Raw genomic sequence first — 288,358 nt, forward strand, 5'->3', positions numbered from 1 at the left:
TGAAAGCCACTGGGTTTGAAGCTACCAAGTATCCAACCCTGCCTCCTTACCCTCCCTTTGCCATGCCTCTGGGAAAGGACCTAAAAAAGATGGGAAAGAGACCCCCAAGGCCAGGCTCCCACTGAGCTCACTGGTCCTTCTGGCTCCAGTAGTGCCAGCAGCCACCAAGAGCAGCTGCTGCCACTGCCCATCAGCCCCAGAGCTCATATGTGTGACACTAAAGGAAAATTACAAGAGTCTCCCCAAATGTTTTTTGTGGGGGTTCAACATGCAGCTCTCAAGGGGAGATTGGTGTTGTTGCTGTTTTTAACTGCGACATACAGAGTCTGTTGAGTTTTTATTTTGCCCGTGCCAGCATAGCCATCCCTGGCTAAAGCCCAGCCTGGGGTGCTGCTGTGCTCTTCTTCTGTGCTTGTGGTGTATCCACTGTGTGCTTTTTATCCACTTCCTTCTCCAGCTGACTGCAGGGAAGGGGTGTGGGGTAGGACTGGCTTGCCATGAGGGAACTGTATGGGGCCCCTGGTGCCCTCCATGCAGAAGGGTGATCTGCACCAGGCTGACATCTGTGGCATGTTCCTTTTATTTTATTTTTTTTTACTCCATTAAAAAATATGCAAGCTAAAAAAACACAACAGGTTTGGTGCCTTTGGGGATTTTTTTTCTGAAGCTGTTGTTTCATTTCAGGTCTTGCTCTCTGCTCGCTTCTCTTTTCCTTGAGGCAGCTGCCTGGACTTGGTTAAAATGGCTCTGTCTGGTTGTCCCCCCACCCCACCACCCCAGCCCTCTGGTTTGGTGCTGCTGGGAGGACCCTGCAGCCCTTGGCCCTGTCTAGCTGGCAGAGAGGTTTTGCTGCTGTTTTTGTTGCTGATGATCTTTCCCTTTTGTTTCTCCCATCAGCTTCCCATGGCAGCCTGCAATAACAGCTGCTGGCCCCTCCCAGGAGCCCTTGTGCTTTGGGCTGCACATCTTCCCTTTCTGCCTCCTCCCCTGCATCACTGCTGTGGTTGAGAGTAAATAACACATCCTGACATCAGGAAAGAAAAGCCAAGGGGATCAAAGGAGCTGCTTTGTCCCTGGGGCCTACTATGCTATGGGGACGTAGTCCAAGGGCCATGGATGGTGTGGGGCCAGTGGTACCTCTGGCTGCTTCCCATCACTGTTGCCACAAAGGGCACCCACAGCACCCCAAAGGTTTTGCTGTCCTGCATGGGTGCTGGTCAAAAATCAGCCTTTGGGTAAAGAAGAGTTTGGCAAAGAGATATCCACACCTGTCCCCCAAAAACTCTCCAGGAACTATGTCCCTGTTTTGGCCAGTACCATGCTGCCTCCTCACCCAGTGTCATCACTGACTGACTTTTTCCACTTGCATTTGGACACCTGACCCTCAAATGCCCTTTACATTGGCCCTTGAGCTAGAACTGTTCCTGCCTGCCCTCTGAAGCATAGGGGCAGCTGCTGCAGCCCATAACCCCAATCCTCTATCTTTGCCTGACAGTATGAGTGTTATGTTAACTCCAGTTCTGGGGTTCCAGGTGAGACTGGGGCTTGGGCACCTCACAGTGCAATGCAAAATGACCAAGTGGGGTGGAAGAATTCCCAGTTGGGCACTCATAGGAAAGGCAGCCCTGGATGTCACTTTCTTGGGCAACCAGAGCTTGGCAAAGCAGAAGAGACCACTGCCCTAGTGGGTCCTGCACACTCCCACCCCCTTCCATGGGCCTCTGGGGTCACTTCCCACCTCTTGCCCTGCTGGACAGCTCCTGCCCAAAGAGAGCACACCTGCTCCTGACCTAAGGGCAAACACACAAGTTCCAGCTCTGTCTCTGGCTCATCTTTGACTCCAGTGATGGGACCAAGAGGATTTTTTGGGGGTGTTGGGGCTCATTGGGGCTGGTTTTCTGCCACTGCTGCACAGAAGTATCCTGGTTCCCACAGCTTTGGAGGCTTAGATCCAGGACCAAGGGGGGCCAAGCCAGAGAAAGCTGGAATTAGTAAGAGGAGTGTGTGCAAGCATCAGGAATCTGTTATTGTACAGTACAATGAGAAATGGAAGTGTTTGTTAGAGACACTGACCAAAGGTTTTAAGTTAGGAAGGAGGCATTTGCAGCATGTGGATTGGACCTTGTTACCTTTCTGGCAATTACTGTGGTGTTGGTGTGATCAGGACTCTTCTGGACAAGCTCAGACAAAACATGATTCATATATCTTCTGATTCCATGTCTGGGGCTGCTGGACTGGTTTGTAGGTCACTTGTGGTCCCTGGCATGGAAGGACCCCTCCACTTCTCTCCATCCCTAAGTACCAACAGGATGCCTCTCCACAGCCCCATCTGCCAGGAGAAGTCCCCATCAGCTGCATGTGCCTCCTCAGGCTTCAGCTGCTGGTGTGGGATGGTGCCTACCTGCCTGTCTCCACCAGCATAGCCCTTTGCCTTGGGAAAGCATTTTGGAGGACACCCAGTTCTGTTGTACCTGGACACTGGTCAGATAAATAGAGTCAGCAAGACCTCAGTTCATCTCATCCACCTGACAGCACCATAGGACATAGGTGTAGATGTAGATGAGATAACAGAAAGGCATCCAAGAGACCTGGTCATGCTTGAATATGGATTCAGTGCAGGAGCCGGTCTGCACAAATGGAAGCAGCAGTTGCTCAGCCCTGGCCACAAGCTGGAAAGCACTTGTCACCAAGAATAACCTTTGGAGTATTAGATGGAAAAAATGTTTTTAATGACATTGTCATCCGTGTGTATGTGCCAGCAGCAGCCAGCTTGCTAATGACAGAGCTGTGTGTGCCAGTGCCCAGCAGAACACACTGTGCTCCCAACCTGCCTCTGTCACAGGAGGGGATTAAGCACCTCCTGGTATTTAAATGAGTCATTTAAAATACATAGATAATTAACACCATGAGTGAATTTATCCCTCCTCCCTGCCTTCCCTTCACCCAGGAGGTCTGGACTTTGGCCAAAAGTAGGTGGCAGGGGCAGAGCAGACCCAAGGGCCTCAGGGCATCCCTGCAGGTGGCTGGTGGGGTTTGCTCATATTTTTGCCCCACTGCCAACAGCAGATACCCTTGGTGCCTTTTCCACACTGCACTTACCTACACGTGCCCTGGGGAGTCTGTTTGAGCTCAGATATGGAGTCTAAAGGCATGATGTGAGGTGGATGAGCTCAGCAGATGCTCCCACTGCACTTAGATGTAAGCACTCACCCATGCCCCAGGTTGCACCATTGCTGTTGCCATGTACATGGCGAGCTCAGTGGCAGCTGTGGCTAAAAGAATAATCATGACCTACCTAGTACTTGTTGCTGGGCATGCACTCAGAAATGGGCCCAGTTTCAAGAACACAACAAAAAACTTCACAGGCCTAAGAAGTACTTTGAAACACATGTGAAATTTGGGTGAATTAAAGAAATAAACCCTTCAAACAGATTTTTTTTTTTAGGGTATAAGTTGTGAAGTTACAAATACCTTCCCAGGAAGATGCCTCTGATATTGAAGAAAATAAGCTTCCATTACAAAAACACTGATTCCATCCTGTGGGAATTATGAGTACAACCTGTATGCATGAAAAAGCTGTAGGGGGAATAAAATCTCAACACAAAAGCTTCAAAAGTATTCTCAGAAAGTCCCCATGGCACAGCCTTGGCACTAAGGATGTTCATATTGTAGAGAGCACCTTTGTGTCTCTATTAACACAAGGGGTGTCCAAATAAGCTCTTCAAGCTACCAGAGATTTGATTGCCTCCTCTTCTTATGGAACATCTTGGGCAGAAACTAAAAGCAAAGCCAAATGCAGGGTTTCTGTTGGCATTGCTAATTTTTTTTCTTCTTGTTTCATTAACAAGGGCATAGAAAACAGCTCACTATTATCCTTATGGTAAGAGGATTTTGTATGTACCACAGTCCTTCAGGTTCTCCACTTTTTCTTTTCCCAGCCTCTGAGAAGTCACTTCTACAGGATTGCTGCCCAGTGGGTCTCGCTTTGTTTGCACATTCTCACAGCTGCTTCATGGCAGGGTTATCCCATGCATCTGCTGAAACTCATCCTGTTGACTGGGATTGTTTCTTCAAATTATCAACCACTCATGTACTACCCTCCATAGGTGGTGACAGACACCTCCCCCAGGACCCCACCCCACACTGGGTATCACCAGGAAAATTTATAGCAAAGCAATTTCTAAAAGCTACTGCTGAAAATACTGAATAGATCTGGACTCTGGACCACAACTGGGAAGATCTCCCCAGAAAGCTCTCTGACTTTGACACTGAATTCAACGTGTTGTGAATCTAAATAGGCTGCAGTTCCTCGGTTCGCTTATGAGAATGTCTTCTGGGACAGTGCCAGAAGCCTCTCCAAAGTCAAGACATATCACATCCAGTGCTGTTCCCCCCAGCCACAAGGCGAGTTATCCTGTCAAAGAATGGAATCAAATTAGTTTGAAATTATTTGTCCTTAGTGAAACCTCAACAAACCCATTCCTGCCATCTATTTACAAATTTATTAATCTTTAGAGGATTAGAGAATAAGTGGTCAGTAACTTGCTCCTTGAGGTTTTCACAGAGAGGTATCAGGTCTGTAATTCTCTAGGATTTCCTTTGTCACCAGTTAGGTGATGTTGCCATGCTCTCTCTAAGTCTCCTGGCAGCTCACGTGTAGTCTGCAATGCTCCAGCACCCATCCCACATTTCATATTTTTTCTTCTTATGCTTCAGGATGTTGAAGAGCTCTTGATCCACTTTATTGATCTCTACTTACACTTCATTTCTCTTGCAGCAAGATAGTTTCTTATTTGGACTATGACTCCTTTTATCAGTCCCCAGATCTCTTTTATCATTTAGGACATCTCTTCACAGATCCTGCCTATGAGTTTTCTGAATTAATTTGTATTTGATGTTTCGGTTTTTTGGAGTCTAAGTACTTGATATTACCAAGGTCTGGTATCCAAGTGCATTTTGAGGAGAAAAAGCTTGCAGCAGACATCTCAACACTTGTGTTAGAACCCACTGCAGAAGGCAAGGGTAGCCCAGGTTCTTGCTAATAGGTCTCTTGGGACTGAGTGGAGTGAAATGACACTGAATGAGTGGTCTTTGTTAATACACACATGTAGAGTTTATTGTAGAACCATTTGGTTGCATTGTAAAACAGCCATTTTTGTCATTGTTATGTATGTATGTATATGGCAATACTAAAGCATAAAAATACTGCTTAAGAAAATGGGTAAGAAAGAGAAGGGAAGGATAAGAGTTGAAATGTCACCTGTAGACCTCACAATGAGACTTGGTTGTTGCAATTTTCATGTTTCTTGGTCAAAGTGGTAGTTGCAGACTGACTCCATCATGTGGTGGGGGAACTCCCGAACAAGTGGTGGCGTGAAATCCCCAAAACACAACATCTGCTGGATTTATATTCACTCCCGTTCAGGTAGGAACACCCTGGTACCTCCCCTGGGGCAGGGAGTTTTAACTGGATGAGGTAATGTTGTGGATCAGTTCAGGAGTCTTTGACACCTTCTAAGACAATACACCCACCCATAACATCAGGAAGTTGATTCCATTATGGCCCATTAGGGGCTATGTATGGCCCAAAACCTTCAGGCTATGTATGAATGTCCTGGTGCTTCCCCAGCTGGGGAGTTAGCTGAGTTCACTTGAGTAAGGACAAAGAGACAGTACCCTCCTCACAGGGTTTGCCTCTTTCCTTATCAGAAAAGAGCTGGCACAGCATCTGGCTGAGGAGAGAGCTATTTCTGAAGTGACTTGGATGTTCCCACTCTGAGCTGGCAGGTTGTCTCAGAGAAAGCTGCATGAAGGTGGCTGAGGCTGGATTGTTCACCTGCAGCTTGCCCCATGATTGTTGAGCCATCAGCATTCCAGTCTCTCTTCCAGTGTCACTAGTGAATGCATTTTTCTCCCCAGACGTGGGATGACTGGACAACAGTATCCCCTTTATCCTAAATTCCTGTCATTGTCCAAATTCCAGTTAGCAGGCATATTTGGGGAGGGGTGGACTTCTGTGATTGCAGATGGACAAGGTTTCTTTGCAGTCTCCTAGAGCGGGCAAAAGTCCTCTCATAATTTTTGCAGTTTAAACCATTAACTTGAAACAATTTTAATAGCTCCAGAGATGCAAAAATTCACTTTCATGTTGGGCTGCAGGTGAACAATCCAGCCTCAACCACCTTCATGCAGCTTTCTCTGAGACAACCTGCCAGCTCAGAGTGGGAACATCCAAGTCACTTCAGAAATAGCTCTCTCCTCAGCCAGATGCTGTGTCAGCCCTCTTCTGACAGGGTGAAGCCAGCAGGAATCCCTTCAATGGTCCCAGCCAAAATCATGACTGAGGGAGATAGCAGTGGCATTTAGTGCTATGCAAGGCCAGGGCTGTGCTGTGCAATGGGACACTGGACACTCAAACTGCAGTTTTAAAGTGCTTGAAGCACAGCAGAGAGATGCTACAAACAGAATTTGTTTCACCAGAGTCCTTTGTTCACACACCATAAGGCAATGAGTTAAGGATCTGTTTTATACTGGGATTGAATTTCTTTATTTTAATAAGGTGAGCTGTATTCATCTGTACTTCAGACTTCCGGATCTTGCACCAAGAAACTTCTCTGAGGTCCAAACTAGGGCCACCTAGTTGTGAATTGGATGCAGGAGACCTGAGTTATTCCTGCTGGCACCAGAGAGGAGGCAAGGTGTGGAAACCTCAGTCTCCACTGGAACCACAAGCAGCTGCCTCCCTCATTGCCCAGTGTGCACCCCATGCCTGCAGCACAGCACAGGTCTAGCTCAGCTGGGGCAGAGAGCCACCCACCGCCACTGCCTGGGCTCTGGGTGTGGGCTGAATGAGCACACGGTGGGGCCATGGCCCCTCTCCTTGGCCCAGTGCCAATGTGCTGAAAGAAAATATAATGTGGAATAAATGTTCATTTATACTTTTGCAGGAGATGGGGAGGGATATAGGTTTGTGCTACAACACACAGCATAGAATTTGTGGTGTTTCTGAACCAAAGCTAGACAACTCCTGGAGTGCACAGGGAAGGTCCCTTTGAAAAACAAAACCTACCATTAACATCAGTAAAAAAAGCCCTCAGCAGAATTACAAAAAGCACAATTGCTTCCCAAAGCCAGTCTTGGGTGTTCTGGCAAACACTCCATACAAAACACTCAGCTGTTAAGACTCCTGGTTCCTAAGCTGGCATTTTTTTAACCCATTTCCTATTCAAGGTGTTTTCCAAACTAAGGAGCATAATTTTGCAGATGTTCTGTCCAATTTAATATCAGCTTTTGAACAGTTTCCAAGGTATTTTGCCTGAAATGGCTTGTAAGGGGTGGCTGCTGAGAATTTAGAAGGTCAACATTCTGCAGGTCAATTATGTTACTTATGCTGTTACAGATAAGAGAATAAAAGGCTGGAGGAGAAGGAAGAGAATGGCAGTATCACTGCTGGAAGCAGAGGCAGAAGCAAGCGATTTTCAGTCCTTTTGACTTGCCCACAGAATGGCAGCACTGCCAGGGAAAGGGTGAAGGCCTCTTGAGGTACCTTACATTAACTCCAGAAGCAGGAAGCATGGCCAAGGAATTGGTCTTTTCTTTTTCAAAATATCCTTTTCCTGGTTTTAGTTAAGTCCTGCAGGACCCCAGATATAACAACTACTGCTCTTCCCTTAGCCCCAGAACTTGTTACCCTTGGTAATACAAGGAAATTAAGTGGGCTGGCCAGTCCATTCTTGACAGAGGCACAGTGGCTGTCACACCTCTGCATTTACTTCTTTTATTGTTGAATTTGCACTGAAAGACTTAGCAGAGCTCTCTCTGACAACCTACAAGCAATCCAGCCTGTGACTACCATACAAGCAGAAATCCTCCCCTGGGACTGCAACTGCCTTGCCTTCCAAGTGCAATAAATGAGTTGGCTTCTTATTCATTGCAAAGATTTACATGTGATCAAGTGAAATGACAGTGATGACAAAGCTGGTCAAATGCACTTGAAAGGATCAGTGTGTGGCCTCCTCTGCCATGGACCTGGTGCTGCAGCCTCTGATGAATTGCACTCCCTTGTAGCCTAGAAAAACCTATCTTTTAAACAGCAGCAGCTTTCCAGCATGGCATGTTACTCACCATCTTTGAGGATTAAAAGGTTTTGGACAACAGCTAGAAGATACTATTTCAGACTCCCATGTAGCAAGACATGACTTGCAAAGTAAAGTATGGGGCTCCCATGTGAAAGGGAGCTGTGAGGACGTGCAAGGTCCAGAGCCTGTCTCCCACCTGTGGTGTGGGGAGACTGTGCTACAAGATCCCACATCCCACCTTCTACAATCATCTCTATGCTCCTGCTGAAGCTTCACAGCCTTTCTAAGCAGGCTGGGCAGATTCAGACAGCTGTCATCAAACCACAGAGATGCACTCTGGAGCTTCTTCTCAGCCTGGAGGTTTACACACAGGGGAGAAACATCACAGACCTCCAAACCCAACCACCGACTGACACTTGACTCTGCAAGGAGCAAAGTCCCCTTCCCTCTCCTACAGCACTGTAGGAATAACTGGAAATCAAGATTCAACAAGTAACCACCACAAGACACTGGAGCAAAAGTTATCTATTTTATTACAAAACCAAAACCAAAACCAGATGCCTTTCAGTTTAACAAATTTACCATAGGCAGAAATGCGCTGGGGCAGGTAAGTTCAATATAAACTCAGGCCATGGAAAGCAGTGCCTTCCCACAAATGAATCCCACTGTAATGCAATTTCCTACAACACACTATGCCCTTGGAAGATCAGCAAGAAAGAAAGATTTTTTACTTCTGGCAGGACAAACAGATGACTTGCACTGTCGAGTCCTGGTTCTCTTCTCTGTCCCAGCCGTTTACAGCCGTCATTCAAAGCAGAGCTGGAGAGGCCCAGCAGGACTTGAAGAACGAGGAGACACATGCCCAGGTCTGCTTTCAGACACAACACTGACACTCCCTGTGTCCCAGCTTCAGGAAGATGCTACTGATGCAAGGCAGAGCAAAAGACTGCTTACAAGCACCGGATAAGGATGATCTGGCCCAGCAGCCAGGTGGACTGGCAATAAAACCAAGAGGGAAAACGGGCAGCTGAGGCACTGCTCTCATCCATGAGTACAGGTTCTTGGACAGCTCATAGCATGGCCTATGTCAATCAGGACCAGAATGGTCTGCACAATCCTCCAACACAAACTCAGAACAAGTAACCTGATCTCTCCCTGGACATTACACAATCATGCTGGTTGGGCCTTCCATGGCAGTGTACAAGTGTTGCCAGAAGCTGCTCAGAGACCCATGCAATTTCAGCAAGTCAAGATGCAGGGACTTGGAATTGTCTTGTGACAAAGGAAAGTAATGTTATGCCTGGTCCCCAATCCATCCATAAAGTCAGCCCTGGCCTAGCAAAAGGAATATCCACAAATACCAAAGTTAACCAACAGCCACCCCTTGTTTGCCTTCCTTGAAGAACTGACCCAATTTCAGTTGCAAATGACATGTGAGTGCAGGCCTCTTGGAGGGGAAGGGCACAAGGATGAGAAAAAGGAGGTCAGCAGAAGGAGTTATATAACAACCACAGGAGTGGTGGCTGGCTGGTTTATTTCCAGAAGATGCAGGGAGTTTTAGCAGCTCTGCAGTCCCTCCACAATCTTGTGGGGCATTTCCCAGCCCCAGTGTTTGGCTGATAGAATTCCTAGAGACATCCAATTGTCTGTTTCTGCTGGATAGAACTATACATTAAAAAAAAACCCTGACCAAACAAAGAAAAACCCTACCCACAAAAAAACCCAAAAACTCCATACCACCAAACACCATCCAACACAGCTGTCAGAACTTTTAATTCCTAAAACTAGAATATTAAAATGGAGAGGAGTTTTTTTATAGTTGGTTTCATTCTTTACTCCCTACAATAGGACTAGTGAGTGTGGCATGGACATTTCTAACTATACACTAAACCAAATTATTTCAACACACAAAAGATGTGCCCAGGGCATTAAAAAAAAAAACAAACCAAAAAAACAACCAAAACAAAAAACACAACCCCAAAAAAACCAACCAAGCAAACAAAAAAAAAAAAAAAAAACAACCCCAAAGAACAACAAGAGAAGAAGCAATCAAGAAGGTGGGAGCTTGCAGGCCAAAAAAGCACATACATTGTATGTGAGAAACCATGAAGATCCAGCAGCAGGATCTGCTCTTGCATAAGAGATGACTTCTTTGTACTATGATGGTATGATGTACATTTCAGATATTACCAGAAGTGTTTTTAACCATGCCATACGTTTTAATTAGCTCCAATATACTTCCCAGAGGAAGACTTATTACTACTCTTAATCAGGTGTTTATAGAAAAGCTTGTTAGTTTTTATTTTATTTAACTTTCCATTTTGTCAACAAGCACTAACTTACTGCATCAGGACACTTTATTTTGGTGATGTATTTCTCTCATGCTATTGTCACAATGACATGACAGAGTGAAGATGTTGCATTGTATTATCTTTTACCAAAGCAACGTAGCCTTGAAGGATGAGTCCAATCTCTACTGTTACCTATTGCTGTTACAAGTTATTGTTGGTGTGATCTCATATTAGCATGTCATTTCATCATCTTCACTACAGTTTCTTCTAACAGGTTCTTGGTCCAGAGATAAGTGGCAGAAGGATCACCAGGTCAGAAGTGGAAGGCTGCTCAGAACAGGCGAGTGCTGCCAGTGGTTTCAAATACACAAAGCAAAACTCTGCGTGTCCCATCACACTCTGCCCAAATCTAGGATTGTTGATATGGGCACTCCTGCCAAAGAAACAACTCTACCAAAACTGCTAGTGGTTGACACAGCCCCTGTGGCCTCCAAGAACACCAGACTCCTCTCTCCAAGCCTTCACTGTTACTGCTGATCACACCCCCATGTCACAGTACCCAGGAGGTACTGGCAACAGCAAATCAGGCAAAGTGGGCAGGCACACCAGTGTGCAGGAGCAGAGCTTGGATTCACAACCACCAAGGACAAGAAAGTCACTGCTGACAGACCTTCACCAGTGAGCATGGCCCAAGCTGTACTGCTGCAACATAAGGAAAGCAGACTCTTGGGGACAGCAGCAATTGTGTCTGTCTGCACTGACAAGTATGTCCTTTGCTCTTCAGCAAAGCACAAGGCAGGCTAATGCTGCTTTTAGCAGGCTTCTCAAAATGTTTATTGCTGTACAACATACAGATGAACACTTTGTCAGAGCAGAAGATGCAAGACTTCACTCCACTGACTCTACTAGGCCTACGGCTCCCACATCCTTCTTACAGCTTTAGATTCCAGAGGCACGGAGCAGCTTTGCTAAGCATGTTATCTGAGCATGAATAGCAATGTATTTGTATTTAATTTCTGCCCAACTTGCAACAGGTGCACACACTACTGTTGTACATCCCTAATAGAACCCTTTCCTATCCCTACTTTAAGCAGCTTTGCAGTGCACCAATACTTACATGAAATCTGTGCCCTCAAAAGCCCAATTGCCTAAGTTGCAGAGAGCTTTATGGTAAAAAAAGGGGTTCAGCTGCCCTCAAGAAGCATTTGGTATCTGGGGCACTATGTGCACATCTGCAAGAACAATTCATGCTGATACACTGGCTCCTTTCTGCATGGAGGTGCTGTTCAGGCTCACCACTGACTGATGGCTTGGTGGCAGAAATGAATGCATTACTATAATCCATTATATGCAAAGTGTCCCTCTAACCCTAACAGCCTTCAAAAGCAAAGGGAGGAACAGAACAGTGACTCCAACCCCTGTACAAGACAACTGTACAATTTACATATATATTTATATACAGTATATAAAATTCTTTGAGTCCCAGTGAACTCAATTTTACATCATCAGTAGCTGTTCTAATTTTAAAAAGTCATGATCCTGCTTCCCTCCACTTTCCAAAGTATTAGATAATGGCATTGAAAAGCAATTTTAAAAAAATCCAAACCAATTTTTTAAAAGTGCAAATGTTCTGGGTGCCACTTTTGCTGCACTGGATGTTGCTGATGCTGCGTGCTTGCTCACAAGCAGCAAGGTGTCTGTCCGTCTGTCACTGGATGTTTTCTTCCTTTGGGTCAGCTCCTGTCTGTCTTTCCTTCTTGTCTTCTACTGCTACACCAGGCGACCTACTGAAAGAGTGGGGTGGGGTGAGCAAGGAGGGAAAAACAGAACAGAAGCAGAACAAGTAAGAGAAAAAGGCAAATCAAAACAAAAAGAAACCTGACCAATAAAGATCCAGTACAGCCTCTGCTGAAGCCATGGCCTCAGAAAGCTGAGATCCCAGAATAAGCTGTGAGGCTGAAAACAACCAGGGGCTAATGAGACAGCCTTGCTGGAAAAAGCACTGAATGAGTCACATGAAGCCTTAGGGACTGGCATATTTTTAAACACAAAACACCACTTTCCTCCCCCTCCTTGGAAATGGGCATGCAGTCCAGGGAAACAACTGGTCCAACATCCCTTGCTTTACTCTTCTGCCTGGCACAGCTGATGCAGAAACCCACTGCTGCCAGGCTGCCCTGCCACCATCTCCCCATCAGCCTCCTTCTCTAGCAGACAAACAGGTCTTGGAGGCCTTTCTTCAGAAGAAAGCTTCTGTTAAGCCCTTCACCAAAGGTTCTTAAAGAACCAAAGCTCTTATAGGATCAGAGCTAAAGCTCTGTGGATTAATTACAGATGAAAACATGCTAAAGAGACAGCAAAAGTAGGGATTTGAGGGAAAAAGGAAGGAAAGGCCTCAGTGAGATCAGTGCTGATTAACATGCCCTGTCACAGGAGGGCAAATATTGTCAAATGCAAAATTATTTCAGGTAGCCATATTTGCAATCAATTGCACAGCTCTGCAAAAGGTGCCTGCAGTGCTCAATGACCAGCTCATAAAAACAACAGATTGTTTTCCATATCTCTAAGTGCAGTGTAGCATGGGAGTGCAGATGACCTGTCCTACACTTTGAGTGACAAGGAGGGGGCTGAAGCTACAGCAATTGTTCAAATGCCTCTGCTCATCTTTTAGCAGCAGGCAAAAACCAAGTACACACTCAGAATGGAGGACACACCAAGAAACATCACATCATCAATGCACAAGGTGTAGTTCATCTTTATCTTCAGCTCTCTGTTCAGTCCATCTCACCAGGACCTGATACATTCCCTAGGAAGACAAGGAGGACAGCAAGAGGTATAGGAAGACTTCTGGCACTAAACAAATACACTGCCTAGGTCTCCTCAACACAAAAAGGAGTCTAGCCAGACATATGTAGGACAGCTATAGAACAAGTAGCAGAAGATACAGGCAGGGGAGAACTTCTCACTGCTTCTTACAATCCAAAATGAGAAGTACCCAACAAAACCACGAGGCTGCAAGTCTAAAAGCAAAGCAAATGATGTTATTGTTCATGCCTGATGAAAGGGTCGGTCTATGTGATTCAATGCCCAAAATACTGGGAGAGCAGACCTTTACCACGATAGAGAACAATCTTCATGGGAACTGGTCCATGATGGAGTGATGGAATGTAAACACAACAAATCACCTAAATTACTGCTCAACAGAAGAAGGAAGAGTAGGATAGGAGTCATCCCATAGCTGCTTCATCCTATTCTAATTCCTTAGCAACATATAGTCTGTTTCAGCAAAAGACATAGAGCTGGACTTTGAAATGATGCAATGGAGCTGCACATTGGTGTATTTATACCTCTTAAGAACAACTTTGGTTTCCAGCTGTTTCTATATTGCTCTTCATGAACATAGGAGAACAGGGGAGAATGAATTCTGCAATACATGCTTATCACAGGAAAAAAGAAACATTTTGACAAGATACTCACTGAAAGGGTTAAGGCCTTGTCTTTTTCCATTGGGCAAACTGCTCAGGCTACCTGTAAAATCCAAGAACCACATTAAAGGAAGTAAATGCCATGGCATGACAAAGGAGCCTTCCCTTGTCTGTTGCCAGAGAGCAGGTTCAAAGCACCTACTCGGAGCATGCTCACAGCAAGTCCTGCCAACAGGAGTCATGTGCAAGAGTCTAACCAGTGTGCCTGAGATGAGAGATTTTAAATACCTGGTGTTGTAGTAGCTGAGTATAATGAAATCCAGAGGTTTTGCGTGGGCAAGAAACAACAATTACAAGGTTAAACTGAGCAGTAGATGGAGAAAGAAGAAAGGAAGGATGCAAGTAGTATCCTGAAGTTTCCCCAAGCAAGCAAAATAATGCCATGTAGAAAGGAGGAAGACAGAAGAGAGTGAAGGTACAGGCAATACAGACAGCCCAGGTTTATTAAATCTTTCACTTGAATCAAACAAACAAGTGCCTAAAGTCAAAGACCTGAACTTATACCTGGCAGAAGGGCAGAACTGTGACTGTGTTATAACAGGTACACGTACCCTACACCAGATGGAGCTCACGGCAAGGGCCTCTGCACTGGGTACAGACAGCTCAGGGATTACAGGAGCTGTTGAAATTATGCCACACTTCCTGTGAACTGCTTCCTCTGATGTCAGAGGAGGGGCGAGCTGAAAATGGGAGCTCCTGCTCCCAGCCAGCAGCAGTAAGCCTGTTGCCACCCTCCACTCCATAACTTTGATTTGTGCATGCACATGACCTGACTGCACAGCTTGCTCTGCTCATCAAGTACTCTACTGCACATGCTTCTTCTGTGCAGAAGCAAGATGGGCAGAAGCTCAGAGGGCAGGGGTGAGGTGCAGGAAGCCCCAAGGGCCAGGAGGCTGGGCTGTAAGATAGGAATGGAGCTGCTGAGAAGAAAAAGCCAGAGGGAGAAAAGGTGTCAGTGGCCAAGGCTGAAATAGGTCACAAAGCACAGCCTGTTTGCTTTAGAGGACATTAATAAGAAACTGTGTAAGCACAGAAAGTTATTCCAAGACCCTGAACACCGGCCCGGTACATCCACCCATCCTGCCCGGATCAGCAGAACCGCGGCTCGCTGATGTCCGGTGTCAAACGGGGCTCTGCTGCCGTGGGCAGAGGCTCCACTGCCAGGGCCAGAGCATCTGCCTGGGCTGACTGGCACTCACAGCCTGGGCCCTTCATGGGTGGCTGCCAGGGCCCCGGAGGGCACTGCCAGGCTGTGCATCACTGCCCTGGCTGGCAGCCTGGGGAAGCCAGAGGGCATCCAAGAGAACCCTCTCACCTTTACTGCACAGTGCAGGTAAGCCTGCAGCATAGCGCTATGCATGAGCACAACCGATCTTTGGAAAGAGCTGAGGGAGCACTGCCTGTCTTTGGAAAGAGGTGGGGATCCCCAGGCCGGGGCATCCTTCCCTGCCATGGCTGGTATGAACTGAACCACTGCTGCACATGGCCCCGTGCAGCCGTGTGGGAAACCGTGCTGGGGCTCATCCCCTGCTGCGCTGGGGGCAGAGAGCACTGCCCTGCCTGCCTGCCATACCAACCAGGCCAGCCATGTGCACCTGTCGAAGGCAAAACCCTGCCACAGTAACTCTGCACTGCTGACACACAGGAGAGGAAGGAATATGGCAGGTGGTGACCGTGGGTTACTAACATATACCTGGGAAGCCCTTGGGCATTATGGGGTAACATCCCATCATGTGGCAAGTTTCATAAAGCTGAGTATTTGCTCATCCTCACAAGTACACTCTCTTGGATAACAGTTCTAGTCACACTGGATTAGGCTAGGTGTCTTTCAAAGAAAAAGCCCCAAGGAAACCCCAGCAGCTTTTCATAGGAAATTATTATTCTTCAGACATACTGAGCAAACCTTTCACCTTCTGGGGAGAGAAACAGCCTTATCTCATGTTCTCAACACAATACTGTTGTCCTGATTCATACCATCACTTACTTTTGTCAAGATTAAAGGCAAATTATAGCACCTCTACAAAGCTCCAGAGGGGAGGATCTTAACAAGACAAACAAAACCAAGCACTGAATGAGTACAGCTCCTTTGATTCTAATCTAATAGCACATAAATGTACTTTGAAATTCCTTTTTAATTCAGTCATTACCTGGTTACAGTTTTCTCATGGCCACTCACAATTGTTATTCTCTATCACTGGTCCAGAGGCCTTTCCCAGATGATTGCTCTTTGCTACCTTCTCTCACACAACGACTTGTACAGTAGTGATATAGAGCAACTCATTCCCAGCCTCCCAGGCATGCAGTTACTTCTGAAGATAGCAATAAGAAAGGTCCAAAACATCACTGAATGAAACCTGCTGTTCAGATTGTCTGTCTACTTTTCCTTCTTTCTGTAACATTTCCTCAGATTCAGTAGAAAGTGACATTCTGTTTAATTAAACACATATACACTTTTTAATTAAGACATTTCAATCCTGTTTCTGGACTGGCTTTTGGTGGCTGGGTTCCACCTCAGACGTCCTCATGTCCTGTGAAGCATGCCCAACACCTACCATCTGACAAGCTCTTGGACCAGCAAAGCAATCACAGGATCTGAGCTGGCAGAAGGGAACTTCCCGTCAGCTGGCAGAGGGACATTTCTTTGCTGCTTATTCCCTTAGCTCCTCTTTGGGCAGGCACAAAATGCTGACTTTGTCTCCTGAACTTGGAAGAATATAGAGGTAAAACTCAACTCCAACATTTTGCAGCCAGCACAACTAGCATAAGCCTCACTCAGATCTACAGCCCTGATTAATTGAACTCCAATTAATCTTGGGTCCAGTAACATTCCAGCAAAGCTTTACAATATGTGTCAATCTCCTCTCAAGGATCCTGCCTTTTGACTAATGCAGAGAGATACATTTGTTTTTTGATCACAGATGGTTCCCCCCTTAACTCAGGCTGTGCAGACTGTGCTGAGGAATGCTAACTTTTAACAGGCTGTAAATCAGTCTGCTTTCCTTCCACAATTCCTCAAACAGACAATCTTAGATCAAGCGATGGCAAAGACTGTTTCTGGCATACTCCAAGCTAAAAGCCCTGCCTGCTTGTTCTGCCCCAGTTGAAGAAGCCATTTGCAGGCTTCCGCAAACACTCAAAGGCTGACTCTTTCATATGGCCACACCATTCTGAGATCCAAGAATGGCATTTTTCCATGTACATAGCCCCTGATAAAAACAAGTCTGGTTTAAAGAGAGGGAAAAGAGCTGTGCAAAGCAGCCACCAGACCTAGCAGATTTGCCAGCAGCTTTTTTGGTCACCATAAGGATGGAAAAGGAAAGGGTTTCTGATAGACTGGGCAGCTCACTTCCTCACTGGAGAACCATGGGTTGGCAATGCTCACATATTAAGTAGCCGCAGGCATGAAGAGATTGCTGAGGAAGGGAAGACAGACACAACTATGCATCTCGAACAGATTTAATTCTAAGCTGGAAGGAGCTCAGATTCAGGTTTGTCCTTACAAATATCCTAGCTGAATCCCCACATATAAATCTTATTTGGACTCTCAAGGTCCTGAGAAGCACATAACAGTAATGTGTTATCTATGCTCTATGCTTCCTTTAAGCAGCTCTATTTCCAAGTTTGGATGGAACTGGCCACCAAAAAAAAAGCAAAACACTGACAAAAATGCAGAATGCTTAATATCTGTTTTCTTCAGAATCCCAAGAACTATAAATTTGTATTATGTTTTATTTTCAAAACTATTATAAATGTTCAATTTGCCTAGCAAGAGGCATACTCACCTTGAATGATGACCCACTTCAGTTTAGTCCTTGTGCTACTGGACCCCCAAACGGGATTTGGAACATCTGAGCTAAGTTCAGTTGTAATGAAGTGCGATGTTGCGGTGTGATGTAATAGCCTGTCTCAGGATCCCGGTTCTTTCCCCAGGTGTGCCAATAACTTCTCCCTTCCCCTCCCTTGCTCCCTGCTGACTGCTGTCCATCAATCTTGGCATTCCAGCAAGGGTGTTGTGTGATTGGCGAAGTTCAAAAGATGCCTCTCAGTCCTGGGGACATTGGGCCATCCAGGTGTCATTTGTCCCCTGAGACTTCCCCTCCCTTTACCTGGTTGGTGGGATCCCTACCCCTTCCCTCCCCCTGGGGTTAAAAGACATGGCAACCACACGGTTCCGTAATTCTGTTGGAGCTGTTGCTGCATTCAGAGGCCTGTGTGCCAGGAATAAAGCTCTGGATCGAAACCCTCCAGCAGAGCCCGATTCCTTTTCCTTCACCTCGCCTTAAAGCTTCTCCGCCAGAGGTAAACCTGAGCTCCTGCATGCCTGGACCTGTCCCAAGTGCCCGCTGCAGCATCCAGCCAGGCAAAGGTGTCTCTGAGGTGAAACCACCACAGCTGCTGCCTCTGGTCAAGCAGCAAGGCCGGACGAGCCCAGGCACGTTCCATCCAGCTATAGTGGTATTTAATTCCAATAGTATATCAAGGGGAAATTATAACCTTCCTTGCCTCCCTCCAACCCCTCCTCATCCAAGCTAGACCAGAAGAACCTTTCCAACAAAGCTTTTGTTGAAACAGAAACATTTCCATGAAAAGTCCTGTCTTCCTCTGACTAGCAGTTTACAACTGAAAGTACATAATGAAAAAGGTTTTCAATCTAGCTCTTGGCTTGAATCCACAGTGTCCTCAGCCCCAGCAGATCTTTGGAGGCCACAGTACAGAGAAAGAAACAAACAGCAAAATACAGGGACTGACTACATGCACCTATGGTCCAGAAAAGGAAAGTTAGAGAAAGGGTAAGATGGCAGAATCACAGAATGGTTTGGGTTGGAAGGCATCTTAAAGTTAATCTTGTTCCAACCCCCCTGACATGGGCAAGGACACTTTTCACTAAACCAGGCTACTCAGAGTTCCATCCAACCTGGCCTTGAATACTTCCAGTAATGAGGCATCCACAGCTTCTCTGGGCAATCTGTTCCAGCTCTCACCACCCTCACAGTAAAGAATTTTTTTCTCACACCTAATTAAACTTACCCTGTTTCAGTTTGAGGTTATTTTCCCTTGTCCTGTCACTTTGTGCTCTTGTAAAAAGTCCCTCTCCCTCTTTCTTACAGGCTCCCTTCAGGTACTGGAAGGCCACACAGTTGGGTCACCCCAAGCCTTCTCTTACAGGGTGAACAATCCCAGTGCTCTCGGCCTTTCCTCACAGTAGAGATGCTCTGTCCCTCTAATCATCTTGCTGGCCTCCTCTGGACTCATTCCAACAGGTCCTTGTCCTTCCTGTGCTGGCACCCAGAGCTGATGCAGCCCTGCAGGTGGGGTTTCAGCAGAGCAGAGGGGCAGAATCCCCTCCCTGGCCCTGCTGCCCACACTGCTCTGGACGCAGCCCAGGACACGTTTGGCTCTCTGGGCTGGGAGTGCCCATGGCTGGGTCATGTCCAGCCTCTCACCCACCAGCACCCCCAAGTCCCTCTGGGCAGGGCTGCTTGGATCTGTTCATCCATAGCCTGTGTTGATATTGGGGATTGCCCTTAACCATGTGCAGGACCTTGCCCTTGGTTGTCTTAAACCTTATGAGATTCCCATGGGGCCACTTCTTGAGCTTGTCCATGTCCCTCTGGATGGCATCCCATTATTCAGACATGGCAACTGCACCACTCAGCTTGGTCATCTGCTAATTTGCTGAGAGTGCACTCAATCCCACTATGTCATTAATGAAGATATTAAATAACACTGGTCCTGTATGAATCCCAAGGGACACCACTTGTCCCTGATTCCCATCAGGACTCCGAGCTGTTGACCTCCACCCTCTGGATGTGACCATTCAACCAATTCCTTATCCACCTAATAAACCAACCATCTCTCTACAGTTTAGAGAGGATTTGTGGAGGACCATGTCAAAGGCAAAGATACTGACTGTTTCTAAATTTAGCAGTTCTTATGAATAGGAAGCATAGAAAATATGTCATCTACCACCTCACAACTTCACAACTTCTTAAAAAAGATGCATTACAAACTTGTTTACTGCACCTCTGGAGCACTCTCACTCACTTCTTTCTTCCATGTTAGTACCTGCTGTCTGCACTGCCCCCTGCCCTGCTTTTTAGTCCTCACCGTCCTTTAACTTATCCCTTTATCTTTGATCCTCAAGGCTTATCAGGTTTGTAGTAGGTATGTGGAGCTGTACGACAGAGTAAGATCAGAGCCCCTTTTTGACCACAGTCCTGTCCTCATACAACAGAGGAAACCATGAAAGGTCAAGGATGTGTTCTCAGTAAACAGCTGGACAATCAGGCACTCACAACAATGTCACACTGCCTTCTCTCCCCTTCACATGGGCTCAAAGTTTCACATTCTCTTTCTTCTCTCCCTTTGATTTTTTTCCCCTTCCATAAACTAAATTTTGAACATCCAGTTGGCCAGGGCAGCAGATTCCAGAGAGTCTTATTGCAGGCCAAATAGCAATAAAACTCATTTGGCGTATTCGTCTTATTGGGAAGGTAATAAAATTAAGGATTGCTATTTTGGTATGTCATTCCTCAGTAAGGTACTGATGACTAAAAAAACACCTCCACAGGGCTAGGGAAGCTGAATGCTTCTCACAGCCGACAAGTAATGCTATATGCTTATTATGGTAACAAAGATGCTTGCAAAGCACCTAGAAAATGCAACTTCCCAACACCCAAATGTACTGACTCCCTTCCCACTTGTGCAAAATCTGAGAAAAGGACTAAGGAAAGATTAAGATGGCAGAAAAAAAAGCTATCCACCCTTCCCAACTACTGTGACACATATAACAACAGCTGCAAAGCCAAAACACCTGCACAGGAAATTAGTCCCCTGGAATCTCCCTGTTTGCCTTCTCCTGCCAAGCAAGTCTGCCCACAGTCAAGAATGACTGATAATTATTGAATTTGGGTTGAACTGTTTCAATTCCTAAAATTTCCAAAAATATCAGTTTGGTTTAGGTCCCAACAGATGATGAGGTGAAGATGAAAAAAGGAAGAAAAGGCAGGAGGGGGGGTTGATTGCTCAGACACTAACCAGAAAGGAAAAATAGGTTATTCACATGCCTTATTTCTCTACCAATCTCAAAGTACAATTTAAGTTTGAAAAAGGGCAACAGTACAGCCCTGTGCTTGTTTTCTGAGTTGTTCTCTTTGCATCATCTACTCTCCTGCATGCTGAATTTAGCAATGAAAATAAATATTATTTTCTGTTAGTAAACAGGGTCTCCAGAGAAGGCCTGGGTCTGTGCTGGCTCATACATCATCCAACCTGCATGGCTGAGACAACAGAATCTTGTTAGCATGGTATTACTCAGAAGGGACCTGATCTTAACTACAGTTTCCAAGGACATCAACAATACAAACAGAATAAATTAGGAAGAAGTCTGGCCAAGAACTCCTATCTATTATCTTGTTTCTGTATAGTGCTTAGCACAGAGGTCTGTGATAGGGCATAGAAGATGGAGCCATAACACAAGTAACAAACTACATTTGCATGGCAGTATTTTAATCCCACTCATTTGCTCACACAAACTGTGGCACTTCTGAAATAGCTGGGAGAAAATGTAGTTCTGAATTTGCTGCAACTCAGTTTTTATTTGTCAAGTTTGTTTGTCAGTTTTTACTGTCATGCAATGAAGAAGAAAAGGCACTCACCTCCTTCCTTGCTGACTCCCAAACACCCTTTCAGCTCCTGAAGCGAGATGGACTTGTCCTTGTTGAGGTCACAGTAGTCAGTGAAACGCCGGGCACATTTCTTGGGCTTGGCTTTCTTCTTCACATAACGTTTGAAGGGCTTTAGCTCCCGCTTGTTGATGTCATTGCTGCTGTTGTTGTCCAGCTGGCTGAAATACCAGTGCACCACTCGCTCCTCTAGCGTGTGGCTGGGGTCTGGCTCAGAGAACCTGGAACAGAGGAAGCACAGGCCCCCAACAAGGGGTGCTCACACCAACACTGTCAAGCACATGCTGAGCAGCAAGAGCTGCTCCGTGAATCAGGCAAGTGCTATGCTGTGTTCAAAGTAAGCAAAAAACACAGGTCTTCCAATCTCCTCCTTTTAGCTGGGCTCTTTTGAGATAGATGAACTTTTTCTAAAAATGTCCTTTAGCATTTACAAGTGAATTGCCAAGAGAATCTTGGAGTCTGATACCATCAGTAGCTGTGGTTCTCCTCACACCAGTTGCTGAAACTCTGCCTAATCCCAGAATGATCCTCATTAGAGGGCAAGAGACAATCTCCTTGGTCCTTTTGGCCCTTGGGCTCCCATTCAAATTACCAGCAAGAGATCCATGAGTGTCAGCTGTTGTGGTAGTTTCTGTGACAGTAACATCTAGCTTCAGAAAGGGAACAAATTAATTTAATGCAAGACACATTCATTATTTGAAAATGTCCTTGGCAAGATACAATATTATTCTCCCTGTATCTGTTTACATAATCTGAACTCCTCTGCTGTATTTTCTGCATTTTTCATGCTTTTCACATACCTGATTTACACATAAGAGTTCCACAGAAGATAAAAACCACAAATCCATTAAAAGCAGTATTACAGAGCTGGCAACTTCAGTTTGTTTCATTTCTTAATCATTGTGGTGTTACAAGTTTGATGCTATTTGACTCATATTTTCCTTCTGTAGACAACAATAATATCAGAGAAGAAAAGGAGAAAAAAACAAGGAAGAGCAACAGCTATAGACACACAAATACAGAATGCTGCCTGTCAACCTCATGCCATCACTGAACAGGTACTGTTATGTCATACAATTTAAGCAGTGTCTGGTGCTCTGCATCAGCAGTGGGAAAGGGGGTTATTCCTCAGGGATACTGAGAACCTGGGAAGAAACTCTTTCCAAGCTAGTCTGTCTTTTCTCCATATGATGAGCATGCCAACAGAGAAAGCTGAAAAGATGCTGAAATGAGGCTGAGGCCTGAACCTTTTTTTCCTCCAAGAATAAAGCATTTTAGTGCATGGAAATTAGTGGATAGGTAGTCAGACATGCTACACTGGCACTGATTGCTCTGACTTACTCCAGTAAACATATCCAGCTGCTGCATAAATTCCTTCCCCAGGAAGGAGAGAGGAACAGTTGCCTACTGCAGGCAGCCAGATTCGGGTGTGAGTTTGGAGCATTCTAGCTGATGGAGAAACATGAACCCAAGTACCCCTATAAAATGTTCTCCAAGACTGCTGTTGACCTTGTTTCAGAAACTAGTAGAATCTATACTTATATAGTCCCTGAAGTTTGGAGGTTTTTTTGTTGGGAACTAGGAGAGAGAAAATTCTTTTGACTTGCTGGTGTGACGAGTTTTGCCTTTAAAATGCAGCTACACAGCCTGAAAAATACCCCCTCACACATGGTACCCCTATGGTAAATTAAATAATTTGTGAGGAGGACTCTGCAGCATGCAGAAAGCAAGAACTGGAGTTTAAGTGAAGAACTGAGATCCTCATTAACCTTTTCTGATGGCTTTTACAAATAAGGATAGAAATTAGAAAGGTAGCCCCTATCCAGAGATACATGAATCCTTGTAACAAGTAAACACACAGTACAGAGAGGCAGATAAACTGTATAACGCTTTTTCCCAGGGTTTTACTTGAAACTGTTTTCTTCATTTAATTCTTAACTGAGAGGCAGGCTGGCATTCAGTCACAACATCTGGTGAATGTACAATGGGATAAACACTGTGCAGGAGGAAGAAGGGGTTAGGAATAAGTCTGCCTTAGTTGGGGAACCAAAATACCAGGCAAGGACCAGGAATCACCTATAGACAAGCAAAAATTGCAAAATTCCCCTCCTCCCCCCAAAGTTAAGGAATTGTCCTGATTTTCTAAACTGCATGCATTGACCAGAATGACAGGAGAGAACAGAAACACATCCTGTGTCTTGTCTTTATGACATTTATTACCATAGCTATTGGTCTCTCTCCCTTTTGGAAAGAAGCTGGCTATCGTTTGAAGACGAGCATGTTTCCAACAGGCTCAGAGGAGTTCTGTATTGCCAGGGGCAATACTCTGCCTTTGCTGAAACAGAAGGATAAAACCGAGCTTTTGCATGTGAGACTGCCCTTGTTCACACCTTGGCTTGCCCTCATTTACTGAAGGTCCACAACTGGAGAGGCAGAAATGGAGAAAATAGCAGAGCATCTTAGAACCAACAGCAGAAAGACAACAGACAAGAGCTTTTCACTACTGAAGAGGCACTCAGAAGCAGGATTTTAAAGTGCCTCTTTTCCAGGGGCACACCAAGGAGGAGCTTTTATGAGTTAACAAGAAAAGCAACATGGCTCTCTTCAGCACTTCCACAAAGAAAATGAGGGACATTCACAGGCTAATACAAATACATTGACTCATGAGGTGACACTAAATCAATCTTTGCCATTACAAACATGCTGATAGCTCATGCTGAAAACTGCAGCATGCTAATAAAGCTAAAAGGAATTAGTTTAATGGCTATGACTTTAGGAAAAAGGAAGATACAGCCATTTCTGTGTTTTTACCACTTTCTGTTGGCTGGCTAACAGAACTGCAGTTCCTGAGATGGTTGGTTGCCTGCCATCTCTGGTTATCATCCAGAATGCCAGCACAGGAAGCATCCCCATCATCTCAGGGTGGCCGTATATCCCTGGCTCATGAAATTCCATGATACACTACAGAAGGATGAAGTTGCAGTACTGTATTTAACTACCTTGACTTAGAGCACTGCCCGTGAAAGGGACTTAGGCACCACCCATGAAACATGAATTAATGCAACTACACAGCACTGCTAGGCCACCTAGCTTTGCTGATGTGCCATGACACCAACCATGCCTGCCGGGTCAGCTCAGACAAGTCAGGGCTCTAATTGCCCTGTGAGCACACACTTGGCAGTATTCCAGGGGATTGTCCCTCCACTTTCTCCCCATACTATTTCAAGGGAAGTAAATCAGCCCTCAGATATAAACTTCATTTATTGGGCCACCTCTCATTCAGACCATAAAGGAATCAGAAAAATCAGGACAGAACAAAGCTGTCCTGTACCTTTTCAATTTCCAACATCTCTTGCTCTAACTCCAGTCACGCTAAAAGTCACTGAATTCCAGCACCTTGCTTCAGTGCTGTAGCAGCTTTGTAAAACACAGTAAGAACTACCAAAATGAAGACAGCCTTCTCATGTTGACTGCATTACAGCTGTATTACTTTTCTGCCTAATTGTTCCTCTTTAGCACTCTGTGGCAAAACAGTCAGTCCTAAAGAATGAGCACTAGTGAAGAAAGGTGGTCTGTGTAAACTGATTTTCCAAATGTAACCTGCTGTTGCTGGACTGCCTTTGTACAAAAGCCAGGAAGTTTAGCTCAATTATGCAGCATAAGCCCACCAATATTCCAACACTGAAGAAAAGCACGGTCTGTCATTAACAGACTAAGACAGCAAACCAGCTTTCTAAAAAGTTTGTTGGCATCAAGTATAAAGTCTTCTCCAAGTAGGCTCTTGCTCCTCCTTCAGTATAATGTTCTAAGAGCTCCCTTATAGCAGAACATTTATTTCTTAGGTCACTTATGCTTGGAGATATGTGTGTTAAGGTACAGCAACTTCTAACAATGCTATCTTCCAGGTGAGGCACACCTCCACAGAATGCCTTCACATCATCTGGTGTCACTGAAGAACACAAAAAGGCTGTGCAAAACCATGGACATACACTTTTTAAACGGCACTGAATGCTGGAGAATGACTGCCAAAATATCAAACAGGCAGCTTGAATGTGCACTGTGCATGCAATCTGTAATGCTTTTCAGCCCTCAAGGCCCCTTGTGAAAGGAGCAGTTAGCTTAGTGTGAAGGAGCAGGGAAATAGGGGAGAAATAGAGGCTGAAGTATACAAGAGCAGCAAATGTGAGACATGATTCCCCTAAAGAGCCATGTACAGTGTGCCATCACATTATGCTCCATAGAACTGTGCAAAGTGTAGTATGTGCCACTACATTTTACTAAATAAATTGAAATCCATTCCTACCAAAGCTGTCCTTTGCTCCCTGAACATTTTTAGCCCCACTGCACAGGCTGCAATCTCTGAAGTACCCATCAGGTACCTGTTTTGAAGACTTAGAAAATCTATTCTTTTGTACTTCCAAAACTTGATGTAGCAACATTAGCAGCTGAGGCAGAAGGACGTAAGAGCAGTAAGATCAGCCCATCATCTAGCTGGGATGCAGAGCCTATAAACCAGAGGGACCTATTCCAGGATGAAAGAACACTGATGGACAAGAAGCTGGTATCAAATGCTACAGAGCAAAAAAAAATTAATTAGTCCAGCTTTCATTCCCAACACACACACAAGGTATGTTTGTGGTCAGGATGTCTAAAGGAGTTAGAGCTGTAAGTTTGTATGACTCGTAAGTATTTTGCAAGGATATATATATATATATATATATATATATCCTGCTTGGTGCTGTCGCTGAATGAAGAATGGATGGAGTGTGACTGACCCCTCCAGTCAAAGCTCACGACAGCATTGATGATGACGACCAAAGTTCCAGCACTAAGCATGGAAAGCAATGAGTTTAATAAACTGAGGTAAAATTCAAAATTTTTCTTGCTCTGCTTCCGTTTCTTACTCCCATTTTGTTGTTCTTTGCAGTTGCCTAAAGTCAGTCTGTAACAGTGGAACATGGTTTGAATCAGAGAGGATTACTACAACAGAATTGCAAAAGGATCCTGTATTTGTTTTATTATTCCTCCTTTCCTGTAGCCAAGGAATCAAGAAGCCAACAAAAAACTAAGCTGTGTTCAGACTAAACAAAAGGGTACTACCCAGTCCAAATTAATTATGGGAAATGCATAATTCCTTTACAGTTAAAAGTTATCTCCCTATTACAGGCCAGTTTCTTTCTCTCTTCGGGCAGAAGTTGTATATAAGTTGTATAAGTTATATATATAAGTTATATATATAAGTTGTATATGAAACATTATTCTGAACACAATTTTTCTGAAGATTGTAGGATAAATAATTTAGAAGGTTAAAAATCGCATCCTTTCATTCCTCACTGACTGTTCAAAGACCCTCCTCTTATATGAACTCTCCTGTATCTTTAATTAGGCTAGAATTTCCATAAGAAGACAAAGGGAAGTTGGTATCCAACTTCAATTGAAATGCAATAGGAGTTGAGCATCAACTTCCCTGCACTGTTTAAAAGTGTCAATCTTTATTAAAACATGGATTGGCTTCAGAACACCCTGGAGATGTGCTGAGCTGTGCTTGCCTGCTTCAAACTGCTCAACTAGAGCATGAAATGGAACCTCAGGGCCATTTTCTGGAGTACTTTTGGGGGCTATTACATGGGAATAAGTGGCAACTGTAAATTAAGGGACTGATAGCTGCTGTGTTACATGATAAGGGTGGCTGTTGTAAGCTGTCCATTTACCTCAAATTCCACAGGGCAATAATATGTTTGCTGATAATGTAGCAAGCCATAATGCACACATTTTGGCAACTAAAACTCATTTCTGAATTGGCAGGGACCAAAGAGAATTTCTCAGATAACAGAAAGCCAGGCTGGGATTCCCTATGATCTAGTTTAATTTAGGTCCTCTGTAATATGACTATATTAGAATTAGAAAAGAGACTAAAATGTACTAAAGCTAAGTCTAAATTTTTAAGTGCTGTTCTTATTATATAGTACTCACTTGTGAACAATTTCAACAATGATTTTTTTTTTTCAGTAAGGATACAATGTACTGGCTAATAAACCAATTCTCTACAATTGCTCCCTTAATTACTTTGAAAACATACAGTAACAAGATGTGTCTTGGAATTATAACATAAACTTAAAATTAAGAATGAATTTTACCAGAGATTTTCTGTTTCAAAACTATAAATGAAGTCTATTTGGCTATTATGCTGTAATATAAACCAGGGCCATGAGGAAGGGAAGTTCTCATCTCATTTACATTATTTACATTATTGTAAAGCAAGAGTAACTCAATTAAAGTCAATAGCTTTGAACTTCCTTAAACAAGACAAGACCTATAAGGGAATACAAGGTTGTTTTAAGCATGCCCAGTTTAAAAAAAAGAGTCTTATCAGGTTTTGTTTACATGGCCTGAAAGAATCCAAGCTACTGCCTCACTTTCATGCTACTACATTGTTTTTGGGGGCAATTTAGCACAGCTCTATGTAGTATTTCAAATGCCAATCTCTAATTTCTTCCCATGCTTCTCCCTCATCATCCCACTCTCTCCTCCTCCCCCCACCCCCTCACAAAAAAAAAAGCTAATATGGATATTAATTGCAAAAACACTCAGCAAACACAGAAGTTTTCACTCACATATCTGGATTCAGACTGAAGGTAGCAGGGTAATCTAATCTGATTTCCTTTGTATCATAGTCACAGAATGTGAGTCGAATTATTCTTGGGACCATAACTCAGGTTTGACTAAAGCAAGTCCTTCTGAAACGTATCAGGCCTAAGATGAAAGCTTTAGAGAGACGGAATCAGTCCCGCCCCTCATAGCTTCACTCTGGCTCAGAATTGCCCTCGCTTTAAAGAAATTTTGATCACAAGTTTGTTTATATTCAGTTAATCACGTTCTTCCCTGCTAGACTTAGGAGCCTGCAGAGTCTTTGTCCCTATAGAGATACTCAGATTTTACAAAATTAACTTCCAACCATTTTTTTTTTCTTTCAATACCCTAAGGAAGTCTGAGCTCCTTAAGACTCTCACTGTTAAGCTTTTTTAGTCCTGGGCACTTTGGAAAGGCTCTTCTCTTCCTTTGGTCCTTAATTTTAATATTGATGCTAATGATGCATTCTGTATGTCTGGATGTACTGGCTGCCTGGGCACACTCTGGCTCATGTTCAGCTGCTGCAGACCAGCTCTTTTCTGGTCCTTTCTGCTGGGCAGCTTTGCAGTCACTCATCCTCCAGCCTGTAGCACTGCCTGGGGCTGTTGTGAGCCAAGTGCAGGATCTGGCACTTCCCTTTGCTGAACCTCACACAATGACCTTGCCCCTTTGATCCAACCTGTCTAGATCCCTCTCACCCTTCCACAGGTCAACACTCCCACACAACATGGGGCACTCAATCCCCTTGTCCAGGTTGTTGAAGGTGATATTAAACAGGGCCGGCTCCAATACTGAGCCCTGGGGAACACCACTTGTGACTGGCCACCAGCCACTCTCTGTGTCCAGCCATTTTTTACCCAGCAAAGAATACACCTGTTCCCTCCATCAGAAGCCAATTCCTGAAGAGAGAACTCAGGATATTCCTCACCTTGGGACTCTTGGAAAGCCGGACTCACTGCACAGAGACAGCTTCCCAACTCCACAAACACACATGAAATATGTACTGATAAAATTTTTATATAAATATCAAAAATTCCCTGAAATTACTTTTTTAAAAAAATAAAAAAGGTCTCATCATGGCCTGTTGGGTTGGAAAAGTTTGACACATGTTATTTGGGGTACATGCTTAGTCTAGCTGAGGCACATGGAAAATTAAACCAGAGCAGTTATCTGAATTTAATCACGGCTGTGGGCCGGCAGAGTATTTGGGTGGTAGCAGTCTTTTGCCTTACCAAGGACAGCCTGCTAAAAGATTTAATTTTCCCCCCTTACAACTGGGCTGCTGACATTGGAGTGGAAAATAAATCAATGTGATGACTGTGTGAAGAGCTGGGCAGTGAAAAATTCCACCAGAAAGGCCTCTATTGAAAGCTGAGAAATACACAAAGCTTGGGGAACATTAGGAAGCAAGCCTGTTGGTTTATAGAAGCGCAGTGGGGGCATACATCCCTGGTCTCTGCAACATCGGTTTATATTAAGCTTTATTTTAAGAGTGATGATTACATTGGCTGTGTTTCAGTCCCAGTGCCAAAGATGCCAAATAAATATCAAATACTCTCCAGGGCTTCCCACCACCCCTACCCGCTGCATTTGAACCATGCAAATTAGACAGAATTGACATTGGAATGCCTAAGTCTGGGAGAGAAGGATGTATTTCCCATCCTTGGGGCATTTTTCATCCTGTTTATATGGATACAGACATGTTAGGCATACAGCACTAATTCAACAGGTTACAGAATATTCAGCATGCAAGCACACATACAAGTCACTGGCCTGATTTGTGAGGTCTAAACGTGAAGTTAAAACCATATGAGCTCACTAGTAGTCCATACTGAAGCCAAGGGACACAGCCATGCCACCCAGGACCTTGAATAGTCTTGAGCTGTTAAAAGATGGCACTGATTCCTTCTCCATTATGAAAGAGGAAAGCAGGGGATCAACATTACTGTCAACACATTGGAGGAATACCCATACAAGTACCATTTGTGCAAAGGCACTTCCATCTCCAGACCCAGGCACATCAGTCATTGTGCCATCCCTGCAAGCTGCCCCAGCACTGACTCCTTTTATAGCCAGGCAAATCCAAACCCAGGGAAGCCTTGCCTAGCTGAGGCAGTGTAGCACTTTTTAAATCCTTCCCGGTTCATTTGCAATGGCCTGGCCCGAGGCAGCGCTGCAGGGATCTGCTGTTACCAAGCAGGAGGGGGAGACATAGCCTCAACTCTCCTCCAGTTCCCCAGGAACACAGACTGCTGCCCACCTCTTGCAACAGGCTTGACCTGTTGCTCCTTCCAAAAGGGGTGGACACGCAGCTGGTCAGAGGGGAGGGCCATGAAAAACAGCTCCTCTCCTCATGGGCAGGCTGGCTGCAGCCTCACAGCAAAGCCACAGCGCTGGTGCTGCCAAGAATTTGGTTCACATTCTTCACTCCCTGTGGTAGCCACTAGGCCACACGGCCTCCTTCAATCCATTTGCATTTTATTAGGTCTTTTCATGCACCAAGGGACAAAAGAACAAGCCATTTCCTCCCACTGTGCTCTCATTTCACACTTCAAATGGGCTATACTAACCTTTATGGTGGAGCAACTGCCAGGGAGGAGGGGCAGGAGGAGGCAAGCGGAGCTAGGATGACAGGACAAAGCAGCCTCAGATCCTCTCTCAGCAACCCAGAGGAACCCAAATCAGTCAGAGCAACACCTTTCTCACCTGTCCCCACCTCGGGGGCACCCAGAGCTCCGCAGTCACCTTGGTGGCATTCAGCCGTGCTTTCTGGACTCACCTCCCACCCCCAGTAGGTGCTGCTGAGTTAATAGCCTGTACCATGTCCGTAGTCAGAGCATCAAGTAAGCTGGTAATAAATTCAACTTTCTTCCCTTCTGGGCAGCCTGCAGAAAGAAAAGAGGAGGTTTAATGCAAGAACACACAGGCTAGTCCCCTACCCAAATCACCAAGGATCAGTCAGAACCTCTTTTGTTTTTAAGACAGCAACAACCATCAACACAGTCCCTAAGGAAAGGCAGAAGAATCCCTCAGTGGGTTTCTCTGCGTGGCAATTTGTCCTGCAGCTTTTGTCCAGGCACATGCAGGGTAATCAACAATATCTGGCAGGAAGACTGTGTGGTTAGCTTTATGGTCTCACCCAGCTCTCTACCAGCAAAACCGCAGGGATGTGCTGGAAGTGCCTGGCAGATGGGAGTTCCCATGGTGACACTTGCAGAGTAGTTTACAAAACAATTCATTACCTCCTGGATCATCTTCTGAGGCAAATGTGGCTGTTCTGAGGCCCTAATTGACAGATTAAAGAATCCCAGAGCACAAGGCAAGGTCTGCTGCTTGCACTCTCCTCTTCAGGCACAAAAAGCATTGCCTGCCAGCACCTACCACAATAACTCATTCTTCACATGATCACTCTACATAGGAAATATGTCAAACTGAGTTGGTATGTGGTAGTCACCTCCAGTCACTGCTGGCTTAAGCAGGACAAAGTGGGTTGAAGATGAGCTTTGTAACCATTTCCATTACTTAGTGCTGAGGCTGTCTAGTTCCCCACCATCATAACCATGGACTGACAGAACCTTCTATCCTCAACAGTGCCAGCCTGTTACAATGAAACTTTCCATCTCCTCACCTTTAAAAGGCAATCTATGCTGTTTCCTTGCTACTTAAAGTAAGCTTCATTTACTACCCCATGAACACTGTGACAACTGTTCCAGCCTGGAACAAGTTAAGGAACAAGGAACCAAGAACAGGCATGCTTAACTTCAACATACCATTGTCAAAACTGTTGTCCAAAACCCATCACCTGCCATCCAATTGTCTCCTCTTGATATGACAGAGAAGCCATCACCACATCCCTCACCTCTTTCCCCAAACCACCATGCACTACCAATTATTCAGTTGATTAGGGCAGTAGATGTCAGCACACAGCCTCCCACAGCAACACGGAGCAACGTCAACACTTTGTGCTTTTCTTGAACAAGCAAATAAGAACATGTACCACAAACAGAGCACAGGAAACTTACTGTAATCCCTTGACAGCTGAAAGCAGCTTGCAGACTGATCTGACAAAAGTCCCTCCTTTGCAGTAGTACAGGCTCTGTCCACTGCAATAGCTAACCAACAGTCCCTAGCCTGTCTCCATATTCTGTACACTGCACACATGCACACCCCTCAGCAGTCACTTGGCATATGGTCCAGAAAATGTCAGCATTGTAATGGGTAAGCTGCTATTGCAGCCAGAGTAGACCACTCACTTAAAGGAGCTTTTTGTTGAGGTAATGAAAAGGCTGAAGAACTATTTGGTACAAGTCATGTCCCTGGGCTCCCAGTATCTCACCATCTGCAGGAATTAGCAGTTTGCCATTTGCTATGTATAAGCAACATTTTTCTTCTTTCTTTTTTACTTTTGGCCACAGTCATGACAGGTTGTGAAGAGAGTATGTGTAGGTGTGCAAGGATCTGAACTTATGTCTTTCCCACCTGGGCCTCTGCAGGGTCTCTTCACACAGGCCAAGAAGTGCACTGCCTGCAGCACTGGGAGTCTAAAGAATGGGCAAACCTCTACAAGAGGAACAAAGTAAGGGGTCCCCCTGACAGAACCGAGTGCAAATGATGCAATCAGTCTCAAATTAAAGCAAGAATTTTTCTTTACATTCAGTTCTGCTAAGAAATGAGAGCAGGAAAAAAAATTAAAAGAAACATTCTCTCTCACCCCCTGCAGTTCTGGCTCATCAGTAAATTTTTGCATACAAGAGCAGCTAATCAAACAAACCTCAAGATTGCGTAAGAAGTTCACGCAGCACAGCATTTCTCAGGCAGACAAACCAGGATCAGATCCTCTGTCTCCTCATCTCTCCATAGACAGGGGTATTTTCAGTAATAGGAATCACAGAATATGGCTAGGGTTAAAAGGGACCTTAAAGATCATCTAGTTTCAACCTTCCTGCTAGGGGCAGGGTTGCCATTCACTAGATCAGGTTGCTCAGGATTCCATCCAACCTGCCCTTGAGCACTTCCAGGGATGGGACATTCAAAACTTCTCTGGGCAACAATCATACCAACCAGTGCAGCCAAACAGAGCTTGAAGTTTACACAGGCACAGAAAACTGGCTTGAGCTGAGAGGGCAGCTCTCCTGGAGTTTGATATTGGGACCAGACTGCTAAGCTACAGAGCATCCCGTGTCCTCTTCTGCATCAAGCAGTTCCTGTCCCCTTCTCTGGCTTCAGTGGAGAAGGAAAAGGAGAAGGGAAACAAAACCAGTCTGTCTTCTTGAGATCAGAAACAGAGTCTCAAAGAAAAAGCCAAAGTGCAAAGGATTTTTGCAGAGGATTTCTGAAGGGCGGGAAGAAGTGCAAGGATAGGTGGTAAAGCAATGGGAGTGGGGGATGGGGAATCAAGGATGTAAGGTTATTCCATTTTACTGTGATTTCCTAGGGAAATGAGCCTTAATGTAATCCATTTAGCTGGCTTCCCTCGCCCCACCCCACAACATAATATTTGAACCAATTGGTTGATTTCCTTTGAATGTGAAAGGGGGGCAATAGGAAATTTTTACATGACTCGTGAAAATGAGGAGCTGCATAGAAGAGAGCCCTGCTGAGGGCAGAGTTTCTAAGCAGAAAGGTCTGGGGTCTGAAGTCAGGAGCCAGCAGGACAACAATTAGGAGACACACAAGGCAGATCTGGAACAAATCTCATTTCCTTTGCTAACCTGCTCAGGAACAACTCACTTTATGGTACCCTTAGAACGTTAAGCTGATCCAGAGTCACCATCTACTTCTGCAGAATTAGTGGTGTCCACCATCCCCTCATGGTGCAGAGGGATCCACTGTAGCTTGTGTTTTCAAGCAGTCCTCACCCAAGAGAGGGGTGAGGGTTGACCTGTCAGTGAAGGCCCCTCACTCTGCTCCTTAGAAGGGAGCCAGAAGGAAAAAACAGCACAGGCAGGTGGGATAGCATTTTTAAGAGCTGCACTGACACCAATGCCCAGCACGTGTTCCTAGCAGAAAAAAGGTAGGCAAACAGCAAATTATGCTTGCCACTCTGTTAAGAGGGAAAAACAGAATATAAAACAAGGAGCAGTGGAAAATAAAACATATTCCAGGCAGAAAAGGAGAAATAAAGTCCAGCTAAGTGAGAAGCCACCATTAGAAAGGAACCTCAGTACACTGTGAGGGTTGTCCTGCCTGGTCCATGCAGTCAGTGAAAGGGAGCAAATCAGAGCACTAATTGGCAGTTTCGTCCTCTTCTGTGACTAAGGGAGCATCAAGCTGCTGAAAAGCCCTGCTAAACAGAAAGGATCTTGTCCTGGTCAGGCTTTAAGGAACATTCAATGTTGAGCCCATTCTTCCCCCAGGGTATCTCCAGGCATCCTGGTTTCTCTCCAGGAAAACTCTAATCCCAGAAATGTTTTCAAAGGGCAGACAGGTAATAAACACACCCAGGACAGACCCAGCCTTTTCTAGTTCACTGCTGAAACTGAAGGTGATCTTAAAAAACTCCAACAGAATAAACCCCATGGTAAAGCATGCACTGTGAGGAAAATCCCCTATCTCCTCAACAATATTCTTGGCCTCTTAAGAGTCCCAAGGTGAGACAAGGTAAGAAGGCAGAGACAGGATCTTGTTCCTCTAACCTGGAAGTTCTCTGTCCTTGAAGGGATCATCAATCTCTGTGCTCTTCGATCTGGCATCGCTTTCACACACTGGGGTCTCATACCTGAAAAAGGAGAACAGCAGAAGCTAAGCTATGTAACATAGCTTTAGTGTCATCACATAGTCACTAATCACAGACTATTCTGAGCTGGAAGGGACCAGCAAGGATCATCGAGTCCAACTCTTAAGTGAGTGGCCCATACAGGGATCAAGTCCACAACCAAGCCATTATTAGCACTATGCTTTGACCAGCTGAACTAATCTCAGGATCAATGGCTTTTTGCTTTGTCTGCTCACTGCAGGGGAAACCAATAAACCTCCAGAAGATATACCACTCTCAAGCATCTGACTGTTTATGGACAGTCAGCAACAGCAGCAGAAGTGGAAAGAGAAAGAAGAACATACTTTGAAGTCCAGTACCAGCTGCCAACTGAAACCCACAAACAGCACAGGGTCCTCTTCCAATTCTTGTGGGCATAGGCTGAAATTTTTTTTCAAAGCCATCCATGCTTTGCAGAATCACTACATCTAGCCAAGTTTAAGTCCCAGCTCTTACTGGTTTGTTTTTGCAACTTGCCACCCCTGCAATTTGTTTCCAAACTCCAAGTGAGAAAATGTAGTTTCAGGTAGTTTCAAGATAGAGAGTAACTGAAAAAAAAATCTCTCTCTCTGTTTTAAAATCTACGCATGCACAACAAGCAGTCTTCTAATTCCCTACTGATCAGGATTCAAGTGGCTGCAACATAGAAGTATAAAGCAGATGATAATGCCACAAAGACACTTGTCTTTTCATTTGTCATGCCCATAATCTATACTCTTAAGCAAAGCCCCCATTCCTTCTACCTCAAAAAGCAAGCCAGAAGAAAAAAAAGGCTGCTTTGTATGAATACTTTAACACAGAGAAAAGTAAGGACAGTAGTTAACGTTCACCAACTCCTATAGAGAGGATAGAGAGGGAGCTGCACAGTAACACTCAACAGGGAACACCACATACAGCATTGCTTGCTCTAGGGAAAGCAGTGTAGAGCTGACTGCTCTAGGGTGAGGAACTGGTTTCATATTGCAGCAGTATTTTTTATACCTCATCTTCTTCAGCCAGGCACCTTCCCAGGCCTGCCTATAGCTCTCACCGTGTGGAAGTACCAGGCAGGGGACGTCCCGTGTCCACCAGGACACACCAGCAGTACCCAGTGGACTGGTGGCACTGCACCGGCTTGTAAAGTCCTCCAGGGGCGCACTCGGGGATGACGATGCCCTCCCGGGGGTTCTGCCTGGCCTCCTCCAAGGCGCTCTGCCTCTCCTGGTCACAGGAGTGAACTTTTTCTGGAAGACAGAAGGGAGGTTGGAAGGGGTAGAAAAAGGAAGCAAATCAAGATCACTTTGCTCAGGTCAGTGGGATATGGGTATCCTTCACATCAGGAGCGTTTTGTGTCTGTTTCCTTCTCATCAAACATCAGTATGTCAACATCCTCAGGGACTGAGGGACTTCTGGGTTGAGAACTTTCTCCTACATTTAGCTGTGACACAACAAGATTATGGACTGAAGACGTTGATGGCTGGCTGCTCAGGATGCCAGAAACAGCAGAAAAAACTCTTCTTGATCACTTGGGTTTTGGAAATGAACTGTCAGGTAAAAATAATTCACTATTATTGCAGCCATGAGGTAAACATTTCCCAGATCGTTTTTGCAAGCTGAGAGATCTTAAATTGTGACTTGTATTTTCCAGTTAAACAAAGGATGCAAACACCCTGCCCTGCCCCTTTGTCTCTTTCTCCAGACTGCAAAACACTCCTCCCTCTTAATACCACCTCTCCAACATGATACCAAGAGAAGCAGGTTATGTTTTAACACAGATTTACCCAGTGCAGACAGCATCTGCACACACCTCAGCATGGAACAGAACGGGATATCTCACTCAACCCCCATTGCCATCACCTCTCCAACACTCTCCACTGCTGTCCTCACCTGGAAAACAAAGGGCACCCAACACTGCTTTCTACTGAGTGGCAGGGAAGGCCCTGTGCCTTAAGAACACAGGAAAGGCTGTTTCCAAAGGTATTGTCAAAGTGAACAGTAGTGGCATGCACCAAAGAACAGGAAGAAGCCCAGAAGTGGCTTCTGCAGCCAGCCTGGCACACAGAGCCCAAGCACTGCCCACAAAGGAGTGTAGGGTGCATGGACACTGCCAGGCTGCTGCCTCTCACATGGACCAGCCATCTAAGGGGCAAAAGAAGCACAGAGTACCTGCACGATGATAAGACTTATTTGGCTCAACAGCCAGAAATTCGCAATTATAACTCTTCAGGTATTCTGGCCTTTTGACAAGCAGAAAAATTATTTCAACTTTGTAAACTACTGAAAGTATGACAGTGAAGAAAAGAAAGCAGTCAAGACAGCTGAAAACACATCTAAGTCTAGGGTAACAAAAGACAACAATCTAACTCCTAACTTTTATCCTTAGGAGAGTGATGAAAAACAGAAGCAAGAAAAACAGCTGTCCTCTTCTTCCCTAGCCTTCCTCTCTCCTGCAGTTTACTGTGGTTTTAATTTTATTTTTATAAATAGGCCACAAGACCTGTAATTCCTTGCCACGGCCAAGACCTACCTCAAGACTTCAATACATAAAATTCTTCCACTGACGAGCAAACCACCCTAGGTTCACCCCAAATATGAAGATGTTTGCATCATCAGCCAGTGGACACTGCATAACCTCAGCATCCTGCTCCCATGACTGGACTGCACACAACTCAGCACACACAAGGCTCAGGCTCCCTCTATTTTGCCTGCCTGTTGGTACACCTTGTATTTTGGTGATAAATTATGCTGTAGAGAGAGTAAGTTTTGTTCCATATTTGGGGAACAGAAGGGTTGCCAATTTACAGCTTGGTAGCAGCAGATACAACAAGAAACTCCAGCAGCTCTGCGCATCATCACCTGAGTACAGCATGCCTGGGTACCAGAAGCATTTTTCCTGGTTTCTAATTGAACTGTAGCAGCTGAAAGAGTCTCAGAGACCCCCAAAAGGTCTCACTCTCCTCAGCATTTCAGATCACTGTCAAGGCTGGGCACCTGAACTTTGCCACATACAACCCATATAACAGAAACACAGAATTAAGTGTCAGTAAGTCTGACTCAAGCAGAGAGAAACTTTACCGGGAAGGAGCAGGAGGGGATAAAGTCAAGAAAAACTGAAAGGGAACTCAAGCCACAGCTGATATTTAAGCTGACTTCACTTTGCTGACAGATTTCACATCTGAGAAGACAAAGAAGAGGAAGAAGAAGAGGAAGAAGAAGGGCAAAAAGGAAGAAGAAAAAAGGAAAAAAGAAAAAAAGAAAAAAAAGAAAGAAAAAAGAAAAAAAGAAAAAGAAGACTGTTCCCAAGATGTACATGGACAGAGAAGTCACTGAGCCAGAGGCCTGCTGGTTCACTAACAAACCACTGACATCAAAGGGCCTCACTTACCCACAGTCTGCTGACAGCAATTCACCTCTTGGCCATCAGGTGAGGCAAATCACTCAGGCAGCTTGGGGGAAGCAAAAAAGCAGGGGCAAAATTTTCTGTCATCATTATATTGCAAGCAAAAGGAAGGAAAACTTCTGCTAAAGAGAACTACATTCCAGGAATTTTTCTATCTAAATCCCAAAAGCTTCCTGAGTGCACAATGTCAAACCAAGATTTCTCAAGTCCTTTGAGTCTTGCAAAACTCTCAGTAAAATTACTCTGAAAAAAATAAAGTATGTGCTAGAACAAAGAAATAAGCCACTGTTGTTGAAATCAAGAGAAAAAAATAATAAATTCCTTTAATGAATTAGTATGTTATTTTACATACATTCGCAGTTAGGTATGCAAATTACACAGAATAAATCTACATATTTACACATTTGTGCTATGGCATAAAAAACCAGAAAAATTCTCTGCGCATATTAACAGAAATTTGTGGGAATTGAACAGTCACATTTACTACCAGAATACATAACTAACTGGGAGTTGTTTCTGTTTGCAGGCTGTTTAAAGACTGAGTGAAACAAATCTTAGAGGCTTTGCTCAGTTGATATCAGACAGATGTAATAATGCAGACTCTGTCACCAGCATTCAGTAACCCCTCATTAACAATGACAGTGGCTCAGCTGAAGTGTCAAGGAGATCATACTTTACTCAGTTCTAATGTACATCTAGAAGTAGCTGCTATGGAAGTTCCTCCCTGCTTTACAGATTTCTACTTCATCTCATTTGCATGATGGAGAGTCCCACATGGCACAATTCTTCTCTGAACCCCTTCCAGATCCACCAAGCCTTCCCCGAGCTGGAGGAGATCAGAATAGCAAACACACTGACTCTGACAACAGCCTTGTGGAAATTTCCTTCAGTGACATCTGTCTGCTAAGCAGAATGTACTAATTAGCACTAGTTCCTGAAGAGACTCCTCCAGGCTACTACTCTAACAGCACTTAATTCCCTTAAAAAATAAACATTCATATTAACATTTGGGTATTCAAAAGCCAGCAAAATCAGCTGGGAAATCCACACCATCAGCTCCCCTAGTCTGGGACTTGGCATGAACTGCATGCAGTGTCACCCTGAAAGATTGTCTCATGGGTAACAAAGGGATCATCAAATGCTATCCCAGCTCCAGGACACTGAAGTCCTCCTATTCCAGTCAAACTGCTTACTGGAAACTTTGCTGTTGTTGCCAAGGCCAGGTTACTGGAGAATAGAGAAAGCCTATGGCAAAGCTAGAAAGTTTAATGCCAGTTATGAAATTAAGCTGTCATCTTAGAAACCAGAAATATATTTATTATACATGCAGGGTACTTAAAAGCCTATTCCTGGTTAATGGGAGTTGCAGGCAGAGAAAGAAAGGTTTTCCTTCCTTGCCTAAACTAAACTTTTCTTAGAGAAAGAACATTTAAGAGAGCAAGTCAGTGGAACACAGTCTTCCTAGAACAAATAATAATATTATACCCATTTATTTATTTATTTTAAAGGTGCTGTCACATTCCACTGCCATTTTCTGCCATCCTTGCTTTGACTTGACCATCAGCAAAGAAACTAAGTAACACTTGCCAACGTGCTGCTGCTGGGGAGTGAAACCTTTGTGAGACAGCAAATCTAGGTTACAAAACCCAAATTACAGAAAAAAACCCAACAGGGAGCATATTCATACACAAAGAGAAGAGTCATTGGCAGAAATATCCATTTTACCTCAACTGTTCAGCTCTAAAATGCTAACTGTTCCTTCTTATTCTTGACTGCTTCTACCACTAATTAAAACATATTTTTGAAGTAGTGTCTCTGAAGCCATGAGCTATGGCAGGAAAACAGGGCTTGGACATCTGCAGTTGCACATTATTTATGCAACTAGATTTTGCCCTAGTAATGGCCTTCTGAGGAATATCTGGTCAGATTCATTAAAAGGTCTCTCATTCCTGGTCCCTTAAGTACACACATTCAAACATGCATTTAATGTCCACACAATAAAAATAAAAATTATGGACAAAGTAAGGAACTTATCTGACTGTGTAATAAACTGTATGGTTATTAAAGAGATGGGGTGCTTGTTTACCTCACAAAGCTGAGAAGAGAGGGTGTCTGGTAGCACCTAGCTGAAGGCTTGTGCTTCATAGTTCTCATGCTCACCCTGCAGGGCTGTGTGCAGCCACTGGGGATGGGGCAGCCTCCCCCAGCTGCTCTCCTGACATGGAACAACTCTCACTGCCACCAAAGCCAAGGCACCAAGCATCATTCACCATGGCTGTGAAGATGCTGTGGATAACTATGGTGGAACATAGGGAACTCTGCCATCCAACCACAGCAGATTATGTTTTGAACTTTGGTCTTCTGCACCTAAATCTTTTCTCATTAAAAGAAGAGGGAGACTGCGGCACCAAAACCAACCACCTTGGAGAGATTCCTACACCCTTCAGAGACAGGATTCTTTCTTCCAAATCAGGCAAAAGAGAGGGTCTAACTTCCCTCTATGCTTCTGCCTGGCCCCAGTGAAGCCATGTGAACAGCCCAACCCCAGAGCTACAGGCTTTACCAGGCAGGGCAGATTTCCTTCTCTTTCTCACTCTCTCCCTCATTTCTTTTGACCAGAAATTCTGTCTGGACCAGCAAAACTTTTCCCATGGAATTCCCACAAAAAGCTTTAGTTTTAATGAACAAGCATTCATCACAAGGAGAGGAAAAGGTCTTTTAGAAGAAGAATTCTTGACCAATCCCCATTGTTAGTGCTGCAACAGGGACTTCATTTCAAAAAACTATTAAAAAAGAACCCTCGAACACATCTCTCCCAAATTTTTTTTTGTTCAACTCCCAACTTTCCTCTCAGTGAGACATTAGTGCAGCATAGAACAAAGGGGAGCAGCATGGATATCTAGTGCCAAGTTTCTATTGACCTCCTGTGCCAACCCAAACATGAGGACTAAGTGTCTTTGTGCCTCCGTTTTCTTTTCAGTGAGGAAAAGTGTTTGCCTGTCTCCCAGAAGAGCTTAATTCGGACAGGGTCAATTTCTTATGTGTCTTTACACTGCTGGGGCAGAGAGCAAGAGCTTTGAACTGGTTATTTTACCATAGCATGTACATCAGCTTAAAGCTGCTTTTACATTGTTTAAGGAAGCTCTAATGTGAACAGGACCCAGGTCCACTCCAGGAGAACAGGTACCTCATGCCAGCAGGGAGCTTACAAAAGCTGTGGGCAGAAAGCAAGTTCAGCACAGGTTACCTCAGCAGCCCAAACCTGCATCCTTCCCTCCTCGGAGGGGAAAGAGCAATTGAAAAGCCTTAAGTACAGACATGCACAAGTGCTGGCAGGAGTAGCAAAGCAATGCAGTAAATAGGCCCTTATTGCCTGTCCCCTGAGCAGGGCTGTGGGTGGAGGGAGAGAAACAACCCCTTCTGTGTTTACTGGGAGCACAATAACAGCTGAGCAAATACGGCTCATGGGGATAGCATAAATCTCTCCACACCTCTGTTAGTCATCAGTACTGATAGCCACTCCACCCTGTTCTGTCTGGGATCATGGTCCCTCCAGAGTTTTCTGGCTAACATGAAGGTAAAAAGAAAACAAACCTTGCAGGTGTTCCCATACTGTACCAGTTGAGCAGCCTTTGCTTTACCTTGGTACTCACTCCATTTCATTTCTCAAGGCACAGGCTACAGAGGAAGCAGATGGTTCATGTTCCAGTGCTGAACAATGCAAAGGTTTAACAGGTGGGTTATAATTTTCAAAAATGCATTATTCCAAGTGGCTCATTAAACTTCAGCTATCCAGGAACACATGCTTCCCCTGCCATTTTCCTTCTGCTCTAGGAGATAAGGCTGCACTGCATTCCTACCAGTGTTATATGAGAAGTCTATTCAATATCTACCCTCTAGCTTGCAAAAAGGAGGACTGGCTGAAGGAAGCACCATCTCACAGATTAGAGCAAACTTAGTGAGGGACTTTCTGATGCACAATTTATGCTCCTTTTGCAGAACCTGTGGGCATTGTGCCCTGCCCAGCAAAGAAAAGAGTGTGCTCCACAGGGTTCCCAACTCACACAGGAATAAAGATACACACTTGCACATCTTGAAACCTGTCAGTTGAAAGCTACCTGTCCTTGCAATTCTAACTGAACTGCTTTTCAAGCAGGCCTTATACTCTTTATACCATCCCATCTCACAAGCAGTCAGTCACACAGTCCTAGCCCTCCCAGAGTTATAGCCAGACTGGCTGAAGGATGGCAGAAAAAGAACAATACATCCTGGAAAAAAACCTGAGAATTATTTCATGTTCATAAACAATGCATTAGAGCTCTGACAAAATTCTGGTTCATTAGAGCATATTTTAAGTTGTGTCATTCTCATAACCAAATGAGGAAAATGCAAGCTACATACAATTACTATGAGATAGCCACCTAACACAGCAGGTTAAGAAAAAGATGCTCTCCAAGACAAGAGGTCTCAGAAGTTCTCTATTCTGAAAGCTATCATGAGACTTGTATCAAATTAAATGACCACTCCAATGGAACAGATTGAACTTCAGGAAGGAATTCAAAGTCATATTGATAAATGGTTTTAAATCAGTGTAATCACAACTTACAAGTACAAACCATAACAACCAGCAAGAAGAAATCCAGCGCATGGGGAGGAGATTACTGGCGAGACAGTGAGACTTGGAAAAAATGGTCAGCAGCTTAGGTAGACCACAAAAAAAGTCATGACATTGCAAACAACAACAAAAAGAATCAAAACAGGTAAGTCCAGCCATGGAGTGTAATGATGGGGGCTTCATATAAGGAATGGGCTTTAAGTACTGGTGATCCTTATATCAGCCCTGTGTACAAGCACTGGGCACTGAGGGACAGGAGGACTGTTTGGCAAGAGGGCATGGGAGAGCAAGGGGAACAGGCAAAGGTCTATGAAACTTGATCTATGAGAGAAGGCTAAAAGAATTCAATTTGTTTAGTCTAAGGATGACATTCAGTCTTCTGAGACATAAAAGCTGTTTTATAAGGAAAAAAAAAGATACTATAGATATTTTTTTTCCTTCCCCATGGGTAGTTCAAGTAGCAGACGGCTTACTTGGAGAAAGACTATTTAGGTCTGATGTAAAAAAGCCCTGATGATTAACTGTTCATTCATTGGAAGAGGCAGTGGGATCTCTGTTGCCAGATTAGGAAAAGGTTACACATGTCAGAGCTGCTATTATTTGGATATGACCCTGGCTTAAAACAGGGAGAGAAAAGCACATAAATGTCTTCAGGTCTTTTTTTCTCTCCTCTTACAGGCTGAGAAGCTCCAGCAGATCCTCAATGGTTGAGGCAACCTTTTTGCTAACACAGACTAAAATCTTGAAAATATTTGATCTGGTTTAAATTTCCAGATTTTGGGGTCTGATCCCCTCTAATGCACCTGGCCTCCATAACCTTTATGACAGCTGTATCTGTGCAGTACCTTCACAATGACAGCAGCTTCCATAGTCCGAGCAGAGAGAGTTTGGCATCAAAACACAGCCTCTTCACTTCTTGACGTCAGAATGGCTCCTCAGCAGTAGAAAAAACTTTCAACCTTAGACACTGCCCTTGTCATTTTGAGACAAAGCTACACAGTCTGTGTTTTTTCTTCCCTAATGCCTCTTTTCCATTTCATGTAGTTTCTAAGCACTGTGAGCTTGTGGAGTACCTAGCTTTGACACAAGCCACCTGTCTCTGAACACATTCATTTTCCCTATACTCCTTTTTCACTGCACTCTTTCCACACTGAGGAATTCTGTTCAATAAAACAAAAAAAGTAGATGTTTCCACTGGAGCTTTAGCATTACTGGGAAACTTTTTTCACTTCCACACCTGTTTTTAATAGTCCTTGGAACAACTAGTACAGCAATTATTGAAAAACTTGCCTAACTCTTCTAGCTAGAGTATACAAGCACACTATTTTTACAGTATTGTTACTCTGCAATTATAGGACACCAAACAGAAAGTCTTTGAAAACTGTCACAGGCAGGTAAAAAGTGGTTCAGACTGGTCTTCCTACCTACAGCAACATTATATTTAATGCTACTATTGGTGAGGAACAAAAGGCAAGAAAGACAGGTTTACAGAGTGATGAGCCTTTTCATGCAGTGACAGAGCAGCTTTTTCCTGTAGTATTTTACACTTTACAAGGAGGCAGAGGGAATTGCCTCTGACAGGAAGCTAGCAGTCACTTTTGGATATTTACCTAGAGTCAGCTGTAGAATTCTCTGCACAGAGTATGCAGGCTTTGGAAGTTCAGTGATGTAACACAGGATTCAGACATCAGCCATGGCACAGAGAAACTGCTCCCACTTCATCAGTGTCATGAGATGGATGTCCAACAGACATCCCCATAGAGGGGTAGGGTTTTCCAAAGTTTTGGAATGCAGCTCTTCTCCTTCACAGCCTTATGCTGTACTAGGCAATATTCATGGCCTTCTTGGACAACTCTGTGGGCAGCAGATGCTCATAGGGATACAATGACCTGTGCTTTGAACCCTTTTTTTTCTTCACTTGCCTCTTTTTCTTCACTTGTCACTTGCAAACCCCACCAGGGCTTTTGGTTTCAGGAGAAGCCTACCTAGGTCTAAACATTTTCCAGAGGTTATCTAGGAGCTAGCAATGACAGTTACCTTGAAACAGCTCCTCCTTAATTGTGGTACCTCAGAAATGTGGTGAATTTGACAGGAACATTTCAAGAGAGGTGGGAAGGTGAGTCAATATGTGCAGCCTTTCTGCAGGCATCAGCATACATTGAAATGGCTGTCTGAAGTGCAGATGCACAAAGGAGCCTGTGCTGAATGCTGCTATTACAAACAGCAAGGAGACTGTGCTGCTAAGGAATTACTTCAGCAAATCAGTGCAGCCCCTTCAATCTGAACCGGCTTCTGCTAAAAAGCAAAACAAACTCCACAAAAGTTGACCACTCTCAGTTTGTGTCTGTATGTTCAGGTAATGCCTGCTGTTGGAGTTGATTTCCTTTCCCTTCCCCACCAAATCCCCAGTGGTTTAAAAAGCAGTGCTGTTTTCTATTTCCCTTTTTACCCCAGCTTCTTATATCTTTGCCCCTTCTCCTACTGCTCCTTGTCCACTTGCCTTAACTGGCAGCTGCAGAGTAGTAGTTATGACTCCACATCTAAAGTAATTCATTTTCTTTCTTTGGGGGATAAGGAGGGGGGAGTGACTGAATTCTTTAGGAATGATTTATCGCACAGCTCTCAGGGGGAGCTTCATTTATTTGCCTAGCTGCATATGGTTTAACACCTATGGTTGCATGCTGATTATTATACAATGTTATTTTTCCCACTTGTATACTTTGCACCTTTTCATAGAGCAGATTAACTGGTCCCCAATGGCATGTTATTTATGACTTTGTCTGCTGGCTGTCTGGGAAGGGTCCTGGTCCTAGATTCTTCCATTCCCCCTGCTCCTGCTCTCTCCTACATACTCCCTTCTTCACCACACGCACCTGTCACACTGAGACTGCGGGAGAATCACCCTTGGGCATCACACATATCATCCTTCTCAGAACTTCCAGAAGGAATAAGAGACAGAGGCCTCCCAAGCAGCAGCCAAGACAGGAAAGGATGCCTGCACCACAGATGGAGTCAGAGGGAAGGGAGGGATAATAAGTAAGGAAGAAACATCACATTTTGGTTTGCAAGGAAACAGGAACTCAGCAAATAAAAGCATATATATTTGTTGTGAAAATGTAATTGAATTAGTAAGTTTTCATTTCATACTCAAGAGGAGCTTCTCTTGAAATTACTTTATTTGGTATCAAGCCAGAATCTAAACTAAAATTAATTCAAAACAAAACCAAAACAAATCCTCACCAAAAGAAGGGCTGGGAGGACTAATGCAAAAGTCTGAAGATAAATAGTTGTGGCAGATGGGATAACAGTCACAGACTTTTAGCCCAATAGCTTTGACAGGTTAGAGGAGCACTGTGTTGGGAGGTACTGGCTCAAGATGCAGGAAAAGAACCAAGAAGGATACATTAAAAGAGGACAGTAGAAAAGACAAAAGCTTTCTGACACACTGGTTCCCTCCTATGAACTCTTGTTCCTAACACCATCAATGACACTTTTTTCCTTTTCAGCTGGGGAGAAATTAAAAAGTCTTTAACTAATCCCAGGTGTTATAGCCCAGAGGAGACAGAAGCACAAAAACACTTACCAAGGAGGACTGCAGACAGCATTAGAATGTCATCCATAGGCAACAAAATTCTCCAATTCAAATGCCACCAAAACATCTTATTCAGACGTCCCTAGAGCACAATTATTCCTGACTATAGCCCCTTTAAAACCAACCTACTCTCCTGACAAAGTAATAGCTATCTCCTTTCCTCAGTATCCTGAGTAACACTAACCAGCCACAGATTTTGGGGAAGAGCCTACAATCCTGTATTAGACATTTGGACAGTAACATTAACAGAACTGGCATTAAGAGAGAGACAGCCAGTTTCAAACTAACACAACTAGTTTAGTAATAATGGAAAATAGGAAAAAAGCAGCAGCAGCAGAAGTCCGTGGTCTCATGTCTTTAAATAACGAGGTGGAAAGTGCTGTGCACCAAGAGTAGGACAAGACACCTAAGGAATAAGGCTGAGAAGCCAGGATAAAGACAAGTGTGGAATTACCCCCATTAATAAGATTGATTTGTTTTTTAAGAACCTCATGTGAATCTACCTGTGGCTCTCTGTTCTCTGCAGTATTCCACATCTCCAAGGCATGAAGAAATTTGCTCCAACTCCAGATAACTGTACATTCAAGTTAGATGCAAGGTCTCCCCACTCTAGAAAATAATATAGGCATTCAAGCTCTTTCTGTTTATCCTCACTTCTGAAAAGGAAAGTTCTAATAACGAATTAAACTCTTGTCTAACCTTGGCTATTTTTGGGGTATCCCACTAAAACTTGAAAAGAGATTCCTTCTCAAGCTCTGTCTCATTACATGTTCATCTCACCTGATCAAGAGGAACTACACAGATTTGCAATATGGTTTCAAGCAGACTCCTTTTTCATGTATGTGATTGCAGAAAGCCTCCATATGGATAAGGGAACTGCCCCATGAGTACATTAGCCCCTGGGGCAGTTACTACCCCTGGTCAATAAGAAAGGCATGCAGGAAAATGGTGTAACTTCCAAACTGAGCACTAGAGAGAATGTTTTTGGGGGTGCCATGGATGTTTTCTTATGTTTTTTTTTTCCTGCAAGTGGGAAAAAAGACACCTTAAGGAACACAGACAAACCAAAGAACTCAGGTCCTGGTAATAACACTTGATATAATCACATCCCACTTCACTGTGCAAATCTCTGGAGACAAACTGCACCCAAGAATTAAGAGACTCCCTTTCAGGTGGAGGGGGGAATACATACAGATGTGAAGTTTTCAAGTTGTTTCCCCCTTTGAAAAGCCCTAAAGTTTGGGCTTCAAGTTGACTCAATTAAGAGAAAGAAATGTGAATGCCACCATTATTGTTCTCAAAGCTCATTCAGTTATACTCTGTCCACTAAGAGCTCCTGACAGGAGGAAGATCTATCACTGGAAGGCTATCAGGATATGCCAGCACAATGCCTGGGTGCCAGAGCTGAACAGAACAGGCCACATGGAATTGGTCCCCCTTCACCAAGCAAGATTTTGAAACAAACAGCTATGGGCTTTTTTGGGGTTTTTTTCTTTTTTTTTTGAACTAGGCACAGCACAGAGAAACCTGTTTTCAGCTGCTAACCTTAATATATTACTCATTCTTCCTTTCAAATAACGTCATTTTCAAAACCCCAGTGACTGAAGAATATTTACTTGAGGCTGCTACTGCTGGTTTCTCCAGAGCTGTTTATTTTTCCATGCAGGGGCTCATTACATCATTCTGTGGTTTTCTTAAAGGTTGTCACGGTAAGCTGGATACAGGCTGGAAACTCTTGCTAACTAAAACCAAATCACTAAGTAGCACAAATGAATTTGGAGATAACCCAACTCTTGAAGTGAGGAAAATCCCTGGATTCCTCAGTGGAGATGGGGTGCTCCTAACCAAGCAGCCATTAGATTTCTTGGAAGTGGAAAACATTATCAAATGCTTCCCTAGATTAAGAACTTAAGAAAAAATAATCACTTTAATTGTTTCAGGGTGAAATAGGCTGGGGGTGAGGGAAAGAGGCCATAACAGTAAAAGTAGAATGAAAAAGTTGCTAGCCATGCTGATTAGAGAACAGCCATTGCAAGAACCCCACCTGAATCACCTCCTGCCCTGGCAGTATTAAAACAACACATTACAGAGAGCAGTAACCAGGTAACTGTCTTGGTTAGCTTAAGGTGTCCATGTACATGCACATGTGGATGTGCGTGTTTGGGAAAGGGGAGAAGCAGCAAAAAATATTTTTGTCATCTTGCCACAACAATATTGTGTTGATCTAGACCTTTCACTTGCCCCAGAAAGAAAAATTTGGTACTTGCAGGATTCATACAGATAGAAAATGTAGTTTTTAAGTGCAGAAAAACCAACTTTTCTGCTGTGCAACAGTCCAGATGTTCATATTTTGGTTCCTGCCTCTGGCTGAGAAGGTTTGAACCTGCATCTCACACTCCTGAGAAAAGGGTGCCATTTAATTCTTTAAGGTGGGCTGGGGTAACAGCACTAGCAATCCCTCCTAGCAATGCTCTTTTACTGAGCACAGAAAAACTCATTGGCAAAATGCCTGGAGACATATAGATTCTCAGTCAAGTGCTCTAATCACCAGGCTGGAGTCATTCTGCTTTTCCTGATTCCTAGCTTAATTAGGATTTACACATGCCAAACAAAATGTAAGTGCTCCAAAAAAAGAGATCAGTTTCAGAAGAACCTCTTCTGTTTGTCAACACTAAACAGAAGATGGAATACTCAGATTTCAAATGCAGCACTCACAGGATACAGGCAGCATGTATTACATGGGGTGCCACCAGCTCTGCAATGCTCAGCTGCCTAGTGGGTGGCTCACCTAACACCGACCAGAGACAATGACAGCAAGCTAAAGAGTCTATTTGACTCCATATAGCAATTCTGAAATTCTCCTCATGGTTGACATAGCAATGGTGCTTGCTTTCCAAGATGTCCAGTGACAGTGCTGATTAGAGAACAGCACACATCCTTTGACAGCAGTATCGGAAAAGGACAGGGCCAGATAATCACCACAGGGAGAAGAGAGATCAGAGCTAAGTGTTTCACTATACAAACTCCAAGGAATAGGAAGTAAAAGAAGAGTTATGCTGGATATTACAAAAAGAAAAAAAAATCTGAGATTGAATTCAGAGAGCAGAGCAATTTCCGTTGGGGAGAAATAAAATCTTTATTATCTAAGGCATTTATGGTACAGTAGAAAATGCTGCTCTCGTTACAGTATAAACATTCACTAGCCCTAAGGCAGTAGATTAGATAACCTACCAGGTCTTTACTCTTTTTTCTCACTTCCAATTTCAATGATTCCAATTAAACTGCTGCAAAAGCATACAAGGGTATATCTGCTCCAAGACTGTAAGTGTAAGCTTGGATAGACAATACAGCTGAGGCAACAACAAACTGAAGAATCTAAATCTTGTGCTAGCAAAATTTATCCTAACCCTCTAAAAATAAATTTTAAAAATGGAAATGTGCTAAGCATTAGCATTTCAAGTTGGGCCAAAGGCAATTAAAAACATCCCCCAGTTTTGCATGCCCATTTCATGACAGCTGTTTCATCATCTACAGCCAAGATAGACTCGAAGACACTTGAAGAAACATGATTCTAAATGATAATTATCCCCCCCAGTTCTCTGCAGTTTGATCTACCTACTGTACATTGCCTTTAACATATATTACAAGGGATGAAAAGAATGAAAGATACCAAACAGGGTGACTAGGCTTCACTTTTTGAAAGAAAAAGGCTGAAGTAGCCCACACTTTATAACACCTAAACCATAGCTCTAGGCAGCATTTCTTAATAATTTGTAAGAAACTGAAATGGATGTGTATCTGTATGGCCCAGTGGGGAAATTTGGGGATAAAAGTTGGCAACTCAGTCTTTTAATGAGACCCTACAGTAAGTGAGCATCAGAGCAATCAGTAAGGCTGAGTCAGATGAACCACATGTCTCCTTTTAGCTTGCTGTATAAACCACCTTTTACACAGCTCTTGAATTTTCCACATGATCATTTCTCATTTGTAGCATGCAGTCACAATAATTTTGTTTAAGTAACAGAACTGACATCAGAAACAATTGAAAAAAGTGAGCAAAAGCAAAGTCACACAAGGAACCCTTCTGTGGACAAAATTCCAGTTCACATCAGGCAGCTTCTTGACTAAACAATCAAAGTGATTGCCTTTACAACATGAAAGCCAGCCTACTTCGGCTCTGTCAGACCAAGAAAGGGTGGAAGACAGACCCTCCTACTCCCAAGTCCCTTTGCAACCCCTTAGCATTCACTCTTCTTTCCATTACAGCTATGAGGTTTTCTGTATTAGAAGGAAAGTTGGTTTCCAAGATAGGTAGGACCCATTATAAAGGATTTTAATATTACACTGTCACCTTCAATTATACTGCCAGTTGCTGGTTGTCCCAGCAGCTGACAAAAACCAGAAGCTGTGTTTGCTCTCCCCTGAAAGACACCCTTAAAGAAGGATGCTGATATTCACATATTAATTTCCAATCTCAAATTTTACACTCTGACTTCATGTCTTCCTTCTTCCCCTTTTCCCGCTCATGTTCATGATCGCTTCTTTGATGTTTTTTAGGCTTTGGTCTTCCCCCATCCACTCCACTACCCACAAAACAATCTCAACATTTTTGTAGGCTCACACACAATTAAACCACCTTCAGTTGTGAAATAATCTGCTCATTTCTCTATCAAAAAATATCCCCTGCAGAGAAGAACCTTGAATTCACTAGCAAAAAAGCCCCTTTTTGTATTTTTTGCAACTGCTTAGACCAAAACAACAGCCCAGATTTTTTAGCCAAATGCCTCAGTTCATATATCCATGCTGAACAGCAAACAGAATAAAGATGACAGATGACTAAAATGAATTAACAGATTAAGAAATTAAGAGATTCCCCAGTTACGGTTTGTGGAAACAAACATGCTTCATCACACATTGATTATGGCCCCTTGGCCACAATAAAGGACCTTATCTGAAATTACTTTGTAGCCTGGGCTGCAAGTAACCCTAGGAGCTTGATAGCTACAATGAAGAAAGAATGAAACAAAACAGATGTGAGGAGCGGCAGACTAGTTAAAACAATAATTTTTTTAGATGGAACCTTACCTGAATTCCTTATATTAGAGCTGTTCATTTTGGAATCTTTGATGACCAAGTGTTTAATCCAAAGGGTGGGTGCTGTGATTTCTGAAAGAATAAAAATAACAGCCTTAAAGAAACTGCAGCAACTAGTAAAATTACACATGCTAGTTACTCAGAATCACTGAATGGTTTGGGCTGGAAGGGACCTTAAAGAACATCTTATTCTAACCCCCCTGCCACGGGTAGGGACAGCTTCCACTAGACCAGGTTGCTCCAAGCCCCATCCAACCGGGTCTTGAATACTTCCAATGATGGGGCAGCCACAGCTTCTCAGGGCAACCTGTTCCAGTGCCTGACCACCCCACAGTAAAGAGGTTTTTCCCTCATACCTAATCCAAACCAACTCTCTTTCAGTTCAAAGCTGTTCCCCCTTATCCTGTCACTACATGCTCTTGTAAAAAGCCCCTCTCCAGCTCTCTTGTAGGCTGGCTTCAGGGACTGGAAGGTGCTAGAAGGTGTCTTCTGAACAACCTCAACTCTCTCAGTCTCTCTTCATAGAAAACAAGATGTTAGCCACAATCATGCCATAGCAAATCTATCATCTTTGTACCGACAGGTTCATCCCCTGGTGAGGTCTTCCAACTCTTATGAACCACCATTTGTAAATCTTCCACAAGGTATCTCTCATTATCTTCCTGTTTCAGAAAGTATATCTCTGCTGGCAAAACTCTTTCTTTCCTCCCTCTAATCCCCACTTCCTAAATTCTCAAAAAGCCTTTTTCCTCAAGACTCAGAGATCACAAACACTGCATTGGGTGCCATAGTATATGCTATTTCCCCCAGAAATCCAGATTTTAAACAGTCAATTCAGACCTTAAATATTGTTTTAACAGCCCAAGAAGGTCTGGCCCCAGTCAGTTCCCTAAAACAAGCAACAACAAAATCTGAAATAAATAGGCAGAGACATGAAGATATTTCTGGAAAGACTTGAAAGGAAGTCTGTTAAAGAAATAGGTTTTGGTTAGAAAAGCATGTCTGATGCACTAACCAAGACATTCAAACATAAATTTTGGAAAAAAAGTGCTTAGAGCACCTCCTCTGAGGTGTTATAATCAACTTCAAAACATATCTGAACCTGCCTTAAGCCACAGAAATTACATAACCTCAGCATTTGATTAGAACTGAGCAAAGCAGTACTTGCTATCATGGGCTAGAGCACCTCATGTGACATTTTCAGGACTGATACTTTCTGAAAAAAAATTCAGTTTCCACTTCCTCTAAGAACTTTTCACAGGAGTTTTCTTGCTTCCTTTTTGACATTTACATGGATCTGCTCAGCAAAGGGAGAAGCTGGCTGAGTAAAGAGAAACTGATTATAAATTAAAAGAACATGGGGAAAAAAAAGAAAATTAATTTCTCCTTCCTAAATATTTTCAGCCACATTGATTGAAGGCATCATAGTAATTGTGTTTAGGGCATTTTTTTCACAAGGAAGTATCGATTGAACACTGTTAAACAAACTTTTACTGCTGCTGGAATACAAAAAACTGTCTTATCTGCTAGTTTCACTACACTATTTTATCAACATTCAGCCATCATATGCTTCTATAAATACATACACCTGCATGCTTTGGTTTAATGACTATTTCTACTTGTGTGCTTCTCCCCTTCCTAGTTCTTACCCAAAGTTTAATTTGAGGTAGTTCTCCCCAAAAGGGGCTTAAACTCCTAAATCTGGGATGAAATTTAGCTCTGACTCTGCACCATATGGACCAGGTATGTTTACAGCTGAAAAATGAGGGACAATCAAAGTCAATAGATGCTGAAGAATGATGAAGGCCTTTAGAAATACAATGGTGTACATCTTTCAGTGAGGCTGAAAGGTCTACAAAAAGCAATTCTGTGAAAAAGAGAAATATAAAGAAAAGGAAATTAATTCCTTGGAATCTACCATAAAAATGTATTTTCAATCCAAGTAACCTGGCTATCTTTTTGGATTACAGGCACCTCTGAACAACAGATCTGTGGAAAGAGTGGATTCCCACTTTGAATTAAGAGGCAAAGTTTACCAAAAAGAAGAGATGTGTAAAAAATATATCTTTAGGAAATTATTACTCCTTGCACATGGAAACTAAAGAGATGGTGAAAACAAAATAAGAGAGCCTAGAAGTTCAGGAGAGAGTATAACATTTTAAAACTATACCAAGGACATTAATAAAACACTCTTCAGCAGAGGAGAATCTTGTCCTAAAAAAAGATTCACTAGAAACATCTCTAAGATCTGCATTATAATAATATGAAATAATTTTTAGAGAGATGGCTGTGTTATGATTCAAACCTTGGATGGGAGAATTTAAGTTATCTGATTGACATTATCTCTGGCACTGCTCTGTTATGCCCTCAGGGCAGATGGTAGGGAGTGGGAGGGGAACTTATGCATGAAATGCGAATTTTCATTATCCTCTAATGTAGATGAAAACATGGGAAAGGTGAATCTTCATCTTAGAGTTGCTGAAGTCCAAGAGTTATCACACATTTCAGGGACAGCTGAGTGTATGTAATGCCCTTTGAAAAAATTCAGCCTCTTGTGTATGGAAGGTACCAAAGGCAAAACATGAAAAAAACCCTACATGGTTATTGTTCATTCATGTTGGTACCAGCTCCACCCTGGCTGCCTGGCCTCGAATATATAGGTTTACAGGAACCCATCAGTTCTCAAATTCACTGAAGTGGAATGGGATCTGAAATTTAATGCCTTTGAACATCTATGAAGATTTCAGACCTGACAGGTGAATGGATAACTGTTTTGCTCTTTTCTGTCATTTGTGTCAGATATCGAGTACAAGCCATTCCTCAGGAAGACCTACCCAAGCCACTGCGAGAGTCTTCTAGTGAAGTATCACAACATGTTTGCTCAGATAGGATCAAGGGATTGTTCAGGATGACATCCTGAGGTGTCTGGTCCAACCTTCTGCTCCAGACAGGGTCAGCTCCAAGAACAGAGCAGGTTGCTCAGGACTTTAAAATCTTTAAAATATCCTGAGCTGGAAGGGACCCACAAGAACCATTAGAGTCCAACTCCTGGTGCTGCACAAGACACCCCAAGAATCACACCATTAATTGTTTATTCTTACAGCCACCACCGAAATCTACTCAGTCCTATTTTACTAATAGAGATGACAAAATACAGAGTCACAAATTTAGAAGAGATTATTCATCATTATCCTCTGATTACCTGCCTGTCCGTCTGTTCTCCAGAGTCATAAGGGACACTGCTAATACAATAGGAGGCCATGGCACTAGTCATGCTCTCTCAAAGTCTAGGAAATAAGGTCTTGAATAATATATTGCAATGTTTTTGAGAGCCAATCTTTCATCATTCAGTCTAAGCCCATTTATTAGACTGGAGTTCACCTATAAATCAATGTGAAGAGTTTTGATTGAAAATGTTTTTCATGGAAGGTAGGATAACACTTTTTTCAGATTCTGCCATCACCAGAAGAACCAGAAAAGGTGTGTTCACTACACCACTTCAAGAACTTTGTCCACTTCTATTTGAATGACCAAAATGTTTAAACTCTCCTAGAAGGAGCTTCTGACCAGGCTGTACTAACCACATCACCTCACTGCTGCATTCTACTAGCACATTCTTTCCTTTAAATATCTGTGGGTACCCTCTCAGGGGAAAACTTCTAAGGTCAGAAGTTTGTGATTGCCAACAGTAATTTAATACAATATCAGCTTACTGCCAGAAGGAACCCTCTTTTGATATAAACAAGAGAAAGCCAGCATGGCTTCAGTCTCCTTTGTTTATTTGAGAGTGTTTTTTCTCTGAGAGCTTTACTGTTTCTTAAAGCTCACAAGAAGATTGTTACAAATCTATGATCACTAAATGCAAAGTGATAGGACTACAGCATCTTGCCATTAAATATGTTTATTTTAGCAACAATAAAACCCACCACAGCACCCGTTTCTACAAGAAAGCAGGAAATATCAATAGAAAAGTAGCTCCTGCTCTTGCTCAGTAGTCTCCATTTCTGCCTTTGATCCAGCTTAAAAAAGGCATGAAGTACAGCAGTGCCCTATGAAAACGTATAGGCTTTCCCTCACTGCCTTATGGTCTACAGTTTCAGATGGGTCACGGAGTGCTTCATACTTCAGCCCATAGCTTCACTATAATGGTTGTGGATTTAAACCTGTAGAAAACAGGCACTGCTTCCAAGCAATATTCAAGATAAAAGCAGCTTCTGTAAGGCCTATTCACTACCAAAGGAGCACTATTCCCACTGGTATTTATGTTTGTATGTGTAAAAGGCTTGAACCCTCTGTGATGTCAGCCATTTTATCCTTGTTTAAAGGCTTCCAATAGACTAAGGTCTGATATTCCCTCTCCAAAATAATACAATTGCAAGATTGCCTATTTGAGAAGGAAACTGCCTGGGTGGGCCATGAATTAAAGTGGGCCCAGGACAATGACTTCATTTGCTTAAATAGTATGTGCGTCAATGAAAGCATTTGCTAAATAAAGAAACCTCCCAGCAATTTTCTTCCAAGTCAACATTCACATGCTGTGGTTTAGCATTACCCTTCCTTTTGTGAAGCTCTAACACACTGCAGAGGTTATGAAACTCCCAGTATTAGAATCATCTGAGTGGAGATAGCAAGGGGGTAAGGACAGTCTAAAGGAAGCGGCCTCTTCTGATTGGATGCACCTTTTTTTTACTTGCAGGGACACACTTTTTCCTCCAAGATTACACCCAGAGTCTGATCAACTGGTGTTATTGCTAGATTCCAGAAAAGTGGGGAGGATGTAAAAGGATTAGAGAAAATGCCTGAGGTCCCAAGGGCACTCTAAAATTTTGATAATTTATGAGATTCACTGGCTTGTCTGCTTTGCAGGATATAGAAAGCATTTGAACCATAAATCCTAGAGAAAAGGGAGAGAGAAGTAGCTTTTTTTGTTGTTATTTTAAGGGATGTTCTTACCTTCTCCATCGAAAATAGGCTGGGTTTCCATCGTAGGCGTTGGCTTCGAACCATCATCTGAATTGAGGGTTAGAAAGAATCGAAAAGAAACTACCATTATTGAGGTAAATACTATCTACTCTCCAGTACTGTTGAATGATTGGGATTTGTACATGGCCCGGCCAAGTCCAGGAAAGAGAGAAGACAGACAGAACAAAATCATATTGCTAAAAGCAGTAACATTTTACATTAAATATGCATCAAGCCCTTTTGGTACACTTAAAAAGCCTCCCCCCTCCCTCCTCAAACCACTGGTGTTTATCACCTGATAGTCTCCCCAGAAGGCAATTAATTGCCTTTTTAGTTTCAGGTCAGTTTAGTTTTACACTAAGTTTTACGCTACTCAGGCCATTTCCTGAGACAGCAAAGGTTCTGGAGATTTCTGTCCTATTGTGTCTTTTTTTTTTTTTTTCCTCACTCCTTTTACTCAAAAGAAAAATTCTTCTGAAACTTACCTGTGTAGAACTGGCACCAGTATTTACTGCAGAGGTGTTAGAATGGGATGGTCAATAGCAAATCTTTTTTATTCACAATCTCTGCATCAAGGTGTTCTCTAATTGCAATGTGGTGGCAATGTCTTCCAATGGAAAATTGTGGAACAATAATTTCTCTTACATTAGGTTTAGGTTTAGTTGAGTCTGTGTTGCCCATGACAGTATTTGGTGAGTGATCTCTCCTGGACCTTATCTCACAAACTTTTGATACATTTTCTCCCCTATCCAGTTGCAGAGCAGAGTGACAGAGCAGCTTTGGTGGGTGCCTAGCTTCTAGCCAGGGTCAGCCTACTACACCTAGAATTGTGCTTTTTTCCTGTTGGAAATACAGTGACTTAAAACCTTCAATTTCTAGTAACTATTCTTTGCATATGTTATTGGCAAGAAAGACACTAAGCAGCAAAGTGGGCAGCACCCTCAAATGCAAAGTAGCACAGTGAACATCTGTTGGAGAGAGGAGTCCATGCCAGAAAAGCCAGGCTTGCCTCTATCTCCATGACCATCAGATGCACAGGGCAAACACTCTTTGGAGGAAACATATATGGGACAGTCCTTCCTAGAGGAAGCAATAACTGCCCTTAGCCTTCTCTTATATCCGCTCCATTTACAAAAGTAATAGACCATTGGAAGAGGAAGGGAAGGGCAGAGATGGAAAACAGAAGCTTGTAGACTTTTTCCACCCATACCTGTATTTGCAGTTTTTTTAGGAGAAGCTTGAATACCTCTTCCACAGTTAATTTATTTTATGCATTTCCACACAAAGTAGTCTAGTTCACAGAAAACAAAAACATGCTGATAATTCCATTTCAACCTCAGAGATCCACTTAAGTAAAGGACATTGACAGAAATGAGAGAGACACCCTGTTGTCATGTTCCTCTTCATCACTGCATTTGGTTTTATGCTAAACTACAAGTGTAACAAAAAATACTTGGAAGAAAAAATACTTACCATTCCTCAGTCAGCTCTTGTTCTGAGCTTTTCTGTTATTGGGCATTACCAGTAACCTGGATAAGCAGTATTTATTTTTTTTAAAGTTTGAGCAATGGATTTTTAAAAAATCCTGAATACTTCTTAAATTACAAGGAGGAAGGTTTTGCCCTTTAAAGGCTCTTTGGATAGAAGTAAATAACTGATCTTCCCTTTTTATGTTAGAATAGGTTGCTCTGCTTTTGCAAGACTACAGGAGCCACAGCTATGGCTTGTTATTTATTTAGGATGGCACTTTACAATGAAATGAAGCAGTGAACAGAATGTAATTAGCATGACTGGCTTTAAAGATTGAGAAACCAACCCCAAACTGCTGAAGACACTCATAGAACAACTAGAAAGGTGAATAATTCTCAAGTTATACAAAATAGGAAGAGACCTGGTGTTTAAAAAAGACCAGTGCAATAATAAGTTTCTTATTGCTCTCATGAATGCTTCTGCACCAAGTAATCACAGAATTGCTTTTCAGATTTAAAGCAGCAACCTGGAAGCCAACAATGGGGGAAAATTAGAAGTGGATCTGAGCCACAGCACTTGATCCAAATCATTACCTGAAATTTGGCAGAACACAGGATGTTTCAGGTTCAGGGGGATTCTTTCACATTCATGTATGTGCAAGGAACACAGCAGCAACTACAATTTGTCAAATACATTCTTCTTAAAGAGAGTTCTGCAGCAGCTTTTGTATGAAGTTAGCCATTAAGCTACTGGAGAGTATTAAACAAACCCTTCAGTTAAAAGCTATTGTTTAGGATAATCTCAGTAAAATGGCTCAATGGATTACACAATCATTTCCTTACTGGATTACTAAGGCCAAATTGTCACTAAGTCCACATTGTAGCAGCACCCAGCACAGTATTAAGGGCTTTGCAAATAGAGAGAAGTATAATTACTCCCCTGTTGTTCAAGGGAGTACAGTTCTTTCATCAGACATACAAGAAAAAAATGCAATAGACAAGAGCTCTGTAATTACATTCACCATATTTCAAAAATCAAAAGCCAGAGATATTTCTGATTGTTTTTTAAAGGTCATGAAATAGTCACATAAAAGACAAAAATTGCACTTCATTAAAAACACCATGCTCACTTCCCAGCTGCCAGCTTCTTACTCTGAAACTACCAATTTTTTTTTCTTAAACTGGAGAATTCTCAGCAAGTCTCAGTGTTCCAAATTAGCTTACATCAAGTTTCACTGCTGTTCCCTCTCGGCAGAAAAGCCACCCTAATACTTGCCTGCTCTTATTTGATTTTTCCTCTCGCTCAATACTCCATTTGTCACACTGAGCATTTGTTCCACTGGCCTGTTTGCTCCTCACAAACAAGGCATAAGTTCTATTTTACATACCTGAAAGTTTCGAAAAAACATTTCGTATTCCTGAAATAAAAATTTCAACATATAACAAAACCCCTCACTATTCCAGAGGCATAAGGTCTCCTGTGATACTATATGAGAAGTACATAATACTGTTACTTTGGGTACAAAGGCAATGAAGTATGTTCACTGGGTACAGTCTCTTCCTTTCTTCAAAGAGCTGTTAAATTCCACACTTTCAAAAGAGGCATGCCACTGCAATAGTTCCTTATACACAGCATGTCACAGAGATTAAAGAGATCAAGTGTTACTTCTTAATCCCTCTAGATAGCAATGCTCCAGATCAGAAATCATATCATTCAGAACCACATCCCTTGGTTGCAGAATATTTTCCGAGCCTTGAGGAGGAGTTCACTGCATACTTCTCTTCCAAGTTTTACAACCCCGCATGAATACCCACTTTCTTTTTCCAAGACCACTGTCTACAGACAGTATCACTCACCAGAATACCTCCTCATGGGATATTTTAAAGCTATAAAACTCCTCCAGTAAGTGTCCTTTTCCTAGGGTACACTAGCAAAAGTTAAGCAGATTTTTCTGGCTCAATTGCTGTCAATTTTAAAATGGTATTTTTATCTTTCCACAGGACAAGAGTGAAACGGGCAGGTCTAAATAAGATTCCCTAAGGCATTTTCACATTAAGGTATCTTGGATATAAATCAGAATTCCACTTCCTCTACTACTGTCAGAAGCTCATAAGCAAGAACAGTTTTTATTGCACTTGACTGACATTGACTTGAAACAGGGACAATTACTTGCACATCCTGATCTACTACTAGTGCTGGGCAAGAAGTCTTTATGCTCTCACTAAAATACCCTTCCCCATGTCTTATCCTTGCAAAACATCCAGCAAGAATCCACATCTGCAATGACTGTAGTGTACACTGGGGTTGAGGGAGAAGGACGACACCTGTTAAAGTGACCATTTTACTCTGAGTGACAAGCACTAAGGCCATGAGCAACTTAGATTTATGTCATGAGAAAAGTAAACTCCTTGACATAAAAAGCATTATTACTATGGAAAAATGTGAAGTAACTGCCTGCTGCTGTGAATCACCATTCTCAACTTAAGCTACCTAATGGAAGCTGTAGAAAGGAGAAAAGTTAGGAGATAAAAGTGATGTACTGAAGGTTGATGTTGCTGGGGAAGCACATAGGTCTTGGACTGCTAATGTGATGATGCAGGTACTCAGATTACGTGCCCAGTGAGTATATTTTTCCTGGGTAGGAGATGTGATGTGGGAGGCTAATGCTGTGTCCTGACTGGAATCCATGAGGCAATGTGTAAACATTACTTCCATTTTGAAGAGCACAGATGTTTATGGAGTCAATCATCTAAGCTGTATACAAAATCTAATCTTTTTTTAAAGTCTATAGCTTGAACATCAATGGTTCCCAGACTTGAGTCAGACAGACAGAATAAGCAGATGACAATTTTAAGTGCATAGCTCTGCTCTGGGAAGAGGTAGCTTTCTTCCAGTGTCAAGTGGCTCCTTCACTAACCATCATCTGGTTTTGGCTGAGTCATTAGAGAGCACAGCTGGAGCTAAATAGGCAACTTAGAGCACAGGGAGCCAGGACAATGAGTGAACTCTTAGCAGGTCCTGTTTGATGCAGCAAAGTCCACCTTCAGCAAACACGTCAAGTCTACAGCAAGAGAGAAGAGCTTTCCTAGGCTCCAGTACTCCTGAGGGACTCAAGTCATACATACTCATTCCTGCAGCTTTAGTAATTCTGGTCAGACAAACAAAGAGCTGCCAGGTCAATTAGGTTCCATGTATCCATGCAGTTCCTGAATCTTGAAGATGCAGTTTTGACTTTGACATTTTTATGTATTACCCCCAGATCCAGAGTATTTTAAAGTATTAAAAAAAAAAAAAAAGAAAAAGAAAAAAGACAACAAAACTTGTGTGCTGTGTTTGCACTACATAGGGTCTTAGACAAAAATACATGTCCCTTCTAGTATTGCAGGGGAGGTGCAAATTGTTGCCTTAACCACAATCCTTCCCTACATTAAATGAAACAATTTCAGCAAGTCACAATTAATTTAATAGTCTATGCAACTTCTGTGTACAGACATATATTGCCAACATAAGTGCAGAAAGTTAGCATTCATGCAAAGAAAATTCTTTCAATCTGGCCAATCGAGGTAAGTTTTTGCAAGCAGCTGAAATAGAAACACACCAGTGCAGATAGACCTCCCTGCCAAGTTTTCATACTCCTGTCCATCGAATTATTTAAGTTGAAAAGGACCTCCAAGATCATCAAGTCCAACCACTTCTATGCATGGAGATCCCACAGCTGTTACAAAAAAAACCAAACAGCTTTTTAAATCAAATAAGCAAAAGCCACATTCTCACTTTTTATTGCTTTAATTTTAAGAAACAGCAGCAATGTGCTGCCTTTGGATATAACAACCCCCAAACACTTGAACATGGAAAAGTGAAGTAAAATTTTGCTTAGAAAGGGGAAAATATGCCTAACTGCCAAACATTCAAGGGCTCTGTGGGGCTTAATGGGCTCCTGAGTGCAAAGGTTGACTTGCACTGTCACTGCAGTAATTTTTCTGTTCCTATGTCAACTATTCTGTATGCCATATGGATGTGGGCAGCCTTTACTTCAGCACTGCATTCCAGATATCAACCAGATAGGATAAGGAGCCTTTCCCTGTGCCTTCTGGAAGGCATTAGTTCCCCCCACTTCCTTCTCACATCTCTCTCGCAGGTGCATCAACATGAAAAAAGCCACTGAAGCCCCAAGGACTTTGTGTCCAATGTACTCAGTGTTTGTTTGGCAGCATAATTCTTTGCCCTGCAAGAAAGCCTATCCCATGCACAGACAGCTGGAAGTAACTCTGACCCCTGTGACACAATTCAAAGCCTCCTCTGTTTGGCTTTTTGATTCCTGATTGACACACTCACTGCCAAGCGGAGATAAATGCTGCTGGGAGGACAATGTTGATCTGCTCGACTATTCTTGTGAAGGACTTTTTCAGAATAATAAACAAAAAACACTGGTGTGCTTAAGTGTCTGAATAGAACTGGAGGTAGACAGAGAGGGGAGCGGAGTGCTTTACAGAGGCTGGCAAGTTGACTGAAGAGTTAATTGTCTGGGTGTACAATGAGTTTATTCTGACCACAAACAAAGAGCTCCCTCTTCCTGGGTCTGGTCCTTCAAAAGCAAACGTGTCAAAAGCAGTCTGGAGCAGCACTCATTAATAGCAATGCTCTAGTCTCTGGGGTTCAGTGGCTTTAAAACTATTGAATCTTGAGTTTCAGACAGAATCTCTCTAAAATCCAAAGTCCTTATTTACAGTCTAAGTTCTAAAGGCATTCTACAGTAATTAGCCAAAAGAAACCTCCCCTCTAACCTCTCATTCTTTACAGCCTTTAAACAGCTTCTTTTGAAAAATTAAGATATAGCAAGGTATTACCCTTCAAACATAATGCTGTAGACACCCTCCCCAACACGAGATCCAGTTTTATCTTATTTCAATTATGTGTCATGTAAAAGTGACTCTTAATGTCTCATACTTGGAAAGACACAAAATCCCAGCCCACATCTGGACCTTCATTTCAGAGCTTGCACTATAATAGGTCACACCAATACAATGTCCAAAACCACCCCCTGCCTCTGGGAAAGTTCAGATCCAGATTCAGATTTGAACTTTGCAGGTTGAACCAAGCCCTTAAGGTAATTACCGCTTATAATACCTGACTCCCTTCTGTAAGTTGTGCAAACCTTTCTGGGGAGAAAAAACATCTTCCTAGTACTGCTGCACGGAAGACAAGGCAGTTGAAAATGGAGCCATTACACTTTACCATTTTGATGGCAAAACTCCTAGGGATTTTGGTGTCAATGCAGAGATACTACATGTTATTTGAACCAGCAAATAAAGATATAACGATCAGAGAATTAAGCTGAGCCGTTAGTGAACTTTCTTGTCATGTAAATTTGCTTCACTACTTGTGAAAAGTTGTTGTTTTAACACAGTTACAGAAATGTAGCATTCCAAAGAACATTTTTCTCAAGTGTATGGGCATGCTTCCAAGCAGAAGACAAACTACCTAAAGATTATTAAAGCTATTATTTAAGAGCATTCACCTAATTCAAACTTGAGACTCACCCTCTGCTCTCCCCTTTCTCAAGCTAAAATCCCCAATATAGCGCAATCAACTAATTTAGGAGGACAGGAGGGAGCCAAAAGTTTGTGTGATCTCTCTTTTGTTCTACTGAGTAATAAGTGAGGGATTCAAAACCTCAAAACCTGTGAAATAAGATTTCTTGGCTTGCCACCAATTTCTCTCCAAATTGTAAACAGTAAACTGCAGTCTTAACCAATTTTTCAGGCTTGGACTTTTGGACAAGAAGCAGCAGTACCCCACAGGTAGCCTGAGTACAGATGTAACTCAGAATAAGGAATCTGCACATAGTCCTGTTATTTAGAGCCAGAATTCTCAGTTCATTTCTGGGCCAAACTCCAACACAGAGATGATCTTCTCTATAAAAGCAATTTGCACATAAGATATGGGATAAAGAAGCATATGATCAGATTTTAGTTTGGTTATCAGAGCATTTTTGAGGTCAAATGCAAGGAAGCTTAAATGGAGAAGACCTGTTACTGTGCATAGATTTACCTTACTGCAGTTTTCAGACTTCACAGCCAAACTCCTTCCCAAAAGGCAAAATAGGTCTCTTCAAAAATTTGGAAGTAATAGGAAAAATAAATGCCCAAGGCCAGATTTGAACCTTATCTGTTAAAAAGGTGAAGTAGGTAATAAAGGTCAGGTTCCTTTTGAGACCATCTTCAGTTTAGATTTGCACAAAAAGCGTTCTTTTTGACCAATGTGGAATCAGTGTCAAGCTGTGAAGACATTGTCCCCACTTGCCCTCCCCCACTTTCAGAGGCTTATTATTCTCACTCTTCTGTAACAATCCCAGCAGCAGTTTTATTCCTTAAGCAAACAGAAATCATCCTGTGACTTAGAAATACATGCTCTTGTCATCAGCTCTGACCTATAGAACCAAGCCTCCAGTTATGTCACTGTCTCAAAGAGTGACAGCTAGGCTTCCAGTGATTTTAGTTGTCTTGATTTAAGTAAAAAACTTTAAGTTCACTTCCAGAGTGGCTCAAATTGCTAGGAAAAGCAGAAAAAAAAAGAAAAAAAAAAAGAACCTGCATATCCATTCAAAGGCTCTTGAGGGAGCTGCTAAGATACAAGTAATTTTCTTAATCTACCATTTCCACTCTATTAGATTCAAGCCCTTCTTCCTTTGAGCTTAGTCCCTTCCCTTCCATCATAGTTAAAGTACTGCAATTTTTTGGAAGAAGGGACTATTTCCCTGGTATTGCTGCATTTTTCTACCCAACTGTCATTCTGGCTACTTTACTGAGTTAAAAACCAAAATGTTCTCTTTTTTTCTTTTTTCAATTACTGTATAACCTATACAACACTTTTACCTTGAAAGATAACCATATTCCTAATGCCATGGTTTCAAAATTCATTCTTTTACTTTGTTCATATATCTTCTGAAATAAGCTATGTAGCAGCAGGGACAACACTAAAATCCCTCCTTGGACTAGAGTCCATTAGCCCTACTGAACAGCTTACCTAGAAATGCTACATGTAAGTGCCACATATTGACTTGTATGTTTATTTCACAATAATAACGAAAAATGAATAATTAAGAAGATTTCAGGACATAGTATGTAGCAGCAGACAAGCTATGAGCCCATCCTCACCAGCAACGTAAAAATGCTTAAACACTCTAGTTCAACTGCTTGTTGAGAAAGGAGAAGGGGAACAAAGCTCAGAGTCCCAGCTCAGCTTCCAGGCTCTGCTTCCGTCCTCTGGTAAGTTTTCAGACAGGATCTCAGCCTGCCTGTCATTGCAGACTGATGTTTCACAGCTGCTAGCAATGTTCTGCACTGCTAAAGAAAAGAATCTCGGCCACCATGGAAAGCGGCTCTTCTCCTTATGAACCAGCAGCAATTTCAGTACGTAAAAAATCAGCTAGGACAACACCTGGGAAGGCTATTGGAATGCCTTCAAAACTAGAAACCACATACAGCCTGCAGAAAGAGGCTCCCAATGGGAGCAAAGAATATTTTTCATTCAGCTGTGTACTTAAGCTGTCCTTCAAGAGTCTAATGCCATCCCCTACTGAGACACATACCTGAGGGGAAATGGAGACACAGCTGAAAGAATCAGGGGGAATAAATGGTTTCTTGGTATGGTCATAACACATAGCACCAAAAACTACCTATTACCAAAAAGCATGACTACTTAATACATTTGCTGAGGAATGATGACATATTTACCAAGTACCAATGGCAGCTGGCTGTAGGGATGGCAGGCAGTTTCAAAGCAGAGTCTCCAAGGCTCATTTTGACCAGCAGACACCTTCACAAGTCAAATGGCATAGAAAAGCTTTGTGTGGTAAATACAACTCAGCAATTATACAGCTGTAAATCCAGCACTTCCTTTTTTTTTCTACAGAAAAGGATCAAGGTAATGAAGATGAGGGGAAGAATTGAAATAACCTTATTCTTCAGGGAGATTAACAATTGAAAGGAAATAAGCTGTAATAAACACTGAATAAAGAAGAATTAGGCTCTATTTCTGTGCAATAAAAACTGCATCCAAATGCATATCAATATAGGCTACAACAAAATTACTTGGAAAAGCTATTGCCAACCCATAGAAGGGATGCAAGGCCGTCTTGTTCCAAGAAGGAGTACTGTCTGTATTAATGAACTGAGAAAAGGGTGGTGAGCTGGAGCAGGCAACGTAATACATGGCTGCTCCACAGTCCTGGCACTAAGCTTCACAGGCAAACTGGAGAGAAGAGGCACAACACAGAGAAACAGACTACCAATATTATACAGGCTGGGTAAATCACAGTCAGCAAAAGCTGGACTAGTTCGGAGTGTTTGTTGATGACTTTTTTTTTTTAATCCAAAGCCGAAACACCTCTAAAGTGCCAGCATTACTTAAGCTGTAGAGTGAGTGATGAGATCAAGAAATCAGCAATAGCTAGCACCGAGAATGTTTAAAAATAGACTGAAGGACAGGAAGTAGAGGAAGAGATGCTTAACATTTTTATAGCTTCGTACTTGGTAGAAGAACTCTTTTATATCTCACCCTGTAAACACTAGAAGTATTATAGATACTGCAGAATTTTAAGCTGCAGTATCTTAATTTTGAACCATCTTCCATTTGGTTCACTGCCTTGAGTGACATTTGAAATAAAACAGTGAGCAAAAAAGTTTCCACACAAAGAAATATTTTGCTTAAGGCACCGTATCTCATAGCAATATTTTTTGCTCAAAGTTTGGGGCAATGTCAAGTGCTAAGTTTGCAAAAAGCTCTATAGCACTGTCAACAGCTGCCTGATCACTGCTGGCAAAAGCAACAACCACCTTATGATTGTTTAGTTTAGCCTCTCTGGTTTTATTCTACCTACAATATATCATTTTTTTTCTTTTTTTCCAGGAGCCGCTGCTTTGATGTGAAGCATTCTCTGTTTCCATACAGTCCAACAGACACCCCTCCTCAACTACCTCTCCTGAAAGGCTCCTCAAAGTCCACAGTCAAATACCACCTTGTCATTTCTAGGCTGTGCAAGAGCCCAGATAGCTGCAGCTGTGGAAAAGGGAGCACATCTAAAATGCCTAAAGAAACACTGTGATTCTGATCAAGTAAAAAAAATTAACAATTGTTATGCAAGCTTTATATACACTAATAACAAGATCCCTAGCTTTGGAAACATTTCTGAAGCTACCTGATAATATACAGTGAGCTGGGGCAAGGGGCATGGAATGGTGTGGTTGCAGTACCACTCTTCTTTCTCTCCCCAGTATCACTCACATTCCCCTTCACTGCTCTCCTTCTAGCTCTGGTCTCTTCAAGGTAAAGACTCTATAAATTCTCCCACATCTTCAAGGCCTGTAAGTGGGGGGTTGGAGACAGCAGCAGCAAATTTGCCAGATCAATGGCCATTTGAAATTCAGACATATGGCTGAAGCCCTACAGCTGCATGTGTTAATTACCACACGTGTCCCCTGTAAAGCAGTCTGTTAAACACAAAAAGAAAACAGAAGAGAAAAAAGCCTTTCCAAGGGATTAAGTAAATAGTCTAAATTTTTGACCCTGCTCCCCCAGACACATGCCTGTGTATAAGCTGCCTTCCTTTCTTCCAACACCTGCATACGGAGGAAGCACAAGACCCCTGCCACCTCTAGCCATGTGCAGCCAACCTATGTCAGAGTGTGCTTTCCCCCTTCCAGCTCCTCATTTCCAGCCTCTTCTCTCGCCAGCCCCTCTCCCTTTCTCCTTTAGAGGACTCATTCCTGGCTGACAACCAGACTAGCCTTGGGCTTACAATACGCCTTTTCATTTCCTTGCAGGCAAAGAGAATGGATACCTCACTGTTATATCTGTATTGCATGTGTGAAAATGAAGAAAAAGGAGGGGAGGGGGAATATATGTTTTTCCACTGCTTGTTTCCACAGGTTTTTTTCCTCCCTGGATCATTAAAGAGGAGTGTCAGAGCTTTAGTGAGTAAGCACAACTTTGCTCTCTAACTACATAGCCCCAGTTCTTTCACTCCAGAATCTGAGTCTAAAGGAGGTTTTCTATTTGATTATGACACCAAAGGAACAGTTCTTCTCTGTGAGGGAAGGGAGAACAGAGGGAATCAGATACAGTAACAATACTGCTGGAAGGACCTCCAAAGGACCTAATCTGCTTCAGAAGGAAATGTCTATGTACAGAATAAAGCATGTCAGTGTACACACGGTAGAAGTAACAACACCTTCTCAACACTGAAATATTTTTATTTTAAAGGTTAAGGTCAATCCTCAAGTCACAGACTGCCAGATATCTACAGATGTACTGTTCAAAATGAACCAGAGACAGCTATTTTTTTAGAATAATCTCATTTAATAGCATATTTGTGAGAAGCTGAACAGTCGAGATGAAACCTGTCAAGTCCTTACACAAATTGCTTTGCTGCAGCACCTGAGGGTCCCATCAGAAACTGAGCACAGGAACATGCAATAAAAGACATGGACACTGCCTAAAAAAATTCAGTCTGTGGGGAAGACTTCTCCCATGCTTAGCCTTTATCACAGCATTTTGCAGTACAGCTCCCTTGCAGTGAACATAGAAGAAAAGTCCAGATGAGCACACAGAGGAAAGCTATTATTCCAAATAGATCTGTTGTAAAGAAGCTTTAATTCCCCTAGGTGCCATCCCAGGAACTTGAACAAACATTGGGGCTGTCTCTCCAGCTTCTCGCTACCTTATTTAAGGGCACACATGGTCTGCATGCATTCAAGATTTCCCATCACAATTTCATAGTTTATTTCTCTTATAGAGAAACTTTGACAGAGCTCAGGGGGCAAAGAAGTTGAAAGAAAAGTATTTCCAGCCCCTTGACCAAACACCTGCACCATGACAAAACACATTTCCTGGTGCATTACTCTGATTTGAAAGAAAACAACACTAACATTCAGATGTCTAGATTGTGTAAAGCATGAGAAGAATAATGTCAACAACTCTTTAAAAAGAGAAAAGGTTTTGAGCCTACATAAAGTATTTTAACGACAAAACCAACTGACAGACCCCAAATTTATTCAATTTCTCTGCAAGCTGCAATGATCAGACACCAGAAATCCATGTATAGCACATAAACAGTTAATAATACCTTAACAGATGTTGTTTAATCAATTGCTAGTCTACTTATTAGATCTACTCACCAGGCTGCTCAATACTATGACTTAATAATTTAAAAACCTTTACAGCTGTTCTTAAGACATTACAGACAGGACTTGTCTGTAGATTGCTATAATAACACTTGTAAACTACAATTTTATTAAGTCATATTATATAGACTAAGCTACTGATTGGAACTGCTACTTTATAGATGAAAGCAGAATTCTTGCATTGTATCAAACAAAATACACTTTAAAACAGAATTTGCCTTCTTTTATACTTGCCAATGAAACTTTCTTCAGTCTCAAATTTGATACATATGTTCTGAGGCCCACAAAAAAGTCTTGATGAAAACTAAACAATTTCAGACAAGGCAGCGATGTGGGGAACCAAAAGGATTGTTTTCAGTTCTACTGTTTATGTAACAAATTTGAAGTTTTACTTCTAGACTTTAATATTTCAAAAATCTGTTTGCTTCATGTGATATATCTAAGTGCTTTTTAGAACATTGCTCTGCTCTGGAAAAGTTATCCAATATACACAGTATTGTAAAATTACATTCCTCTGTTCTCAAAAAATTGATCACAATTCCCATTTAAAGGCTGAGTTCTTGCTATCTAATAAAATCTGTTATGTTGGAAAACTATAGTCTACCATACCTGTGAAATTGACTTGCTTTCTACAGTTACATTTAACTGGAACTTAATAAATAATTTTGTAGATGATACACAGTATAGAAACAGCAATAGGAACCAGGGAGAATTCTGACTATTTACAAGCTGGCAAACCTACTGATTAAGTTAAGAGTATTTTTTACAGAACTATTCTTATAATAGGGAAGCAAACTTCAATTCCACTGCTAAGCTTGCTTGGAAATATAAATATGAGCTAAGCAAAATCTTATGTGCTACAAATTCCATCTACAGAAATTTTGCTCACAGCTCACTTGAGCTATTGCAGGACTGCCTTTTTTTTTTACACTAACCCCATAACTTCTCAGTCAACTGAGCTCTTATCCTAGTTTCACAAAAAGCAGCACATATTCATGTTTCTCCCATAGATTGTTTCATAACTCCCTGATTTTAACAGGGTAGACTGAGAAACTGTCACCATCAATGTGTGGTAGAACAAATCAAGCTTTTGCTCATCTGAAGGACTTGCAGCACTCTTGTAGCACACACATATAGCAAATTGGTTGCTTTCAGGAAGCAGACTTAATACATATGCATAGTACAGTCTGACTTTCCACTGAGCTATACTACACACCCAGCTATATCCACAAGCATCAAATTGTGCACATTTTCAGCACATGTGTACCTTTTACCCATAAAAGACCTGAAAAACACATCAGTCCTGGTCTAGGAACATTACATGATGAAGTTAAACAGTTCAGAAAATGATAATTGCATGAAAATTCTCCATCTAGATTTCTAAATTAGTATATATTTTTTATTTAAATATATACACTAAACATAAGGGATCCAGATGAATTGTTTTGGTAGGTCTGCAGACTTGCTACCTGCTAATGTTCTGCAAGAAATGAAACATAAGATGGTGTTCACCAACTAGAACCATCACTTGACTTCATATTGCCTCGATAAACTTGTATTTACTTTATCTTACTGATGAAGGCCACACAGTATTCTTCTGCTGTATTCTCCCTTAACTGCTAAAGACACCAAAGCATTTTCTGTGTTACGAGGCTGGAGACGCAGTTGAAGCTCGATTTGTGCAACAGCACAGTTGTGTTTCAATACACAGCACTGGGTTGAATCCAGAAAGATCTGGAGAAGGTGAAGACCAAAGACCCAGTCTGATATTTTAGTCACAATTCAATTTGACAGTTTTTGTCAAGGTATTATCTGTCTTCTGTGAGACATTCGAGCCCCTGTGGAGGCCATGTGCTCCTCTCCCTCCAAGCTGAGGGCAGGTGAATTAGGGCCAGCTGCACCTGACTTCTTACCACCAGCAGAAAAAGCTTCCAGGTCCCCAGGTACAACCAGCTCCATTTATTTTCATCAGCACAAGCCTCCTTTGCTTGGGTTTGCCTGAGGAGAGTGTTCGCCCTTTACCGCTCAGCCTAATTACTGACTCACACGAATGGCTCATTACTGATTCAAATTGCTCAGTCTCTTGGCTCCATAACTGGGCCATTAGCATTTTCTAGAGGTAAGACTCTTGGAAAAAAGCATGAAAAAAGCCACAGAATAGGCCAACTTGCCTACAATTGCAGCCCAGGATTTTCCTGCCAACAAAGCCTGCCTTTAAACTAATTTCTGACAGTTAAACCCACAAAAAGGAACCCAATTCTACATGTTAAATTTGCAGGAATTTCAAGTTGTTCATCTTAGGTTTCTCAGCAGGAACTTCAAGTTGCTCATCTTAAGTTTCTCAAACCATTTCAGTGTTTTCTTGTATGCTGCAAAACTCACTGAGAAAAAGCTTTTTGCAGCTCCATACAAGAGTCATGTCTACACATAAGACAGTAAGTGTACAACAAGCTGAGCCTGGGCTTTGCTTTCTGCAGGTCCATCAGAGCTTACATTTCACCAACAACTGTTCAGGCAACTGCAGATGCTATTGTCAGCTTTTGCAATAGGGAAACAAGACAAGTCAAAACAGGCCTGGAACGTTTTGCACTGCAAAAGACTTTATAAAAGAAAAAGGGAGTTCATACTACTCAAGACTCTTCATGACTGACACTGAAAGGTACTCCTGCCCAAATTTACCCTGCAGTTGAATCACCTTTAAATCCCAGATTACTGGGATCCATCCTTTCCCACTTCCTTCATTCAGTTGGTTTGAAAATGGTATCATACAGTGTCCAGAACTGTAAACTACCATTAATGAACCAGTATCCCCACTTCAATATATTTCCTCTTCACTCACTATCCCCACTTCAATATATTTCCTCTTCACTCACTTTTAATTCACTGTTTCCAGTTTTAAGAAGGAAGACCAGGTGAATTTACAGAGATAAGCAGTTACATGGCTGTTTTTTATATCACTCTGATTCCTAACCAGACTACTTTTAAAACCTTCTTGGTGACTGTAAAGACACTACTCCTGATTGCAAAATGCTAAATCTGAGCTAAAGCCCCAACACTTTCCAGATAAAGAAAAGAAAACTTTATTTTGTTCCATGTTTACTTCTTTTGTCTCAAAGTATGGCACAATGTCCCTGTGGCTGGAAAGGAATGCTCTGCATTCTTTAGGCAGGGAAGAAATCCAGTAAGGTTGGCTCCAAGGATGCCTTTCACTGCTTCTTAAAACATTAACAACGTCCTAGCGGGAGAGACTGGGGAGATCCAGACCTCTAGAGGACAGCATGCATTTTCCTATGTCTCAGGACCATCAAACTAAGCAGCAACTGGAGCAAATTAATGCAAGAAGCTCCTTATGAGAAAGGACTGTACAAAGAGCAAAAGCAGGTTCTGGATATCCTAATCTCACTGAAGAGCAATTACATTTCTTGGGAACTTGTTCTTCGCTTATGGGAAAAATTCAGCACTAAAAGGACATGGGTAAGTGTCTGAGCTGCAAAGTCACAAATCAAGCATGCCCTGGAGGGCCTGGGCTTCCATTCCACCTCATGCAAACACACCTCCATCTCCCCAGGCCCAGGTCTGCTCTGCCTTACAGTAACTGAACACTTCTCAGAAAAAAATCAATATGGCCTATTTTAAACTTTTAGGTTTGGTGCCAATTAATTTGATTTAAATTACCTTATGGGGCAAATCGTATGACTAACTGGCATTGCATCACACAGCAATAGCAGTAATGTAAATATGGATAACCAGAGCACGGAATTTTGAAAGAAGTATCTCTTGCCAGCATGCTTGCTTGTTCTCTGCAGAAAGCTCCACAGAACCACTTTCTGGAACTACATGCCAAGCCACATGAATGTGAAGCCATTTTGTTTTCTTCTCATCAGTAATGAGAGAGCCTGTGAGTGGAATCATGTGTTACCTCGTATCTTCTGGTACTCCAACATACCTACTGAGCACCAAAAATGGGAGCTTAACAGGAAGGAAAAGAGGGCAAAAGATCTGGAGAAAGAGTTATTACCAATAACCAGCCTTTTTCTCTTTCCAACATTAATTTGCTTCTTCTAAAGTCGAGCTAGTATGCTAGTAAAGTCTTCATTTATTACCCAGTAGCATAAGCCTACCCATCCACACTGTTTCTAAGGCAGAGCAGCCTCCACCCTTTTGCCCTGAAGACTTGAAAGGCACGAAGTTTATTAGCTCATATTTTACATTCCTGTATGAATGAGAAAAAGAAATCACTTTTGAAAGTCTTAGCTATTCTTTGTCTTCCTCAGAGTACCTATTCTGTGCCAGATATGTTCTTTCACTATAAGATCCTCACTCAGGGATGGAGAGAGGGAGGAGTCTGCTATGCAATGGGAAAATTCCAAAAGCCCTCAAATCAGATGGCAGTTGCCCAATGAGGTATCAGAAGTTTCCAGGCTGTGCCTCTACAACAGAAGAGTCATCACTGACCCAGTTCCTGCTGGACCTCTCTTCCTCCTGCCCTTTTTGTCACCTTGCAAAGGGCAATCTTTGTAACAAGTGTCTGAACACTCAGCTAGAACAAATGGTTATGTTCATGCTGGCTTGCCATCAGAGAAGCCAGACCTGCAGAAACCACCTTGCTTCAAGAAAGTCAGGCTGTTCTTGATTCCAGCTTCCTTCCAAAACGACTTGATACTGGAATTTTGAATCAAGGTAACTTAAGGCAAAAAAAAAAAAAAAAAAAAAAAACCAACTGATGAGAAGGACGAATTCATTTTTAGATTAGTCATTTTCACCACAAGATGAAAAAGTAATGCTATGTCCATCAAAGTTTAAACCAAATTATTACAGCTTCTAACAGCCCTCTTGATTTTAAAAGACCCATTAAATAGCTTTTCATAAGTATTTTTCTAACATGATGGAATAGGGTCAGACTTGCTAATGTGTGGGTTTCTAGCAGATATGAACAGATTCAGAACTGCAGAAGACAGAAAGTTTACATGACTGCTTGAAGCACTCTGGCCCAAAGGGAAACGTCTCCCCTTTGACAGCTACTGCACAGGACGTTTCTGCAGCCACATGACCAAGCATACCGTCCTTGAAACAGGATGCCACAGGCAGCACCAAGGAGAATCAATTTATATTACAAATTTTAAATTAGTCATACCATTTACAGTTTTCTTTTTGCATGTTCCAACCCTTGAGTTAATAAAGGGAGTGTAGAAGAAAAAACAAGTTCAGATGTTTTCCCCTTTTGCTCCTGTTTCTCATGAAAACCAATGTCAGCTGCTTTCAATTCTAGAACGGACCAGGACTACCCAGGTAAAAAGTCTACAAATAACTCCAAAATAATGCAGATTTCAAGAGCTATTTGATTTGCTTGTACTTCAGGCTAGACTGGCAATGATTGCATTAACAGAATTATAACCATGTGTTCAGGTGCCAATTACACATTAATGCATAATTACACGTTTAAAGAGACATATCCTTATGTAAAATAAGAAACAGGCTTCAGTATTCAGTCTCAGCTAAGTAGTTTTCCTTGCATATTTCTTCTCCTTACCTTAAGCTATTATATACAAGCAATAGGCTGCAGAGCAGATATGCTCAAAATACATCTCTACTCTGAACAGAGCAATCGAATCCCCATTAAGTGTTTTCAGGACCTGATTGACATTCCCAGCATGGAAGATGTCCCTCAAAGTATTGGTATCAAAGTCAGTGTTTTCCTTCATTCTGAAGTGTCAGGAATAACTGGTTTAGAGAGTTAGCACTAAAAATCCTGCTTTGCTTGTCAAAACAGGAACTTCTCCCAGGACAGAGCATTCATCCTCACCAGCAGAAGTGAGGATGCATTCAGCACAGTTTTCCTGGAGTACGGAGACAAACTCAAAACTTGACTCTCCACTGGGGCTAGAGGGGAAAAAGGCTGAAAATTAGGGTGTGGAAAAGGCCCAAAGACATATTTGAGTGCTCCTCAATGTATACCTCAGTGGTGAACCCTCCCAAAACTATTGCAGCGAATGCAAACCAGAGGACACAGGGAAGAGCTCTGAATATTCACAGAAGAACAATGACCCATCTAATGCCTTACTCAGGAAGGGCAAGGACTGAAGACAGGAGTGTAAAGAAGAAGAAGCAATGCCTGTGAGGTTTCCAAACACTGCTAAGGTTTAACCCAGCACTGCTCCAGCTGGCCAGAGGGTTTTATGCACTGTTAAAAAACCCCAATTTTCAATGCATACAAAGCCACAACCATGACACTGGCACTCCTGTTTCCCAGAATACAGATCATACTGACAGCCTTCCTAATCTCTAGGGATCTTACTGAGCAATGCTCAGTATGTGACTTCAAGGTGAACAAGCAGAGGTTATTCTGGAGCAGCCATTCCTTTGGGAAGCTCGGCTTTCTTGTACTTTAACTCAACTGAGAAGCACAGAGCAGAGAACGCCCTTTTCTACTCCACAGGGAGCAGAACAGTCATCTTACTCCTCCTCCTGAAGGAGAGCTCTAGTGGCACATCCACCCCTGCACCCTGGAGCTGGTTAGGAACCCATGTTCTGAGCTATCTTAAGGGATTTGGCTAGGCAGCTGCTGTTACAAAAGTTGGTGAAGCACAGGACTCCACTCACCTTTCCTTCCCGAATTACCCTGGCTTGATGGTTTATCAGTTACAGAACCTAGAGGGGAGAAAGAAAAAGAAGAAAAAACATCCATTTAGATGCTGTACGGTCACACAAAGTATATGATGTCTCAATAATACAGTCTATATCTCAACCCATAAAGCATCTATTTTACTTGTCAACAGCTCCATTTAAGACTCGAAGAGCCTGTGGCTTCAACCAAATTGAAAAGTATAAGGAAGTTTTATGCCTTAAGACATTAAATTGGGATAAGGGTAAACAAGAAATCTTTAGTAGCTGGATCTAGTGATTTGAAAGACCTCAAAAGAGCATCATGCTAGTAAGAAACCTGGAATAAATCCAAGGGCAAGAATGAAAGATCAGTAAGAGTCACTTTCATTTGCAAATGTCAGGAAAGACAAATCAAAAGCAGATGGGGAGAGTGTGCAGGGAATTCAGTATTCCAGAGGAAAGGGATTAAGTGGGACAATTTGCAGAAAATGGATTTCAACCAACCCCAGAACATCCCCAGCTGTTTGAAATGGGACACTGAATAAGATCCAGCATGTACTTGAACAGAACACATCTCGGGTTGTTGACTTTAACTTGGATCTTTACATAGTATGTATGATTCTATGCTTGGTTCTGCACTCTGCTTTAGTGCTTCATCACAGTTTTCTACTAAAACTTGACCAGGTAATAAAAGCTAGTCAAATAAATCCATTACCAATGTGTATAAAATTCTGTGACAAGCACTTTTTTTTTCAATAGCTTTATTCACAGGAAACTAATTCTTCTAAGTACCATTACTGAACAATTCTAATGATTACTGAACATTCAGGAAACACGGATCAAAAGTCAGCTTTAAAGAAGGTAGCTCTGACAGCCCCAAGAATCTGATCAAGACAACCTCTGAAGGTAAACTATTGCCTGGACACTTTCACTTGCAGATCAGTTCATCAGAGATCTACTGCTGAATTACAAGTAGTAAGCACAAACTCTGTATTAATCATCATATGTCTAACATCTGTGTCCTACAGTACAACATGACTTTACTTTTCTGCAACATGATTTCATAAACAGCACAAGACTAACTGAATAGATTAGTAAAAGTCTAAAACATGCCCTACCAAAATGATATACTGGAAATTGTGTCATAAAGTCATATTCTAAAGGTTTAAGCCTAATTATTGTAGGATTGCACCTTAGACTAAAATAGGATAATAATTTTTTTTTTCACATGCCTGTGATAAACCAAGCATCTCCTCAAGGTACATTGGGTCACAGCTCTCCCACTCAACTCAAACCCTTATGCAAGTCACTTATTACCACAAGTAATAAGTGCAAGTTTGCTTATTACCACAGAACACCCTACAGCCAAGAGGACACCATATAAGCTGAGAAAAAATCAAAGTCCTAAAGGTTTGACTGCTCTCATGCTCCTACTTAAAGGGAAAACACTACAAGGTGTGAGAGGAGAACTATACTAAAAACCCTTGAGGTGCAGACTGTAGAGCATGAAGACATGTGGCATCACTGAACATGTTAGAAACATACTCCTATGCTTACTGCCTTTTCCTTCTTTAATTTTTTGGGGAGGAGACAGGAAAGTGAGAATGCAGCATAATGCCAGTGCTGCCCTTCAATTCTCCCCAAAGTACAGAACAACTCTGCCTGTGTTTACTGTGGTGTTGTCACAGCAGGACTGTTCACAACAGCTCACAAAACAAGACCACTATTGATCAGGGCCATATGAAGATCTGGAGCCCAATCTCATTCCACTTGAGCCATGGAGTACCAAATCCAACGGTGTGGAGAAGAAAGAAAAACAACATTACTCTTTTTTAAAGAAACTTGTGGATTTGGTGTCAATAAAATGCTGAGCAAAGTAATGTCAGGCTGAGTGCCCAGAAACACATCACTTAATAAACATTAGTAAGAGCCTGGGTCTGGACCTCCCTCTTGTGAGCTGTGGCACAAGCCCAGTGTTGTCCACCCCGTGACACAAACACAGGGATCCTAAACTAAGCAACGTGGCCAAAAGACCCAAATTCATTATAACAGCAGGACCCCAGAAACTGACAGTTTTGCACAGAACCACCTACATGAATTAACTGAAATCACTATGTACAAAAAATTACTCCATGTTCCACAAAATACACCCCAAGAATCATTTCATTACAATACAGCTCATGGAAAAAATTATCCCATCCGTTCAGCAAATCTTTGGTGTTGGTGTACACAGCAACACTGACTCTTGCCTTGGCTGCCACAGGTTGTCACCTTAGTGGTTTTTCTTTCTGAGCCTTGCAGAAGTGTCTGTATCCTAACTGCAGGGTGGACATGCCAGAGTCCAAAGTGCAGCATTAAGTGGGGTAAACTGGCCAAGTCACCTGAAAGATTGGGCTCTCAGAAGGATGCATTCACCCCACCCCTCTGGTTATCACGTTATCATTTGCTGAAGCCAGTCCCACAGTACCTGAACATACAGGAGTTTTGTTCTGTACAGAAGAGCCGCTAATAGGTTTGCCATCAGGTGTCACACACCAGCAGTATCCAGTGTAGGTATGGCACTGCACCTGTTTAATAAAACAAAGAGCAGGCATTTCATTTCTCACTCTATCACCAACCACTTTATTATCATTCAGCATCTTACTGAAAGTCCCAACCCAGAGGTATCACAAACACATGCTTCAGAGCAAGAAGGTCTTACAGAAGACTACCTTGGATATCATTATCTTTTCTTCCCTCACCACCCCCCCACACCCCAAGAAAGATGATTTCTCCTACTCCAACTCCTGCAGCTGAAACTCAGGAGGCAAAAGAAGTTACAAGTACTCATCTGAGAACACTTTAGTTGGGAGATGCAGCAGTTGTGTCTCAGCTCATTCCACCCTCTGCTACATCCCACTTACTGTTTACTATTAAAAACCTGTCCTGCTGCATCCCAACTGGGTTATGCAAAGGCCACCCTATCCCAAATTCCATAGCCACTGCTTGAGAGCAGCATCTGTAGGCATTTCAGAAGCATTTTGTTCAGTAATGGCTGGAAAAGTGCGATACTGACTTGGTTAACAAACCTTCTCCAGACAGATTTAAGCTCTGTTGTGTTACTATGTCAAACTACACAGCAGGAGCAAGATCCAACATGCTAGCTCCTCATATATTGACATGGACTTAAGAACATTTGATGAATGTTCTAGTGAGTCAAAAGGTACACAGTATAAAATTCATCTTGATTGACTTTAAAGCTCTACTTCTGAACTGAATATCTAGAGCTGCCCAGTTCCTTCCTTCACTACAGAAAGACACCAGAATTATGAATTCAGATACAGAACCTCTCAAATAAGGGTAAGTTCTGATCTAGCAGACTGATCTTAGTAACATCTATGGCAACATTAATTCAGCACCACTAAAATTTCATTCAGCCTAACAAATCTAATGACAGCCTTTGCCTCAGCTTCCAGAGTAGCCAACAACTGGATGAAATTCAGGATGCCTTTGACATCTTTGAGATAAAAGTAAACTACCATTGCACAGGCATCTGTGTAAACACTAACAGGTCCCAAAATTCTTTCTAACAAGCATACTTTCAGCTGGAATTAAATGTGCACATCAGTACCTTGAAATGGTATAGAAGTGCATCCTGTTACTATAAACTAGAGATGGCTCCTTCAATACATTTCAGGAAAAAAAGCCATTAAATGGAAAAGACCATTTCAGAAGCTGCCTTTTTATTTTACTTGTAAAATGGATTCTGTTCATTCTCTCTTTTTCCAAACAAGTTCACTGAAACCAATTTCCAATTCCAGTCCTCTTCACACAGAAGAGAAGAGTGATGGGGTGTTTGTGCTGGTCCCCTCATTAGGGATCCTTCAGAGCAAAACCAGTCATTCCCCCTCGCTGACAGCTGGCTTCAATGCCCTAAGGTAGCAAAGTTTGTACAGAGACTTAATGACAGTTTTTTTTAAAGGCTTTGAATATCACATAAAACATGATCTAAGAGCAATTATAACACAGTACGTCGTGTTTATCTTGGGTTTTACTTGTTTATCTTGGGTTTTACTAAAGTGCAAATCAATCATTTTGCCTCAAGCATTTACTTTTAGTAGCCAAAATCAACAGTCATCTCATGTACCCATGTTACTGCAGTCACTGTCACTGCTATTTGCAGATTCATTTTTCTTCTCTCAATATATCACAATACTGATGGCAAATTACTCAAAAGTACCATGACTATAATAAACAATAATCAAGTCAGAAAATATATGTTATTGCTCAATGTAATCAATAGAACACTCAAAACAAATGTGATGGATCTGCTTGGGTTTAGGTTTAGAGTTTATCTTTGCTGTTCACACACACACACACACACACACACACACACACACGACTGCATTCCCAACAGCACAAGAAGCTGCATTAATTGTAAAAATCCTACCAAGGGATAGAGCTAAATGCCAGGATAGGGTCTTGAATTGTAGGGCAAGACTATTCCATGTTACGTTATATAAAAAAACCCAGTGTACCCAGCATTTAAAAAACTCTAGTATTAGTCACTTTAGCCAAACTTTTGGAAAAATAACAAAGTACATGGCAGAGGAGTCAAAAAAAATGTATTGACACAAATTCAGGACAGATGCATTAAGAGTATGTTATGTAACACACCTCAGTGGAGAACTACAAATTACATATGCTCATTTATGGAAGCCAAGCACATTACACCCATAAAAAAGTGAATTAATTTTGTAAATAACTAGGCTAAGAAATGCTAGTCTTCCTTGGACTGGTATCCCATGACCTTTTCTTCCCCCATGTTGCCATTAAGAAAAGAAAGAAATTGCCATTAAAAAAAAAGGAAGGGAAAAAAAACATCTGAGACTGACAGCACTCAGCACTTTCACAACAACCACAACCACATGTTTTACTGCAGTACCAAAGGACTTCCCTTCTACAGATAACAGCTGCAATTAAAGCTCAGCCATTATCCTAAAGGCCAGACAGCTAGCCATGAAGAATGGGCACTGCAGAAATCTGCAGAATCAGTGCAGCTATTTTTCCTGAATGTCTTCACACTGAGACACCTTTCACCGTGATACCTGACCAGGTCTCAGTACAATTTAGGGTCATAACTACAGTGGCCTACAGCCTAGAGTTTGCATCTTAAAGGCTAGGAGGGAAAGTAAACTCTTCATCACTTACATAATACTGTAAGAAAAAAGCATAAAGGCAACAGCTGATCCAGTACACTTTCTAAGCACTGTGTGTAAACAAACATAAAATGCTGACTATTTCAGAGCACCTCCAGCAATGGATATCCAAAATTTGGGGGTATACTTTAAAATTTTCCATTGACCTTACATTTGAGCTTTTATTTCTAAATAAAATTTCAACTGTCAACCCAAAATTGAACCTCATTCTCATCCTACTCCCAAAGTAGCGAGATTTTTAAACACTTATCTTCAGGTAAGTAAGTTTGCAAGCATGACAGATGTTTACTGCACAGATCTAATCTTCAGTTATTGAGTTAATTTTGACTCTATCAAAATACATGTTAGAAAAAACGTGTTTGACTTTTTTGGCTTTCAGTCTTCTAAAGCTAAGCATCGAGGCAGAGGAAATACAATCTTATATATAAAATACAATCTTATATACTTAATAGACTTGATTGTTAACCAAGCTGCAGTTACAGAATGTGCCTGTTACAGCTGGAAAGGCACACAACAGAATTTGGTATCTCAGATTAACACACAACAGCTGTATTGTAAGTTACATAATAGGAAATCAGATAAATAAAACCTGTAAATCATTTGAGGTCTTCAGCAGATACCCCACTAACATCTACAATAAAAAAAAAATCCAATTGCATTTTAAAGCACTACAAGCAGCCAAATCCCTGATCATGCAGAAGGACACCATTCCTATTTTTCATGGAGAGATAGGTCATCTTACCTGTGTATCAACTAAAAGATGAAAAGCATGAGGGGCAAACCCAAGAAAAATTGCTCCAGATCACCACTCCCCAAATTAAAAGTGTAGCAGCAGTTTCTCTATTCCACCCTGCCATTACAACGTGCAAAATCAAACAGCAGCCAATACACTGGCCAAACACCTGCTCTCATAAAATTCCTTACAATATGTAAGAAAAGAGTAGCCACTGGGTGATAACTCTGCCTCTTAAGTTCCTCAGGGGGAAAAGAAGCCATTCTTTGGGTTTCTTCAGTATCTCACTGACAATGCCAGAATCTGATTCCCAAGTAAAGCTTCTAAACAAGCAAGCTTCTAAAGTAAAGCTTCCACACAAGCAAGCAGCATCCCTTTATAACTATTTAACAAATGAGGATCAAGGGGATGTTGCTCAGATAGAAATCAAAGTGAGAGAGAAATCATATACACATATGATGGAGAGAACAGAGGCAAAGCAGCAATTCTGTGATGGCTGAAACCAGTTTCCATGGAGTTACAGGAAGAGGTAGTTGCCTGTAATAGGCTTGAAGGAACCTTGGACAAGCACTGGGCTGACAACAGGAACTCTCAGACTAGCCTCTCACTGCTGTTCAGATGAAATGTTTAGCAACCCATTCCTATCCCATCGCAGATCAAACAAACATTTCCTGGGTCCTTCCACAATGGAGGGCAGAAATGAGAAGGGAAGAACATTCATTCTGTATTGAAAGCTATACTTCTAAGAGGAAAGAAAAAACACATTCAGTTTTTGAATGGCACTGCTGAGGCTAAGGGCAGGAAGCAGAGCTACTGACTGCATTCACAGCACCAGGCAAGGCTCCAAACCCTGGTTGCATCCAGGTGCTTCTTGTAAACACTGTGAAAACAGCTAAATAAATAGCTCCAAGCCAGCAGGTCATCCAGTCTGACCCAGGGAGCAGAAGCCAGTGTGATGCAGCAATTCTTTAATCAAGTCTTTCCTTTAGTCAAGCCTCTGAGACTCAGCTAGAAAGTCCTCTGAACCCACGTTAGTGGCACACAACCACACACTGGCCTGATGGCTATTTATCTTAACTCTCCATGGTGATCTGCTGCTCCGGTGCACATGTCTTGCTGTAATGCTTAGACCTTGCATCTTGTAATACTTTTTGCTACATTAAGAGTCAGCTGATTATTGTCAGAAGCCTGCCTTACCTTTATAGGCAATTTTAGGGAAGCTATAAATTAGTCTGCATCTTGTGTTTAAGCCTCTTTGGGACTGCAGCCCCTTAAACAATTCTTGTCACTTTTTCTGTTCTCCACTCCTATTTAGTTCTTCACAAATGGTGTTGTGCAAATGTTCCCACCAGGGCTTTATGCAGCACCCACCTCCCTCAAGTCTATGCACCACTCAAGAAACGCTTCCTCCATGGGAATTTCACTGTTCATACAACCAGGAAAAAAAATGATCTGAAGCAAAAGAATCTTAATCATGATCAAGGGCATTCCCATCACACATGCTGGTACATAGGTTATTTTTAGTTCAGGAAAAGGGTCCTCAAGAGAGGCTTTCTGCTTCTGACACAGAATGTGACACTTTGAAGCTAAGAATGACCTTACATTGTCACTTCCCATAAGTAGGTCCACTCTTGCTTTAAGAACCTGTTCTTTTGCTATCTCAACTGGTACTTCTTTGAAAAAACACCATAAATAACCAAAGTTCTTACCTCTTTACCCATTCATGGTTTATCTTTAGCACAACATACAAATGAGAGATACAATGAAAGCCACAGGAAGAAGGCAAGTGTTTAAGTAGCAAACCTGCAGAGCAGTATTCACAGAAAGCTACAGCTACCATCATTTATAGAAGGGATATCTTTTAATAAAAAAAAGCCAGAACTACCTACCATTTAAAAACCAGATGCTTTTTAAAGAGTTTTTTTTAATCTAGCAAGACAGACCATGTTCTTCTGAAATGAGAGGTGAATTCTTTGAGAGCTTAGTATTGCTGGAATCTGAGCACTGAATAATGGAATAACAGACAGCATCCTGGTAATGAAGGATGTCTATGCAGTACCTTGCTGCATTAAGAAGTGAGTTTGTAATTCTGCCCAGCATCATGCTACACTAGCCAATACAGAGGAGCAGACTTGGATCATGAAATCACACTGAAGGCTGAAAGGAGTCCCCACATCTTTAGAAAGGGCTGTTTGGGGAACCTGGAAGAAAACAGAACTTTTTATGTGTATTAGCATAATGTAGAGTGAAACTACTGATACAGATACTGATACATAATACAGATACTGATACATAATACAGATACTGATACATAATACAGATACATAATACTGATCTCTCTCTCCAAGCAGACTTATATTACAAGATGTGGCAATGCTCTGGAAGCTATCTGATAATGCAGAACTGCTCTGACAGCCAGCCCCTCATTAGGGGGGCTGACTGTCAGACCAGTCATAAGACCACAGGTTTGACTGATGCACTCATTTTAACAGAAATCTCAGTGCTACATCATAACTGCACCAGGAGCCAGATTTTAAGAACCCTAAACTCAAAGAAACTTTCCAAGGAGATTTGTCCTCAGTTTTATGCAGACTTGTAAGGAAAAGAAACCACAACTAGACAGTGGAAGGTGGCAGCAAACAGCAAGACATACCACAAAGTCCCACAAAACTACACCCCCAAGGCAGGATTAACATTATTCATGTTCATATTAATCTCTCTGAAACAGATCCCATTTAAAATCTCAGCAACCTTTTCTGAAAAACTGCTTGGGGAAAAAGTATGAAGAACGCAAGTCTCCCTCAGCCTGTGGCAACAAGCCCAATGGCACTAGGCAGCAAAAGAAAGTGTGCAGATTACCCACTAGTTCCTGTTGTTTATGAAGAACAGATCACAGCAGGTTAAGTGCAGCATGGAAAAGGAATGGCATTTATGGAAAATACAGAATACCAGCAAAAAAGGCAAAAGTCTTGGGAAGACAAACTGGTTTTAGTCATGGTTAATTCTGCACAAAAGTGACCTCAGTTTTCTACAATTAATCAAATTACTCGTATCTAGCAAACATTCTTATGTTGTGAATAACTCAAATTTTATCTGCCTGCTTATATTACTGTGGGCTAAGTGTAGAGAGATTTTGTTATAGGAAGTAATATTCCCCACACAGACTGAAACATAAAGACATAGCAATTCCAGAGGAATTAATCCGATCTGCTTCCCCATTTACAGTCATCCCATCATGCCTGCAAGTGGCATCACTTCTTCATCCTGCAAATGCCTGCCCCATTTGTAGATGCCTAAGTAGCACTAAAAGGGGACTTGATAAGATCTTTGCAATACACGTACTCAACAAGGGAAGCAGCACACATGTTGCATAGAAACAGTTACGACAGCCAGTGAACTGACAAGTGCTAGCTCCTCTTGATGCAGTACACAAACCCCATTATAACTAGTCATGCATAAGAAAACTGGAAAACTGATCAGCTGAGCAACAGAATTGGTGGCAACACTGATTTCAGTCTAAATTTCACAGGCAATCAAAACCAGACTGGTCATACAAGTGTTTTTAAGACATGCATGATGTCTCTCTACAAAAGGGTTTAAATGCAAGCCAAACTAAGGCCTTTGCCTTTAGGCCCTTCTCCCTTTCACCCTTGTTGCCACATCTAACTATGGTAGATCCAGCCCTGTGGGAAAGCAGGAGGAAGTAAGGTGAGCATGGTCTTCCTCCTGCAGTCGCTGCCCGCGTGGCACATGCTCTGGCAGAGGAGCTGCGTTCTCATCACCCCCTGCAGCCCCATCCAGTCTGCAGTGCCTCCAGCCCCAAATCCAGCACTGAACTGGCTACAGCTCCAGCAGCTGGAAAGGGCAAAGTTGAGCTGCTTGCAGAGGAACAGCCCCACTTTCAGTGTTTACCCAGAGTGACTGCAGTTTAGTTTTAATCAAGATAATTATGATGAACTACAAAAGCAATGGTTCAATCTAGTTAAGGCCAAGCAGGTTCTCTGAACATAGATACTACTACCTAATTCTCCCACATCTGTACCGCTCTTGTTTTTCAGTCCTACAAAAATTTCAAGAATTCCCAACACTTAATTAGTTAAATTAAATATCAGACTCTTGAAGTCTGATGGCAAGGACAATGATGTGGGTCTGAATACTACTGTGTTCAGTTGGCTCAGCAAGATGACCTAAAAGCAAGTAATCTACATCTTGAATGAGTGCTGTAACAATTCAGACATTTGATATTCTAAATATATGCATGCATCTTTGATCAGAATTTTTCTCCTACATAAAACTCCCTTTCAATAACAGTTACACAGAAAGGGGGAAGTTGTTGAAGGAGTCTCCCTAGCCAACTTTATTGACCCTGAAATGTGTGCATCTGCTTAAGACTCTTGTTAGGATGGGGACTCCATGTTGAAGAGCACAATGGGTATTCTTCCTAGAAACTTAATTGAGAGATGCTGTTCTGTTGTAGACTTCCCATCTGAGATTTTGGAGTCTAGATGGAGCAACATTCAGGTATTGAACCAGAATAAACTAACAACAGTCCAGAGCTGACTTCAGCAAGGCCTCAGGGACTTCACAAGAATACAGCCTCCCTGTAGAGCAGAACCCAGGAGCTTCAATTCTCTGCACAAGAGATGCAGTATCAAAAAATACCTCTACCAGATGAGATCTATTCATGAGTTGCTGGAAGCAAAACTGTTTAGACTGTTCACCAAAATTCTAGTCTTTATTCATCTTTTTTTAAATCAAAATTTAATTTGTTTTGACCAGAAGCTAAAGGAAATATTTGTCTCAAAAGCAGCCTGAAACTAGTTAGGTTTCTTGGACATTATTTTTCACTTAAATCTTATGCAGGGACAATTACCTTAAATGCTGCAATATAACTGATGAAGCTGGTTCATAAGGTATGTGGAACACAGGGTATTTTTATGAACCAAGGAATTATATGAATTTCAGTTAATTCCAGATACAAAGAGATCAGAGGCTTCCTTCATCATGCCAGGTAAAACAAAAGCACTTTATAGTGTTCACAGATAGAACTGAATGGAGGAAGAATGTGAAATACCACTTGGCTGCCAACTGACACCACACAATTTTTGTAAGCAGTTTCATGCTGTCCCTCAACTGGCAACCAGCACTGGCTAAGGAATGTGCCAAGGAAAAGTCCAGCAACTTCACCACAATCCAAACACTGGTACCAACCTTCAAAATAAACCTGTCTGAAACAAAGCTTTATCAACTATACTATCAGTCCAGCCTTATCTTTTATAAGGATAAAAATTTCACCTACTTTCCTCTCCAAGAGGTTGATGGACAGACAATAGACATTTCAAAGTTTGCTTTCCTTACCCTTTTTTTCTTGAACTATGAAATTTAACATGGAACACTTTGTTCCATGTTGGCCCACTGTGATAGCTTTTATAAACATTAGCCTCCAGTGCCAACAGAATCTGAGAAGCTCTACACAAAATCAAATTGCAACAATTGAAAGTGCACTTAAACTGCAAGAAACTGCAGCCATCTTCTCTTATCCCAACCTTACCATGATGGTCCACACAGTACAGAAACAGAATGCTGCTCTAAAGAAGCATGCAGAGTTTGCAGGATGAATACAACTTTTTCCACATCATCAAAAAACAAAAACAAAACAGAAACACTCCCACACACCAGATAATGGGAGGGTAAGACTGAGGGGAATAAAATTTTTGGTGGGTTATCACAAAAAAAAATCTTTCCTCTCCTATCCCCCCCAGGCATCACAAAATGTTTGAACCAAATCCAAAGTTCTCTGCCTTTCTCATCTTTTTTAAGCCAATATTGATTCTGTCTTGGACATTCTTTTAACTTCAGAAGACCCTGCAAACAACCAATATATCCTAAAATTTCTCCAAGAAAGAAAGTATCTAGAGCAGTATGAGATGTATGAAAAGTTAGGCAAAAAACATTCTGTGATTTACCTAAACCCACAAAGTAGAGGTCACAGGTTTTGTAGGTTGCAGGTTTTTAGCTTTTTAGATGCATGCAAAACTGAGCAGATAGCATGAAATTGTGTCAGGAAACTGTGCATGAGCCATTTTTAACAACCAGTTCAGTCAGCACTAGGACACTGCTCAATATGCAAGGGGTAACAGAACCAGGTATCACTCTTCATTTCTACCCTGCTCTGGCAAACTTCAGCAACTGAACAGTGAGGAATCAAAAACCCAAACAAAACAGTCTCATCTCTTCTCTGCCAGTCCTCCAAATCACTACAGGATATATATCACAAAAAGTAACCAGCAGAAGGAAGAGGCTGAATAGACTGCTTTTTCTCCTGGGATAGATGAAACAGAGGTAAGAGCAGAATCAGCTGCATCCACCCTGCTCTGTGTATGTAAGCCACACCTCTCTTTGCAGCCCCTCTTCATGGAAAAATTGACCTCCCCTGCAACTGTTTTTTTTTCTATGCAACGCTGAAAATTAATGCCATTTTTTTCTGTAATACACTGGAGCTGGATGCTATTGCATATGTGTATGTCTTTTAAGGTATTGTGACGGAATCAAAACTTCTGTTTGGTTAACAAAGTTCCCAGCTTTCAAATTTTTACCCAAATAACTGGGTCAGAGTGTGCACCCACTCTGCTATCATCACCTGGCTCACCCCTTAACACTGAATCTCCCATAGACACCCGAAGCCTGGCTGAATGAAGCAAATAGAAATTTTACCTGCATGAAAGATCCATCCTCATTGCATTCTGGGATGAAGACTGCTTCCTGAGGCTTCTTTGCCTGTTCCAGTGCTTGAGCTCTCTCTAATCGACACTTGCTTTGGCCAGCATCTACAAAGAGAAAAGCAGAACTCACATTGCAATTTGGCCTCTCCAAAAGCTAGCAGACGACCCACGCAGCTGCGAGGGAAAAACCCCCAAAACAAATAAATATGAAGTATAAAAGACCATTACCTGCACATTCACAAGGTAGATATAGAGTTATCACTCATAATCCTAAAGACAAATATGAACCCAGACAATGAAATTACAAGTCAGTTAATTAAGAACTGCCTAATTTCCTAGCCAATAGTTTTTATGGTCACCTGGAAGCTTCTTTCAACCAGCACTGGAGCACAATGCCCACACAATGAAATGCAATTAACAGCCTGAAACTGGATGGCTGAGTATCACCAAATAATTTAGGCCAAGCAGTGAGCAGTGTGGAAAAGAACTGATGACTCCCTCTTCTCTGAAGAGGGAAGTATCTCCCAGGAAGATACTAAAATAGCCAGCCATCCATATGAACTTCCCCCTCTGTATGGTTCAGATGAGGCAGATACACCATTTTCTGTGCTGTCCTGAAACCCAGCTTTTACCTCTAGTCCCAGTGCTTACAGCCAGGTGTGCATTACAACTTTCTCATATCAGTTACTCACTTTGGAGAAAAGAAAAAAAAATTGCTCTGCAAGCAGAGTTTGAAGGGGTTAAGATCTCAGTTCTTACTTCAGATGATGGCAAAGTGTAGCATGACCTTAAACCCTTCTAGGTGGAGCTCATGGTTACAGAGCATACCCAGATAAGTCTAACTCTAATGACTGATGGGTAAAAAGAGGGAAGTTCTGCCCTGTGGAGATCCAGATTGACTCAGTGTTTATATTTTAAAACATCAGGTCTAACAATACTGCTGTTCAGTCTAGAAAAAGAAGGGAAACAGTGAACATCTGTTTCCATGACACTCTGACACCAGAACTAGCACCTTCTTTCTTCTCCCATGAATCCACTGACCAAAGATTTTTAGTGCAGAAACTTCAAAATCTTTTAGCAGCACCATACAGTGAACAAGTTTCAATCCTCATTGTACCAGGCATGGAAATCATATTGGTTAACAAAAAATTCCACTGGATCCCTGAAGATCCCATTTTGTTTCATCAATCACATGAACTTTGACAACAGAATCACTAATACCAGCATTAAATTAGAAAGTCAGTCTGGGTTCTTAGAGCAACTGAGTTCACATTGTGTGGCAATAGAAGTAACTTCCATCCAAGCATCTCTAGACACAGAAATCAATGACAATGCTGTAACTAGTTTTGATAAAGACAGACCACAGCTTTCAGGCTGAGCACTTTATTTATACATCTGATGACTCAAGAGATTAAGTTTTTGTCAACACAGTTTCATTTTAAATAGATCACATTACTTCCCAAGAAGGATTTCACAAGTCTTCTGAAGTTATGAAAATCAAACTGTTCTCTCTGGAAAAAGAATGATTCAGGGCAATAGTATACAGTAAAGATGCCAGCTGCTTAGGCTCTGCATTAGAAAGCAACAGTACCTGTATCAATTCTGCCAATGACCACTGAGTGACTACAAGTTGCTCACCTCACCCCTGTGTGACCTTATGTCACTTCTCATCCTATGTCACTTATCTTGAGACTAATTTGTTTGTTGGGTGTTTGCAAAATACCAAAGCATGTGGAACTTTGATCTTAGGTGGGCCCACTATGCACCTGTATAAAGAGTGAAATTGTTACAGAATAAAAAAGAATAAAATTTACACTGTATGTTTTTTCTAGTTTTCCATCAGCTTTGACATGGAATTTCCTTTTTGTCTGCTTGCCAATGTGACCAGATGATCAGACCTTGTTTGCACATCTCCAGTGGAGGATAGTCCTGCCAACTGATCTTCCAAACGTGCTCACTCTTTCAGCTGAAAAGGAAGAACTTGCAATGCTTTTAACTGGAACGCCTATCACCTGCAGATCTCCTGCTCAAGCTTAAGAATCTAACCTTGCTTGGCATGACAGGGGACATTACTACAAAACCAGATGGTGTGCCTGCACTTTCGTTCATATCTGCCTGACTGAAAACACTTTCAACTTCTGCTTCACAGGAGACAGCTAAGTAGCAAAAAAAAAAAAAAAAAAAAAAAAAAAAAATCAGCGTGGATTATGGAGATGTGCACTTGCAAGGAAAAAAACAGGTGTGAATTTCTTACATGACAATCAAACCACAAATTCCCAAATTAAAGTGTTTTCTAGTCTCTATATATGAGGATACAAGACTGCAGACAGGCATTTCTGGTTCCTCTCCCGAACATAAAACAGAAGCATAAAGCACTTCCATATACCATCTGCTTTAGTGCTGGCACACTCACAACTACAAGACTGAAACTGAATACATCAGCACTGAGCTGGTAGAAACAAACATTTTGTGAGATCCCCCACAGTACAAATACATTAGAAGTCCAGGCAGAAGGGAAGCTAACCCATTTCTTGTCCAATTTGTCTAATCAACAAAGAAACATGCACAAGATCAAGGCCTTACTTTCAGAAGATAATATAAACACATCATTGCTAAGGCTACCATGTCTCTCCTGGCAATTTTAACAGGCCTTTATAGATTGAACTCTCTACTCCCACCCAGCAGAGCACACTTCAGAGCACACCACCACCACACCACAGTGTTGAAGAGCTCATCGTTGTTGCAGCATCTTCTGCACTTCAATCGTTGGCTCAAGCAGTGACTCTTCCCAAATTGCTGCTGAAGTACAGAGAAGAGAGAGTTTTTCTCCTGTTCATGAACACTCAGGACTGATTACTTCTCCCATCCTCCCTCACTGATTTCCAAAGGGCATGCCAGTCCTTTTACAGCCTTGATTTGGAACACCTTTTTACCATGCTGGGTGGAGAGGTGCATGCATATTGCTATCTTTTTTGTCAGTCTTCCACAGATCAGTTCCAGTAAAAACAGTGCCTTTAAGATCAACATTTACCAGTTTGTTTTTAAAAGGACTGTCAATCCTTCTCTTCCTCACTCCACAGGCTGGTATTTTTATAATGTTTGTATCAACATGTGATTTCAGTGAGATGACTTCACCTTGCTATTTTTGCTTTGTTAATTAGAAAATGTAAAGTATTACATAAGTGCCAAGAGTTTAAAAAGTAACTGTCAAATAGCTCACCCCAAATAAGATGCATTGCAAATTTTACTAAAGCCTGATCTTATGATTGTAGGTTCATATACCCTATTCTGCATTTTGACTGCTTACCCAAGTGTTTCAGCACTTTCTTGACTGTTTTTAGAAATGTTATCTGGAATATCAAACACCATGGTTATAAACCAGAATGGCATTAATGCATTCCAGTTTCATGGTTCAAGCAGACTAAATTGGACACTTTTCCCTCCATTACATTAGGTGAAAAACCAAAACAGCATAACTGCTTTTGAAAGCAGACCTGCTGAATTTTACTTTAAATATCTTCAAACTTGGGACAGATTCACTGTAGCTCAGAAAGCTGCCTTTTAAAGAAAATTAATTCTCAAGCTGGCAGCTGGCAATGAGGAGATTGTTAACGACAAGCGATATTTTTGACATCCCTGGCCTAATCAGCAGAATGCAGGTGCACATAATTTGGATTTTGCAATGATATTGGCTAGTTACCATGGCTGATCTTATCCATGAATAGTTTATTCAAACAAGACCACCATGTCCCTCATAATACACACACTGCACTCCTGAACAGGCTCCAAGAATTCCAGCAACCTCTCTTCAACAGGCCGAGGCAGAATTGACACCATACAACATCACAGTATAAAGACCCGAGCTCTCCTAACAACACAAAGTAAAACATCTCCAGGATTCACATAACACTAGCAGCAAATCAATACGATGCAACCACTAAAATCTATTAAAGCTACTTAATTTTAATTCTCCTATGTTTGTATCCAAAGTTCATATAGCAAAAATTGATCCAACTATTTTCATTTCCATTAGGTAACTGTCTCATACAGGCCAGGTCTCCACCAGACATGAAGCAGTTCAGCTACACTAAAGTCAGCACGTTCATACCCATCTACTCAATTATCTGTGTATTTGCATAAAATAGGCAAAAATGGATCTCAGCAAACTACAAAAACATGCCTGTCTATTGTACAGGATATCAATCATTAGTCACTCCTCACTGTTTTCCACTTCATTTGGGCCAAGTGCTACACCAGGAATCTGAAACTTGGTCACCCACAGAGAATGGTTTGTGTTGGTAGGGACCACTGGAGGTCATCTTGTCCAAACTTCCTGCTAACATAGGGTGCCTTGGAGCATGCTACTCAGGACTGAGTAGAGACAGCTACAGATATCTCCAGAGGAAGAGACTGTACAACCTCTTTGGGCAGCTGTTCACGCAGCTCTCAAACCACTTCACTGTCCACATGTCCAGTCTGCACTCCCTGAGCTTTCCTGTGAGGATATCATAGGAGAGGGTGTCAAAAGCCTTCCTGAAGTCCAGGTGGACAACACCCACTACTCTTCCCTCATCTATCCAGCCAGCTGTCCCACCATAGAAGGCAATCTGGTTGGTTAAGCATGACTTCCCCATCCACACTGACTACTCCTGGTCACCTTCTTGTCTTCTTTTCACATCAATGCACTTTGCTCCTTTTTTGATATCCATATTGCATTCCTACTCCAGAGTTCCCTAATTTATTCAGAACATGCCTAAATTTGTGAAGTGATCACAAGAGACATTTTAGATTTTACTAACTGCTGCCAAGGAAGGACATTCTTACTCACAATCAAGGGAGAATAAAGCAAATTTGAAGACAAAACACATGGATCTAGTGAGCAGACAAATTGGTTTCAAAACATCATCTCCTTCCAACAAAAATAGTAGGTAGAGAAGATTATCTTCAAATAATCCACCAGTCAGAAGACCTGCCTTTCTAGCACATTAGCCAAAAGCTGTGTTCATTTACTGTGTCTCAGGAGAAAGGCTGAAGGTCCTGCTACAATCTCCACCAGTAACTTACAGATGGGTTCACTCTACACAGTAACTTGTGATAAGAGCAAACTCTGTACCAGCAGACTTATTAATCCAATTAATAAATCTAAAAAGAACTTTTAGAACACTTCCGCATAGTAATTAAATAAGCCAAAGAAGCTCCTAGAAATCAACCAGTTCACACAGAACTTAAATGTATTCTAAGCCACAGATACATACCAGTAAAACAATCACTGCATAAATGACTCTTGGCAAGCTGTCAAGATTAACAAGTATTTGTCCTTCACCGCCGCAAAGTTGTGAGGTATAACTCTTATTTAACATCAGATATTATGACGCCTCCTGAGAAAAGATTCAGGTAGCATTGCTTGGCTGTGTATTTTAGACACAGCTATAGCATCTGGAACTATTCTCTAGAATCCCATCAGTGAGGCTCCATTTGTCAGGGATGCCATAATTTGATCGCTTTAAGCTACTCCTGACTCTTAACCCTTCGTGATGCGTGAGGGTTTCGAGGGAGTCCAGATAATTTAGCACTGAAGGAATTTCATTGAAAAGCATGTGAGGAAGCTAGCAACAAACAAGTGCCAAATAAGGGTTATAGCTCCCAAAGGGCTGGCAAGATTTCATCTTTAAAGGTCCTTAGATTCTTGAGAGAGAACAGAGCATTAACTTGAATCAAAAAGGTTCTGTTCTCACTATGGAAACCATTCTGTTTTCCTTGGCACAAGCACAGTTCAAGCCATCAGCATATACACTGGAAGCCTATGATAATCTGGGCTGCAAAACTATGCCTTGCTGTCCACAGGATACTTTCTCTTCTACTTATTTTAATCGCCTGCTGTTTTCCCCTTTCAGAGAGTGAAGTGCAAGTTAAAACTTCTCATTCCATAAGGATAAGCTCTTGGGTGCAGTATCTCTCACAACTGTATGTGGCTGAGCTCAATGGCCCTTGGGATCCCTTACACTTCCATGGGAGTGCTCCTGCAGAGCATGTGTCATGCACGAGGAGTGAAGGCTGTTCAGGGTATACCCAATGTCCTGCTGCAGTACAGGGTGCTCAAACACTGTTGGAAATACCTTCCTTTTTGCAAGTACACAATACAGACCTGGCCAACAGCCTGCAGTTCAGCACAGCTGTCTCACAACTGCCCAGATTTGCCAGCAACTGTGATCTTTATGCACTAGAGGTCATGTTCCTAATGCAGCTAGAAAAACAAAATACCTTTCAAGAGCTGCATATATGGAAATTACCAGCTAGGTTAAATTTGCATGTGATAGTTGAAAGAATATTCCTACTTCACAGGGATTGGCAGGAGCGTCAGTGGGTTAAAAGCAAGATTTGCAATTTAAAAACACTCCCAGGCTGTTAGGTACTGTATAGTACCACAGGGTAAGAGGAAAAAGGAAAGGAGAATGCAAGTTAGCTTCAACTAAACATTACAGTTGCATCAGAAAGCAGAAAGAAAATATATCTTACCTGTGCCCAAGACAAAAAAATGTCTCAGTTACTTCTTTGGGACTCTGGAATCACAATATGCAGTAGGCCATGTAGTTTGGGAAGCAAATTTTGTCTACTTCCATAGACAGTTTAGCATATGGATGTACTGCATTTCAGATCTCATGTTTTAAGCAATTGAACAGTGCCCGTTTATATGCCAATATCAGCTATGGAGCTGCTTATTTAAAACAGCCTGCTCAAGGAATGAAAGAAAAAACAGGACTCTCACTATACTGCCTCTTATTGTGACACTCAAAAATGCATCACTTGCAAGAACAATCCAAGTGCCTCTCAAGCTCTGTGAAGAAAGGTTCTGCGTTTCCAGTATTTAGAAAGAAGCCTGATTCAAAGGCCTCAATCCATACTAAGGGAGAAGCTGCCATAAACCAATGCAGCAGTGGTGGAAACACAAACAAAAAAATCATATGAGTAAGTTTTTTCCAATGAGAAACTGTTTAAAAGAGAGCAATATTTGAAGTCAGGCTCATAATTCACCTGAACTATAAAGTTTGTCAAGACATTGAAAAGAGTTTTCCATTTTATATCAAGTAATTCTAACAAAGATACATTTTTACAATAGTAAAAAAAGCCTTTATAACTAAATTCCAGGCTTAAATGAATTCTTTTTATCCTGCCGCATGGATTTTAATGATTTTGTCCTGTCACATTAATCCACTGCCAAAAACACCTGTGCCATCTGCCCTCTGAGCCAATTGTGCTCTCAGAAAATGGACTCCACATTATTTTTCACTTCATTGTAAATGCAAATCACTTGTGTGACAAGAAACTTTTTTAAAGAGTTATTGGTGTCAACTTCATCTTTAGACTAAGAGCTGAATTGAGGGGCAGTATTCACACTGCCAAGTAGATGTGTAACTGCAAAGGTTAAAAAAAAAAATCCATGTAAAGCCTTGCATGCACTGCCTTCTTAAATAGCTCAGCACAGAAAGGCTGCGTGTGTCTTAAAAGGGACTAGACATCTAGTATGCATCAGATTCTTCCCCACTCCAAATTCCTGCCAGTCAAAGGTGTCTTGATTCCTCATCAGCACAGGTAGCAAGGAAGACGTCTGCTTTCAGGATTTGGTTTTGTACTTCCATGGGTCCAGCTGTTTCTGTCTGCAGAAATGTATTTCAGCCCTTTTCCAGTGATGCCTGCGGCTCCTTTGCCTTCTTTCATTGATAATTCAGTCAGCTCATACTCTATTGCCCAAACCGAGACTCAGACACCCATGCTTGCAGGAATGCACAATTCCAGCTCAGATTACTCTCAGAGCACGGTACTAAACTCAAAGGTCTAAGAATTCAGTTTCTTACAAGGTCAGCCCCCCAGTTCTCCTCCCAGAGGCATTTGGAATGCACCTACCTTTGCAGCGGCCGCGGTGTGCGACGCTCAGACCGGGCTCGCGGCACTTGGCTCTCTGGTAGTCGCACATGGACTCGTACGTTCTGCCGTCAGAGGCGCACAGCGGCTTGGACTGCGACCGCGAGCAATGCAGGTTACACTGCGGGTCTCTGTCACGGTCGCTTATTAAAAACTGAAGGACGTGGAAAAAGGAGGGAGAGAAAAAACAGTGGTTTGGTTTGGTTTCCCAAAACTGAGCACGGTGTATTTTTTTCTTTATGACAATAACAATACGACTATAATGCATTTTAAGCTGCCTAACAAAGCTGACTTTGCCTGAAGGGAACTTTAAATGAAACACGTACATCTTTAAAAAATATTAACGGTCTAGTCCATTCTTTTTAATAAAATGGAAACATTACTCACTCTGCCTCACCTCTAAAAAAGTAAGATGTGCAAAGCCAAACACAACCCACACGGGAAGGGCAATACTGAGTCACAACAGCCTAGCTTGCCCAGTGCTGTGCCACAAACAGTATCTGGTACTAGACAATTTTAGTCAGACACATAAAAAATTTATCACCAAAGACGGAGGAATACAAATAAACTATCAAGATTGGCCTTGGTAGTTGAACCATGCATGTTACCAGTTTTGTATCAGTAATGTTTTTGAAAGCATTGTTTATATCATCTGTGAATACCACCAACTAGAGCATACCTGCACACTCCCTAAAGTCACCTTTTGTTCCTTCCTGATGACACCCAGCACAGCTGGCAACTGCACTTCATGCATCCCACAATCTAATTGCACACTATGTGAAAATCTATTTCCTTTCAGAAGTTTGAATTTCTATCATCTTTCTGCATGCTTCTTCCTGGGCATTCCATCATGATGCAACCCATTTTGTACAAATGTGGCATCCTTTGCCAGTCTTGCATAGTCTGAATAATCCCAACCTTCCTACTTCTTACCCAGACCACTTCTCTCCATATCATGATCACTACTGTTTTCCTTGGCATTCTGCCTTATTTTTGGTGATGGGGAAACCCACAATGCACATGAGTCCCCACCTTTTGTCTGCTTGTTCCCTGCAAATCCCAACATCTGGAAGGAGTTTACTGCTGTACCCTCAACTCTACTCTGAACTGCCTATAGGGACACCCAGGTCTCTTTCCCAAGTTCATATTGTTTTCCTAAGGATCCAAACTGAAGGTGATCTTTCCATAACTACTTGCTTGCAGAAATTTTTGGCAAGTCATGATAGTAGCAGCCTTTTTCTCTTTCCATACTACCCCACTTAGTGGTTCGTCAGACCTTTAATTATTGCCCAAACCCAATCACTTGCTCACAGGAAGATTTCAGAGGATTCTTCAAACAAGTTCCATGAGGATTAAGCAAATAAAAGGCAAGTCAAACCTGCCTTGCACTTCCCCATCCCTACCTCCCATTTCTACAGCCCCTTGCAAGCCTGGGGGCACCAGAGCTGCTCTCTAACACACTGATATCCCAGCCCACTGTCAAAGCAGTTCTGAGCTCAGCAGTTCAGAGCTGGCTGGCAAATGGGCACTGACTGACACCCTGCCTGCATGCACAAAGCCACAGCTCTCCAAGTGTGTTGATAGCTGGATGCCTTACAGGGAAGTGTGAGTCACTGCCATAATCACCTTGGTGTTACAGTTTCCTACAAAGCTGTCTACTCTATGCTTTGAGGTTAAAACTGTTGAAAAAACATTGCCTGAAGCCTAGTTTGGGTTGGTTTTTAACCACTCCAAGAACATGCATCTCTGAAATTTGGTTGCTGGTAGGTTTTTTCATTACAAAAAATTTTTCTCCCCAGTTAAATGAAAAACAATTGAGAAGTTTCATATTTTCATACTGTACTGCTGGATCTTTTGAAGACTAATACATTACTAAACCCCCTATTTAAACATGACAGCTGGGAAAAGTAAGCAAGGTTTGCATTCGTTTTACTTTTGGTGGGGCAAACATTTTTTAAAATCTCCTCTGTCACAGACTTGACATATTTGTTACAGCACGGTGTTTTTGAAATGTTTTTGTTCCTTTTCTGCAACACATTCTATAACCTGGCAACACCTGCTCCAAATGGGAAATTGGAAAATTTAATCCTGAAGGCAATTTTAAATTGTTTATAGAGACCTGGACTAGACTATAAAAACACTGTAAAGCTGGACCAGATTTTTTTCTTTTCAAGGGTTGGACTATCACAACTTAACTTGGAATTGCTCTGGCTACAGTAATGTCTTTCTGTTGCCCCCAAAATGCAAATATTGGTAGTGACTGTAAACATTCAGCAAAGAGCAACAGACTGAAGATGCTGAAGCCTCCTCCCAGCATGGGAGGTCAGACACTGTATGTATAAACAGACTTGCAAAGCAGAGCTGCCTGATAGGACAGTATGGTGCACATGCAACAGTTAAGTATTCAATTCAACACAGGAGCCATTCTGGTTTAGAAGGAACACACAGATCTCCTATTTATCACAACTGGAGACTTGAGTTACAGACATGAAACTTTTTGCAAATTCCTTGTCAGAAGCTGAGTTCCACAGGTATGAGTTAGCCAGAGGTTCAACAAGAAAATCTGGAATACTGGTTCTCATCATCAAACACTATTACCAACTTATTAATAGTCTTCTTGTATCATGAAAACTCAAGCCTTCTGCAGCCTGTACCAAAATATTTAGTATAGAGGGGACTTATACATCAAGAACGCCCCTTTATCATTCTAAAGAATAGAAAGTTGTTCTTAGGGCTGACAAACAAGTTAAACCTAAGGCTGTGGAAGAGCTTTCCTCAGGTGCCTCCTTGCAGACAGAGAAACAACTCGACATTGATTAATTATGAGGGCCTGAGGAAACATGCAGAGCACCCCAATGCAGTCTGTGAAGTTCTTGCCTACCTAAATTAAGCCAAGAATCATGTTATTAGAAAAAAAAAATTAAGAAAATCAAAAGCCTTTTTAGCATTTGTAATTTGGATTACAGTAGGGCGCCCACACAGCATGTTCGGTGCTTTCCAGACACTGAAGATGCCACACCTGCCTTGCCCAAAAAAGTTAATGGTTTACGTAGTTGCACAAGATGGTGCTTGTTTTGTTCAGGTAGATTGTAACTGTGAGTCTGCATTAAATTCAAGAACGATCCAGGATCACACCTGTCTGATCAGAGTTCTTCTCACGCAAGCAAACCACGCTGCCAGAAAGGCCAGCAATATCTCCAGGAGATCTGAAGGGCTTCAAAAACTCCCCTTAAGAGTAGGGTACCTGCTCCACTGTAGCTTACAGCCCTTATCTTTGGTCAGCAGCCCTGATAGCAGTCAGGTATAAAATGGTGGTTCTTTGTCCCCTTCTAGCAGGTAAGCATTCAGGCTGCAGAAGTGATGGTCAATACAGACCACACACAGACATTTAATATACTAAATGCTTTGAGTGTACATCTCTTCCTACCCAGCAGAAAAAGTCTTCCTTGAGCATTTTGCTGGTCTAAGAGCATGACCTCCACTGTAAGCAACTTCAGCTGCATGAAGAAAAAGAATAGATGAATGCTAAAACTTGTGTACCATGGGGAGACCCCTTGGTTCTGTAATTTTAACAGCTAGGACCACAATCCATATACAGTCAGTTCGATTTTTATTTTATAAATCCTACTTTTATTTTAAAAATTCTACAGGCACTGCTTTCCCAAGGACACAGCCCTGCTCCATAAGAGCTGCCTGGTCACTGCTGGAGATACTGCTGAGCTGGGCTGAGGGCTGTGAGCAATGTGCCCTAATGCCTGGTACCCATCCTCCCCAAAAACAGCTGAGACAGAAATGTGATCTTCTGGTCTTTCCAGGTGAAGAGCAGCAAGTTAAATAGTCTGCCTTTAATGCCAAATGTCCTACGATGACTTTCAAAGCTCAAATCAAAGCCTGATGTCCCAACAGCTCCAGGATGCACACACAGACAGACTTTGCAAACAACTAAATCACTACTCACAGAGCCGTGCTTGGTTCTCTACACACAGACACACAATGTGAGCAAACCTGGACTCAGAGAAAAAGCAAACCTGCAAACATGTGCAGCACCAGCAGGTTTCCAAGCTTCATCTAGAAAGAAGAGGAAAATAATTATCTTAGCTCTGAAATTTTTCAAAGCTTCTTCTCGATTTCTCTGTTCCCATTTGTTTCAGAACAGACTACATCCAAAGCAAACGGGATTGGAGACAGCTTATCAGCTCTTAACTCCTCCCTTTTCCTTCATGAGAAGAAAGCTATTAAAAGTACAACTAAAAGGAAAACAAACAAACCATCACAAACACAAAACCTCAGCTAAAAAAAAAACCAAAAACAACAAAACGAAGAAACCCCCTTCCAAAAGTAGAAGGAATCATCTATTTAACAGGAAAAAGTTAAAATTGACCAGACTGCAAATGGGATCTATTGAATATAGACTCAATACTAAGATAAGTAACACTAGTATTAAGCAGCAATATTTGTATTTATGTAACATTTATTTACACTAAGGGAGTCTGCACAGTGCCTATTCCAGCCAGTTTGAGTCCCTGCCCTAAAGAGTTTCCAGTTCAATGCAGCTCTCAGAGCATCTTTTGATGTCAAACATTCTATCTGTATAAGGACACAAACCTCCTCCTTTAGCAAATACATTTACACAGGTGCTTGCAGAAACCACTTCCCAAACTGCTTTCTATTTCTTCAGACTTGAAAAGAAAAAGGGAAGATAAGAGGTCAGAATGAAGTTAACTTTGCCAACAAAGCATATCTGTTCTTTTTCTCCACACCTCAACACCACTGCTGACAAACAACAAACACTGATTAAAGGGTTTTTAATGCCTGTGAAGGAAAGCAGACTCCCTGCAGCTGCACAGCAGCTGGGAACACTTGTGTTATTTAGCAGAAAAAGGTCTGACCCCACAAGTGAAAATGAGCTTGGTGGTCACTCATTCTATTCACCATCTGGGTACATTATAAGCACAAACAGAACAGCAGAGCCTTTTGTGATGGAGGTAACGAGAAATGGCCAAGGCATTGTAGTACCACGGTAACATGCCTTAGCAAGGCTTCAGGGAAAAGAGGGAGCAAGGGACACAAATGACACGAACGAACGTGAGAAAGTGGAAATCTATTGAGAAACAAATCTAGAGTTCACTACAGATCAAAACAGAGGTGCCTCTGCTACTTAGCAGCTTCAGTTCAGATTAGTACTGCAGAGTGCTGCTGCCTAACAAAACTGAGATAGACAAAACAGCACATGTAATACTTTACTCCTGTTTTGGCAGATTTCAAGTTTGAAGACCCTTAGAACACATCTTGGGAAAGGTGATTCATCTAGGTATATTCATATGGCACAGATCACCTGCTCATTAGTCAAAGTACTCAGACTGGCCTGACTTAAGTACAAATGAGCAATGAGTTCTCTCCTTCCCAGAGAGAACTCCTCAGGAAAACCATACCATTTTACACATTAAGGGAGACTATAAACTTCTCGACATTTTTGTTGCTGTTGGAAAGAATCATTTCACATTTTTATGCTTCGGTTTCAGGCTCCAAACTGGTGCAACCAGCCATTCTGGAGGCAGAACTGGAGCCACGTTCCAGTTTTAATCATGGCTAGACTCTCAGCCCCATGGCAGGTTGCCTACAGGGTACAAGGACTTTAATTTCAGCCACTGGTTTTGGACTTTGGCCAAGTTTCCTGCCATGGAACCATAATCCTAGTAGGTTTCACAGGGGTCAGAGATTCTGTTGTAAGCTGGAGACCCAAAATGCCTTGCTTCTAGGAATACAAAGAGGAGAGTTTGAAAGTCCTAAAAACTCTCTCAGGGTCTGCAGTCTTACAGATGCAGAAAGATACCAACCAGAGCCACCAAACTCCCAACAGCTGACTGGGCTGTCCAGCCTCTGTCCTGAAAGTGCCCACACAGCCTCAGAATCTAGCAAGTGAAAAAAGGCTTTTGAAGTGAACTTCCTGGGAAGTTTGTCATGTGTTTTGGGGCAGGGGAAGGAAGAGATTTATTTATTTTAATATACCCTTTCTGGAAACACTCACAGGTTTGTACTTCACTGGCACCTGGATAAATTACTAAGACACAGGTCCTCAAACTCCTCCATCTTAAGAAGTTCCACTCCTTGGGTGGAGATTTTTAGCATCCTACAGTTTTATACAGTTTTTAAGACTTAAGGCTTTCCCAACAAATTTCAGAAGGGCACTTCTCCCAGGTAGAAGGTACTTACAAGAAAGATATTGTAATACTTTTATTCCTTGAGTCACCCCTCCTGAAAAGTGAAGAGTCTAGCCTAAGTTAAAGCACCACTTACATTTCAACCCCAAGCCTCCAGCTGTGCAAACAAGAATGGGTTCAAAGCACAGAGCCTGTGCTTGAGGATGGTAAAGGCTGAGCAAATGCATGGGAGCACACTGCAAAGCCAGCAAACTCTAGATTTATTTGCATGAGTTGAATTCAAGACAGTTTTTTGCTCTTACAGGCTAGAAACTTAATTTTTCTACAGTGATTTTTCCTCTCCTCAAGCTTTGCTTTGTGTAAGTCACTACAATGAAGGCAGCACTTAAGGATTATGCTTCATCTGTTAGTTTACTTTTAGCTAGGAAATAATACTTTCGTTTTCTTTGCAAACTGATCCCCAAACATGATGTAGCAGCTGTGTTCTGTTTTTAGAAGGTGAGGTACTAGATCCAGAGAAGCTGCCTAATGGAGGATTTGAAGTGCCCACCAAAGGTTTGGGAAAAGTGCCCATCAAAGGTTTGGGAAAAGAGCCCACCAAGGGTTTGGAGAAACCCTTAGAATTGCACTTCACCTCAGAGCAGCTCTGTGGGTTTTTTATTGTTGATATTTCATTGTTCATAGAAAAAAAAGTCATTGCAGTCAGAAAGCGAACTTTTAAAATTCTCTATTTTTGCTTTTGACATGCAAGTTTATGGAAGTGCCTAACTACATTTACTTGTGGGAAAGAAAATGCCAGAGACACCAGGGACAAGAAATTAATTTCATATTTCAAAATAATCCCTTCTCCCACACAATTTTTATATCCACATGGCTGTATCGCCTTCATAAAATCCAACTTCAGTTTTGTAAGTCACAAGTTTAAGCATCTCATAAGTTCAGTACACCAATCATCTGAACAGTGGAAGAAACCCAAACTTAAACATAAAACAGGAACTTCATCTTAAGTCTCACATTTCTAACACGCAACTTTTAAATCTTTCTAGTAAGTCTGGCAGTATTAAGGTAGAGAATGATTTAATTTATTTGAAGTAATTACTTCAGTTTCTGTTAAAATTCACTCTCCTACTCAAACTATTCCTACAGCCAAGGTAACATGTAAGCCTAGAACAAATTCAAGATTATATTTAATTCGTCAAACACATTGACAGGAAAAGGTATGTTTAACTTGGACTATTTCTTCTCTTTACCTTTGCTACTATACATGTTGAACCAGATAGAAAATCCAAATGTTTGAACAGTCAAGCAATTAACTTCTTGTCCCAAGACAATAACAGCAAAACTTCCATTAATATAAAATGTGGAATCTTGTCTTCACTAAATTGTATTGTTTAATAATATAATCCAGTCTTTCCAGTTTAAGGAGTCCTGTGCTTATTCAGCATAACTCAAAAAACAAACTCAAAACACCCTACTGTATACCTTATGCCAAGTTAATCTTTCAGGAACCATATCCCCTACTTTAGTCTGTCATGACAGACTAAAGTTGTTGATCTCCACTAGCAAATGTAGCAGGATTACAACTTGGTGCTGTCACTAGGTGAGAAGTCAGTGATTCCATTGTAATGGGATATGTTTTTCTCAAAAGAAGCTCCCAGAAAAGCAGAAGTGTTGTATACTTCAACAAAGGACAGTAATTCAAGCAAGATTTCCATGAAGAGTGATCCCCATGCTTCCCAAACATTAGCATACTGAATGCTTCAAACCATTGCACAGACTCTTCCCCCTCGGCCCCAGGTCTCCCAAATCATGGAGACTGAAGTACTTTCTTACCCTTCACTGTATGAACCACTAAAAGTCAGTTCCAGGATTTGCAGTCTTCTGTGGGAAGTCTAGCCACTTACAGAAAGTGGCTGTGAAATAATACTTTCTTGAGCCTATTTTCCCTCCTGCATTACTTTTAGCAGGACTGGCTATGCAGTCAGTCTAGGAATCCTTCTTCCCCATTTGCAAGAGCTTGGAGTACTGGAATAGTCTTGATATAAGCTCTCCATGTGAGTCTTTGGTATGTTCTGTGGGGTTACACATAAAATGCAAGAATGTCTGATGACAACTAAGTTTTGCTGAAGCATTCTTAAATGAATAAGCTGTTTGATGAAGTATGAATTCTCTGTTGATTTTTCATCAGTAGCCTGATAAGTATAAAGGGCTTCCTTTTAAACCCAAAGCCCCTAAAATTTGTCATCATCATCTGACATCAATATACCTGGATCCCCTTCTCTTAAGCATCTTATCATGCTGTCTTTCTCTCAACAATTCCAAGTACTTTGCCCTTTACTTGCACAGTGTTATTGCTGAAGAGTCTAAGTAGAGTCCCCAAGTTGGTTGATAAGCTTTCCAAATACCCCAAACTAGCAAGATAAAAATGACATATTCTCCTCCCATAACCCCTTTTTCCCAATCAAACAGAAGTTTCTAGCCATGCCAGAGACTGCCCACTGCAAAAAGCAGATAGCAAGTCTTACCAAAGATAGCCTCATAACCTCCTGAACACTGTCTCCTACATAAGCACCAATCCCTTTGGCATGCACAAAAGGCACATTATGTAATCACTCACAGCCAGACATACAACTGAGTTTACCTCAAGCCAGATACCCTTTCCCCTCTTTCTAGTCTATACCATAATCACTGTCACCCTTCAGTCACAGCCATATATATATATTAGACACTATTACTGTAGACAAAGCAGGTGTATGAAGACCACCACCACCTCTGGAACTGCTCTATTCTGCTAGAAGATAATCTCGTAGGGGGACATGATGACTGAACATGCTTTACAAACTCAGTTTGGCAGCCACATCTTCAGGGTTGAACTCCAATGGAAATAAAACTATACAAGGGCACTTCTTCCATCACAAATTATTTGTCCTTGTAGATCTTCCAGGATGGAGAATGCCACCCATTATAACTCGATAGCACTACAAACTTTGGTCCCTAAATCAATTCCTCAAAAATGCTGAAAGAGGCATTCAAATTGAAGCTGGCATCCAGCCTTCATTATGTTTGGTGTAACTGCTGCCAACAGCAGAACCAAGAAGTAGATACTAGAAATAGCTGATCTCATTAGTTCAAAACCTACCAAGGGCTGGCTGCCCATCAGGAGATGCATACTAAATGAATGCCAAGTCTGAAATTCCATTGCACAGAAGGGATATTAAAAAAGGAGATACTGAGAACACTCAAGGGTTCACTTTCCTTAACTATATCCTTACCCCTTTACAATCCAAATACAATGCTTAACTGAAGATGGTTGCATCAGGAGCTTCTCCCCACTTCATGCAGCTTTACATTTACTATCATCAGCACTCCAGTGCCAAAGCTTCTGAAGGACTGTCTGGGGACAGAACTGACACATCTCCTTCTACGGGCCTACCTTGCCATCTCCGGAGAGCTGCTCAGAGCTGGGTTCTGGCCTGATCAGCTATACAGAGTAACAGCCTTCACCACCCACAGGTCTCAAAGCTGTACAGAGTAACAAAGGAAGTTGCTCCCATTGCTGTATTATTCCTCTGAAGTGTCAGAGACAGCAAAACTGAAGAAAAGACTGGAATTTCACCTTGTTCATACATAATATCATGTACTCTTATTAAATACAGAGTAACTTGTGAAAGCAGAAGCAGCTTTCTTACATTTATTACTCACATTATTCCAGTACTGTTAAAAAAGAAAGGGTTTTTCCTAACAGCGTAGAGGATGTGTTATCCCTGGACTTCTGGTTTATAGACTAATTGGCAAGAATAAAGACATTTTCCTTACCAGAAGAAAACTGGTTGGTTAATAGATAAATTAACTCTTCAGTTAATTGCCATGAGGTACTATTGACTCCCCCTACATCTCACTGCAGTAGTGATGTCCACCTACCAACACATGCAGTTACTTAACATTAAGATCATATGCATCTGATCTACAGACAAGTAGTTTCAGAGATTCAGCTTTCTACAAGTCAGATGACAACTTTTAAAAAGACCATTTAGAAATCTTAACTCTTGCTTCAGCAGGCCAGCAGAGAGTCTTCTGAATAGCCCTTCAGTAGGATGCTGTCGACATCATAAGTATCCCAGGCTTGGCTTAATACTCACTGCTTCAAGGGCCAAACCCACCTTGGTGTATTCTACAGTGACCCAGACAGACACATTAAACACAAGGCAACTTTTAAATTCAGAGTGAAATAACCCAACCCTGATAACCAAGAAAAAAGTGTGCCAGCCAGGAATTTAGACCAAGAGGGCAAGAATCAGGAAAGGAAGTACAAAAGCAAAAGGAAAGCCCTGTAAAAAGTCAGAAAAAATTAACTTTTCCTTCCAACTCACTAAGGGAAAGATTCATTGTTTCATTACTTCATTCTGTAGTTCTGTTTGCATTGTATTTTACAGTGTTTACCAGAAATTCTCATCCTTTTACTTACATTTAAATTAAATGCTTCCCTCAGTTTTGTAGGCATAACCATCCAGAGTTTAGCCCTGGGAAGAAAGTGCTGGACAATGCTTTCTTAGACTGTCAGGCAGTTATAGCCTTTTGGGACAGCATAGGCAGTAGCAGAAAAGCTTTTCCCACTACCAAGATCTTTCTGGATCACAAATTGAAGAAGCTGCTGCACAGAAAAGCTTCAGGATAGGAACTTCCATTCTGCTGGCATGAAACTCATTCTCTGCTCTCCACTCCTGCCTCAAAAAAATAGTCAGTTATTATGACAGTCTAAATATATGATAAAAACCTTTCCAAAAACCTTTCATGCACAAGATGCATGAACTGGTTGCTTCAGGAATTTGAAGTGCTACAGAGAAACACTTCTAAGATAATGTGCTTGTGTGAGGCAAGAAGGAAGAACCCTTGTCAGGGGCACCATGGTTAGCTCCAATGCCATCATCTTCTGTCAGACAACATTCAGAAGAGTAAGTATACTTCCTGATTCCTGCAGACAGGACTTGTTTACAGTAATTACTTGTGCCGTTCTTAAAAATTGTACCAGTAACTAGGTGCTGACTGCTGAATTTTGAGAGGAAAGAAAAACAGGTCAAGCATCTCTACAGCACTGCCATTCACTGAAGAGCCAAACTAGGCAACACCATTTCAAACTAGTAAGTTGTTAGTGTGCAAGGTTTTCCAGACTGTTCAAACACAGTTCACATGCCTTCCAATAGAGCTTGGAAGTAAGATGTTGTATTTTAGCACTACTGCTGAACTACCCAGCAATATTACTCCACACTAGCATGAAAACCTGCTTTTGCATGAGAATCTGTTTACACAGGTCAGGCATATTTTCCATACTGAAGTGACAGATGTGGTTTGTATGATGTTCCCAGCAGAACCTCTCCTGCTGAGCTCTACAAGGAATCACAGAACAGAATCATTTAGTTTGGAAAAGACCTCTATAATCAAGTCCAACCATTAACCCAGCACTGCCAAGTTCTCCACTAAACCATGTCCCTAAACCTCATATCTACACATCTTTTAAATGCCTCCAGGGATGGTGACTCAACCACTTTCCTGGGCAGCCTGTTCCAATACTTGGCATCAATTTCAGTGAAAAAACATTTCCTAATATCCAATCTAAGCCTCCCCTGGTGCAACTTTAGGCCATTTCCTTTTGTGCTGTCACTTGTAACCTCAAAGAAGAGACCAACCACCACCTGGCTACAGCCTCCTTTCAGGCAGTTGTAGAGGGCGATAAGGTCACCCTGAGCCTCCTTTTCTCCAGACTGAATAACCCCAGCTCCCTCAGCTGCTTCTCAGACTTGTGCTCAAGACCCTTCCCCAGCTTCACTGCCCTTCTCTAGGCACATTTCAGCCCTTCAGTGTCTTTCTTAGAGCAAGGGGAATACATCTCTAAGCAGTCAGGTTGCTGCTATGAGGTCTGCAGTTTTATTTTGCAGAATGGGAAGCAAGGACAGTAGTGTCTTCAAAAGAAGAAATATTTACAGGTATCTTGATGCTGCCCCAGACTGTTGATATGAGCTTCCCCAGCAAAATACAAAATCCCTTTTCCACCAAAGTGTTTCCCTTCCTCCCACAGTGTTATACATACATTTAAGCCCCCACTCCCAAGAAGAAAGGTGTTAGTGACCGATCTTAATACAGGCTGTTCACTCTCAGGGTGACAGCTTTTTCACAACATTTTGTACTATAGAACTGTTTATTTTAGAGTGTTTACTTTCAAGCTACAGAAAGGGCAATTCTAGCTATACTGAATTTTTCACACTTTTTGTGAGGAGCTGCAGAATACTCATACTGCTTCCTTATTGCTAAAAGCAGACATGCTTTCCTTACTTTCTGGGGAAATAAGTTTTGAGTCTTTCCAGTTCTACAGCATTTCATTTTAAACACAAATGAAGTTAACTTTCATTGTCATCAAGCCCCTTGCAGTGAAAAGCTATCCAAGCCAGTGGGCTTGGATATCTTTGGTATCTTTTTTGGTATTGTCATACATGAGCTGTTCTGTCTAGGACTGACAGCATTCCATACAAGTAGCCATCTCTAGTTCAAATTCACACAGCACTCGCCAGGGTAATTTTCCTCCAGTTGCCCTTCACTGGGGTTTTAGAAGTGCTCAACCAGCTTTGTGCTGTGATCTGTGCATCTCTCTAGTGGAGGCTAAAAAAATTTCTAATATACATATCAGTCTGTTTTTGCTGTCTGCCTCCCCAATGGGAGCAGGATATCAGTCTTAATATAAGCAAATATGAGACCTTTGCACAATAAATCTTTGACACAGATAATTGGCAAGATTATTGCAGTCTCTCATCTTCCTTTTCAGGGCATGTTATTGAAAAAGCTATGGGAAAACATCTGCGGTTTTATCTGGATTCCTCAGATTTTCTGGATCTCTTTCCGTCTGGTCTAAGACCTGGCCCCCGTACAAACACATACTCAGGCTCACTGGTCAGGCTTCTCACAGCGGACAGAGACCAAACTGACATTCTTAGCTGACAGACTTAAAGCAGGCTGTGATATCAACTTCATACAGCTTTGTAACTGCTTCAGACTGTGGAGAGTACTCACACCATCACCACATCTAGAAGAGTACAGTGAGCTTCTGTAAAGGGTTAAGCAACTTGCTTGCTTTCTTTGTGCATTCTATAGCTTAAGAGGCCACTGGGCCAATATCATCTGAAGAAATGTGCTTTTCTGACCCAAATAATTGAGGTTCCTCTTCTGACTGGGAGGAAATTGCCCACCTTCACAGCAGCCTGGGCCGTGGCAAATCAGAAGATGATCCCAGGAAGAAGTGACACCAACAGAAAGGATCAGAAGCAGCAGGAATTGCTTTATCACTGAACAGCACAGCTGAAGGGTAGGCTGCCTAATGCTCATGCAATACTATACTGCTTGAGGGGATAGCAGGCAAGCATTGGCAGGGAATAGGGAAAGTGAAATATTACTGCTCACTTCTCCCCATTCACCTGCAGCCACCCATGCAAGAATTACACCATGTATTTTTCCTCATTCAAATAAGACAACAACAACAAATTACACGCCCTCACTCTGCTCAAATGTAAGCCTCAGGAAAGGTCTAGTCACCATAGCTATAAAGTGCTGCATGCCCCAGTTGAGGTTCATTTAACAACAGGTAGATAGATGGCAATAATGAAGGCCTAGATTGTGGTGATTGGAACACGCTGCCCAAAAAGCAGCTCAGAAGTGTATAAATGTTAGCAAGACTGTTCTCAGCAGGCTTCTGGCTGAGCAGGAGCCTGTTCCGGTGCAAAGGACCTCTCTCTTCTCCTCTCCCTTCAGCTTGGGAACCTCTTCAAGATGAAGAGTTATCCCAGGCACTAGTTGTCTCAGCAAACATGGCTAAATCCTAGTTCACCTGAAAAAAATCTTGACATGCTGAATCAAATATCGTTCCACTTTTTACAAGCTTTTTGGTCTATACCATGAGGCAAGAGATAACTGGAGGGGTAATCAACTTGAAGAAATTTAAGGAAATCCAGCTGTACAAATAGGAAGGGAAGAGTTAAGAAAAAATTAATTTATATTGTTTGCTAGGACTCCAGGCAGATACTAGGTCAGTTTAGGTCAACTATTACCCAAGAAAAGAAATATCTGGGTTTAAGAACTTGGAGTGACAGTTTCATTAAAATTGGTTTAATGGGTGCATGAGAAATGGCTGTGTGTCTGGCCTTGCTATAAGGTTTCCTGGACCTTAAAGATATAGGCACCAGAAAGATTCCAGACTGAATCAAGTTGCTTATCCTTGTCAATCCTGATTTTGCCATGACTGTTTGCTCCATATGTTTCTCCACTCAAGTCTCCTTGTAACTAGACAATCCCCTTTTCTTACTCTAACTTGCTGATACTTCGTCTTTGCTCCTTTTAAGTTTCAAACAGGTCTTACACATTTCATCTGCCCCCCTTTCAGTGCCTAACTGGAAAACACTGAAACCTTCGAGGAAACTATTAAAATCATGAAGAGTCATCTCTGATCCTCCCAGCTGAAGTCTGCCAGCTCTCACACAGAAAGACCACTCGATACCTGACTCTGCAAAGACATTTTCTCCCTAGCAATTACATTAAAATCTTACATATACAAATATTGTTACCAGCTCCTGCACCTTCTCCCCAGGTTTATCTGCAAGCCAGGCTGCCAGTTGATTTCTACCCCTCCTCACTATTCTAGGTCCTCCACCTTCATCTGAACTTCTGCAGCTTCCTCGACCTTTCTCTCCTCCCACTTACAGTTACAAACCCAAATAATTTCACTAGCCAGTTTCTCATTTAGAATTCAAGTAGAAGGAGGAAGTTATTAAGTTTTTGAGGAAGCTCCTCAAAAACCCTAATTATACTCAGTAATTCGGCTCTATCACTGGGTATTATTTTGATCCCCAACCCTCTGTTACTGGTTACAGCTCAAGTACCACCATATTCCTTTGTTTTCCAGGACTTCTGACTCCAGACTACAGAGAAAAAAGTCAGTTCAATGTTGGTGTGGTTTTGATCATCAAGCCATATGACAAATTTTACATCTTGAAATCTGAGATTTTATTCCTATTAGTTTTCAATAAGAGGGAAAGGTAAGTGTAGCCTAGCACAGAGTTGTTGGGCACAGAGCAGTGAATCAGTAGCCTAGTTTCTTGCAAAGATTTTTAGAAGCACCCCACAACAGTTACACTGGATATAAAGACAGCATCAAGAAAGCATTAGTATTACCCAAAATAAAGGCAGAATGGAAAAGAATATGAAAAAAAAAGCAAACTTGAATTCTTCTTAAGAAAATACAAACCATCAGAAAACAATATCAAGCTGTCCTGCAGAGACTCCACTTTCTGGATTCAGCTAGCTTCATCCAGTGTCACCAGAGCCTGCTAAGAGCACAAGTACATTAGGGCTCGCACAGGACTAGGATTTATTGCAATTTCCAAGTCTGTCTGTTAAGGCTCAGCCAAGGAACTTCCTTCTTCCCTCTCCCTCCCTCACTGGAATTCCCTCATTAGCAAGCACATACTTCTAAGAAACTTCTTAGAAACACAAACTTCTTAGAAAAACATTTACAAGAAAATTTAGTCATCAATAACCACTAGGTAAAAGGGAGGGAACACTTTAGGAGGTAAAACCAGAGCCAGATTTTGAATACCTGTGAGCAAGGTGCAAGGGAGGAAAGTCTGAAGTCTGCATGTAAATAGATTGACAGCAGTTTTTGGCTATAATACAGATTTATATCCCTTGCTTTTCTCACCATTCTCCATGCTCATACCCAGAAGCAGATTCCATTATAAAGTGTGAGGCCTGTATCACAGTGGTATCTACATCTGAGAATTCTTCTTAAAATGGGATCACCTAAAGTTCTCTAAATTAGACAAAACATGGGTTTGCACTCAACAAATGGACTATTTCTGTGAGTTAACTTGCACGAGAAAGCCTGAAGCAGGATCTGCATATATCCTTGAGCATAGAAAGAAGCTTTTACAGAAGTGCCAGGATATAAGTATGAATCCTTAAAAGCCTGTCACTGAATGAATTGCTACAGAGCACAAAGCAAAGCTGGAGTGCCTGGTCTCCCCAAAACACAGGTCACCTTGTGATAATAACACTTGCCCCAAACATTTTTCTTCAAGTCAGTTATCTGAACTGGCATGCTCTGAAGGTGTGTAATGCTTCAGGTGAATAAGTACTAATAAAAAGAGGCTTAGGTTGAACTGGGAAGAGATCAAACCAAGGAATGAAAATAGCATCCTCACAGAAACTCGGTATAATGTGAATTAAGAGATGAGATTTTTGTTAGAAGATGATTACTATTGTTTCCCAGGAAAGCTCAAGGACCTGACAATTCTGTGAAATGGCAGCATTTTAGTATTTTAGTATTTTTATACAGAAAAGAGCTCTTGTCCAGCATTTGTGTCAACTCAAAGAGGAAAAAAGTGTACTTGCACCAAAACAGTGCTCTGCAAGGAAAGAGTCATAAGACTCTTTTTTAGCTCAAAACCAGGAGATTGCTCTTATAGGAGGATGCATAAATCACCTAGCCTTTGCAAAATTTTACAATTAGCATAATTTGGGTAGCAATTAACCTGAATTATTGGTCAAATTCATTAGGCACATGGTAAGTACATAGGAAAGACAACCCCATTCTATTCTTTCCTCATCTTTTTTCTACAAGCACAAGCCATCTTTAGCAGCAGAGGCAGCCCGTGACAAACATTATTTTCAAATAAAATTCTTCACACTAGTATTAAATAGTTCAGGCAGAAAGAGATTGTTACTGGTTTGGAGTAGCACTACTCTTCATAGCGGTGCCACGTGATAGATTCAGAAGTAGATACTGGAACTGCTCATCTTCTTCTCAGTACTTCACCAGGATTCCTCAAAACAGGGAGTCCACATCCATAGCAATGGCTACTCAAATGGACTTGTGCCATAATGGATTAATTCAGGCAATCTATAATTAGGGACCTGCCTGGCAGGCTCACTCTAGCTAGCTTGCTGACTTAAGACTTATCACCTTGTCCCTTCATTCCACTTTCTACTTAAAATCATTCCCCAGCATAACAGTCTTCTGATAAAGTTTACCCCTTTCAGGCTTACACCAATCATTCTTCTTCCCATGAGCAGCAAAAATCAGCTATTCTTCCACCCCTTTGACCTGCACCAGCCCATCAAAAGCAGCAGCCCCACAATCCTGAACACACTGCTTTTTGCATTCACACAGCATAGTTTACTAACTGGAACACAGGATGCTAGAGCCACAGCAAACTGTCCCCCACAAATATATACCACACTTCCACTGCAGAAATACCATTTAAGGTCTGTTTTGAGGTACCTAATAAACACTTGATAAGCTCCCACAATAACTTTCTTCACAGATGTTCTGACTATTCCACTAGGCATTTCTATTACCTTTATGCAATGTCCATGTATGCAAAGGGTATTTCTCCAAATGCAGAAGTTACTTTCATTTTTGTAGAGTTAAAAGAATTAAACTAGTAGTCAGAAGACAGTAGGTAGTTGAATGGGACAATTCCTTAAATTTCTTGTTGCTGTGTGTCTTTTTAATAAAAGAATCAGCTCGATATTTTTTTCAACAGCTTGTTTGTCAGAGAACTTATTTTACAGTCATCATGAGCAGAACTATTCACTAACCTCTAGAATTCTTCCCACCATCTAAACTGTCTGCATTGGCTTAAGGTGCTGGAAGAATATCTGTGTCCTAACCACATGGAATTGGGATTCTCAAATCTACTGACCTCTTCAGCTTGCTAAGCTTAAGTTCTTCCCAAGAAGAGTGAAGAAGTGTTGCCTGAGAAAAATAAGTTATTTATTCTTAATGAAATTAAACTGTTGATAAATCAGAAACACCAGAGAAATCCTGTAACTTTTTGCTATCTTAAGAACTGTTTTACATGGTGATAATGGTACCCAAGCCTACAACAGCAAGGAGCTTCAACTCTGCAGTTCCCAAGCCAACACAGCACTACTCTTCATAGTGGTGCCACGTGACAGATTCAGCAGTAGATACTGGAACTGCTCACAGACACAAAAACACCCTAAACATTTTTGCTCTTGTATGAGCTTTTAGGCAGGAATTCTCTTAGGAGCTGTGCATCACTTGAAAAAGAATAATTTGAGGTCCTACTTAGGAACAGGAACAACTAAGATCCCATCAAATGCAACAGGATACATACTTGGCTGCTTCTTATGAAATAAAGAAGACAGGTAAAAAAAAACAGTTTAAAACATCCCTCATTAACTGGATATTGCATTAGACACTGCCAAATAGCTGTTCAATGGGGATATATTATACTCATGCTGTGCAGCTTCAGAGGTTTTGCACTTCTAAGACTTCTTTCATCTGTGGACTACAGCACATTTACTAGGAAAAGGGCTCTGACACATACCTGTAAGGCAGGCATTGTCCCACTCTAGGTGAAAAGCTTTAGAGATGATAACTCACTCAAATTCACAAAACAAGCTAGTAGAAAAGAGAAAAGAGAGCACAATCTACCACCATTCTTCAGGCATTTAATGTCGGGTAAGGTATTCACCCTCAGCCTCCAGTCATGTTCATAGTTACCAATCAAAAGCACATCCAAGAAAAGAGCAGATAATGCAGCACTGTGGTCAGGTGTAGAACTTGGTTAACTCCTTACACCTCAGAATTCTTTCCTCCTACCTCTGAGCAATTACAGCTGAGGTTTCATTTCCATGCAATGTTTGAACAACAGGGAAGCACTTGCTGATTCAGCCTGAGTGTCTAACATAGGAAATAAGAGGATAACACTGGACAGCAGGGAATGAAACAGTGCTATTGCTTTAACTTAACCAGTACAGCCAACACCCTTCAAGAGGGAGGGTTAACCAAAAACCTATCGCTGTTCTCTTACACTCCTGCATGAGTGTTGCACTGCGGACAAGACAGATTACCACTATGTACTGTCCTCAATTTTTTATCTGTCAAGGAAAGGTTAGGTAGAAATATGCAAAAAGGAACCAATGGTACCAAAGCTAGAGTCAGTCCAGTTGAGTGGCAAAGTGGCATGTTTATTGTGGAGTTACTTAACTTGTTTGGGGTTTTTAAAGAGGTTACACATGTAATAATCTAAATACAAGAATTAAACTGCATGGATCCAAGTCTCAAATTCCACCTAAGAGTAACATGCTAGTTTTTGTTATAAAACTAACTTATAATTTCATTAGCAGCTCACCCAAAAACCATAAAATGCTAACCCTCACTTGCAGAGAGGCAAGTTATTCCTTTACTGAGCTGCAACAGCCTGCTTATCCTTCTGACAACAGTTGGTACCTTCCCCATCAAAGGAGACTGCTCAAAACTAGAAACTTAACACTATCCTGATGCTCCAAGTTTGACACAGAGACCTAGAGCATCCATGTAAGACTCTGGAGCTTTCCATCACATTTGACATGTTTGCTCATTGTTTGAAAGACTTGAAAATCCTCTCAAGTTGCCAAATCACATTCTCTGGTAAGTTGAAGATACTTGACATTCCTGCCTTCTCTTTCCCACCTTTGGGGCAAACTAAGTGTAAACAGGGCACCAACACAACTACAGCAGGGCCAAGTAGCATTTAGGATCTCAAAAGAGTACCCTTTGAGGTAAGCACAACACAGAAGATTAAGACACTGTCCTTTGCTATCACCTAACTAACCTGTGGGATAGAAAGCACTGGGAGAGGCAGTGAAGGATGAGTTTGCTTTTGCTTCCAGTGATGGCACTTCCTCTCAGCCCTAAGGCTAGAAACACATGGTAGCTCCTCTGCAAAAGAAAAAATAAACAGTTATCCACTTAACTAGTAACAGAAATAGAGTAAGGCATCCCAAAACAAGCAACGGGGAAGCACATTCAAAAAGGCAAAGACCTCCTTCAAATTCTCAATCTAAAAGGGGCAGACAAGAACAGAGAAAGTACCCAGGCTGATGTGACATTTAATTCTCAAGATGGCTTACAACTTGCATAGTTTCTTCCTGAAAACTTTCAGGGCAATTCCTTTGGATTGTTCCCACTCTACAAATTTGTGGCACAATATGCACACTTTTGACAATCCAGCTTAGTATACTTAGGTAGGAAGAGAAGATCAAGTAGGAGTACTGTTGACATCATTCCCTTTCACAAAGAAATCCACTCAGCTGCTGACAAGCCCAGAGTTAAAAACATCACATCAGGAATGTACCTTTGTGGGAGACCAGCAGTTACAGGCTTTGGCAGATGAACCCAAGCCAACTGCACAAAGAGGCTACAGAAGTTGCACGCCTGCTTTAGGAACTGTTTTGCCCCCTCACTATTGCTCTTCCCCATCCAGCACAGCAATGTCCACCAAGCTCAGTATCAAACAGGGCTGGCTGGATAAATGCAGCCACACAACCGTAATCAAGTGCAGTATCCACGATAAGACCAGAAGCTGAACAGCTCAGACTCAACACTTAATTACTGGAGCAAAGATCTGCTGAAAGAGTGATTGAGGGCCTTAAAGGATTTTCTCACCTGCTAAATTCAGTTACTAGACTTGAGCAGAAGTCTGCCTAGTTTCTATCTTCACCTCTTTCTTATTTGGACAAGCCCACCTCGTAGAGACTGATGCAGTAGTCAGCATCTGCTATAACTCCTCAGTCGCCCAGCCCCGTGGGTGCAGAGGTACAGCACAACAAGTTACATTTAGATACTTTGTAACTAGGAAATGCAAAGCTGCAGTAGGCTTGGAAGGAAAAACAGACACCACACTGAGTTTGTTCAACAACTGCATTCTGAAGTCAACAAATCACTGAACAGAAAAAATAAGCATCAGGTGTGTATTTTGGCAATTATACACCCACTGTATTAGTATAGGACAAGGTACCTTTAAAACAAAGTCCTTAAAAAGCCTGTGATTTACTTTGTTGAAGAGTAAAGATCCTAAGCCTAGTGAATTTAAATCCTTCAATTCCTACGGTTCAAAGCCTTAACACACTGGGGAAGCACTACTCCAAAGAACACAGTCTAAAGAGAAAATACAAGTCTTACTGCATTTTAGGCTCCGTTTTTGACCACGTTGAAGCTACTCACGAGTTGTCCAACTTAAAACAACCTGAGCAAATTACCAGAACAGCGATCCTCAATTCCAAAAGCACGCTCAGATGGGACTTGAGACTGTCTTCAAAAGCCAGATGCATAACCCAATCTTTGTTCATTCTGTACTATCATCCAGCTACATCTTCCACTAGCCTTTTTGAGTTACTTCCAGAGGTAATTGTTCAATTTCCAGTTCAAAGCACTTTATAACTAAGCATGCAAGAAAGCATCACTGAGATACCTTATCAGTATGCTGCACACCAATGCCTACACCTCTAAATGGCACAAATGGTCAATTAATTATATTATTGGTCAGGAGACTATTCAAGTGGAATTAAAGCATCTAATTAACTTTCACCAACAGCATGCTGAATGAATGTTGAACTAATACATCATTACTAGAAGCCACAGAAAACTTAAAGATTAGATTTAAAAGCAGAGTCTCACAAGCAGTTCTGATCTTGGAAAGTCATGGCACATACCAGTTTTCCTTCTCAGTAGTAAGCAATAGAGACAGCCAATTATGCAACCAAACACGTTTTAACCTTCTATAGCCACACAAACACTGAATATCCTAAGTTTTGTTCTTCAAAAGACCAAGAAAGTGTTAGAGAGCACACAGGCAACAGTACTGAAAGCTAAGCAGTTCCTTTAGGAGATTAACCTAAAGGTTAGGAGAGTACACCTGTAGCTAACTTGCACATACAGACCAAGTTCCCAAGTCTGCACAGTCTTCCATGGTACTGTAAATAAAGTGATGTGCATTTTATCTACATGGTTTGAGTTAAAACAGGTTTTACCACACCGCTGATGCAGTTCCGCACTGTGTGATTCTGAAATTCTGTCTTGGCTAGCTTTCCATTTTACCATCTAAGTATCTGATTCTGCTCAAACCTCCAGGCTCTTAGAGAAGGGAATGCTGCCACTCTTCCACAGTGGGCTCCTCTCAGAAAGGCTTTATTCTCAGACTAAAAAGGTGTGAGTACCCCCAGATCCTGCTTCTGGATGGCATCCCATAATATTTAATAATTCAGCTTGGGAAGTGTTTCCTGGATGATTTCGATTGCTCCTCCTCACATCTCTCTCACACGCCAGAGCACAGCTCAGCGCATCCCTCCAGCTCCCTCGTGGTGCGCAGCAGCACGCCCGAGGCTGGTGCTCCGGGTGACAAGGCAGCCATTCCCTGCCCAGCCAGGGCCACGAGAGGGCAGGATTCTGGGCAAGGGACACACCTGGCCCTCTGCTTCTTAGGGAACTCACACCTCCCTATCAGCTCCCTCTCCACAGGGATCACATCACCACTGGATGCTTGTGCCTACACCACATGAAAAACATCTTTTGGTTATCATAACTGCCCCCATGGAAGATTTCAGCCTTTAGCTTACATCAGCCAATTCACCTAATCAAGCCAGAAATCACATCAACCCACATATTCGCACCCTGACACACCGCTGTGTACATTGGTCAAGTTTTTGCCATTGCATTTCAAGTCCCTTGGTAATTTAGACAGCAGAAAGGATTTCTGCATGTCTGCATTCTCTGCCTCACATGCAGACAGCAACAATCTCTTGTTTCCTTCCGGGCTAAATTCAACTTTGCTACAAATTTCAGATCTACTTCTCTTGTTTCCATCAAGGGCCTTGTTCACGCTTGCAGACAATATTTTAACATAATGTGTTTACAGACGTCCATGACAGATTTCCATTTTCCCATGCTGCAAACCTAAACAAGAAGAACTAAAGGCAACTGACAATCCTGCATTCATATTTAACAAGCAACAGATGAACAGAGAAGTCCCGCACTCACCAGAATCATCTCAATATTCTACTTTACAGAAATACTTAAATACTTGACAATGGAAAATAAAAAGCAGCTGTCAAAATCTTTGCACAGGTTGGTCATAGGACTTAATAGCAGAGAGAATGTAGATGTTAAGAGCCTAAATTAATAGCTTGCCCTAGCTAGACTAGATCTAGTTCATCGCACCTGAGGGCTTAGTTTCCTTTCCCTATTCAGACAAAGACTTTTCAGAATATATATGGGGCCAAAGCCATCCACCAACACCTCTTGAAAATTCAGATCCTAGTGCACTGTGGATAATTCTTCCATTCTTCCAGTTCTGAGGAGCCACATCATCCCCTCAAGTGCTGCTCCACATTCAATTTGAAACCAGCTTGCCCAGGGCAGCCCACAGCAGTTTCATAACCAGTGTGATACAATCCCACAGTGCAGTTCATTAGGTGGAAATACAATATGACCAGGTATGCCAGTTCAAAGCACCTCCAGGTCATAACCAGCTTCATGAAGTCCAGGCAATACCTTATCAGATCATAGATATGTCTTGTACAGCTGCTGGCAAAGGTGGGCATTCTTGCAGAGTTCAAAAGTACATGTAAACAATCTGGATCTATCCACCAACCACTATACTAGGTTTGCAGGGAAAACTTCCAAACAAGTGGCAGAATAAAACTAATTATAATGCCAAGGTTGGGACATACGAGTCATCCCAGTTCTCTGCTGGAGAGATGGATAGTTTTCTTCTAGAAGATAAACTCTTGTAGGTAGCCCTGTGTTCAATTAGACCTACACTAGGTGCAGCACAGACAGTAAGTTCTGCCAGCACAGGATACCAGTAAAGTGTGCCTGTGATGAAAGTAGAGTCTTCAACTAAAGTCAGCCAAGACACCCTTAACTAGTCTCACATTGAACTGGTCTTCATCACTGCACCTTAGCAAAGAAATCTGCTCTTGCTTTGAGACAGACCCTATTCATGGGGAAGGGGGGGGGGTAAATCCTCTCTATTCAATAAGTTCCACATAGAGCCTTAGCCTACTCCAAAAGATTAAATAGTTTGTCTTACACTTCATTGGAAGTAAAGTTACTTCTCATGCATGTAACACTTGGCTGAACATCATAACAGAACAGTGCAACTTTTAATACAAATCTAGGCAGACTAGGGGTCTACTGTGATTTTAGTAGATATTAACATTTGTTCCTTTCCTTAGCTGTCAACTCATGGTGAGTGCACACAAGTTCTTCTTTCTCAAAGGAGCCAGCATGAAGAACTTTGTATTACAAACAACAACAAAAAAAAAGTTGGAACTCATTACTCTGTACAGAGGGTAAGAAGTATAGCTATAGCAGTATAGCCCCTAAGAGTACAGGAAAGGAAAGCAATGCTTTATCTTTAACTTGCAGCAGAACATCAGAGCTGTAAATTCTTTTTCCCCAGGAGTTATATAACAGGACAGCATTAAGGTTCATAAATAGCACTTCCAGACTTCAGCCGGTGCACTTAACACTTCCTAAGTCACCACTGCCTCTTGCTTAGAGCCAAATACAAGGTACTATCACTGAACCAACACCTCTAATCCAGTGATGTACAAGCATATGGATGGTGGGATGAGTTAATAAACTAGCTTTTGAGAACAATGAAGAAACATTGGGTTTCTGAAACAGGAGAAATGCACCTACTGTCACTAAGCTGAGAGTCCAGTCTCCCAAAGATAACAGCTGCAAGCAACCATGGAATTTTTAATTACTGTGCTTTTAGAAGCTATTTCAAAGGTTAATTTTACTTAATTCACTAGTATGTGGCACAGAAGGAACACCTGAAGCACTTCCATGTGTTTTAAATTGCCTGTTATCTAGAGGTGCTAACTAGGCCAGTAGAAACAAAGAGCTCATTTTCAGCGTGGTCCATCCCTAGAGCCAGCACAGGTTGGCTGTCAGCAACTGCAGTATCATAACGAGAGCTCTACACTCTAAAAGCTGCTCCACTTCCACAATATGTCAGCACTTCAACCAGGAGGCTAGAGCTGCCTAGACCACCTTCAGTAGCTGTTCTTCATCCAGACTTGACCACCAAGGCAAGTGACTAAATCCAACTCCAGCCTCACAACCGGAAGACAAAGTTGGTCAGTCCAGCCACAGCCGTTGTCTGACTGTATCTCACAGCAGGCCAAAGCAACATATTCAACACATAGCCAGGGATCAGAAAATATGCCTGGACATGAGCTTGGAAACACAGACCACAGAATGGATGCAGCTTAAATGATGGTTTATGAGCAGAAAACCAACTTGGAAACAAGAGGCTGTTACAGCTTGAGAGTACCCAAATAAACTTGTTGCCTGTTGTACTTAAATGCTAACAATCTTAACTCAAATAGTGGTACTTTGATATCTAGGATAATTTTTTTTTTAATTACTACATTTTACTTAAAGTTTGTACTTTTCACTATATCCTGCCAAAAGGACTCACATAAGGCAAGTAAAGTAATAGTTTCATTAGTGCTTTAAAGTGTAAGGTCAGTGTTTGTGAATTACTACAGTGGTTTAGTCTTCATGGGACTTTGAGAAACTATTTGGTAAAGGCTTAAACCCTCAGATTAAAATGCTAGAAGTTGTCAGATTCCAGAAACTTAAAAACATTTATTCCTATCCTGTTTGGAGATTGTTGGTGACCAAAATTACTAGCGTCCATAAGTTTCCCAGGTCAAAGTGCGTCAGGAGATACAATATTTGGCAGTCCTTTTTCAGAATTATTGACTACCAGGACCAGTTACAGCACTTACATTAACTGTGTGGTCTCTTCCCCTTTCAAATGGGTAAGATGCAAAGCCAGTCCCTACCTTAGGATGTGACAGCCCTGCCATATCAAAATTTTCAGAGGCTCTTCATGGAGCCAGAAATGAATAGCATGTAGGTACTTGAATTCATGTAGGATTTAGCACTCAACTCACTGCCAGAGAACCTGCATCTATATGCCATGATCTGAAACATCTATAGTGTGTAGAAGCTAGAATTTCAAGGTTATCAGGCTTTTCCTTTCCTTACTATGAAAGTCACGCCCCAAAAGTCACACACATGCCTGCAAAGCAGCTGTTTGCAAATTGTACAGAACTGCACTGCTCTGGAGGTAAAGGAATTCATATGGAAAAAAACAGATTAACACAATTAGCCTGAAATCTCTATGGGAACAGAACTCGAAAGTACTCAGTCAATTTGAGGCTACGTCCTAAAAAATTAAAAGCACAGACTAGAACTTAGGCTAGACAACATCTTCTCTAATATTGCTTAGGTGTACTGTCACCTGTCACAGAAAAACCACACGGAGCCTCTCCTAGACATCCACACTGTACTGACAAGGACTGAAGCAGGTGACTTTAAGGCATAACCAGTTTGACTGATGTGTGAACTCCAAGTTGGTGGTACTTTCAGAAGCAAAACCATTGCTAACTCTGCTGGGAGCTTTGCAATCCAAGGCAGCATTGCAGAAGCAGCAATGTTGACTCACAGTATAAAGCCTTGTCTGACCACCTGTATTGGGTTTACATGGCAAAGTTTTGGTAGCAGCTGCAGAGGTGGTCTCCCTGAGAAGACAGGGGGTGCCCTGTGCTGGACAGAGCTGGTTCCATACCACACCCACCACAGGCCAAAGAGCAGCCCATTAGCCAGGCTGACAGTGCCTCTGAGAGAAAGCTTAAAGGGCAAAATGTCACATGGCATGGGAAGCAGGCCGGGAAGTGAGAAGCCACAGCACAATCAAGATCACTGAAGGAGTCTTTGATACCAAAGTAGAGATTCCTCTGCAGCCCACAGAAAAAACATGGAGGAGCAGGTATTGCCCTGCAGCCCCTGGGAAAGATGCCACAGCACAGCAGGTCAGCATTTTCTGAAAGAAAGCTGCACCCTATGGAGAGGCCATGATGGAGCAGATTTTTTCTTGAAGATTGAAGTCACTAAGTAAAACTCATGCTGGAGCATAGGAAGAAGTGAGGAGGGGTCTGGCAGCTGGGCAAGATCAACCAACCACACAAGCAAAGACAAAAGCAGAAACATTTCCAGTTTGCAGATTCTAGGCACAATCCTCATACTCCAGCCAAGAACAATCTATGCTGTTTGGTCCTGTGGATAACTTGGTGCTTGCTCGTCATTAGAGGCACTGTAGTATCAGTGAGGCATAAGAAATACAGGGATGGTCTGAAATCTAGAAAGGCAGCTTTCCCTGGCACAAGTGAATAAACCAGTAAATAAAATCAACCAAGGGAAGAAGAGGAAATTAAGTGAATGCAAGTGATAATTACAATTCCGTTTAATTTTGTCACTGTCTGACACCAACTCAGATTTTGAGCTCTCCCGTCTTTCCAGAACTGTTGAACTTTTCTAGCCCAAGAGCTTATATTGCTCTTAACCAAAGTGGATTACAAGCTTCAACTGAGACAGACACTTGCCAGATATTAATTCAGCCCTTCACAATTGTCTCTTTAGTATCTTGTAGCATTTGTTGAATCAGTGCCATTTCAGCTTTAAAGTGGGGTGACTTTATAATCTTACTCAATTTCCACAAAAGCTTTCCCCAAACAGGAATCACATTTGAAGGGAAGCCTCCGACAAAAATCAAGCTCACTGTCTGAAACCAGTAAATCCAACTAAAACTCTGTTCAAGCTGAGCAGACTCTGCATACAGCACTAGATAGAACATAGATGTTACCCTATAATACATCTGGAAGTACTTCCCAAGAGTCAGCTGTACATTCTAATAATCCCCAGCGGAGAACAAGATGTTACTGGGTACCATCAACTTCCTCCCCAATGAATACCCAAGATAGAGGCATGTCACTCCCTAAAGTAAGGGGAAACTTCATGGTGCTTTTCCTTCACTTCAGGGAAGTGAAGCTCTAAGCCAAATATTCAAGATGAACAAGAAGCCAGGGCAGCAGCTTGATAAGAGTTTCAGTTAAAGAGTGGATACTGCAGCAGCTGCTTCATCAGAAAAAAACAAGGTCAGAGCTGGGGAAAGTAAGAGAAAGTACTCCCAGCACTTTGCATAAGAAACGCTTCCTCAAACTCTGTCCCTTTCCTATTTTAAGAGGTTTCCTCTATTCAAATCCATCAAATCCTGATTGCAATTTAGTATAGGTCATCAACTAAACAAGCTTCATCAGTGTCAGCATTTATAAATGCTGTCTTCACTTAGTATCTTGTTGAATCCAGTTGTGACTACATTCAGATGTTTTGTGTAAACAATGCCTAGCACTGGTGTCAATCACCTCACAATAAAACAGATGCCAAGAGAGTCTTGTATTTTTAAATCAACATCTGCTAGTGAAACAAAAGCCACTAGCAAGTCCCACTAAAGCAATTTTAGATAAGTACAATTCTACCCATCTGAACACTGGCATGAGATTTAACAAGATTATCTCTTCTCATTTGATCCTAATTGGTTGCCTTAGGAAATGCATGGATATGCGTGAACATCAGTCTGCCATACAGTGAAGAACTGACATGCTTGGCTTAGGCTGTTTGTGGTAACCCCTAGGTTTGCTTTCTAATAAATACTAACCAGAGACAAGCCAAAGATAACACCCTATTTTGTCCTCTTAATCTGAGGTGACCTCATCACGTCTATAATCAGCCTTCTGGCACTTCCTGAATACAAGGGCTTATATTCTCCACAGTTTCATAAAAGGTAAAGACAAAGAAAGAAGTGAAAGTAATTTTTAGCTTTTGCTCTGACATGCAACACTTAATCATTGCCCTGAAAGGTTGGTTATAGCTTTATAAGTGAGTTTATCAATGCTGAACAAACTGAAGGAAAACATGTCAAGTGGAATATATGTGTAGTTTAACTTGATTTACTTGCCCCAGTGATTCCAAAGAAAAGCATGAATTCCTGAAATTGGACACACCTTTACCAGGAGGAAGGCTTCAGGCACAATTCAGCAAAAACTACCAAGTTCAGAATTGTTCTCCCACTCCTGTTGTCCTGCCTGAACAGAGGCACACCCAGGGAGTACATATCTTAAGAGGGAATGAAGCAGATTTGACAGGAGTCTAGACAAAGGAAAAGCTAGTCAGAAGCTATTCTGTAGGTAACATTAATGGGCAGGCTAACTTGGAAGTAGTTATAGTAGAAGCTTTCCACTTAAGGTCAGATGTGGAAATTTCCTTAACAAAAGCGATAAAGAGCTAAGAGTTGCATGGGATACCTGAGAAGGTTTGAAGTTTAACAGCAAGAACAGTTTCTATGGTAAAATACCTACCTTTTTTAAACATGGGGGGAAGAAAGAGCTATGCCTCTGTAGTTCACGATTCTTTGCTACAGAGAAAAACTTGCCTAGAGTTGAAGTTAAACTTTTTATTTCGAACTGTCATTCACTTAAGAGCACACTGTTGCTTGATTTTTTTTTATCAAATCTTTGTCTTCATATTGCATGAGGTTCTACTGCTGAACTCTTCCCCAATTCTGGCACTTCAGCAGGGGCCGGGGAAAAAGTCCCTCAATTATGTGAAGCAACTGTGGAAACAAGTTTGGTTTTGTTTGCCAACAGAACTAGAACCAAAACTTGAGGACTTTTAGGTAAATTCTTAGAGTTCCAACAGGAAACTTAGAAACTTAGTTTGCTTATGACATCAGCTATTCAAGCTGGATCTGATTCTCAAATCTTTGGGCTCAAAATATACTTTTCATACAACTGGGCAAAATCCAAAAACGTTGAGGGACAGGTTTTAGGAATGCTTAAATTTATTCAAGTGTGGTAAATTTTTTCCTCCCACTCAGTTCCAGTTTCAGCATTAAAAAGCTCCTAGTGTTCTAGAAGATATACTATGTTCTTCTTAAGTTAATTACACAGGCAAAACTCGATTTGGAAGTTGGAACTGACTTTTTTTTTTAATTACTTTCAGCAAGAACCACATACACACAAACCAGGATAGCTTCATCCTCCTAGGATAAAAGCTAACATCTACACATCGTATCTGTTTACACACCAAGAGATTTTACAAAACAGTGCAAATGAGTTAGGATGCTCCATCCTATGGGCGCATTCAAATCCAGATTAGAAATCTGCAAAACATACACTGCAGTATGCTAATGATCAACAGCTAGTTTCAGCTCCAATACTGCTGCCAAAGCGCTTCAGGTGAAGAAGCACTTTTGTGGTAAAGAAAAGATCAACTTCTCTTCACAACCCAGCTAGTTTGGAACTTCTTTAGGTATCTATTGTTCACAACAAAAATCCTGAAATTTATATAGCCTCACTGACAACTGAAGAGGAAGACAAGAAAAGCTGAAGTTTCACACGGATTGCTTTCCACTCCCTGTCCTATTCACCCTTAAGAGACACCCTATTTTAGTAACAAAATGGCAAACATTTACCTTTTCCAGTTATTTAAAGCTCTATCAGCCACCTTAAATTTAATCCTGATTTTTCAGGATATACATGACTAATAGGTGAGCTGGGAAGGTCAAGAGAGCTCCAACAGTTAGATTTTAACAACTTCACATTTTAAGAAAGGTAGTAGCTTAGGTGGTCAAATCCAGCAGAGCACAATTTTTTTCTACTAATACATTTGTTACTTCAGGGGAACTGAGGAGAGAACAAAACCTGACAGCCTTGGAAAACTTAAGTCTTCAACAGCTACAACTAGTAACATCCAGCTTACTTCAAAGACAACTACACTACCTCAATGTATGAGCCCTTAATTTAGAAAAAGAAAAGCACCACGAAGTTGGAGCATAAAGCACCTTCTTAGTTCACTATGAAGAGAACACTCAGCTCCCTGGAAACTCCTGAAGATGAGCACACAAAACAAAAAGTTTGGGCTGACATACTTCCCTGTACTTCTAGACAATGGATTTAACAATCATTAATACACTACCACCCACAAATTATGTCCATTTTGTAAAAGCCTGTAGAAATTGAAACTATTACTCCTTCTACAGTTCAAGCTTAAACTGGGAAAGTAAAGTGAGTCCAAGAGCAGTTACTGCCATTGAAAGAATGTCCTGACTCTATGAAGCAGAACATCCCTGGCTTTACAGTGTACCTAACAAGATAAAGCCCACAGCAGACAGCTTTGACTTTCAAACGTTGGGGTACAATCCCTGCTCGTAAAAATTCTCTCCGCACCTAAGCAATAATAAAGAAGGAAATACAGCCCATAGACACTGACCAAGTCAGGGGAATGCTAGTGTAGCAACCCTGATAAAAAAATCATTGCAAAATTCTTCAGTGTTCACCCCCTTTATGGAGAGCATGAGACATGTCAGGTAGCATAGCTACCAGCCACCACTGAAATACCTTATTACACCATGAGGTATTACCCATCCAGATAAGCAGTGTCACTTGGCCATCACTTCAGATTTCTACCTACAAAGCTAAAGGATAGCACCTCTAGAATAACCTGAGGCCTTCAGGTACAGCAGCCAGAAGCACCAGACTGTAAGTTTTCTCTTACAATCAAAAACTAAACCCCTGGACATCTATATGTGCAGTGCATTTAAGAAATCCTATCCCATGGCAAGCGCTTTCAGAAGTTATGTTAAAACTGTAGTCAGACAGATTTCTGCATCTGCTTAATTCAGCTTAATTTCCAGGCATATTTCAGATGCATTGCAGCTAAGTGAGGGCAAATACCACCACCAGATGAAGCACTGAGAATCCAACTGGCTACAGTTTACTACAACAGCAGGAAGATATGGCAGCACTTACACCCAATCCCTTACCTGACAGGACTCCAAAGCCCTGGCTGCAGATACTGGTATTGCTTTTAATTTTAAAAGGTGGATCAAGTTCTTCTAGATTTACATATTTTGAGGTTAAGACGCAGAAAGGGAAAGAAGTCAAGCTAATCTCCTAGATTAGCTCTAGATTGCTCCTAGAACTGCGGAGCAAAAAAATTATTGCATTAACACCACTGTTCATTTTACACATACCAGTCTCACAGATTTCTATGTTAAAAGTAATTTGCTTCCACTAAGCCTGAGATGCATACACATTAAAGCTCACATTTGCCTACAAGTTTGGAGTTGATAATACTCTAGTGTTCTGGATGCATACACATTTTTAAAAACTAATTTTGCACACAACTTATCTACTTTTGCAACACTTGTCTGCTTACTTTTAAGGGCAAAGGAATAAGCCAAATGCAAAACTCCAGGCAGAAGCCAACAACAGTTACCACCATTCTGTATGGTAACTAAACCCAAATCAGAAGCAGCTTCTTGGCTCAGACAGAAACCCCTTTATCTGGCTAGTATCCACAAACTCCAACTCATTTAATATCCTCTACTTGGAAATTACACCCAAGAGCTTCTGGCTTTTTAGTTCTTAACTTGCACCTAGTTCCACCACGTATTTGTTTAAGCCCAGTGTAGAATGCATATAAATCTGCTTCAAAGAAATTGGAAGGGAAGTGGTTTGATGTACTAGCTGGAGTAGGTTCTTTAATCTTCACACTACTCAAGGTAGTCAATGCTGCAACAAAAGATTACCATACTACATGTTTCTTACTAGCATGTATATGGTATACACAGAAGCAAGATCTAGGGATAATGCACATCTGGACATTAAAGGATACCACTACCTCTACCAGGTGCTTTCACCTAAGGATGCTTCCTTATCTGTTTGATTCCTGGTTCACTCCCCCTCCATACCATATGTGGTCACACTGCTTCTTGTGCAACCCACAACAGCCACAGAATCTGAGACAGTTACCTTTACATTAAGGCTGTATTGGATTGTTTTAATTTGTTGGAGCATCAAACTCCAAAGTATTAGCTTTACAACTGAAGGATCATGTGATCTTATATTTTGGGTTCTCTATATAAGAAAAGAAAAAGTTGTGAATCAACTATTCAGGACTCCATGGAATAATAGAACAAGCTCTATTCCATGCATCACAAGCCTACATATCGCAGCTTAGTTAGTGGAAGTTGCTCATCAAAAGGCAGAATATGGCGTCCCTATGCAATTCAAATGATTATTCTCAGTCATGAAACAGGGAAGAGAAAGGGATGGACAACATTTTCCACATTCCTTCTAGTCTGTAACCCAAGCAATGGTAACAGAGGACTGATGGCCAAGAGAAACTCTGAAACAGAATCTGCCCACTAAGTGTTTGGAACCTCTCCCCCCTATTTGAGGATCAGCAGTTCCCTCTCGATATGATTCCAACTATCATTAACTAGACCAGTGGCCAAGAAAAACCTTAGAAAAACAAGTTATTTCATCTGCCCTACTTCTCCATCTTTCTTATCCCAACACACCTTCCCTTCCCCTTACTATAACTCTATCAGAGGCCCTCCCATAAGAAAGCCCTCACTTTTTTCAGCCTCTCAACCCCATCTTTAATCAACATCTCAGTGGCACAGAAAGAGCACACTTCTTCCACTCTGAATAGGGTAAAATTACATTATTTTAGTTTGTCACAAGACTCAGAATAGAGAAAAAAATCTATTAGGCCAATGCTCTTATAGCAGTGAATCAAATTTAACTTCAGACTGACAAGGGCTGCCACATAGCCTACAGAGCCAATGCCAACAGATTCATTGAACAGAATCTCAATAGTCTATGCCTTGCACAGAAGGAATGTTGCACACAAACAGTCAGCTTCCTTCCCCTTAGCCACTTCCAGTGTATGGGGCAAAGTGGCCCAGTTTACAGAGCCCTGGCACATGCTCTGGGTCTATACTCAAGCAGTGAGCAGTATGGTCCTCTGCAGCAGTTACTCAGGTACAGGGCCCTGCTCACATTCATTCATTTACTTCATCCAGAGGTAACAGAACTCCAGTGCCAGCCCAAGAGGGGAGTCCAGGTGCCCATGGCAGAGCAAGTTATCTGCCTACACACACCAGTTTCTGTATGACTTCCTCCACCTGCATGAAGACTCTGCCAGCAGCACTGGTGGGTTGCTTGTCTAGGCTTTACTGCCAGACTCTACTTGCCAAAATCCTGAGCCAACCCTTAATGATGCAGCCTCTGTTACTATAGTAACTGGTTTTATTTTCCTATCTCTAGGCTCAGACCTTGGGGGGAAGTACTTAAGTTTGTTCTCATTTCACACCTACCACTCACTTGCCTGCTGCATAGGTACGTGCCACTCCAAATGAAAACCTCTGTCAGTGGGCCCTCAAAAGCAGCTGGCCCAGCCACAAGGCAGTGGGAGGCAAAAATGCACAAACCCAACATGCAGGCATATCCTTCTGAGCAGGCTACAGCTGGGAGACCACCAGTGAAGAGTTTGACAGCCCAGGCAGTTGGAGGCTTACGAGGCCTTCCAGGCCACTGCTCTAAGGACACACTCAGAACAGAAACATCTGAGAGTCACAGAGTGGGTCAAGTTGGGAAGGACCACAGTGGCTCATCTGGTCCCACCTCCCTGCTCAAGCAGGGTCTTCTTAGAGCACATGACACAGGATTGCATCCACACGGTTCTTGAATATCTCCAGTGAGACAGACAGGACATCCTTCCACCAAGGGTGGTCCCTCCACCAAGGGTGTTATTCCAGGCTGCTGCCGATGCCTTGGCATCATCCAGTCAGGCTCAGGCCAGTCTCCAGGGTACCCTGGAAGTGCCACACAGACTAAAGAGTGAATCCCTCCATAAACCAAAGCCGGTTTACTCCATCGTCACCCGCAACACTGTAGGACTGCACTTTCAGCATGAAGGCCTTCTACTCAGACAACACAGACTTTCCTTGGAGCAGCTCTTGTAGAAAACCATAATAACCATATTTGTCACCTCAACTTTTTAAGAAATAGCATTGGTCAGAGGGCAGGCCCACTATATGAGGCAATGTTTTCCTCACCCAAGAAGCAGATGACTCTTTTCTAAAACCCATTAATATTGCTAACATTATCAATATTGTTACTGCAGCATCCCACAAGAGCCTAAGTTGCATAAGGAACCTACTTTAATAAAGAGAAAAAGCATCCAGGATATGAGGCATGAGGCTGGTTTCAAGGTAAGGCCTTATCCTGGGAAAGCTGCTCTCAGGCTCAACAGCTGCTGATAGCCTGTATGAGGCAATATACAAAGAACTCTTTTGTATGGTGGGTGGTTTTCACTGTCCTGAATAAAACTTTACACCCTGGTGTGACTAGCTATGCTTTCCTGTTGTTACTCTCCTAAAGCTACAATGCCTCCTCCCCTCAACACAAAAAAAAAAAAAAAAAAAAAAAAAAAAAGAGAGAGCAGAGAGTTGCATTCTTAGTCAGGGTTTTGGTGCCAGAATACTTCTTCCTCATACCTACAAGCAGTAAAGTCATCACACACAGAAAGCTTCACATGGTTCACAGATAAGCTGCTGAACACAAGTTGTGACTGCTCATGTGAGCCAGTCAGAAGAGACAGGCAGCTACATATTACTTCCATCACATCCTGGTAGTTTCGCTGCAAAAGCAAACGTATCAAACTAACCTCCCACCTTATCCAGAAAGCTCCAGCATGGAATAGATTCACCCACATCAATAGCAGCCTTCCCTGTTAGAGCAAGAACTACACAAACAAGAGCTTCTCACAAATGAGCATAGGAATCTTAGAGTCCCACCAATGCAATGACAGTAGTGAAGCTTGTAAGCTTCATAGTTCAAGTCACAACAGCTGCTACTCTGCCAGAGTATCACCTGAGGACCGAAGCAGTAAACTACTCTCATGGCATACCAAGCTCAGCTCAAGGTCTGCTGTGCCACAAAGTCCCTGGACGGTGCATCAGTACCAGAGAGATCATGGCAGCTGCCAGGGGACTCTGACAGGAAGCCACCACACTGTCACACAGGATGCTTAAGTATGACAGTCAGCACAGCAGCCTTCAGGGATCAGCTTTAGTTCCACCTGCATTGCTTCCATGTTTAGCTTTTAATGTTAGCATAAAGCTTATTGTGTAACACTTAACTGCACTGTCAGATGTGCCAGCACCAGAAGAACTGGGATTCACCAGCCAAGTGAGAGACAAATGGGGTTTTGTTTGTTTGGGGTTTTTTTGACATAGTAATGTCGCAATTAGTTTGAGATGGCAGGATAAGAACATCTAAGATATTTAAATAGCAGTATTAATATTTTAGAGCTACTACACTACTGAAATGAGTTTACAGTCATCTTACCAATTGCTTCAGGCCATCTGGAAATGAAAGAAGCCAAGAGAGCATCTGCTCTGCACTGTGAAGATTACCTTAGCACACTAGAGCTAGAAAGTAGAAAACTAGTCCAAGAGGTTATCATTGTAGGTGTTCCACCAGCTACAGAGCTTGCTGCCACCACCAGCAAAAATACATGAGCAGCTTCTTTTTCTGTACCCAATCTTTTGCTGGCCAGAAATCTTTCATTAACAGCACAGCTCATTAACATGAGTGGGAATATTCTTGTAGCTAACTCTGAAGCTCAGGCAGTTAAAACACCAACTCTAAGACTACAAAAAGCAAGTAAAATCCTACAGTATTTTTCTGTTTAGAACAGGGCCTTCTGTTCCAACAGGAACATAATGTTTAATACTTCTCTACACAAGAATTAATCCTGTTCTTCAACAGCGTTGCATACTGTTTAAAAAACACAAGTCAGAGCAGTTTCTTTAGTACACATAAATGAACTCAGCTGACATTAAAGGTCTAAAAGGAGCAAGGAGAAGGAGAAATAAGCAACATAGCTCCATATATAATTTTAGTTTCCACCTGGGTAAAAAACATCGCTCACCCAACCAAAACAAGTTATCTGTTTGCCATAGAGCAACAAATCTGTCCTATCTCTTTTCTAAAGACTTGCCTTTGGGTACCTGTTTCGTCATTAAATTAATCTCTCCAATGGTACAGAAATCTAAAAGCATTAAAGTGCTTCAGTCACTAGTTACTAGTGTAGATCTTTGCAATGTAGAATGGCAATTAATCTCAAACAAGAAACAAAATTCAGTCATTGAAAACCTATCCTAACATTCATTTTTCTATTCTAGACCTCCTATGTATGAAGCTCTCTGCCTTATATTCTTATTACACATGCTTGCATAATTTCTTCCCACCATAAAGAACACAAACTTCCTAATTTTGGTAAGCATAAAGACACCTGCTTTGTGGAACCCTTCCTGTGGGGCTGCAGTGAACACAGAGCAGAACACGCTCCTTGTGCCACTCCTGCATAAGCTGCAACACTGCTGCCTCCTCCCAGAGGGGACAACAAAGCTGCAGGAGTCTTTTCAGCACTTTTTACCAAGACTCTTTGGTGTTCTAGCTAGTAGTCAACTGCAGCAGGAAATTCCCAGTGCTCTGTGGCACTCCAATTTATGCACTGGAATCTGTTGGTAGCATCACAATTTGCTATTTACTACCTTCCTTTTTAAGGGCACTGAACTGTAAGGTCCTCCCTCATCTCCAATCAGCATGCCTTTCAGAAGAGGATATGACACATTTCCATGCATGAAATAGGAAGAGGTAGAGTGACTACCCTGTCCCCTCCTATCATCTTTTTGTCCTCTGAAGTCACTGGAGGGGTGCAGGTCCCCAGTCTTCCAGAAATCCAAGCCCATCCAAAATGTAGGACATCTTTTGACTGCTGCAGTCTCATTGTGTGCCTTCTGCAAGCATCCACCATTTCCTCTGTGCTAGCATTTGTCATTACTGCCACCAACAGTTCTCTGCCATACATAAAGTTCATAATGGTCAGGAGTTATGGAGTTTTCTCACTCAGAAAGCAGAGAGCCAACAGAGATCTTTCCCTGAACTAGAAAAAACAAAGGTCACACTTAATTGTCCAGATGGAGGAAAACAAAGCTTTTTGGCACAATCTGTTTAATCTGCTATGAAAAAGTACTGCTTAAATGCACCACACAGTAGGAGATGCAAGAGCCAACCTGGTCAAGCTCCCCATCTATCACTTTGGGTTCAAGGAGAGATGCAAGAGCCAACCTGGTCAAGCTCCCCATCTATCACTTTGGGTTCAAGAAACAGCAAGACCTGCCTTGTCCCACACCCCAGATCTCATGCCAGCAGAGAGAAAGAGGCACACAGGAAGATAAAATGAACAGCAAATAAAGCCTGATTATCTTTTTCCAGAAGGTAGCATCCTTCAAACAGACATCTTTCAAGTATAGTCCCGTGATGCTCTTTTGAGCTACAAAAGTAGAAGTGACCAGGTGATTGTGTAACACAGCAGAAGCTTTACTAGAGTCTGTCAAGTAAGGAAACAAGTCACACAGCAGCCCTGTCCCATTTCTAGGACATGATATTAGACTTCCTATGGGGCTTCACTTGGGACAGTTGTCAGTAACTGTCTTTGGGCAACAGCATACATGCAAGAGCCAGATGTTTCCTACAAGTCACTGACACCAAGCCTAAGGAATTCACATCACTGCTCATAGTTTCATTATAACAAGAAACAGCAAGCTTCATACATCTTTTGAGAGCCAGAAGTTCCCCAACAGACCTGTAGGTACTAGCTGCATTTTTAATTTACCTTGGTATTCAAGTAATTATCCTGAACTCAATCTGAAAGTTTCATCCCTTATTGGCCCAAGGGATGTAGATATACCTATTTCTCTTCGATATCTCCAGTTTTTCAACATTTTCTGCAAATAGTAGTAACCATTCTCTTCTGTTTATGTATTTAGTAACAGTACTGGCTGCCTATCTTAGAACACTACAGTAGCAAGAGAAATGCAAGGAGGAAGATCTAGAACTTGATTCAAGCATTATTGCTGCTCATCTGAATTCACTGAGTAGGACTAAAAATTGTTGTTCACCTTTAAAAGAGTTTCAGCTTGCAAATATCACAGTTCTAGTACTTACCATACAGAAAAGAGTGCAAAAGAGCAGGTATCACACTTAGCACTTGAACAAGAGCAGATCCCCAGAACTGCAGCACTGACACCTGGCCAGGGAGACTTCCTGACAGGAATACACTCTTGATCGCAAGTCCACACAAGAAATACATATTGGCGTAACCTGGTAGTCATTATTTAAGAAATTAATAATAAAGTATTTTTGTTTTTATTGGAACCTAAAGCATGCCACATTTATACTAATGACAGCTTTACGGGCAATGTCTAATCGCTGCAAGAGATGAAGGTCAGGGGCTTATATCAATCAACCTGGTTGCAAGCAAGCAAACCAAACTCTTCACCTTCACATGACACTTTGAGGGGCAAAAATACAGATTTCATGAGTAAGACATTGTGGAAATATACAGCTTTCCTTTTAAGAACTCATAAATTAAAACACTAGGTTAAAACTTTAAGGCACATCTTCCAACAGAACTACAGATGTTAGTGTTCACAGCTGATATTCTCCCCAGTCATGAAGGAAGAAATAGCAAAGTCAGTGTACTTACTTCAAGCAAAAAGTAAATCAGTAGTTCTTTGTATTTGGTTTCCCACTCCCCTGAAATAGCTCCCACTCCAAGACAACATAGCACAGGGAACAATTAAACTGCCTTGTAAAGTACAGTACAAAAAATGGTATATATGAAAACTGTTTGGTACACAGGCTCATTGGACAACATGCACTACCATCAGGATTTTTTTTGTTTTGTTTCAATTGCGCTTCATTAAAGCGGTTAGATACTTGTGCTGATGAAGACCCTAGCTACCCAGCAAGACTCTTACTTATCACCTTTAAATTTCCTCTCTATTTGAAATCACTCTGATCTTGAGGTTTATGCCTGATATCAGGTAATAAAGATATATGCATAACCCCCCTGTGTTTCCCGATCTTTTAAAGCAGGTCTCAGTAATTTACAGCACACACCAGTTCTGACTTAGAACTAGTGAGATCAGAACTAGCAGTTGCTGTTACACATCTGGCCATAAAAGAACAGCTGAACACAACAACATCAGTGCAGCCAGTAGTATGCTTTCCATAGCTCTGAGAAACATTTAATAGCCTTCATGGTCAAACACTTCCATAAGAAAAAAAAAAAAAAAAAAAAACCAAAACATTTCACTCAAGTCCCTTGTTGTAATACTTTGGCCAAGTAGGGATTTCAAAGACTCCTAGTCTTGCCTAACTATGGTCTAAGTTAATTAGGTACTACACTTCAAGCATTTTAGATAGCATTTAGATGTGCAAAAATGCACATGGCCAATGCATCCAACAAGCCTGCAGAGTGGCAAGTTTATTCCACTTACCCAGAGCTATGCAGCAGCATTGGCTGAAGAACAGCTACTGTTTTGCAGCTTTATAATTGAAAACTCTCACGCTACTCCGTAATGATGCTGCAGTGGTAACACTCACTCACTGGGAGAACCATATTTAGAAAAATGTTGGGTTCTCCCCCAGAGCAATGTAATAGTTTGGTAAGTGAAATGAACAGCCCCAGCAAGAGTCAGGCATTGTCAGATTAAAAAAAAACAGAGCTAGACTCCTACAGGGAGAAACCTGGGCTGAAGGGATCTAGCTTTATTGGAAGGATTCATTTAATCCCTGCTTGAGAACATAAAAGAAGAAAAGTCCTAAAGCTATGTGCTGGAAACAGGGGCTATATTAAATGCAAGTCAAGCAATATAAAAACAGAGCCTGCCAACCTCCCCCCTCCCGTGTTTTTCTGCAATAAATACCAACAAGTTAATAACCGGTGTAAGAACTTCTCGCACGCAGCCGATACCCGGCTTTTAATAAGCGAGCGGGGCAGGCCCTGGCGAGGGTCTGCGCCCAGGGGTCGCGGGGCCGGGGGCGCTGCCCGGCGGCCGGGGCTCCACCTGCGGCGCTGACAGGGCGCGGGGGCGGCGGGCCGGGGCAGGGCGCTGCAACCTGCCGCGCCCGCTCACTTACCCGGGCCAGCTCACTTACCCGGGGCCCCGTGGATCGATGGCTGCGAGCCGGCGGCAGATGCACCAGCAGCAGCGCCAGCAGGAACGGGCGAGCCCCCGCGCTGCGCCAGGCCCGCGGCATCATCGTCCCTCGGGGCAGCGCGGCTCTGCGGCCACCAGAGGCGGCTCTCCGGGGCGGTGCGACGATACCGGTCCCGCGGCAGCAGGTTCCCCGCCTCGGCCATGGGGATGCCCGTTATAAAGCCGCGGCGGGGCGGGGCCGGCCGGCACTGACCGCGCCGTGCGCCTATCGCCGTGCGGCCGCCGCCAATGGCGGGGCCGCACCGCCTCTCGCCCGGCCCCTCGCCACCGGGCGGGCGGCGGAGGGCGCGGGGCGGGCGGCGTCCCCGTGCCCGCGGCGGCACCTGGAGATCCCGGCGGCACCTGGAGCCCGCGGCGGTCGGGCGTGTGTGCGGGTGCCGGGCAGCCCCCGCGGGCCGCGGGGTACGGCCGGCCAGCGCGGCGAGCGCTCCCCGCGGAGCTGCCGGGCTGCGCCGCCCGCCCCAAAGCCGTGCAGGGCATAGCCGGCCCCAGCCCCGGGCGGGGGCAGTGACAGCTGAGCCGTGCAGGCGGGCCGGCTAGCGAGCAAGTAAATTGGGCGTAGGCAACCACCGCATGGTCACAAACCGTGTTCATTTGGTCCTGGGGCCAAGGCTGCCACAGGAGCAAGCTCGTGTCTCAGGGAGAGCAGATCCTCCTGTCACCTCCGAGCCGAGGCATGGCCGAGCCACAGCCACAGAGTCTACCTCTCCCTGAAGATCTTCCTCTGGGTTCCCAGCTGCACAAGTAGCCCCAGAGCCCATTGCTTTGTATTGCCCAGCAAATCCTTCAAATCTCATGCAGGTGATGTGTTTGGGTCTTTAGTAATACATTGCACAAGGGAAAATATCCCAAGTCCAAGTTTGGTACCTCTTGAGATGACAAGCCCATAGAGACTGCATGTGGGTCCCAGTTCATCCCAGCACCAGGCACTCCTAGTAATGGGAAGTTTGGGTAGAAAGTGAGCATCGTCATACAACGGGCAAGTTAGTGCAGCTGTGGAGCAGAAGGAAGAGAAGAGGGGAAAATGGAGATACATCTACCAGCAAGGCTCAGCATCTACAGGCATGTCTAAAGAGGGAGCAGTACATGGCATTGCAATGGCAGCAAGCTGTTGGCCTGAGCATTGGAGGCAGCGAGTAATGCCAAGCCCTCTACCTGAGAGAGGGACTGAGCAATGGAGATATCTTGTGAACTAGACTGGCTTGCATTTACATCAAGTCCTTAATTTTCAAATTACCAGTTTGAGTTTGATGTAGGGCAGGGCTGAGGCCCAACATATTGCAGAGTAATATGCATGGGAGGCCATTGCTGTGCATATAATAGTGATAATAACCTTTAGGTAGGACTGTTTTGTGGTGCTTTTATGGAAACACACAAAACATGACATTTTTTCACACAATGTATTACCTTTCTTTACTCAGTGACCTTACAAGAGGCAATAATCACACTTGCAAAAATTCCCTGGAGTGTATCCGCTAGGTATGGGGAGGGGCTGCTACACCCACACAAAGAACCTTGTTACACAGTAGAAGTCATGTAATTCTGGCATCTTATCAGAGCAAAGCAGAGTGGGTAGGTATAGCGGTTGCTTTAATCTTTCTTTTCCTGAAAAAAAAAAAAAAAAAATCAAAAATGCCAATATGTAACATTTTGTCATTAGCCTAGACAGGATAAGCCGTTTGTTACTCACAGGGAGCTCTGCCAGTATTCATTATTCTTGGCTTACAGATTTCTCTGGGACTCCAAACACAGCGCTCCATACAAACCTACCTTAGTCCTAACCCTCACCACTCTGCCAGCCTGGTTCTAAGCTTTGCCAGCTCTTCTACAGTATGGCCTGTGGTATCCTCTGATTTTCCATTTCAAAGTCTCTCTGATCCACACCTGAACGCATGCCATTCCACATGACACAAGCAGAGAGACCTTGAAAGGAAGAGGAGGGGAAGAGCTGGGAAATCTGAATATGAGTGTCCTTGTGGATATCAGGATCAGCTTGGTTGAGGTTGGGCAAGTTATACCTGTGCATGCCTGAATCTCTGAAAAGACAGGCCGAATCTAGTACAGTTTTGTTGAGGCAGTGATCCCGCCACTCAAGTACCACATCACCTCATACTTAAGTTTTGATTAAATTCCAGTCCAGATAACAATATTACACTTGCCTACATTCTCCTCTCCAGTTTTGTAGGGGGATTTTTGCATCTGACCTATTTTGTGTTTTGCCTTCATGTGTTCTTTATCACTTGTACTTTAAACATGAATGCCTTTCTTTGGTGTATTTTTCACACACAAACACAAGGATGTCAGGATCTCTATGCTAGAGGTTTGTTACCACCATGAAAAAATAATTGCTTTCTTAATCCCTAATAGAGAATACCAGCTACACTGGAAACCTCTCCACCAATGCCTATGAGGCTCTGACACCAGCAGCACCTTAACACCAACTGGAAGTTCCAGAGAGGGTCAGAAATTCCCAGTTACAGAAACCTTTGACCCCTTCATGGTCAAAGCTGTTCATAACCTTGCCACACATACTCCCAGCCATGGCCAGGCATTTCTGTGTAGTGAGAAATATTTCCCTTGTGGATAGTAACTGCCTTAGTGCAGAAGACAGTTCATTGCCTGGCTTATGTATCACCCCTAAATTTTACTGAGCTATTCCAAGCCCAAAAATCTCAGCAAGTCACCATTCAGGAGGCTGGAGGGATATCCAAGCTCTGTTTAAAGACACTATTAAGAGAGAAAATACATGGATCTTTTCCAGTGGTCACTTTCACAGCTGAAAATGTGAGTCTAACTCTTTGGCACACTGTGCCTGGTACTCTAGTTTGTATAGGTGCACTTTACTGGTGTGTCATCAAATAAAAATCTAGGTAAATAGAATAAACTACAGAAACAGAATGTTTTGGGCCATTAAATTGTCTGTTGTTTGTCTCATGTTGCTGGCAAGTAGGAAGTGCCTGCACTGGGCATCAGTGGCATCACAGAGATATTGAGGAGCCAAGAGAAGGCTACTCACCAACCATAAGAGGAATTGGGCACCTAATCTTGTCACTTGAACTCTTCTGAAAAACCCTGCCATCATTCAGAGTGCCAAATACTGCTGGCACAGTGCCACTTCCATCAGTGATGTCTCCCTAGCAAACTTGCCCAGAGTCTGTAACTGAAAACCACAAAGAGAGAGGGACACAGAACTGGGAGGGAAGTTGTTCTTCACGTCCAGGCATTTGTATACCAGACCCAACACATGGATCCTTCAGAGGAAGATGTAAGTTGAGCCATAATGAATTCAGCTATGCAGTGATGGTAAGGTAGCACTGAAACTGGTGCCGTTGGGGCTTGCTGTGTGCATGAGATCCAGCCTACGACTTGCACCTCTGAAGACTTACCCCAACCTGTGCCCATCTGTATTGATTAATATCTTGTTGCCATGGTGCTCGCATATCATGTGCATCACCACAAACTCATGGCACAGGACGTGTATATTGGTGGTCTTGACAGCTGTTCAGGGAGAACTGTTTGATTGCTTTGATTATTTGCCTCTGCTTCTACTTGTCTTGTCCTCAAACAAGTTTCAGAAGATCACTGTCCTCTTTTAAACAGTATTGGCACTCAGAACCATCATGGGATTTATCTGCCACAGTTTTCATCAGGGCACGAATCCCCTCTTGCACATGTTTAGTAGAAATGATTATTCAACTTTCAATAGAAAATAATCTGCAGCCTCCAAATATGAAGTAATTGCTTTTAGGGACTAATTTACTATTAGAGGTTCTTTTTTAAGTCAGTAGATGCTACAATCACTCCTGCAAGAGGTTTAGATGTCACTTCTTGTCACAATTTAAAAAGAGGCAGAGAAGAACATGGGAAATTTGCTGTAAGATTTGTTTTTGTGGATTGTAACAATGCAGAATTTAGAGCTTTTTGTTGGTTTGTTTGTTTGTTTGGGGGTTGTTTGTTTTTTTAACTTTGTGCCCATTGAATCATTTGGACCATTTAATCAGAGAATTATCCATTGCTGCCAGGTCTTAATTACCGAGAACCTGTAGTAGCAGAACCTTTTCTACCATGCTGACACCTGCAAATCTCCATCTAGAGGCAAGTTTGGTCAGTCCAGAGTAAAGACTGAAAAGCCACAGCTGAGCACATTCATGACCCTATGAAGAATAGCAATCACTCTTCAGTCACCCTAAAATGAGGTGGAATACCATTTCCCCAGTTTCCCAGACATAGGTAGAGTTAGGGGAGTGGGGGGCGGGGGCTAAGTTTGACTCACTGATTATGAGGGTGGAAATCAGACATCATTGGGTTCAAAAAGTTTCAAATCACAGCATACAACAATTTTACAGTGTCACCCCACTGTCAACACAGCTTTTTACTACATCTGGCACTTTACTGCATTCCTTTCTTTTTTGTTTTCATAATAATACTGGTGTATGGCAAACCACCTCTTCCCATGATGGAATAACAGTCAGTTGCTGCTAACTGCAAAATATTCACACTTTTTAAGAAGCAGAGATACATTGCTTTGGGGTGTTCAGCATGTTCTGGGGTGTATTTGCTGGATTATGTCAAAAAAAGAGAGGCTCAGCTTTTTATGGAAGCCAATTATATGTATGCATAAATACATATATATGCTTGAATGAAACAGAAAACCTGTTAGTAAAAAATAAGTGTCTTATTGGGCTTTTCATCCTGGAAGCTCTTTGCAGAATATTCACTTATACTTGAATGAAAAGCTTTGTCAAAAATATTACAGGATTTCAAACCTTTTCCCATGAAATCCATTTAGAGTCTGCCACTTCATTCATTATACTTCATACAGAAATTCTGTTCAGACTTTTTCTCTAGAAAGTATATTAAATTGTATTGGTCCTGGCTGTGCTACTTTGGTTTCCCAAAGAGTTGCTAGTAGTCCTGATTAGTTCCCACCACTGCCAGACCCTCACCTCTCACTAGTGCCCATCCATCTGATCCTAATAACCCAGTCATACCTTCATGCACCTATATTATTCCATCATGGGAAGAGACTGTTGGCCATACCCCAGTATTACTATGAAAACAGAACAAAATGAAACCAAAAAGAAAGGAATGCAGTAAAGTCCAAAATGTAGTAAAGAGGCAGTAAAGCTCATTTGATCTTCAGTATATTTTTTCATGGTACTTCAGCACATACCTATTTTTAAGGGTGGAACCACTACAATCACATAGCTGAAGTTAGTCTGTAATCTGCCAGCTCTTTGAAAACAAGGATAATCTCATTGTTTGGCGTTTTTACTCTTACTCATGTTTTGCAAATTATAGGCTATAATGCTAAAAATCAATATGGGGCCCGCTGCAGTGGTCGTAAATGATGGGTATATATGTAGCACTGGAAAATTGAATGACTCTTCCCAATATCTATCTAATAGATTTCTAACGTAAATTGTGCACTCCTTTGAATTCTGTAAAGCAAATATAACATCACTCCAGGCTCTAAACAGAATGCCAATCGACCATATCTTTAACCTTTAGAATCTTTAAAAGTACTTAACAACCTGCCAATTTTTTTTTTTTATTTTGTCAGCTATGAGTTTGAAGTTGGGTTGGACTCCATATGGACTCCAGAAAAGAGATCTGTTCCAACTTCATTTATCAATCTTATCAAGTCAAGGATTCCTTCTGCTCATCCTGTCTACCTGGGTGGGATAGATGGAAAGTGGGTGGGGAAAAAACAACCTCTGCACTGAAATTTTTTGAGGACTTGGTACTCTGGGCTGCAAATGTGAAGGAGAGCAGCTGGTGGATCCCCCATACATGAGAACTCTCTGCCCATGCCAAGTGGGCTCACCATCAAAAGTGCAAAAGAAGTGTGTGTGGGAATCAGGCCAGGGCTCATGGAAGGCAAGGTCTCTTGCCTAACCTCCCTTCCATGTGATCCTCCACCAGCACAGACAACAACAAAAAGGAGAAGGAAGCAACTGAGGACCAGGCCCAGTGAATTCAAAAAGTTATGATATTGGGGCTATATTTTGTTGCTTGAGCACATTTACCTTTTCTCGCAGAAACGCTCAGATGAATGCAGTGAAGTATTTTGTCTCACGGGTTAGCACACCCCTCATCTGCCTCTCTCCATTAGCAGTCCGTATCTTCAGGAAACTCAGAATCAGATTTATGTTCTAAATTGCATGAAACAGCTCAGAAATATATTCCAGCAAAGAAGTCCTGATATCAAATTAGGCACTCTTTGTGTTCTCAGTTGCGGAGGCAAAATGGTGACGAAATAGCAGAATGATGTTCATTCTAAGATGCCCTGATCCCACAATTTTTCATCAGGGCCAAGAGTAACACTTGTTATCGGACAAGCAAAGTTTGTTTTTTCTTCCCTACCAGTTTCTTAGCACTGATTTAAGTTTCACACTGACACCAGCAAAACAGCACTTAAATCACAGCCCTGAGAACCAGCTACAAGTATCCAAAGCTGAGCAGAGTTCAAACCTCAGCCGTGTGCTGATACAGAGTCTTTTCTGTTTTAAATTGCCCACCCACTCACTATTCCCAGCTGCTGAGCCACATAGCGTTCAAAGACCACACACAAGGTGCAAGAGCAATAGGGGCCTGTTGAAAATTAAAGTGCAACAGCTTAGTCAAGAGGACAGACTTCAGCATTGCTGCCTAGAAAATGGGGGCAAGGAATGAGACAGAAGGGCAGACACAACCATGGGAGATCTGTACAGAAAGCAGTGGGAATCTACACTGGAGTCTATTTTGCAGAAATCCCCTATCCTCAGCTCAACAGATAATAGAGACACACAGATCTTCCTATATGAACACAGGCAAGAATCAGCTCAGAAAAAGAGCTGCTGCTTTCCAGATGCTAGACAAGATACTAGGGTCTCAGGATTTGTTCTCAGCTTGTCTGAAAGCACATAGAGCTGGTCAAAAAACCCTCTCTGTGCCTTATTTCCCCTTCTTGAGCAAGTGTAAAGAAGTATAAACCATGTTTGCTATGCCCCGTTGCCCCCCAACATACAGCAAAACTGTCAAAGAGCTCTGGTTTCTTCCCTCCAGTGCTGCTGATGAAGGGACCTTGCTCTGAAATGCCATATCGTAGTGTCATTTGTCACTCATTTGAATGCCATATAGTAGTGTCACCCATTTCTCTTCACCCGTTGTAAGAGCACATTGCTATTGAAAACTACAGAGTGTTGCATTACCACTCAGTGGTGGCACAAAGGCAGAAGTGGGCCATCACACATCACAGTGCAACACAGCCCTTTTTAGAAGAGTGTGGTCCTCCTAGTGACTCCAGACTAGTACTCACAGGGTCTGAGGCAAACTGGTGAAAACAGAACATATCCTGAACCTATCTGCTCATATGGCCAAGTTTGCAAAGAGTTTGCACAAGAAGAGACTGTTCACCTCAAAATGTTTTAAAAACATTCTTGGGTTTTGTCCTGTTACTTCTATACATATAGAATACGTCTTTATACATCAAGATTTTGTGCTTCGTCACTAACCAAGGCTAAATGCTTAAAGGCTGAGTCAAGCTGTACTCTAAGTATGGGCTGTTTAATCCATAACTAAATGAAATGGCCTCACTGCTGAGATGAGGCAATGTTTTAACAGCACACAGCACAGCCCAGCAGTCAGAACAAGAAACAACCAAGGTGGTTTCTAACAAAGTGCTCAGCGTGTTTGAAGAGGCAGACTGCCAGCGCTCTATGGTGTCATCCTACTCCCTACTTCTCAGCTGGGACAGCAGCTAAGAAGAGAAAAAAGGAGGAAAGATGAAACACAACATGCCATGAACTTTCTCACTGCAGCTCTGATTACTACTAGCAAAAGAAAGCAAGCCAAGGAGGCACTGGAAGGAAAGACTCAGTGAAGTACCCCATACCAAGTACTCTGAGATGGTGGTTTGAACCCAGAACCACATAGCATAGCTAGCATGTGTTCCTGTAATGATCTAAAATAGAAGCACAGATACAAAAGTGCTTGCAGCACTGTCAGGCTCCTACCTGTGATCCCAGGTTTGGGCTTCAGAACACACACAACAATGAACAGAAAGATACCAAGACTGGAATTTTTGTAGTTAACTCTATTGCTCCATTAATTTCACCACCTTCTTAAAAAATGAGAAATACAAAATAAAATATAGGCATATGTGCACACCATTTTGATCTTTTGATTCCTGTCAGAAACTCAGTGCAGAATAAAACCTTCCAGCACACAATTGTTTGCATCCAGCTTTTTGAAATATCCCACTGTGATACATATCAACCTTTTCTTTTTGATTGATAGACTTTGCTAGGAAACACAGCAGAACAGATGTGTGTGCATGGGTGCCATCAAATTAATTTTAACGCTCTTTTTTTTCCTGCTCCCCCCTCCCACCCACATGCTTATAAAGTTATTCTGAAAGACATGAGAACTCTAAATAATGGGGGTAGGGAAAGTGGGGATTAAAGCACATCTGAAGAAAGTAGTATAAAATTGCACTGAAAGCAAAAAATCCTCCCACCATAACCTACCCTTGTCCACCCCTGTGTCAACAAATATGCAACCAATTAATGTAATTGCAGAGTTATTTATGGCACACAGGAAAGTGTAGTCAGGGACCCTGAGAAACAAGGTTGTAGGGATAGGAACGCCTGGGCTTCCCCCTCACCCCCTCCTTTGCAGATGTTTAAGTTGACTTGTGGTGTCCATGTGTCTCATAACCAACAGCCTGTCTACTTTGCAGGTGTTGCTTGCTGTATGGGGGCGGGTAAAGTGGATGAAAGGAGACCTGGAAAAAAGTTGGCGTCTTCTGATTTCAAACTGTGACCAAAAGATATTGGTTGGGTTTAGATATTCCCCCGCCTACTCCCACCAACTTTGCAGGCTACAAAAGCCCCATACTTAATCCCTTCAGATGACCCTTCCGACAGCAGCAACAACATTTGAACAACAGGGGCAAAAAAATTTCTTAGCTCCATGATTTGATTGTTCAGGGTGACAGTTTTGTTACTGTTCAGTGCCCTGCACAAGAGAGGTTTTAATTAGAGCTATTGAGTGGTTTGAATTGGCACAATTAGGGTCAGCATTAATGATTGCTGCATGTGTTCTTTTGAACAGTAAGGGCTTTTTTTTGCCCATGGACAGGAGGGGGTAGCAGCTAATGAACTAGGAGAGTGCAAATTATCTCTGCAAAGCTGGGGCAAGTGTAATACACACTGGGGATAAAGTGGAGAGCAGGAAGAGAGAACACAGCTTATGGGGCTGATCAAGATGACTTCTCAGGAATGTACTGAGCACCATCAGTCTCCAGTGCTTGCCATTTGCTTCCTCAGGTGTTAGGGCTGCATAAAGCACTGACAAAGATGTGTTTTTGTATTGCAAGGAACACCTCAGAAAGGCAAAGTATATTCAGTATTTTCATACTGAAAAATACAAAAGGAGAAGGGGAAAAGGCTGCAATCTGCTGAGAACAGTAGTCTACTTCAAAACAAGGATGTGCTCATGCAAATTGGTACTCCCATGAGTAGGCTTGTAGGGTTTACCCACCTCCCATTCAATTCAGTGTGATACTGGATCAGTTCAAAGGAACACAGCCACATAAGAGACAGACATATACATTTGTGTACAAAGACCCTGCTCTGTGTGTGTAGAAATGCCTCCCAAATACACACACCTGCTTTTGCAGCACGGCAGGTGGATGCCAGAGCCCCATGCATATGGCACCTCTGCCAAAGGCTGCTCCTTAGAAAAGAGAGTCCTCACAGAATGTGCCACTTGACTGAAAGAACAGACCTCCTGGGGGGCACACCTATGGTCTCCTCAGAACTTGTAGATCTCTAATGTGTTCATTACAGAGTCTCTTCCTGATCCACACAGTCCGTGAAACTCTTCAGAAATGCTCCCAGGTTGCAGGAGGAATACACTCCCACATAATTCCAGCATAGCCAAAGAGATTTCTCTTCCACAAACCTACTTAGTGACAATACCCATGTGGGTGCAGGGACTCGCTGGCAGCACAGGACCTGCCCCACTCTTGTGAAAAACCTCCATTGCTTCTGGCCTGTGCATGTCCTCCCCAAAGCATGTGCTATTTTTGCCTCAGGCCTACAACAAAGCTTTCAGAGTATTCTCCATTTACTAAAACAAGCCTTTGGTCAGGCATTATATTAGAACCACAGGCCTTGCTTTGCCTTCGAGGTACACAAAGGGTTTGTTCATGTGCCAGCTACCCAGTGGTGGAGCTGCCCTCCCCCAGAGAGACAGCCACTCCCCACTTATATGTGCAAAACATCTGTTTTTACTAATGGTGGGTTGACCCTCTGATACCTGAATCAACCTCTAAGTCCCTTCTGAGCTCCAAAAAGCCCAGATAGGACATCACTGGTAGGGGCACCCATGGGGCTGTCTCAGGTCTGGCGCTACCAGCTGAGCCAGATGCTGGCACTGATAAATACATATGCAAGCCATCAGGCCTGCTGTAAAATGTCCTGTCTCATTGCCCGCAGTAATAATGTCTCCTGAACGTGACCCAAAGATGGAGATACATTCCCAGGCACCATGCATCAAGGAAAAGGTTGATTCTTCAGGAAGTTTAGTTGGTAGAGCAGAAATGTATATGCTGTCAGAGGACTGATCCTCGTACATTTTTCAGAAAACATTTTCAGCCAAACTTTTTGCAGCCATCCCAGAGTGCGGCCACCAACACCTAACCACTAAAATTTTTGAGGCAGAGCATTGGCACCAGCCAAGACTGCACAGCCCACCAGCTCCTTCATTGGCAAAACAGGTAAAACTGTGTGCATGATTGGAGTGGAGAAGCTGGGTGGAATCCTGGGTGTGCAGTCTTGGCTGGGAACTAGCCAAATACTTCACCTTTTATATATGCAAAGGAAGACAAAGGTGCTCAAAATATGGAGAGAATGAGACTCTTTGGTGTGGTTAAAAGAGCTTTCTGTGCATTTTTATTATGAGATATTTTCAGATCTTTTAGTGTCTTACTCTCTCTCTAAACATTACATTCTCTTAAAAAAATCCAATTTCTCTGGCTTTTTAAAGTAGGTAATATAAATTATGTTGTTATTACCTAGGATGCACAGTAGCCCAACATATTTGGGAAATAGTTACAGGCCAAAATCTTGCCATGCAAACAGAGGTCAAACAGGCTGTTTGTGCATAAAGAGCTCATATTCACTAATAGGCTTAATCCAGTAGGAATTTAGTCTGCAACATGAAGATTTAAGCAGTGATGTTGCTGCAATCTATTTGAAGCCTATGGATGGATACAAATCTAATGGGCACTCACAGCTAGGATAATCTGACTTAGTTTTCAAGGCAGAAAACTAAGGTAGACCCATTCCCCTCCGGTGTGGGTTACCTACTCATTTGTGGCTCACAACAAGTTCTTTACCTTATTACAAATTTTGCAGTCCTCATGTCCAAGACGCATGACAGTCCATCTCATAAAGGATCTTTCCCCAGGCATGCCAACCTCCAGGGCATAAAGAGCCCAGCAGTGCCCAGCAGAGGTCTATGGCTGCCAGCTGGAGGTAAGCAGGTAGATGGCAGGAGGGTGAGAGCAGAGCTGCAGCAGTTGTCTCTCTTGGGAGCAAGCAGTGTGGCTGCAGGTGCTTCAGCTCACACAGCACCCCTGAATGGAGAGCACTTCTCCCTGCCCTTGTCTGGGCAGAAGGTACTGGTTCCACTGGGGCTCAGCAGAGGTGCAAAATTGGAGTGCTGAGGGAACGGCAGAGACACAGGCAAACACCTCATGGGTGCTTTTGCCATTGGCTGCTTTCGCACCCTCTCCCCCAAGCCTCCCTCATAAGGACTTCAACTGTTCCCATGGCCAGCAATTTTGTTTGGGCAGCATCCAGCATTGCTTAGCAGATCCAAAATGACACCTCACACATTCTTGAAGGTGTGAAAGAAACAACCAAGCTGAATCGCTTCACCACCCTCAGGGTACTAGAGGTGATACCATAGACTTGCCAAGGAAAACGCAAGGACATCCACAAACATTTCACGACCACCTTCTTTGAGTCTGCTTTGTTATTAAACAGTCCTGGCTTTTGGCATTAGCTGGAAAGCAGAACATACAACTGCTCATACAGGACCCCCGCCTTAGCTTTCTTGTCATATATCCTCAAAAGGGCAAGACTTTTCAGTAACAAGTTGATTTATGTCATCCAATAAATATATTAATAGTCTTCGTATGGGTCATTTACAAGCAAACAATAACTCTGCAGGTGGGAGGATGGGGCTAACATCATAGGCACCAAACTGCCAGCTGGACCATGGCCTGAGGTTCAGCTACCTGGAAAGAGTCTGGAAGTTAACAAGCAAGAAAGTGGATGTGACGTGGAAAGCTGAATGTGAGAGGGAATATTATGAGGAGCTGGCAAAGGGTGCAGGTGGTGCTGGCTGGATCCCTCGTGTGGTTACGGGGAACGTGTGTGAGCAACAGCTGAACCACAAGATAGCTGGAGTGGAGCACTGGGGACATTCTGGGAAATGGGGCCTTGCCAGGCCAGCATGCCTGGTAGCCATACCTGCAACAGCATATAAGTCTGAGACAGCCTGGTTAGCAGTATCAGAAGTAGAAAACTCAAAAATGGATATATGGCAAAACCAGGACTACAAGGGAAAACTAGATAGGTTGTCTCTCTGAATTGAGGAACAGAAATGGAGATGCAGGGGTGGTAAAGAAAGAGGTCAAGGAACACAGAAATGGATAATAAGACACACGATTCACGTGTCTGGGAGCATTGGTCAAGCAGCCCTATGCTTGACCACTGCAGCTGGAGCCAGCAATGAACCAAACCCTTTGTTTCTGACTATGCCACCAGTCAGACCACCCCAGCCAGAGGACAGGGCTTAGCAGGGCAGGGGATTAGCTTTCACTCGCTGGACAGACAGATTGAGCATCCCTATTTGGTGCCTGTTCCAGAGCAGATGGCATTAGCAGCCATTCACCACTGTGTAACAGCTAAGATTTTGGTTTTCAGTCCAATTAATACAGTTAAACTATTGGAACTAAATAAGGTGCCTTGTTTACCTTCAAACTCATGGTCTACACCCAAGAGAAATATTTTCCAGGAAAACCATTTGCACTGAGAAATCAGTATTGCGTCTCCTCTGCCTTAGTGTAGCCACTGATTAGGAAATAGAAAATATGCAACAAGCCTTTCTGTGAAGTGATGCTTAAAAGCTCTGCAAGCACTCCCAGCAGAAGTTATAAATGCAGACTTCAAAAACTTGTCAGAAAAAAGCAAGTTACTCAGAAAGTATTTCATCTGAACATTTACTGAATGCTTCATACAGACTTATTTTACTGAAATCAGTCAACCCATCTCCAGCTTGAGAGAAATGCATCTTTTCTTTAACCTCTACAACATTTAATTATACCTCAGATCACCCACAAATCAGCAGAGTCTGTGCTTTTCAGAATTTCTCTGTATCGGTGTTGCCATATCACTGTATTTCTGTGCTGCTGCCAGACCAGCACTACTTGTAAGTACCAGCTAAGAAAAGGTGATGAATGACCCCACAGAGACTAAGCTGTGAGATATCTCTCATGGCCCAAATATTAAGCAGTGGATTCACCCTTGCAGCCTTTTCTCAATGTTCCCAAGTCTCCATTCCCTGGCAGATCCAGAGTTTGTCCTTGCCTGGTCCTAGCCCTATGCACCCAGAGCTTCAGGTCTTTTTTCCTAGGGCAGACTGGCCATCTCACTCTAGAGCTCCTGATTCCTTGCCCCCTGCTGTAACCTCTTCTGAAGGCACCTTTTGCTCTAGCCTCACTACAAGGAAAATAAGTTACTTAGATTCTGTATCTACCAGCACTTTGGAAAACGCCAGTGTTGCCAAGGCACTGCCAGAGGGCTGAAAGCAGACAATTTTTTTTGCTGACTGCTCTCTCACAGCGCAGAAACATGTGCAAAGCTGGACTTAGTATATTGTCAAATTCATCACATATGATAACCAGTATCAATTGTAGAAGTGTTTATGAGAAAGCAAGAGAAAGCTGGGGACTTTTAGCAGAGCTGGGCAAATGAGCCACCATTAAGAATTCTATACAATTTGAACTATTTATCCAGTTAAGTCTTTATTTCATTTTAAGCAACATCCCTTTTGCCACCTCAGAGATTTTTTTCCCCACAGTTATTAGGATTTTTCAATATTGTTGCCTTGATTTGGGAGAAGAGTATATCTCCTTTTGTCACATCAAGCTACATTCTCACATAGAAAAGTCAGGCAACCAAGCTGATTTTCAGCTACATCTGCTTTTAGATCAGAGCTGTTCCCCTGGTTAACCAGTGGGATGGATCAGTAGTCATGGCCCAGGATGCCTGGGGGTCTTTATCAATAAGCTAATAGGTCTGAAAAAGGGCACCTGATGTGAGGAAGATGCACTAAGAAGAAGAGCAACATGAACTAACAATATCTTGGGACTAGCATCAGGAATTCTAATGTAAACAGTTCAGATTTTTGTAGGTAAATCCATCACTCCACTCACAGTCCCAACGAGCTTATATTCAAGAGTTTCTGCAGCCTAGAAGGGCAGCAGATCTTCCCACCTGCACCACAACCCAACCAGCACCTTTACAAAAATCACAGCAGTGCCCCGGAGCCCAGCCCTTTCCTCATCACCGTGGCCAGGCCCAGACCCCATGTTTGGTACCACTGACAACAGCAGAACTGCCTCAAGAAGGGGTACATCCATCCCTCTATGGCTTCTAAACTTCCCTCCTTGCTGTGATTTCTCATGAAGCCTGAGAACCTCTGCACTAATTGGACAGCCTCACAAGAAAGGGCAATTTGTTACCACAGGAGCATATTTCACGTGCAGCACCATGTTAAACACCTGGTGTGAGGATTCTGTAAAATTTCAAGCTAGAGCTATGGTCTTAACACCACTGACTGGGGACACACATCCTTACTTTATTCAGCTGTCCCATTTTCACTGCTTGCAAATTACTGACCTTCCCTTAGCCCCATCTCCTCCACGCCTGAACTAACACAACTCAACATGGCCTTTCTGTAGGCTTGTACTGCATGAAGCCTGTGCCATTATTTCTTATTAATCTAGATATCACTGGGCTTAATGGCAATCCAGTTTTGCCAGCTTCTCACAATTCCCTCTCACATTCAGCTTTCCACGTCACATCCCCTTTCTTGCCCGTTAACAATTTAACTGAGCATATAGGCATTGCCAGGTTACTTTAGTGCTTAAGGAGTATCTTTCCCAACAGCCATTGCTATTTTCCATAGATTTACCACAGAAATCATCTCCAATTGCCACAATCAGGACTAAAGGCACAACTTCCACGACCCAGGCACAAAAGTTCTCTGTTCCCTCAGCCCCACAATATGCCTTGGAGACAGCAATGGCCATCACCAGCCTTTTCTCAAAAGGATGATGAGCTAGTCTGTCATATAGTTGTGAGCTACTAAGCAAAGTAAGCAGGTAATTTTCCAACAGCGACTAAGTGCAATTCTGAATTTGAGGTGGAATTTGTACATTCACCTTCATGGTTTCTGTAATGATATTTCATGTCCTCCCCTCACCCCCTATTCCATCTCTCCAAGCCGAAACAGCCTAGGAAGGGGCTGATATCCCTTTGCCACCCACACAGATGTCTGCACTGCCAAACCAGCACCAATGGCCATGCCCTTTTTCATCACCAGGCCAGCAAGAATCCAACCTCACCTTCACATCCACAGGTATGCTTGCAATTAGAGTAACTTTTGTTTTCATTATGCGAGACCCAAGTCTTTGGGCTGCAGTGGTATAGGGAGCTCAAAGCTGTGAATCTCAGGAGGCACCTACACAGCACTCCTGCTGCGCTGCCCAAGTCACAAGACAGGCAAGGAAAGGATATCCAGCAAGAAAGAGCGAGCATAATAGAATCCAGCAGAGGCTGGATATTGGTATTTATGGTAGTCCTCATCAGGTTCCATCCTTCCCCTTGCAGCACTCTTATGAGTAGAAAAAGATACCAGTAACCTTGTCTACTCTCTGCATGTAACTCCCCTGCTTGCATGCAGAAAGCCAGGCTGGCACAAGGAACATAATTTAAGAGCATCGGACCTCAGGCTTAGTAAATTGAGCCCATTGTACAACCCCCTGTCTGTATCACTGTACATACAGAGTACATAATTATGAAGCTGCATTTTTGCCTTCTGAACAACCTTCATATGATACCCAGGAGATATTTCCCGTTCTCAGCACTGTTGTGTCATTAACTTTCCTGCTTGTTTTGACTGTTTGTCTCTCAAACTGAAGTGTCTAGAACTGGGAAAGCCACAACCAAGAAAAGTCATTAATACAAAGATAACTAATACTTATAATGGACACTCAAAGAAAAGTATTCCACAATGCATTATCTTGTTTTCCACATAGCTCAGTAAGGGCTAGAGTGCCTTAGAGCTCTATTCTGCTTCGGGTCCCTTCCATTTTCCTCCAAGCAGCAAGGGCACCTCAGAGCAATGAGGATTTTCTGGCCCTTTAACAATCCCCTTGTCCGCCAGACTTCCTCCTTTCATAGCCCCCATGTGCTCCCTCCCCTCTTCCCCAGGGCTAGTTAATATGTGCCAAATCCTGACACCCTGAATGGTTTCCCAACGCCGACACTAATCACGTTTTCGGGAGCAGGTCAGCAGTGAAGGAGCTGAAATTCGTGTGAAAAAGTCCCTGGGATGGCCCCGGTGCCTCACACCTGCATGCCCTATTCATCTGCACTGTTTACACATTGTCATCCACAATTAATTCTTTCCAGGGACGCTCCACTGCCTGCCCTCCCGTTGCACAGGGACCCCATTCTGAGCTGTTGTGTCTGTTAAATTGAGCATGGGGTGCTGCGATTAAATTAAGTTTTGTGGCACTCTCTCTCTTTCTCTCCCTCCCTTCCCTTCTCTTTTCTCTCCATTAATAACGATGCCTGATGGAAGATTGCTGGCACTGGAGTAAAGAAGTAATTACAGGCACTAAAAGTAGGGAAAGAAAAGTTTCTGTGTGGAAATGTGAATGGGGACATCTTTTCTGGCTAGCCGACATTTCTCTCAGCGCGAGGTGGGAACCACAGCCACATGCAATTCCAGGATACAAGCAGGAGAAAGGAGAGGAGGGCATGGGGGCACACATGATGATCTCCCATAGAGCAAACTGCCAAAATTTCGTTGTGTGAGTGTCTTTAGCCACTGGCCTGAATATAGGTTTTCTTCAGCAATTCACATTTTCACCTTCTACTACAGCTACATTTGTGCATATACGTGGCATGCACCAGCCCGGTTGCTCTTCTCACAAAGTGTCATACCCAAAGGCACAGGGAGAAATTCCCTGGCTAACAGGCTAGCAAGTCACCTCCTCACACTGGCACACTCCTGCACTGTTGCGTAAAACAAGGAATAAGAATTGCTCACTGGAGAGGAGAAGGAAAACAAGAGGACAGGAATTTGACCAGCTTCTGCAAAACCTCAAGGCAGCAGCTTTTTTTGCCAAGTATTTTGCTCATGCATGAAGTGGACAACTGGTTTTTATTACTGGGACCTCTTCAAAGTTGAAGAGCCATTTTTGCTGAAAACAGAAATGTGCAGATTTCCAAGCAAGTGGAGCTGGGTGGATTTGGCTTTACATCTTTGTTCAGCTACTTGCAGGACTCGCTACCACAACAGACTGCAGTCCCACAGCATAGCATACAAAGCGTCCCCTTGGTAAGAAGGGCAGGGCTCAGACTCTTCCAGCCAGCAGCCTGCATTAGAGCTATTGCCAAACTAAAGAGCAGCCTCTGTTTGCTCATGTCAGCCATACACCAAAAAAACCCCACCAAACAACAAACCCAAAAAAAGAAAAACATCTGAAAATCACCTGAAGGAAAGTTCTGAGACCCCAATATCCAAGACACACATGAAACATAACAAAATTAATTGACCACAAGCACAGTCTTTTAAGGCTTGGCAAATAGCAACCTCTCTGATTTTTATCCTATGCAAGAAAATTGCTCCTGCAAGACAAAAATCTTTATGTTGGCAATTAAAGAAACAACCTCCTCCTAAACACCACTATAAAATACTGTTGCACGTACATAGGAAACCTGCTGGATGTAAAGCACGTGCTACATCCCCCTCTAGTGCTGAACTACTACAGAATAACAACCTAATGCTGCTACTGCTTTCTTCAGGTGGAGCAGAGACCTTTCTGCAACAATCCATAATTAAACTCCATAAAAAACCTGAAAGACAGCTGCCACATGTGAAAGGCACTTTATGGGGTGATTGCTCTAAAGATGGATTCACAGGGGCTGAGAAGTCCAAGAGTCCTTAAAATTAACAAGATTTTAATACTTCCTAAATACCAATGTGAATCCAGGACAAATTTGTTTCATTTAGCTAGTCTCCTTATTCATTCTGTACTTCCTTTTAAAAACTAGGGAGCTGTACACATCACACACCTGATTAACACCTATCCCATGGCATCACAGGTCTTCAGAGCTTCACCAAGCACCTAGGCAAAACAGCCCCTCTATGAGCACCAGCTAGAATTATGACCCTCCCAGTCATCTTCCACCACAGCAGCCATGGTCTTGCAGGCCTTATTCAGGTAAGGAGCCTGGCTGAGTCAGGCAGGGAGCACCAGCTTTCACCAGCTACCCGAATTCTGTTGCATTATCTTGTCCCACCTCCTGCCTCACCTACAAGGACCATCAGGCCTGACACCAGGGGTGTACCAGCCCTACAGGTCTCCAAGGTGCATGACAGCTCACACCAAAATCATGCGGACTGCGAGTCTTAGTGCTCAAGCATGCATGGCAGTGTGTGTTGCATGTCCCAGACTCTCCCATGCTTAGTGACACAGAGCTCTTCAGTCTACATTTACCTTGTGTCCCTCTGTGCAGGAGTCTCAGGCTGTTAACAGGAGAGGGAAGAAACCAGAGAGCAGTCAGGCATCAGGGAAAGTCAGAGCCGAAGAAGGCCCTGGGGGCTGGAGAGAGCAGAGGCAGTCTGGCTTCAGCAGGTTACCTGGGTCAGGCTGGGTAGAGCTCAGGATTTACAAGCAGCATGGGCACAGATACTGGTCTAGCTGGCAGCCCCAGCTGGATGTGGGAACACAGCAGTACAGCACAACACCAGCACCATGCTCCTCACCCCATCCTTCCTCATCAGCTGACAGAGCCTGCTTACACAGTCCTTCCAACCTGATACTACAGGCACAGAGCACACAAATTTTATCAAAATGCCTCTGTGGCCTTCTGGCAAAAACACCATCACTCAGCAGAGTGGTGCAGCTGAGGCTCCTGTACCAGCCAGCCATGTTTCACCACCAGCTGCAAGCACTCTCTGCCTCCTCTTTTTATTCAGCCTTTAGGAGAATAAACTCAATCCTTCTTTCCAGGTGGGTGAAACTTGCCAAAGAACAGCTGAACATAGGTCTTTATAATGGAGGTGTTTGAGTAACCTTAGTGGCAGGTGTTGAGAGCAGCCCTGCCTATGAAAACTTGAGGTGAAGGCTCTTGATTTAATTATTTTCCTGAAACAGAACTACTAGTACTCTTGGTAATATAACTGTTACAAAACCTGCAAGCTGCCTACCACCCTTTCCTCCCATTGAAACAATGAGAGTGGAGGATGTTCAGCAAATTATACCACTTGCCCAGTTAATAAACAATTCACAAAATTATGCACTGTTTTGAAGTGCTCTATAAACATATGTTAATCAATCATTAAATAATTAAGATAACTCTCTGTTCTTTTTCTCTGGCACTCCCGAGTTGATGGATGTTCCTATAGCAACAGAGGAGCAGGAGTGAGGGCAGGGGAACGCGGGGCTCAGAGGCGATGCTTGCACAGGACCTTTGCTCTCCAGCCCTCCAAAAGTCACGCAGGGCAAGCGGAAGGGGGCTGCCAGAGGTGACATGCAGGAAGGAGGCTTTCAATTTTAATGGAAATTCTAACGATGACAGTCTATGCAAATAGGTACATGAAAGAGGAGAGGAAACAGACCGGGGGGAAGGGGGAGAGAAATTAACCCTGGTTCAGATTTCAAAGCAGAGCCAGGAATAATTTTTGGAGCTAAGAATAGTTGCAGTGCATCTTGTTCTCACTGGGCTTGAGCCTTGCATAATCCTTAGACTCGGGGTCTGAAATTTCAGCTGGGAGGGGGAGGGAAGTCAGCCTGAACAGTCCAGGAAATGTGGCTGTCCAGTCTGCAGCTCCATCACCTTTATGATTCCTTTGTGTCACCAAAAAGCACTCTTTAACAAAGGAGCTGTCCTTCTGCTTTTGCAGGGCCCTTGCAGTTGTTTTGCAAATGAGATTGCTTGATTGGTGAGCAAAATCAGAGATCTTTTGAAGCTGTTGCCCAGGAAAGGGGGAGGGCAAGGAGTTCAATTATCCCTCACACTAAGTAGCAGGATCAGCTTCATCCTATAAAGAGCTGTTGAGAATGAACCAAAGCAACTTCTGAACTGACTTTTACATAAATTTCATCAGAAATCCCAGGAAGAACTTAGAGCCACCTGCAGAAAAGATCAGAGTCTGCTGAATTCCCAGGAGATGCTCCTGTCCCTTTGCAGCCTCCTCACCTCCCTTGAAGACAGCTGAACCAGAGGCTGCCCCAGCCCCAGCCAGTCCCCAAGCAGGCAAATAGGGTCTTCAGCTTGTTGGGAAATCTACTGAACCAACACCAAAGGGCAGCTCCTCCACTACAACCAGCCTGCAGACCTTCTGGAGCTTATTGTGTAGATCACATTAACACCTAGTGGGAATCCACTGGGAGATCTTTTTAAATCAGAAAACAGTTTCTGCAACACAAAAAGTGCCTATGGGAAGAGAGGGATGCTGCTGACAAGAAATGATGTTTTGTCACAGTGAACTGGAACCAAGCACTTTGCTTCAACTACCACAAATTTTTTCATTTCAGCTGAGTTCAGCGTGGAAAGGAACTTTCCCGAAAAGGCCTTGTTTTTTTTTTTCCTGTGCTTGGGGCTTGTGGCTGAGCACTCACTGAGAACAATGTGGACCTTACCCAAGTTTTATGGGAGCTGGGCAGAGCTCCCAAGCAGCACAGACCAGAGGAGAGAATGGGACCCAAAACCAGGGAAAGGCACTGCCTATTTTAATGTTAAGCAGACTTGAAATTAAACATTTCATGTCAGTTCAACAAATTGAAACAAAACATTCCTACCTCAGAAATGTCAAAATGCTTCACTTTGATCCAAAAAAATGTCAAAACAGAACAGGGAAACATTTCTGAACATGACTGTTATAATTCCAGGAAACAATTTTTCCTAATTTTTGCCCCAGTTTGTTCTGTTCTGAAAAACAGAAATTCAAAATTTCACAAAGCTGTAGTTAGTGCCATTTATCACAGGAGGGACCAATACTGCTTATACATGCATGTGTGTGTGAGCATTGTCACTCCCACACACAGCACATCCACTGTGCCTTTCAGTGGCACCCCCAGGACTCTCTCTCTCAGGGCTGGTTTCACCACCAAAGAGCTGCCAGGCCTCCAGCCCCATGACCAGAGAATGCCCTTCAGTCTGTAGGAGGTCCCACATGCCTGGGAATATCCAGTACAGGTGCACTGTCAAACACAGGTGGTGGCTGTCCACAAGTTACCTTAAAAACAGAGTGTTTAGGGCTGGCACAGCCATCTCTACTGTCACCACAGGGTTCAAACACAACCCAGTTCAGAGTCCTCCTGCTCTCCTCCAGGGCAGACCCAGGGTTTGGTGCTGATGTGAATAACAAGAAACTGGTTTGAATAATCTCCTGTTTTGGGAACAAGTGTTAAAAACAGCATGTACTTTTAAAAATGAGGGAAGAGTGTAGGAATTTCACAGCTGTGGTATAATTTGACCTGTGATGTTAATTTATGTTGCTCAAGATCCTCTCCCCTGAGCATAATTAAGAACATGCTAATATGGAGAAAGATGACATGCTCCTAATCATGCACTGCATGCCCAAGGTGGATCCACGTATCTACTTTCACCTCAGTAAAGTGGAGTCCTAACGCTGCATCCAGTAACAGTTTGATGACTTTGTATGGACTCTCCTACAGCGTTCTTGCTGTCCAGCTGAGGGCTACAAATATGGCTGGCTGTGTCACTGGTCCCTTAGAGAAAGTGCTCCCAGGAGTTCTCTGTGCCAGGCAACAGCTAAACCAGGGAATAAAATCTTCCCCTGTGCTCCCTCTCTGCCCACCAAAGCTTTTTAGCTGTTCTGTTTCCCATTTGCTTAGAATAGACTTCTTCTTCCAAAAAGCTAAAAGACATTCTAAAACATCTCTGTATATTTATTTTTCACAGTCTTTCAGTGTTGACTTCCTCTCCATGACATACCTTCAGAGTCCCCTGGTGCCAAGTCCTGTCTTGTTCCTGTAAGCTGAGGACACTGTAAGGGATCCACTGTGGCTCTCTTGCACTGGTGGGATAGCTGACATGACCGGATTAGCCACATACACCTTAGCCCTCTAGACCAAACTGGCCAGGACTCTATGCTCCTCTCCTGCCAGACTCTCAGCACTCATTGCCTTGGTTTCCCTACTATAGACCAGTCTTTCCCTGGTACCTTCACCTGGGGGAATTTTCTGTATCTTGGTCTCTTCCTTACTGAGGGAAAAACTCTTCTTTTAAATATTTCCCAGCTGGCATTTCTGCAAAAGCAGCACCTATCATCATCCCTGGACATACAGTGTTGCACCAGGAGACATATTTCTCTCTTTTTTTATAATAATGCATAATAATATTTCATTCTGCTAATTCTCTGATTGTCTCCAACACTTCCAAACTCATTCACCCTCTAACCATGTAAGAATAAACTGCAGGGACAATTCATATTGCATCTACAGCTGAACACTCTCTTGCATTCCATGGCTGCCCAAACAGTACTCTCTGGACTCATTCCCTGTGGGTTGGCAGGATCTCAGGGCTTACAGGCTCTCTGAAGCTTGTATCTGATGCAAAATCAGTTTCTTGCTGAGACGTTGCAGTTCTTCATAAGGCTCCTGCAAAAGCCTAAAAGAACATGCAGAAGACTATCCATGACAGGGCTGTCCTGAGCTGCAAGAGGATCATGGATCTGAGATGGGCTGCCTTCCAGGTGATGATTGTTGCCACCTCCTCGAAACAGCTTGCAGCAGCCTTGCCAATTGCTGGGTTTCATCCCTAAATATAGGAAGGTTTTAGGCTTTATGTGATGAAGATGAGTAAGAGAGCTTCCTTGTAGGGACAGAAGTGTACTGACACTTCAAGGAAGCAGTACAGCCCCTTTGAGAACCAAGGTATGCATTCTTTTAAAAATAGAAGATAATAAGATAAAGTATAACCACGGGAAGAGAGAAAATTGGTGTGTAGGTTATGTTCCAAAAGTCTCCTCACTGAAGCTTCAGAGGTTGCCATCATCCCCCTTGAAGATTATTTCAAGACTAATATATGGATCTTGAGTGTGGCTGTTACCATGGGCACATATCTAATCAAATGGGGCCTAATTATGTATATTACCCAGTGTGGCATTTGGAAGCACTTCAGTGATGATACTTCTGCTTGTCTGACAAATAACATGATTATTCAGTAAGCTGCATATGTTTTAATGTTGGATTTTTGTTATTTGGTAAGAAACTGTCTAGCTAACCAAAAGTGCTTCTCACTTGCAAAGTCATAGCCATTAGCAACCAAATTCAATTAATTACGTTTGATAAGCTAATAAATATATTTAGGACTTTTTGTGCTATGCTCAGTCACCTTTAGAAAACACTTCATCATTAGTCACCAAAAAATGAAGTGTTCTCTTTTTTCCAAGGATGAGAGCACTTGAAAAATTAAGTTTAACATTATAAATTACAATGTTATTTGCTTTAAAAATAGATTTTAAAATTGATGCTTGCCTTCAGCTTCAAAACTGGTCTGAAAACAGATCCTTTATAAATGTTTTGGATTTATGGGAAAAGCAAGGAATTTTTCAGAATCATGTCAGAAAAAAAGTTGGTGACGCTCATTCTCATGGCCTCACTATATTAAAAATGTGTCCTCCCACCCTGCTACAATGCCCCCCAACACAAATAGAAGGCAAGATTTTTTCCTGTGACACCCACAGAAGAGGAGATTGCCAGCAGAAAGACAGTGAGATGGGTAGTGACAGAGGCTGCAGAGCTGGGCCATGTTTTAAATAATCTGTGACAATGAGCTGGGAGACAAGACAGGAGCCTGACAGGCTTGGGTCAAGGTCCTGGGGAGAGGAGCAATCCTACCTGTGCATACAGCAATGTGCTTTCCTTTTTTGTCTTTCTGCTAGCTTTACTTGACTAGTTTTCTTATAACTATATTTAGGAAAAAGAAAGAGAAAGACCCCTCTGGAATTGTGTTGTTTTACCTTCAATCCCCATCACACCCACACAGCTGCCAGAAGGACACACAGTTGGGAGAACCTGCCAGTTAGAGCAGCCTCTTTCTTCCCCTCTTCCATGCCCTGAAATGATAACAAGAGAAGAAAGAGACCTTGTAAATCACCAGGTAACCAGAGGCACACCACCTTCTGTGCTTTTCTTCCCGTGACAAGGATTCCCCAAGTCTGCAAGAGAGAAATAGGCAAAGTGTGGAGTTCAGTACAGGAATGAAACAAACTCCTGAGCTGCAGGAGGAACTGGTAGAACAGAACAGAAAACCACCCAAACTGGAGGTGTCCCATCAAGACTAGCAGTAAAAAAGTGCCTCTACCAGAGTGAGCGATGAGTAGGTCAGACCATGACAAGACAGAAGAAGTACTTGGCAGGATGAGCCATGTGATGTCCAGATGAGAGATCACTGATACCAGCACAAGTTGTGGCAGGTTGGCTTAGTCACAATTCTTTTAGAAACCCATTGGTGAGCACAGCTGCTGATCAGAAAGAAGGCAGGGACTCTCTTTTGCAGCCTCAGTGTGGACGTATGAAAGACCCCCACTTTCTTCAGCATGAGGTTACCTGCCCCAACCACTGAATAGTGCCCAGTCTTACCACTATCTTCAGCATGAGGATACCTGCCCCAACCACTGGGCAGGTGGTTGGTAAGGGCATAACTTACCTGGCACTGCCAGGTAAGTCATGCCCTTACAGAGTGCTGAGTGCTCCTGCTCCAGCTGCTCAATTAGCTTGTACTGAGCTGGTAGGATTGGAGTTCATATGGCTGCCACTGTAACACTTAGGTTAGATGCCATTTATGTAAAATTGTAATGTCAATAATAAACCACAAAACAATAGTTGGAATATGGGTGTCCTTGCTACAGATGGGAGTGTATCATTCAATTCTGATTGTCATCTGATTCAGCCAGCAAATTCTGTGGCAAATCAATTTTGAAGTTCCCGGCTTCAGTTACTCTGTGACACCAGGCACCACACAGCCTCCTCTCCCTCCCCCAGCACCCCACATCATTAAAAGTAATTAAACTCTTGTCCTGTGGTGTCCAGGTGTCACAAGACACCTGGTAAGTCTCACCTCTAACCTCTAACTACCCTCTTGGCTGTGCTAGAATAGCAGCACTGCAGATGCTGCCTGTGGGGCTCAGTCTGCTCCCACCAAAGTGCTGGGTGAGCTGCTGGCAGGGCACCCCCAGCTCTGCCTGGTTTTCCAGGGCACAGTAGGGAGCTGCAAGTTAATCAGCAGTGCCCCACAGCAGGTCAGCACACACAGCTATCTGTGTTTTCCCATGTTTGTCATTTTCCATCAACCTCCTTTTTCCTCTAAACCTCTTTGGTGTACCAATTAATCCAGAGGGTTTTCATTTACTCGGGCTGTCCAAATCAGCAACACACAAATACCCCCCACAATCTCTGCCAACAGCTCGTAATACATTTTAACTGCTCCTTGGCCTTTGATGTGTTAGCCTTCTGGGCAACATTATCATTACCCTTTATATACCTCTGTGGGTGAATGCAGCGCTGCACATGCTATGTACAACGGGTTTGTTTGTGCCTGAAATAAAGCACATTGTCCTAAGAACCTGCAAGAATTGTGCCCTCTTTGCTAGCAAAGCCCTGAACCAGCCCAAAACAAACACAAATAACATCCTGGGTTATGGAGAGCTTATTTTCAAACTGGAGGAGCAAATATAGGGAGGAACAGGAAAACCAAAAAAGGTGTTTGCCTAGGGAGAAGCTTTAGTGGGAGAAAAGAGTCCTGGTATACTCTGGAAGTATGGGCATCATGTCAAGGAAAGCAGATAGGGTGCCATGCAGATGTGCACATGCTAGAAGTACATATGGAATGGAATACATCATTCCAGCTGAAGTATCAGATGCAGGCAAATTCAGGAAAATATAATGGGAAAAATTTAGGGAGGCGGGATTATTGTGGTCCCAGACTGGGGAATTCTTCACAACTTTAGAGACATTTATGGTTCCGAGGTCTCTTGTAATTGAAATAGTTACAACTCTGTTACAACTGTATTTCTCAGGGAATATAAATCAATGTGGGTGGCACCGGCTGACAATTTGGAAGGGTGCTCAGCCCAGCTGGGAAAATGTGAAAACAGTCAGAGCCCTGAAAGATTAGTTAGAGATGGCATAGGTTAGCCAAGGTTGGTTCCACAGGACCCACACGACTCCCAGGTGCTTACAATAGAGGGGTGGAAAAACAAGCTCTGTGTAATAAGATATTTTAGTGGGAAATGATGGATATACAATGTTAATATGGGTACACCGTATTAACATACAGAGTACCTAAGCCCAGCCAGTGAGGGAGGGCATCCAGACTTTGCCCAGCCAGCCTGTAGCCCCTGAAGTTTTCTACTTGTCTTGCCAATTCTTTTACCAAAGGTAATAAATTTCTCCTCCAGTCTCCACAGTCACCCTCTAGCTGTAAAACAAAGTGCTGCTCATTGTTGCCCTCCTTTATCCAGAGGGCTGATTTTTTTTTTATAAATTCAAATAATAACTTCCCTGTTTGCAGGCATCATACTGTAAAGGATGGGCTCGTCTGTGCCCATGCAGCACAGACCTTGTTAAAGTGAGCATGGCCAGCCTCCAGATCCTCCAGCTCTGAAAGGGGCTTATACTAGATTAAATTAGGAGAAGCTCAGAAAGCTGAGAGGCAGAGAAAGGGGCTGCCTGCATTGGTCCCTAAAACAGGAATGAGCCCTTCCCCACTCCTCCGAAAGCACGTGGGGATAAATGGATCACAGAGAAGAGCTATTGAAACGTGTCTGGGGGAGGCCTGGTTTCAAGCAGGGTATGGGACACTGAACAATAGCTGCCATTTTGAAGCAACTGGAGCCCAGAGTGCTCTTGAGGAGGTGACGGAAAGCGCTGTCACAGGGTTCGACCCTGGCTTGTGAAATAAATGGCCCCTGAGAGCTCATTGTGCAATGGCTGCTGACGTGCAAAGCCAGCGCTGAAAAACATCAACTGTGCTTTCTAAAAATATGAAAGAGCAGTGCCCAAGGGATGTGGCTTGGGAAGGGAGAAGCAGAGGGAAGAGCCCAGCAGTGTTGCTGTATCCCTGCAGGATTTCTGGGAAGGCACTGTGCCTTTCTGTGCCCTGCTGAGAGCAGGGTCACACTGGGGCCCTGCTCATAGGAGTCACCAGCCGTGCAAACAAGCCCCTGGAGGAAAGAGCCCCTGTTCTTCATGAGTCCTCAGGGAAGATCACACCCCTACAGCAAGCTTTGCAGGTGGGAGATAATCCTCCAAGCCAAGCTGTTCACACCCTGGCTGCAACTGAGCAGGGACAAGGGGTGCTCCTGCCCCTGGTGAGCTCCTTGGACCTTCCCCACGAGGACAGTGGGCTGCAAGACCTTGGAAAGGTTTTGCTGTCCAGCAGGGCTGAAGGATGTGGCCAAACACAACCAGGCAGCGCAGCCCTGCCTCTGCCACTTCAGGAATCCTGGCCACTGTCACCACCTCTGGCTGCCCTTCCAAGCCCCCAGAGATGGGGGAGGCTCCTCAGCTGCAGGGGAGGCCGGCCAAGAAAAAGGTGCAGAAAGAGTTAAAGCTGGTAATTAAAATTCCCAGCAGAAAAATATGATCTGGGGAGAGAAAAGCATCCTTTCCAGCACTGCTAACCCCACATACTCAAAAATTATGCATCAGGCTCCAGAGAATCACAGCTTTAAAATTGCAAGGCATTTTGTTCTGTTTTTCACAGAAAATTATAAACATTTGAGCTTTTCCTACTTGCACTCTGGTTTCCTGAAATTTATGATCACATTTTCAAACTTTTCTGCAAATCCCTGAGGGCAACAAACTTATTTTTTTAAAAAATAGAATTGAGTAGCTCATCTAATGCCCACACCTTTGCACCAAACAACAAAGATAAAAGGCTTACACTAAAATGAGGAGTATAGGAAACACTGGAGATCTCAAGAATGAACACCCTGAAGTAATTTTTCTCTAGGGTTGCACAAAAAAATGTTAAGATGTTTTAACCAACATCACATTGCTTAAGTATTTTATTTGTCAGCATGAAGAACAGGTCTTCAGTGTCATTTTGTTTCCAATAATAATGTTGCTTGCAGCCAAGCGCTGCAGGAAAGTTAAAACTGAGGCTGCTCTCCCTGCCTTAGGGGCCAGAGGAGCACAAAGTTTCTAGGACCTTATGGTGTGCTCAGCATTGCTGCTGCTCATGGAGCAGGGAAGGCTGCAAAACATTATGCAGTGTGAAGCCCAGACCTGGCCTTCCATCTTTAGCCTGATCCATACAGAAATGTCTTGGCCAAAAGGGGCAGGTGGGTGCCATTAACTTATTTTCTTTGTGTCCAAAGGCACTGAAAGAACTGCCACATATCTTACAGGGGGACGTGTGTCACAGAGCAGGTAGACTGTGGGAAATATATCAGCCAGTAGAGAGGTCAGTGATCCTCCAAGATTAAAGGCTGATCTGAGTGTGAACTCGCTATCATGTCTCTTGAAAGGATTTGGCATGTAACAGCCTGATTATTGATTGCTGTCCTTAAGAGAATGTGATCCTCTCCTTTGCACTGATCCTGTTAGCTTTATTTACCACAGCACTTGCTGAAACATCCTCTCGCAGAGATAATGGCTTCCTTTGGTTGCTGTCAGAACAAATGGAAACAAAAACACGCTGCTAATAGTTGTGTCCTACTCTAATTAATTAAAGCAAGACAAAAGCACTGCATTGCCTGGGTGCCTGGAGAGGCCCCAAGCACAGGGGCTGACCACAGGAATACCAATAACACAGCAGTGCCTAACACACAAGCTTTCCACCAGCCCAGAAAGTCAGCAGCAAAACATTCATGAGGAATAGGAATATGTCTGGCACCCAAACTGGGATCTAGCCACCCAGAGGCTGCTGTTCTAGACAGACCTCAGCCCACATGGGCCTAAGGAGCTGCCAAAGATGGCAGATGGGTAAAGTACAAATTAGCAAAGGGTTTTCAACAGTCCTCTTGAAATTTTTGTGGCACATCTGCACCATACAAAAAAGCCAATAGCTCTGTCTAGGCAGGCAGTAACAGAGTTTTAGCAGGATGGTGGAAGAGAGGCAGAAATTGGCTCGCCTGCATCTTACAGCACAATGCTAAGCAAGGAAATAAGTCCAGCTCTCTTCCCTTGCAAGTGAAGACCATAAACTCTGCACATCCTGGCTCTTCAGACTGAATCAGGGTCCAGTCACAACAAGTACAAGTTGAAGAAAAAGGGAACAAAGTAAATGGAGTGCACCAATCCAAACTAAAAAGCAGTGGCATAGCCACAGCACTGAGCACTCACAGAGCTCACACTGTAAACAAACAAGTCCCCATATCCAAGTGCTGCTGAACACCCAGATACTTACTTATGATTTCTCTGCTGATGCATTGTGGTCACAAGAGCTTGGCCAGCAGTCCAGGACTATCCAGGCTTCAAACATCCCTTGGGAGGTGGTTTCAGGTGCCCCTTAGCTATGGTGCTGCCTTGTGAATCCCTGCTGTCCTCCATGCCCACTTGGGGTGCTCCCCTGGGCTGGAACACTCAGGACACCCCAGTGAGTGTCCTGTGGGAGCCAGTCTTTCACACCAGCATTTCTGTGCATGCGTGAGGGTCTTGGACTCTTTCATTAATCCTTGGCTATTCCTGAGCACCTTATTTCTTATTTTCCACTTTCCTAACCATCTCCTGTATTAAATCTTCATATTCATTATGTAGGAAGAAGGAAGAAGGACTAGTGCATGTCACTAATTGAGCAGTTTAAAGCTATGATGTTAGAACTTGAGCACAACCTAATGAAAGAAATGACTTAAAATATAAGCTTTGATACAAAATAAGTATACTCACCTCAGCTGAAGGTGCAATTGCCTTTTGTAGGTGTACAGCATCCACTGCTGGAAGTTAGGCAAACAACTGGGCAACCTTCTGCTGCCCACAGCAGCTCTCACAAGCTCATGCCAAAGAGGCTTCTCACATGACCCAGAGAGAACACAGCATTTTCTGTAGAGTTATCACCCTGCAAAGGTCAAAGAACAGTAGTTAATGTTCATTTCTCCTCTGAAGCTAAGAGCAATAGTCAAGGCTATAGCGATTGGAGACAGGTTTAGGGAAATGTCCTGCTGACACCATTTTATCAAAGTTGCAAGAAAACTTAAGCTGTCCAATTTTTCAGAAGCTGTCTTTGACATCTGGTCCCTAAAGAAATGAAACATTCAAGATTACCTAGACCCACTAATTACATAGTAAATAACTACAATGGACAATAAAAATATCTCTTCCTACAGAGAAAAATAAGCATCACAGACACGAACAGACTTCCTTCTATAGAGTTTTTCATAAAAAATCTGCCCTTGAGGTGAACCTGCTTCAACACCACACTGACACCCTTCCTGCAGACAGAGGTAGGAAAAACAGAGACACTCTTTGTACCTGGGAAGATGGGTTGCCCCCAGAGCTCCCCTCAACCCATCAGCAGGGGGGTTTCTGCCCCAGACCTGCAGCTTGCTTCCCACCAAGGGAAAACAGTCTTTGCCATGTATTGTCACACTGGCCACTGCTACAGGTTCCTTGAGGAAACAGAAAATCTATCACAGCAGGCAGAAATCCATGGCAACCTGGGCTTGCCTACCATACACATAACCCTTCTCCAGAGCTCTCTGTCTGGAATAACTTAAAATCCTTAGGGTAGTATCACCACTGGAAGGATGGGGTAGGACCCTTCCCACTCACCAAGGCCCTTAGGTATTTCCCAGTGCTGGTGGAAAGCCTCGCTCAAGAAATTCAGAGGGAGATTCAGTGCACTGATATGATAAAAATGTTGGTGTAAATGACTGAAGCATCTCACGCTCTCGGGAGCAGAATTTCTTTCTACAGAGTTGCCTACACTGCTCAGGGTATAAACAATGCCTACCTGCCCAGCAAACTCAAATTTAAAATAATCTGACAGAGAAGAGGCATCAGAGCAAGCTTCTTTTTCACTGCTGGCCAACAGGGGCATGCTCTGGCTGACATTGACAAGACCACCCTGGGTCTCCAGCAGGGACAAAGCCCTCAGCCACAGCTGGAACAAGTCATGCCAGGTCATGATTGTCTCTGCAGAAGTTCTCCTTGTTCACATTCCCACTCCAGCATAATGCCCGCATGTGGGCAGGGCTGTGGTGGGCAAAGTGCTACAAAGTCATACAGAAATTAGCAAATTGATTAGCCAAGCACATAACAGTACAGTTCCCACTGTTTTCACAAATCTTACCTGAGCAAAATGTGGGCAGCAGAGGTCAAAGACATGTCTTGTGTTGTGGGCCAACAGTGTGAAATCTGACATAATCAAGCACCACTGCTCCTGTTGGGCACGTCTGCTGAAACAGGGCCTTTAGGCAGCCACTAGACTGAGCTCAAGTTATGTTAAATTCCGTAAAAACACAGGAGAGATGATGATCCCAGCTGCAAACTAAGAAATTGGACTTCAGCCCCCGACCACTGAAAGGGGCACATAAACCATTTTATATATATCAGAGGAATTTCTGAAGCTGCATTATAAAAGCATGAAGCACTAACTCCTTACAACAACAACAACAAAAATCCACAACACAGTTAATTTTGAGGTCCAGCAGGAAGTCTGCAAAGTCGTATACATTTTCTTATTCTTTTTTTAAGCACTTCCTTCAATGCCTCCGGCTTGCTAAGCATCGCTTGATGCCTGCTGCATTAGACCGTACCTGTGAATCTGGAATATCTTACTCGGTCAAGGCGACCTAAGCAGTCTTAGGGCGGTGTGTTTTGGGCGGTGCGCTCTCCTCTCCGGGCATGCGATCACTGCCCTCCAGCGGCACCGGCCGGGCAGGACCCGCCGCGGCTGCCGAGCCAGGCCAGGGCCAACGCTGCGCCCGCCCGGCTGCCGCAGCGCCCCTCAGCCCTCAGTGCCCTCCCGCGGGCCCGGCTGCCCAAGCGCCCCTCAGCCCTCAGTGCCCTCCCGCGGGCCCAGCTGCCCCAGCGCCCCTCAGCCCTCAGAGGCCTCCCGCGGGCCCGGCTGCCGCAGCGCCCCTCAGCCCTCAGTGCCCTCCCGCGGGCCCGGCTGCTGCAGCGCCCCTCAGCTCGCACTGAAAGGCAGACAGCACTGTAAGGGCAGCTGGGAGTTTTCCTTTCAGGAGCTGAGGCCTTCCAGGGAGCGGCCGAAGCACGGAAAGGGCACGCTTTGCTCAGGGGTTAAACAGCCGGCTCCTGCAAGGCGAGCGCATCCTCTGAGGCAAGGCGGGTCCTTGGGCACCAGGTGCGACTCCCGGGCCCGCTGCCCCGCAGTGGGAGCACACTCCTCTTCCAGCCTTCCCACCGCCCAGGCCCCTCTGCCGGGAGCAGCAGCTTTACAGCTGAGATACAGCTCTTTGGCCACACTTCAATGCAAACTCCCAGCTCTGGTGCCCACGTCAAATAACTAGATGTCCAAGCATGAGCCAGAGTGAAATAATGATCCTACTTTCTTCAACCAGTCTCTTCCTTGGCTCCTGTGGTGTTTCCTCCATTAACTACCAGGAACCAGTAGGAATGCTTGAACAATGTACAACTAACAGGCATTTTTTTTAATTATTAGAGTCATTTAAACATTATTCTACAGTCCTGGAAAGGGTGAGAATGTTAGAACATTGTCATTTTAAAAACCTGAGCTACACTGAGTTTAGGGGAAGAGGAGGTGCTGCTGAGGCAGTAGCACTTTATAAGCACTTTATTGCTTGGCTTGACTCGTTCTTTCTTACAAAATTCAGCACACAGCTGAAAGACAAACATGGTGAAAACCAGGCATTTCTTTAGGAAGGCTGGGGATTCACAGGGGAAAAACTCTTGAAGTGAGGGATAAAGAATTGCTGTGGGCTTTGCTCCTGCACTTTATCTTAATTCGTATGGATCTTGCCCATGTACTACTTGGGCAGCCCTTGCTTGTGCCTGGTAGTCTTGCAGATGCCTACAGAAAATCAAAATGCACACAGTGCTGCAGGGCTCCTCACCCCACCTGCTCATCCAGAGCCCAGCAGTGAGCCAAGGCACTACTATGCCACCACAGTGACACAAGGGGCTCAAGGCACCATCTGTGACTTACTGAAGGGCCCCTTGTGTCCAAGAAGAGCAGTGTGGTGCTCACAAGGGTGTAGGAGAAGCCATGGGCATGGATGTGCAGAGCCACTGAGAGCCACAGGCACTGCTCCTTCCCACCCGATGGGGATGACTGTGCTGGCCTCCTGAGCTGTTGTTGGTGCTTTTCCGGCCTGGCTGCCAGCCTGGAAAACAAAGTTCCCAACCAAAGCAAGAGCAAGTGGGGAGGAACACGGAGCTCTGACATTCCTGCCTGCCTCCAGCAATGTTTCCAGAGCAATAGGGCTGCAGAGGCCGAGCCTGCTGAGCTACCAGATGAATAGAAGCAATGGACATGCTACTGCAGCGTCATAATACCCTTCAGCAAGGATTTAGAGCTCAGCCATAGTGCAGCAAATCTCCCCAGTTAAAATCCCTTCCCCAGTCCTGTTAGTACAACTACCAAAGAACAGCAACTTCCCGCTCTGTGAGGCTCTTTTAGACCCAGGCTTTATACCCTGCAAGCAGAGGATGGGATTTTACCAAGGGGGATTTTCTTGAAGCTGGAGGACTGAAGAGTACTACCGCTCACCAAGCCCAGCCAGGAAAGGATGGAGCAGAGGGTGATCTGCCAAAGCTTCCTACAGCTGCATCCAGTGGCACTAAGGTAACAGCATCCATTTTGCTCTGATTTAACATGCTCCGTTCTGTTTCTAGAGTCCCTCCCTTGACCTAGGGGATGACTAAGGTCAATCTGAAGGCAATAACTGCCTTAGATGAAGGCAAAACCTGCTGAGGGATCAGGAAGTATGACACCTGAGGGCATGGGAGGTGTAGGGAAGCCCATCCCATATTACAGCCAGGGACAGGGAGCAGTGGCAGGATAAGCAGCAGTTCACCCTTGCAGAAGCTGGAGGATCAGCCACCTTTCCAGTCCCTCATCATGCCCCAGCACCAGCTTCCCTGCACACCACAGCACTGAGTGCGTGTCATGCCATGCAGCCTTGAAAACACAGGGCAGGTACCAATCTGGGCCGGGGAACAGCTGCCTCTTTGGCTTTGCTTGGACAGTTTGTGTGATGTCTGCAGCCCCAGCTGGATCACAATGCAGAACACCCCAGGCCCTGAATGCAGCACTGCTGTGCCCATGGGGCCCAGCCTTGTGCTGCAGAGGTCAGTTGAGGTACCTACCATGCAGAACTTTCCTTCAGCACCAAGGAGGGAATAATATTTTCAAAGTTGGTAAGGCTTGGAGAATTAATTCCTATATGCAACCAAAATATTTCTAGACAGTGGCAGACTTACATCAGGAAAAGAGATCTGAAGGCCCCTAAGAGTTTACTAGGGAAATTACTCATCCGCATAGTAATATCTTCCTAGACTTCGCTATCAAAAGCTTCATTTATGGCCAGAAGAATAAGTATTTTATAATCTCATTAAAAACAAAGTACCCTGGATGCATCATGTTTTCAAGTATTGGCCTCAGCAGTATCTTGTGAATGAGAGGAGCTCTGGTTCATTTTACTCTGTATGAAGTGCCCATTTTTACCTGTCTTCTGTACACACTTTGAGCTGTCTTCTTCTTGCTCTCAACCAGCTGTCTCATTGTGAGGGTGGATGCTGGAAGAAGTGGAGGACCAGAGCAGAAGATACACAAACTGCACAGGATATTTCCAAAATGAATGGGGTTCACAGCTGATTGCTCTAAATGCAGATTTCTGTTTCAACAGGTGCTGAAGGCTAAGAGTGGTGTCCTGAAAGAGAGCTCATGTTTTGCTTCCATTAATTTAATGTTATTTGGACTTTTGAATCAATTCTTCCCTCACCTTCCCAGCCACTTACAGAACAAGGGACCTCCTAACCCCTCAGCAGGATGAACGAGACCAAGGGAGCTTTTGATAGCCCAGAACTTTGGAGCCCAGGTTGCATGCAGAGCAGCACCTCCCTGACCAGTCTGGCACCACCACTTGCATTTGGACAGCAGGCTATGGACACAGCCCTGAATGTAATCCTTATCGTGGTCCTCCTGGTCATCATGGTGTCTCTGGGATGTACAATGGAGATAGCCAAGATCACAGCTCACCTCAGGAGACCTAAAGGTGTGGCAATAGCCATATTGGCTCAGTACAGCATCATGCCCTTGACAGCATTCATATTGGGCAAGCTCTTCCAGCTGGGCACCCCAGAATCCCTGGCCATCCTCATCTGTGGCTGCTGCCCAGGGGGAAACCTCTCCAACATCTTTAGCCTGGCACTGAGAGGGGACATGAACCTCAGGTAAGGAAAGCTATGTGTTCATTGTCCAGGCTAATCTAGTTATATGGCTGGTTCAGAAACTAATTTAATCAACATTAGGAGGCCCTGAGAAGCTGGACAAAGACTGAAATACTAAATCCAAAACATTTTTAAAGCACCCATATTGCTCAATAAGTTAATTTGTCCCTGTTTTACAATGGCACTTTGTACCTTTCTCTGAATCATTGGCATGCTGTTCTTGATAACATGGGTGCAGGAACACGTTTTCATCTCCACGTAGCAGTACATAGAGCATATATATATATGCTGTGTCTATACATGCAGTTCTGTGTGCCCTGATCATGCTGCCTGAAGAGGCTGCATCAGTGAGAAATGTTGAACTAGCAGAACACCACTCTCCAACAAACCTAGCGATAAGCAAGATACAGCACGAAAATACAAAGTATTACTTTTTCTCTCAGTAGTGAATTTCTGAAATGTGAACTGTACCCTTGTCATGGGTATGTATGTACCCTTTCTCAGCATGAAGCTTGAGTCATTTTCTCCCTTCTTGATTCATATCACATCCTTCTACAATCTGACAGTGATGTTGGGGAGATCTCAGAGACAAGTTGGGAAAAAGCAAAGTAAAGTCATCTATTAAAATCATCTGTCCAGGCAAGTAATCAGATTAGCATATTCCATTTTTAAAAAGTGTTGTTCTTCTACTGAGGGGTTGTTTCTTCATCTCAGTGTTGTAATGACCGCATGCTCCATGGTCCTGGCAATTGGATTAATGCCACTGCTTCTGTACCTGTACTCGAGAGGACTGTATGAGGGTGATTTGGAGGGCAAGGTACCTTACAAAGGAATAATCACCTCCCTGGTGCTGATGCTAATCCCCTGTGCCACTGGCATCATCTTGAATGAGAAGAAACCACAGTACACTGGCCTTATCACCAAGGTAAGAAGTATCCTGTGCTAGTTGCCTTTCAATCAAGGGCCTTGGGGAAGTTCTCAAAAATAGAACCTTGGGGAAGTTCTCAAAAATAGAACCACAGACATATTAACTTCTCTAACACATGGCACAAATCAATTAAAGGGTTGAGGATAGAGCTCAAGACAAGCACTTCACCACTTTAATGGTTAAAAAAGTTGCCCAAGGAGAAGTCATCCATCTTTTCCAGGCAAACACCTTGTAGCCAACTTCCTACATTTTCCTTTTGCTTCAGTTTTAACTTTGGAAGTTTTTTACTACATCAGCACTAATGAACATCATAGGCACTGCCCTCAACTACTGCTGCTACCAAAGCAGAACCCAGATAAAAACCAACCAAACAATAGCCACCCCAAAACAGATTAAAACCATTCCACTGTTCTCAGAGGTCTAGCACAAAGGAAAAATCAAATCACAAAATTGCTGCTTAATTTGTTGAGATAACTATCCAACAGAAGCCACTGTATCACCAAGTGCCCACTTAGTGCCTGGAATCACATCCCTGCCTCCTTTATACATCAGGCATTTAAACAGCAAAACAGAAATCCAGACAACCAGATACACCATTGTCTAACTCAAGAATTCTGCTAGGCTCTGCCTGTGAGTAAAGTGGTTTCCTCAGCACCTGCTTGGGGTAGACTAAAGCCACAAAGGGACCTGGACAGAGAGAAGTAGCAATGCCTGAGAAACAACCAGCTTGTGCAGCAAGAGCAGACATTTTGCACATAGACTAGAAAGGTATTTGGTTATTTAAGGTCTCTCTTGGTACTAGCCCAGGATGGTCTCTTGTTGGTTACTGGTAACATGTATGTACATGAAAGGCACTTATGCCCTCTGTGTACTTCACGTGATGGACAGAGAACTGGGTACAGCGGCTTCTAAGAGCTGAGGCAAATTTTGCTGGGGATTTCTCTCTTGTCCACACCTCAATCACTTTTACTTTAGGCAGGGATAGTTATGCTTCTACTGTCATCTGCTGCTATAATTGCTCTGTCTGTGGCCAATATGGGAAGCTGTATCATGGCTGTCTTGTCACCACCTCTCCTGGGAACTTCTGCCTTAATGCCCCTTACTGGATTCCTGCTGGGCTACGCTGTCTCTGCAGCCTTCAAGCTTGATGACCGGTATGTTCTTCCACACCTCCCTCCCCTCTCTCTCTCATCAGGAACAGAGAGATTTGGCAGCTCTGCTTTGCAGAGCAATGGTGAAAACTTGAATTTTAGGAATATACTTCTGTAGAACACTGACCCCATTCACCCAAAATAGGATCTAGGAATACAACCAGACACAGTACAAGCTGGTCCCAAGCCAGTGACTCCCACAGCTTGAGTGGGAAGAGAAATTACTTTAACCTCTGCTTGGCTTAGCTGAGAGGGGAGGAATAGCTAAGCAGGTGTTTTTGACACAGGCACCTGATCACCATGGAAGGTTCACTGAACAAGTAGATGGATGGTTTTGGCTTAAGGCCACTAGTGACCTGCTAAACATATTACCACCCTCTGCTCTTGGTAATGAAGCTGGGGGGAAAAAATTACTTCCAAGAAAAAACCCAAACGCAAAACAACTGAGAAATACCAACAGAGCTCAAACCCCAAGTGACACGATTATTCCCCAGCTGGTTACTACCTCAAATCAGTCAGTGCATTCTCAGCTACAGCCCCAGGAATTTAGTATGAAAACCTGACATATAAAACCTGCTCCTCCTTGTCCTACATAAACCAGGTAGGAATCCTCCTAGTCTTTATACCTTCATATGTTGGACTCTTACCGCCTCAGGAGATTACTTCTCTGCAGGAAGCTGCAGAGTCCAGAGTAGGACACAAGGCCTCCCATGCCATTGTGAACAAAGTTCACATTTGTAACATGATCTGTCTCTGCCCATTGCCAATGGAGCAGGAGGCAAAACCTTCTGGGACTGCAGTATGGTTCCTGACAGAGCAGCTTTTAGCCACAGGAAGTGCACCAGCAAGGTAGGCAGGGCTCTGTTTCAGTTGCTTGGAAGAAATTTGAATCTGTAATCTATTTAACTTTCTCCTTCAGGTGCAGACGGACAGTGTGCATGGAAACTGGCTGCCAGAATGTACAGCTTGGCTTAGCTATCCTCAAGGTTGCCTTTGCCCCAGAGATCATTGGTCCCCTGTACTTCTTCCCACTGCTCTACTTGCTGTTCCAGCTTGGAGAAGGATTTCTGCTCATCCTGGCCTTTCGGATCCATGACAGAATAAAGCAAGCCAATGGCAAGTACAGCTTTGCTCCTTTAGTTCTTATACTTTCCACACTAAGCCATACATGCTTACAATGTAACCACCAATGCATCGCTGCTTTATGAAAGCAGAATCCAGTTGCTCTTTAACTAGGGATTACATACCCAGCACCTTAAATTCAAATCAGAGTCAAAAATTCTGAGGTAACTGAACACCTTAGAAATATTCCATGGACTTCTTGCATGAGCAGGACGTTTCATACAGCTACATACTATCAAAACTACCAGTGCTCAGGTTTTCAGAGTCTGGTGCTTTAAGCTACAGTGAACACCCTGTGAAAGTCCTGACTGGCACTGAGCACATGCAAAGAACAGAGGTGTTTGCGTGTGGCTAAAACTACACAAAAACATTACATATTCTTTAATGCAACAAATCCCAGCTTTGCTTCAAGCTGTTAAGTGATTCCCTGAGAGGACAGAACTGCCAAATACTGCAGCCAAAGGAACAAAACATTTGGATCTTTTGCTAGAAAAGTACATTAAAAAGTACATAAAGAGATTGAAACTTCATTTTAAAATATATACAATACTGGTACAGATGTGAAATAGACTCATCTCCAACTCCAGGAGGTCCCTAATTCCAAGCTCAGATGACTGCACAGATGGCTGAATGAGATCCTCCACCCACCACCCCTCTGATGCTGCCAGTACTTTTCTCCACTGCCTTGAAAGAGATGCAGCAGAGTAGCTGCTACAGAGCTGCTTCAGGATCACTTCACCACATCTTATAGCTATGCTGGAGGACAACTTAATGGGGGCGGGGAAACACACTCACTTGGATCCTTGGGTGTGTTTGGAGCAAAGCAGTTGATACTGGAAACAGACATGCAGGTGCTGGCAAGACTAAAACAAAGAGGTGGTATTCCAGCCTCCGGGTCATAAATGACTGGAAACAAAATGGCTTCAGTCTTTCAGCTGGAATCCCAAATTCCTTCCTCTTGTTTTAAATTACCCAGTAATTCCAGTTGTAGTTGTCACAATCTTTTCCTAACGTGGTTTCAGAATTGCCTATTCTCACATTTTTCTCTTTCTTCAGATGCAGCAAAAATTATCTGTGCAGGTGTGGACACATTTAGAGCTCAAGAAATGAAATCAGTGTTAAGACATTGCAGAAACAGTGGAAAACCAGGAAAACAATATATGGATTCAGCAGCAGTTGCTCTCACAACCCTCCAAGCTCCACCTTCTGCAGCCAGCTCATAGGTCTCCAGCTGTTCTGTCAAACCTATCGATATGCTCACTTCACAGCAGCCACAGAGCCACCTGCACCCACGGTTATTCCCCAAAGACCTTGCTCCAGACTAAGCCTCACTCTGTCAGACCAGAGAGGAGACTTCCAGTGACTTCAAAGTCATTGCGACAACCCTTTAAGAAGCTGAAAAACATGCCCAGTGATTGTCCCAGTTTTTCCTATAAGAAAATCACTGCCTACATCAGTTCCCTTTCTTCATTTCAGTTACCTGTAACTGTCCTGCTGGCACATAATGGAAGCAGATCCTGACACTATCACTGCAGATTAATGTAAATCCTTTACAGACCCAGAATGAGTTGTGAAGTTTCTCCATGCAGAAGCCAGTGAGATCAAATGCACAGCCAAGCAAGCCCATGGGCTGTTGGTTTCTCCCATCCTCCAACAGGTACTATGTGGTACCACTGATTCCCCAGAGCAGGGGCCACACAAACCATGATCATGGCTACAAACTGCCTTTGTATGCTGAGTTTGGGCCCAGCAAGCTCTAGTTCCAACACCAGATGAACCTTAAACATGCCTTCTTTTGTAGCAGTCACTGAACTCAACGCCACACCTGTTCTAGACACCACCTAGGTATGGTCGCACTACACACACAGTACCAGAAAAGACTGGCATCAACATCTCCCATGTCCAGACTACGCCTTGTAACCCAAAGTAGTTCATCTTAATTAAGAATAAACTGGTTTGTACCAAGAACCTACAATAAATAAACAGTGTCATTTCTTATGCCAGGAATCAACATAAGCCTCCATACTGCAAAGCCTGGGAATTTAACAGGAAGCTCATCATTACAAGAGCCAGCTCCCCAGGGACAATGCAGGCACCTGTTCATGCTGCTTGCGTGGCAAGTAAGCAGTGTGGTCTAGAAACACAATTCGGAACAACTATTTATGGAGCAGATAATACTTCACATTTAGCCTGAAAGAAGTCCGTGATCCCTTTCATCCCATCAAGTACCTTCAGCCACTTGGGTTCCAGTGGAAGCCAAGTCCCACTTGGACACAGATGCCCATCATCATCCAAGTTAGGATGATCGACTCAAGATCTCTACACAGCTGACTTTCCAACCCTGATGAGTGTGAATGCTATCTTTACCCCTACACGTCAGAGCCCTCTTACTAGACATCTCTTGGGATGAACATCTCCACCACTAAGGCTCTGAGAATGAAGCCTCCCATTCCCCAAAGCTGAGTGGTAACAACCCAGTTAACTGCGGATCCTACCCCCTTCCCAGGCCTGCTCTCAGGAGTGCCTGGCAGCCCAATACACTGCTACCTCAACAGACAGCCCCACACAGTACAAGAGCTCCTCCTCCTTCCTGAGCCTGGCACCCCAAACTCTGCAGCAGCAAGGAGAAAGGGCAGCAGGGCTGCAGAGGCCAAACACCCAACCTCCCACAAGGCCAGACCTTGCTCCTAGAGGAACCACCTTGCACTTCCTATGATCTACCCAAATCTGAGCCTAGGCTACAAAGATCTTTTTAAAGGTTCCTACAGATTACTAGAACAGCTTTGTAAAGCACTTTATAAGAAAACACATTATTTAAAATAATTAATTCTTAAGTTCTTGCAGGGGAGGGCTTGAGAAATACAGGGGCTGCAGAGAACTGCTGCCACTAGAAGGCACAAACACTAAAACATAGACCCTCATGGTACTACTACTGCATTACTCCCACCCACCGACTTAAAAATCCCTCTTCCCCCAAAATGAGGACTAATGCTCACAAAAATGGTTTATGTACACTTCAGTGTTCTCATACAAACATGCACAAATACACTAAGGAAGAATGCTGACTGCATGTCTTTAACACTCCACACTTATTATCCCAAGTCATTAAAAGCTAAATGACTCATCCACTCCACTTTTTGCTATGAACTATGACAGCCTGATTATCCATGTTCTTATTTCAGAACACAGAGACATCCAAGGACATCACACAACGTATTTAAAAGGATGCTAATTCTCATCCCTGTCCAAACAGTTACCACTTTGGCACAGCTCCACCTTTAGGAAACATTTTAACACAGTCACAACCACTTTATTAACAACAAGAAACAAACTAGAAGCAGAAACGTTTCTTTATACTTTATTTGAACTATTTTATTCTTAGGTATCAAGAAATAAGAGTGCTTTTTAGAATATTATTACCACAGGGCAGTGAAATGGGCATTTTCTTATTGTAGTGCAAGTCTTATTAAATGAAAATATTTTAAAATAAAGTTTTATTACCAGTACCGACCAGCACTTAATCTGCTGACCTATAGCTGAAACAATGTCTCAAAAGCACAAAAAAATACCCTCTGAAATAAAGCTTTATGTACAGCACATAGAGAGCTCTCTTAGATGTCTAAAACTATTAGTCTGAGACATTAATGCTTTTAATTGCTATTCACAGTTGAAGATACTGAGAATTAAGTGTTCAGATGACTTTAGAGTACAAAAAAATTTGTCTGGTTTAGTTATAAAGAGCTCTGCCAATATACACAAACTATACACTTCAGACATTCACAAAAAATGTGAGCAAGAAAAGGGTTATCAAAAACATTTAATACAATTAGTCAATAACCCTTCCCACCATGGTCCACATCTACAAAGTTCCCCTTTCCCTCCCCTCTCCCCATCCAAACCCTTTCCCACAGAAAGTCACATACTTACCACAAGTTTTAGCAAGTATGGTTTAAAAAAGGGCCCCAAGGGCAAGTTATTTATAGTTCAGTTGCCACTGTCAACAGATCTGGACCTTGATCTAGACCTCTGCCTGTCTACAGATGACGGAGATTTGGATCTGCTGGAAGAAGCCCGTTTCTGGCTCTTGCTGGGCAGCGGAGATCTGCTGACTGACCGCGACTTGCTGCGGCTCCTGCTGCGTGACCGGCTGTAGGACTTGCGGCTGCGGGAACGAGAGCGGCTGCGCGAGCCAGAGGAGCTCCTGCTGCGTGACCGTGACCTGCTCCGGGACCTACTGAGGAGCCAACGGGGAGCGCCACTCAGTGCCAGCCACGGAACCCCACGGCCCCAACCAGGCACTCCACAGCCCTCCAGCTCGGCTGCCTGGTCACTGACTCCAAAGGTCCTCACTGAAAGTTTAACCATTATAGAGTAGAAATCCGTACCTGTGCCTTTTGCTGCCTTCAATTAGTTTGATTTTCCTTCCATTAATTTCTTTACCAGAAAGCTTTTCGATAGCATTCTTTAAATCACTGTAAGAGGCAAATTCAACCACCCTATGGAAAAAAGAACCAAACCAAACATAAGGCTCACTATTACAGGTTGTAGTTACCAATAAAAGCAAAATTTACACTGGGAAAAAACCAAACAAACAAAACCCCAAAACCTACACTGCTCAGCGTAATTATCCCTTGTCATCACTGAAGCACAAAAAATTCCCCTCCCCAAACATTTCCCACATACATTTTCAAAGGGTAGCAAATTAAGCCATGAACAGCTGCTGACACTGAAAGTAGCCAGCTTCCCTCCCCAAATATTACATATACAGGTTACTCTACAGCTTTCAAGAGATCACTTGATAGGCTTACCCTTCATTTAACTTAGGTCTGTGTGCATCTGCAAAGGTTACTTCCCCGGCTTGCCTCATGAAGTCTTTGAGATCCTAACACAAGACCACTTTTGTTACGCAAAGAAGTAAAATGAACATTTACTTATACAAAAGTAGCTTAAAGCAAACAAAAGAAACTTATGACTACTGAAAGAGAAGTCGTTAGATAAATCACAAACATGGCAACTGCCATACTTGTAATCAAAATTGCATTATCTGTATCACGATCTGTATCAGGGCACGAAATAAATGAGAAAAGCATATTGCTTTAAGCAAAATGCTAATAAAAGGGTCTTAACATTAGGGTAAGTATTAGTCTAAAATGATTTTATAGATTAAGTAGCAAAGAGAAAGAAAGAGAGAGAAAAAAGAAATAAAAAGCACATTTTTATATCTACTGAATTGACTTTGAAATGCTACCCATATATTTTTTGGACTTTTCAGTCTCCATTTACATTACAAGTCTTATATGAATACAAAATTACATTTACATAACACCAATTATTTTGTGCCCCATATGTCATTAAAAATATAGTTTACTTTACCTTTATAAACATTTCCCTAGGCTAGCCAAGCAGCAAACTGCATTAAGCGACCGGAGATACCGTCATGACATATGCCCGACTGGCTCTTCGCCACCCACTTGCCGAACACTACCCAGTCGATGGAAGCCATTAATCGCACTGCCCTCCCTATCAGGAGACTATGGATGGATCCATTCTCTATGCTTGATTGCACCAAGGACCACTTTACTGCGATCAGGATTCCAACGACCACCTAATTTCCAATCTTTCAACTCTTTTCGACCAGGACCTCGTTATTCGGAAGCGTTACAGGAAGAACAGCTCTCAACTTAGGAATCAGATCTCGTTAACGCTCTGGGACCGCTGCAATGTGGCACTTTAAGGAGTGCATCGATTACGTCTAGACCGGCAAACACAGATCTAGAGGTGGCCAAGTGACATTGTAGGAGCTGACTGGAAAGTCAACCAGGCCCGACCAAGAGTGACCAAGACAGAACGATTAGGATAACCCACAGGCACTCCTCGTCATAAGGCCAACGACACAGATAGGCTGGCAAATAAAGGGTTTAATATGTGGTTAAAATGGATTTTAAAAACAAGAAAAAAATAAATATATATCCTCAAACATATAAATGTATTATTATTATGAATTAACATTAACTAGCTTTCATTCAAAATATTTAAGTTACATTACTAAAAATCATATTAATTACATAAGCATTTTAATAAATTAGGTTTTAATTTAATTAATTGTTTTACAAAATAATTACATTACATTACATACCCATTAAATGAAGTCAAAATAGTTAATTATGTTTCAACAAACCTGCCAGCTGACACGGGAAGACAAATTTTCCACTATGAGGCGATTTTCTGTTCTTAGAGGTGGGGCGTTTCTGTTTTGAAACAAACAATTCTGACTTCTATCAGTAAATACAATACAACCATGTTAATATTAACGAAGGCTGTAAGAGCTGGTATCAGCATATCATCATTAGTACTATAACCTAAGCTACGCAATAGCCTGAGCAATCTAGGGCACTCATTAAGTACTTAAGGGAGGAAGCTAAGGATGACAGGCATATCTGAGAAGTTCTGTAATCTTCACTATCCTGCTGCCACATCAAACGACTTAAAAGGCAAATAACACCTTTTAATAGCTCATTGCAGCTCACATTCTCTGGGGTGAGCCCAAAGCATTCTTTTTTTAAGCTGCACTGGCTCAAAGCTGCACTTACCTCCTGTCACTGCGCGGGCGGCGGCTACTGAACCGGTCAGAGTACCTCCCTCTGCCTCTGCCCCTCGAGCGTGCTCTGGCATGCTCAATGGTCACCCTGTGAAGAGAAACACATAACAAAACACGTGTTTTTACGTATTTCTTCTTTGGTACACAGCTGTAATTCTCAGGACAAAGACAAACCAAACAAAACCAAAATAGTTTGACCAATACTGACAACACAATTCAAACTGAAATTGACTTTTACAAATTGACTTACACAAACCTTTATCCCAAAGGTTGTATAGCCATGAAATAAGATACCTCACCTTTCACTGCAAAGTTCTTTTCCATCCAATTCATAAACAGCATCATCTGCATCCCTCGGATCCTCAAACTCCTGCACAACCAAGACAATAAAACCAAGCAATTACATTCCAATGAACGAGCAGATGCTGATTTGCCACGTGGTGTGCCTTCGTGGGCACGTTAATGATTTTCTTTCGAAGGAGCTTCATAAACCTCAAACGCGAGCGAGCACCAACGGGGTGGGGAAGGGAGAGGGGGCGCACTCACCACGAAGCCGAAGCCCCTCTTCAGGTCGATGTCGCGGATGCGGCCGTACCCCTTGAAAAACCTCTCCACATCCTTCTCCCTGGCGGCCGGGTTCAGCCTCCCGATAAAGACGCGGCAGCCGCTCATGGCTGTATTTGCGCGACCCTGCTGCGGGGACAGACGCGTCAGGCCCACCGGTGACTCAGCACCGCCCGCCGCCGCTGCCGCACTGCGCCAGCCGGCCCCGCCCTCGACAAGGGCCAATGGGAATGCGGCGGGCGGACACCGCCTCACGCCCGCCCAATAGGAGCCCGGACCGCGGCCTCCGGCCCCGCCCAGCTGCTTCCCCGCCCCCCCAGCTGAAGAAGAAAAGCAAACGCCATCGCTCTACCACAAAATGGCGGCTGTGCCGCACCCGCCTCCGGCACAGACCCTGCCGCTCCGAGCGGAACGGAGCGGCGACAACGCCGGCCAGGGTCCCGCGGGCCGACCGGGCACACAGAACAAGCGCCCCGCACCGCAAAAGCTCCGTTTCCCCCGCGCTCCGCTCTGCGGGGAAGCCCCCGGAGCTTTTACAAACCTGGGCTGTGGGTCTCGGAGCAGGCCGAGCCGGACGGTTGCGCGGTGCGGCGCGGCAGATAATCGGCGGATCAGTCGGGCAGATACGTCCACCCCGGGCGACAGACGACTCCGAGTGCTGCGCAACACCGGCGCTGCGCCGCGAAATGGAGGCGGCCCCGCGCGTCAGCGCCGCCCCGCGCGGCCATTGGCGGAGGCGGCGGCCACGCCCCTCCCCGGGGAATCCAGGTCAGGGCGGGGGGGCTGCGCCGGCGCCCCTCAGCCGGAGCCATGTTGGGGCGGCAGCGGGGATAAACAAACAGCCCGGGGCGCCGGGGGCCTCGGCCGGGAGAGCTGTGCTGAGGGGTGAACACAACCATCGGGGCTCTTTTACTCACCCCGTACACACAGGCTAAAACCTGTGCCGCTCTCGTGTGCGTGCAAGGCCTTGCGTCAGGCATTTCTGGCTACTGATAAACAAAGAGTGAAGGGAGGAAAATATATAAGGAGCTTCTGATATGCTGAAATCCTCATTTGGAATCAAATGTGTACGACAAGGGAGAGAGCTGAGCTTTGTCTCCATTTTACATAATTCTGCAGAATTTATCTGTTTGGCTTGTAGGTGGCTGCAGTAAAAGCAAGAGATTATCCCAAGGGGTATTTGAAATGAAGAAGACATCTGGAAGTTGAAGATACACCCACTAGTTTTCCAGTACAGACAGAGGCTGCAGCTCTGTGACCCTCTTTGCCAGATTTGTGCAGTGCTGGATCAGTTGACTTTACACAAAAAGCCAGCTGCAGCAGTCTGCCTCTTTTGATGCATTTTGATAATTACAGTATGATCCTTTTAATAGCATTTTCCTGACTTGTTATCTGAAGTTCCATGCTTCCCTGAGTCCCAGCCCCTACCCCTTCCCTTTGGGGACCATCTTTGTTACACCCAGGGTCTGTTATTAACGACCTCTATGGGATGAATTTCTCCTTTTCATGCTTAGTCACTGACATCTGTTTCCCTGGAACAATACAGCACGTGATGCTGCTGACATCATAGCTTTATATGACTGCCCCATAGTCACTCCTCAAACTGCAACAGCATGCAGAGTTCCAAAAATGGGAAAGTTATTTCTGCTGCATGCAGTGATGAGAAAGGCTACCATGTAGCTAAAGGTTTGGTAAGGGCACTGTCAGCATCACTCACTTCTTTCTTGGGTTCTAAAGATGCACATTTCTGTCCCGGGCAGAGGCAGCATCTGTGAGAAAAGCCAGGATGATGCACAGATGGGAAAATCTCTAGTACAGGGAGGACTTTGAGCAAGGAAAGACAATGCTGGTGATTATCTCTGTGGATCATAACCTGCTGAGGAAGATAAATGTTAGATGGCACATCTGAATGTAAGAGTGCTAATTTCATAGAGAGTTACAGTGCTTTAACAGGTGCCATGGGAACAGGCTGTTCTGTTCCTGTCAACACCAGCACTCCTGTCTGCAGAGTGAACTGGTACACAAAGCTAAACCAGCAAAAGGTAGTGCTGGAAAAAGCAGCAAGCAGACTTCTGAAGGTTTAACTCCATGAAAACCAGCTTGTAGTGAGAAAAAAACAAAACTGAAAATAACTTCAGTTTCAACAAAACTGAATGGAGGAAGGGGCAGGAGTGCCTCTTTAAGGAAGAGCTGCTCAATTTAGGAGTTCAAAGCTGCAGTTTAAAAAGCCTTGTCCTTGTAGCTGCCAAGCAGAAATCTCCCTGCATCAGAACACTGGATGAAAAGCATCAAAACTCAGGAGAAGATTCAGAAGACAACAATCCCTCTTTAGGACATTCCTGTATTACCTAAGTCCATTACCAGCAAAAAGTTGACACGCTCTTTGACTCTCATGGATTTCTCACGTGAGGGTCATGAGCAAGCACGTCTGCTTCCTACCCAGTTTCTCCAAGTTTTCTGTAAACAGGCAGTGCTATTCCTCCCTCTGGCTTGAGGTGGTCTGAAGACCACCTAGACCTTATTAATATTATTATTGCTGCTGGCTAGCCCAGTAGTGTCCATATTCCTACATTCCTGCAGTTCTGGTTGTTGAGAGCCACACAAACAGGCTAAAATCCTTGTAGTTTATTAATCAAGGGAATTAAGTAAATACAGTTACTATTTGGAAGTGAGAAAGTCATGAGGCAGCAGAAGATGAAATGAAAGTTGAAACAAAGTCTCAGTCAGATACCTTTAATATCTGCTTGTGGAAAACTGTTGATAAGGAAAAACTCTTTGCTGTCTCTTCCAAATTTAAAAAAAATAGTAATTAAAAAAGTAATCAAATGAAACGAATGAAGTCTGGATCAAAATGTGCAAAAAGAGGTGTTTCTTCACCAACTGATAGTAACCTGTGGCATAACTTGCTGCAGGATGCTCTGGATACAGGAAGTTTATATGGCCTCACCCTACAGACAGTTTTAAACCAGGGAGGAGGAGGAAACAGGGGAAAAAAGGAACAAGAGAGGGAAAAAAGAGACTCCAGTTCAGAAACTGCCTAGCATTGCTGAAGACCCTCTACAAAACCTGCTGTCCCACAGATCCTCAGTGAAGCTGCTGTGTAAGCCATGTAGCCAGAGACTCAGCACTTTGCCCAGTTCTACAAGACTTCTTGAATGAATGCTACTGGTGAATATATTTGTTACTTCTTCCACCGTGGTTATCTGTGTTAATCTCCTCTACTGTTCTTTGTTTTCTCCTTTCATGTACTCTTGGTTACCTATGCATTCTCTGTTCTGTTTTTTTCCGAACTCCATGACTAACCAAACTAACATATTTCTGTTACTGCCACATAAGTGTAGCTCTCTCAGAAGCAGCAGCGACGAGGGTTCAAGAACAGCTTTACAAAAGTGTCAAGTAGGTAGCAAACACTGAATAGAGAATTTAATCATTGAGCACCAATTGCTTTTCTTCAAAATATTTGGAGAAAGAAAATGGAAATTGACCAAAAAAATAATAGAATAACACATTCAGAAATGAATTTTTCACAGTTTTTTGGGGTTTTTTTCTGTTTTTCCACTTTTTGGGAAAGCTTTTTTAATTGCTCATTCTTGTATCTTAGTGTCAGGCTGAGAGCCCTTGCCCACCACCCAGAAGTATATTTAGGAAGTAGAATCTTTTTTTTTTTTTGGCAGACTGTAATTCAGGGTGAAACGTGCTGCCCTGGGGCTGTGTCACTGAGCAGTCAGTAGAGTTAGGGAGCCTGACTGAGGGCTGCTCTTCCACAGCCCAGACAGACCCTCACAGCCTCACCACCCTTGTTTCAGCTGGCTACTGCCAGAATGCCCTGGATAACAGCTCCTCACACTCACCCTTTCTAGCCAAATGTTATAATTAACATCCCATTAATTATAGCTCAGCAGCAGGATTAAGCTAGTCCTGAAGGTACCTTAGGTCCAGGGGGGTCTGTAGATCAACAGTGAAGTTGCAGACTTTACCTTTTAGCTCAGGTGAGTGTGTGTCTTCCATGGCTGTGGCTCAGGAAGAAGGAGCAGAGGCAGGAACTGATCATCCCCTCTCGTGGACATGGAGCAGGCACTGCCTGTCTCTGCAGTTTGCCACTCTGTGAAGCAGAAGGCACATTGACCACAGAATAGTGCACCATCACATCAGATCATATCCCAGTAGGAATTTAATAATGACAAGGCCTTATGCTCCATCACATTTTTACATTATCTATAAATGCAACAAGGTTTAGGTTAGCTTTTATGCAAATTTTTGCCAGCTGCACATGGGCAGCTGGAACCTGGTCCAGCATGAAGATTACAGGTACAAAGTGGAAAGAGTGTTTTTTTCCTTGAATCATCAGAACAAGTTTACACCAGCTCAGTGTGTTTACTTTTAGATGCTGAACGCAAACAGGTGAGGAAATCTCAGACCACTGTGAGAGTGAGCTGTAGACTGCTGCAAAAACACCTTATGGTGTCAAAGCTATTTATAAACCTTCAGAGGGTAACAGGAGATCATCTGCAAGATCATGTATCCTTCCTTGTCTGGCCCTTTTCTGAAAGCCATGTAAGCCCCTTTCTGATTTAACTTCATGTTAGAGCTACCCCCAAATACAACAACAGCCGTGCTCTGCCATTACATTTCCAAGCAGCTTAAATCATGCTATGTCTTTGTTTTAACAAACCACTTTCTTTGTGTACAAAGACCTAGGGACTAACACTGGCAACAGTTTTTGTTTTCAGCAGAGGGCAGATTGTAAACACTGAACATGTCATCTTCACCGTTTGCTTAATTGAGACACAGTACTCACTTTAAACAGAGTATGAAGAACATAGGTCATAATAAAGGAAGAATAGGATGAAGAAAGTTCACCTTTTCTCAAGAAAACAGCACTTTTAATCCTTAAACTCTGTGAAGTTACTAATGAACCATTCCTGAGAAATCTCTAATATACCAAATGCCTGATTTCCTAGTGATGCAGTGATTTTTTTGATTGGCAGACTTCAAAGGTCAGAAAGGCAATGGCACAAAAGATTAAATCATCAATTTTTACACACTTTCATTCAGTAAACTGGTCAGATGCTTCTGCTGACAGGGCAGGCAGTCAAGATCAAGCCATTTCAAATGAATACAACACTACTTACTGCAATAACTAAGTTATCAGGGAGGGGGGGAATGGAGATGTGTTAACCCTGACCATAATAAATCTCTTAGTCCATTTTTAAGCAACTAGGAAAATGCCGAAGTAAAAATTCATTTTAAGCTGAAAGTACAACTTTTTTAGAGTTGGCACTCAAAATAGCTCATTGACAAGCCTAGAAGCAATTCCTTTGGGGAATCAGGGGTCTCTTCTTAGCATGGAATCATTCAACACCTGCATTAATAATCTGTTAAACAGATTAGAGCATGTAGTGTTAGAACATGCAGGTGAATCAGGCTGGGAAGAGTTTCAAATACTCTGAAGACAAGAAAAGAGGATGTAATATTTAAAGGCCAAGTTATGAAGTGAATGGCAGAATGACAGTAAGGCAAGATTTAACAATAACTCCAGTTTCCTCACCAGACTACAACACCATTCATAAAGAGGAATAGAAATTGTTTTCTGCTATATTTGATGAATAGAAGTCAAACCTTTGTGGAAGGCTGTAGAGTTATCAATGCTGTAAGTTCCTTCTGTTCATCTCACCCTATTTTCACATGCAGGTCAAGTCTGGGGAGGATAATACAAGCCAAATCAACGGTGTGTTTATTTCTTATTGCTAGGACACAGTTAAATTGAGGAAAAAACCAACATTAAAACATTTTACCACATACTTACCCAGTCCAGGAAAAGTGTCAATAGGCTGTAATTACAAAAGACTGTTTAAAATAGAGGTCACATTACATTTTTCTATTTACTATATGTAAAACAAAAACAAGAAAGGAAAAAGCTTACACAAAAATATATATTCTACCTTTCAGGAAACCAGAGAACCAATTCTAATAAATGCTCTGGAAAGGAGTTATGATCAAATGAAGTGCAATTGAAAAAATCAGAAAATTTGCAAATGGCATGATTACAACCAAATGTACTGAGATGAAAAGAGATGCAGTGGATGCTCAAATTATTCCCATTGAAATCCCAAAAGCAGGCCAGAAAGGTAAATAAAGAGACAGGAGAAGAAATGGAAGAAATTAAATGCTTAAAAAAAAAAAAAAGAGAGAAAAATCTGAAATTAGCAAAAACAATAAAAGTGAATGGGATGACCTGACGTGCAGGGAAAGGCACCAAAGCTTGCCCAACTGATCCTCATTAAAATGACAAGATTTCATTCCCTTTCCTGAAAGGAATTGGAATATATATACACATATATATAACATTATGCTTCCTTCAGCCTTCTGATGGATGTTGCTGGAAAGTAAACTGTATTTTCAGTACCTGTTTAACCATCCAGGAATTATGCATAACTTGCATTGTATTTGTATGTCACTTTAGTTACTTGGAAAAGGTGTGTGTGTATATAAGCACTATAACTCTTTGAATGTTCTCATACCAGTACCAAGGTGTTTCTTTTCATATTGCCTAAAGATACATGTATACATGATCTTTCTATAGATGTCACTTGATGCCACAGTCAGTTCAGTGACAGGCCTGTTTCTGGAGGATACTGCTCCCAGCTTCTCATTCTTGCTGTTCTCTCTCCTTCCATTTTACCAACTTAACTTTCAGGGCTACTCTAATAAGAATTATTTTGGTTTTTTGAACCAGAACTATCACTCCTCCCCCTTGACAGGGCTGTGCTGTCAGAGGAGTACTAATGAGATCCACATCTCACCACATTCACACCAGAGAATTTATCTCTGAAGTGCTTATTCCCTACTGGGGACTGTGCCACCAGGTAACATCAAGCCCTTGACCTTTAAACTATCCCGTGATCTATGTGACAAATACAACAACACAGAGCTAGAATAATTAGTGAGGGCACTGGAATTCACCCTTCTGCAAACCCATAATGCCAGCCAGCCGAGCCCTCAAGAAGACAATTAATTCACTGAAAATTTCCCTTGCAGCCACAAGTGCTGGAAAGGCTGTCTAAATGTAAGAGAAAATTAAGCAGATTTTAGCTTGTATTATCCTTAGACATGGATTCTGTCTGCAAGAAGCCCTTCATGAGGAAGGGGGTGTTTGGTGCCACAAAGCACTCTCATCTTCAGGCATTAAGGAGTGATCAGCACCAGCAACTATAGAAGTGAGGTGGGACAGCTCCCAGGGGGCAGCAGCTGGAAGGCTCAGGGAAAGACCTCTGCAGTGGTTCACCTCTTATTTCTTAAGCATAGGGATTTGTCTGAACCATGCTACTCTCTGTGTAGACTTTAAAGGCCTGTATGAGGGTCAGCTCAGACCAAGTTAACCTCAGAGCCCTGACACTGATGTGCAGTGAGCTGCAGTGCATGCAAGGCTGCAAGGCTCAATAACTCATGCACATATTCCACCTATTGCTCTAGAGTAAAGTGTTTGGCCACCACAATGTTCTGAATATGAGTCTGCCCAAAACAAAAGACATGATTGTGCAGATCTCTTTTCTATTTGGCACCATTTCTGCAGCTCTAAAACAGCCATGGCTTCTCTCATGCAGCCCCCTGAGCTACACAGTGCATTAAATAATGCCACAACAGCTTTTCCAAGGGTCTGATACTGCTACATGACTCTCCAGCATCCCCAGTTTGCTAGTTCCCAGCAAATACACAAGCAGAAAAGTTCTCTTATGACTACTGTCAAATTCAGGCATTGAATGGCAAGGAGGGGAAGCCACAGGCACAGGCTATTCCAGACAGGCAGAAAGCTGGAACACAAAGAGCCTGGCAGGTCAGTCCATTCTTCATTACTTGCTCTATCTCCTCACCACCACCTTCTGCCTTTCCACAGGAAAATATGTCCCCTCTCCAGCACAGAGACAAGCCAAGAGCCTTGGCTGCTGCTGCTCTCTGTGGGAAGTCACTTCAGTTTAACAAATTACATTACAAGACACTTTATTTTTTTGTCTGTTTAACCCATGTTTATGTTTCAGAATTTCTCCTGTCACATTGAGTTACAAGCCCTTGAAGTAGGATAAAGAGTCCTTTTTCTTCCCTGGGACTGTTCCTTTTGGATAGTAATAACAACCCTCCTTAGCTGTCCTGCAGAGCTGAGATACCTATATTTAACACATATTTATCCCTTTTCATCTTTTCTTGTAAGTCCTTCCAGCCTCTGATAATTTCATTGGTCTTGTGTGACCCTTGCTTTGTTTTTCCCATGTCTTAGACTCAGCTGAAAGACAGCTGATAAAACTGATAAATATCATGATGCTTAAATATGTTGCTGCTCCCACAGTACCTCCCACCCCTCCCCATCAGTTGCTGGGAGGGTATCTCCTGGAAGCTCAGAAGCCTTTTCTTCAGGCTATGCTGAATTCATGTTACAAGGCTGGCCTGATCATCCTCTGCTGCTCTGGGCTGTGCTGCTGAGAGGAAGGAAAATGAACTCCTTGTCTGGTGAAAAATGCTCTCCATGACCCTAGCTCTGCTGTCTGACTGAAATATGGACATAAAGCACTGGCTCTGGCAGGCAGCTTCATGGAAGAGGAGAAGAGTGACTCGGGCAAAACACTGATGGGCTCTGCACTCAAAGTGTAACACTGTGACCAAACTGTATACAACAAAGAAACTTGAAGTTTTCCTGACAGCTGCACTGGGGCTTCAATTCTATTTTGGGTTGGGTTGTTGTTTGTTTTTTGGTTTGTTTTTTTTTTTTTTTCCAAAGCTAGAACAAAAAAGGAAGAAAAACAAAATAAAGACGAGCATTTAAAAAATCATTCCCTATTTAAAGAAAAGACAATTTAAAGGGTTTTGTGTTTTGTTTTACCAAATCCTTTTCACATTCAAGGAAGAAAAGGATGGTTTTATGCTTAAACTGACATCCTTAATTTCAACAGTAAAAGTAGCCATGTCTATGTCATAACTGGGTGCTTCATGATCTAGGCTCCACACTGTAGTAGATGGTAGGTACACAGATGGAAATTCAGGCAAGATCTGCCTTGGCTGGCTATGAAGCACCAGCCACAAGATAGTATCACATTAACTCCTGAAAGAGGGGATAAAGACCCTCACCAAATGATTACACTCCATTTTTGTTAAGCACATTTTTAACTTCAACAGCTAAATACCATACATCACAGCTGCTTTATTTACAGTTTCATTGATCTTACTCTGCTGGGAGCTTATAATGAATACCAGAGCCCATATCCCTTATATTTTCTATGGAGACAGGCAGAAGGAAAACACTTAAAACAATGCAAGCTTTCTTTGAGAAGCAGGGGAGGGTGGGAATCCCCCTCAAGCAGGAATATTCCCCTGCTCCCTCACCGGACTAAAAAGGAAACACATAAAAGTTATAAATAACCTTTTTTTCTTGGTTATGGAACCCAATAAAATAAGAAAGATATTTTGGACTTTAAAGAGCAAAAAAGCCCAAAAAAACTTTGTGTTTTTGAAAATTTCAAAGGAAACTGCATCAATTGCCCAGAAGGGCATCATGTTTGGAGAATTTATTTACTCAGCCATTAACCTGGGTGGCAAAGCATCTCCCCTATGCCCTGAGAGATCACATTTGGGTTGCAGTGTCACCCCTGACACTGCTGGAGAGAGGTTGGAAAGAGTCCTTTCTCTTCCCCCCTTTCTCTTACATCCCTTCCTTACCCCCTTGACTTCAGGTTAGCAATAAGATGCTGCTGGTGGATTTGTGCTGCTGGGGGAAGGGTCAAAATGGAAGGTGGTGGGCATCCTCAGAAACTACAAAAAGTAATCCCAGGTGTAAAGTGAAGATGACTTCATACAAATGCAAATACAAATGCAGAACAGAGGGAGAAGCAAAGAAAGAAAAACATTTAATCTCCCTGAATCTCTCATAATTGTTTTTGCTAATTGCATGAGGAAGCTACAAGGCATTAATGCTTGCTTCTCAACTCACTGGGACCACGACCAGCCCATTAACTGATAAACCAACCAGAACAGCAGCACACTCTGTTCCTCTGAGGCACTAGTAAGCAAGAAAACCTTATTCCAGTGCCTCAGAGGAACAGCACCGCATACCCCTGTACCCAGAGCCCTCACACACTCCATTGCATTTTTACCACCTTGTTCTGAAATTCCTGATTTTGTTGCCAAAATTCAGTAAAGAAGGAAGGCAACCTCCCTGCACGACTGCCGGAGTCCCCACGGACCTTTCTTAGGCTGGGAACAGCAGGGCCTCCATTTGATACCCGAGGGCAGGGCCCCGACTGCTTTATCTCAAACCCATTAGCCACAGGGCAGAGTAAGACGAGAGTGATTATGTAGCAGGTGCTGCCCTTGGTTCGGCTCCACGAGGAGGACAATCAGCACCTCTGAATTACCATTTCAGTCATTCCCTTCGGGCACAGCCTGGCTGGAATCAAGGAGCCATCCCTCGGTCACCACATGCAGAACAAACAGGAGCTCGCAGCTAAAGCAGAGGTCTGGAAGAACATATGGGGAAGGTATCATTAAAAGCATTTGTTTCCCTGCCTCAAACACAACCTCTGGTATGACCTGGAGAAGGTTACCTCAGTTTTCTGTGCTTTTGTTTTTCCCCTCTCCATCAACAAGGGCAGTATGGGCCTTCCCACTCACAGAGATGTCACAAAGATAAAATTCCCAGTTATTTGTAAAACTGTTGAAAAAGGCACAGGGAGGCAATAAGAGAAATACTGAAGAGTTTCACTAACAAATCAACTATTTTAAAGCTTCCTGGAGGAAGCAATTATTTGGAGCCAGGTTAAATTTATATGGGGAAACAGACTGTAGGATGGTAACAACTTTATCTTGCAGAGCTGAACCCAGGATAATAAATCTCCAGCAAACAGCTGTTACAGGGACATTTCTACCATTCTGTGCAGGTGGCTCATGGAGATGGAGGAAAGTTGTGCAAGTTTGGAGTCCTGTCACTCACGGGAAGCCCTAAACTGCCCTGAAGCACACAGGCAGAAGAGCACAAAATGGGAAACCCAGCATATCTGCACCCTTGGGTACCAGGCTTCCACTTCTGGCTCCCATCCAGGAACTGGTTCCATAGGAAAGCTTTGCTACTCCCAAATCTGGCCCCTGATCTTCTCAGCATGAGATTTTAAATGTGGGTTTAAAGATGAACATGTATACCTTCTAATCATGGGTAACATGTTATCCCTTCTTAGTGGAGGATCTGCCTGATGGGCAGAGCCAGGGCAGAAGCAAATCCAGCAAAGCAGCCAGCAACTCTGCCCAGTCCAGCCAACAGCACCCCAGCTGCCACTGACCTGTCAGGAAGGTCATGCACTGCCACTGCCAGCTGCCCTCTCACCCCAGCTGCCACTGAACCTGATGAATAAGACAGGTCTCCCTGGTGCTCTCCAGTATTCAGAGGCTGCTCCAGCCCACAACAGCTTCCCCCTCCTTCCCTGAGAGCATCAGCTCTGTGCCCAGTGACACTTGGCTGCTTGAGCTGCTGGGTGCTGTGGTTTGGCACATGTGGGGACACGGGAGAGCATGTCTGTCCCATGGAGTGTGTCCCCCAACCTCACTGGGATACATGAACCTGGAAGATAAACCCTGCATGCCACACAGAGCTGCTAAATTCAGAGTGATCTCAAACACCAACCACTAGAAGAGCTGCCAGATCAGAGGGGCATGTCTGGACAAGGAGTCAAGGGTGTTTGTGCCTTGAATACTGGAACCAGTCTATGCCCTCTTGCCCCAAAATCTGGTTTATTCCTCACTGGTGTAACATGAAAAGCCTGAGCTATATCCCACAGATGCACCATCGACCACATGATAAAGAGCTGTCAAAGAACAATCACCTTATGCCAAGGTACCCTCAGGGCTGCTCAGCTCTGTGTCTCACAGAAGGTTAAGGTGAGGAGTTTGCTGGTAAACATCATTGTCCTGTAAAAAGGAACAGAGAAAATTGGGAAGTCCATTGAGTGTGCTTTCCCAGTCCTTCCCCTGCACCCCAGCTTGGTGCCAAGAGGGACCATTCAGTTTTGCCAAGTAGCACTACGGATGAGGATGGGGGCTGGCAGTGTGTCCTGGCCAGACTCGGCTCTCCTCTCCAGTGACAGCACCGTAAGGGGCCCTGTGCACGGCCCTGGCAGGTGAGCAGTGTGCTAGCCCTTGTGAAGCACGGGGCTCGTTGGCACGTAGCCTGCTGGCGTTCTGCCTTCCGGAGGGGGAATCTGCATTTTCACAACACCCTCAAAAACAAGTCAGCGGCTGGGGGAGCTCTCAGAGCAGGGGAGGGTCGGGCAGGGGCAGAGCTGTCCGCTGGTGTCGCTGCAGCTCGGAGCAGGGACCGCGCCGCTCCGGCCGGGGCTGGCTCACAGCGCTGGGTCACAGCGCTGGGTTACAGCTCGGGACCGCCGCGCTGTCGGCTTGGTGCTCTCGGACAAGCCACGGGGACGGAGCATGCCGGCTGCCAGCCAAGCAGTGCAGGGCGCCGGCTGGCGGGACGCCTGGTGAGGGCAGTAGCCATCTATCCTTTCCTGAGCGAGTTGCTCCAAGAGGCTTTGTGGCAGGCTCAGTCTTTGTGACGGGGCTGCTGTTCTGGAGCAGAGGTGTTCCTGTGTGTCCTGGCCGTTCTGCCCTTCTGCCAAAGGACCAGCTGGTCAAGGAAGGTTGCCCGGACCACCCACTGCAGGCTGTCTTCCTTCAGGCTTGTCTCCCACAGTCATTTCTCATTGCAAACCAGAGGTGACAAATAATTTCCAATGTGTCCAGAAGGGCATATTCCTGGCTGCCAGAACTGCTGTGGCAGGAGACCATCACCTAGTGAAAAAGAATAATTAAAAACAATTCCTGGAGGCCAATGACTTCCATGTGCCAACTGTCTGGTACAGGAAAGTATGCACAGACCAGGGAGCTCCAGTTTCCCAGTAGTAAAATTACAGTAAGATCTGCTTGCTGTGTGGGAATAATTTTTGGAACAAATGGAAATAGGAGGAAGGTAGATGTCACCCCTTCCCTTCTCTTTAACCTGGCTGTTCCTCCCCAAGAATAAAAGTCATGTCTACAATTACACAAAAATCTTAACATCTTTGAGAACTGCTCTGAACAAGCAGGACAAAGGGATCACCTCCCTCCTTCCCTTCCCTATTACATTACTGATAGATTCTGTTAAAAGAAAGGAACACTCATTACTACACTTACCTGAAAAGGCAGTTACCTTAGTTTTTGAAACAAAACAAACACTAATAAAAATAGTAATGAACTGTATATTGCACTGAAAGAACAATGGGTGTCTACTCTGCAGTTTCTGCTTCTCCCACCCTCCCAAGGCAGCACAGCTACAGAGGAGGGAAGAGCAGAGCCTGCCCCAGCCTCCCTCTGCACTCACAGATGCACGAACCCCTGTATCTATAGATCTCTCTAATGTCTCCTATACTGTCTTGCTACCCACTTGGGATTATTATTTCACCAATGAAAGCTATGTCCCCTCTAAAAATAGCACTCTCTTCCTATACATACTGTTCTTACACAGACTCAAAGATTAATTAGCCATTTATTATATTTACCCTGTCTTCCTCTCTGAAATCCACTGATACCATATATGTTCTCTTTAAACCTTTCCCCCCTGCCCAGCCTGGCCTCATTCCTCAAGGAATTCTATGCAAGCACACCAAGGGCAGCCTTTGCTTCTGAACTTGGAAACTCAATCCTTCTAAGGCTGCACCAACTCTGAACCTCTCTTCCCCAAGCCATTTGAGCTTCCCTAGCTTTAGCTTCATCCTGGTTTTTACAACTGCAACAAATTAATTGATGATCTGCTAGATTTCCAGGCCACAAGGCCTAAGCAATTAAAACAAAACAGAAAAAAACCCCACCAAACAAACAAACACAAGAAATTATAGCTTCACTTCAAAAGAATTTTTTTAATTTAGAAATGCAGTTATATACATAGAACAATTAAATTAAACTTTGTACAAATATTAAAATACTATTTTCACACCCACTGCAATGTACAGGATACCAGAAAATACATATAAAATAAAGCAAAATAAAACTGATTGAGTGACATCCTGCACAGCATCAGTTATGGTTTTAAATCCCACATATATATGGAGTACCATTCTGCAAATAATTCCATAGTGGTGCAATTCAGATAAAAAGAAAACACATATAGGAAAGAAAAGATTAATGCAGAAAGGCAATCAAGCTCCCCCCTTGCACTTGGATCAGCAACTACCAGCAGTCTACCCACCACATCATTGGACTTCTGCCTCACAGACAACTTCACTTTGTTTTCTTGAAGGAAGCAACTTGGAGAATCTGAACTAAAACATTTTCCAGCAGAACTCAGTTGCCTCTGTCTGATCTCACTCAAGGACAGAAGCAAAAGCATAGTTTACAGAAAGCATATGCAGAGCATCAGCACAACATGTTCTGGTGGGTACAGAGATCTGAACATCACCTGCAGAGGCTGAGTTTGAAAGCAGTGCTGAACACAGAGCCCTGAAGTGTGGGAAGGGGCGTGTTCTGTCCTGGTGTGCTAGGACTGGAAAAAGGCTTGCTTCTTGTATAAAAATACACCTTAAAATGAAGCCTGCTCTAGGAAACCTCTTTGCACTTTCAAAGCTTATAGCAGAGAAAAACTGTTTTCTAATGAAGCTCTTCTGCAAGCAAAGATTTTCACATAGAGCAAATTCAATCTGCTGTTCCCTGGTAAGGACTGAAGGGTGAGGATGGGGTGAGGCAGGATGTGCAAAATGAATGGGATTTATTGCATTTATATACAAAAAACCAAAGTGAAATTTATTTAAATAGATATCTGGATAGAGTAACAAGGCCGATTTTTTGTTTAAACTGCTATCAGAACAGTAAAACCACATTTTTTGCAAGTATGTCCTAAAAAGGTCAGCAAGGACAGCTCAGTGTGTCCAACCAGTTGTACATTTTTTTTTAATACAGCAAGCCTGCTGGTGTATGCTAAATCATCTAACAAAGCACAAGCTTCCTTACAACCTGGTCATGATTGCAATAGCTCATTAGCCTGTAGTAAACCTCTGTTTTCTGCTCTTCCTTAGACAGCTCCTTGTGTTCACTTTTCTGTGCTGCAAACGACTGAACCATCCCAGATTATTTCCAATGGCTGAGCCAGTTGCTCTCAGCCCCACTCCTGAGCACTGACCCAAGTCATCCACCTCTTGGAGCACCTTAGGATGTTTCTTCCCAAAGCATGTGGAACAGATTTCTTCCTGCACACCTGAGTTCTCCACAGACTGAAAGGCCAAATTAAGACTCCAGATGCAGTAAACAATTCACCACACTAGAGCTGAAAGGCCAAGGAGAAACCTCAGCAGACATGTCCAAGAGGTGAAAAGCACTCTGCTTGCTGAGTACACGTCCTGCTACCCAGCAACTTCCCTGGTGGTTAAGGATAAAAATGCATTAAGCTGTTCTCCCTCCCAAACTCATGATGTTTTAACTCAGCAACAACCCCAAAGGCTCGCATGCTTCAGTGCATCTCTCCTGACTTAATTTTTACATCTTCTGCAATTAATGATGGGGAGGCACAAGCTATTTGAAACCAGAACACACAATCCCCTCTCTCACCAGTGCTGCTGAAACCCTTCAAGGCGGCAGGAGGCTGTGACACAGTCCAAGCTGGCTCATCATTTGAGGTGAGCTTGATGCAGCCCCTGATGAGAGACTGGCCCACTTCCCCATGGGTCACTGCCAACTTCACATCGTGGTTCTCTCAGGCTGGTCCAGTTCTAGAATGCTTGGGCTGTAAACACTGCAATGAGCTGCACTTAGTTTTTAAAAGAACTATGGAACTGGAAAGGAGCAAGGAAGTTTTTCTATTGCACATAATATCCTGAATTTCTGAAATGCCCTTCCCCCCCTCAACTATCAGACTCCAAAAATAATGGAAAGCTTTAAAATAAGTGCTATTTTCACTTTTCTCAATATAATTAAGTAATTTTAATGTTCTTGAATATCACAGAATCCAGCACATATGACAAAGCATGAGATGATTAGGTTGGGAGTATTAAATAAGAAAAAATGCATCCTGTTGAAATCTTTTCCCAGACATAGGTGGTAGAAGAAAAGGTATGGAGACTGTGGCCCTAGGGGGAAAAAAAGGAGGGAAAAACTCATTTACTGTACTACATATTGCAAGGCTGGTCCTCTGTGCTTCCTATCCACAACACTGAGATCCAGGCTGCATCTACTCATGGCAAAATCCAGAGAGAGCACACTCAGCTCAGAGATAACAAACACTTCTGAGGCAGAGCACAGCTCACATCTGAGCAATCTTTAGGCTTCAGGCCTGGCTCCCACAAGTAAAGACAGGACTGTGCAAAGTAGATTTTCCTGTATCTCTACCCAAAGACGTCTCAGTCTTCAGCCTCTGCAGAACTAAAACAAACATGAATGAGTAATAATCATTTGATAACCAGTAAAGTGAGGCCTTGCTCTCCCTCCCCTTTGAAAAAGTTGTCAGACGTCTTTTGGATTCCTTCCCTGCTGTTTCACCTCATTTTATAAGAAAATTAACTCTAAAGCTGAGGATAAAGATGAGCAGTGTGATGCCTCCAAACTGTGTTCCATATTCTGGCTCACACAGATCCTTGGGGCCTGTTCCCACAAGATTTGCTGCAGGGAATAGAGCTCTTCTGCAGGATCTGGAATAATCAGATGGATTACCAGCCAACACGGAGACTGGCCTGAAAGCTGCTGGCACACCCTCAACAAGCCAAGAGAAACTGCCTGTTTATGCTTGATCACAATAGCTACACTTGCATATTTCCCTCCTTCACCTCCACATTTCCCCAACTTGTTAAAAGCCATTTCCAACAATTTTTATAGAATCCAATGATATGAGCTTTAACAAGACCAAGTGCCAGGTGCTGTACTTTGGCCACAACAACCCCCTGCAGTGCTACAGGCTGGGGGATGGACAGCTGTCAGGCAGAAAAAACCTGGGTTCACTGACTGATGTCAGACTGAACATCAGCCAGAGTGTGCCCAGTTGGCCAAAAGGGCCAATGGCATCCTGGCCTGTACCAGGAGCAGTGTGGCCAGCAGGACCAGGGCAGGGATTGTCCCCCTGTATTCAGCAAAGTGAGGCCCCACCTTGAGTGCTGTGTCCTGCTCTGGGCCCCCCCAATTCAGGAAGGACAATGAGATGCTCAAATGCATCCAGACAAGAGCAACAAGGCTGGTGAAGGGTCTGGAGCACAAATCCTATGATAAGGCAGAGGGAGCTGGGGTTGTTCAGCCTGGAAAAGAGGTGGCTTGGGGAGACCTTATCACTCTCCACAACTTCCTGAAAGGAGGATGTGGCCAGGTGAGGGTCAGTTTCTGCTCCCAGGTAAAGTCTTAAGCTGTTCCAGGGGAAGTTTAGGCTGGGCATTAGAAAGAAATTCTTCACGGAAAGAGTGATTGGACATTGGAATGGGCTGCCCAGGGAGGTGGTGAAGTCACTCAGTGCCACGGTCTAGTTGACAAAGTGGTGTTCAGACATAGGTTGGACTTGATGGTCTTAAAGGTCTTTTCCAACCTACTTAATTCTGTGTGATTCTGTGAAATTAAAGTACTCCCTCTTTGTAGAGCTTGCTTCCTTTTCTTCCCCACTCAAATTGAATTTTCTCTTCCAAGCTGGCAGTTGCTTGTTTTACAACAGCAGAGAGGAGGCCAGGCCACAAAGGATGTGTTTTCTGCTGGTGGTGCAGGTGCTCATCCAGCACAAGGCCTTGGGATCAGCTTCCAGCTTCTCCCACCAACCTGGAACTAGCACTACCCCTTTCAGGAAGGCAACACATTCCCAACTTCTATACCTTGAATTGCAGAGGGTCAGTTTGAGCAGACAGGAACCTTAAATGCATAAAAAACAACTCCTGCTCTGAGCTCTTTAGGCAGCAGGAAAGTCACACAGACTTTCCTCCCTACTCCCTTACCACTACACCAGCTCAACTCCTCCAATAAACCAGTGAAGGAGAATTTGCTCAAGCTCAGACCATTTCCAACAGTCAAAAAGCTAAACACAATCGTCCCCATGCTTATTTTTAAAAATTCCAATGGCAGATGTGTAAATGACATTTGTCCTCTACAGCTCTTGAAGCTGAGATACCACAGCCCACCATAAAATGACACAAAATTTTCACTGTCCAAACTTAAAAAAAAATACCTAAATCACCCAAATGGGATTTATCAAATTCCTGTGTTAATGCTAGGTAACATGAGCAACAGGGAAGGATGTTTAAAACACTTTCATTTTAAATTAACATCCCTCAATAAGAAGGATAGGGAAAAAGGGATTCTTCCATCCACAGGCACACACTGTTCCACGTGTCCTGGGATTTAACAGCTATTCAGGAAAAGGAATAGCAAATACACAGCTGGACACTATGGCCAATCCCCATTTCAAAGAACTGGAGCTAAGCCACAGTGATTCTATACGTAAAGATGTTTTATCATTATTGTCAAGTGCTGTAATGGTTTTTTACTGTAGCAACGAGGATGAGGACGGTGAGGATTGCAAACCAAAAGCAAAGCAGCAAAGACAGCATCCCTGTTTACCTGTACATTACCACATGATGTGTAAGGCCATGACATTTTGCTCCTTCAACTCAAAAATGTAGCAGCTTCTCATAAGGGCAAACACTTCCCTGGTTACTTGAAGACAGTTATGACAAGGTACATGCATCTAAGAAGACAACTCTTCTTGTGAAACCAATCCCATGGAACTTGGACCATCTACCCCAGACAAATGTGGCTTCCTGCAGTTATAGAGTCCCAACACAGACAATCTGACCTGCTGTAGATAACTGTGGCGGGCAGAGGTACACGTATTTCTGAATTTTCTCTTTCCTTCTACCAGAACTTGAAACAATCCTCAAAACTTCAGCACTGAGCTATGGTGTCCTCTAGCACTGCTGTCAGTGTACTCAACTTTCCCTCAGAGCAACAGGCTGGCACTGTGTTTAGGAAAAGCTTTACAAAAGCTGCTTACCCCCAGCCACAAGGGAGGAGTCCTTCTCTATGGGCCCACTGGAGCCCAGCAGGTTAAAACAGCAGACCCTTTGCTCTATGAAGCAAGGAAGACACACCAGCCTATGAGATGGCAGCTACCCAGGATTCAAGTACCTGCTGTGGCTGGAAAAGGAATTTGGGATTGCACCAATTACACTAGGAATTCACTACCTACAGGCATTTTTTGTCATGGTATTTTCAAACACCTGAACCTCTTCCACTGGGCTGCACTGGTAGAGGAAGAAGGAGGAGACAAAAGTCATTTTCAGGAATGGACTCCTGCAGAGATGGGACAGAGGGCATTCCTACATGTTGGACTTCTCAGCCTTCAGTTTTTAAGCAATTCTCAGTGAACTGTTCCTGCAGAGCTAAGCTGTCACACAGCCCATCTCATCTCAGGCGCTTCTAGACATCACAAGCTGCCCCTTAACTGCAGCCCTCCCAAGCCCAATGTCAGTCCCAGTGAGGCATTCTGTCCTGCCCTATCACACAGAGGATGCTGGAAGAAGAGCCTATGTAACATATATATGTATATTTAAAGTGTGTCTGCACCCAGCGAGCAAGCAGGTTTAGCCCTGCTCTCTGGGCAGCAAAGGGCTAGAAAGGCTGATAAGCTGCAACAAGCCGGTGTGAGGAGGAGAAAGGCACAAGAAAAGAGCAGCTCTTCAGAGACTGCTGTCAAACATCTGGCTGGGGAAGAGGAGAGGAGAGCTCAAATCCACTCTGTTCCTTGAGCCCCTGATGCTGATGGAATGGGGAAGCCAGTGCTGCACCAACTCCACTGGTGCATCCAGGAGGCAACCTGGCGACATCCTTTGGATCTTCAGCTGAGGGCATCTCTTCTTGGAGGTATCCAGGGTACAGCTTGCGAGGATGGGGAAGACTGCACAGAGTGCTTCTGTCCCAAAGGCAGGGAGAGAAGAGGAGGAAGAAATCCAAAATGGAGAAAACTAGACAAACACAGCAGACCTCATGCTTCCTTCAATAAGGGAATATCTGAATGGCAGGGAGAGAAAAAAAAATAGAAAAAGTAGTCAAAGTTCTGTAGTTCAACACACACCAGAAAAAGTACTATTGAAAGCAAGACAGGCTCCCACTTTCATAATGTGACAATGCAGTGTCTTCCTGTCATCACATCACAGCACAAAGGAACTCTGCAGGACTCTGCTCCAACCTGCCCCTGAGAGTGGGACCATCACCAGCTCCAGCCCCGAAAAACTCCAAGGACAGATTCCATCACCACTCTGGGTTTATATCTGGTCCTGCATTACCCTCCTAGCACAAAGTATTTCTTAATACCATGGAAAGGGGAATTTCTGCCCTGAGCTATCTACAAACCAGTTACATTTCTTGCCTAAGACACAGCAGTCCCTGCAGAAGCAACTTTAAGCTACACCTTCATATCAGCTCTGGCATTGAAAAGCCACTCCTTCAGGACAGCACAGAAGTGAGGAATAGAAGATGTTTTGACTGTTCAACAGACTTGCCCCTCTGCCCTTTACAGTAAGTTCAAGCACATCCCTCTTAGGTCTTGCAGGCTAAGGCTGCAGCACTGAATGCTTTGTGGCAGAAAGCTGCTTACTAAAATAGTCTAAAAATTAAGCAGCCCAACCATCACAAAGGGTTTGTATTCCAAGCATGTCCTCCCACTCCCACCAACTTAGTTTCCACAAACACAGTTATTTTACTGCTTTTGCACTATGATGCTAGAGGCTGGATTTCTCTGAAAATCCTTTGTTACAACAAGAGTAAGCAGTAGACAAACTTGCTCAGACTGCCCTAGGCTCCCAGTTCTGAGAACACTGAATTCTTCAGAAGGTATTAAATACTGCTTACATGTTTAAGAGGTGAAACATGCTATAGAGACTGGATCGGTTCAAAAGCTGCTCTAGTGGCAGACACACATAGGGGCATCCCTTGCCATTTTTCACCCTAGATAATCAACTCAGAAGCTACTCTTAAAAGGGTCTAATTTAGTGCTTCTTGCACAAGTCACTTACCATCTGTGTATTCCTCAGAGGAAGTGAGTGATAAAAGGCTCTGTATGTCACTGCTTTCTGAATCTTGGACCTCTTTGTGTACAGGTCTACTGCTAGCCATACCAGCTACCCAGGAAGAGGTAGCAGCCTGATGCACAAGAACAGTTTCAGAGCGCTGAGAGCCACTGGCTTCACACAGTCCAGAATGTCCAGGGGCTTCATCTTCTCTTTCAAAGGTATTGTGAGCCCCTTGGTCCGGCTGCTGCATCTCTCTGGGTCCATTCTGTCCAGCCCCCTCTGAGAGCACGATCTGCACTCGGGAGTCTGAGGGTGGAATGCAATTCCCTGTGCTGCCATATACTGCTTCTTCATAGGATGGCAAGGCCACTTGGACACCATCCACCATAATAGAGACCTGATCTCCAGACACACCTTGGTCCCGCCTCAAAAAACAAAGGAACAAAGTGGGGGGAGAAAAAAGAAATCAAGTTGAGTATTTATTTTACTATATATATATCTTACTAAGAACCCAAGTAACCTCCCTTGGCAGAACTCTCTCACAATTTAGGGGAGGACAGAAACTTGAATGGTGATTAAAAAAGGTCAAGCAAGCACAGTCTTGGAGCCCTATGTGAATTGCCACTAAACATGAGCAGGGGCTGTAATTCACAGCACCCGATGGATTTAGCAGCAAGAGCTGAAAAGGTTACAATGCTTCCCCCCCTCCCCACTTACCTCCATAGCTAAATTTGACAAAGGTCATGACTCAGCTCTGTGCTTTTGGCAAAGAGCACTGTTGAGGCCAGCCTGGTGCACTGCTACATTCCACAATACCCAGCACTGTCTGTTCCGCTGCCTCTGCTGCCGGCCAGATAACCTCTGGCAGGATGGGGAAGACAGCTCTGGCACAGCATGAATCATCTGGCCTTGGAAGACCTGAGAGAAAATTTTTCTTTTCTAGTAGTTTGGGCCTTTTCAGAAGAGGGCAGACTGCAGGGCCCCACCTCTCAACCTCCCCACTGCTGGAGTGTCTGCCTTAGCTGGCAGCCGTGTTATGGCTGGGTCTCTCATCCACAATCCCAGGCCAGGAGGGTTCTCCTCCCGCAGCAGAAAACGATGGCAGACTTGCTACATGTATCTACATGAAGAGCAGTATTGCTTAATTTCAGGTCCACAGGGCCTGAAGCAGTCAGGGAAAGATGCACATATATACACCCAGGCACAGACTTCAGTAGCTATCTGAGGCTAGAAGAGGTAGGAAACTGATCTACAGCCAGGCTAGTAAGTATCGTAACCTTTTCCATTCAAAGCCAAGGCAACAGCATAAGAAAGTCACTCATTGAGTGGCACCTAAGACTGGGGACTGCAGGTGGGCATCACAGACCACCATTTCAGAAAAGTGCTGGATCAGCAGGATGGGGCAGAGATGTCCCTGAGGTGATGAAAAGAGGAACAGACATGCAAGGAGCCAAGCTGCTCCAAAACAAAGGTCTGACCCAACCTGAATGGGTTTCTACTGCAAAGAGGGGCCTCTGAGCCCCTCCAAACCCAGCTACACCTACCTGCTGTGATGGAACGACTTCAGCTTTGGCTGCAGCAACACAAACAGCACAACCAACAGCAGAATCAGGGCGACAGAGCTCGCTGTAGAGGCTACTATGGACAGCGTGGGCACTCCAATTGTGGGAGGAGAGTCCTTCTCTACAAAACCAAGGGGAACACAAGGTAAAATGTGTAACATAGAGAAGGAAAAACATTCACACTGCCCCTCAGGAATTACTCCTGGGTGCAAGGAACCCAAGTTTCCCACAGAAGACACACCACCTATCTCAGTTTGTAGCTCAAGCTGACACCTCTCCATCAGTTGTAAAGGGAACACAAAATAAGACAGGCATGTACAAGGGTCCTTTGGAAAAACACACAGCAAACAGAAAAGCAAGGGAAGCAGGCCATGGGAACTGACAGATGGTGTAAGGGTCATGCTATGTATAGATCTGCCTGAGCAAAAGCTAGAGAATGTCATGATGTCACCACAGCAAGGCCAGTAATTGTCTAGCACAATAAGCAGCATATTTTAGGCCAAACAACAGAAAAAGTTCCAAAAACCATTTTTTCTCAACTAATGTAACAGCCTTGCAAAGAGGGGTGGAAGTCAACTGGCTGGGTATTATTATGCACTTATTACAATTAAGACACAAAAAATATTAAGTTTCACTCACACACAAACAAATGCCAGAGGACAGAAAAGGAAGGCAGATGTTTTTTCAGGGTGCTGAGTTTTCCGTGTTAGGTACACGTGCCCTGTTCATATTACTCTTTCCTGCCCTTCTGCAGCTGTGCTGTGTGACTGCACGGAAACCAATTTGGCTTTTAAAGGACCTGTGCAGGAATAAGCTGGGAGTGAAGAGAGAATGGCTTGGAGGTGGTATTGCAGAGCACTGCATACCATGCCTAGAAGTACACTAGTCCTTTCACCTCTCTTGAGGAAATAATTGTCTCTATGTGTTGTTTCTGTCCCTAATTTGTGTCTTTGGTAGGGATCCAAAAAGCCTCACCTACCCATCAGCAAATACTACTGTGAATTGCACATTTGGTTTATGCAATTCCTCAGTTCCTTCTTCTATATCCAACACATTCTTCAGGAGCACAGGGCTCAAACTGCAGAGGGAATTCAGGACACATGCAATGAGGGATGAGACGCAGAGTAACAGGTAAACAGAAAAAAAAGAGTTGGAGGATCATTATTTTTAAGCTTACAGGCTGAAATCTATCCTAAGACAGGCATTTAAGATGGAAACCTAGTTTGCAATTTTCTGCATCATCTCTTGGGGTCAAACCTACTTGGTTTAAGTGTTTTGAACTTGTTTCTTTGAAATCTTTTAGAAGTAGCTTGACCCCTCTCCAGGGAAAAAAAAAAAAAAACCAAAAACCAGTGACTAGCACATTTTTCTCTATGGCAAATAGGGTTGAGTAAGGATTTTAACTTCCAGCATTTCTCAGGGCACTAACAGGAACAAGGGAAGATGACCCATTTTCAGCATCAGTACATGATGCTGTCAAACTGCTCACTATCCAGGGTGCACTCCAGAATATTTACCATCTCATATGCCAAAAAAATGTCACTACCTCATACAATAAACTGCCAAAAGGCTGTGGGGCTGACAGGCTCAGAGCTGCACAAAACATGTGATAACTGCTAGGGACTTATTTATCCTATGTGGAGCAGGTAGGATCTTACCCTTACCAATAATTTTAAGACTACTGCCTTGCTAGAGTCTCCTACCTCCTTCCCCTTCTTTGAGCCTTTTGAAGGAGACCCACTAGTTAAGAGTCAGCTATCTCTAACCCTGAACAGTTGATTTAAAGCTTGTGTTGTGAAAGCAATGGCTTTTTCATTGGGTCAGACTTTTGAGGCACCATATTTTTGATAATGCCACTGACCCTTCAAGATGCTAAAGAAATCTGAGGGGTTTCTGTTCATCACAACACTATCCTTTAGCTAGACCAAGTGCCACCTTGCAGGAATGCCACTCAGAGAACACTATGTGCAATAGCACATCTTTGCTCTCCTGCCTGGCTGCAGCAAGGGGAAGGGGGATCACTGCAGAAAGGAAGCTTAAGCTGAATTTGAAAAACCCCTTCAGGATTTATTTGCTGCCAGGTAAACTCTCAGATCCTTCCTTATAAATCACAGGAAGGGGCTATTGGAGTGGCATAAAAAGACAGTGTCTTTGGGACAGAACGTTCCAGAGATCACAGGTATGCAGTGAGCACCATAAAGAATTTGATGAAGGTACTGGTTTTTTTTCCCTGTTTCTTTCCAATTAAGCTGACATATTTTGCTTTATGTATTATGAGACTTAATTCTGAAGTGTACATCCTGCTGGCTCAGCAGGACTGAGCAGTAAGGTTCTATCAACAAGCCCACCTAGAAGAGGGGAGAGAGTTCTCCTTTTATCCAATATACCCACTGTTAAAAGCAGAAGAGTAGTAGGCAAATTAAGAGCTGTACAATGAATATTTTCCTGCAAATCTTTTTACTTTGCTGCTTTGATGGAGGAATTCCTGTTCAGCTGGGGAGACACAAAACAAAAGCTGTCCACTTCTATTTGGAGAGAAGCAGAAATCATTTGTCAGCAATGTCCTTTCCCACCAGTACAGTGAAAAGCAGCACCATCAATCTTTTCAGCACAGGAAACCAACGGTTCCTTAACCTGTTTGCAAGGAAGATTGACTCTACACACACACACACACACACACACGAGCACAGACTCACTGAGGGAGATGCACAATCAAACCCATCAAGGAAAACTAGACAGCATCGAAAATGCTACTGTTAGGGCTTCCAGCATTCCTGGGATGAGAGCCTCAAGATAAGAGGCTCCACATAAGTAACAAGTTGCCTACTTTATACTCCTGTCCATGGCTTTTCTCCTTGTGTTAGGGACTCTAAGTCTGCATCTGACCGGCTGCTACTGAGGAGACATTTTAAAGAAAGAGTCATGATTGTGAGCTGCATTTATGAAATTGCTGGAGCAATGAGAGACAGCCATATGGACTTCCTCAGCATCACACTAAGTGCTTAAGGATAATCTGAAAAGTCAATGCAAGGGCAATTCTAGAGTCAGGGAGCACTCACCTGGGCTAAGTCTGCAGCTGACTTCCATGGCTGGGTTCCACTCTCCATTCTTGCATGTCAAGTATTTATAATCTCCTTTCAGCATGTAGCCTTCGACACACAGATACTCTATGACACTGCCTGAAGTCAGAGGGTTGTTGCAGGGGCTAGGGTGGCATTTATAGCCTCCATTCTCAGGTTGTGGTGGCTGGGGACAATCTGGTAAAAAAGAAAGCATCATGAAGGACATCTCAGAAGAAGAGACTTTTACACAGTATATATGAAACACAGGCAGATTCCACCTAGAAACACCCACTAAATTAGGAAACTACTAAAACTGAGCAGAAAGGCTGTTACACAGTGCCAGAGAACACCTCTGATAAAGTTTCTGTGATTGATAAATACTGCTTGTTATCCCAGCAGTACAGTCCAACTGGCAGGCACCATACTGGTGATATTCTTGAACAGTGACACAACACAGATTCTGCATGAGAGAGGCCCAGGAAATCCTTACTGCTATCTTCTCCCCACAGCTGTTTCACTAGAGACTGGGGTGAACCTAACAACCAGGCTTTCCTATTCGTCTGGCAGGGGAAGAGTGTCAGACCTGTTGAAAGGAATGAGGAATGCAAAAACCCCTCTGTACTATGGGTACACAGTGCCAAGGTGCAGACTTGCCTCATCATAAGGCAACCTACAAGCCTGTAAAAGCACACAGATTTTGACTATTTTACATAGATATGCCACCAACAAGAATGGCAACAGAGCTTTGTTGCAGTAGGATGAACTTCTTCACTGAAAGGGTGGTCAGGCATTGAAACAGGCTGCACATGGGATGGTGAAGTAACGATCCCTGGAGAAGCTCAAGAAACCACTGGACAGGGCACTTAGTGCTATGGTTTAGTTACATGGTGGTGTTCCATGAAAGGTTGGGCTTGATCATCTCAAGGGGACTTCTCCTAGGACCAAATGTTCTAGTCTACTTTTAAAAAGGAATCCAATGTATTAGGAAAACATTTCTCTAAAAACCCCTCTGTTTGAGTGTTAAAAGTGCTGTATGAGTGTTAAAAGTGCTTCACATTCCTTTTTGCACCTCCATTACCCTGACTAGTGGGTATAGGCTCATGTGGTATCTGGCACATACCAGAACTTTTCTTGCAGAATTTTCAACAGCCATTCAAATAAAAACAACAAACCAAAATTGAGGAAACTGCACTGAAAACAGGATATTTGTCTTGCTCAGAACTTCCTCTCTTCTGACAGGTCACAATGACCCTTCAGAACAGCACCAATAACTTCCACTGACATGTATCTGCCTGGCTGAAAGATGGAGAAATCCAGACTTTTCCCTTAAAATTCACATCAGCTTCCCAGACTTCATAAAAGAAAATACATCACAGATCCCTCTGGAGACGTTCTGGGGCATGGAAAATCAGTCAACCCACCCAGGGTGTTCCATCAGAGCATGGTGACCCAGGCCTGTCCTTAAACCCCAGAGCACACATTCTCCCATGTTCTGCCTCTAATGTGACCCACTTACTGTGGGACAAACAGCAAGAAACAGCTGGGCAAAGTTCAAGAAATTGGATTTTTAGTAAGATTTAAGAAGCAAAAGAAAACTCGAGATTCATTCTCTGTGGAAAAATTTGCCACATTGCCTTAGTGCAAACAACTCTTGAACCTAAACACGTGTGAGAATGCAGCACAGGTAGTGCTTGCAAATGCCAATAAACCCTGAGATGAAGTGCTGACTGAAGGCAAAAATGCTCTGGTATGGGTTCTGCCAGCTTTATAACTGCAATTCAATTTACTTCTTCAGAAAAGGTTAACAGGGGTCTAAGCAGCAGCTTTTCAAGAGGACTTTATTCTTGAGATTTATTCTTAAATAAGCTTCAGAGAAGCCACTCTCCTGTGCCTCATGAGTTTTAACTGTTACCTCTTCTGTGCTGTTCATCTTTTCTTTCTGCAATAATTTTGTAACCAGTGTTTTAATCCTGCACATTATGAGGCTGAACTTCCTTTCACTGTGAACCTGTGAAACATCTCAGGGCAGCTGGGATCATAGCAAAGCAACATATTAGTGGCACATTTCACATTCAAGCACATAGACAAATGCCCTAATTCATCTGCAGTCCAGGAGAGGTTTTTGTGCTAAAAATTGCAAAACCACCTGAGCACCAGAGACGTTTTTAGCAGTTTAGCAGGTACCTCTCCTGGCACAGGTGGAGAGCTGCGGGTAAAAGACAGCACCACCACAGCAGTTGCCAAAACTCAAGAGCAGACAGGACAACTTCCCTACAGCTTTTTATAGCACAGCAGGTACCTGGAATTGCTTGGGAGTCACGCACAGCATCTTTCTGCTCACTGCAGCGAAGAGCTCAGTCCCACAGTTCCCTTTTCTCCTGAGCTATGCCCATGAGCTGAGCCTGGCCACTGCACTAGGAGCCCTTCTGCACACAGAAGCAGCTTACTGTTGGTTCCCCTTCTATCATGAAGTGCCACCTACACTGATGAGATTTCTCAGTTACGTACAAAAATCAGCCAGCCAACAAGGAACAGGCACTCATTTACTTTGCAATAGCACTCTCAAAGGCTTGGAAACACCACCACATCAGGCACTTGCAGAACCTTGATCTGGTCTTCAGGAGATGCACAGCTATTGAACTGCAAACTGGGTTCCTCCTCACCTCCACAGATCATTTGGACAGGAAAGGAGAGAAGCAGCTGGTAATTGTTCAGGCAGTTATGCCTGACTTGTCCTATTCTCAGGGAAGGGATTACAGAATCAACCACCTCCCCTTCCCTCTACCCCCAACCTTCATTTGTCATCACAGCATCCAGGAGTGCACAAGTATTTTAAAATGTCAATTTTAAAATGATGGAAGAACACTGCCTGTGTGCTGGGAAATAGATGAAAAAGGTATGGATTAGGCAGCCAGAACATCAACACCCTCCACACATGATTGAGCTGATCCTGGACTGTCCTTTGCAAGGCAGCCCCAGGGGAACAAAGCTGCTCAGAGCCTGCAGCTCTGGGGAGGTCTACTAGACAGTGTTAATGGCACTGAAAATTGCTGAAGGCAAGGCTTGGGTGGGTAAAATGATGGACTGGTGGTACCTGAAAAACTGAGAAAGTCAAATACCTCTGCTCCCTGCTAGACCAGCTCTCTGTCCCTGGCATCTCTGACAGTATGCAGCACCTCTGCAAAGCAGGGACCAGTCCAGCATAACAGAGGCATCCAGAATACCTGGGACAGCCAATGCAGCAACCTGTTTCCTAAGCTTTCACTGCCCTCAGCTTTCACATTCTCCATAACAGGTTTCTTCAACTGCCTCCATATGTGCACTCTAAACTGGGACTAACAGAAGACAAAGTACAAGTTTGATTCTGCACCATCCTTTATGTCTCCAGCAGCCAAGCTTATGCCCAAGCTTGCAGCACTGGTATGTTCACAGCAATACAGAACCAGGCAGAGCATCCCATTTACTGCCATCCACAGAATAAAGCGCTGACACTTCAGGGGTGAAAAAAGCTGGGTACCAACTGCTGCCAGAAGGCAGACCCAGAGCAGCCTGTGCCTGGCTGTGGTCAGCAGCCAGAAGGGGCTGGGGCTGCCTGTGTGAACTGTGTATTACCGCTCTGGAGCACGGCTCTGTCGGGATGGTTCACTGCTGGGAACAGAAAGATACATGCAGGAATTTCCCTGACACACGTCTTTTTGGAAGTACCCCAAGGCTTGTGAGCCATCTTAAGACAAATGTTCATGCCGGGGAGGGAAGAGTAAGAGAGCCAAGTTACAGAAGTCACCAACTTCCTAGGAAGTTACTGACATTCTAGGCTCACATAGCTATTGCCAGGATCTTGATTCATCAAGCTTTCAGTATACACAGAAATAGGTTTTAAGCATTTCTCCACTTTGTACAAAGGGAGCAAATACTCCCAAAGGCCCTGTTTCTAGGAGGTACTGAAGCTTATGACATCTCCTGAGAGAGCTGGTTCTCTGCCAGCATATGCTGCTGGAAAACAGAAAGGAAACAGAAGTCCAAAGACTTAGAACATCATTGAACTCCATTCACAGATAAAGAAATTGTCATTTCCAGATTGACAGGCAGAAATTAAGTTATGCATTGGAGCTTCTGTAAATGCCATTCCAAACCACTAGGTATTTAATATACAGTTTTTTAATATGTAAATGAAAAAATATTAAGCCAGTATGTACCTCCACCCAGCACCCCACCAAATCATTTATAAGCACCATATTTTTCTGTTTTGGTCACATGAGAAAATAATGTCCTCCTTCAAGGAGGGCTAACTGCTCTGATGTTCTTTGAATAGCTGTTACCAGCTTGGCAATAACCACCAAAACACTAAGGAACCTCCTTTTTTGTTGCAGCAACAGCAACATCACATTGTACTTTCACCAGCTTCCTTTTCCATGGCTCTCCTTTAAGCAGCAATCCTCACTTGCTTCCTCTTCCACCAGATTCACAGACAGCTGTGAGGAGCTGGAATCCAGCTTCTTTTAGAAGAGACAGTAAGAGATGTCAGTTGGCAAAATTGATTCATCTAATCACCAAAGGATGAAATGGTTCTTTCATGTCCTGGCTGAGCTGGAGCTAAGCAGCGGTCCTGAATGCAAACCTGATGCAGAACTAAAAGCATTTCCAGCATAATGTAACAAAGACACAAACCCGAGCCATGGTCATATATAATGCCACAGATGGAAGCATATGGTCTGTTCTGTGCTGACACAGAAGTGAGAGGTTTAAGTGCTCAGAGCATAAACCACAGAAGCACAGTTGAGCCTTGATCACTGAGAGTGAAATTCACAGATAAGCAGAAGATTTACAAAGCTCAAGCAGGATGAGCCTGTTGTGGCAAGCACGAAGAACAATACACTCCACTCACACATACAAAGAAGAAAGATTAAATCATACTTCAATCTGACTGGATAATTGTCACAGAATTATAAAAGCTCCCCAGTATTAACCTTCTTTGCACAGGCATAACACCACATAGAAGTCTAAGACCTCTCTACAGTCTAATTTGCTTGGCACTGTCTCTGTATTTTCTTCAGTCAGTAAGATTCATGGACTCTACGAGGGGTCTTACACCCCTCTTTTCTGCACCAAGCTGAACTGTTTTTCAGTCACTAACCTCTTTTACTGGGCCATCTGACTATACAGAGATGAAAACCCAGTTCTCCTTAAAAGAATGCAGTTTTATGAGAAAAAAAACCAAAATCCAAACAAACAACTAAACAAAAAAAACACTCCAACCAACCAATAAACCAAGGAAGCAAACAAAAACCATGATCTGCCAGAGTGCATAACTGTAAGTTTGTAACTGAGGGAGAACAAGCCATGGCATTGCTCACCTTACAGACAATTGTTTTATACTGAACATTCAGTAATAGTTCTTCTTCTCCACAGCAGGGCACAAAGGTCACTAAAACTAGGACAGGAACAGTTTAGACAAAATAAAGTTGCTCTTTACATGAGTCAGGCCCAAATCCTGGCAACTTCAAAAGGAAGCTGGACCCAGCCTCAGGTAAATCCCTCAGTGACCACACAAGTGCTCTAGCAGGTTTGCCTACCCTCAGAGCAGTGGCAGAGGAGCCTTATAGGTCTATGCTGAAGCACTTTGGAAGCCATTTGTGCGTACAACTGCTCTGCTGGACGCCCTCAGCGTGTGCCTGCTTGGATACTGTTAACACCTCCTGGCCTTTTAGACATAGCACAATTTTTGTGTGATGTGGAAACTAGAAATGGAAGATGCTAAGCTCAGTACTTCTCTTTCTTCATCTACAACATTTACTCCATTTAACAGATACTATCAAGACAGAAGAAAAACATCCTACAAACAAAAAACACCCTCCTAATCAAGATAAATATTCCCCTGGCTAGTCTGGTTAAACTTGTCCTGATGTCTCATGTCAGCAGGTCTAAGCTGGTGAGCAAACATCTCTGTGAAGCAGAACACAGAAGCACACAATTAAATTGTCCCAGTGCTAGAGGCCATGCCATTGCTTTCATGCTGTTTCCCCTGAAGCCTGATCCTAACTTTCTTGTACTACTTTGATTGCCCTACAGTAGGATTTCTGTGGAATAGCTCAGAAAACATTGGCTTGCCTCAAGGCCTGCCACCTTTTTGTCTCTTCTGTCTCCTGTCACATGGGAAGGTTTCCTCCTGGTCACAGTCATTTCCTGTTCACCCTCTTACAAGTTGTGCTTCAGCACACTCCACAGTGGCAAGGAGAACTTCTCTGTCCAAGTCTCCAGTTCTCCAAAACATTGTCATCTTTATTCTTTCGGACAGGACTTGCCACCAGCCTTAAAAACAGCATATCTAGAAAAGCACCCAAAATAAACACAAGATATCCCCATCTTCTAGTTACTTGTCCCTGCTACAGAGACTTCAATTTTCAATATGGATAATTTGTGTGTTCATCACCTCAATATAGCTAAGGGAACTGCAAAAGCTATTGCTAATTTCTGACAAGGAACTTCCAAACAACCCCAAACTCTAAGGGAGAAACCCTCCCTCTCTACTCCCACCTTCAATCTGGGTCTTGCCACAGCTAAATGGGTGCTCTGAAAAACTAACTCTATCTGAAGCTTTCTGCAGAGGCTGTGCATTTTCAGCATCTCAGACCTGAGGTTCAGGTTTAACACCATGCTGAAAACAACAGAGCCAGATTCACAGCTCTTTTCCAGTTAGTGCCATGGACGGGCTTACAGCAATAGTGGGGTTTTTATCAATTGCTATTTGCATGCATATTCATACACAGGTCTTCATCTTTTTTTTACACAATGCTTTTCCACAATAAAAACATGACAGCCTGATGCAGTCAGCAGGCTAGAAGTGCAAGCCAGGGAGCAGCAAGAATGCTCACTTCAGCTTCTATAGGGCCTGGCAATTCTAGCAGAGTGCTGCCCATGGATCCCGCTCAGGGGTGACACTGAACAGTGGTTTGGCCTCAGCAAATACATTCAGCTGCTTCCTAACAAGAGCTCTGGCCATATTTGCTAATAGAAGAGATCTTTTTTTCTCTCCTTGCAGAGTTTCAGTTCTTGCCAGCAGGGTGCTACCTGACCTCTCTGCTAATCTCCTGGTTGTTTAGTAAGCCAAAAAGGAAAGAATTTACTCCTCCCTTTGCCCATTTCTTGGATATATTCCTAACTTCTGTCACCAGTACTCAGAGAAGCATGAATGTGATCCAACCAGATAACAGCAGCAGTGCTGTCCTTAGCCACACTGCAGGGTAGTCAGCCACAGCCACAAGCTGCAGACAGTCTCCAGTGCTTCAGGTTACACCTAACAGAACATACTGCAAGTAACTTTAATTAAATTTGTTAGGTTTGGGTCTTCTTTGGTTTTGTTTTGGTAAGTTTGTTGAGGTCTGGGGGTTTTTCTTGTTTTTTAGTCTAACTTTTTCTCTCAGGGAAGACATTGCCTCAAACACTTCCACATTTCCTAAGGTAGGACAGATCCTTACATAGGATATGATGAACTTAAACCCCACTATGGACCTACTGAGAGAAAAAAAACATGAAATGTAGTACCAAAACTAAAGGCACACAAGCAACTGGAATATGTGCCATTTTCAACAACAAGCCCTTATTTTATAAGCCCTTTGGAACTATTGGATGGGAAATTCACTGTCCAAGTTAGCTGCTTTATCCCCTATGCTCTGCAGAATCTAGGCAAAAGGTGGTTTCCTACCTTGAGAAGAAAAAAAGATTTATATATATATATACACACCTATTTTATTCAAAGAACACACAACTACTTGTCATGTACCTCTAACCCAAATCTCCTGCTGTGTCATTCTCTGGGGGAACAGGGGAAAACAGGCTGACTGAAGAAGAAAAACATTCCACAAGCTTCTTTTTCAGTAAGGAATTTTTCTTCTTAAACCAGGGCCTTCAGTCACACAAGATTTCCTTCTGCCCGAGACAGGACTGGTTTGGCTCCAGGAGCCTTCTGCAGCAAGGGAGATGATGGAGGAAGATGACTAGCCAGCTTCGCTTTCAGCGTGAAATCTAGAGAAGCAATATCCTTGTTTTTTCCTTTCCTCCCTTGCACACACAAACCAGCCTATAAACAGCAGAAGCCACTTTTGGCATCCCTTCCCTCAGCAGCTCTTCAGTTTTAGTAAGAAGCAAGTCTGTTACAATTTCATACCCCTTTTAGACTAGCTATGTCAACTAAACACCATCTTTTACCAAAGAAAGAAACACTTCCGAGGCAGTTGGTCTGGAGAGAAAAAGCACCTTGATAAGCTTTGATCAACAGCACTGCTGCTCCCCACCCACACCTTCCTTCCTGTTGAGAAAGCAGTAACAAGGGGATGTGCTTTAGTGGTAGATTGAAAAGCAGTCACCCCCACCCACATTTTCCAACAAGAGTGCCAGTTCCATTTCTGAATGCTAAATACCTCCAGGTTTCCAACTAACCATGCTTGCCTGGATGCACTCAAAAGCTTTCAGCACAGCAGCTTCCCACTATGCACCCTCTGCTCCTGCATTGTCCTTCCCAGGCAGAGAGCCTGGATTAATATCAGGCTAGGAAATTGCTCATCAAGTATTTCAGGGACAAACGTCACTGCTTTTAACAGCAGGTTTGTGCTGAACTCAAAGAGCTTTACACCGGGGTTTCTCTTGGCAGGCTGGCTCCAAGAAGCACAATGACCTGATCTGGGAATAATATTTGAGATTTTATCCTCCTCCAGCATCTTCAGAGCATTTTTTAGCGCACACAATGAAATTCCAACACAAATGTGTGCTGCAGTGATTAGAAAGCCTTTTCCCCAGAGGACAAGAGGGTCTCTCCTGGTGGAGGTGAAGCATGCTTTGTTCCCCTTCCAGGTAGCTCGAGGTATTAGTGGGTTTTTTTTGTTTCCTGCCCACCAGTGTACTAGTCTGTGTGTTTTAACTACACAAACACAGTAGCTGCAGATAGAACATGTGAAAAGGGACCCAGACTGAAGCCATCCTCTGCCAGCTGGCAAGAGTTGACAACTTGGTGTGCTTCTAGCCAGAGACAGGATTTACTCTATAAAACACAGATTATCAGATGCCCAGGTTTTCCACTGGTCTGTAACTTCTGGCGAGGAGATAGGGATTGGAATCGGGAGAACAGATTTTGAATCTTCTCCTTTTCAGCACTCTGGCTTTCTATAGCAGATGGGTCATTTCCCAAAGGGGCAAACCTGATACAGCAGCTGCTGCTGGGGCCTAGTCACAACAGCTGAGGCTAAAGGACCTCTTTATATTTAACTTAGAGGAGGCAGAAGTCAATAAAAGGCCTCTATTGTAAGTGCACACACTTCTCACTGACCCTGCCCCTAAAATATTTTAAGCCTTCCTAAAACACACTGCAAAACATAACCCTCTTTTGGGTTCTGTGTATTAAGCAGGGCCAAGTCCACTGAAAAATAAGCTCTCTGTCTTTACTGGCTCCAGATGCTGCTTATTCTGAAGTCACAGACAGAAGGCCAAGCTGAGCAGGGCCGGAGTCTTCACAGGGAAATTACAGTTTCCCCAGCAAGGGCATACTCTGAAAAGGAGGCTTATTTTTTTTTATGTCATAATGTGGGTAAATGAGAAGAACCAAAGCAAAGAGATTTGTATATATAATCATATAGCTGTGCATTTATATAATTAGACACAAGTACTTAAAATGTGTACAGTAACAGGCACCCCTCACAGCCATCCCATACATAGTAAAGCTGCATTTTTTTCCCCTTTTCGTTCTTTCTTTTTTTCCCCTTAGGGCAGGGGAAGAAAAAGCAAGAAAGAAAAGACTCTAATTGCAGCCTTCCACCAATGCAGTCGCCATCTGGTAACTCAAGAGACACATGGAGACGAATTATCTTAATTAACACGTTACAACAGTATTTAAAAAAACTCTATGCTTATTAACACTCAGCTGTGATTAGCCAACCACGGAGGAAGCCTGCTAGTGCAACATTAATTACGGGTCTTGTCTGTCTTTCTATTAGAAATATGATTTTTTTTTTACCCCCAGTAGTTTATCTATCCCCTAAAAAGAAAACCATTAGCATCAAAGCTTACACTAAAATGCAAATTATATTTACATTCTACAAGAGTCAAAATGTTTAGGCTATATGAAGCTGCCACTGGTACTTCTACAGTGCTACAGATTGTCTGGATATAAAACATACTTCTCTCTGCCCCTTAGAAAGCCTTGCTTCAGGTTAAAGAACTCCCAGTGTCACTGATATTTTGGCAGAAAAATAAATGTTATGCCTTTCAAGTTTCTTTCCCCCCTCAAAACAGGACAGACTTTGCTGTATGCTCGGCAGTTGGAAAATCAAGATGCAAATTCCAGGTCTAACAAAAACCACATATGCAAAAGGAAGATTTCTGCAATGGAAAGCAGCAACCAAACACAACTGCACTCCAGCAGCACATCTGCCTCCCTAGAAGAGTGCTACTCACTGTGACAACTGCATTATTTTCCCTGTAATAAGCCCACCTGCAATGTGGTCCCCTCAGAGACATTCCCGAGTGATTCAGCCTGACAGGCTCCGAGACTGATGCTGCCCAGTTTTTCAGAGTTAGCTCTGTGCTATGTTTGCACAGGGCTGGCTGCAGCAGGGCTCTCATCCGTGCCAGGCATTCTGGGCATCAGGATAACACCAAATCATAAGACAAAAAACCAGGTGCTTCTAAACAAAGCCTGGATGATAAATTAATTCTGGAAACATTAAAAAGGAGGAGGAAGCAAACCGGGAACAACTGGAGAAGTACTTCTAAGATCTTCTGATACAGTAACCTTACTGCTGTACACACACACAAATAAATTAAAGTTACTGGTGATGTGTGTGGAAGCTCGTGAAGCTTACTTATGTCCCATAAAGATGAAGAGCAGCTGACCAGTACTTTACAACATCCCACACTGCCAGGACAGTATAAACAATTTGCATCTGGGCTGCAGTTGGAGTCAGCAGTACAGTGGCTGCAAAAAAGCCTGTTTAATACAGAAACTTGCTCTCACCCATGGGCATAGTGCAGCCTTCCAAGTGGCCACATGTCATTTGCTTTTGTTTTCTAAGGCTGCTTCCAGCCTCCCTGTGCCTTCTTCCAATCACCCTATAATTATTTTCACATGTTCCAAGAAGGAAATTAAGCAAGTGCTGTAAAAACACTTTGTATAATCAAAAGGTACCAGATTCTGCTTTTGAACCCAAAACCCAGTAGCCTTGTGGGCTCCTAAGAGAGGGCTCTTCCAGTTCTAGATTTTCTTTTATATTGCAACAAAGAGGAGATTATTTAAAAATAATAAGAATTGTCAAAATAAGTTGATGGTCTTAAAGAAAAGAAACAGACAGCTGTGCAGGAACTTACTTCATACAGCTTTGATTTGTCATCTTGTCCCTGCTTACCTGTTTCTCAAAACTTCCAAAACTAAAAACTGGTCTCAGTTCAGGGGTAACCTGCACATATACCCCACTGTTTCCTTGTCTGTTCCTAAGTGGGCTTTCAGTTTGGATATAGCAATACCCTAAGGCGGGTTTTTTTTAAGGATAAAAACCTGACACACACTATGGGACTCTGATGTAATGAAAAACATTTCGAGCTTCAGTAAGAGCAATGAGACAGTACAGGAAAAAGTATAACTATGCTCTTCAGCATAACATGATAGTCATGCTGATTTGGGACACAGGCGACTGGTCTGTGAAGACCTGACTGAAATGAATACAGTCCCTCTATTGACACTTGGTGAGGACACCAGGGAAACACTCCTTAAAGACACAGCAGAGCAAAACTTGTCTCTACCAGCAAGTGACACAAGGCCCTCAATTTAGCAATGCCTCAGGAAACTTAACTTGCTTGTGGATTTCCATATGGCTACAAAACTTCCACTCCTGAAACTTCAGCCTAGTACAGCAGTCAGGCTTCTTTTCCCAAAAAGGCCTTAGAAGTTCTTGCTATGAGAGTTTCCCAAAATATGTCCCTGTTGTGGACTCCAGCATGGCCACTCAAGCTCAGGATGACACATATGACTTGGTAACGCCAACAGCAGTAGGAGTCCACTGCTCCCTGTCCACCATGAGGTGGAACTCAGGCAGACCACCACCATCACAACTGGCTTCCCCTTACACTAGAGGCCAGTTCATGCCCACCTTCTAATCCCCGTTCTGTTATGGGTTACTCTTGACAAAGATCAATGCACAGTCGTAAGTCTGCTCATGAGGCAGTCCTAAAGTCCAAGGGGACATGGGAATCTGAAGTAATAATTTCTGAGTTTAGATACACTTAGCCAAGTCACTGCCCTGGTAGGCCTCCTTCGTTCACTAATGAACGTTTTGCAACTGATTCATTTTTCATCCTTTCAGCAGCAGCAGCTGTTCCCTCTGACTCAGCCTATCCAAAATGTACTGATTTGGAAGTTTGGCCAAGGCTGATCTAGTAATGGCTTGTGCACAGGAGAGCGTTGTGCACTCAATGTTGTTCCACCTTCATCTGTGTGGAAATCAAACTGAGAAGCTCAGAGCCCTGGGTTACTGAAGTTTTCCTATGCAATTCATCTACTGACAGATTTGCTAGGGAAAGGTGGGTAAGGACAGTGATCCTGAAACTCCAACATACTGATACACCAACACACAGAGGAGAGTACTTTTTCATTCTGCCATGCTATTTTTCTTGTGGCTTTTGGCTCTGCTCAGGACCACTCAACATAACAGAATCTGACCTAACACATCTGGGCAGATGTGTTTATCCTTTAAGAATGACTCATCTGTATCACGGGACTTGTCAAAACAAGCACTCAGATAATTTACCACTGATTGGGCAGAACTGCAAAGACTTATTATCCTTGTCTCACTGGAAAGCCTCTCTTGAGCACAGTCATATTTTCAGTCTAGATGTGGTTAGTTTAGCTGTAAGTATTTAGTCATCTTTCCTACCAGCTTTAGAGAAGCTCAGCATGACAAACAACTTCTCTAGAGTCCAGCACAACAGACCCACCAGACCCACCTGAACACTCCTCAAGTCATCCTGTTCAAAGTGGGAGGCATGTCAGGCTGCACAGTACCAGAAGTACTGCATATGGCAAACATACTTCCCCAGAGTCCCCAGTGCTACAGACTCCCACTTATGCAAGTTCAGTCAATCTGAGCTTCACTTTCTTGAATGGACAGCTGATATAGACCCAATCCAAACTCTAACAAATTCAAAAGCTCTAAGATAGAGTGAAGCTGAAGAACTCATCTTCAAAGAAAAGTAAGAAGTTTCTTCTCCTGAGACAAGCTAGCTGTGACACACCTCTCTATATTGCCTAACACTTGAACAGTGTCAGAGCAATTTAAGAGCTAGGGAGGTGATAGTAGGAAAGGTGGTGTCAGACCCTGTATAACCTGCACTGAAACTTAACACCCACTCAGTAAGTAATCTCTATTTACTGGCAATACAAATAATTAAAGAGTATTTTTAGGCAAGAAGGGAGGAAATCCAGTGAAGCTACTAGTAAGCTTGCTTTGTGACTGGAGCATGACTAGCAAGAGGCATCAAGGTCTGGTGGGATGCTGCTGCTACTTTGATTTGCCAGTCACAGAAGACATGATCAGCTCTGGCAGAACAGGCAAAGTCCCACACATTCCACCAACTCAGAGTCTGCTGGGGATCAAATGGTACACAGTAAGAAAATAGCAACTTAGTATTATGCATACAAATGTGGTGTATAGAAAATTCAGATTATCAGCCACCTTCTTTGAGAAGACTATCTTGCTATAAAGATGTACTTATTTCAAAGTGCTTGTTTTTTCATCTCCATTTTTCCAGTCCCTACCAACATCTCTAAGCAAATCAATGGATATGAAATAGCAATTGTCAAAAGCATTCCTAGCAGCAAACATAAATTCTTCCCTTCTGTCTTTGTAGCTTCTCATTCCAAACACCCACAAGGTAAACACAGCTGAACTGAAACAAGCCAGGATTGGGAAACTGTTCAAAAACCAAGCTCCTTCCACAGCTGGCAAGAAAAGTGTTCAGAGAAGATGTGTAAAAGAAGCTCTCACCCTTTGAAATACTATTTGTCCTTTGACAGTTTCACTATAGCCACTGGAATCAATGCATAGGCATGGCAAAATATCCAGCTGAAAACGCATGTAATAAGAATTTTTTAAAAAATCAGAAGTAGCAACTGCCAAGACAGAACTCATTTGTAGCCCTTGATGCCTAATAAAAAGGTAGAAAAATATTAAATATCATTCTGTCCATTTGATATAAGAAGAAATTATAAAACATACAATCCCAAACCCTACAGTGTAACCATTTTCAAAAACAAAATCTTCAGGAAAGAAATCAGGTCTCCTCAAGGACTACTAAACTTCAATCTTGTTTCTCTGCAATTCACCGCTTTTAGCAATAGGAAAGACAAGACTGTACATACTCTTTGCTTCTTGTTAATATTCCCTTGCAAATTAGAGAGGTTCTTTGTTTTGTAACAATTAAAAAGCCAAGTTAAAGCTACAAAACAAAACAAAGATCCTCCCAATGCTTTATTATGGGGTTCCTTTTCATAGGAAGGTTTGGGTTGAAAGAGACCCTGAAGATCACCTGGTACCAAACCCTCTGCGATGGGCAGGGACACTTTCCACTAAATCTTGCAGTGCTACCCTCTCTTCTGCTTCTTGCATGCCAGCTGTTTTTTTAATATTATTTGTGACATTTCATTAAGTTTCATTTATTGTTCTGAGGCACTTATTTGCTCAGCATTCTCAAGTGGCTTTCTTCAGCTACATCTTATCTCTACAGCATCATTAGTCCTGTCAGAGCAGTTCTTGCTAAAGCAGCAGTATTTCTCAGGGCAGTGTACATTTCACAGGATAACAACAGTGTGAAAACACTTAATTGAATTTTGGTTCTGTAAAGCACCAAGAATCACACCTCAGTGACCACATTTTACTTGGATCATTCTTGACTTCAACAGGCCAAGTCTGACAGATACTATTATAATTTCCTGCCAGCCAGACCTTGAGGTCTAGGACAGTACCTTACAGAAAAGGAGAGGGTGTTGCAGGCCAGGTTCTTCCAGACAATTCAGCTGATTTTCAGATGCTGTTCCAAATCCTGTTTCCTTGACTACCACAAGAACCAAAACAACATGAGACCATTTTGTTTGTTGTCCTATCCAATTCCACACAGCATTTACAGCATCAAGTTGGAGATATTTCAAGTCCCTCCTGAGCTTCTCACAGATTTTTCTCCTCCTTTCTCAAATCTTACTGCTCCTCCTCACAGCCATCTTCCACCAAATACACACAAGTAAATTCCTGCTCAGCTCCCAGCATTCCCTCACATCAGATAATAGTTTTAACTCCTGTTCCAACCACCTAGCTCCATAAAAGAGATAGTGTTAGCTGGGGTTCGCAAAGTGTGTTTTGTTTTTCTTTGGTTGAGTACTTTAAGTCACAGGATTTGGGTTTTTTTTTAAAGCATTTAACTGTGAGGAGAGTTTCTGCACATTTCAGCAATGTTTAATGGTATTATTACATCTACTATGTTAGTAGATAATAATAGTATCCACTACATTGCTACTTGCTCCTTTTTATCTAAATTGTCAAATCCAGCAGGACAACATTTCAAACTTGATTTCAAGAGCTGGCAAAACCATCTTATCAGAGAGAGACCTATCAGAATGAAATGCTGATTTTACACTGCAAGATGTCATTAGAATAGCTTAATTCTGTGATCCTCTGAAAAAGATGATGAGGTGGGAAAGCCAGATTATTCAAAAAAACCCACAAAATAATTACTTAAAGGATTTATTTATTTATAGGTTCATGATTCCCTAGAGCATAAAATCTGTTCCACTACCTAGGTCAACACAGACACTGATTTAGCAGACAGATTTCACAACCACCACCTGACTCAGGCTTTGGAAAGGAAACAGTAAGCAAGACGGTGGGAGAAGTTATAGCCTGTCAGCTAAAAACAACATAATCTTTCCCAAATCATGCAAGAACAAAGCAGTTTCAAGTTCCTACACAGAAAAGCCTATTTCAGATGCTCCCTAGGGAAGAATGCAGTAGAGGAAGCTGCTGCAGCATGCCCGAGTGCCACAGGAAGTGCTCTGCTGAGCACAAAGGAGAAAAATTCATGAGCGCTCCCGGCTTCCTCAGAGCTGGGGCCAGAGCTCCGAGGAATGCTGAGTACACCCTGGGGAGCCCTCACCCCACACAGCTGGACCCAGACCTGACCCCCACATCATCAATGAACATACGAGGTAGGAAGCAAGTATCCAAATCCCAGCTCTTCCCCAGTATCAGTGCTCCCATCTAATACTCCCTGAACTCAGCAAAAAAACCCCAAACCCACCAGAGGGGAGGGCAGAGTTATGCTCGCTCTCCCCACAGAACCAGTCGCTGAACGTGCCTTACACCTTCCCAGGCCTCACCAGGCTTCTCCCTATCAGTCCTGACATCTGACACGCACAGGCCCTGGGCACTGACTCAGCAAGCCCCACTTCTGTGAGGATGCAGCTCACAAGCAGATCATCTCACACTTTCAAGAAAACACAAGATCTCTCCACACATAAGGCAACCCATATCCTCATGCATTTTCCCAGGTCACTTTCCCAGGGAGCTGAAGGAAGCGTTTCCTGCACAGTACTCCCCAAAGAGAGGGCTCAGTTCAGGCTCAGTTCTGAGGCACCAGCCACCCACACAAGGCTGGCAGACAAGGCACAGGGCCTTCAGGAGCCCTGCACCCTTCCAGAAAGGAAGATGAGGTTTAAACCAGATGTGCAGGCCACTGACTTCAGACCACTCTCAGTCACCAGGTCTACATCTGAACAGTTGCTATGCTAATTCAATTCCTGAACTAAGAAGTCTTTCTTCCTCATTTACATGTTCACTAGATAATGATATTCACTAGTTAATGCAGTTTTTCTTTCTCCCTGTAGCAGATGTTGTAATTTCTCTCATCACATGTTCTGGGCTGTAATTCAGTAGAGAGGCAATAAACCACCAAGAGTGGCCAGATGAAGTTCACCAACAGACAAAAATGAAGACCTCAGACACAGTGAAAATAAACAGTGCACAGATAGCATCCCTACAACAACTCTTTCTGAGCAGTAGAATGTCTGTGTCAGGCTACTCTCTAATGTCTCTGCAGCTGCTCAGAGTAGCTCAGTCTATCAGAGGGTTTGGCAAAAATGCCCAGACAATGCTGACAGATTTCTTGGTAGTGGAGTGGAAGCTTCCCATACAAATTTGAGATCCATTTACTATAAGGTTCAACATCTTTACAATTAGTAAAAGTTTCCCACACAAAGGAAATGGAAGATTTGAAGAAATCATACTAAAAATAGCAAAACCACTGCTCCCCAGAGAGAGACACACTTGGGAACTCTCCCAACTGTGTATGCAGACTCCTTGAGAATGCTTAAATAACATGCCTGGGAACTAGTGGGAAAAACAGCATGGAGGGAAGTTATTTGATGCTGATAAATGAACATCCAGAGCGTAAAATACACTTCCAGAGAAAAAACAGGAGTCCATTTACTCAATCAATCAGTTACTATTCTGTGACTGATTTCTTTTTCATAGCAATATAGAAAATTTCGCAGAACAGCACATGCATTTAATCAGGAAGAATAGGTATTACATAGAAACAATATATACAGCAATCTGAGAGCTCTGAACCCAAACCTGAGCACTTGGGCCAAGTTTGCTAGGAACACATGGGGTCTTGAACCCATGTACCATCTAGGAAGCCTAACAGACCAGCAGCAGGTATTACAAAGTCATTCTGATACTAAAGACAGAACTCCTTTACCCAGACCTTTCCTGGGTTTGTTCAGTTGTTTCCCTATCTCCTCCATATGATTGGGGAAAATGATATTTGAAGTTTTTAGGGGAAGGAAATAAGACAAAACCCACTGTCTTAGTAGTAAGGTAACAGGTACTGCAGAACCATGTTCAGCAGGCAGCAGGGAGCTACCAGGACAAATGACAGTATAAAAATGCCAGCCCCTTCTTTCAAACTTCTGGTAATTTTCTGTCCTTCCAATCTGCTCCACCTCCATACAATTTGCTCAGCACAGAGGAATTACTCTTTCTTACCATATAGGATCCCACAGACACTGTCAGAACTTTCTTCCTCTTGCCAATTATAGCCAAAGACTGTTCGAAGACTGTTGTGCTCAATTACACAGCACTCATATCATGTTAGACAGCCTGCAGCCCCATCCTTTATTCTGCCCTGTGTCCACCCCTGCCTTTTCTGTTAACTTCTTAGAAAAGGCTACTTTAGCCACACTCAGTATTAGGGATGCTACTCACAAAACCAGCTACATTCTGGCAGCTGACATGGAGAGCAGATGACAATGATCCTAAGAGACAGAGAGCTCAGAGACAGAGAGACAGCTTAGCCTCTGTTGAAAGTACTTCAAGTTTGGGAAAGAAGGCAGAAGTGTTAAAAGTACCTACTTCCCAAATGGACTTCCTCATAAATAATCTGAATCTTTCATCAGGGTATTAATGAAATACTTAATAGTCCCATTTAAACTTAAGAATTCTTGTGTCCTCCCAAATCACTACTTACTGATTGGAACACCCAGCTGGAGTTTGACAACACATCCTCCAGCTAATACCACTTTTTTCTGTGCATGCACACAAGAGCCTTCTAAAATCTCAAAAGGGATATATTAGTACCAATGTAGGAATGCCCTTTTCCAAAACCTCTGGATTACATGGATCTTTTTACCTAGGATCCAGGCATTTCCAAATAACTATTTCTAAAATACATGTTCAAGAATTAGCACTGTCAAGATACATATTTTCATTCTCTCATAGTCACCCAGCAACAAACCTCAAAATAGGTCCTCAGTTCTTAACCTAATGCTGCAATTGTGTAAAAGCTATTTTGTGGCTAAACACCATTATACTGTGTGAACTCCCACCAGAAGTCAAAATTATTTCCCAAGAAACAGAAAGAGTATTTAATGTCTGGAAAACTAGAGTGTTCCTCAAAAGATAGACTGACTTCTCTTCTTGATGCCTTTTTTTTTGGTATCTTGTCTGAGAACAAAGAAAGCAGAAGTCTCCCAGGCACTGAGAGAAGTCCTAGATTATGATACTGGACCTTTTTCTCTCCCATTTTTCGTCCCAGTCTATATGCCTTTATCAGACAGTAGGGTAGAGGTGTCTGCTTATATCAAATGCCACGTTCTACTTTCACAGCCCTGCCCCCACAAGCATCCAAACTTAAAACCTTAAACACAAATCACAGCAACCTAGTTACTGCACATCAAAGCTGTCACTGTCACTCATTCTCAGGGGAGAAGAGACAACCAGACAGTTGACATTCATTCTTTAGCTCACAGCGTAAACAGAAACCAAATCACAATATCTCTTCTGCTGCTCTGGTAAGGCATTGATCCCACACTACCCTGCAACAAACACACTACCAGGACTAGACTCCAACTGCACCTGTTTTCCTCTTAATAGCTGTGCTTTTTGAAGTTATCTCTTACAGGTGTTTTTAAACTCCTTATCACAATGAAAGTCACAGCAGTGTGTAGAACAAACTCCAACAAGAGCATTTCTCTGTTAAAGAGGCAGTTTGTGACCACATACCTTCTTATACAAGGGCACATAGCTCTGCCAATTACAGAACTGCTTGCACTGAAAAGCAAAGAAACATTCAAAGATTTATTTTAACACAATTAGAGCAGCTTGAAAGTAAGAAGCTGTCATCATGTGGCAGGAAAAACTACATGGGCTGATGTTATGTGTTCCAAAGACCACTGCTTGGAAACTTCTAATCCCAGTCTAGCACATGTACTGGCAACAGATTTCCAGTCTGGACTCTGCAAAAAGCTCCCAGAAAAGCAGTTTTTTCCATAACAGTCCATTCTGACAGAAGGTCATGTGGCTGCAGATAGAAAATTTAGACATAACAAGTGACTTGCTCTCCTCAGTAAAAATGGTCAAAAGGAAGGTTCATGGCAATGGGAACATAACATAGCAAGCCCCTTGAGCAACAAGATCATAGTGAGTTTCTGCCTAGAGGTGCAAAATGCCTGCACTGGAAGGGCCATACTGCAGTAAAGGAGATCTCCAGGGCTGCAGTGGCTGAGAGGAACAGCAAGGATGGTTTTGCAATAGGTGCAAATAGGTGCAGGTGGTATTGTCTAAGGATACATAGACACCAAGAGGAAAAGGCACACAGTACTACACTGTCTTCCATCACTGCAAATTGTTAAAGGAAATGGATTTAAGCCTTCTTTCAAATGCTTCCTCAGTCTGCTTATGGTCAAAGCAACCTTTGGAGAAAGCCAGCTTCAGTGCCTGTTCATAGATTTCCAAATGTTACTTAGTTGCTCTGTTAATTTCATGTTACCCAGTTGTCATGGGAATTTTGCAGCTCTATATTGCCTACAAACTTAAGCAGCAGAATACTAAATCACTCTTTCAGATTGTTAAACACACTGAGCAAAATTTTCAGCAGCATTTGCATGATTTGAGACATCCTCTCCCTAGCGATTACCAGTGGGACACAAGCACTTTGGAAAATTTCATTTGATGGTAATGTACCTGACATCAGAGCCATCCCACCAGGTATCTTCCTAATTTAAAGAAGATGCACTACTGTTTTTCTTTGCTATTTACTTGCTTAGCTGCTATATCACTTTATAAAGACCTGTTCAAGCTGACAAAAGAACAGGAATTCCACAAACAATTTAGTGGAATCTAAACTATACCCTCAAGAAGTGAGAAATTTCTGACACGTGCTTTATTTATTGTGCTAAGACCCTTTCCTGGAAATCTGCCCCATCTCCTTTCTCCCACCTCATCCACTCTTGCTGCTTGTTACACAGAATCCCATTACTTGGTATAGCCATTTCCTTTCCATTTTTTTTTTTTTCTGACAGGAACAAAAGAAAGAACAACTTTATTTTTATAAGGGTCTATTTAAAAATCAGTACCTCACTTGCTTCCCTGCATCTAGAATTGCATCGTATATTGTCCCGGTTTCTCCCCCTCAATACATCAGAGGCAAATTAATTCAGTTCTCAACATCTGACACATAGCACTTGCAATGAGGGATATAGTGGTTAAGGTCTCATGTCTTCAATTATTTTTACTGAATTGCCTCCTCTATTAAAATTTGCAGTCTTGTAAGAAGTACATTTGAAAAAAGCCACAAGTTTGCTACTAGCTATTTCCAAGTAATTAAATTCATTAATCCAAACAGGGAGCAAGGGAAATAAAACTACTTTCTTCTTCATGCTTTCCCCTCCTCTTACTCCATAATAATTATAAATGCTCTTAACTCACAAAATATTATGACCAGTGCTTATTCATTTGGGTTTTTGTTGTCCTTATCTTTCTTTTGCAAGCCTTAAAACAGTAATTGCCCTGAAATCAAAAAGAATAAGAGGGTTTTCCCCACAGTAAACCTGAAACTTCATCAGCCTCTCAGAAACAAGGCTGTTTGTTGCTTCTTGCATTCTTTAGTTCTTTGGTTTTTAGTTCACAGGATTCAGATTTACAGTTTTCCTTTTTCTGCAGCCTGCTTCCACAATGATACAGCATATTTCATTTCTAGCATCACTACCAGAAAAGGAGTTTGGAAAAGAGGATGCAGAAGCTCACACATCCCAAGACCAGACACATGTAGGTGCACATGAGCTAAGCTGAACTGTTAATCCAAAAACCTAGGGCTGGTAGCACAGCAGCTCAGTGACTAACTTCCCCATGAGACAGCTGGGCGCTCTGCATAGCCGTGTGTGCTGCTGCATCTGCAGAAACAGGAAAAAGGGGAGGACAAGACAGACCAACCACAGCTTTCTGTCCAGCACAGGGCGCCCAGAAGCTCCACCTTTCCTCTGTGCAGTTCAAGTGAACACCTGATGTTTAAGAAACTCCATCTTTGGTGAAGTTAATAGACAGAAGTGCCCTCCACGGAAATAGGCAGATTAGAACATGCCTGGAGAGAGGCAGAGCTTGAAATACACGGAATAAGCACGCACACATTGTCAGCAGCCACCACACTACTGGGAGGCCTTCCTCAGCTCCTGTTTTCACACAGATAAGTTAAATGCCTCCTTTTCTCAGCACACCAAATACCCTGTATTGTGTTTACAGAGGAAACTACTCCTGCTCCTCTCTGGTTCCCAGAAGGAGAGCTTATCTCTGGCCCAGGCCTGCCATCTCCCTCAGGAAGAGCCACAGCTGTGCAGGAGCCATGAGTCATGGGAGAAGGCCCCCAGAGCAAGGGACACCTCAGCACTGCTTTGCACAGCCACTTGCTGAACTACATCCTATGTGAACATGCAAGACAAGTCCTCATGGGCACACACAAAGATTAAGGCCTGTGAACACTTCAGCCTACCTATAAAACAAATACACACCTTTCTCTGCCTGTTCAACAGTACAATACACACAGCACTGGCAGTACTGCTCCAGACAGAGCTCCAGGCAACCACCAGCATTTCCTGCTGCACACCCTCCAAGTGCTCAGTCAGGGTAAGGGTTTCTGTTTTGGACACTGAGGGCCACTTAATAATTTTAGGGCTCGCGCGTTTGGAGAGATTGTACAAAGCCATCCTGCCTCACCCTGGCAGGCAAAGAAGGCAGTTCCCTTTGTTCTGCTCCCCAGGGACTGTCAACCAATCTGTCTGTCCCAACCTGCCATTTCTATAGCAAATGGAACTGGAGAGGAAGTAGCAACCACATCGATTTTCCACCAGAGTCCAGTATTTTTAGAGCCTTAATGCAAGTTTCCAGCACAACTAAGATCACAAAGGGTAAATGAACTTAGTGAAAAACAATCAACTGAATATTGATCAGAGGTGAGGGTAATGCAACAGAATTGCAAGAGTCAGGAGCTAAGTTTCACAAAATAATTTTTGTTGCTAAACAAGACCTTATAAAAATACAATCACTTCCCAAGGAACCACCCTGAAATCCCGTGCCTGGGCACAGAAAGGATTTTTTCATGACACAAGATGAGTGGAAGGCAGACAATTAATAGGATGCATGTGCTGCCCATTTCCTTCGGTTGAAATACACAAGACAAACTAGTATAATGTAACTTCTTCCTGTAAGCATGACTACAGGATAGCTCTCTCTAGCACAGAGCTATGATCACAACACAGACCCTTTAACTTTTCCATCAGGAAATCAGGCAGTCACTCCAAATCAGTAAGAAAGAATGCTATCAGAAACAACCTTATATCTGCCAGCCCACATTTAGGCCAATAAACAACCAGCTTCCTTGCAACAACAACAACAACCCACTTTTAACATGGCATCAACCCTTCAGGATCTACGGGGGATGGGGGGGGGAAACGACCGAGGTAACCAGAAAGCAGCATTTCAAGTAACAGCCAAAATAGCCTCCCCTCAGAACCCGGGGGTTGTGGTAATCCCCTTTTTGAAATGCTAATGTCATTACAACCATAGCACCAGAAGACAAGCATGGGGCCTGAATGACAGAGCTTCTGCTGCGCCCTTACACAGATGATTTAAACTGAGCCTTTTGTAACTCTCCTCCCCCAAGCTCCCTGCCCGGCATCATGCTTGACAGGAGCTGCAGCTGCCATCCGACCCTCCCGAGGAGCAGGGGTGCAAAGATCAAGCTGATGAATTGATGCGTGCGGGCCGGGGCGCAGCAGCCGTGTGCTGCAGCCTTGTGCTTGCCGATGCCACAACAAAGATGGGCTCGGGGAAGACTTGAAACAAGACAAAGCAAAAGGTCCCCAACTGCTCTCTTGCTACTGCTAAACAGCTGCACAACAGTAAAAATCATTACAGCTGGTCATTAAACTGGGCACAGCACATAGCAGCGCAGGAGAGCACAGCTCAAATAAACTAATCAGCATAAATACATCTATCCTTCCACCCGGGGAATCAGCCTTGGGAAGAAATCCCTCCCATGGAGAACACTACTCCAAAGGGACAGGAAACAGTCAACTTGCCTAGCAAAAGCAACTGGAAGTATTCACTGTGATGAGATTGGAGATCACACCAGGCACCACAAGTTTCATCTTGCCATCACATGATATTTAACAACTGACAGATGGTTACCAGAGGGCTTTCTAGTTTTGTTTTCAATTCAGTTTTCATTACCTCTGATACCAGTCACGGAAAACCAACTTCAAGTGATGATTCTGTTATAAATACTACAGGATTTACTGCAAAAATGTTTCCTGTAACTTACCATTTCCTACCATCTCCCACTATATGAAAAAAGAGATCACCACCACAATGCCTGAGAAGTAAATCAAGCTAAGTTTCACACCAGGTGGAACACAGGTAAACTGGAAAAGCAAACTACAGACTGAAACATTTGCCATTCACAAACACTGCTGCATTTACAGCAATTCCCACTTCACCATGACAGTGGGTGAAGCTACCCTAACCCCACAGTCAAAGCAGGAGATTGTCCTGCTCTGCACTGCTGTGGCCTCACCTCCAGTTCTGTATGAAGTTTTGGGCACCACAATATAAAAAAGCTATTAAGCTACTAGAGAGTGTCCAAAGAAGGGCCATGAGGATGGTGAAGGATCTGGAGGGGAAGCCATGTGAGGAGCAGCTGAGGTCACTTGGTCTGTTCAGCCTGCAGGAGACTGAGGGGAAACCTCATTGTGGTCTTCAGCATCTTCACAAGGGGAAATGGAGGTGCAGGCACCAATCTCTTCACTCTCGTGACCAGTGACAGGACTTGAGAAAATGATATGAAGTTGTGTCAGGGGAGGTTTAGGTTGGATATCAGGAAAAAGTTTTTCAAAAGGGTGTTTGGGCAGTGGAACAGGCTCCTCAGTGAAGTGGTCACAGTACTAAGCCTGAGAGAGTTCAAGAAGCATTTGGACAAGGCTCTCAGGCACTTGTGTGACTCTTGGGGTGTTCTGCGCAGGGCTGGGAGTTGGACTTAATGTTCCTGATGAATCTCTTCCAACTCAGCACATCCTATGAGTCTATGAAATACGTAAGAGCCCCTCATCCCACTCCTGCTTAGGTGTTTTAACTCTTACCTATAGAGAAGTATCTGCATTTAATGAGGAGGCCAACCTCTACTGCTGCAGAACGAAGAAAGGTGATAGACCCTTCTGGAAAGAGAGATGTGTTTGGTTTCATTTGTGCACAGTGTATGCTGGCAAGCAGGTTTGAAACTCTGGGTTCAGTGGCAGCTTTTTAGAAATAAAACCACAAAAGCTCAGATTCTGCAGGCATCCTCCCTTGGTGCTACTAACAAAAGTCAGGAGAAAAATTTCCTCCATCTGAAGCAACTAATTAAGTTGAGAGTTGAGCGGATGGAAACAGACTTAATGATAAGATGCTTTCCTGCTGTCAGAGGATGTAGAACAGACATTAATTTTCATCCTCTCAAATCCTTCATGGCAGCCAATGCAGCCAAGCATGAAATACTCCTGACCTGCCTCAGACAACTGGCCAGAGGTATGCAGTAAAATAGCTATGAATTTGCTCACCTTGACTGTAGTCAGAGAATGAATCTCTTCACAACACCCCTAGTTATAGCAGCTTATACCAATCCCTCTTTGTTTTACTAACAGCAAGAACCAAGGACGCTAAAAGCAGCCCTACCTGTGTCCTAGATGACAGGCTGCAATGCTCCTTTTCCCCCATGTAGTCATACCACTGCCTACCCAAGGACTCAACTCAAACAAAGGATCAGCTCATGACCTTTAAGCAGAAAAGACCTGGTTAAAGTGGGAGCAGACATGATTAAGGCAATACTGACAGAAAAATATGCAACAAAAAACCAAAAAAAACAAAGCCAAAAAAAACCAACAAAACAAACAAAAAAGTCCAGTTTTCTGAAAAGGTGCTCTAGCCCTGAGGAGTTTCCACAGCTGGAGGCATGTGCCAAGAGGCAGTCAGTTCTCCAGGGAGCCAAGAGGAGGCAGGGAGACAGAACATCCCCCAGGAGCTAACTTCTTCCAGCACAGCCCCCACACTGCACTTCAGTGTTTGCCCAGCAGAGGCATGGCCTGGTGCCAGCAGGCAGCGATCAGGCCACCACTGTCCCACACAGCACAAGTGCACTAACAGGGCCTGCCCTGCCAGGCTTGTGATCTGCCTCTATGGTTTCACTACCGCTCCAGTGACCAAAATTTATAAGGGTCCTGTACCCACAGAGAGCTCAGCTCTCCCAGCACTGGACATCTCCCCTCAACTGTTCCAGAAGTGGAGTCCAGCTTACTTAATGCTATGGAGGAAACAGTCCCCATCAAAGCACAAACTGTCAACTTGAAAATAACATTTAAATATTTGAGAAGTAAATGCAAATAAAGAGATTCAAAATGAGAAGGCTCAAAGGTCAACCCAGCTTTGTGCTAATGGCATTAACATTTGCAGCAAGACTAGTTTGCTGGGAAAGGCAAAGAACTGGAGGACTAAAAGAATAAAGTGTAAAAAACCAAACTTGCCACCTTGATGGATTTCACTAAGACTTGCTCTTAAAGGCATACTCATTGCAGCTTGTGATGATATTCAAATTTCTCAGCTTATATATGAAAAATTAGTAATTTCCTCATTTGAGAGAAAAGTGACAGCTGAACCCAAACAGGCAAATGATAAACTTTTTACCTTGTCTTAGTATCTTACAACCTAAATCTTTACACCAAAGAAAGGGTTTACAGTGAAACCTGAAGGTTGTCTTCCAGGTGCATTCAACTGTTACTTTTGTTCAGGAAAGCAAAACCAGGGACAGAAGGGAAGTACTGGCTTTAGGATAATACAGAGCATTACAGATACTTTACACACTTTGCCTGTGCAAAAGAGAAGATGTGCTGCAGCACAAAGCATGGCTCAGCACAACTTGTACAGTACAGCTCCTTTTCCAAAAGCACACCAGCAGCCCAAAACTTGAACTACTGGAGACTGGTTACACAGCAAGGGCATCCCCAGGGTTTTGAGTTTCAAAGATAGCTGTTCCGATGCTACAAGAGGAATGGGCACAAGGAAAATGCTAGAAATCCACATTTCTTTCCTCCCATGACAGAGATATATCAACAGCTGTGAGTTTTGTATGACACACCAGAAGCACATTTCTAAAGGTCTCTGCAGTATCAGCTAAGTCTCCTGGAGGTTAAATCTCCAACATGCTGGTGGTCCAGAATAAAGGCAGCACTAGAAGTCACTTACCCAACCCTAACATAATTTCATTCCACACTTACAGTGACATACAGACACCACCTGGAAGGAATCATCATCAGCAAGGAGTGTTGACAAGGATCTAGAGTTAGGCAGCTTCAATAGTTTATCTTCTTCACAAAAAGGGTTCCTCTACACCTGACCCTTAAAAAATAAACACATATTTTTCTACTAGAGTTCTCCCTCCCAAGGCAATACTATTCTCAACTGTTCTAATCTACTTGCATAAATAAAACACTACCTTCTTTTAGGATTTGCACTACTTAACCACCAAACCACTAATTTGCTTTATAAACCACTAGGATCTTTGTCACAACTGCACTCCTGGAAACAGTCACTCTCCTGTTTTGCTGCACTCCTGGCCCCCTCCTTCCTAGAATTTTATTCTCTGTTGATCCTCATTCGCGTTCAATCTCTTCTACCACCTTCCTACAAACCCCATTTGCCTTACAACATTGGTAAGAGCACAAAAAAGTTTTTATTCTCTTTCTGGACAGTTATATCAGTGTCTAAGGATATGTTTGACACAAAATTCTTTACACACCAGGTTGGTCTTCTTATCAGGACATTGAAAATGGTCTTTCTAGCCAGAAATGCAGCAGCAGCATTTGACTTTCTAATTATGACTCTGCATGTGTCAAAGCTTACCATGTTCCATCCCTGTCTGTGGGCTGAAAACTCAAGACAACATCCACCAGAGGGGCTTATCTCACTCTACAGAAAGGCAACATTTTTCAAGTAAGACATATTTTTCCCTTTACTGATGAAGTAAAAGATGTATCTCAAAAGCAGCAGTAATGGTATTTTTTTGCTTTGGAACAAGAAATATTTTTTCCAATTGAATTAAGATGACTGGCTAGACCTAAAATGCTGAGCCCACAGGATTTCAAGATGCTCTTTTGTTACCCTACTGTTCAATTCTTTGGCTTGTGCTCCCACTGAAATGCTTCTTACTATGCTAGGTGGATAAACACACTTATTTTTGCATTCACAGCATTGAACCTATAGAGAAGAAACACAGGAGACATCTCCATCCAGCATCAGCCATGCCAAAGTACACAAGAAATAAGGGAGCATCCCAACAACCCCTTGAGATTAGGCACTCTTCTCAGTACAAAAAATCCAAAACTTCCCCTCCCCATTCCATAATAAAAGGATCACTGTACTAGGCTGGGCCAAAAGCTCATTTTATTCTTCAACAGTTTAGCAACAAGCCTGCTCCAGCCCACCAAGCACATCCTGTAACTCATCTGTGCAACCCCACACCTAAGGGGTTACTTCAAATCTCTTTAACAGCATCTGGAAGCAGTCCTTCAACTCCAGTGCAACACTTTGCAGAAGCAGAGCCTCAGGAATTCCTGTTTGCAGGGGAAGATGAATGCTCCCCAGAGGTTTCAGTTCATTAAAAGGAAAACATGGTTTTATATGCAGACCAACACACACAGATAAGCACATATACAACCTCTTGTGACAATGCCATAATCCTGTTCCAATTACTTTCACAAAGGTACAAACATTTCTGAGTTTGCTGTTCAAGAGCCTTTAGTATCATCTGCACTCTGGACTATTGGCAGCTTGTTACCAAGCCTCAACTAGACACAGATTCCCAGGTTTAGCAGAGCCTTCACAGATTTGGCCACAAAAGTTGAAGACTCAGCAATCTACAGTTTCCTACTTTGCCCCACTCCTTGTTTCTTCCTTGCCACCCATGTCAGCATGCTGAGGTTATACCCACAGCTTTACATACCACACACCAGCTATCCCAGCAGTACTTGCAGTAACTGCCCAGGCTGAAGTTTGCCACAGTTCCACAGCAAATGCACTTCTTGCTCTGCCATCCCCACGGCAGAATCACTATCAGCTGGCAGCATGAACAGGAAGTGGGAACTACTTGTGTTACTTCAGTTAGATGTAAGGGCTGGAGAAGCAATGGCAGACATGGGTTGCACAGATGAAAAACATTCCACATATTCTAAAAAATAGTGCCTCAGCTGCCCTGGGAACCAGTGCAGGATTCAAAAGGGAGAGAAAGCAGGAAAGGAATTGGGACAAGGTGATAAACAAGCAAACTTTCTTCTATCCCACTGGAAGGAGTTTTCCTATAATACTAGGTAAAAACCCAAACTCGTCCCAAATGAGTGCCTCTAGCAAATAAAAAGGAAAAGACTGAGTGAAAATAGGAAGAGACAGAGAAATGTGTATCTTCAGACTAGCCGGCAGCAGTCCTCAAGGAGGACCAGGATGATGATGATGAGTCAGAACCTGGACTATAGTTCACAACTACTTTCTCCTGAAGAACAAATGGCACTTAGCACCCCTCCTGCTTCTCTCTACAATGAAACTCATACCAGTTTCCATCTTTTGCATTTTAACCCAAGAATCCACAATGAATTGGACCAGACAACTCCTGAGGTTTTTTCTAAAACAGCTGATTTTCCTGCTAGCAACCATAAGCCAAGAATTGAAAGCCCCTTAATATTATATGTATGTGATACTGCTTTTCTTGCCAGGAGTAATATTGAAGCAGTGAATAAAAAAAGAGGTTTCAGATCCCATCAGCACTTCTCTTAACCCCCACTTTCTGAAGACCAAAATTTGGTAGGTGGCAAAATTCCCCTCCAATGTCTTTAAATTCTTCTTTATTAATCCATTCCCCTCAGATTTTGTTCCTGTGGTGGTTTTTTGCAGGGTTTTTTTGGTGAGGTTTTTTTTGTTTGGTTTTTTTTGGGTTGTTTTTTTGGTTTTTGGTTTTTGTTGTTTTGGGTTTTTTTTAGTTTTTTGGTTTTTTCAGAGGAGGGGAAAAGTTCAGACTAAACAAATCCTATTTCAGAGTTTAACAAAAAACGTACAGAAAATTTTACTTTATATATTTAGAAGAGATAAGGAAATCAAATAGGCTTCCCAACTGCTTCCAAAGTTGCATGCATCCATAACATTGCATGCATTCATAACATGGCCACTGGAATGACTTTAGACTTTTTCCGAGCACATGAAATGAAAAGCAGGAGTATCCAATGGAATATATCAAGAATCATGCTGAGATGTTCACTTTTCTTGATTAAAGGAAATGAAATTGTTTTTTACTTCAGCCTGTCCTCCCTGTCCTCTCAGTACTCTGTCAGCCTCTCAAAACTCTCACAAGCAGCATGTCTCTGCATTTAATGAAATATTTATTCTGATTTGTTTTCTTGAGTCATTTGAAGTGAAATGCTGTAGAAGGCACAAGGATCCCTTCCAAGCACAGTGAAAGATGGGAAGCTGATCTCCATCTCTTAAACCGAGGGCAGCTGTCATTCCCAAATCCAAGGGTCAAAAATGAAAATGTGACATAGAGATGAATCTCAAGCCTATGCAACACGACAAAAAGTATAATGGGAATCCTAGCTCACAAACACTTATATTAACCAGTAAAATATCACACTCATTTCTCATAGTACAGCAATAAATGTAAGTTTACTCACATGCAGGTCCTTTGGATTTGCTTAGCCAACCTAAGACAGACAAAAGGAGAGTTCAGCATTATTATTATGCTATCATGGTTTAAGCCAGCAGTTGGCTAAACATCACAAAGCTTCAATTAATTCTTCAGCCACTAGAACTCGTTAAAATTTAAAAAGTTATGTGGCTTCTTGAGATCCTTATTACTCCCTTCAAGGCATTTACTTAAGTAACACTGCCTGGGTCAGTGTGTGTAGCAGCGTGAATATTATTATCATTATATGAATAGTCTAATTCTGAACCTACCTGCATCTGCTTCCTATCTCTGCAGCCTGGTCATTATTCTGCAACTCCTCACCATGCTCTTCCACACCACTCTGCTCTTATTAAGCTCTACAAAGGGACTGGAAAGAGGAATTGCTCCTGAAAATGCTCCTCCTTCTCTCCACGAAGAAAGCCACCCTGCTTTGGGCTGACACTGCAATTCCTCCAAACCCACACTTCCATGAAGCATACAGGTTAGAATCAAGATCATCTGCTCATGCATGACACTTTCCACATTTCTGTCTGGCCATCCAGCGCTACAGTGTCCTTGTTTTCAGGGCCATTGAATTCATCCCTAGCTGTATAAACGCCTTCCTTTCAGCTGCACAATCAGAGACAAAGGAAGGCTCTGCTTCACAGAGATTCCCAGAGAATAGGAACAAGTCTGGATCTGCTCAATGAGCAGAGAGTGCTCTAACAAGCTGCTCTGTGCAATGCAAACAAATAGCAGCGGTGTCCAAGAGCTTCTGTGCAGAATAACCTTGGCACTGAAACAACCTGAGAACAGCAAGCAGCAGATTGGCTGCATTTTTGTCACAGACAACACACAGGAATGAAGTTGTTTCAGTTTATTCAAGCTCAATTTATCACTTTAATGGCAATCCTAAAAATTAAAGAGCTAACTTTATAGCATTTTGCACGTGCAGTCAACAAAAATCAGACTGTGTCTAAATCTAAATGGACTTCGATTCACCGAGTCTGCATTACTATTAATTTTTAAAGGTTAATATTTACACTCTCTCCTTTATAGGTATTGATATTTGCTTAATTCAGGATGTTTAATACTTTTACCAACACATTTACTTGCATTTCCCAGGATCAGGTGATGCTATTATCAATAATGAAAGGCCCAACCTGTTTTGATAGGTTTCTGACAGAGCCAGTCATGAATCCAAGAGAGATTATACATTTGGACCATAAATCATAGGAAGCTTTCAGAGTATTTTACAGACTACATGTTAAAATTTAATGAACAACTTAATCTGATCCACTGTCATTCTTCTAAAAATAGCCTGGCCAGGCAGGAGGACCATTGTGAATGAGATATAAATACAAGGCCTTGAGGGACAGAGATGGGAGGGAGAGGGGGTAAAATTACAAAAGTCACAGCAACAAAGAAAAAATAGGGAAGCATTATCTGTGGAAATGCAGATTAAAAGGTTGTCACTGCTCTCCAATGCTTTAAAAACTCCCCATCTCTATCTACTAAGCATCCTGGCTATTAGCTACATTCCAGTTGAACCCTTAAAGAAACAGAAAAGATGAAGAACTAAGCCTCAATATTACTGAGGAGCTTTCCAAGTCTCCTTGCTTGCTCATTCCTTCATTATTTCCCACAACTAATCTTGGAGAACTTGCCAGACAAGGAAAAACACTGCAACAGTGATAAAGCTCAAAAAATATTCCTGAGCAGCACTCAAGTTTCCATAAATCCTCCTCTTCTGACACAGCTTCACTGCTTGCCTATTACCAAACGCTGCATTTGTTTTGTGTTAAAATATACATGCATATCTTCCTGTGAAAAGGGAACAGTTTCCCCAAATTCTGCGGTATGTTTAGTGACTAAGCAACTTATATTCATCTCATGGCACTTGAGGATATTTGGATAGACTGTTTGAGACAAAGTGCTGAGGATTTTTCTTAAAAATCCATGCATAAATAAAACCCATTTATTACCAGAGGACAGAGCAGATGCTTGCTGACTGAAAATGAGTCTGCTCTCTGCATTAACCACATGGCAAAGAGAACATCTTCCTGCCCAGATCATGAATATGTCTCTAAGCTTCCTGGAACTTAAGCAATAGAATTTCTAAGCAGCAAAATGACTGCAATACAATATACCTCAGATGGTTTTATACATACGAATCACAAGCTCTGCTTTCTTACTCAGGGCTGAGCCAGGCATTGTCTCCATGCTTGTCTTTTTATGAGAACATTCTTCAGCTTTTATAGCAATTTTGAGCTTGATACACTGGCTCCACATTCAAGATAAGCATTACCACCACGAGATTTAATACAGTCTCCTGCTCCACATTAACATCGTTTTGCTCTGCTTGCTCTGAATGACTTTGCTCTGCAAAGTAATAAAGTGAGGATGGCAAGGGGGTTGGGCACCAAGAGGAGGGAAAGCTGATTTTCCAAGCGCCTCGCCAATACTCTTTGTTTCTCCATCTGGCTCTCTGCTCCTCAGCTGACTTGCTCATTAATGTTACTCATGGCTGGCATGCTGCTGCAGGTGCAGCTCCCTCGGCCCATGACGCATCACTGAGCACACCCATCCCTCCCAGCAATTGCCTTTTGGGCTGCTGCATCCCAGTCTCAGAAAAACTGTACATGGAAGCGCTCCTCAGCAAGCCCTTCCCCAGGATTTCTTCCCCTGCAGGTCTTGCCTTCTGCTATGATCCTGGCTCCCCTCTGTTTTCTCACTTCCCCTGCAGGAAATGGTTCCTGCCTAACCACTATAATCCTGTTTAGCTGATGATCTGCCTTGATCAGTTCACCACAGCTGGTTTCAGATCCTGAAGCAAAAAGAACACAGAAAGGGAAACACAATGCAGAATCACTCTTGGGTCTTCTGGCATGCCTAGCTAGTGCTTTTGTAATGTGATTGGATGTCTCAAAAATTATATTAAAAAGGATTGCCAGTATTGTGGCAGCTTTTCCCCATCCAGCAGTCTCTGCAGCACAAGGCATTTGCATACTTATTGCAGTCTCAGCTGAAGGTGCTGCAGTGCCTAATGGGGGCTTCAGATGGCATATCTGACAGGCCTACATCTGAAATGAGGCAGTGACACTATCATCAACAACAGCAAGGCTAGGAAAAAAAACATAGATACCCCAGATCCAAAAATATCTTGTCCCTTTCCCACTGTCAGTAACTATTAATGACAATTTATCATGTTCTTAAGGGTGTCTTCCCCACCCCCTCATTACCTACAAGGCCAAAATCAGGTCAGGAAGACATATAATCCTGAGATATCTGATTTCAGTAGTCTCTCCCTTCCAACTCAAAGAGCCAGGAATAGTAACAGGAAATCAACTCCTCCTCCAGAAGTTTTCAGCACCAGCCAGCTTTTCCATACAGGATCACCTCAACTTTGACAGCATCTGGCAGCTAATGTTTATTCTGCTGTACCACACTGATGCTGAGGAATGTTGGTCACATGACATTCTTGGGTGCCATGATATATCAAATAAATAGAACTTTTTAGAGTTATGTCAAGAACTGAGGTTTTTCTTTACATAGGCAAGCTAATGCTCTATATTACAACAGCTGCTCAAGTCAAATCTGTATCTTTAGGATTAACTCCTTCAAATCTCTTGCAAAAGCAAACAAGGTTCCTCCTTCCATCTCATGCATCCTATGACCAGACATCTCTCTACAGACAAAAACTAGATCATGGCTGGTCTGAAAAGAAGACATATTTCAGGGTATCCTGGATAACCAAGCACATACTTCACATCACGTACTACCTTCTGAGTATCCAGTACATTTCCTTCCTCCACTTATTTCTAAGAGGCAGATCTCCCATCTCTGATGACATTTTTCATATCATCCCATTCCACTTCTTTTTACACTATTCACAACACTCATCCATCTGAGAAACATCAAAAGATGAGGGGAGACAGAAAACTTAAGCTGAAAAGAGGATCCAGTAGAGGGGCAGAGGTAGCACTGTTAAGGGGTCAGAAGACAGCATACAAAGAACTACTGAACAGATTCACCAGCTGTACAAAAGAGCAGGACACAATCTCTGCTTCTATCCCTTCACATGAGCAGTTGCTTCAAGGCACACAGATAACATTGCTCGCATGAGAATCTCACTCAACAAAACCACGGTCCATGCTCTTGAGATGCCCTAAGTGTCCCCAGCTGCAGTGAAGGGATGAGAATGGAGGGGAAAAAACCCATGGGAATCAAAAGTAGAGGATGAAGAACAAGCACTTATTTACTAATATGCAAGACTCATTCAGTTCAGACACTTCCTGCTCTGCTCAGCAAGTAGTGATGGAATTTTTCCTGTACTGATAGATGTGTACAAATACATCAACCATCACCAGTTTTCACCTAAAAATATACAGCCACTTCCAAACTGATGTACCTCCCCCTCCCTGCAGCATATATAAAGGTTTCACTTACCTGTGGACTGTGCTTCCAAGATAAAGGAACCAAAGATAACTAGCAGACGAAATAACCCATGGCCAGTCAAGGCAAGTGATGATCCTGTGTTGCTCTTTGATGCTACCATTCCATGGCACATCTTTCACCCACCAAGGTTTCTTTTCAAAAAATTTCTGAAAGATCTGGTTGATCAGGAGCACCTTGGTCTAAAAAAAACAGACAAAGCAAGAAAAAATGTTGAGCCAAACACCTACAACATCTGGAGAGGGAGAAGGGAAAGTTAAAAATAAAGAGAAACCTTTTTCATGCTCTAGCACTTAGGAACCTTACTAAGTATTCACAGTTCTCAAGGTAACAGGAGCAGAAAAAGCAATCTTCTACACAGGAAAGACTAAAAGGAGCTGTATTAGAGAAAGACCATAACTTTTCACTCACTGATGTTTCAAATGTGAAGACTGCCTAGCTTACAATTAATTTTAGTTTTTCTTTTCAAGCCAGCCCCAGAGGACAGCATCTGGAGGATTTCAAAAATTCCTCAAGAGAGCCAGTCTTCCCCCACTCCCACCACTTTTCAGAGGGTCTCTGAGACACAGCAGACTGTCAGATAAATCAACCAAACACTCCTGCAGCCACCTGGAGAGGCACAGCAATGCTGACAGGCAGCCAGCAGGCAAACACATACTTGTGAGGAGGAATGTAAAACAACTTGCAAACCTCAGGTATAATGATCTGACAGGACAGAGCTCAGCAATTAAAACTGCAGGATGTGACACTGCTCATACCTGAGGACTGAGGGATTCACCCACAGCCTCTGAGGCACTGTCACAGCAAAAACAGCCTTGTACACAAACACACAAAGCACAGCTGGGAAACAGAGAAAGCACAAACTGAGCCCTTACTTTTAATGAAGACCCAGCAAAACACATTTCACCAACCTACTGTAGTGTTAACCTGCAAGGCCTCTAATGGTAAACACACCAACAAATGATCAACCAAGCAAAAAACACCCTGGAAAAACAAATCAACCAACAAAATAAAACAACAAAAAAACACCCACATGGAAACACACTTCAATACTTGTATCCTGCTATTCAATACACATCTGAAGCTCTCAGGTGAAAACAAATTTGCCAAAACTAATGGTTTTTACACCTGATAACAAGAATACTTTTAATTCTGATGAAAACCCCATTCAGCCACAGCTTCTTCAGTTAAATGAATATGCAGACTGAAGGAAGATTAGATTTTTTATTTGGCCAGGTTTCCCAAGGAAATTCAAAACTACTAGATAATCTTAAAGAGATCTGAGAAGTGCAGAGGCAGGTATTGTACTCTTTTGTACCTTGTGAGGACAAACAGGAAATCTGGGTTATCACTCCTACTACTGTGGAAGGCAGAACCTTCAGATCCTTGAGTACTTCCAAGATTAAAGCAATACACCAGCACAGACTAGAGAAACACACGACTCAGCCTCAACTCCCATTTCCAATTACTCAGGCAAAACAGTAGATGGAAGGGAATATGTAGATTTGTCAATAAACCTGATAGCCATTCTAGTGAAAAGAGGGTTTTTCCCTTAGTTCTACATCACTACTATGCCTATACTTCACAAAAGGGCTATCTTTAAATTTGGATCTTTCTTTTTGGATCTCTCTCAAAGAAAAATTCTTTGTCTGCATACACCCTGTCTTGAAATGTCATTTCGAGATGACAAAGTGTAATGTGTATTGGAGCTGCTGCTACAATAAACTCTGCGTCTACCCCTTTTGTTTCTTGCTTCATTTAGAGGGGGGGGAGAGGAGTGAATCTCTATCACTATGTCTGTAGCACAGCCTATAGATTTCTCATGTATTCCATGAATAAGGAGCCAATGCTCATTCAGCAAACTTCCACCATGCAGAAGGGAATAAGGATACTTTCACTTACCTGCTAGAATACCTTCAGCAGCAATTAGACCATGGAATGAAAAAAAAAATACTCCATGTGAAGAAAGCCAAGCCAGGTAATCTGTTTATCTGCCCTGTCCTCTCAAGTCAGGCCTCCTGCACGGCATCTAAGTTCATATTCAGTCAGAAGAGGCCAGTCTATCCTCCAGGCCAACAGATGGCTGCTCTCCTCCAAGAGTCACTGCTCTACACAGAATTACAGCTCTGAAAAAGCAGTGCACCATCTTCAACAAATGCCCTTCTGATTAGACCAAGAAAGCTCTGTCCTCCCTATTCCAATTTAATGAAGCCTCATTAGTATAAGAACCTTTGAAAGTACTGCCACAGTATTTTTTAAAGGTGGCCCTCCCTGCCCTTGGAACAATGCATGTCAGGTGACATGGTAGCAGCCAGGAGAGGTAGGAAGAGGGCATGCAATTATCACAAAATTTGCTGAGCCACCTGAGGTGTGCTACCTTTCCCCACAGGCATTTTCCTCCCCCAAAGAATGCACCTAGGAGTCAGCAGTGCAGTTCTGGTCTCTGAACAGTGAACAAGTTAGAAATATCTAAAACAAGAATATCTTCAGAGGTAATAATTTATTGCTTATTCTTGATTCACTAACAAATTGCTCCAAAGCACAGCACTGTTTTTCTCCTTTCTTTTAAAATTAGATATGGTTTCCACACCTCTTTTTAGCTACCAAGTCACTCAAATCCCAGGTTACCACATATCCTGTCTATTGCAGGCCTGGGGCTGCCACTCCAGGAATGCTGTAAATTGATGCTGCTACAGAAACATCCCACTAAGCTGATCTAGTTTGGTGTGGATTTGAAGGAGACACAAGGGTAGCAAGCCCATTCAGTGGGTGCCAGCATAGACAAACCCCTCAGGATTGTTAGGAGACATGGGGTACAGGCACTGATTGTGAGGATCCTCCCTTTGGGCTTCAGTCAAGTTACAAAGTTGTTTCCAGCCTTGACTGTTCCCTGGCAAAATTAGAAGAGAGAGGTTCTGACTAGATAAGAAACTATCCTTTTTTCCCAGAGGCAAGCTGATTTTAAGGCTATTTAGACAGACATTCAATTCTCTGAAAATTGACTGTTTTAGCACACTCCTTATACCTACAGCTCAGGGAGAAGCAGCTTTTACAAGAACTCCTCAGGCCTCTGCTGCCTGAAGTTAGCTGGAGTGCAGTATAGATCACACACATTTGTCAGACATACTCCTAGGGGCATAGCTTAACAATTCAGGGGTTTGGGAGAATCAAAGTGTACAGAAAGCACTAAGGAACAGGCTGGTTTCTTCAATGGATACTAAGACCAGTAAGGCAGAAGCTGACAGTGGCACAAGTATGAAGAGGAAGGACATTTCAGACCCATTTCACATGCCACAGCCTAGGCTGAAGGGTTATGTAAGGATGAAGTTTAAACAAAGATGTTTACAAAGATAATATTCAGTACAGCCAGCAGTACCCATAAACACAGTAAGGAGTGGAGGAGATTTTTCTCTGTTGAAAGTATATCAGTCAATAAAGGTGGAGGATTTTTTGCTTTCTTTATAATGTGCACCTTGAAAAACACCTACTAAATATGGATAAGACAATAAGCCATCCTCTATATCTACAAAGTCAATAGTCACACACCCTCTTAGGGAATACTATGAACAAGTGAAGAAGTACCCATTGCTCCCAGCTTAGGGACATCTCCAGCTCTTTCTTCAAGTCTTGGCATCAAGCAAGCTTCCCAGCAATGCTTCAGCAAGAGTCCCCCTGGTAGCATGGCCAGCCCTGCCCGCACAGGGAACAGTAGTTTGCTTCTACATGACGTCCCCAAGCAGACATCAACTCCCACTGAAACCATGCAGGCCAGACCCCCTGCTTGCTCTTACACCACCAGCAGCCCTTTCCAAAGATGACACACTTATATATAGCAGGAGCTCTCTTTAAGATGAGCTCTTTGGGGACTTTTGCCATTTATCTTCCAGACCTTCAGAAGTTGACAACTCATATCCCTCGATCCAAGATCCCTTTGTAAGCATGTGTAAATTTTCACAGGATTACGACTTAATTTTCTTATTTTTCTTATTTTGTCACAGAAGGATTCCTAGGTCCACAGGGAAAAAGCATTCTTTGGAAGGTCATATGCTCAGGACATGCTCTGGACAACCAGAGACTGGACAGTCTGAAGCTCTCTAGTTGCTCAAAATGCCTGGCACAGTTATGTCCTGTGTCACTGTTGTTGGAAAACAGGTCTTCAACCTGAATTCTTCAAAGTTTATTTAGGGAAGTGTTCAGAATGTTTGGAATGCTACTGGCTTGCTTTTAAATACCATACTTGAAACTTAGCAAAAGAAAATTAGCTACCCTCATGCACGTAAGAAATCTCTATTTTATCCACATGATTTCCCCTTCACAGAATAATACTCAGACATTGTTTGCTAACTCTTGAATGCACACAGCAAAGATCTTAGCAGTGGCATGAGTGATGGGTGTGCACAGCACAGCTTTTGAAAAGCTAAGCACAAGTGTTGTTCTTGCCTCATGGTCACGCTGCACGTGGAGTCTAATGTAAGCAGTGTGGTTTAGAGGATTTAACCTTCACCCTTAGTTGCTGGTTTTGTTGTATCCTTATTTTGCCTGCTTTCAAAGAGCAGCTAAGCTTTAAAGCAAAAAAAGTCATCCTCTTGGCTGCTAAATTTAAAAAAAATACAGAAAAATCAAGTCCAAGTGACAGCAGAGGAAAGAAATCCTTCATTCCACTTACTTTCTGTGGTTAAACCAGTTTAGTTGAAAGCTTTTAAAAACAGAATTGTGTTTTTAACATTTAGGAATAGCATCACAATTCAATTACACTATTCAGTTTAAGTTAGGGACAAAGGAAAAAACGAAAGCCTTTGAAGTTACCTGCAGGCAGTTCAGAAAATTCTTAATAATCTGACTTTTCAGCACAGCCACCTTTCAATTATTCAGGATAATCAGAAAAGGTGGAAGAGGAAAGGAGGAAATATGAAAAGCCAAACAACATGTAACACTCCTCCTGTCCAGTAACCAGATGATGTGTTTGGTAACTTCATTTTACACCTTCATATTTGAATTATGAAAAGGGAGGTTTCTGCATAGCACAGTCACAGCATAAAGCAGATAGGCAAACTGCACATATTCCCTGCTATAAAGAAGAACCAAGCTGCTTATTCTGGACATTGGAATCAGTACACACCCTACTGCAAACAACCCCACTGCTGAAGTGGAATCTGAATAGTTGGATTTCCTTCCTCATTCCCCAACTGCACCGAGGGTTTGGCCTATGACCTTCACATTTGGCTATTTCTTTCATAGAATTGTTTTGATTTAGCTTTTACCTGCTCTCTCCCACAAAGGTTTCTAGAACATTTCTTTTAAATTTTAAAATGTTAAAATAAAAAAAAATCCCAACAAACTAAACCAACAATTGGTGATGCACAACTTCCATTTTCAAGAGAGAGCATTGGAGTTTGCACAGAAAGAAGCCTGCTGGACAGGGTGAACTCTGAAATTCCATTTTCATCTCTGATAAATGGCATGTACCTAATTCTCCACAGACTCACTAAGGCACACCCAAGCTTTAAGCCAAGGAACTGGATTTTTCACTACTGGATAATTAGTACCTTACAACTGATAAAGTCACACCAATATTCCTACCTCAAGTGAATAAACCTGCAAGATTCACCAATTTGCACAGCCTACTGCCCAGCTTCCTCCTCTCTACCCTTCCTGTCACAGGCTAAAGTCCTTTTGGCACCTAGATTGTGCTTTTGTACCCCTCCCTTGTTTGCCTCCTTATCTCACTTGATGCTCCTCTAACCATTCTGAGGTTAGCCAAGCATATTTTCCTGTGGGCTGATTGCAAGGAGCACTTCCTCCAGCTACTCCCCTTCCATGCTGGGTGCAAGCCTTTGCATACCAGCTTCCTCCCTGCTGCAGCCCAAAGAAATGGACAGCAGCTTCAAAGATACTCCCGCGGGGACCAAACAAGCTTCAACTCCAACACTCCTTTTAAAGGTAAGTATCAAGGAAGGAACAGACTTTCCAAGGTGTGTGCTTCCAATGAAGAGGTGCAAGATTGCCAAGGGGAAAAGGGGTGGTATTCAGTACCTTTCACTGTCCACTGAATAATGGAAATGCTCAAGTCAGTGTGGATTAACAACTGCCAAGCATGGCTCAGTTTTCACTCTTACAAACAGCACTCATACTTTTAGAAACAGAATGAGAAACAAAATACTGGAAACAGTCTCAGTATTGTGTGATCCTTCCCCATTTCCCTGTACTGTGGTTGTCATGACATGTCTGACACATTCACAGAAGATTCCAATTGTATTATTTTAATTAAAAAAAAATCCAAGTTTCCTTGCTTTGGTAAGCCCAAGAGAAAGCCCTAAATATCATTAGCTTCCCAGATTTTAAGATGTTTTCTTTACAGTAACAGAATTTCACTGGAAAATTTTTCTGCTTTACTTGGGAAGAGGAAGATAAGAGATCAAAATCCATTGTCCTTCCAAATAAGGAAGAAGTTATGGGCAGGCTGTGAACTTCCAGGAACCAGTAAGAAGAAAAACAGAGCTGCGGAGGAGCAGTGGAAGAGTTAGATTAATGCACACAACTCCTATGTACTGCAGATTTCTGTACTATTACAAAAATGCTTATAGCAGTGGGATCATGTCAACAGTGAATGAAAAGAAAACAGTTATTTTTAAAAAAAGTGCCGGATCTGCTTTAAAGAATTATTTTTTTTAAACATACTGTCATCTATGCAATCTATGGGAGGAACTAGAGATTGTGGAAAACAAATATCTCACAATCTGTCTCGGTTTTGGTTTTGGGTGATTTTTTTGTTGTTTGTGGGTTTTTTTAAAATGTCTTTATTTGGAAAAGTATTCCCTTTAGAAACCATTGTTTCAGCATTTTTTCCCCTGCCGCACTGCATCGGAAAAGCTAGGTTTCATACTTTCAGCTTTAATCAGTACAACAGCACATTTACAGAGGACCATATGCACAAAATGTTCCAGAATGCCTTCCAAAAATAATAAGTCCTAAAAAAGAAAACTCACAGTAAACTGGAATGGCTTCAGGGAAGGAGAATAAAGAAAATCCGTGCAAAGGCAGAACTTCTTGTAACCACATCCAAGCTTGAAATGTTACTTTCAGTAACAGGGTTGACAAAGAAGCACTGGATTGCTAAAGTCACTTGTATATCCAGGATGTTATTCTCATTTATGCAGCTACCTTAATCTGTTTCAGAGAATGAAAGCCTGTGTACAGTAAAGGCTTATTTTATAATCCCTCACTACTAGAACATACCTCTCCCTATCCTGACCATTTCTTGCGCTTTCATTTCAACTAATGAGGCTAAAAGCATCAGTCTGCTATACATGCAGCTGCAATACCACCAGGTTGCACAGCCACTTGAGAGGACATCCATTTGGAAGTCTTTTTCCTATCAAAGTCCTCTAAATATAAACTTCAGTGAAGCAGTCTGACATTTAAGTAAGGAACTATATTAGGAGATGAAGGAACTCTTACATTTATTCCTAAAAGCACAGCTGTGAGACACAACTCAAGTTTAAAATTATTGTATTTCCTAGATATAAAAATATCCACTATACAGAAGTATCATCCACTTTCAAGGAATGGCAACAAATATTGTACAGTGCCTGTTATTTGTATTCCACCTGATAAAGAAGGTTCTCAGCAAGAGATGTGTTGTTGTATCAGAAGATTCCAGGCTAACAAATCCCTAACGTTTCAATGTCCGCCAGCACATAGATCTTTTCAGAGATAAACACACACACACAAAAACACCGAAAAATAAGACTGTCCCTTAAGTCCTCTGAAAATTTAATCTTCCAACAAGATAGATTATTGACCAAACCAAAAAAGTTTTAAATTCTGGTTTTGGCCTTAAGACTGCATTTGGGACTCTAACACAGAAGAGAATGACTTAAACAGGTCTTGATAAGGCAGGCCTTCAAAAGCTCTCAGCACTATGGCTTGGTTTTGCATCCATTAGCCCACTATTTTTCTTTACTTTTGTTTTCTAGCAGCTGTAAAGTTGCTAGATGTTTCTTACTGCTTTTCCTCCTCGGGATGCACTGTGCTAACAGCACAGATGCACTTGTACTGCCACAAACCCCTCACTGTGGCAGGCATCCATCCCAGTGGCACTGGGCAGGTTTTATTCCACAGTGCCACATCACTCTTGCCAGTGTACAATGAAAAAAGAAAAAATTTTGCATCCCCTTTCAATCCCCTTGCAATTCAGAGCACAGGACAATGAGCACAGTGCCTGCACACAGACCTGCTGCCGGTGTTCCCGGCCGGTCCCCAGCAGAGCACCCTCACCAGCAGCAGGCACACCCCACACAGACTCCACCCCAACAATCTACATGAAGATTTCAGACTTCAGGCAAGTTAACATAAACTAATTTCCAAAGTCAATAGGACCAAGAGAAGAGCTGGTGGGGAAAAGGAGCCCAGACAGTTTGCTTTCTTTTAAATCATCCTCACAATTACCAGAATTACTCACAGAGAAGACACATCACTATGCAGAAGACCCTCAGAGTCTTTTTTCCTCTAATTAGTTTCCTTCAACAGGCTACACTTAACTTGATTTTCTTGCAAGGGATCAGTTGCAATTACATTCTGATTTGAGCAGCACAAGCTAGAATAATCAAGTCAGACAGACACTCCAAGAAGGATAATGGCTTATTACATGTCACAAGGGGACATACACACACCATGATGAGGCCAAGTGCTCCAGGCAGAACCCTCGGGATAGATCCCTTACCAGCAGAGTACCAAACCATCATCTGAGACCTACAACCATCATACAAAGATGGTGTGTTAAAGATTTAGATTTTGCGTTAAAGATTTCCACCATCAAATTGGGGTGGGAGAGAAGCATGCCAGAAAGAGTGTAGAGAAGTAAGAGTTTGCAGAATAAAACTTTTCATAAATAAAGTTGTACCTCAATAGAAGGTCAGTTTAAAGCTTCAATTTCTTCCTCACCTGACTCAGTGACATTTAGACTTTACAAAGCATGGCCAGCAGAGGAAAAAATATTTAAAAAAATAAGTCACTGTTAGCTGGAACTAGGGTAGTCCGGAAGTGGGACACAGGATCCTCTGGTTTGCAGCAGAGGAGGGAGCACAGCCAGTCTTCTGCACCACCCTCTAAGTGTCAGAGGGATCCCCATTCCTCCACCGCCCAGGGAGGGGCCTCTGTCAAGCTGTCATCAAACTCAAACAAAAGGTTAAGCAAAGGATCCTGAGGCAGCCAAGGAACACTGCCTGAGAGTAGCTGCTCATCTAGCAGCTCTCAGCACCTTGTTCATATAGTAGGAATGGTTTCTCACCCTTTACTGACCTGCAGTCTAGCCCACCTCTTGTCCATCAGCATCTCCCCTTTGCAGAACAAGCTGGGGTTGTCCCTCCACACTTACAGGCTACCCGGGATGGAGGATGACCCTTGCTCCTGAGTGAACAGACACCCCCATGCTGCTGCTCCCACACCCACCTCGCAGCTAAACATCCCCTTTGCAACAGTAATGAAATTTTTGGGAACTTCTGGGAGAAACTGGGCCCTTGCACAAGGTCAGCTCTGGGGCCAGTGGAAGCAGCAGCTGAGGAAACACTCCCACCTCAGATTTGCTGCCAAGGCCTGAAGTGTCTGAAAGCACTCTCTGGCTTAAGCAAGCAGCCCACTATGCTGGGCCAAGAAATTGTACAGGCTTCTTGCTCCTAAAACCATCTCCATTTTCAATCCACATTGAAGTGTGGAAAAAATAATTTACTATAGATAAAGATACTCTATATCGAAATCATTCCCCTAAATCATGGATCCAGCATCATGGTTTCCATGCAGATTAAAAGCCAGAAAGCTGGGTGAGAGTGCTCCAAAATAGCCAAAGGTAACACAGTCTTATTAGAGTTAGAGGCAGGCAAATGAAATCAAAGCCAAAAGAGAGGGGAAAGTTACACAAGGCAGAACTGCAAGAGTCAGCAAAATGCTCAGCAATAAATGTTACAGTTTTGTGCAGGGCTGCAAAGTGGTGCTGCACGCAAGCAAGAGCCACGCACATGCCCGTGCTAGGTCAGGGGATACACGCAGGAGTCAGAGCATACAGGTTATTTAATCTTCTGTGTCTCACTTCGGCTGTTTTGCTAGACCACCTAGGACTCCAAAAGCACAGCTAGGCTTTGTTCAGTCTACTTCAAAACTCTAGGGAAAACCCTTCCAAAGATCATATTCCCTCCCAATACTCAGAATGTGTGAAGACAAACTCTGGATAAAGCCACAGGCAACACCTTTCCACCAAGGACAGAACGCAGATGTAAAGCATCCTGCATTGACCTGAGCACTTGCTTCCCTGCCCTTCTCCCTCAGCCAAGCACACCACTCCCAGGTGCTGCCTGCCTCCTGGCTCCAGGCACAGTCCTCCACACCTGAATGGGCCAGCTACCAGGCAAGCATCCATGAAACACAAGCAAGAAGACAGATTAAGGAGTCTTTTGGATTTCTACTTTTTTTTTCACTTGTCCAGCATACTTGTATTCAAATGTCAACAGGCTGCGCACATGAACACGAAAGATTCCACACATGCTGTCCCAGACACCTCCATGCCTTGCTCCTCTTGCCCACACAGACCTGAAAAGTGGAAGATCCTTCCCCATTCCCTCTAAAAAGTGCATTTTAGAGCAGGAATATTTAAGTCTCTGCCATCTGAAGGTAAGGAATAAGTATGTCAAGCAACCAGCAGCTAAGTGAACAGTATATCCACTTGGGAAGCAGGTCACTCCCTGCTTTGCTTGGGGTTTTTGAGGTGTCTCTAAGTACCCTCCGTGAGTACACTGAAGCCATAAAACTATTTCTCAAGAAAAAACATTCTAGTGAATGTGACCAGTGACCTCTACCCAGCCTCATGGGAAAAGCTCAGCAACTCCAGTTTCAACTGCCTTTAAAGGAAGACTGATTCTATTATTATTTTTTTCCAGACATTTTGCAAATAAATATGAAGGTCCTGCCACAGCCAGTAATCCTCAAGCAATTTCCTGACTCTGGAAACAAGGTTCCCTCAGACTGAATTGATTAAATAAAGGTTATTAGAATTAGTATAAAGCAAGCTTGTTTAAAAGTCCTGCTCTTCATGTTTTTACCTGTAACACAGTGTTCCAAGCAGCAGGACAAAGAGATCAGCTACAAAAGCTTACAACATAACAAAATCAATATGCAAGACCCACCAAAGAGTGAGAAGGTGATTTACAATTACTTTCAACAGCATAAGATTTTCATGTTCATTTAATCTATTTTGAAATGAGTTTCTCAAAGGGTATGTACCTTTTTATACTGTACTCTTAAGACTGGATTTGTTTTCCCCATTTTGTAAATCTGATATGTGATTTAGTCTTTTGAGAGTCAGAAGTTGCCATAACCAAAGCTGTTTTGCTTTTACGTCTGCAGTTTAAGGATTTGCTGCTAAACAACTGGTTAAATCTATTAACACCATCTCTTTCAGTGTTACTAATTTCCTTTTCCTCTAAAGCCAAACATTCTAAATAAAATCCATACAGAGATAAGTGTTAGTTTCTACAAATGCTACACGTATGTAGAGGAATGCAAACAGCTTGACATCAGGATCAGACACTCAACAATTCTCTGGCATCTCTTGAACAGACAAGAGGAAGTAAAAGGAAGTAATGACGCTGGTGCAACAGTTTAAAAGAAACAGAGCAACCATTTAAATTGAAGCACACTTTACAAATAAAAAGTCCTGAGTCTTGCAGAAAGGTCTAAACATCAACATCAGACTAGCAATAGTCTCCAATGCACAGGTTAACTGAGCTTCTTGTTCTTATCCATAAGAAAAAAAATACATTATGCAGAGTTCCTGCACAGGAATTGACCAGGAACAGGGGGGAGAGTTGGTGGTTTTATTTTAATAATCTCACTTCTCTTCAGTATATGCAGAGTAACAACTGTTAAAAAAAGACAACAAAACATTAAATGTCATCTGTAGCTCCACCTATAAGGTTCAGAGAGAGACTGTATTGCACTAATGTCACAGCAGCTATATCCATAGGAGCTGGTGGTCTGTCACTTGCAACTATCTGGATGTCCATTGGCATCTTTTAAAAAGCCACTTGCAAGCTTCATTTTGTGAAAAGACTAGTTTCTGCATATTTTATACACATTCTAACTCACCTAGAGCTGCTTTTCTAGGTAAGCCAAACATTGCATTTAACAGCTGTAAGGAACAGTTGGCTCTGGATAACAAAGGATCTCCATTTGTCTCTTGCACATCAGGGTCTGCTCCCCTCATGAAGCAGAATCATCCTTTCACATGCAGAGGGAAGTGGGGGGAGGACAAAGACAAGCCTGCATTGTGGAAAATAAATAGCTCCACTAAGGCTCCACAGGACACTCCAAGGCTCATTTTGGGGAAACCACCCTCCTTCTTACAGCATACTACAGAGCACAATAGCTATCAGAAGCCTTTTCTCTAACACTCACATACCCTTCCCTGGTCTCTAGCAACACTGCCACAGCCTCCACCTCCAAGTCCTGCTCCTCAGAGGCCCTTGAGTATAGCTGCTGGAACTCACTGTAGAGGCTGCTTCACAACATCCTTGAAAATGAAAAGAAATCCTGGAGAAATGCTACTGTGAGCCCTTTTGAAAGGTAGGAACACATGGTGGTAAGGACAGAACTCAACAACGTACTTCTGAGGGACCAAGGTTAAGCTTCATCATCTCTGCCAAGAACAGCCATGCTTTATTTACATCAAAGGCATCAACAGTCTTTACAAGCTCCTTGCAGACAAATCAAATCTGAAAAAGCTAATTATATTTAGGCAACATTTGCTACAAAATAAGTGAAATTGGGCAGGAGTTTAAGCTCTTTGAGGAAGCAGTCCTACTAATAAATTTTTATTTCTGACCAAGGAAAACTATTGCGTTTTGTCACTAGACCAGCAGCAAGTTTCACTCTCAGAAGTCATGACATAAAAGATTACTCTTCCCCAAAGGCAAAGGCCCTCAGGAGTGAGGCCTTGTAGAATTACAGGTACAACTTCAACACAACCATCATCAAGGGAACACTATTCCTTGCAAGCACTGAAAGCACTTCCACCAGCAAGGAGAAATGCAGAGCAGGTGACAGTCTGCAACATCAATAGTTCCAAGATGCCTGACTCAACATTTTTGCTCGCTTCTTTTCCTGGGGAAATAATCTTGACTTCCTAACTGCAGGAAGGACTCCTGATCTGATGGGAATGAAGAAATGGAGAAAAGAAAGAACCGGCCTTGTGAGAGCCATGTAATCTCAGAGCACAGCAATGCTCAACGCCCACTACACATTCCTCAGAACGGGCTACAGAGCTCACCTGCAAATCAGTCAAGAGACGAGAGCACGCAGAGGGATCCCAGCTCCCTTCTACAAGTGTTCACCCAAAATGCAAAGGGTCTGAGTTAAGACCAATGATAGTAATGTGAAAGAGATTGCAACAAAAGAAGGATGTACAATCTATAGTGAGGCTCTGACTTTGCAGATGACTAAAAAAAAAAGCTGAGGAGATTGAAAAAGGGGACATGCACATTACTGCCTTAATGTCATCAATCCTGGGAAGGCCTGGTTCCTGACATTAGCTGAAGTTCAGCGTTGAAACAATTTTTTAGATATTAACCCAAGGCCTGCAAACACCTTCATTTCAAGATGCAAAAAGGAATCCTTGGCTTCTTCAGCCAAGAAAATTATTAAATCCCCATTTCTGAGACAGATTTTTTCCCCTCCACTACTGTAAGTCAAGAAAAAGTATGAGGGGGGGAAGGGTATCAGGAATGAAAGTCTTAAAGAACTTCAGAGAGGTGATTAACATAATCAACACTTCTTTTTAAAACCACACCTGAAGTGTAGGTGGCCTTGTATAGGTGTGTACCAAGACTCAAACCAGAGCTCTAGAAACCTTCTGGAAAGGTGTTGGCTTACCATCAGCTGAATAATCCAATTATGTTGACTTGAGAAATGTCAGGCCTATCCCCAGCAATGCCTGGCTAAATCCACTCACCTGCAAGTAGTCAGTAGAGTTTAGGCAAGCCTGCTATTTCACCAGAATCAAGCTGGAGAAGACTAGTCTTTAAATAGCATAAACGTGGGCAACAAAGGCTGCAGCTACCACAGGTTTCTTTGGTCTGTTTTTCTACAGCTGAATGCTGAGACACATTTTCTGAAATACATGACAGCCACATGCTTCCTTACAGCAGGCTCTTCTTGCCTTACATGGAAAACATTTCTTGTAAGACACAGAGGAAGCAAAGGTTAGATCAGATTTTAGTTGTGGGATCTTTTCATGCTGTGCAATAAAAAGCCCACTGATCTCATACTGCTTCCCCCTCTGCTGCATATGCTCCTCCCCCTCATACAATGAAAGCCTCTTGGCTGAAACATCATTTCCCATCCCTTCCCTTTAGCATGCTTTTTAACATCCTTTTTAACATCCTTTTTCCTACAAAACAGCTAGCTGTTGTGACTCGCTGCAGAAGACCCTGCAAAGGAAGAGCTGCAGACAGGAAGCCTGGGGCACATGCCAAAGGATAAACTTTTGCTTTCAGACAGGTATGTGACTAGGCAAAAAAAGCCCTACACAAGCACTTCTTGCCTCATTAACACTTGCAGGTCAAAGACAAGCAGAAATCGGAGCCTACAAATCAGACCATGCTGTGCTAGGTGCTGTATAAACACTGAATAAAAAAAAAAAAACCAAACAAAACAAGACCACTGCTAAACGGATATCTAAGCTACCATCACATGGAGAAAAAATACCTCTGTGATCACTGGTCCCAGAGATCTTAACTCTCACAGCAGGTTCTTGCTATATCACACCCAAAGAAATACAGAGCTCTACAGTAAACATGCAATAAAATCTACACCACGCCCGTTCTTAATGCTTTCTTTGTTCACTATAGTTTATTACTCACTACAGTTCAGAACATTGAAAAGGAAATTAAAAGGTCACTCAGATACGTGAGCTATTTCTGTCCCAAATATGCCAATAATTTGACTCAGTAGCAAGAATCAAAGAGCAAAACTTCCTGAAAACATGTTTTCCCTCAAATTCTTGTCTGTAAATATTTAAACCCCTTTATATTTTTGTAGCTACAGTTACTGACATGAGCTTGATATTTATTGATTTATAAAATTACATTTATGAAAGAACTAAAAACTAAGACTTTCTTTGCCAATGGCTACCCTCTCCAGTTTCCAGCTCTTTTCCTTCATTTTCAAGTCTTAACACTGCCTCACCTCTGTTTCATTTCTTTCATTCCTTCCTAAAATATTTACCACACCTCCTTACCCTCTGCATACATTCTAGCTCACGCTTGGCACACAAGAAGGAGCCTTCCCTCTCCCACAGTTCCCTGTGTGATTTCCTCAGTTGAACTCATCAACAATGTCTCCAGGACTTCCCATGATTGGAAAAAAATCGCCCTTGGGCAGACAGGAATGAGTTTGCAAGGTTTTGAGGGCAGTTACTTTGTGCATTTCACAGAGGTGCTGTGCTCTGCAGCAGCAGCAGGGATGCAGGGAGGCTTGTGCGGGCACAGCAGCCCTGGGCAGGGCTGAGCAGGGCCCCACTACTGCACAGCTCAGCACACAGGGGAACTGCACATGGACAGTGCGGGCTGTGCTCCTTCGTGCAAGGGACCAGCACCACCCTGGACATACCTGCAAAAGGCCTCCCTAAACAACCACAAAAGGGAACAAAGCAATCTCCTGCTCCAGGAAAAAGAGCAAACTCTGCCATGCCAGATGAGCTTTCAGAAAGTGTGCAGGTTTTGTGGTAGGGAGAGCTGTCGGTGGGCAGGGGTGGAGGAGAGATGGGAATGGGGTGTAGTGGTTTAATTTTATAATCTCTTTCCACCTGTTCCCAGTTTAGCCATGCCTCCTTAAGAGACAGAACCTACACAAGCCTAAAGTATACACCCCCTCCTTGGCTGAGATCATGAGTTGATACTGAACATATCTTTCAGAGCTTGATATTAGGCCAAAGCATTCCTGCAGCATGGAACATGGGGTGCTACAATGGCAGTGCAGGGTAAATTACTGAGAACAGTGGGACAAAGAAACACACACATTTGCTACAAAACACCTCCAGCCATTTTGAACACTGATCTTGTCCACCAGAGTTTAAACAATCTTTTTGTTGTAGTTGTTTTTGCTTAAACTGTGTACATTGTGGCAGCACCTCAAGGACTGTAGTAACTCTGTAAACACAAATGAGATTATTACAAAGAAAATCTGTCTCTTCTCAATGTCTTAAAATTTATCTAGCCTTTCCTTGCATTTTATCCCCCAGAGCAGCTGTTCCTCTTTTGATTATGGACAAAGATGAAAACACTGCTTTGTTGCATCCTTGTAACTGGGCCCAGTGGGATTCTTAGGGAACACGAGTCTGCTCCCAAACACACTTATCAGGAGGTTTCACTCTTGTGGTTTTGTCTTCTAGTAAGAATAGTATTAAAATTTTAGAGCCATATCATAACTGAACAACTCTACCATTAATCCCACCATCATCAAACAGACTCTTTCCCCCTTAGACAAAGCACTCTCAGTGTCAGTCTCCTTCACAAGCAGATACATAAAAGAGTTCAGTCTGTTGACTGGCTCTGCTAAGGTGCCACACTAAATTTGGAAGTACCTGCATGTGACAGTATTTTGCAGTTGAAGCTTCCTACAAGACCACCTTGTCTCACTGAATGTGAGAACTACAAGCCCTCACATGCTAAGCAGAGTGCACAAACCATCACAGGTAACTTACAGCACCAAACAGAAAACAACAGGCCCAAGAGCACCCAAACACAAGTCTTCCAGGAAGGGCTAGTGGTTTCTGAACACAGACAGGAAGGGCAGTTCCTTACTACACATTTCTTCAGTGCATGATGTGAGGCAAACCCCTTGGGTCCTGAGGCAAGCACCTTCCCACTTCTGTTTCTTTCATCAGAAAGACAGAATCTATCCACTAGAGACCCAAAGGGGAATTGCCCCATGTCACTGCCACTGGCCTTCCGAACTAAAGCAAGAGATAAAGTATCAACACACTGGTCACAAGTGAGTGCTGTGTCAAGTACTTCATACCCCATGCAAACAGAAGACACCACAGAGAACAACACTTTATGGGTGCATTTATCACACTCCTGCATCCAGACTGCCAAACGCCATGGTGGGCTGGAATACACTCTTATGTTGAAGACCAAAGTGCAAAGGTCATAAGTAACAGTAAAACAGAAGGAGAAGCTATTGAGCTGAGCATAGAGAACCATGGTTTTTACCACCTATACACACACAGACATCAGATCCACTACCCAAGCAACATTTCATGCACCTCCTGTCTTATCTCTAAACGAACATTAAGAACATCAGGGCAATAGCCTGATACACTCAAGATGAGCAATATCACAGCCCATTGCAGACAGGACAGAAAGAAAACAAAGAGAAATTGTGTACCAAAGCAAAACACAGCAGAAGAACATCTTCTGCTCTTACCAGGAATACCATATGGCCAATATCTGAGGTAAGGAGAATGAGTTCATTCATATTTAAAAGCAAAAGTAATAGGTTATTCCTTCCAAGTTAAGAGGAAAGATGCCTGTTCCCCTTTCCCTGTTACAGACACAGCATTCCCAGTCCAGATACAGCCTTCCAAGGAACTGGTACTGTCAGTATTCTGGCCCAGACTGTCAAACTCAGGGCACTTTCTATGTCAAGATGCCAGAAAGAGGAGGATGAGAATGTTTATGTAGGAGTTTTGCTTAGTCCTAACATAAGTCTGGTTTATCCACAGCCAAGTCAGAGCTGCAACACTGAAAGACCAGTTTTGTCACCAGCAGATTACAGTAAGCACTCTGGAGCTCTGCAGCATTTGGCAGCAGTAAGCATGGTTACCCCAGTACATCTCAACCACTATGGTGAAGCAATCTTCAGTTCCTGAAAGAACTGCTCAGAATTGCAACCAACACAGTTGGTTCCAATCAGAGCATTCAGAAACAGGTCTTTCTTCAAAAAATGTGAGGGCAGGAGCATGGCAGCAATGTTTCTAACATCTTGCAGAACACTTGCCCGCCAGCTGAGAAAGCTTCTACTTCTGCAGTGCTACACACACATGGATCTCCCATTCAGCAAAGGTACAAGGCAAGAGAGACAATCTTAATGCATTCTCATTGTCTCATCAAAAAACCCAAACCAGATCACTAAGGTCTTTTTCAATTTGAACACCTGTTGGTGGGTACCATTTAGCTGTGGAAGCAGCTAAGACCCCTGACACTAGCAAAGGCCCTCAACAGCTGCCAAGATAGAGCGCACAAGTTAATTCACCTCTCTAAGAGTCCCGCCTTCCCAACAAGATCTTGCCATATTTGCTGGTTCTTCATTCTTCCCAAGCCTGAATCCACACTTGCTCTCTGGAATTCAAGTATTCAGTCTGTCAATTGAGTTTCTGTTGCCAGAGACAGATAGCAAAAAGGATTAGGACTTCGTTGCAGTGCTGAGCAGTCTAAGCCACAAAGAGAACACAATATAAAAGCCTAGTCTGACAATCAAGTGCCAGGAGTAAATAAAATGAAAAATGACAGGCCAGATTAACTAGTGCCAGCATTACTTCCCAGATCCATTCACATCACATGGCCCAGCCTCCCCTCACCACCTCTTTAAAACACTCAGGTGTGGATCCAAGTATATTATTGCCCTGACCCATACATCTCACCTTGTATTTGCTCTCTGCCTACAAAAGGGAATTCAGGGAGGAAGCCAGAGATGAACACTCCTATATGCAGAGTAATTCATAAGTGTCTCCAGCAGAGCCAGCATTTGTTTACAGGAAGACACAAAGGCAGTGTCCCAGATACCTGCTGTACAGCTCTTGTGTGGAGCTCAAGTCCACTGCTGACATAGCAAAGGCTTCTTCAGCCTCCTCCCAAGGAGTAGGTGGAAAAAGCAATGCAGCACAGAAGAGACCCAGACAGCAAGTATCTCGCTTTACAGCCCCACAGCCAGAAAGTGCCAGAGGCAAAAGGAGATGACATATCAGAATTTTACCTACTGCTAAGCTAAGTACTTCCTGAGAGAGTAATCTAGAAGTCTCATCTTAGGACTAGGAGTTTTATCTTTTAAGCTTATGAAAGCCAGCTTTTGATGATGAATTTGTAGAACAAAGTGTCATTTTCTTACATGTTTTGCCTTCATCATTTACTGATGATCCTACGATAAAAGGATACATTTCACACCAAAGTGCAGCAGAAACGATGCACTCGTGTGGTGTAGAAACCTAGGGAAGCTGAAAGGTGAATGCAGGCTTCTGAACCTGCAGGCTTCTGAACCTAAAGCCTTCTGCAACTCAGGCTTCTGCACACAGTTTATCTTATCGTTATGTAAGTTTTTCCTCTGTCACCAGAAGTAACTCACAACCAATTTGTCCCGAGATGTCTAGTCTCCATTTCTTCTATGTGAGAATGAAGACTACTGACTATAAAAGCATCTCATAATTAAATGCGTTTTCAGACACAGGGCAATCAATCAGAAAGGTTGTACCACCACAGTTTTAGCAAATCAGAAAGGCTTGTGGCTAACAGCAGTCAAACCATAACAAACTTGCTACAGTTTCCAGAAAAGGCGGATTTTGCAGTGACAACTACAATCCACTGTTTTCCTGTGTGAAACCTGGGATAGTTTGTCTATTTAGGATCACCTGAAACCAGAGCTGGAGAGTGATCCCTTTGCATGTGGAAGCCTAAGAAGAAAAGGTCAGAGCAGACCAGCAGTTGTGTGTGTCACCTCAGCAGAAGCACACAGGACTGCAGAAAATGACAGTGGCTGAAGTTACTCTGCATGTGGCACCTGCCCTCTGCCAAGGATAAGGAGGTCAAGGGGACAAGGCAAATACACCACAGGACAGACAAAAGACTTTTACATTGTCTTTTCCCAAGTTTGTCCTCAGCTCTGTAGTGCCAACATTAAACTTCATTACAAGAGCCATGATTACCTCTACCTTATAAGCCAAGCTTTGCCTCAAAACTCTCACTTTGATCTGTGTATTTGTCACCTACCCAATAATTAAAGGATGTTTTCCCCTGCAAATTAAAAGAAGCTTCAGGTATAAGCAATGCCACCCAGCTGCTCTGCCAAGGTCTGAACTTTAGATACAGGACAGCTAGGTTGCTCATCACCTCGTGTAGCACAGAGAAGAAAAGTAGCAGCATAGCCAAGCCTTCAAATTTGGAAGGACCAGATGTATTCTGTGGGATACCAAAATAACCACACCTTTGTCAATGAGCACACTACGATCTGAAAAGTAAAGTAACATTTCACCCTCCAAACTTTTTCATAATCTTACACAAACAAATATAGAGAAACTTCTGCAAAGATAGCAATTTCCAGTTGACCAAGTCCCTTTACATAGTCTGCTCATGAGGCATTAAGAAACCCCAGAACAACGGGATTTTTGGTTTTGGAACACCAAGTATTTCAGCTTTCCTGCCCAGTGAAGTCTGGTGAGGAGACACTCCTGTTTGATGCAAAAGGAGGTAAGGTCTAGCTCAGAGCTACTGCTCTGAGCAGAAGGAAATCAGCACCAGCACCTAAATGCTTTTCCTCCCTGCGGCTGCTCGTGCCCTGCACACCTACAAGGTCACCTCCTCCCCGTGTGCCTGATGTGGCTGGCACAACCCTACACCAGCTTGGCAACCTTACAGCCTTACACATTGGGAAAACCACAACATAATGAAGTCACACACAGGCATGCAGCAGCCACATGGTACACCCTACTGCACTGGAAAGAGCCATTAATTGTGGAAGCATATAATTTTTACTCAATGAGCTTTTGCTTATGTACTTCAGCTATTTTAGCTCTTCTTCCAGAAGATATCAAATAAGACCATCCTTTGCTACAGAGTTACCTACAGAACACAGACAAGTTACTCAAGTGCAAGGCTCACTCCAGCAATCTTCATCATAGAAAGGCCAAGGAGAAGGAATGGGACTTAAGTTTTAGTACCAATAAAAAGCAAACTGGATTAAATTAACCTAAAACTTATTTTGCCGAACATAGCCTAAAGGCAAAAACCTACAGCCAAATGATAATTCTTCCTCACAGGAAGCTAATGAACATCACTGCATTCCAAGAACTAGCTCCTGGACGCCAGGAGACTGGTGGATTGCTGCAAGGTTTGTCTTCCCAAATGTAGTCATATCACCAACATCTTAAGAGCAAGGTCACATAAAAGAAACAGACTGTTTCAGTTTCAGTTAGTTACATTTTTATGTGCCTTTTTTTCTCCCTTACCTTTCTCCATCGCACGTCACTGGCCTTTGACTGGGATTTGTGGTCTCACTTGGAAGCACTGCCTAGCACACTGTAGATTACACCTTGATTACAGACAGATATATACTGAGGAAACTGATCTACCCTCAAAAATTGCACTCATAGAGGTGTGCAAAAATTCACAAGTGATCAAAACAAGCTCATCTAATTTACTGTGCCATTTCCTGCAGGTGCTTTGAAAGGCAGGAAGCTTGCAGAGAAGCCAGGCAGCAGCTACGCAACAGTCATGGCACTATACAAAACTTGCATTAATACTGTATACACTAATCAACTTCCCTAACCTCACAGGTATTTTTCTTTACACACCTCCAGAGCTATCAGTCTCTGTTCTCATAGGCAGTGCAAGTCAAATAGCTTTTTCAGTATCCAATTCCTGGCTAGCAGGCACAGTCTCACTCCTCAAGGCATTCCACACACTCTGGGTGCAACATTCTTGTTGTACTTCCCTTGGCCAAAAGGGAGAGGATCTCTGCAATAGTGTTTCCAACATCAGGTGAGGAGGGTATAACAGCAATCACCTTTCATGGTGCTACTCTGAAGTAACTCTCCTGAACTCATGGGATAATCTCAGTATACTAAAGTATTAAGCCAGCTTCAAAAAGCTTCCTTCAAATATCTCACTGTCCTCCTGAACCTCACCTACATTCAAAATCTTTTTTTTTGTAATTTAAAAAACAGGCTGCCTTCTATACTTAGACAGAATTCTACCATCATCACATATGACATTTTTGGCTCCATAGCCAAGAAGAAGTCAACAACAAAAAAGACTAAAGTAATTGTGAGTCCTAGAGGAAAAAATGTGTAGAAAAAACTTACTGATTTTACATTTAATATTGATCTTTGTGGCATGGAAAACAAAAAAAAAACCCTCTGTTAGTGCATCCATCCCATAAAATTCAACACTTATGGGGATTAATCAAATTGAAGAGTCTGTGTGTGCTGCTGAAAGGGAAGAAAGTGTTGCCTTTAACTTCTCTGAGCACCCTGACAGTGCCTGGCTGTATCCTCAGAGTTTAGGATACACACAAGCCCTTGTTAAGACACAGCACTGTGTTTTCTAAGCTGAATATCTCTCAACAGCTCCAAGTACTACTTTAAGTAGATAGAGGGTGCAAAATTTCCCTATGTACTGGGAGACTGTTAAACAAATGGTATAAAAAACCCCAAAATCAATGTTGGCATAAAAACCACAAAATCAATGTATGCTTGACACAGAAGCAGTCAGTTATGCAGTAATTAAATGCACAATGCAAGAGGACTACAAAATACCAGCTTGCTTTAGCAAGTACAGTTGCTTGACACCAAGTACATCAGACAATAAAAATAAATCTTATCACATATCTCAAATTCAGCAAGGCTTGTCTGGAACAATGCCTGGGAAGCCTGAAGCAAGCACATCACTCTGTAAGATGCCCAGCTGGAGAGGGTGGAAAACACTGGGCACAGGTAGCTATGTCTACCAAGCTAACAGAGATCAACTTACTTTGTTTCAAATCACAAAAGATGAGCAGGATGTTGAAAAGTGATAGAATATGAATAACTAAGTCCAGGGCACTCATTTGCAGGAAATCCCTGAAAATGAGAATCAAGGGTAAAGAAAAGGTAAAATCAACACCACATACATCTCTCCAGGTTTTATTTTCAGGTTGTAAAAGCAATCACTCTGAAAATGAGCATTTCCTGGGATTTAACAGTTGTTGGGTTAATAGCACTAGCAAAGGCAGTTACACCAAGCCCATAATTTTACCCACATAAAATCTACCATATCTGGTCATGATATCTCTTCTGGATATTGTCAGCAGAATCAACCTTAAAAAACAACATTGTTTAGAAGTCCTGATAAACCCCTTCCCACAGCTAATGTTTCCATGCAGGTTAGCATCAAGGAGCCAGGCTGGATTACTTTGAAATGTACACCCTGCATCGGTGTGCATAGTCACTGGCAGAAAGCACTCCAAGTCAGTCACCTCAGTTGAGCATCTTCTGAGGGAGCCTTTCTCCCTCTGCCCCACTACCTTTTCACACATGTTTTTTAGCTCAACTTACCTAATATTCTATGTCTACATAGGCAAAAACTGGGCAGTTTGCAAAGAAATCAGATTTTTACATCATCACTGCAGGACTTCTCCAATTCTGCATTAAGGAAAAACACTCCACTAAAATGAAACATGAGAGCATTGCACCAATATGCTCACACTAGCTGTGCACACATAGGCAATCTCTGTCTTCTAGGGAAGATCTTTAACTTGTCAAAATCCTTCCATCCCTCTTCTGTCCTGTACTGATACCAAAAAGGGTCTCAAACCACCCTGTGGAGGAAACAGCCGCTAGTGAAAGATGGCAAACTCCCTCACGAATTCACCAGAAGGCCAGCCCAGCCAGAGCCAGTACAGATTATCCATGGAGGATTGCCACCATTGATCCTCAGAGAGCCCACTATCACTAACAGCACTGCTATATTAGCAGACCTGCTTTTAGCAGCACAAGGATGAGCTTCTCATCAGCTTCTTACTGCCAAGGAAAAGCTAAAGAGGCTAACTCCAAACACTTCTTCCTTCTTCTTGATCTGCATGACATTTTTAACAGCTCTGTCTGATGCAAGCATTTCACATGAGACATAACCATATTTTCACCACTGTCCCTTCCCCATTGTCACAAATAAGATGTGGTGAAGAGGCACTATATTCTGTGTTACATCACAGGCAGAGTCATATTGCACTATATACTTAGGTTTCAAGCTTCTCTCTGATGCTGTGCAGATTATGTTTAGGCTGAAAGCAGATTACTGGCACAAACCAAAACATTACCTAGGCTGCACACACATTCACTCTAGAAAACTTACAGAGCTCTTTGGACGAGGGATCAGAAGTTAGTCTCTTAAGGAATCCTTAAAATCGTCTGAGAAACAACACTTGTTTGCTTGGCCAAGAAGAGACAGAAGGAAAAACACCTTCTAAATTTGAGTTACATGTCCCCAACATGTAGCAAAAGATGCTGCTGCGTTCAATTCAATGTGTCTTGCATCAACAAAGACTTGGGATTTTTTACTTAATGAGTAAAAAAATAAACACACACACATAGCCATCAAGAAAGATATTAAAATGAAGTGTACAAGTATCACCCAAGAGCATCCAAAAAAATCTCCTAAATATTAAGTAAACATTCCTAATGAGGCCTTCTTAAAACTTGAAACTTTACACTCAAGGTAGCAGTTACAGAAAACAAGGACATCATTAAAAAGAGAGGTAGCAAAGGAGCTTAATACCTTATCAATGCTAGAGGGTTCTGAGGGGAAGAGGGCGTAGTCAGAAGAATTATCCCTATCTTGATTAGCATCAGAACAAAGGCCCACATTAGTTTGTCTGCACTAGGACTCCCTTAGAGTGCTGGATAATAACCTGCTTGAAAGCATTAAAGAGATTTCCTCCCCACTTCACCCCCCTGAAATCTACACCCCTTCTCTAAAGGGGGATAAAAGGATAAGGTCCAAATAACAGCTTTATAATTTAATTCTCTGAAAGACATATCTGGGTAGCTTTTTACAACTAAAACATCAAATATACAATACACAAGTACGATCCTTCTATGATAAGTTTTCAAAGGTTACATTTGGGAGCAGGTAGGGAAAAAAAAAATCAAATCAAAACAAAAGCTATTTTTTGTTCAAGAGAAAAGGTCATATAGCACAGGTGACTTATCATGCATGCTTAACTCTGGAAGGCAGGAAGGACCTCAGTAGTTTCTTCAGCAAAACCAGGGAGTGGTACCAGAGTGGAGAATACAAGGAAAAAACAACAACAGCTTGTGGTATCTAAACTACACAAAAACCAGGTTAACAGTGGAGTTAACCTCCTCCATTTAAAGAAAAATGCTAAGGCATGACTACAAAGGAGTCAGAACCTAAGAACATTTTAGAATACTTCCTGTTTCAAAAGCTAGAGATGCTAACACAAGTGGCTGTCTCACTGCAGGATGAGAACATGGAAGGCAACACATTCTGCCTTCAATATACAGAAGAGTTACGGCATTTGGACAAAATGCAGGTTTTAAAAGCAAAAACTCAGGAAAAACAAAGTAACAGCATCAGCTTTCATCTTACCTGGTATTGACACAGGCTGGCATACAATGGTTGTCAAATTAGCCAGATTAAACTGATGATTCAGCGACAATAGGTTGATTCACACACCTAGAACTGCACAAAAAAAGCAGGTATTAGCCCTGTAAGTACTAAGAATGGCACTCTGTCACACAAAAGAGCAGGAGGCTTGAGGGGTAGAAGTAGTTCTATTATGTTTTTAGGACACAGGCACACAGCTATGCTTCTGTTACAGACATTACTCAAAAAATTCAGATCTGAGTCTGAGATGTACTGCACAAGTTACTCAAAATTAAAGAATATGCAAACTATCCTCACACATTCCATTTAAAAATCTCAAGGTAAGAAGAGAACAGTTTCAAGTGTAGCAGAACATTAACAAAAACATTTTTCAGCAGCACTCAAGTTTGCTTGATGGGGTTTTTTTCAGCAGGACAGAAACTTCCCAAAAGTTACCCAAAATACACATACTAAAACTACATCAAGTCCAGCCATCAGATACACACATGCACTTTCAGTGATTGCAAATACTGCATACTTCCCAGATAAGCATAACAGAAATTTATTTCTGTAGTGCCAAAATTCACAAGTACATTTCGCTGTCTCATCACTGTATACACTCTTCTTATTCAGCACTACTACTAAAAATTCCAATACTTAAAAATATGGCTATTAATAAGGCAAACCTTCTCCACTTTGGGAAGCACAACAACAAACTGAGAACTGGGAAAACTGGTCATCCAAGTGAGAGCAAAAGCTATGCAGCTGAAAGGAATTTTTTTCTAGCCTGCTTAAAGATCTCCTTTTTTGCTAAACATTTCATTGTCACATTTAAATGTCAGCTTTTTAAGTCACAGAACTGTGCAAGGCCTGCAAGACAGGAAACCACAAAGAGACCTGAGATGAAAGTTCTCACAGCTAATGAAATGAAAAGTAAACCTAGCAAACTGCTCTTCCCATCTCTGATATGCTTAGGAAAAGACACAAACTCTGATCTTACAACCTTGCTCCCCGTACCCATGAAATTCTTTTTAATTAATCTCTGTTAGCAAGTTTGTATGGTTTTGCAGTCGACTCATATACCAGGGCCAAGCTTGCAATGAGTCTCCAGCACGCTTTTGTTGCACATCACAGAATGAGTCTGCAGCATTTCAGGATCACGCAGCTCTTTGCAATAGTGCTTTAGCTTATAAAGACATACTACTCGATTTTCCTTAGGGAAAACAGGACCCTCCCTTTCCTGAAGCAAGCAGCATGCCCTTTTTGGACTTTGAAAAGGAGTGAGGGGCCCTCAGAGAGAAGCTGGCTTTAAAGCTTTCAGGATGATCGCACATATGGCCACTGGCTGGCCTGTGGCATATGCGGCGGCAGATGGAGAAGTGAAGCTTTCATACCCTCTGAGCAATGCTCTGCAATTTTGACACTTCTCTTGAAAAGCAGCTATGTCAATCACCCTCCCAGGCTGGTGTTTTGGCACAGAAGAGATTCTCCTCAGTCTGTGTATCAGCACCAAAGGATAACCTATACAGGGTATTTTAGAGGCAGTTTCTGTCTTTGCTTTCAAATATAAATGAATCCATACACAGCAGAGAATGATAACTTATTGTTGTCTTCACTGAACATCAGCTGGCCTTTGGCTCATTAGAGAGCCACACATACCCAGTATGCACTTTCCTTTAAAGGAGGGGTGGAGGGAGGTGTTTTGATTAACATTAGAGCACCTTACTGGGTCTCACAAATAAAATGCCTTTTGAGAGTGGTCAGCACAAATGGGCTCCAATACCCAAAGGGGATTCTAACACATCCCCTCATAAAACTGTATTAGTGGGGGCTGCTCTAATATATTGTCCTTGAAGACTTTTAAGAAGTTATTTACAGAGAAAAGAAAACCCAAAGAGCATAAATATATTGAAGATATTCAAGCATTTCACTAACCTATAGGTTTAACACTACACATACAGCTCCTTTCAAAGCAAGCAGCCTTTAACATCATTCTCAAGCTCACTCACAGCAATTGGGGGGTTGGGAAGGGTGTTGTTTGGTTTTGGTTTGCTTGCTAATTTTTTTAAGACCAATTAATCAGCAGGATTTCCCTCTTAAAACTTACGTACCCCTAAAGGTCCTGAAGAAAGAGATCTAATATACCAACATAACTTCTTTTCTATCTTCATTCCCTAACAGGCTGCAAATTTGGTTTTGATCAGAAATTCTTGCAATTCCCACTCGTTTTATTACAAAATCCCATTAAATCAATGCAAGGAAAAAACAGGAACTGCAGTGAAGCACAGCAATATTATAAACTGTGAGGAAAATTAGTTGAGGAAAAATGTAAATGGCTTTGAAGTTTTCTAAATGGTCCTGGCACTTTTGAAGTATAAGCTAAGGGAGCCATGAACAGAGACACGGTATTGAAGCTGGTTCATTTCTGAGCATGAGGTTAAAATGGTGCACATTTCAGCCCTGCAAAGTTCAACTGCCTACCAGGAAGTTGAACTGCCTACCAGGCAAGTAAGAATTAAACACTGTAAGAATTAAAGCCATTCTATTCTGTAGCACAAATATGACGTGGTGTTTTATTTACCACATGAAAGTGATTCCAGTGGCCAATTTCCCTTGACTCTGCTCAACCAGCTCCAAAAGCTGTACTTTGCCTTGTTACCACAGCAGTGATGACCAACCCATTCCACTCAACACTCACTTATACTAGGAAGCCAATTTACAGCTGATGGGCTGGTTGCCACGCTAGCAGCTCCCCTCAGGGAATCACCAGAGTGACATGAGACACAGAGATCCCTTGTGCTGCAGACAAAGCTCCACTTTTGGAGCCTGCCCACTGTTCAACACACACGGAAACAGAAACTGGGGGGACAACTGAGACAGTGGGAAAGCAGTAGGGGTTTTACACCTCTAACTCCTGGTCCTGCAACTCTTCAATGTGAGCTTCCTTTAAAAAACTGCCTTGAATTACTACACACAAATATTTAAAATAAATAAATAAGCAAGCAAACAACAGGCCAGGCTTTCACTGGTCTCTTATTAGCATCACTATGCTTGGTCTGAAAACAGACTGTGCAGACTACATCATGTAGTAAGCCATGTGAGAGCATTAAGCTTCCTGTGAGAGAGCAGTAGCTGCCACTGCTCAATAACAAAACAGCCAACATATGAATGGCAGATGAAAACTTTTCTCGTACATACAAAAGCTCACTTCCCGACATTTATAGGAAATATTTCTACTGATTAAAGTTAAAATCAGTTTTTGCAGCTGCATAAACAAGACTTCTAGCAGAGTCAGGGAAAATACCATCTACATCAACTACAGACTAGCAAAACCAGATGAATTACACAGATGGGCTTAAAAAGACAGAGAGTGCTTCACTGAAGTAATCTACCTGCTCCCAACTACAACTACTCTGTGCTGTAGGTCAAATTGTTACATCTGAAATAATTCTACTTGTACCCAGAGTAACTTAATGACAAGAGATTAAACATGTATGATGGCATTTCTAGGACATGACACCTGTCATGACAACTAGACATAATTACAGACTAGTGTATTTTGGCAAAAGAAATCTACTCTAAGTAATACCACAATACCTTTGCTATATATGGGTTAATTTTTCCCTTTCCCTGTTCTAGGAAATGTCTTCATGTTTATATTTACATATTCCTAAAGCAGAATTCAATCCCTGTTGCCCCTCCTCCCTCCTTCCCAGTCTTTCAGGCAAACAGGCTGTGGGACCAACCCTGCCAGTGAAAGATGCCTCTCCCAACTAAGCCTGATCAGCTGGGATCAGCTGGTTACAGCAGCCAACAAGTGGCTCAGAGGGCAGAGGAGCTGCAAGGGGTCCTTGTGCCAAGCAGAGTGCACAAAAGGACATAGTTCAGGAAACTTTGGAGCAAGGCTTCCAAGCTACTGTCCTTTCATGCAGTTATTCACAGATAATAGGCTTCTCTGGAAGTAGCTCAGGCAAGCAAAAAGAGATGCAACTTTCAAAACGGGAAAAAAAATACAGCAACAGTGGCCTGACACAGACCCTGAGTGCAGCATCCAGCCTTCCTGGACTGACAGAGGCCAGCAACTTTCATCTGTTTGCTCACAAAAGCAGAACAAGCAAGAGCCATATTTGGGCAGTACAGCAGTAGGCGGCTGTGGTGTGAGCAACTACACCGATAAAAAGCAGAAGTGACGCAACAGGAGCAGTCACAGAAACCCAAATCTATGGTTAGGATGTTGCACAGCTAAGGTTAAGACCATGGCAGGCTGCTCTCACTGAGAATTGAAACAATTCTCGAGGCAGGAGCAAAGCAGCAGAAAACAACCCTGACCCCAAGACAGACTAAATTCCACCAAAACCACTACGCTGCAGGCAGGACGCACACTTAGTGACTCCAGTTACCATTACTTGCTGACTGCCCAGGCAGCTCTGCTCAAGCAGCCATTTCAATCCACCTTCACACACTGCACTAAATATAAACTGCTGATAACTGTGTGGAAACTGTTTCAGCAGAGACACAGAGCGCTGCACGACTCAAGGGCATTGGGTCCTCCTCAAAATCTGCAGGTGGTCAATTTGCATGACAAGCAGAGAGAGAAGGGGACAGAGCCAAAGTCTCTGCTACATTTGTGGTTGGGAAATTTCTGTCTTGAGATTAGTACTTTCCCAGACCCATACTTTAGGGAGTAATCTGCCTTTAAATAGGATATGGGGGCACCTGGGTTTTGACAGTAACTTGTCTAAGAGGAGGTTATGGCTCCCTTATCATGTGCTACTCTGCTCTACAGTGACCTTCAATTTTAAAATCTAGCTAGATTAAGTTGCAGATCTTTCAAGCACATCCTTCACCCAGTGGCTCTAAAAGAAACATACTTTCCTACTTTCAGATGGTACTGTCTTTTCTAGTGATCCATAAAACACTCATTTAAATAACAGGACATGCCAATGTAAGAGGGAAGATGAAACTGCAAACAAGAAAAAGAAAACTAGTTTTTTCTCAAAGTTTCGCTTAGAGAATTACTACCAGAAACAACATGAAAGTTACCAAGACAAAATTATGATCTGTAAAGCTGCCAGTGCCACAATCAGCCACCAGATTACACTACTAGAAAGAATTATTCTCTCTTCATGAAAATATACCCCCCAAAAAAGCATGTCATGAAAAGAAGAAAAAGAGGGAGACTTACAGAGATTTATGGCAGACACCTGAAGAGGTGGATGAAATCAACGATAAACTGCAGACACCACAGAGAGCACCAATCCTTAGAGTACTGGCATTTAATATGTAAATTCCTTCTCTGCTTAGGCATTTTGCCTCCCTTTGATGTATACAGACAAGTTCAAACTAGAGATGAGAACTAGGAAAGTTCCCTTTCTCCATTATCTCAAGATTTTTTCTTGTCTAAGCAACAGTTAAGTGCTTTAACTATATCACTTTTGCATCTGTTCAGAGGGGAAAAGAAAAAAAAAATCACTAGAAAGAGAAGTATAACAAATATGATTAAAGGAGAGAGTCAATGTTTTCCCGGCTCTGATGCAGATGTAAGCAGCTAGCTGGTGCCCAACAGCTATAGCGCAGCCTAGGAGAAGAGAAAGACAAGCTGAATAACAGAGGACAGCAAAGATACTCTGGAAAAGATCCAGATGTCTTGAGCCTAGTCCTACTGCATGAAAAATTAAAGAGGTTAAACACCTCCTCTTAAGAACTTCTCTTGCTATTGTTCTGGCCACGACTCTTCTGAACAAGCTGCATTGCTCCAGAAACCTCAGGAATTACGGTGACAGTAGATTCCTGCCAAGAGAAGCACCATTACATAATAGCTTTTATGGGAACACGCACAAAAAGCCACTGGGAAACACAGACAAGTGCAAGATCCTCTCTGCCCATCGGCTCAGTTTAGCTCTTAACTACTTCAGAATATTTTTAATTTATATATTTACTTCCTCTCATTCCCTTTCACTCAACAAAATCTGTGTTACTGTAACTACACTGAGATCACGTCTATTCCCCACAATAACGTAACCCCTTTGAGAATACGCCCACTTGAAACTACTGTATTTGCATTAATCTGTTTAAAAGAACACTACAAAGCTGAGAAACTGTATTACTATTTCCATCAGTATATTGAAAATAAGAACAATTTATTATGGTATTTTTTCATCCTTTACCCAATTTTCGGGATACTTAGAACAATTATTGCTTGTCCGTTCTGAGACGCCTAGCACGGCTATTTTTGAGTTCCAGGTCTTCCACGGGGGATTTACCATAGATTTGCTACACGCACAAGTAGAAGCTCAGCCTAAGCACTGCACACGTGTAAAGGCAGCTGCTACGGAAGCTCTGACCTCTGGGCAGTGTTAAAGCACCACAAAGAAGAAAGCAAAGATGAAAACCTAACAAACACAAAGTTTCTCACGTTGAATTGTCCGCAGCAGTGCCTCCACTACCACCTTCATCTCAGACACCACTTTCCCTCTGTTTCCCTACGCACCCAAGAGCTCTGCGAAAGGAAAACGCGAAGACCGCGGCGAACGCTTATCCGCTGTTACTTAGGGGTTTTAAACCCTAGAGGTTCATCCCGCACCAAGCGAATCCTCACGCCCGAAGACACACACACTTTAAGAGCGCTGACCTCAGAGAAAGCCCAGCTCTGCCGCCACCACCGACCACCCGCCGCTGTGACACGAGGGAGCCGCAGGTACCGCAGGTGACATTATGTAAGGGAGGCGGCCGGGCAGCCGGGCTGGGAAGGGCTCCCGCCGCAGCCCCGAGCACCGCCAAATCCGTGCGGGGCCGCACCCGGGCAGGGCTCCCCTCGCGGGCCACCGGGGGAGCGCCGCCGACACCTTCCGGCTCCCGGTCCCCGCCCGGCACACGCTCCCCGCTCCCCGGCGGCGGGCCCGGCTCGGCGCCCCGCCGCAACCAGCCCGCTGCCCCCGCCCCGCGCCCCGGCGGCCCCTCGGCTGCGCGCCCTCCCCCCGCGGCAGCGGCGGGTGCTCACCGGGCGGGCGCTCACCCGGCGGGCGGGCTCGGCGGGTGGGCTGGGGCGGCGGTGCCGCTGGCGCTGCAGGTCGGCGGCCGCGCGCCCCGGCCGCCCCGGCGTCTCGCCCGCCCAACGCCCCGGCCGCCGCCGCGCGCCAGGCCCCGCCCCGCCCCGCGAGCTGGGCCCGGCGGCGCGCGGGGTGGGGCGGGGCGGGGCGGGGCAGCCCTTAAAGGAGCCGCGCGAGGAGGCGCGGCCGGAGGGGGGCGCTGTGGCGCGGCCCGCGGGGGGCGGAGCGCGGCCCGGGGAGCGGGACGGGGCAGAGTGGGGCGGAGCGCCGCCCCGCCCCGCCGCATCCAGCGACGGCCGCTGCTGGGAGCCGGCGGGCTTGATGTGAGCTCCTCGTCGCTCCGCGGGGCGGCGTGCGGCTGCACGGACACGTGGCGCTCGCTCTCGGCACGGCACCGGGGAACAACGGCTGTGAGCGGAGCTGGAGCCCTCTCCGGCCTTCTGCCGCTCCGTGCTGGAGCAGACGCGGCTCCGCAGCAGCAGCAGCAGGGAAGAGCGGTGTTGCACAGCCCCGGCCGTCTCCTTGCGCTGCCAGCCCCTTCTCGCCGGGCCGCGGGGGCAGCGCACTGTGAGCGTGTCCCTTGTCACGGCTGCGGAGCCACCCCAGAGCTCGGGCCCTGCGGAGACTCAGCCATGGGCACGCTCCTGCCAAGTCGCCACAGCGGCACAGAAGCCATGGCAATGCTCCTGCGGCAGGCTCAGTGCCACCAGCTCCCCGGCTGGCACACCCTTCGGCACTGCGTGGGGACAGCCCGAGGGAGCACAGGGCCCGGCTGGGCCCGTCCTGCTGTGCGGCACCAGCACAGCCACGCTGCTGGCTGCAAGGCCCAAGGCTGGGCTGGTGCAGGAGGTCACACTCGTGCTCGCAGGGGTTTTGTGCATACAGGCGAAGGGGATGCTTACACCTGGCCACCTCCTCTCTCTTCATCTGCTTTTTACGGCTGCTCCCAAGAGAGCACTCCAAAAGTGCCTTCAGCGAATCAAGGAAGGATTTCTTGCTTTGCTTTCCTTTCTATTGCTTGAACTAACACCTACTTTCTATGGATCTGCTACATTATTCATAGTTTGCTGTGGAGAGTGAGCTGTTCTCCCTCTTATATGGGAAAGGAACCACGTGTAGTTCTACTGGAAAGGTGAAGGGAAGTTTACCTATTTTTCTGCAATAGTACGGTGATCATTCATTGTAAAAGCCCATAACAGGTTATAGCTCACCAATCATTTACCATTATTTCATCAGATGTAGGAAATAAATATGATACATCACAAAATATTCCTTATAAATACTCCCCTTGTAATCACTTCAACACCAAAAAGCAGGAAAAAACAACATCATCATCTGAAAAACATGCCTAAAGGCAAGAAGGAAGAGTGGGAGCTAGAGCTGCACGCAAACCTGCTGATTCACACAGCTGTTCTTTTTGTCACATCTCAGATGCAAAAGTGGAAGGCACGGAGTGAAAATATTGGCCTGTGTTTTGCTGCGCTTTGATCAATTAGTGCAGCTGTCCTGAGCCTGAAGGAAAAGTTCAGAAACCTTTGTACCTCTGAAATAAAAGAGCTGTGAGGAGGCTGCCACAGTACTCCCTCTGCTCATGGCATTAGTGCACAGAGAAAGGTGCAATTCCTGGCAGATTCTCACTAAAATGACTTCTCACTAGGGGATGATTCATCACATTTTTGGCTTCAACCAGTTCAATTTTTTTAACGTTTAGAGATCCTTTTATTTCTATGCTATACTTTGTTTCTGTAATTTTCATTCATACATATATCTCTTCATAACTGTATCAAGCCATAATAAAACCACTAAATTCTTCCTTTGAGGCCTCAGATACACTAATTTGGCTGTGCTTATTTTTTTGTTTATCATAGAATCACAGAAATCAGCATTCACAGACCATCTTAAATGTCCAAAGTATCACACAGACATTAACTAATGCCTTTTACATTGAATTTGCCACACTGCATTAGATCACCAGTTGGTCTAATCCAACATCCTGTTACCAGCAATAGCCAACTGCCAGTGCTTCAGAGCAGGTAAATGCCACCAACTGCCCCCAGAACAGTTACAGCCTTCTTCCAGGCAAATGCCTGTGACCAACTGGTTCCAGTCTTTTCAGGCTCCAGGTTCTGAAGATGAGGTGAGACATTTTCTCCTTATTACATGTGTCAAAAAAGGAAGGTTGGGAGCTGCTACCATCAGAGCACCTCTCCCCAAGGCACAAAGCTTATGGTCTCAGCCCAGGTAGTTTGGCACAACTTTCCTATTGTTCATTTTCCAGTTGCTTGAATGGAGATCAAAATAAATAATTCATTGAAACATTTCATTTTCAGTAATAGAAATTTTAAAGCATAAAAGCTGCCAAACTCCACCAGAAGGTCAAAGCATGCTTAGTTTGTGTGGCCCCATCTGATTAAATAATTAATTTCTTATCCAGTCGTTATGGATTTTGCTTTTACTCCACAGAAGAGTTTTACTGTCACATAAGTCTTAGTCCATCAATACACTCCTTTCTGGCAGAGACACAGATGGGATTTGGTCAGACTTACTAGCACAGGGCTGGAGAAAAGGGCAGCCCATACATGGGGGCAGTGAGACAGCCCACATCACATTTTGCCCTGGTTCTTTTGGCAAACCTGCAGCAGTGGAAGCTGGCCCAGAGAGGACATGTTTTACAACAATATTTCTCATAGTGATGCAAATGCATACTGTTCTGCACACCTTCATAGACCCCACAGGGACAGGGGCTGCCCTCCAGATCCAGATCTGCCACTGGATTAATCAAATAAAACAAACATATTTTTAATCCCAAACTTGAAATTTGTATCCTGCCATTCAAACTACCAAAAGCCTTTCACAACCTTGTGAAAACAAATGTTACTTCTTACCCTCCTGCACACATCTGCCCATTCCTTCCCTCCCATGATGGACTTCGGTAGTAGGTTGACTCTGGCTGGATTCCAGGCACCCACCAAACCGCTCTGTCACTCCCCTCTGCAGCTGGACAGGAGAGAGAAAATATAACAAAGGGTTCCTGAGTTGCAATAAGGACCAGGAGAGATCACTCATCAAATACCAGCACGGACAGAAACAGGATAGAATTAGAGATATTAACTGAATTTATTAGTAAAAAAAAATAGAGTAGGATGATAAGAATTAAAATAAAACCTTTGAAGCACCTTGCGTCTACCCCTTCCTCCTTCCTGAGCTCTACTTCCTCCCCTAGCAGCCCAGGACGACGGAATGAGGGCTATGGTCAGTTCATCAGCCATGGTTTCTCACACTGCACAGGGAGGGGAATCCTTCCCCTGTTTCACTGTGGGTCCCTCCCACAGGAGACAGTTCTCCATGAACTTCTCCAGCCTGAGTCCATCTCACGAACAACAGCTCTCTGTGAACTGCACAACCTGGGTCCATCCCACAGACCACAGTCCTGCTCTAACTGCTGCAGTGTGGGTCACTCTTCCTCAGGGTGCAGGCCTTCAAGGACAGGCATTACCACCACTTCTAGCTGGTGTTTAGCCTTGATCAGAGGCACATCCATCTGTGGAGCCACCAGGGATTGGCTCTGCTGAACATGAAGGAAGCTTCTAGCAGCTTCTCACAGCAGCCACCCCTGTGGCCCTCCCCACTGCTACCAAAGCTTGGCCAAGGAAACCCAATACAACTTCAAAAATTACTGAATCCTGTTCAGGTGCCACATACCTAACATGGCTCCAATTTCAAGGTAAATTCACTTCTGAGAGAAGCCACTGATAAAATATGATTTCTGATGGTAGTGCTCCACTAGAAAGGGTCTCACGACAGTCTAAGCACTATCAGAGGAGAAAAAACATAATCTAAGAGATAATGTTACTTCAGGCTGTCACACAATCTATCCTTGGCCAGGAGCCTTGGTAATGTCACCATGCTATGTGACCTCCTTCTCTCCAGCGTTGTGTGCCCAGCAGACAAAGAGGGAGGGCTGCACCTGCTCCATGCCATTTGTTCTCTCCTCCACATTGATGCCCAGCCATCAAACCAAAAGACTAACACAGCTTCATTCTAAGGATAGGCTGCTACAGACACCTTGAGCTCCCAGCTCAGTCATCAAAGACTTTTTGGGTTCAGAGAACTCTCTCACAAACCCTTTTTTCTCAGAGAGAGCTCTTATTGCTAAGATGCAGGAGAGCTAGTCACATTTTTCTGTTTCCATCAACCCCCCACATCCAGATTCCAGTGGGAAAGCAGGTAGCTGGCATCACACCAGAGATGCCTTTTGTTTCTTGGAGCTGCCAGCATGCCAGGCCTCATTCTAGCAAACAGCATCTCCCAGTTGGGTATACATGACAGCCACACACACTCTTGTTCCTCCTTTACTTCTTGCTGGGAACACCTCTGTGACCTATTGGCAACTTGTTTGAAATGGGATTTGTGCAGGAGTAAATCAGTTTTTAAGTGCTGTCAAAATCCTCACAGCCCATTAGCCTCCTGTAGATTATACCTCTGTTGTTTTGCTTTCATTTTTTCCCCACTTCCTTCTGCACACATCTCCTGGCCTGCTAGCCCTCAGTTACACTTCCAGTATCATACACTGGAACCCATGCACATTTTTTGTGTTTAGCAGGACATTATTCATTATTAATACTCAGAGTAGATGTAAATAGAGCAGCTCATCTCCAAAAGACTATTAAAGCAACATGGGAAAAACAAGAATAAAAATCTTGGCACACCATCCACCCTTTTGCCTTGTTAGGGCACTTGAGTTCACAGTCTGCTGATGAAGAACAGGTAAGGCTAAACCTGGCTATGAGCACCATCCTTGCCATGACATTTCCTTTCTTGGAGTACCACAAACATGCATTGCATTATGAGATTTTTTTTTTATTTCTGTGACTTGAAATGCAGCATATAGTTGTGGAGCAGTCACCAGGGCTGTCATGCTGTCATGGGAGCAAGAAGCTCCAGCTCACACCCTGGAGTTTATAGGGATTTGGGTCTTGAAGCTGCACTACTTTCTTCTGTACATATAGGCCTGTACAAGAGAAGCTCAAAAAAAAAAAAAAAAAAACCATCTCCTGGAAACTACCCAGAGCTTTTCTCTCTGAGGGAAACAAATGAGGCCTTAATTAATTTTCTTTCAAATACAGCAAATTGACTTCTGCTCCAGTTGTGCTAGTTTCAAGCCACACAGCACAATGGTATTAATTCCACTTCACTTAAGGGCTAAATGTTCAGAGCAAGGAAAAGGGAGTTTCCTGTAGGTCTTGCTACAGTTGAAGTCAACAACCAAACCACCCTGATTTTCATAGGAGTTGTTTCTTCAGAGTCTGCATTTCTGAGGGTGACTGTGACATGTCTCCAGGTTAGCACTGCAAAATACATGAAAGGCACTGGCTGAGCAAATTGCCTGGTCCTTTGCATATTTTTAAAGGTCTGCCACATCCTGCCTCAAATTTCATTTTACAGGCTCAAAGATAGAAGCACTTTTAGTGCCCTGTCCTAAGGCTAGCTTACTGGTTCACTGATCATCCTAACTAGCCCTGCTGTCTCAAACTCAATTTAATCTTTTTTAACACCAGAATCTTGCCTCCAGGATTTCCCAACACTGGAATAATACACAGTGTTCTGCACAGGGTCTCCTCAGTACCTTGCAAACCAGTGGTGTCCTCCCTTGCTATCAGAGACACTTTGCCCAATAAACCAGAAGATCACATTTGCCTTCTTAGCATTTGCTTCCTTTGGGTACAATCAGCACCCCTGCCATGTCCCAGGGAATGACACTCAAAACCCAGCTGAACAATTTGCCTGCACACAGTGCCACTGTACAGCAGCCATCCTGCACAGTTATCTCACTGTGGTGTTTTTCAGTGCCATGGACCTGTACTGGCACCATCTCACGAATCTCATCCCTACACTGTGCCAAAAAGCATGCGAGTTAAAAGAAAAAAAATTGTACAACAAAACCCAAATCACTGAGTACAGTGAGCCTGTTAGTTCAAGGAGAGAAACTGCAGGATCTGACCTATATACACATGTATAGGAAGCACCAAGTCTACAAAACTGCTATGGTAAACTATCCATCATCCCACCCCCTTTAGTATGTTCAATGATACAGTAGCTGCATCACTGCTTATGTGCTACAGTAAAGAGGTAAAGGGGATGTAAGATGATGAAGGACAAAACCTCCTTCACCATAAAATCTGTAAGCAATTTAAGTTACCTTCCAACCATCTTAAATTCCTCCCACTGCCAAGTTTATCTAATGTACTTGTTATTCAGCTTCATTATCACATTGACTATGCACTGCTTAGGGAAGGTGCTATTATTCCTCTTCACAGATGGAAGAGGGTGGTACAGATCCCATAGATACCAACTTACACCATTTGCTTAGTAAAAAAGTGACAAGCAAAGAACTGAACCAGTTCCTGTCTAACATCCATTGTTCTCAACCCTTCCTGCTTTCCAACAACTTCATGTTCCACGATTGCCCAAAAAGCAACCCAATTTACTCTCAACTTCTCCTCTGTCAACTCTGAAAATTAAATTATAAAGTCAGGCTTCTCTTGACTAATTCTTCACAATTAAGGGTAGCTGTAGAAGTCTTTCTATTGCACAGTAGGTTTTTGTTATGGGACATTTGTTAACTTCTTGGATTCCCACCCGTTCTTTCCTCATGATTTTGCATTTTTTGGCTACATACAGACTCTGTACACCTCAAGAAAGCAGCAAATCTTAATTTTCTTTTCCTTATATAAAAATCAGCCCTTTTCAAGCTGCATAGTAGAACTACTGTCTGCTTACTTTCATATTTTCGGAGACAACATCTGGCATAAAAAATTGATTGCAAATATGATCAGTTAGGAAGATTTTCTTCTAGCAGTCTTCCAGTTGGCTTTATTCCCAGAAATCAGCCCAATGGAAAAGAAAACTCTATTTGGCACTGTCTCCAGTTGCAATTACTCATTCTTCAGGTAGAACAGTTTCCCCCTTGGGGAGGTTTTGCTGACATGCGATTCACATGATGGGTTCTGAACTGCACTGGAACTGATATGGCCTCTGGGGTTCTGGACAGGTGCTTTCTGATGCCTAAGGAATTCAGAATCCCTGCTCATGCTGTAAAAGATTAATAGAGGTTATCCCCTCCAAAATCTAAGCATATAACTATAGGTATAATTTGAGGAATTTAAATCTAATCTTATCATTATGGGTAGTAGGTTTCAGCTGCAGACATTCACCCATAATTAAACAGAATTATTCATAAGGGGCTTTGGCCAAAGTCATGGCAGCATTGGTACTCAGGTCATTGTTAAACAGTGTTAAAACAGCAGGGGCAACTCAGGCTTGGGCTACTTCCTGTGGACCTAATGTGGGAGAGTGATGCAACCCTGCCCATGTGTGTTCACTTTGCCTCCATGAGCGGGATATTTGTCCTCCAGCTCTCCTGAATTCAAGAGCAGGCATCACAGGTTTAACACCTCTCTGCCTTTCTCCTCAGGCCATAATAGAAACCAATGCAGGCTGAGTGCATTGGCCCCATATACATCCTTTGCACTCCATAAGCATGGGTGTACAGATAACAAAACAAGGAAAGGTCCAGCTTCCAACTCCTGACCCCTCTCATGCTCCCTGCTGTGCATCACTCCCAGATGAGAGCAGAAGGAAACAGCAAATCTCTTCCTGCTGGCTGCCAGCTCCTTGGCATAGCACCATCAGGCAAGACCAAGTACAATCTAGGAATGGAAAAGCAACTCATATTTAAATTGGAACATTAAATACTATATCCTAGAATACTGTGTTCTGATGTGGCTTCCAATAGGCCAAGGAGGAGTGATGTGACATTTTTTCAGTTCTAAAAATACCTAACTGATAAAATCCAAGCAGTGGTGAAGGTAAAAATCATAGCAAAAGAGAAATAATTTTACTGTTCAGCTAATGAACACCTCAGATTAGTTTAAACAAAAATAATTTAAAATCTCCAGTCTTAATCTGACAGTTTGTTCTGTTTGATTACACTTTGCATTTTACTTCCCTGGAAGAGCATCACCAGCAATGTCACATTTCCCACTGTTCTTCAATAGCTTCATGTTGTGATTCCCAGGCTGTGCTAGAATAAATAGCGCAGCTTGGAAACTGAAGCAGCATGCAAGACTGATCATTTGCTCAAAACCAACAGTTTTCAAGTAAATGAATGGGATGTAATTGCATTCAGCTTCAGCTTGAAAATGTAACCATGTAGCATTAGGATATAGCCTTCCTGTTGAGTTTACATTCAATGGCCCTTGCTTATTAGAGCCTATTCTGGGTCACTGCTACTTGTATGTGGAGAGTAGCTCGTGCACACGTAGTTTGTAGTCCTGCATGGATCACTCCAGTGGTGTATTCTGACCTCTCATAACAAAGACATCCTCATACTCATTTCAGCTATTTGTTTACCTCATCTGAAGTTTGCTCTATGACCTTGGGGCCAAATCCTCCATGATTCACTGTGTGCAAGGGCTCCATAACTCCCTCATGACCATGAGTTTCCTAAAGAAGCCAAGCCTTACCAGAAGAACTGCGTGCATTAAGTTCAACATACACATCTGAGGTTTGGTTTCTGCCAATATACGCCAACATCCTAATTGCTCCAGAAATAACCACTGACAACAGAATATCTTGAAAGCCAAATAAAATCTACCCTAATACCTATACTTGTTTCCATGGAAATATGCAGTGACAAGGTTTTTTCCCCTCATTTTCTCTGCCAGACTACCATAGTTTTGTTCAAACAGTCCTGGTAGCTGACTAGGTTTATCCAAATACAAAACTACTGCAGATGTGCCAAACTTGCACAAAGCCAAATAGAGAGCTGTTCAGCATGACCCCAAGAAAGCATCCATGCAGCAAGACTGCTGCCAGTCCTCAACACAGAGACAGACAATTCTCTGCAGATTCCTTCAGCCAGGGACCAACAAAATCTTTTCATTACTGAGGACTGACTGGTTTCAGTGAGACAGCAAACAGCACACACCATGGTGTTTCCCAGCAAGATGAACAGAAATAACAACTCACCATCAGCACACTGGCCTCAGACTCCAGCTTTATATTAGAGTGAAAGCTATAGTATTTGCAATGCAAGTCTGTCCCCAGCAGCTGCCAAACATTTTGCTTCTGGCAGTAGCCCTCTGCATCACCCCCCACCATATGTCACCATTCCCAGCTACTTCCTCACGCCCCATCTCTTCTCTGCTTCCCTGCTCTGGGCAGCTGCCCCAGCCAGAAGCTCCATTTCCCTAGGGACCCCAGTGAGGGTCAGCCACAGATGTCAACATTAGGCAAAGCCTCTGGACTGTGAGCTGTGGGGATGGTGCCTCAGCTTTGGGCAGTAACTTTGATGTCTCTCAGGATGCTGTGCACTCACCACACCAGAACAGCCTGGCAAGGGGCAACAGAGGAGGGATGCCTTGCCATGTCTCTCAGCAGGCAGTCTGTGATGGCAGGAGGAAAGCAAATGCCCACCCTGCCATCCATGCAGGAAGGTAAAGGCAAGCTGTGCCAGGACTGCAGGCAGAGCAGAAGCACAGAGTGACAAAAACAAAGGCAAAGTGTGGGAAATATAAAAAAGGAACCAACACTGAAATCTCACACAGGACTTTGGCTTTTGTCAGGTTGTTACACAGACGTTGTGGCATGCTGGGCTTTGGACCTTGGCTATCAGGCTAGCCCAGTGTATAAAGTCAAATGGGACTTTATGTTCAGCATTATTACAGAGCAGGCTGTAAAATCACTCAGGTGGATGGGCTGCAGGACTGTAAACAAAGGATTATGGCATGTGACAAGTGGCTGTTCAGAGGGAAGGAACCAAGGATACCATGGTGTTGGGGATCAGTAAAACATTAGACTGAGTGCCTCATTAAAGTTTTAAATTAGTGCTTAAACCATCCAGCTGACAAAAGAAGGTTGGGCTGGAGAGGCACTGGTGTGTTCTGGGAGAGGGGCAGGAGCTGCAGCTGGGCAGGGAAGGGACATATTTGGGCAGATACTTGGTGCCTGTGTCCCAGCAGCAGCTAGGAAGAGAAGGGCAATATGCCTGGGAGATGCTAGCAAAAATTGTGTCAGAGGCCTCCCTATTATCCTCTCCCCAAGGCTGTCACTTTCCCCTTATCCACAGGGCTTAGGAAGGTGCAGGAATATTCTGGTGCAAAACCAGGAAGAGTCTAAGGAAGAGGGAATAGACTGAGAGTTCAGGTAGCTACACAGTAGGTCAGGGTTGTCCCAACAACAGTATAAAAAGCCTGAGAAGAGAGTAGAAATTGCAAACTAGATGAAGATAGGATTCAACCTGGAAAACAAAGGCTATTTAGCAAGGAGGAAATAATTCACCAACTAACATTCCTCTTGGCAGAGGAGGGAAGAGTTCTGGAAAGTGAAACTATATTGATCTAGCCTTAGGAGAGCTAGAAAATTAGAGAAGGGGACACAAAGAAATTAGCTAGACAGGAGGAAGGCAACACAACAGCACCAGGAATGTGCACAGAGCTACCCTGCCAGGCAACACAAAGCTGAGTGCTGGGCAGGAACCCGCTGCTCAGTTGAGGGCTGTGGCTACCATGAGAATCTGACACACTGGGAGGAGACAGAAGGTGATAGCTCCCTGTGCAACCGTGGGGGGTTGGATTTGTGATGACAGTATGTGTTCTTGTCTCTGAGGGGACATAGAAACAGTTTACAAACATTTGTAAGGCATACACCCAAGCAGGAGGGGAGTGCAAATTACTTAGAGAAGACAAAACAAAGAGAGGGAAAAACTGAAGCTGAAGGTTACTCAAAAGCTTTTACCAATGAGCTGTAGTAGGTTGTGAAATAGCTCTCATGAAGAGAGCAGGGAAGAACCCAGGTTTGGGCAGTTTTAAAGTTAGATGGGAAGAAAATAAATAGTACATGAGCAATGGAATCTTCTGGAATGGAACCAGAAGAATTTGTTGAAGTGATACAAAAATTTCCACCCACTCAATCTGTAGTTCCAGTTTTCCACTGCCCCACATCTCTTGCTATCATTAGTAGTGATGCAAAATTAGAAATGTTTATTAAAGCATAACGTTATAGTACTGCTCCACCTGAGCACATAGATTTCTAGACATATCTAGTCAAGAGAGAATTAGGCTTTATAATTGTGTCTGGGAAAATGACTCACGAGCAGCGATCCACTTAAACTCCTCCAATGATCTCCTCCTTCCCCACCCCAAAACTCCTTTAGTCTTGATGAGATAGGGATATGCCTCCGTGTTTGGATAGTGTGTGTTAACATCTCCTAAAGTCACATCCAGCTGCTTCTAAAAATCTCCTGATAAATCCCTTTTTAATTGCATTTGGGAGACCACTTACAGGTCTCCCAAAGATACACATGGAAACCTGAAAAGATCAAGGCCCAAATACAGTCCTGGTGAAGGCTGAAATAGCAACATGCCAAAAGCTTGGAGGAGCCTACACCTTACCTGGCATATGCACTTAGCAGCTTAATACTGCCCATGAGGAGGGAACACAGCTATGGCTTGACAGCTACAGTGCCACAGCAGGTATTGATGGTTAGCTCCATCAGCCAGAAGGCTGGGCTCTTCACATGGCAGAGCTGTTCCCTGGCCTGAGGATTTTTCACGTGACTAATAACCAAGCTTTTTAACTGCCCCCTGCAGACTATCATGATGATGAATGAATGAGATCAGATCAGTCAATATGGCTTATTGGTGGAGTTTGCCCACTTGCTGTGGATGCATCATTACCCTGTGCATTCATCAGCACGGTCTTTGCCTGTACAATATGAAATGACAACCAACCTTCTGCTCATCAGCTTTCTGCTAAGAACTCCCAAGCCTTTTTGGGTCCTTCTTTTGCTCTGTATCCTTGTCCTGGGCCATCCTAGAAAGTTGTTTGGGAAGTACCATATCCTTCCTTATTAA

The 288,358-nt window shown here is 43.1% G+C and overlaps 4 protein-coding genes and 1 long non-coding RNA gene across 25 annotated transcripts in view; 1 reads left to right on the forward strand and 4 right to left on the reverse strand.

Moving 5' to 3' along the window:
- Window positions 1-8,594: 8,594 nt before the first annotated feature.
- SMOC1 (SPARC related modular calcium binding 1) lies at window positions 8,595-137,461 on the reverse strand. 7 transcript variants are annotated; one of them, XM_077180286.1, is made up of 14 exons: window positions 137,167-137,450; window positions 100,423-100,462; window positions 96,377-96,548; window positions 88,467-88,579; window positions 78,289-78,388; window positions 75,819-75,866; window positions 56,557-56,646; window positions 51,595-51,675; window positions 35,954-36,146; window positions 34,805-34,887; window positions 30,949-31,054; window positions 21,513-21,760; window positions 13,847-13,897; window positions 8,595-12,156 (listed from the first exon to the last, which is right to left on the reverse strand). In XM_077180286.1, exons 3-14 carry the CDS (start codon window positions 96,444-96,446, stop codon window positions 12,140-12,142), a joined length of 1,200 nt encoding a protein of 399 aa, XP_077036401.1. In that variant the 5' UTR covers window positions 96,447-96,548; window positions 100,423-100,462; window positions 137,167-137,450; the 3' UTR covers window positions 8,595-12,139. The 7 variants fall into 7 exon arrangements, with proteins under 7 accessions (XP_077036401.1, XP_077036397.1, XP_054491500.1 ...); XM_077180282.1 differs by lacking the exon at window positions 100,423-100,462 and having other exon boundaries at window positions 8,595-12,153; window positions 137,167-137,454; XM_054635525.2 differs by lacking the exon at window positions 100,423-100,462 and having other exon boundaries at window positions 137,167-137,452.
- A 522-nt stretch (window positions 137,462-137,983) lies between these two features.
- On the reverse strand, window positions 137,984-168,148 carry LOC129121980 (uncharacterized). Its single transcript, XR_013182796.1, has 6 exons — window positions 168,031-168,148; window positions 167,449-167,617; window positions 161,577-161,672; window positions 158,389-160,372; window positions 138,636-138,833; window positions 137,984-138,221 (listed from the first exon to the last, which is right to left on the reverse strand). It is a non-coding gene; the product is annotated as an uncharacterized LOC129121980 (long non-coding RNA).
- Window positions 168,149-170,981: 2,833 nt separating this feature from the next.
- On the forward strand, window positions 170,982-179,835 carry SLC10A1 (solute carrier family 10 member 1). Of its 4 annotated transcripts, none has more exons than XM_077180289.1 (7): window positions 170,982-171,328; window positions 172,392-172,938; window positions 173,650-173,860; window positions 174,839-175,017; window positions 175,934-176,130; window positions 176,695-176,987; window positions 177,193-177,329. In XM_077180289.1, the coding sequence occupies exons 2-6, from the start codon at window positions 172,535-172,537 to the stop codon at window positions 176,703-176,705; spliced, it is 1,002 nt and encodes a 333-aa protein (XP_077036404.1). In that variant the 5' UTR covers window positions 170,982-171,328; window positions 172,392-172,534; the 3' UTR covers window positions 176,706-176,987; window positions 177,193-177,329. The 4 variants fall into 4 exon arrangements, with proteins under 4 accessions (XP_077036404.1, XP_077036405.1, XP_054491501.2 ...); XM_077180290.1 differs by having other exon boundaries at window positions 176,724-176,987; XM_054635526.2 differs by lacking the exon at window positions 176,695-176,987 and having other exon boundaries at window positions 170,984-171,328; window positions 177,193-179,835.
- SRSF5 (serine and arginine rich splicing factor 5) lies at window positions 179,479-183,990 on the reverse strand. Of its 4 annotated transcripts, none has more exons than XM_077180298.1 (8): window positions 183,840-183,990; window positions 183,281-183,424; window positions 183,034-183,104; window positions 182,727-182,822; window positions 182,315-182,384; window positions 180,945-181,018; window positions 180,522-180,632; window positions 179,479-180,370 (listed from the first exon to the last, which is right to left on the reverse strand). In XM_077180298.1, the coding sequence occupies exons 2-8, from the start codon at window positions 183,404-183,406 to the stop codon at window positions 180,121-180,123; spliced, it is 798 nt and encodes a 265-aa protein (XP_077036413.1). In that variant the 5' UTR covers window positions 183,407-183,424; window positions 183,840-183,990; the 3' UTR covers window positions 179,479-180,120. The 4 variants fall into 4 exon arrangements, with proteins under 4 accessions (XP_077036413.1, XP_054491506.1, XP_054491505.1 ...); XM_054635531.2 differs by having other exon boundaries at window positions 179,479-180,367; window positions 183,281-183,427; XM_054635530.2 differs by having other exon boundaries at window positions 183,281-183,427; window positions 183,840-183,989.
- Window positions 183,991-197,203: 13,213 nt separating this feature from the next.
- Window positions 197,204-288,358, reverse strand: part of SUSD6 (sushi domain containing 6) — a 93,082-nt gene continuing 1,927 nt past the window's right edge. Inside the window, exons 2-10 of one of the 9 annotated variants that reach the window (XM_077180292.1) lie at window positions 288,236-288,358; window positions 279,329-279,440; window positions 269,398-269,490; window positions 243,992-244,179; window positions 239,550-239,579; window positions 208,949-209,146; window positions 205,872-206,010; window positions 204,331-204,752; window positions 197,204-203,326 (exon numbers count right to left, since the gene is read on the reverse strand). The exon at window positions 288,236-288,358 is cut by the window's right edge and continues 21 nt beyond it. In XM_077180292.1, coding sequence (XP_077036407.1) covers window positions 203,301-203,326; window positions 204,331-204,752; window positions 205,872-206,010; window positions 208,949-209,146; window positions 239,550-239,579; window positions 243,992-244,112 — 936 coding nt within the window. In that variant the 5' untranslated portion in view covers window positions 244,113-244,179; window positions 269,398-269,490; window positions 279,329-279,440; window positions 288,236-288,358 and the 3' untranslated portion in view covers window positions 197,204-203,300. Of the gene's footprint in view, window positions 203,327-204,330; window positions 204,753-205,871; window positions 206,011-208,948; window positions 209,147-239,549; window positions 239,580-243,991; window positions 244,180-266,781; window positions 266,803-269,397; window positions 269,491-276,025; window positions 276,301-276,394; window positions 276,547-279,328; window positions 279,441-288,235 lie in introns of those variants that run through there. The other 8 variants (XM_077180293.1, XM_077180291.1, XM_054635065.2 and 5 more) reach the window with 8 other exon arrangements.

This window comes from Agelaius phoeniceus, chromosome 6, assembly GCF_051311805.1.
Source record: "Agelaius phoeniceus isolate bAgePho1 chromosome 6, bAgePho1.hap1, whole genome shotgun sequence".
Lineage (NCBI taxonomy): Eukaryota > Metazoa > Chordata > Aves > Passeriformes > Icteridae > Agelaius > Agelaius phoeniceus.

What these genes read in the sequence shown, in the direction of transcription:
- SRSF5 (XM_077180298.1), bottom strand. Translation starts at nt 183,406, where the DNA reads ATGAGCGGCTGCCGCGTCTTTATCGGGAGGCTGAACCCGGCCGCCAGG. An exon ending in CTTCCCGTGTCAGCTGGCAG is followed by an intron (nt 181,019 to 182,314) that starts GTTTGTTGAAAC and finishes GTCTTGTGTTAG; the next exon opens with GATCTCAAAGACTTCATGAG. An exon ending in AGACCTAAGTTAAATGAAGG is followed by an intron (nt 180,633 to 180,944) that starts GTAAGCCTATCA and finishes TTTTTTCCATAG; the next exon opens with GGTGGTTGAATTTGCCTCTT.
- SMOC1 (XM_054635525.2), bottom strand. Translation starts at nt 137,271, where the DNA reads ATGATGCCGCGGGCCTGGCGCAGCGCGGGGGCTCGCCCGTTCCTGCTG. An exon ending in ATCGATCCACGGGGCCCCGG is followed by an intron (nt 96,549 to 137,166) that starts GTAAGTGAGCTG and finishes CACGTCCTTCAG; the next exon opens with TTTTTAATAAGCGACCGTGA. An exon ending in GGGAGTCAGCAAGGAAGGAG is followed by an intron (nt 13,898 to 21,512) that starts GTGAGTGCCTTT and finishes TGGATTTTACAG; the next exon opens with GTAGCCTGAGCAGTTTGCCC.
- SLC10A1 (XM_054635526.2), top strand. Translation starts at nt 172,535, where the DNA reads ATGAACGAGACCAAGGGAGCTTTTGATAGCCCAGAACTTTGGAGCCCA. An exon ending in AGAGGGGACATGAACCTCAG is followed by an intron (nt 172,939 to 173,649) that starts GTAAGGAAAGCT and finishes TCTTCATCTCAG; the next exon opens with TGTTGTAATGACCGCATGCT. An exon ending in GCCTTCAAGCTTGATGACCG is followed by an intron (nt 175,018 to 175,933) that starts GTATGTTCTTCC and finishes TTTCTCCTTCAG; the next exon opens with GTGCAGACGGACAGTGTGCA.